General features: G+C 42.5%; 5 protein-coding genes across 10 annotated transcripts; 2 read left to right on the top strand and 3 right to left on the bottom strand.

The window, feature by feature from the left end:
• Positions 1–4,174: 4,174 nt before the first annotated feature.
• On the bottom strand, positions 4,175–5,551 carry LOC149306773 (D(1) dopamine receptor-like). Its single transcript, XM_089538111.1, has one exon. The coding sequence runs from the start codon at positions 5,549–5,551 to the stop codon at positions 4,175–4,177; it is 1,377 nt and encodes a 458-aa protein (XP_089394237.1).
• A 5,951-nt stretch (positions 5,552–11,502) lies between these two features.
• On the bottom strand, positions 11,503–20,671 carry CHMP7 (charged multivesicular body protein 7). 3 transcript variants are annotated; one of them, XM_089537686.1, is made up of 10 exons: positions 20,262–20,671; positions 18,590–18,764; positions 16,154–16,339; positions 15,771–15,904; positions 15,402–15,450; positions 14,227–14,346; positions 13,777–13,875; positions 12,886–12,946; positions 12,149–12,328; positions 11,503–11,607 (listed from the first exon to the last, which is right to left on the bottom strand). In XM_089537686.1, exons 1-10 carry the CDS (start codon positions 20,564–20,566, stop codon positions 11,543–11,545), a joined length of 1,374 nt encoding a protein of 457 aa, XP_089393812.1. In that variant the 5' UTR covers positions 20,567–20,671; the 3' UTR covers positions 11,503–11,542. The 3 variants fall into 3 exon arrangements, with proteins under 3 accessions (XP_089393812.1, XP_089393813.1, XP_089393814.1); XM_089537687.1 differs by having other exon boundaries at positions 12,149–12,325; XM_089537688.1 differs by lacking the exon at positions 14,227–14,346.
• Positions 20,672–30,751: 10,080 nt separating this feature from the next.
• On the top strand, positions 30,752–55,188 carry LOC149306771 (tumor necrosis factor receptor superfamily member 10B-like). 3 transcript variants are annotated; one of them, XM_089538466.1, is made up of 10 exons: positions 30,752–31,004; positions 42,019–42,142; positions 42,631–42,759; positions 43,174–43,288; positions 43,540–43,637; positions 44,257–44,361; positions 44,938–44,990; positions 46,066–46,236; positions 46,630–46,699; positions 47,837–55,188. In XM_089538466.1, the coding sequence occupies exons 1-10, from the start codon at positions 30,963–30,965 to the stop codon at positions 48,121–48,123; spliced, it is 1,194 nt and encodes a 397-aa protein (XP_089394592.1). In that variant the 5' UTR covers positions 30,752–30,962; the 3' UTR covers positions 48,124–55,188. The 3 variants fall into 3 exon arrangements, with proteins under 3 accessions (XP_089394592.1, XP_089394591.1, XP_089394593.1); XM_089538465.1 differs by having other exon boundaries at positions 44,254–44,361; XM_089538467.1 differs by lacking the exon at positions 46,066–46,236 and having other exon boundaries at positions 44,254–44,361.
• A 251-nt stretch (positions 55,189–55,439) lies between these two features.
• RHOBTB2 (Rho related BTB domain containing 2) lies at positions 55,440–80,203 on the bottom strand. 2 transcript variants are annotated; one of them, XM_089538462.1, is made up of 10 exons: positions 80,130–80,203; positions 63,825–64,026; positions 63,309–63,412; positions 62,326–62,511; positions 60,846–61,855; positions 59,487–59,605; positions 58,626–58,776; positions 58,268–58,356; positions 57,569–57,674; positions 55,440–56,745 (listed from the first exon to the last, which is right to left on the bottom strand). In XM_089538462.1, the coding sequence occupies exons 1-10, from the start codon at positions 80,183–80,185 to the stop codon at positions 56,516–56,518; spliced, it is 2,253 nt and encodes a 750-aa protein (XP_089394588.1). In that variant the 5' UTR covers positions 80,186–80,203; the 3' UTR covers positions 55,440–56,515. The 2 variants fall into 2 exon arrangements, with proteins under 2 accessions (XP_089394588.1, XP_089394589.1); XM_089538463.1 differs by lacking the exon at positions 80,130–80,203 and adding an exon at positions 71,364–71,658.
• Positions 80,204–107,928: 27,725 nt separating this feature from the next.
• PEBP4 (phosphatidylethanolamine binding protein 4) lies at positions 107,929–250,996 on the top strand. The gene is made up of 7 exons (XM_089537762.1): positions 107,929–108,130; positions 110,518–110,644; positions 110,891–111,023; positions 153,335–153,433; positions 232,051–232,096; positions 234,784–234,897; positions 249,895–250,996. The coding sequence occupies exons 2-7, from the start codon at positions 110,523–110,525 to the stop codon at positions 249,993–249,995; spliced, it is 615 nt and encodes a 204-aa protein (XP_089393888.1). The 5' UTR covers positions 107,929–108,130; positions 110,518–110,522; the 3' UTR covers positions 249,996–250,996.
• The last annotated feature ends 29,004 nt before the right edge of the window (positions 250,997–280,000 follow it).

Here is a 280,000-nt window from a genome sequence, read left to right as displayed (position 1 = left end):
TTTATTCTGATCAGAGAAGGCCAAAGTAGCTTCCTTTCTTCCAGCACTTGGAAATTTATTTTTGGGTTACTAGGAGGTGGACTATATCTCTCAGCATCCACCAGCTGTGTTTAGTGCGGCATACTGGGAACTGTAGTCCCCAAAAGTAACATTTCCAAACTCTGTTCCCTCTTTTCTCTGCACCTGGAACCCCTGTTCCCTTCATTTTAGCAGAGAAAAATTGCTTTCTTGAATCAGCTTTACAATTTACCTTTAGCCAACACAAGAACAGAATCAAAGGCCAACCTTTGTGCATCTAATAGCATCTGGTTCATCGGTCGGGAAGTAGCAACATTTTTGGGGTGCTCTTCTCCGTCTCTTGGTAACTGTGAGCATCACTGAAAATGTCAACCTGGAATTCATCTATTCAGTGCTCCAAGGAGTCAGATTAAGAGTCTGAGCTGAATATGGAAAAGGTAGAGACAACAGCAGACACCTCAATATGCAACCCTATTAATTCAGACAGCTTTTCACTAACAAGGTTTGCAGTCCTAACCAAGATGGTACCCCAGGTCTTCAGCACTCTCCTTCTGTTTGCTTGATGTTTAAATAGAGTCGCATGGTGTGGTGGTTTGTGCCTTGAACTAGGACTCTGGAGTTCGTGTTTAGGATAGACTGCAGACAGGGTTCGAATCCTGGCTCAGCCATGTAAACCCCTTGGGCAAGTCACACTCTCTAAGTCTCAGGGGAAGGCAATGGCACACCTCCTCTGAACAAATCTTGCTAAGAAAACCCCAGGATAGGGTCGCCATAAGTTGGAAATGAAGGCATGCAACAACAAATATGGGCAGAAGAGCTCCAAAAACGAGGACAGGGATTCAGCACAGCAGCCTTTCTTTTTAAAGCAATGACTGAACAGAATAGAGGCGCCACAGCTGCAGCTGGAAGGTGTCAGGTCTGCAAAATATTTTCCCTCCACCTACCCATCCCAAGTGAGGAGCAACTTGACTGTAATTGGGGTGTATCTAGTCATTACAGTTACTCAGTAATTACCACCTGCTCATTTTTCTCTTTGTTCAAAGTTTGCCGGAAAGAGATGCCAAGGAACCGGCGAAGGCCTGGAAAACGGTGGAACATGCAAGCGAGGCACACGGCCTGCCATGTTCTGCTTTGCATTTGAGCACCTGTCTTTCAAAAGAGATGTATTTAAAGTTTGGGGTGTTTTTTTAAATTAATAAATCATCATCAGTGTCATATTTTCCAGTGACAGGATGGCAGCCGCCTTCTCCTCCTTCATTTGCCACTCTGGAGCTATCAGAGGAAGGGAGGATATGCAAAGAAGATATTAATTAAGAGGTGCAGGTAGGAAAAGCCACTTTGTAAGTCATTGTTATTGAAATGAGACAGACAGCCCTGGTGCCAAGGGATCATTAAGACAGCAGCCCTAAGGAGACAGCAAAGCAGGGGGATTCAGGGACAAACTAGGCAGGATGTAACTTAGGTGAACACAAGTGTTTGCTTTGTGAATAGGGACCACACTTGGTGACCAATGGGACAGTGGCATCTCTAGGGTCGGTGTCTTCTCACTGAGCTTCACCCCACTCTCGCCATCTCTTAAAGCATTTTAAAGGGAAGTAAATGAATCACACAGACTATTTGTGCCCAAAGGTAGGTGTTTGAGGAGAAATGGTGCCACCTCCCCTTTGGGTGTCACCTGGCACGTCTGTGCCAAGGGATGTGCATGGCCTGTGAGCCCCACTTTGCCCACTCCTAGTTGGCACTGTAAAACGATGAACAATCCTTGTGACAAGGAGGGTCGAATTTAGACACTTTTCTAATGCAAACATTTTAAGAAGTTAGAAGGATGGTTGTACTTGCTGATCGTTTCCAAAGCAACGTCAGACTAGGATGAAAGCATTTGGGACCTTTGGGGAAAGGTCACAGCTCAATGGCAGAGTGCATGCCTGGCATATAAAAAGTCCCAGAACCAACCCCTGGCATCTCCAGCATCTTTTCTAGCAGCATCTACAGAGGGAAAGGGAGGAAATAGTCTCCTGTCGAGGGACCCCCATTGATTCTCCTCTCGGCCACAGAAACCAGCTGGGTAACTTTGGGTACACTCTCTCAGCCCCCCAAACCCCCATGTTAGGTTCACATCAGGGCTGCCATAAGTCAGCACATAACAACAATTTGCCAGATCATTTGGTGGATGGGCTCAACAGTCCCCTACCTCATACATTCCCAGGGTCCATGCTCCCATCAATACTTAGTAATGGCTACACATGTGTGGCACCTATCCATTTTCTATACCAAGTTGGACCAATTGCTTATCAATTTGGAATTCAAGAACACTTAAGCTAATCTTCTCAAAATATATGTATTCCCGTCCCGCAAAAGTCAGCACAGAGGCATCACAGTTAACTTATCTGATGGCTATGAATTTGCAGAGTTTCATCTTCTGGTCCCCTACATGAAGGATATAACAGCTCATTTTCTTTCTGTCTGTCTTCTTTCTCTTTTAAGGGAGTCAGACTCATAAGCGTGCGTTCATAAGAAGGACTTTCATGTGCAGATTATCCTGTGTATAGCTAATCTTTCAGAAATTGTCCGCATTAGAGAACAATTCAAGTTCTGTTATCTTTCTTCTTTATGTATTTGCTTCATCTTTTATTCAGTTTTGTTCAATAATGTTCCTAAAGATTTCGTTCTTGTCTTCCTTTCATTGGTACATATTCTCTCTCTCTTTCTCTCTCTCTCCCTTGTAACCTGATAAATGATTTTTAGGATTTCTTTCTGTAACCAATTCACTGCTGGTGACAAACTTGCCCAGTTTTAGGTAACAGAGAGATAAGTCCCAAGGAACCTTCATTAGTCATGTATTGAGGATGGCAGAAGAAAGTACCCAACCCAGGTCTATATTGACTACTAGCAATTTGCCAAAATTTCAGATATAGGTCTTGCCTAGGAAACTCAGGGATCAGAGTTAAAACAGATTGAGTGAGTGAGGACAGTATCGGCATGCAACCAATGAAAGGATAATGTTTCAGAAGTACAAAAGCCAATTCTTCTTTTTAAGCCAATAATAATTCCACCAAATCTAAAGAGCCCAAAGAAAGTCATGTAGTCATGGTATCTTAAGCATCAGTTGGAAATGGAATATGAACACAGGGATGAAATGGACCAAATGCATCTGAGGAAGTAGACTTTAGTCTAGGAAACCTCATGCTGCCAACTTCTTTCTTTAGTCTCAAAGGTACTACTGATCAATAAAAACTATATGGGGAAAAAGGTGCTACAGGATCTCTCTCCATACTGATTCTACAGACTAACATGGCTATGCCTTTGAACTCTACCAGAATGAAGTAGTCATGTTAAGAGGGAATGATCTTCTGCAACATTTTGTTGCAGGTCCCACCTTTACAGTTTAAAGGGAAGTCATACACCAGGTTCTGCATTTGTTCCTGGGTCAAAAACCTTGTATTCATAAGAGTATCATAAGTCAATGAGATGCAAGGAAAACTTAAATATAAGCAGTCTGTTATGTTGAAATGGTTCTGTCATATTTCTGTCCAATATAATTCCAACACAATTCAGTAGCATTGTGGCATTATTCAAAAACATAGGTCCAACACCATTATAGTTTGGCAAGCGCTTGCTAAATGTCTCAGTGCTTTTGCAATGGCCCATATACAGAAAGGTGTGAACAGGCTGACTTCTTTCCAAGCAGTTTTTTGAGGGGGGGTGTCAAAATAGGGAGTTAGGCTAATATCAAGGGAGATACACCTTCCTCGGTTTCCCATGTTGGGAGCCCCTTACCCAGATCAGCTTTGCCATTATGTGAAAATATGGTTGTATTTTTAAAAAAATTGATATGAATTGGATTTCTCAATCAGACGTGCAAATGACACTAGCACTCACTTGCAATTGGCACAGCATTTAAACCCCTACAATAAAAGATTCTTGAACCTGTCCTCCTCCGTGGGTACATCAAACAAGATTTAGATGATCATCCAAATACTTACTAGGAAAACATATCTAAATTATTTTCCAGCCAAAGGGCCAATTGTTTCTTACCCTTGTCCACCCACCTTCTTTATTTTACAAGTATTCAACAGAGAATTTGGACCAGATGCTGAGTAGATCCACCCAACCCCACCTTGTTCCTTCCTCTTCGCCCTTTTTGCATGGTCCTTTTTCAGTCCACTATATTAGAAGAAAAGGGACTGGTCTTCTCGAGCGATATATCAGTCTCATACTCCATGTGCACCATGGCAGACAAGATGGCTGCGTTGTTATCACAAGAGGTTTGGGAGACTTTGTCGAACACAAGGTCGTTGTCGTTGTCCTCCCCTTGGAGGCCGGTGGTGTGGGGGAGAAGGTGGGAGTAGCTCAAAGCCACTAGGTCTTTCTGGCAAGTAGTGTCATGATGGTATGAAACCAGCTCATTGCTGAAGTTGACGGCCTCCACAGCATTGCTGGGGCAGAAGCGGCCACAGCCCAAGATGGTGGCAAAGGCTCTTCGGAAATCAGCATTGAAGGCATAGATGATAGGGTTGAGGGAGGAGTTGGCCCAGCCAAACCAGACAAAGACGTTGAAGACGGTGTCACTGACACAGGGCAGTTTCCCAAGCTTCTGCAAATGATGGTCACAGAAGGGGACCATGCAGTTCAGCACAAAGAAAGGAAGCCAGCAGAAGACAAAGACTCCCATGATGACAGAGAGGGTCTTGAGGACCTTGGTTTCCTTTTTGAAGGAGTTCTTCAAGGAGATTTCATGGGGACATTCATTACTTTGGCAGCTCTGGGCATGCTCCACAGCCCTCTCTAGAGAAGAGATCCTCCGTATCTGTCGCTGAGCAATGAGGAAGATCCTGGTATATGTCACTATCATGATAGCAACAGGAATATAGAAGCTGATGAGGGAGGAGGAGATAGCATAGGTCCTGTTGAGGCTGGAGTCACAGTTTTCTCCTGGGATCCAGGTGAAGTTAGAATCCATCTCATGGTCAGGAAGAAGCTCACTGGCTTTGTGCCACCTCAGCTGGACAGGTATGAATGAGATCAAGACAGAGAGCATCCAGGCCACCCCAATCATGATGAAAGCCACTCGCTGGGTCATCTTTCTCTCATAGCGGAAGGGGCTGGAGATGGCCCAGTAGCGGTCCATGCTGATAATGCAAAGGTTGAGGATTGATGCTGTGGAGCACATGATGTCAAAGGCCACCCAGATGTCACAGAAGGCCCCAAAGGGCCAGAAACCAACCACTTCGGCCACTGCCTTCCAGGGCATCACCAGCACAGCCACAAAGAGGTCGGAAACAGCCAAGGAAATGACAAAGAAGTTGGTGACTTTTGAGCGCAGGTGCCTGAATTTGACCACTGCCATGCACACCAGAGTGTTACCCAACAAGGTGGAGAGGATGAGGAGGAGCAACAAAGAGGCCATTGCTACCCTTAGGGACAGCTCCGAGTTGTCCACCTTTGCTTGGCCTTCCCCATTGAGACTATCATTAGCCATGACCGACGTGCCACCTTCTCCTCTTTCTTCTCCTTGGAAGTAAAGTCCATCCATGTCTAGCTGTAGCCCTGAAGTGGCCCCAGTCCTTCCTTGTCTGCTACATCTCCACCGGCCGACAAGCCACCATATTCCTGCTCATCTGCTCTTCTACTTGCATCCCAGAGGCACGAGTCATTGGCTTCCAAACACTCAGGATCTCAGCTGGCAGAGCTGAACACAGCAATGTTCAGTTGTTCATTTCTTTCCAAGATTCCTACCAACAGCTTGACATTTCCTCCAGCACTGCCTGCTTTGCTTCTCAAACTGCCACTCACAGCCAGTTCTCACCTACTCTACTTTTCTTGACACAGCCCTCCTTTCCCTCCCCGATCTTTTTCAGAAGCATGTCTGTGGCTTGCCTGCAGAATCCCAGTCCCTTTTGTGCTGCCTTGGTTGGGATGCAGTGAGGTGGAGGGTGCTGTGCAATAAGTATAAGACCCAGGCTTGCTCCTTTGCCGCTGCCGCTGGATGCCCTTTCTGTGTTTGAGCTTGCAGCCACCAGCCTCTCCTGTTGCTGCTGTTGCGCTTCCCCCTGGTGCCAGTTTGCCAAGACTTGTGTCAGGTGAGAACCCTTCCTTATTTCTCTAAGTCTCTTTGCTCAAAACTGTGAAGGATGTGAGATGGTGCATCTTTAACACAGCCTAGAAAGGCTTGCAGGGAAAAGGAGTGAATGAACAGTTATAGTGTCTGTTGTTGTAATGGGAACCAAAATAGAAATAAAAATTCAACCATTTATTGGAAGCAGCGTGAAAAACACGCAGGACATGGGAGTGACTTGGGTTGCATTTTGTTCTCAAATTAGGGAGGGAGCAGGCCTCTTATTGTATTTTCATGCTGCCAACCTTTCCAAAGCTATGGAGAAGGGGAGTGTTAGGATTTCCCAGGTGAAAATTGTTATCCGCAAGTACAGTACTGGTATCGCCACCAGCTTTCAACAGGGGTTATTTCCTTCTATATCAGATGTTAAGCACAAAGAGGTTTTGCTTTCTACCAAGTAAAAAGGGCCACATAATGAGCTGGTGGTTCCTGGTGGAATCTTACCCTTTGATAGTTTGATAGTTTGACTTTCAAAAAATACACACACAAGTCTCTAGCCCTCAAAGTCGTCGAAATCTGCAGTGCAGTGTCTGCAAGAGGTCTAAGCCTTCAAGGATCCTATTCCTTCAACCATGGCACATTTTCTTGTGCCTCAGAATACATTATTACCTATTAATCACTTACCTACCCAGTTCAGCTTTAAAAATCACATTCACACATCACAGGCTGGTTGACTATAAGGGAAAGAAGAATGTTTGCACACATTTGGAGCAAGAAGCTGGAATTGTTTTGGTACAAGATGTGGATTTGGCAGGAGAGTGCAAGATAGGAAACCCCATGTGTGCATCTGGACGGCGCAATACAGACACCATTATGTTTCATCTAGTATCACATCCACCAGCAGGATGCTATTTAAATGTATGATTACTCTTTAATCACTCTTTCATATCCAACAGAACTGCATTTTCTATCTAAATTACCTTCATTCAGCAACTGTGACTTTCTATTTCCCCTTTCTTCATTCGTCTTGATTACATTCCCACTTGGTGCCAGAGCATGAAAATTACGGGCCACTTCAAGCAAGTCACAAGATGTTCAGCAATAATGATTGAATGCCTCTGCCAACCCTCCAGAGCAGGAAATATTTTAGATCGAAACACAGTTGGTCCACATACAATAAAGCCGTTGCTTCTTGTCTCCTACACAGAAATTAAGGGGAAAGAGGGGACCGGTTCTAAAATAAGCAGAAGACATTATTGACCTCCAAGGATCCAGGATTTGGGGCTATGGAACGAAAATAATTAATCCTGCATTAAACTTGTATCAAGTTAATCACAGGTATGAGAAGCACAGAAGATAGCTGCTTACAATTTAGATAGGATTTGAAACACTCCTGTTGAACTGATGCATTTAGACAGAGCTTGGTGTATAACGCAAGCAGAGTAGCCGGCACAAAATTCATCTACCTTTAAAGCTCTATTTTTTAAAAGATGTAGTTAAGATATGCTTTAAAATAGTGTTTCTCAGCCTTTCTGACCAGCAACTTTTCACCCCAATATGTCAGGGATTTGTACCATATTTGTGCCATATAATGATTGTACATGGAAAACCCACTGTGGACTAGCAGCCAATGGCTTGTGAATTGGCACTAGTCTGCAGACCACCACTTTGCATAGCAGTGTTTTAAACTGTGTGAACACAAATGTCTCAGTGTCTCACAAGCCAGAAAAGAGAAGCGATAACCAGCATAAATTATGCTCAAAATGAAGAATTCTATCAATTTGCTTATCAAGCCTGAAAAGCAACCTCTTCCCCGAATCTTTGGACACACGTTACATTTTGAAAAGCAAAATATCCAAGCCACCATCATGGCCCAGATGTGATAGTGCTCTTCACAACAGCCTTGATTTGCACTTGAACAATGGCAGTTTCTAAAGTGAAACACACTTTGCCTGCAGAGGAAAAGGTGTGTGTGTGTGTCTATTTAAGACTAGATGAAAATACATGGGCAGAAAAGGAAATGGCAACAGAGACAGAAGGCAAGGAACCCCTGGGTGAATAAGAAGCAACACAACATACAAAGCCACACTATGCAATTAATGATCATTCCAGTCCTATATTTTTAAATTCTACTCACTGTAAGCCTGCTTTCTATGATCTCTTTAAATAAAGAAGGTACCAACAAGTCCTCCTCATTAAGAGTATGAACTTGCATTTTCCAAGCAAGAGACTAAAGGACACTGACGTTTTAAAATGGAGCTGCATAGAGACAAAAGAACCCCGACACATTGCCCTGTCCTTCCCAAGGAAGTCAAGCTATTTTCACACGATGGAATGTCCCCCTTACAAAAGAACCAAACAAAATAATCCCAGCCCTCTGTTCACAAAGAAACAAATGATATGGGATTCTAGATTATGCATAGGGCTTCTCTTTGGGGAGCAAGAGGACTCTTGTTATTCAGTGTCCGTACCAGCCATCTCTAACAGTGCCCAGCCCAGACATAGGTTTACTGCCTCGGTGGGAACTGGCCAGCTTGAATCTTAAGATATTGGACTTCGAATCTCAGAAGCAGTATAGTCAGTGGTGAGGGATTCTGGGCAAAGTAGTCCAACAATATTTTGGAAACAAAGAGCTGGGGATGACTTAACTTGTGCAGACTTACTGGGTCTGTATGGCCTTAAACTGGCATATTTATCAATCCCACTGCAAGTCTTTATAGCAGAGATGGGCAAATGGAGTGACTCTGTGGGGGCAATTTACAGCCCTGAGCCCACAGTGACTGCCCAAAATGCCAAACTAAAAGTAGCTAAGTAAACGTCTCAAATTTTCTCAAATATAATGTAGGGATGACTGAGAAATTTATTTGAGGTGTGATTACCCAGTTCACATTTCCTCGATTTGCACTTCCATAGGTGAGAATACATTTGCTGCAGAATATTGAAGTCACTCAAATTGACCAATCCCTGAACAAAGACATAATCCTCTGCTATCAGTTTCTAACCAGTAGCAGGACTTGAACTCAGGTATTTCTGTGCTACACAGGACTGAAATTCCCATATAATTACTTGCATGTTCATGATTTTCGGGCGCCTTTTGTGTATGGGAGGGAGGGAGACATGCACAAATTGCAAATTTAGTCCCAACTGAAATAGACCCATTAGAAACCTGGTAAATCAACACTTACATAACGTACCACTGATTCAATGGGTGTGCTCTAGTTGGAGCTAGCAACTGGAAACGTTGCCACATTTATTAGTTACTTGTATAAGGAGGATGAACACTGTGAAAAGTATAATGAAGAAGGAAGGAAGCACACATTGGGAAATTAATAGTCAATGAGGCGAGTGCAACGGTATAGCGGCTGGCTGATATAAGGGGGAAATCCAAATGAAATGTTAAGTTTTATAAATGAATTATATGGAGGCTAATATGAAATGAGGACCTCTGGTGCTGGAAGTGAGGATTAAAGAGCTTCAGAACTTGGACCAAGAGACGATTAGAGCAGGAACTCATGATAGATGCAAGAGAGAACAAGTTTGCCTAATAGGAGGAAAAAAGAGGTGTTGGAAAAATACAGAATCCAAGATACAATCCATACATTAATTGTTCCACACGCTCTTTTGTCCAAGCGCTGCTCCTGATGTTCAACAGGCAATCCAATTCAACAAAATTAGACAACGAAGGAGACGTAATATGCAAAGTGAATGGTACTATAGGCAATGACACAGAAGACTAGAAGCCAGATGTTTTTCCACCCCTTTATTGTATCATTGGTGTCTTTTCTAAAAAGAACAAACAAACCCAAAATCAAAAACAAATCAATAATTACTTTTTGTCTCATCTGCTTTCTAAACAAATGAAGCACAACACCATAATATGGTTTACCACCTAATTCTTTCATCTACTTTTCAACCACAAGGCCATGTGAGGTGAGGACTTGTGAGAAAGAGGGAAACGCAACCCAGGAGGAGTTTGTGGGGAAGCAGCACAGTATCTACTCTGGCACAGCACACTGAAGATACAAGCTGGTTTCCCTCCCCCTAATTCAGGCAGCTTTATTTCCCCCATCATAAAACCTTTCCTATTACATGGACTGAATCAACACTCATTCAGTCAAGCAGCAGACAGCAGAAGGCCATTATGCCTAAGAGCATAATAATCCATCTTTGAGCAGGTGGTAAGTTTACTGACTGCCACTGCTCACCACAGCTCCTCAATATATCCAGTTCCCATCCTTTATGTACTTCAGAGAGAGCTGCGCAGTGCACTGATCTGTAGGCAAACTATAAGTTCTTTCAGCAACTCCGTTCTTTTAGCTTCAAAGTGCCACCAAGAAAGGCTGCAAGCATGCCCTATCATATGCACACACAGAATTGTCAAAGGTGATCTGCAAAGGGGAAGAAGAATTGCACTTTTTTCCGGATAATGAAAAGCCATCCCAATTATTTGCGCTGGCATGTTATCTACTAGCTTCTCCACCCCATAAGATTAATTCGTTTCTGTTGAGAAGAATCAGCAGCATCCTGTAGGCAAGATGTCAAAGTACAAAGCGACTGATCCAAGGCTCTGCTATTTTTAACGGACTCCCAATACAGATGAACCTCTCAGAGAATACAAATCCACCCTCTATATACTTCAGGTTCAAAGGCATGCCATTGATCCCCTGAGAGTACTAAAGGAAGCACTCAATGTTGCAGAAGGCAACATTGTTTGGTTTTCCTGCAGGTAAATTGACCAGCACTTTTTAAACATCAAAAGACTTCTACCATCTTCAAGCACCAATAGTAAACACCTTAGTTTTTAAACCCTTTGCAGGTCCCTTTAAGGCTATACTAGTTTTGAAGAAAAGGGGATAAGCTGAACTTTGTGTTTGCAGATGCTAGTCCCATGTGGGAACAGCAAATAAAAGTCTCCTACATTAAAACTGTCACACATCTAAGTTGTCCACAACCGTGCAAAACACAAATAAGGAAGAATAGAAAGACCATCAACATGTGTGTATGTCTATTGCCAACAGCTCGCTACTACAGTCTGTATCTTATGTGCGCCTAAAGTTTTGCACAATGATTCAAAAGAGCTGGATGCCAGGAGAACTGTGAAGAGCATTTCTGTTTCTCCTTAATGGCTGTCACAACTAGGATAAGGTCCATTAAATAGGCAGGAAAGCCATCAGATGTGGGGTGACAGGTTAAAATCCCAGTAGGAGAGTTGCACTGCCAGAGAAGGGCAACCAGGACTGGCAACACAGGTGAAAAACGCAACCAGAGACACTGTAGTTTGGCACTGAAAAGACAACGGCAACAGCAGCTGGGATCTGTATGAAAGAGGACGGATTGTCGTGGCAGTACATCCTGTCTCTTACAAAAGTGCTGTCTAGAAAGAGGGGCCATTAGCCCACATTCCACAAGTTACTCTGCAGTCATGATCATCGAAGTTAAGACATCTTTATGTAAGCTGGTACAGAGTTTTTAAAGATGCAATTCCAGAGCTCTTTTGGGCTCAGAGGTGTTTGAATTAGTCTTTTCTCCCATTCCTGTAAGTGAAAAAGCACAAAGAAAAGAGATATTGGGGGTAAAGTGAGGTTAGAAACACTTTCAACCATAACAGAACCATACTCAAATGCCTCACATGTATCCCCTGCTGTGAAAGCTGATTCCTCCACACTGCCCCCAACTGAAATTTAGATTGCAAACTCTATTGGGTGGGTTGTTTTTTACACCAAATAACTATAAAGAACTTATATGGTATGTAAAGAACAAGTTATTAATGGATATATTACTTCATCAACAGCTGTAGTTCCTTAGTTGGATTTAGAACTTTCCAAAGCTGGGGAAAAGGTCTATCTGTAAGAGTCTACAGGCAGGAGATCAGGTCTACCACCTCCAACTGCCTTGGGATAAATTTCCTACCACCGTTCAGACATTTTTGCCATCAAGTTTTGTTTTACGGCATCCTGTAGGCAAGAGGTCCATGGCTTTTATGCTAATAAGAACATTGTAAAGGTCCCCAAAGCCAAGACACTAAAGGAGTTGAGAGTGACCCTAACAGGTCAACTAGGTAGACAAAAAAGATACCTCCATCTGAAAGAGTGAGCTTTTCCAACTCTGCTTCAAGCTCAGCATCTGAGATACTGGGAAGCACCACAGACATAGGAATCAATGGCTTCTGTGGAACGGAAGGCAGGTCCAGATGATCTTTGGAGGAATCCAAGAGGAGATAGTCCAGCTCCTTTTCCAGTTCCTCAGTATCAGCTTCTGACATTAGAGAATGAATTAATTCTTATTAGACTTGCAATTTAATGTGAAGTATATTTACCCACAATTAAGAGCCAAAGAATCCAATGATCCATATAATGTATTATAATGTAATGTATATAATGTATCTCACATATAATGTGATATGGTCTTGCAAACAGATTATTTTAACAACTGTAAACACAGATCTTGCTTTTAAAAAAAGATAAATGGAATACACAGAATATTTAATCAAGAATCATTATTAACTTTTTTTTTATCTTGCAGACCAAGATTACAGAATAATGAATCAAGGAGTTTTAAAAGGCACAACACACTAGTTCACTAGTTTGCTGGGGTAGATGGAATTGTCAGACAAAAACATGTGGAGGGATACAGTTGCCCACGCCTGAAATAAAGTAAGGAAGGCAGGGAACTGTGGTAAATCTCCAGTTGCCCACACCTGTTGCAGAGGATAATCAAAATTTCATTAAGTCTGCTTTCAAATGTCTAAATATGGGGCTTTAAGGAAGAAAATCTAACAAAAAGGGCTTGGAACTTAAATAGTTTGGACCCACCTGAACCATTGATTCCCACTCCTGCTAAGGTTTGGGCTACTTCATCCTGAGTGTCACAAAGCTGGAAAAGGAGAAGTATAGAAAGGTATTACATTCTTATTCCCCCCTTCCTTTAATAAATCCAGAGTATCATACATAGTACTCCATGTTTTAAATTCAATAATCTTGGGATAATGGTTGGTCTAGGAGACAGTATCTAATGCAGGGGTAGGCAATCTGCGGCCTGCGGGCCGGATGCGGCCTGGCAAGGCCTTGGGACCAGCCCCAGCCCGGTCCTGCCGCCGATTGCCACTGGGGCCTTTGGCCTCTCGTGTGCAGGGGCAAGGGGGGCAATTGTCTATAGATGCCTCAGAAACATGCATTTATATTAACATTTTTTAAAAAATCAGCAAATTTTTTTGCATGTCCTCCACTTTTTTAAAAAAAGTGTCCACCATTTGAAAATGTTGTCCTACATTTGTCCCGGTTTATTTATTTAATTTTTTTAAAAAATTTATTTATTTATTTATTGGCTTCGCCCCCCCCCCCCCCAATTGTCTGAGGGACAGCAACCCGGCCCCCGGCTCAAAAAGATTGCCTACCCCTGATCTAATGCATCATCATTCAGTGAGCTTCCTTGCTAATCTGACTCCTGAATCTAAGGCCGACACTACTAGCCACAACACCAAATGGATACCTAAAAGAAAACTTTGGTATGTATGGTTAATAAATGGTTAAACACTTGAAACCAAGAAATATGGAAGGCACGACGCAGAAGGCTATGAACCTGCTTGCAATGCCAGTGTGACTCAGTCAGAACAAAGTTTCAGATCTACAATATGAGATAACTTATCCATGAGTCTAATAAACATTGATTATCTTTGTTTGAGGAGTACCCCCTTCTTACAGTACCTCTTGAATTTGATCCACCAGGTTCTCTGCTTTTTCCACGGTGACATCTTTCATGGACAACTTAAGAGCTCCTACTCCAGCCTGGTAGGCATTAAATACCTTATTAGAAAGAAAGAAAAGGGGTTGTTATTTTAAATGTATCATGAATACAGTTGCAGTCCCCTCCCCAACTATCCTTCCTCAGGCTGAAGCCAACAACCCACAAGTGTCCAACAACTGCAGGGAACAGTACACCAACAAGTCAACTATGTGCCAAAGGCAAGTACATGTATTGCATATGGAAGAGAAGTTAGATATAGGACTGTTTGGAGCAAGATGAGTTTGATCAAGCCCACAGCTGACAATGAGTTCAACATTGTAGTGAAAAGGAAGCGATATTTTCAATATAAAACAATTCTTCAAGCAAAAAGCTCAAGTGAGTTGAACATAGAAAAAAAAAAGCAAGAATACCATCTGATCTGTCTGAGAGGCGTATATCCGATCCAGAATGCCTTGTACCACGTCCAGTTTAGAGTGAAGTTCTGTTATGCGTCTTTCTGTTCTTCGCCTGGATTTCAAACACCTAAGTGCCTGAAAACACAGAGGCTCCATTTTTAAATCAAAAATCAAAATGAACTTGAAAGAACTTCCTTCCTAAGCAGTAAATACACTGCAGAAAAGCTTGTAAACAACTTGTTTTAGCTTTCCCTAGTTTATGGCAAGTCTGTAGAACTTCTGGCTGAATGCTTTTTGATTCTAATTCCCATCAACCCTATCAGGTTGGCCATTGTTGAGAGACTATAGGAATGCTTCATGAGTACCTGGAAAGTCACAAGTTTCTCGTCACTAGCTTAAAGATTAGCAGTTATCAGGAAATGCATCTCCCAAATATTACAGTGGTTTACTTATAGGACAACAGAGAAAGAGACAGCAATAACTGTGTTTTTGTTTAACTTTCTAAGATAGTACTCATTCAAGTGATAAGAGAAGAGAAATATATGGACTTCAGAAAATTTTTTATAAAGGTTTTGAAATGGCAGTTTCTTGATGGGGAAGGAAAAAAGCATCTTAGCACTGTGGTTCACTTATATTTTTCCAAGTGCTCTCAAGTGCTGGAATGATGCAACAGGGAAAGATTGTTTCTCAAAGCCAGAAAAGGTACAGAAATCTGTGATGGACTTGTTCATCTTATCAGAACATTTTAGTACTACGGGAAATAGTAATGATCACCATGTTACTAGTAATGTCCAAGAGGTAAAAGGGTAATTTTGTTAGCTGGGGTAGAACATATTTGTGTTCTGAATGCTCTGACGGCAAAATAATAGCACAACAGACACAGTACGTTGAGGGACAGCATGTAGATCTCGTATTACAGAATGAATTTACATCTGGGCATAAAATAAATGGTCACATGGAAAGGTCCTTGCAGAACTGTAAGACACCTGCCTTTCCTGCCTTAACAATAAGCTTGATGGTCTATTATCACAAGAGCATAACTACTTTGAAAATCACAAAACTAAGGCAGCCTTGGAAACACATGCATCATTTCAGAGACCATGTCACTAACCTGCCACAAGGTACATTTACATCAAAAGCCACTTCAAGTTTCAAAAACAGTCGTCTCCCTGAGTATGCCCAGTACTCACCAGCTGCTTTTTCCCAGCTTTACATGCACTTCGAGCTTCCTCTTTATATCTGTAAAAACAAGATGGAAGCAACTCAGTTTCTTAGATCTTGTTGTTTTTGTTGTACAGGTATTCCTCCTACATTCTTGGCCCATTTCCATATCGCTACTGACTTGAGGAAGTTATATATGCACTTCTTACTTCTATTTTTTAATCTACTGGTCAAAGAAATTATGTTTCACAAGCAACAAGTGCCCACCTTAAGTTGCCTTACTAGAGTTCAGGAGCAGATATATCCTTTCTCTGAAGAAGTGCAGCTTAACAATGTCTTACTTGGGGCAGAACTGGCATGATTTTCTACAGAGATGACTGACATACACAAAATATTACCTCTCTGCTTCTTGGGCCAAGGATTCCACTTTCTGTGACAGCAACTGCTCACTTTGCATCAGTTGATAAACCCCAATGTCCACGTCATTCACAGGAGACACTTTTGCATGAAGTCCTCGAGCAAATTTCATTATCTGAAAAGACAATGTTATCAATTGACATAAAATTCTAACTATTATCTTGTCCAACTGTCCACTAAACAGATACCAGAAACTGAGAATTAATGTACTGATAGATTTTGTGAGCCTCTGTCTCTATGGCTCTCCCCTCAAACAGTTCTGCTTAAGAGGTAAAGGGCAAATAATCAATGGGCAACTGGCTTTATTTGGCCAACTCAATTCCATGGTGGTATGGGGCAACTCTAAGTTACTTTTTCTCTGTACCTTGCTGCCATTTTGCTCCAAAACTGTGACCCTCTTTTCCTTCTGCAGCTGGAGCAGCACCAGACAGAAAGTCCTTTCATCTGGGCAGATGCTGTTGCAAAGGGAACGCAGCTCTGACAGACCGACAACAGGATGGGAGGAAAGTGTGGAATTCTGGTACAGATGGTACACTTCTTCTGCCTTTTCCTAAAGAAAATAACAACCTAAATTGAAGAACTCCACAGCTAACATCAATTACAAACCAATATTTAATATCTTAACAGGGTCTAGACAACTGCATTGAGACAACAGTAAAAAAAATCATTAAATTGCATGGAGAAGAGTACAGAATGGATAAACATTTTTTCAGTATTTAGGCTGACTAAATGCAACTTAAACCGCAGTCTGGAAAAGTTACTTTTTGGACTAAAACTCTCCTAATCCCAGAGTCAGATTCAAGGAGCTGTATTTCAAAAAGTAACATTTCCAAGCTCTGTCTCAGAATACAGAATGACCATCATCAGGCCATCTGTAACACTCCTTCTAATACCAAATTTGCAGCAAATCAATGTTAACCCAGTTGGAATAAACATAGCATGGGGATCAGAAGCTCCTATTCACAAGAAAAATGTTCACATTTACCTGTGTGAAATGCATATGGAATGGATTTTTTTTCAATTAAAAGTACAATATCATTATTCACTTTATCATTAGTTTCATTAAGTCAGCTATATACATATGGGGTTGTTTTTAGGTACAACAGAGCGAGAGAAAGAGAGATGGGAAGCAACCTGCTTTGTCAGCTCTGGTAAGAAGCCAGCTCATTTTGCTTCACCTCTCCCTGCAATGTTTACTTTCAAGCTAGTGCATTTTCACGATGTGGGGTGGAAAAGTTTCCACTTCTTAAAATAACTACTGTTCAAAACAATAACAGCAAAATGATGAATATACAATGGGAGAGGAAGTGGCAGTTTCAAAGCTGACTTAGCCAGCAAAGCCATTCTTATTCTCTTATTAGATCAGAGTTCACTATTGTCATATTATGAATTTGAACTGCACTTGTTCAGATGGAATGAAAACTAAAATCAAACTTGGGTTAATATTTGTTTCACTTGCAGCAAACACAGAGAGCATGGTCTCCTTTTTATTTCGTCAGCTTGAGAAGTCTTTATATTCACAAGCAACCTATGAGTCTTTGACCACTATACCACACTGGCTTCCCAGTGAAGATACTGTGTGGTCTACCAATATGCTTTAGCTTTACAAAGCAAGCAGAAATGCAACCATGGGAGAATTTTCAGCTAAAGAGTGGGCTATAAAAACACGAACCAATACATAAGCCAACAATATGAGTGCGCCCCATAATACAAAAGCCAGGGATCCACAGGAATCCTGACTTATCATCAATAAGACTTATCATCTCATCGGAGCCTTCAAGATGAAGCGCTTGAAAATATTAGTACATAGTAATGGAAACTGGGGAGCTTTTGCATGATCTAAGAAACTGGGGATCTGCAACCACAAGAGGGAAGCTGTCCAGTTTCAGCTGTGGAGATAAGCCATGAGCCCCAAAATTTTGCCCAACTATTGGGGCTCATGGCTTATCTCCACAGCTGAAATTGGACAGCTTTCCCTTTGTGGTTGCAGATCCCCAGTTTCTTAGATCATGCACAGGCTCCCCAGTTTTCATTACTATGTACTAATATTTTCAAGTGCTTCATCTTGAAGGCTTCGATGAGAAATAACAAACTATCTTGACTATAGTGTGCGGGATCTGCAGATGTAAAGTGTGATGAAACGCAGCTGGACCTGTTAACAGAAAATTCACTAAAACACCAACTGCTTACATAAGAGATCTGGTGATCAACTCATATTTTAACACCATGTGATCCTTTGGACACTATATTAAGACTGCAGCGGGCCCATCATATCTGCAGGGGCTTGATTCAAGGAGGTTATTATGGTCCTTATTATAAAATGCAACAGCAGAGACAGTAATAAGCTCTGCCCATCAGGCGCACATTCCTTGGCCTTACCTGACCTCCAGCTATGTGCTTCTGCCTTGCAAGCAAACAAGGCAGCGGTGCTCTTCCATTTGCAAGGCAGAAGTGGCTCCCTGGAGATGAAGGTGGCTGTGAATGCCTGGTGGCCAGGACTGCTGCCCTGGGACTGTTCCTTACTAGATCTCTGTTGTTGTTGTTGTTGTTTTTCAATAAATATGTCTGCATTTTCAGTTTGTTGTGGATTAAATCCACAGATCCAGACCCTGCGGATAAGACAGGCCCACTTTAAACTCAAAAGAGAGGCTGTGTTTGTGTGCAAGATCAGCTCTAAACAGCAATCAAGAACAGCTTAGGTACTCAACAACAACAACAACAACAAACTTTCACCATAACACAAAACATTCTATCACTTATCAGCAATATCAACATAGTATAGTAAGTATGTGGATCCTACCTGAAGTAACTCCACATAAATCAGAACCTCTTCCTCCTCTGGCACTTTGCTGTCACCTAGTACACTAGACAAGGTCCACTTCAGGGGCTTCAAGATGAAGACTCCCACTCCCCAAGAGATCCAGCTGCTGTCAACGCTGGCCATGAAGTCGGACTCTCTCTGCAACTTGCCGCGCCTGATGGAAAAGAGAGGCAGGAATGTCATAAACTGCAGCAAAGCGGAGGTCGTGAAGGATGCTAGAAATCAATGGAGAGGCTGCATAGGGCGCGTGAGCATACATTGATGTTAATGGGGGAAATGTTGCCCCCTACATACAGAGACAGAGAGTAAATGGGTATGAGGAAATAAGGTAAGCAAGCCCAACAAAATGTGAGGCTAAATCATCAGCAAAAGAAATCCAGTCCCTGTATCTGTTAATAGTATAATTTGGAAGAACAGTTATCTCCATTCTGCTGCTTCAGGAAAACACTGTATTTGCCATCCACATACAGGTCCAGAACACACTGCAGAAATAGTCCAGTTTGAGACTGCTTTAACTGCCCTGGCTCAGTGCTAGGGAATTCTGGGAACTGTAGTTTTGTGAGTCATTTGGCCTTCTCTGCCAGAGCGCTCTGGTGCCACAATAAACTACAGTTCCCAGGATCCCCTAGCACTGAGCCAGGGCAGTTCAAGCTTTCTGCAGTGTGTTTTGGACTTTAGAGATACATAGTGATAGCCTTTATAATTGTTATCGTCCACATTATTATTATTCAGTTGTTCCTTTGGGAAATTTGGTGAGGTCACAATATTATTAATTGATTACAATGTGTTTAGTAGTAAAAGTTTTTTGCCATTTTAGTGTAAACGTTTTGTTTTATATATTATAGAGTTTCAAAGGTTGTAATTGTTTTTGTAATTGGACGGCTACAACATTTTTATATGAATGTTGTGAATAAACTGTACTGTAATATTGTGAATTATTGTTAATGCAAATATCCCAAAAGCCGGGAAGTTATTCTTCATGCAAATATTTAAGAAGCTGAGATATATATATATATATAGATATATATAGATATAGATATAGATATATATATATATTCTGGCTCCAAGCATTCTAAAAACTCGACTTTGTAATAAACCCACAAACCAAAAACAAAAAGGAAATTATAAATACAATTATAAATATGATGTTTATAAATTATTTATACAATGTTAATCATTTATATTTATATAACATTTATTATTTATATTTATTCAATATTTACATTTATGTTTATACAATACATATAATTTATAATCTATATTTATACAATATTTATACTTTATATTTACACAATGTTTATATTTATACGATTTTTATAATTTATATCTATATTAATACAATAATTATAATTTATATTTATATAAATACATGATATTTATAATTTATGTTTGTATTTATAGTTATACAATCTATATAATTTATATTAACATTTATACAAGGTTCACAGTTTATATTTCTACAATAATTTATATTCATATTTACATTTATATTTACATTTCTATTTCTACTCCAGTCCCTCTCCGCCTTCCTCCTCTCGCATTCCCAGCCCAAGAGTCCCCCCTGAGCCCCATCTATCCACCAACGTTCCGCACTCTGCACTCCCTCAGAGGCACTCTCTCCGCAGCTGGAAGGGGAAGGCAGGGAGTCTACCTGAGCAGCTCCCTGAGGACGGTGCCCAGCCCGAGAGGGACGCTCCCCCGCCGCTCGAAGGCCTGCTGGAGCTCCCTGAGGCAGGTGCGGACCCCTCCCCCGGGGCCCCCGCTCCTCCTCCGGCCCCGTTGCAGCACCAGCTCGCTCCAGAAGCCCATCTTGCTGTCCCACTCGGTGGCGTTGACTTCGCGGCTCTGCTTGAAAGCCGAGAACAGGAAGGCCATACGCTCCTCGTCCGTCTCCCACTCCGGGGGCAGGTCCGCCGCCGGGACCGGGGCCACCCGCGCCTCCTCCGGGGAAGACATCTACGCGAGTCCCCGGCTTCGACCGCGGCCCACTTCCCCCTTCGCTCTCTCGCTCTCTCTCTTTTCCCTCGGCCAGGCGTTTCCCCAGCGACGGCACCACGCATGCGCGCTACGCCACGGCGCATGCGCACAGAGGGCGACGTCCTGGCGCGCATCCAAGCATAGAGCTAGGAAAGTGTAGAGCAGGGACTCCCAAACTCTGTTGGACTTCATTTCCCAGAATGCCTTGAAGGCACCCAACAACAACAACAACAGTTATTCCCTTGTTAGAACAGAGTATTATTATTATTATTCTATTTTATTATTCTATTTTAATTTTATTAGTATGTATATATGTTTATTTACGGTATTTGACCAAAACATTATTTATTATTATTTTCACTGTCATTGTCATCTTCATTATTATTATTATTATTATTATTATCATTGTCGTTGTCATCATCATCATCATCATTATATTATTATGATTTTATTATTCTTATTATTAAATTATTATTATTATTATCATCATTATCATATTTTTATTTTATTATATTATTATTTTATTATTATCATCATTGATGTCATCATTATATCATTCTTATATTATTATTATTATTATTTTATTATCATCATTGTCATCATCATTATATTATTATGATTTTATTATTATTATTAAGTTATTATTATCATCATTATCGTTATATTATTTTCATTCATTCATTTTATTATATTATTATGATTTTATTATTGTTATTGTCATTGTCATTGTCATCATCATTTTATTAGTATGATTTTATTATGATATTATTATTATTATTATTATTATCATCATTATATTATTATTTTATTATATTATGATTTTATTATTATCATTGTCATTGTCATCATTATATTATTATGATTTTATTATCATTATTATAATCGTCGTCATCATCATAATTATATTATTATTATTTTATCATTGTCATTATTTTATTATTTTATTATTATTATTTTATTTTTATTATTATTATTATTATCATCCTCATCCTCATTGTCGTTGTCATTCTAACCTAACCCCTGTGTGACACTCTCCCAGGTCTCTGGTCAAAGTGCCAAAGGACTTTTCCAAGCTCCTCTTCTATCACTCCTTGCCTTCTCCATAAGAAATCCTGGGCAAGAGCCTTCCTTCTCTTTCCTTGGCCTCCAGGAATGAGCAGCCTTCTCTTGGGTGCGACTCTGGATATCTTCCGCTCCTGATCTTTCGAGATGAATGATTTGGCTATGAGTCATGGAAAGCTTCTCAGGGACACACACTTATGTAATAACCACAACCTGCGACATGAGACATACCTTTCCTCTGCTCAAACACACACACACACACACACACACTTCCTTTTGCCATCCTTTGCAGACTGTGAAGTGTGTGTGTGTGGTGCACAAAAGGAAGGAAATCTGGCAGATGTAATCCAAAATTAAGATTTCTCAAGCTGTGGTCTTGCATGGCCCTTTTGAGGTATAGGAGTTTATCACAGGGATGCATCCCGTGCAGAAACGGGATTTAAAACCCAAAATAAACCTAAGAAGATGCAAAAGTGAGATTGATTTTCAGACACATTGGGAGTAACGCAACATTCAAGTGGCTGAAGTCAAAAAAACGCGATTCTTTTTTACTTTCAGGATTTTCCGGAAGTAAAAATAATCACGTTTTGTCTACTTTCTAGCCAGGTTAAGTCAAACTGGATTATTTCTGCAATGCCAGCTAGGGATGGGAGGAAAGGGCCAGGGCTGCCTCTGAGAGGAAGCACAATCCACTAGGAAGCGTTAATCACAAAGAAAGCTTTCCCAAAACCATTCACATCCTAGAATTAGTACTGTTTCTCTGAAGACGTGCAAAGTGGGCTTAAAAATAAATCCTCAGACTTCCATACTGACCAATATGAAAGATGAAAACCTGGGCATGGGAGGCCATGCAACATCAGAGTGTGACCAAGGTGGCAAAGGTTATGAATGATGAAGAACGCACAAGAAGGAGAGGCTGCAGCGGTTTGCTTTTGCCTGAACCTACAGGGAAGGAAATGATTCCTTTTCCTCTTCTCTTCTCCCTTCGAACTCAGTTTGCAGCAATTAAAGGCAAGGAGAAAAGAGGAAAGTAGAAGGCGGAGAGAAGGAAACCGGAACATTTTAAAAGCAGATGAGAAAATGGGATGGAGGAAGATTAATCATGACTTTCCCTGGTATGGACTTGGAGTTCAATGTGACAGGTTTCAACAAGACCAAGTATGAGCAAGTTGTAGCCCCGCGCATGTTGTTGAACATGTTAAGAAAAATCTGCACAGTTTCCAGAATTCCACAACCAGCATGAGAGATCTGAGAGCTCTGGTCTGTTCCAAGCTCCGGTTGAACTGCAATTCCCAGCAGTCCTCATCAGCACAGCCAAAGTGATGGGAGTTTCAATCCAACCCTTATTGGAGGGCCTCCATCCTTGGACTAAACATTAGGGCAACCTTTCTGAGACAGAGACCAGAAGTGAAATTTTGCTCACTTTCTCAAGGGATTCAGTATTACCAAATATCTGAAACGGTCGACAGAACCGAAGAAGTAATGAAACCGAGAATGCAGTGAGGTTGGAGGTTTGTACGTTAAATATGAAAGGGAGGAAAGAGACGAAAGGAAAGGAGATGAGTAAGGATTCTTTGAAAGCTCTGTAAGGAGTGGGTGGGAAAGAAAATAAACTCCTCTGTAAAGCATTCCTGGTTTAGGAAGTTCAGCTGGAAATGCAGGGACCGAGTCATGCTACCTCCAGAGACAATATTTATACTTAATCCAAGGAACGGTAAATATGGAATGAGCAGCTAGAAGGCAATAACTGTAGCAAATAATTTAGCCATTTTCAAAGAGGAGTTATTTACAGCTGTCAATACGAAACTTCATCTGCCATCATTTTGTGACTGCAACCTATCCATTGCTGTTATTTCGGCAATGGTAGGTCTCAATGGTTTTTGCTTCTCAAGGGATCCCTGAGAGCTGGCCATGCAAGGTGCTGGAAACTATAGTCCTAAATGCAACTTTTCCAAGGTCCAGCACCTGGGCAGAAAGGCTGAAAAGCTTGCATTAGGAGAAGCTTCTTTTGGTGGCAAGGACTATCTGACAGTAGCAAGAACTGCATTGAGAGGTGATGGGTTCTCCTTTGCTGAACAACGTTCAGTGACCAGTTCTTAGGAGTTTCTCACACTGGGGCTAATTTCACCACTAAAGAGAGATTAAAGCGCATATAAAGCATCCCGCAAATAAAGCGAAAATGGCGGGTAATTGCGCAAATGATTATCACACATGCCACCAAAGTGGTATCAGAAATGCATTGTCGCTGAAATCCCCAAAGTAAGAAGATATGCGTTAATGCTTCTTTGTGACCACTTTAATGGCAGGTTTTGTGTGACGATGTGTGAAATCGTTTGGCTGTTTAACTGCTATGGCCACCTTATTTGCAATTCTGGGATTTGTAGTTCAGTGAGACCTAAGAACTATTTGGTGAGAAGTCTAAATACCTTTCTTTCAGCTGCGCATCCCAGGATTACACAGGAGGCAGCCTTAGCACTTAAAGTGGAATAATAGCACTATAACAGCGCAGTCCGATATTTTCCCAAGTCTTTGGCATTGCCTAGTGCAGTCTAGAGCTATCAGTGAGGTTCGTGGGCAGCATAACTGACATATTCAGCAACACAGCCTTATTCAGAGAGAAAATTTACCCTGCAGATCTCTCTTGCCAGTTCAAAACCACTTGCACAGTTTCTGATAGGTGTGGCATGAAAAGTCCGCCTGCGTTGCAGAGATAAAGAGCTGTCTGACCGCCAGATCCTTTAATGGAAAAATGTCAGTGTTTAAGGATGCTGTCTGTACAGTTGTGTGTGTGTGTGTGTGTGCGCGCGCACGCACATGTGTCTATGCCTCAGCCAAGGTTAGAAATTCCAACCTGATGGCAGAGAATGACTCAGCCCAGTCACATCATGACCATATATAGAAGGATACCTGAACCAAAGACCATAAACAATAAACTTCCAACTTTACAAAATGAAGCAGGCACTCCCACTCAGCTAATATAATCCAAATATAGATCACACTAATGGCATTTGTTGCTGTTGTTGTTGTGTGCCTTCAAGTTGTTTCCAACTTATGGCGACCCTAAGGCTACCCTATCATGGGGTTTTCCTGGAAAGATTTGTTCAGAGGTTTGCCATTGCTTTCCCCTGAAGCTGAGAGAGCGTGACTTTCCTAAGGTCACCCAATGGGTTTCATAGCCAAGCTGGGAATCAAACCCAGGTCTCCTAAGTCATAGTCCAACACTCAAACCACTATAATTTGCTTGCTCTTAGGTTCTTCCTATACAGATGCTTCTATGGGAGAATAGAGACATATGAGTAAAACATCAAGAATATCAAAACCTATTTTTCATTAATTAGACCTTCATAGAGATTTGCATTGACCCTATATAGATACCATGCATTGATCTTATTAAGGACTAGCAATCTCAGAAGAAGGACCTGACCATACTCCCTAGACTTCGGATGCTGCCAAAAGTCAACCTTTGTGCAAACTTTGTTTGCTGAACCCTTGCCATTAAAAACAATGATTCATCAGTTTGTCACTAATCCACCTCCGCCCATTTTCAGGGGGACAGTTGTCTAGAGCCTAGAAAGGGTTTTGTGACACCTTAAAAGAAAAGAAAAACAGGTCTTGATATTTTTTGCCACAACCACCTGGCACAGCTAGCCTTCAGGAAATCTGACATCCGTGTTCTTTTCTACAAATGAGCATTTCATTATATGACGCATCTAAATGCAAAAAAATTCCCCTGAAAGTCCTTACTCATATGTAGAAGAGTGACTCAGGTTCGTTGTTGTTGTTGTGTGCCTTCAAGTCATTTCCAACTTATGGAGGTCCTAAAGTGGACCTATCCTGGGTTTGTTTTTGGCAAGATTTATTCAGAGGAGGTTTGCCATTGCCATCCCCTGAGGCTGAGAGAGTGTGACTTGCCCAACGTGACAAAGCCAGGATTCGAACGCTGGTCTCCAGAGCTGTAATCCAACACTCAAACCAGTACATCACACTGGTTTTTATGTCTCTAGTACAGTAGACTTATTGAATCTATTAAATTCCTACTAATAGTGTATCTGTTCTAGTTGGGAGTAACATTTGGATCTAGACATAAAGATTTTATAGGTTTTTATAAGCTGCTCTGAGTCTATTTTATATTTTAACATATCTTATAATAGGGGTTTTTAATAGATAAAATGAAGAATTACGTCAGGGTTGAGTCTTATCTGCTTTGTTTATATTGCTCTATAAATCAGACTATACGGTGATGATGCTACAATGATCCACATGGAAATGCCTGCATCTGCATCTAAATGAACCATTATTTCAAAAACAAACCATCTGAAGGCGTGTTAAATGCAAAAAAATCATTTGCTTTGCTCAAGTAAAGAAACATTTTCTGTTTTGGGTGCAATGTCCTGGCCTCTCGTAAAAGTGAGGTTGTCAATTTTTAAACCAGTTTCTCTAATTTTGCCTTTCACTGTTCTTTAAGATGGAGGGACTTAAGGGATCATGCATTTTACAGCCTCAGTGATAAATGGTATCATTACCAAGTCAACTCCTAATTGCTGCAGATCAGATTAGTGGGTTTGTGCAACTGTTTGTGTTCAAACAACAGAAGCGGAACCTGACAATTTACTCTGAAGCCCCGCTGAGTAACTCGCTGGGGCATAATTCCTAGAAAGTAGGTTTAAGATTGCAAAATTAAAATCCCATATATATATATATATATATATATATATAGCAGGATGGAGTGAGAAAACTAGAAGAAAGATTTGATTAAAGAAAATTTGACTCAAAATAGCAGTTCTGGGCACCACAATTTAAAAAGGATGTGGAGAAACTGGAGCGCGTCCAAAGGAGGGCAGCCAAAATGGTGAAGGGTCTGGAAACCATGAAGCCCTATGAGGAACGACTTAGGGAGCTGGGGATGTTCAGCCTGGAGAAGGTTAAGAGGTGATATGATAGCTCTGTTTAAATACTTGAAGGAGTGTCATATTGAGGAGGGAGCAAGCTTGTTTTCTGCTGCTCCAGAGAGTAGGACTTCTTGGAACAATGGATCAGGAAAAGAGATTCCAGCTCTACATTAGGAGGAACTTCTTGATAGTAAGGGCTGTTCGACAGTGGAACACACTCCTTCCTCGGAGTGTAGTGGAGTCTCCTTCCTTAGAGGTCTTTAAACAGAGGCTGGATGGCCATCTGTCAATGGGGATGCTTTGATCTAGATTTCCTGCATGGCAGGGGGTTGGACTGGATGGCCCTTGCGGTCTCTTCCAACTCTATGATTATATGATTCTATGAGCATGGTCAGTGTTGTAAAATGTTCAAATGCCAGTCATACAACGACTCATAACTACACAGTAACCAAGGAAAGTCCAAAAATCCAGGCGCGAACTCAAAAAGCAGCAGTACCTAACTTCATATCTATACTTTTCTGGTGGTGGTGATTGTGTGATCCTAAGGTGGGCCTATCATTGGGTTTTCTTGGCAAGATTTTTTCGAAGGAGGTTTGCCATTGCCTTCCTCTGAGGCTGAGAGAGTGGGACTTGCCCAAGGTCCCCCAGTGGGTTTCCATGGCTGAGCTGGGATTCGAACCCTAGTCTCCAGAGTCATATAGTCCAACACTCAAACCATTACACCACACTGGTCCAAATAGTCCAAATTTCCCCAGTGATATCAAATCTCATGGATGCTGGTTGCACTTCCTTCTGAGCGAACATGGAAAGAGTTGGACTGCAAGATTTGCAGCCGCTTTCATAAAAGCATTTGAACTTTCATCTATGTGTTTTTATAAGTATCTGCCAATTTACGACTTCTTACTGATTTTATTCTTTGTATGAATCATAGCTGAAGGAAACCAAGTGACTCCCCTCCTTACTCCAAAGATGTATTTGCATTTCCTTTCCAAAGTGCAACATCATTCTGACATCAACAGAGCATGGTTTCAGGTTGGGATGAATTTCCTACATGTTGCACATCTCATTTTAAACTTTGCAGGGGTGAAAAACCCATAAGCAATTGTACATGATTATACTCTAAATTATTAAAAATGTAAACAAGTACCTTGAAAATTGGAAAAGGTGAAAGAGAGCTGGCATGGTACAATATAGTGGTTTGTGTGTTGGACTAGGACTCTGGAGGCCAGGGTTCAATTCCCATTTAGCCATGGAAACTCCCTCTGAAGAAACTTGCCAAGAAAACCTCGTGATAGTCGTCATAAGTCGGAAATGACTTGAAGGCGCACAACAACCACTACAACAACAAACCTTGAAAAACCATTAACTGGTTACCATACTCTGCCTGGACTTTGACTGTTTGCATTTACAGTTTCAGGAAGAAATCACTACGTCATTTTCCTTCTCGGTGTCGCCAACGTTTGGATGCTCTTATTTGTATTGGTCTTTCCTACTGTTATATTCCTGTTTAGCTATACTTTGCCCACTCTTGAAAGAAAAACATGCCTTTCCCTTCCCAGAGGTGAAAATAACATTGTTTTGAACTTTGTCTCTTGGGACATTTGGAAAGGAGCGGACAATCATCTTGTCGCAGAAGTGGTCTCCCTTTGAGGACAGAATACTGGAGATGCTTTTGCAATTTCTCATTGTTTGCTCTTGCTATCTGCCATCGCATTGACTTCAACTTATGCTGACCCTATGACTGAGAGTCCTGCAAATCTCCCTGTTATCAATAGCCCTGATCAGGTCTTGCAAATCAAGCGTCTTCCTTGATTGAATCAATCTACTTGAAGTGCCTTCTTTTCCTAATGCCATCCCTTTACTGAGCATTATTATTGGGTCTGTCCATACTGCAGAAATAAAGCAGTTTCACACCACTTTAACTGCTTTATTCCTGTTGTACTGTTTATAAATTATATTGTTTTTAAATTGGCAGGATATTGGAAAATAAATAATAATAATAATAATAATAATAATAATGACAACAGCAACAACATAATCACTGCTAATCTAATTTAGGGCCTGGACAGGCCAAAATAAAGCTGCTTTGGGTCAGGGACGTAGCCAAGGGGGGGGGGGGGTCGTGGGGTCCGGACCCCCCCCCCTTCCATTAGAAAAATGAATGGTGTGTGCTGCTGCGCCGCCGCGCCCAAGACCCATTATAATGGTGGCACTTAGTCTGGACCCCCCCTTCCTAAAATCCTGGCTACGTCCCTGTTTGGGTCACTTTGGAGGTATGCTGTTTAAATGGTGCATGCGTCCTAAGATACCAGAAGCCACACCAAAGCCATGCTCCAGTCCTAAGAACTGGAGCGCAGCTTTGGCACAGGTTTTAGCCTCTTAAGACGCATGTGTCATTTAAACAGCATGCCTCCAAAGTGACCCAAAGCAGCTTTATTTTGGCCTGTCTGTTCGGGCCCATAGAATATTGACAGTCTTCCCCCCCCCCCCATCTTAAAACTACCATAGGCCTTGGATCTTTTCAGCATAACCTTACTTCCCCCCCCCCCCTTTTATCACCTTCACTCCCTTTTGTCCCTTGAACAAGAACTCTGGTGCATGCATTCAAAAGCCATTTCAGCTACAACTCAGAGCTCAAACAGCTGGCTGCCAAACCCCCCAACTATTATCTCCAAAAGTAACTTTCCTCTGCTCTGCTGAGAGGTGGCCTGTCTTTGAATACCAGTCACAGGGGGAGTGCTGAACAACATTGACTGCAGCCATAATTGATGATAAGACAACCATCTGAACCATGCAAAGCCATGATGGATTGAAAACAAAGAGTCCTGTCTTAGCCTCTGACTTGCCCACATTTTAGGCTGGCACTGGAATGGCATGGTTACCCCTTAAGGCTGAGAAGATACTCAGCACTAGAAAGGTGCGAAATATTTTTAGTTTGATAAGCACCTTCAGCAAACAAAAAGAAGCAGGCACATATTCGTTTGCATATGCTTTTGCTGTGACTAAATGAGGCATGTGTTTAGCACCCATTGCTTGCAAAGCACCCATCTGAAAGCACCCATTGCTTTCAAAAGCCACCTGAATGTTTGGAAACACATCCCTCGTTGGCCATATAGCAAAGTACAATAACATCCAAATTCCACAAAACCATGGTGCCTTTAACCAGACAACCAAAATGCACAAAACGCATGATGCAAGTGGAGATTTGAAAGCTTGCATCATGTTTTGTGCATTATTATCACTATACTGTGTATTTATTTGTATCCCGCTCTTTTCCCAGGACTGAGACTCAGGACGGCTTTTGGCTTAAAGGTGTCACCATTTGGTGGATTTCGGATGTTATCGTAATGAATTTTTGGAGTTCACCTGTGTGCAAATTCCAAGGCGACATGGTTTCAGATTAAACACATCTGTTTCTAGGAGGCCCCAGAGTTTGTTGGAGAGCATATCTATACAAACAGCGGAGCAAAGACCAAACAGCCACCGACAGAAGTCCAGTATCAAATTGTTTATCAAGCATCAATTATTTTTGCAGCTCTCATGAAAAATACAAGAGGTCTTTCCAGTTTTCACTCTGGCAACCGACTAGATAATGCCCAGCAGATAGCCTTCTGTAGACATGGTTGAATCATGTCTGCTGGGCATTATCTAGTCGGTTGCCAGAGTGAAAACTGGAAAGACTTCTTGCATTTTTCATGAAGGTTGCAAAAATAATGCAGTTTGACACTGCTTTAACTGTCATGGTGCCTTCCTATGGAATTCTGGGATCTGTAGTTTGCTGTGGCGCCAGAGCAATCTGACAGAGAAGGCTAAACATATTGTATTGATAGCAGTTTTACTGTTTTATTGGGTGTATTTTATATGAAATTGTACTTTTTAATCTTTTAATGTTGTTTCAATTGTTGTAATATGAATAAAATTATTATTATTATTATTATTATTATTATTATTAAATATCTCACAAAAAATACAAGTCCCAGAATTCCATAGCATGGAGCCATGGCGGTTAAAGCGGTGTCAAACTGCATTATCTTTGCAATTTGGTGCCAAATTTCTGCAGTGAGAAGTTGCAGCTCGAAGCTCTAAAGCCACTGGCACAGCGCTGTCCTTGCAGCCTCTGTCCGCTAGGGGCGCTGCCGGGCTTAGGGGGATTTCCCCGGGAAAAGGGGCGTGGCTTCGTCGTGTCTCGAGCGAAATCCTTGCAACTGGCAGCTTCACTTTGCAGCCGGCATTCGAGGAGGAAGGATATCCTAATGTATTTGGTGCATGCTACTATTCCTTGCGGGGACTTCCTACTCCTTGGAGCTACTTTGGCACCCAGCTGCCCAACCCTGCATTAAATGCCTTAAATGCACCCACTTTTTTGTTGTTGTTGCAAGAGTCGAGGAATTTAAGTGGTGGATCCTGACTGAATTTCTCTCGAAATGGATCCGAAAGGGCTCCTCCTGGTTGCTTTCTGCCTTCTGGTGAGTCAAGAAGAAGAAGAAGAAGAAGGGCTTGGGAGGTGATATATTGTATATATTGGGAGATACATTGTATCCCACTTGTGTATCCCACCCTCTGCAACTTTTTTCCTGGCAAGGTTTGTTCACTGGGGGTCAACCATGGCCCCGAGGCTGAGAGAGTGTGACTTAGTTGCCCCAGGTCTTTCCTGGGGGTTTCATGGAGAGCTGGAAAGAAAAGCTGTCATGGGCTTTGCTTGGCAAGATTTCTTCAGAGGGGATTTTTTTGTTTTGTTTGTGTGTGTGATATGCACAGTATATAGTTTGTGTGTCTGCATGTGTGTGTGTGTATACACCACTTGTATATATATATATAAATCATTTTCTCCGCAACCAGGAAGAAGAGGAAGGAAAAGCAGTGAAAGATACAAATGTCTGTGTGTATGTATATACATACATATATATATATATATATATGTATACACACACACACACATATATATATATAATGTATGTATTGGGCAATATATATGTGTCTGTGGGGTGTGTATGTATATGACTTTTTCCCTCAATGACTCAAAGCCATCAAGAAAAGAAGTCGCACACACCACAAAATATACAACGTGTGTGTGTGTGCGAGAGAGAATAATTCTTTTCCTACACAGCTTTTCTCAGGGTCACACGTGAGCAGCATTTGCAAGGGATACTTTCAAAAAGGAAGTGGAGTGTGTATATGTGTGTGCGCGTGCTTTGCTTTAACTCTTTCTCTCCTCCTCGAAAGCGTGGCATTATTAAAATACAGCTTGGCCCAGGTTTGCCTCCGAGACAGTGAGCACCTTGGAGGTGTCCGAAGGCATCATGTCTTTCCTACATCCCTCTTGGAGGCTTGGAAGATGGGAGAAGGAGCGCAGCACATGGGCCTCTAGAAGTGCCAAGAGGCTAAACCCAGAAGTCACCAGAAGACACATCTAGGCATATAGACACTTTAGACAATCCAGAATACTGGTGACCAGTTCGGAAAATGGTTGGCTCCTCCATCGAGGGTTTTCCAGGGGAGGATTGACCTCTCTCAGGACCAGAAAAAGTTACAAAACTTTGTGAAGTCAAAGGCTTTCATGGCCGGCATCCATAGCTTTTTGTGGGTTTTTCGGGCTCTGTGGCCATGTTCTAGGAGAGTTTATTCCTGACATTTTGCCAGCATCTGTGGCTGGCATCTTCAGAGAATGCCATGGTCATGAAGATGATATCCACAGATGCTGGTGAGACATCAGGAATAAACTCTTCCAGAACATGGCCACATAGCTAAAAAAAAAACCCCAAAAGTTACAAAACTTTCTTTGCTGTAGGCTGGCACTGACATGGCATTGTTATCACTTAAGGCTGAGGAGATACTCAGCACAAGAAAGGTGCAAAATGTTTTTAGTTTGCTAAGTACCTTAAACAAACAGGAGCAGGCCCTATTTGTTTGCCTACGTTTTTGCTGTGGCCTGCCTCAATGAGGCATGACTTTGAGCACCCATGGCTTGCAAAGCAGCCATTTGAAAGCACCCATGGCTTTCAAAAGTCACCTGAACTTTTAGGATTACATCCAGGGGTAGCCGTGTTGGCCATATAACAAAGTACAATAACATCCAAATGCCACAAAACCACAATGCTTTTAACCGGACAACCGAAACGCATAAAATGCACGCTGCAATTGGAGAGGCGAAAGCTTGCATCGTGTACTTTGTGCATTTTGGGTAGTGACGATTAAAGGAGTGGATTTTGGGTGTTATTGTAATGAATTTTGGGAGTTCGCCTGTGTGCGATTCCAGGGCTTCGTGGTTTCAGATTAAATAGGAGGCCCCAGAATTTGATAGCATGGTGAAAGAAGGATGCAGCCCTCCCAAAAAGAATGGGGGAAGTGTGTGGTGTGTGTTCATGTCTGTGTTTGTGTGAACTAAACCAGGAGGACCACCAGAGGTGAAGTTTGTTTGGGGGCTTTGCAACTGGACACCCATTTCAAGGCTGCAGTTCCATGCTGTGGAATATTGGGATTTGTAGTTTTCTCCCAGGTCTTTCAGGGGGCTGGAGCCTCACTCAGCTGCAGGATTCTGGAGCCATGGTAGTTTAAAAGTGGTGCCAACTTGCCTTATTTCTGTAGTGTAGATGCAATCCGAATACTTCCCAGCCTCACCAGGGATTCAAGGAAGATCACTGCTTCAGAAGCATGCATTCATTCATTCATCCATCCATCCATCCATTCTTCCATCCTTTGATGTTCCCTTTCTTGCCATTCTCTGCCGGGAACATGCCCGGGCAAGTATGCTCTGTCATCTCTGTTTGGAGAGGGGGAATTGAAGGGAAAGGTAGCCTTGCATGCAAGACCCTGGCATGGACCCTTCCAGGGACAGAGTGACCAGATGTCCTCACCACCAAGGAGGACAAGGCACCACGAAATGTAGGACACTCGAGAAAAATGACCAAACCAAAACCAAAACTACTCATAGAGGCAAAACACACTGTGGAAATAATCCAGCTTCACACCACTTTCTAACTGTTCTGGCTCAACACTAAGAAATTCTGGGAGCTGTAGTTTCATGAAACATTTAGCCTTCTCTGTCAGAGAGCTCTGGTGCCACCGCAAAGTACAATTCTCTAGCACTGAGCCAGTGGGATCAAAAGGGATGATTTCTACAGTGTGTTTTGGCCCATAGAAACATACATTCATGCTGCTTAGTCCTGCTCAAGGTGGAGATCATTTTGACATTTCCTCCTGGACAAGAGGCTGAAATGGAGGACATATCTGGGGAAAGGAGGACCTCTGGCCACCCTGTCCTAGGTTCTTGGAGCCAGTGGCAAATTGGAATGGGGGCATCTGCACCGTAGAAATAATTCAGTTTGACACTACTTTAAGAGCTGTAGCACCATCCTATGGCATCTTGGGACGGGTAGTTTTGCAAGGTCTTGTGCCTTCTCTGTCCTTGGTGGTGCCTCAGCAAACCACAAATCCCAGGATTCTGTAGGATGGAGCTAGGGCAGTCAAAGTGGTGTCAAACTGCATTATTTCAACTATGTGGATATACCCAAAGTTAATGTGCGACGGGCTGTACAGTTTCGGCCAGCTGCCCACAGCGTTTCTGTGAGTTCATCCACATTGCAGAAGTAATCCAGTCTGAGCTGCTTTAACTACCATGGGTGGCATTTGGCAAGTGTAGGGGGGCTGTATAGTATAGTGGTTAGAGCATTGGACTGTGACCCTGGAGACCAGGGCTCAGTTCGCCACTCAGACATGGTTTCTGCAATTTCCAGAAATGGTGTGTGCAATTTTTAGAAATATTTTGGTACCTGTTTTGGAAGGTGGGAGGTCGGTTTGTGAAGGTATCAATTTAATGTTTGCATTGGTCTGTATTGGATTGTACAATAATGTATTGTTTGTCTATACGGTATGATATGCGAGAATGATTTGTTTATGCACTAGGTGGGTACATTTTCTGTTAAAAAATCAAAATTATATTATATTATATTATATTATATTATATTATATTATATTATATTATATTATATTATATTATAGAAACCCAGTGGGTGACTATGGGTGAGCCACACACTCTCAGCTCTTAGGGTGGCCTTAAGTTGGAAAGGATTTGAAGGCACACAACAGAGAGTTAACAGTTTAATGCTGGAAAAATAGAGCTTAACTAGAACTAGGGCAGGACAGTGGCATGTTGGAGTAAACCAAGTTGGACAGGGTGGTCTTCCCTGTTTCTCACATGTGGCCCAAATCTGGACACACATCTGGACAGCCCACGTGAGCAAGCCAATCTTTGCAGGGAAGAAAATGGGGAAAGTGTCCTGGAAACTCCCAGCAAGGATTAACCGGGGAATTCCTCCCACCTTCCCTTGTTCTGCCCAATTTGCTTCGGCCTGGCTTTCTAACCCACCCCTTTATATGATGCAACATCTAGGCAGATTGGTTTCATATGCCTCCGAATAAACTTGCTCTTTTGCCACATAACTTTGCATCACCTTCCCTTCCTCTTTTCCCATTCAGTCCCTTTTCAGACTACTTAACCTGCACATTTCCAGTGAGACATGTGTATTGTGCATTTTGGTGGGTCCAATAAAACTATCGCTATTTGGTAGATTTTGGATGTTATTATACTTTGCTACATGGCCAGTACAGCTACCTCTGGATATGTTTTCACATTCCCTGTAATGCATGTATCAACTCGATGCAATCCTTTCTTAAAAGTTTGCACCTGCTTTTATGACTTAATTTTTTCCAGACTTTTGTGAACCCATGTTTTATCTGAATCTTTTAAAACAGAGATTATTGTAAGCTGCCTGAAAGTGGACCGCCATAAAGCATGCTTTTAATTCCTTCCGATTTAGAGGAGCTGCATTTCGGTTCCTAAGATTTGCAGGTTGCTTGCAAGCCGTTGTGTGCCTTCAAGTCGTTTCCAACTTGAGATATCACTGGATTTTGTTGGCAAAATTTGTTCAGAGGCGGTTTGCCATTGCCTCCCTGTGAGGCTGAGAGAGTGTGACATGCCGAGGAGGTCCCAGTGGGTTTCCATGGCTGAGTGGGGATTCAAAAAAGTGTCATAGTCCAAAACTCAAACCGCTACACTATGCTGCCTTGATATCAATACTCAATTAAATGATCCATTGGGGTCTTTGGGCTGAATTGTACTGCAGAAATAGTTCCGTTTGGCACTGCTTTGGACTCAGTGCTATGGAATCTTTTGAACTATATTTTCCTAGAAAGAGCAAAGAGCAAAGCTCTGGTGCCACAGCAAACTACAAGTCCCAGGATTCCATAGCATGAAGCCATAGCAGTTAAAGTAGTGTCAGACTGCATTATTTTTGCAGTGCAGATTTAGCTTTGAAACCAAATAGACCAACTTGGGTGGAACCCTTTCAGGGCAATGTTCTTGAGTTGTGAACACTCTGGATGGGATATTTATTGCTTTCTTTCTGAGGTGCACACATGGCTTCCAATCATTTCTGCTTTATGGCAACCCTAAGGCAAACCTATCACAGAGTTTCCTTGGCAGGTTTCTGCAGAGAGGGTTAGCCATTGTCATCCTCTGAGGCTGAGAGAGTGTGAGTTGCCCAAGATCACCCAGTGGGTTTACATGGCCAAGCTGAGATTTGAACCCTGGTCTCCAGAGTCATAATCTAAGCTGTACAAAGTATTCATATTCTATCCCTGTGTCATTCTAACTTTGATAAACAAGTGACATCATTGGAGAGGTGTGTGTGAACTGAAACTCAGGGTGAACATTTTAAAACCATTTACATCTTTCAGGGGAAGTCTTTTACCAGAAGAGGCATATTCAGGCACAGCAGGACCAGTTTCTGTGGCTATTGTGGTGCCTGCAACTAATCTGGAGAGATCTCCAGAAGGAGTAGCCCCAGGCTACAGTGATTTGCTGCTGATCATCCTTGTTGCCTTCTCAGTTTTCAAACAACAAACAAGTGTTGGCTCATGATAATAATCAGGGAAACTACACCAGGCAGCCACTCCTGGGAGGGTCATGTTGTTCAGCAACTTGCTAAGAAGTAAACTTGCCTTCCATTTCCAGTTTCTTGGTGATACATTCCAGAGCTTGCAAGTACTGTGTAGCAATAGGCAATAAATAAATGAAGTGCAAGAGTTTCCTTTTTTTAGGGGAAGAAGAACTTGACAAGTTGGGGGCATTTTCCTGTTTGCAAGTGTATTTTTGCAATGATAATGTAACTGGGGTAGGAATCATCTTTCCCTCCAGAAGGTGTTGGACTCCAACTCCCAGCATTGTGCATCATGGGCTGGTTCAGGCTGCTGGGTCTTGCTGTGCCTCTGGAGGGTTGCCTGATTCCAACCCCTTGATATAACTTAAGCAGTAGTTGATTCTATGTTACTAACAAGTAATTACTCTTTTAACAAAATGTCTAATGGCTAATTTGTTACTTAATTGTTTCAAATACTAATGAAACCAAAAGGAATGGATAATTCCCTAGTGTTCAGCACTTGTGTTTCTGCTGAAACATTTGAAAGTGCAAGTCTGGATATCTATCTACATTTTGTGTCCATTTACAGCATAATAACATTAGTTGTTAAGTTGCCCCAACACTCTCTGTTGTGTTTTGCTGCAGCAGATTAAAAGTAGCTATTCTGCTGTGTTTGTTGTGTGCCTTCGAGTCATTTCTGGCTTGTGGTGACCCTAAAGCAAACCTATCATGGGGCTTTCTTGGTAAGATGCATTCAGAGGGGGTTTGCCACGGCCTTCAATCCCACCATGGACAGTTATATGGATTTTGCAAGTGTGAATTGCTCAAGCTGATCCAGTGGGTTTCCATGGCCAAACAGGGATTTGTACCCCAATCTCCCCAGAGTCCTAAAGCAATGTTCAAACCACTACACCACACTGCCTCTCTTCATTCATATTTGCTGCGGAGGGAGTTCAAATGTGTTCACTGACGCTTAGTCCATAAGAAATGTGTTTAGGGTTGTATTGTATCATGGTTGCATTTTTCTTTGGATATCTTTCGAGTTTTCTTCTTCCCCATTCCATCTTAAGACACTATACAGGCATTGAGACTTTGGTTGAATCTGCACTGCAGAAATATTCCCATTTGACACTGCTTTAACTGCAATGGCTCAGTGCAATGGAATTTAATCACTTGGAGTTTTGATGAGCTATTTCGCCATCCCTGTCTCTGGTTCCACCACAAACTACAGATCCCATATTCCATAGTTTGGAACCATTGCAGTTAAAGCTTTAAAGCCCTTTCCACCTGTTTATGATGAGCCACCAGACAGTTTTCATGGGGCCTCAGTGTGATAAAACACATAAAGAGTGTGCTGGCTCTTCATTTCTTGGTTATCTGCCTTGCTTTCTGTGCAAGCCGGCCTTCAGGGTGTGCGGTGTTGGGTCTAAACTGCATAGATAAGGAGAGGATGAGGTCATGTTTCAACCTCAGAGCGCATTAGGCGGAAGCAGGGTTTGCAGAGTTGCATCAGCATGTTTTGCAATTGAGCCCCTTTGTTGCTATTTTTGTCACATGCTGTTCTCATTGTAAAGGAATGCAGCTGGTTGGGTGGTGCGGTGACATCATGGCGTTTTATTCCTCCAAACCGATTTGTCTGAGCACATTGCTTATGGTTTGAGGTTGTCCCTTAAACATCAGTGATCCCACAAAATGATTTCTAGAAGGATAGAGGTGTGTGGGACGACAGTTCCATGTTGCTTGGGAGATTGCTGCGCTCCGTGACGTTGCTGGCTTAATATATTACTTGCCTGTGTTATTACATATTGTGAAAATTCTGCCTGTGATGCTTGGACAGGGTTGGTTTTTCATGTTGCACTTCGGTGGCAATTCTTTGAACTGCTGAGTTGCCTGTAGCCGCAACAAGAGTTGTGACACTATAGGTACTAACCACTGGACTAAAATGATTGCTGTTGTGAACCTTCAAATTGTTTCTGACATACAGTGACTGTAAGGGTTTTTCCTGGCAAGATTTGCTCAGAGGAGGTTTGCCATTGCCTTCCCCTGAGTCTGAGAGCATGCAACTTGCCCAAGGTCAGCCATTGGGTTTCATGGCCCAGCAGCGAATCGAACCTGGGCCTCCAGGGTTGTAGTCCAACACTCAAACCACTATGCCACGCTGGCTCTTGAAGATATTATACAGGAGTACATTCACTGACTAAGGGTGCATCTACACTGTAGAAATAATGCAGTTTGAGACCACTTTCAGTGTCCTAACTCCATCCTATGGAATCCTGGGATTTGCAGTTTTACATGACCCTTGAGCCTTGTAAAGCATGCTGGTGCCTTGCTGAACTACAAATCCCAGGATTCTGGAGGACGGCACTATGGCAGTTAAAGTGGTGACAAACTACAATATTTCTACTGTGTAGGTGCACCCTGATAGAGCCAGTGTGGTGTAGGGTTCGAATTCCCAGCTTGGCCATGAAACCCACTGGGTGACCTTGGGCAAGTCACACTCTCTCAGCCTCATGGGAAGGCAATGGCAAACCACCTCTGAACAAATATTGCCAAGAAAAACCCCATGATAGGTTTGCCTTGGGATTGCTGTAAGTCAGAAACAACTTGAAGGCACACAACCACAACAGATGCACTCTAAGATAAGCTTTGTAAGTCATGTTACAGTAGCACTGAGGACAATTTGAAGTGAACCATGGAGGTTTAAAGTGGGACCAAACTGCTTTAATAACAGCTGCCCTACTGTACTTTGTTTGGGACTTTGGAGAAACAAGTAGATCTTGGTTTAATCTTCGGATAAACCTTTCACAATTTGCTAATCAGAAGAGAAACAAGGTATGATCTTGCTTTGGCTACTTGCTTGGCTTTGTAGTTTGTCTTGGATTTCTGGAAGCTGCTTTGGGAACCTTTATCTGGCGATGGCAGAAAGAAGGAGACGCGATTAAAAATATCTGAAAGGAGCCCTTCTCCTTCACATGCCGGTATTTTTTGTTTGTGCACAACTTTTAAAACATGTGTTATCACTCCTTGCTTCCAAGTGCAGTTTGAAGTAGCATAGCCAACACTTAGATTTCATTGTCTGCATTAAGTGGTTTTGGACACGGCAGCTCCGGGTTCAGATCTTACTTCTGCTTTACTCAGTCACATATCTGTGCAAGAAGTACATTAAAATCTCTCTGTTTGAGTGGCCCATTTGTTTTGCAAGCAGAGACTACACAATACCATAAAGCAGAAGAGCAGCTATCAATCTTGGTTCCCCTTTAAATTGCTGGTGGACCACTTTGAAATATTTGTCCTACAGGTTCAAGGCATGTGAATAACTCCTATTTTAATACTATTTTGTTGGCAGCACCAACATCACTATAAAAACCAGCATCATACCCTGTAGATAGTCTGGCACTGGCTAAAATGACCTTTGTAAGTGTCCTTAGTGTGTGAAGAACTTAAGTAGAGATATTTCACTTTTTGGACTCATTGGAGATCATGGACCTTTGAGACTAACTGAAAGAAAGAAGTTGGCAGCATGAGCTTCTGTAGACTTAAGTCTACTTCTTCAGATGCATGCAGTCAACTTCTTTCTTTCAGTTCGTCTCAAAGGTGCTACAAGATCTCTCCACATATGGATTCTACAGACTAATATGGCTATATCTTTGAAATCTACCTCTTTTGAAATGAGATGACTTGGGGGAATTAAAAATACTTGTAGACTGGCATCTTCTGTTGAACTTCAGTTTCATTCACCTTGCCTCTTCCTGCAAGTCAGGGCTTCAAAGCCACTGTTGTTTACCACCGAAAGGAAGTGGCAGAGCAATGAACCAGGAGGAATATTTTGTGGCTGCTGAGTCATTTTGGGTGTTAGTTGCTGCATAAAAAAGGAGGGAGGGATGGAAGAAAAGAAAAGAAATGTGGGAGTTCAACCTAGAGCTCAACAACAACTTTGCATCCAGGAGAGGCAGAAGGGTGTTGGGAGGAAGAGTAGTTGAGCACCTCTTTGTAATGTCCCATCCATGTGTTGTTGTTGTTAACCACCTTCAAGTGGACTTCAACCCACATGAATCATCAGGCTATTTATATGGCTAGAACGTAACATAGATTTATTGCATTAAAAATTTCTGAACAAGAAAACATGCCCAAATGTCCATGCAAGTAAATATGCAACAAAGTAGGCATTTAATATTACACACTTTTATTTGGAAACCAGAGTTGGCATTTTTCTCCTAATTCTGACCCTTCCCAAAATTGTCTCTGACTCCATCTTTGCAGACCTGGTATATTATATACCAGTGGCATTCTAAAAATGAACCAACCAACCGAGAAAGTGGTCCCCCCCCAAAAAAAGTAAAGGAGTAGTGTTTCTAGTTAAGGCTCAAACTGTTTTATCTCTTGTGCCAGCTTATGGCAGCAGGCAGAGGCTTGACCTTTTGTGTCGTCCTCAAATGCAACAGCCGTCATGTGTGTGGGGAGTGTTGTCGGTCGTGGTGGTTTTCCAGCATTTCCTCCTTGCACAGTAATAATAAACACGATGTACCCAAATATCTCTGTTGCTCAAGACACTTCTCTGAGTCTACCTGCTTTCTGCAAAGCACAAAATTCACTTGGCTTCAGGGGCTTTCCAGTACGTTGGAGAAGGGGGCTTTGGATGCTGCAGAGAAAATGCCGAGTAAAAGACATCAAGATGTGGAAGGGAGACTTGCACATGTAGATGTCCCTAACAAAATTCCATCTGCCATTTGTTTCTATTCTTGACTTCTCCTTTATTTTCCCCCTTTACAAAAACCATCTGGAGTATAACTCTTTGTCCTTCCTTAAAGATGCTGTCCACTACACTTCTTCAACATTTCTGTGTTTATGTGCCTTCAGATTGCCTGTTCACTTATGGCGACCCCATGAATGTCATAGGGCTTTCTTAGGCAACAAATCTGCAGAGGTGATCTTGCCAGTTTCTTCTTCTGAAATCACACTACACTGTTATGGTGCTGTTTGTTGCTATTGTGTCCCTTCAAGTAGTTTCCAACTTATGGTGACCCTAAGCTGAAATTATGCGGGTTTTTTTGGGCTTTGCCAGTGCCATCCTCTGAGGCTGAAAAGCATTTTGGATAAGGGAGACTCAACCTGTATACTGGGATGCTTTAGCTAAGAGCCAGTGCAGTGTAATGGTTTGAGTATTGGACTGTAAATCTGGAAGAGCAGGGTTCAAATCCCATCTTGGCCACAAAAACTCACTGAGTGATCTTGGGCAAATCACACTCTCTCGGCCTCAGAGGATGGCAATGGGAAACCCCCTCTGAAGAAGTCTCCCAAGAAAGCGATAAGCCTTAGGGTCACCATAAGTTGGAAATGACTTGAAGGCACACAACACACACACAAGCCTTAGGTAGGTACTTAGGTAGTTTGATTTTTTTAGAAGGTAGGAAAATGAGGGGAAAGCTGGGAAATGACCCTGCAATGGGGCCATGGATAAAGGAGCATAGCTATTTGATTAAACCCCATGGCCTAAGGTTCTCACCCTTGTTCTGCCCCTGACAAAGACTAAAATACCTCCTTCTTTTCTTGTCTTTGTTATCAGCACGAAGCCATCGCTGCAAGTTTTGCTGTAACACAGAACCCAGAGGATTCTGCTCTTGCACTTTCGGAAGTGAATAATCCATTCTACCCACATAAAGGGCGCCAGTGCAGGAAATGTCTTCCAGGTACAGTGTCTCTCGTATTGATGTGACTCTTATCATGACATTTGTACATACCTTGGCTGCTGCTTTTTGGATGCAGTTAAAGCAGTGTCAAACTGTATTATTTCTGCAGTGCAGATGAGACCAAGGAGTTCTGTATGCATGTGCAGGTATGGGGGGGGGGGGAACAGAAAATGGTGTTTGTTGCATATGGTGGACTGGACTGAGCCTGCTTGGTTCCTGGATAGGATAGTATTTGGAGGCAAATGTTTGCATGCTGTTTTAAGTTCCATCATGGATGAAAGGTGGAACTGAAATGTATCAGGAGTTTGTGGAGAAGGAAAGTAGTGCCTCCTTCCAGCAGTCTTAGACTCCAAGTCTTATCAATCTCCAGTCTGCAGTAACTTGCCATCTGTGGTGGCCGTCTCACGTTTGAAGAGAACTACAGTGTTGCTAAAACAATGTTTTAAAATACAAATTCATGCTTTCCTTTCTCTTCTGCTGCGTTGCAGGTTTTCGAGTCAAAGACCACTGTACTCCAGGTGTTGAAACAACTTGCCATCCTTGTGATAATGATACGTTTTCCAAACACTTGAATGCGCTGAAAGCTTGCTTCCCTTGTAAAACCTGCAGACAGTTCGGTATGGATTTTTGGATATGTTTGGGACTCTTCTGCCCTGATTGCAGAGAAGACAGCCTTGCATTGGGTTCACTGACAGTGCAAAAAGGGATTGAAACAAGCTATACTGGAAAGAAAGAGAAAGCCTTTTCTCTTCAGTGGCAGTCAACAGATAATGTAAACCTGAGTGGTTAAATATATTGAAGAGGAAATATGCAGTAGCTAGGAATTTGTTACTGTCAGAATGCCATATCCATGGATTCTGCATCCACAGATTCATCTTTAAAAAGGTCACTTTCTAAGCTCTCATTCTGCTTACACAGGAGTTACTAGTATGCTTCTGTAATTAATTATATTTGACAGATTCTTGCATGGAATTTAATACTGAGGAAGAAATGTTAAATTTGACATATTTGTCTTCTGTTGATCTTTCCAGATGAGGTGGAGCTACAACCCTGCACCACAACCAGCGACACACTGTGCGCCTGTAAGAATGGCACCTTCTGCTTGCCGCACCATCCATGTGAAACGTGCCATAAATGTAGACTCAGGTCAGCATTAAATGAATTACTAGAAAAAGCTTTCACACAAATAAACATGCATTTTCTGTTCTGATTGGTACAGTTGTTTCTGTACCAGAGTTTCCCTAATCTATATAACCACATATTGATTTTGAATCTGTATTTCCTTCACCAAGGTGCATCTTTGGAAGAGTTTTGGGGGAGGCGCTCAGAATGATAAGTATTCAGGTTGGACTTGTGGCTACTTTAAAACATTGCTTCTCCCGCTTTTTTCCTGATAGGTGTCCTGAAGGACAACAGATGGTGAAGCCTTGTACCTCGACAAGTGACATAGAGTGTGATCCTTATGTACCCTCACCAACTCCTCCAACAGAAACAGGTGAGCTTGCATGTGTGTGAGAGAGTACGAGTTTTCCAAGTCAATAAAGTTGACCTTGCAAGAAACCCCAAAACAACAATATATAAAGGGGTCTTGTTGCACCTTTGAAACTGTTAGAAGAAGTTGTAGCATAAGCATTCGTTGACTTCCTTGAGGAAGTAGGCCAGGTCAATGAAAACTCTTCTAGACCAGCGGTTCCCTACCTGTGGGTTGCGACCCCTTTGGGGGTCGAATGACCCTTTCACAGGGGTCCCCTAAGACTATCGGAAAACACATATTTCCGATGGTCTTAGGAACCGAGTCACCGCAGTTTTTCAAGTCCCGTAATATCATTTCCCCTCTCCCCAGATTTCTCTCCTCGGCTTTCCATCCCCTTCACTTGCGCTTGTCAGACCTGTTCAGTTCTCACCGACCTGTTTGTTGTTGTTTTTGCCCCTACTAAAGATTTGTGTTATACCTCTGCAAATCTTGGAGGCATCAACAGGCTTATAGAAACTCCATTATTCTATATGGATAATAATGTTCTGGTTATGTAATAATCCACAGTTGGTGAATGGCTTTACTATGAAATCCAGACACTTACAAATATTACCTAATTTTTGTCCTTTCCCTTCAGAAGGTTTCAGTCGCTCCATTATTGGGATCATTGTGGGCTGTTCTCTGGCTGGGTTTCTGGTGCTGCTGGCAGTAACATACCGGAAGAAATTCAGATGCTGTACTAGAGGTAAGAGTGGCATTTTCCTCTTCAGTAGGGGTTAGGGAGTAAGTCTGATGTAGTGGTTTGAGTGTTGGACTATAACTCTGGAGACCAGGATTCGAATCCCCACTTGGCCATGGAAACCCACTGGGTGACCTTGGGCAAGTTGGTCTCAGCCTCAGAGGAAGCAAAGACAAAAACCCCTCTGAACAAAGCTTGCCAAGAAAACCCTGTGGTTGGTTCACTTTGGGATTGCCATAAATCAGCTGTAGTCCAAAACATGCATCCCTTTAGTGGTTTAAATGTAATAAGGAGCTTTTTTGGTGTTGCTTTCTCATCACTGCCTGTTGGTTACAATGCAATCCATGCGACATGAGGAAGCAAAAGTCTTGGCCAGTGCATTCTTAGAAAAGGAGAATCAAAAGTGTTGTAGCTAAACCCTGTGGATTCTGAGGCTTGGAGGTGACTGAGATGTGGCAAACTCCATTCTTGGATAGTCATTTAGTTTCTGAGCACTTAGGGACACTATACTAAATTTTATGAAACCATGATCAGGAATTTGCAGAGTAAGACATGCTAACAAATATCATGCTTTTTCAACAGCCAACCCAAGAGGATCTGCAGCCGGCATGTGGCGCTTCCTTCCTTCTTTAAAGGTAGATGAGTTATCATTGATAAATGATTTCTTTGTCCCAAGCTTCTGAAATTAGATTAACAGCAGAGGAACCTACCTCAGATCATACCACCCAATTCAGTGTTGCCAAATCTGGGTTTATCTCAATGGTCTCAGAAGGGTTTGTTCTGTCCAGATGAAAGTTGACTGGAGGGCTTGGGACCTCTTGAGTTCAAAGTGTGGTACTTCATCCCTAAACTATGGTTGATCCTTTATTTTTGAAGTATTGCAGCATTTATTCATATTATATTATTCATTGGACAAAAAGCAAAGATGACAATATTATAGGTCATTGTATTGCTTTTTAAAAAAATAACAACATTAGTAAATCATTACCAAAAATGTAGCATGTTAACTTGCAAGTAATACCATCACTGTTATCGCCAACTCAAAGAGGAAAAGTGACCTACAGTGAATATAGATACTCTACCACAGTGGTAAAGATGAAAAATGCAATACTCCTACCCGATGGTGATTGTTGTTGCTTTTGAATCTACCCAAACCATCTCTTTTGAATCCACCCAAAAACATCTATCTTGTTCCTGTTCTGAACCAACGTTTGTCTTTCTCAGAGCAATTTTTGGCTTCAAGAAGATGGTCTAGTAGCCGCTCAGAAAGATTTACCACCCAGAAAGGTGGTGGGGACAGTGATGGCTGATGAAAAGATGGGCACCCTTTTCAAAAAGTGGGAAAGCAAAAAATAAACTGCATTACAGGGAAGTGTCTGATGCAATGGGTAATGAATACACACCAGCAAGACATCTGAAATGGAAAGTAAAGGATGCACACTTAAAAGCAGTGTGAAACAAATAGAGGAAAAGAGTGTGCATGTATGTGTAGCCCATAGCTGACACAGAATGTGGCCCCTCAGTGACGAAAAACTTATCCATCCCTACAGTGCATAGTTCACTGGGAAAGAAAATCAGTTTAATCTCAGTGAGATTTGCTTCTGATGAGCGACAGTGCTTTAAAAGTGGTAAAGGATGGAAGACAACAATGTGGGAAGACTGGTACCATTTTTCTTATGGGCTAATGAATGCTTTGAATTTTATTGCAAGGATATTCAGTGTCTCCAGAGGAATTGCAGTGGAAGACGAGGTGAAGAGGCGGACAATATGTGGAACACGCAGGTTGACCAGGAGTCCCCGCTGTCTTCAGAAAGTTCTACCCATCGCACCTCAAATATGTCTGAAATGATGCTTCTACCAACAGCTACCACGCCAGAGGAGGTAACTATCATCACCATCACCATCATCACCATCATCATCCATCACTCATCACAGTAATTGCGCCTAGACCAAAAACAAAACCCTCAAAAGATGATCTGAACGGGAGTGGCGGAAGCCTAAAACCACTTCATACAACAGAGGCTCCCTTAAGAGAGAATTAGAAAGTAACTATGTCTGGTATTGCATAACTTCACCTTTCTTCTAGATCCATCAGTCATCCTCATAATATATGCCAGTGGTTCCCAAACTTTGGTCCTTTGGTTTTGGACTGCAGCTCCCAGAATTCCTGATTGTTGGCCAAGCTGGTTCAAAACATCCGGCAGACCAAAGTTTTTAAGGACCACTGATATATGTTAATTTCTGTTTATTTATTTCTGTTTTAATTTATTGCAGGAATCCCAAAGATTTGCAACAGAAAGGAGAAGAGATCTACTTCCTGCAGATGGAAAAGACCCTGTAGATGGTAAGTGGACTTTGAGCTTTCTGGTCAGCACACCCCTTAATATAGGGTTTTACATAAACACAAGTGGAATCTGTGACAGAATATGGTTATTCCTATCAGACTGTGTTGTCCTCCTGGGGGTTACTCCATTATATTCACCTCAGCATTTTTGTTATCATCCAGATATCATCCAATATCTGGTGGCTGCTGAATATACCCAATTCACATTGGGTTGTGTGTTCTTTGGTGGAGAGAGGGTTGACTGCTAATGTTTCCTTTTTTAATGGGCTGATTGATCAGAAGTTTTGCTTGCCAAGGCAAAACTTCTTCTCTATCACTTCAGGAGGACTACTTGTATTCATGTAAGAACCAATACAATATCTCAGCAGCTAAAAGGCTCCCCTCCTTGTGTTTAATTGATGTACCCATGTGCCATGCTGTTGTGTCAGGTTATAAATACAAATTAGGTGACCAGTGTTGTAAGGAGCTTTAAACAAAGGGAGCTAAATTATACCAATCAATCCTCTAGTTTTTCAGAAAAGACAGAAAACCAGGTGGAGGGAGGGTAACATCAAGCAGTGAGAAATGTATGCTTGGGCATTGTAAATCTTGGATCCCACAAGCAGGGACCTGAATGAGCTGTGCCATTGAGGGCACAAATCTGTCGGAGTTCATCTACCTGATAGGTACCAAAGTGTGTGTGTGTTTGTGAGGATTGTGGCCTGTAGACCATACGCAACTCCCAATCTTGTGGCCCTTGAAGTCTCCTTGGTGATCCCCCCAAATATCCACTCCCCCATAAAGTGTTTTAAATTGCTGATTTGGGGTCATTGTTTGAACTGAAAACTGGCCAAAATGGTCCTGAACTGTCCACAGATGTGAAGTTTTGTCAAAAACACCCCAGATCTCCAAACCCCTCTGAACACAAAAGAAGTAAGCAAAAATTCCCTGCACCGAGATGTGAACCAACCCTTACTTTGAAATGTACCTCTTTATTAGGCTAGTAGCATGGCATTTTTTAATCCTTTCCAAATCTGAACACAGCAGCAAATAAGAAAGTATGGCCAATGTTTTTTACCCCTTTTCTCTCCCCCACCCTTCCCAGGAAAGTCTCTGCATTCAGAATGCTCCTGATTCACCTCCTTTCTTTCTTCCCAGCTTTGCGTTCGTCTTTTGACATCTTCATTAAAGAGGTACCCGTGAAGGAATGGTGGAGATACATGAGAGCCCTCGGCTTGACAGACAATGAGATTACTCGTGCGGAGCGAAATCATAAGGATTTGGAGGAGCAGCAGTTTCAGATGCTACGGACCTGGCTGGACAAAAGTGGGAAGGAGGCATCTGTGAACACTTTGCTGAAGACTCTGCATAATAATGAGCTCAAAGGTGTCGAGGAGAAAATGAGAGCCTGCCTGATCTTCCATGGTCTGTATTATGAGGAATGAATTCTTCTATAGGCAGGCTGGACAGCAAACTTGCTGCAAAGACACTTTATACTGTGATGTTCATCGGCCCTGGGTTTTTCCAGGGAGGCAAGAGTGGGAAGCGTCAATATATTATCTTCCAAAGAAACATGCTATTTCCATTTTTGAAGGGATCAAGTTGAGGCTGTGATTATTTTTTTAGTGAAGCGTTCTGGAGATGTACATGGGGCCTTCTCAGGGACTCCCCATTCCCTCTGCTGGAAGAAACACTGCTTAGTGCATAGGTGCATAGGAATTGCAAGGGAAGAAAAATTGTTTTGGCAAGTGTTCGCACTGCCCGGATATTGATTGGATCCAGACACTTGCTAGACAACAGCCCTGGTGTGCAAGCAATTTAAATGGCTGACGCTTTTCCAAACGTCTTCTTCGAGCTGTTTACTTGGAAGTAAATCCTGCTGAACTGAGCCTTTTCAGTAAACACTGCTACCAATCTCATTTTTAAAAAATACTTTTTGGTACCCTAATGCGATTTGCATTCCATACTTGGCTACACAGTGTTGCTTTTCAGGCTGCTACATCCCTTTTCCAACAAAGAGTTTGGTTCCGTTTTTTGTTCTTAGTTGTGTAAAATAGTTTGCCTTCAGAGAATGTACATTATTTGCCTTGAAGTCCTCTTGCTATATATGTCGAGAAGGTGTCTTCAAAAGTAAGGTCACTTCCTTTGTTTAACGTTGGGCTGGCGTTTGCTGTCTTGATAGCAGGGCTATTGAAGTTTTCCTGAAGAAACAGCAATTGGAAAGTTTACAAAAATATGTTCTTGTTTATTTTACGAAAAGATTAACTACCGTATACACTCATGTATAAGTCGACCTCATGTATAAGTCGAGGGCAGTTTTTGGATCCAAAATCATGGATTTTGATATGACCCGTGGATAAGTCGAGGGGCAAACACTGGAGGATGTTACAAAAGATCTAAAGGGGGTGGGGGAAACAAAGCATCACTTCCCTACCTATATCTCACTCTCTGGACCTCTCCTAAGCATCAGTCTCAGCATGGAAAAGGGGAAACAAACCTCAGCGTGCACGTGCGCGCACACACACACACTCTTCCCCTTACCAAAAGCATCTCCAAGGCACATGGCTTGCGAAAAGGAGGACAGACCCCACTGTCTCTCTGCTTTTCACCCCCAAGACTCCCAAGGCTCATAGCTTGCAGAAATAGAGGACAGGCCTTCCTCTCTCTCTGCTATTCACCCCTAGGACTCCTAAGCTCATAGTTAGCAGAAATGGAGGACAGGCTTTTCTCTCTCTCTGCTATTCACCCCTAGGACTCCAAAGCTCATGGCTAGCAGAAGTGGAGGACAAACCTTTCTCTCTCTCTCTACCTTTCACCCCCAGGGCTTCCAGGCAAAACGGGGTACAAGCCAGGGCATGTTCCTTTCCTTAGCAGCAACTTGTTAGTTCTGGCTGTGCGGGAAAGCAGAGAGGAAAACAGACACACACACACACAGAGGCAGAGAGGAGGAGAGGAGAGCGGTGCCAGGGCTTCAAACAGGGAGCCGTTACAAGGCTACAGAGAAAGGTGGGCACTTCTTCTTTCACAAAATTTATTAGCATTAACTCATTGACCCTTCCATAAGTCTACCCAGGATTTTGGAGTTCATTTTGGGGCATACATTTTTCGACTTATAGTTGAGTATATACGGTAGATGAAATTGAGAAATATATGTTTGTGGACTGTTAAACCTCAACTAACTGCCAGTGAGAATAATGCTTTACATTTCACTTTCTGGGTTTCTTTACATTGCAGACATTTATTACTGTGCAATGTCAGGCAAAAGGGCCAATGTAGTGTAGTTGTTTGAGCATTAGACTCCAATTCTGGAGACCAGATTTCAAATCCCCACTTGGCCATGGAAACTCACTGGATGATTTTGGGCAAGCCCCACTTTCTCAGGGCCAGAGCAGACAAGCAAGAAAAAATGGCTCGATTCTGCATTTTCCAGAAACAGGTTGAAACCCAGCTATCCGCACTGGCCACTCCAAAGGTGGGCTGAATATTGATGGGCAATCCAGGCATTGTGGCTTCAAATCTTGCCACTGGGTTATTATTTTGGTTATCTCCCCACTGTGCATTGGCACCGTCGCGTAAGCACACCACCTGCAACTTCCAAATACTTCCTACTTCCCACCCACATGGCATCTCATTGGATGGCTGCATCTTTGCTCAGCCATACAGTCGCATATGTGATGCACTGTCAGTACAGGGCATCAATGGATCGTTGTACCAAGTAATACATTGGCAAAGTACAATCATGCCCCCCCCAAACATGCCCCCTTTGCCCCATGCCCCCACATTGGACTGTCTGATTTGTGTATGTTGTAATTACATCCATTGGATGTGTCACACTTACAGTTTTTTGCTTTGCCATACCCCTGCAGTGGCAACATACCTTTTTATACACAGGAGCAAAGATGCTCATTTTCCATGCTAAGCTGGCATATTGTGGCTTCTTTTTGCTCTGATTTTTAGCCCAGCTCCGTTCCAGTTTCCATCCACTTTCATGATTTGTGTCATGTAAATACCCCACCATCAAAGAGGTTGGAAGCTGTTTTATTTTGCCATTGTGTTTTGGCTCTATGTCTCAGAGGAAGGCAAACCTCCTCTGGATGAATCTTGCCAGGAAAACTCCATGATGGTTCTCTTTTGGGCCGTCATAAGTTGGAAACGATTTGAAGTAACACAGTGACCACAGAGTCAGGCCAAATGGTATGATATAACATTGACCGAATAAGGCTTGCTTATATTAACACTGGTCAGACCCTCCGGTGGACTGTTAACCAATCAGACCCAAAGTAGTGAACGTTGAGTTGAGCTGTTTTATATTACAGCTCCCAGAAGCCTCTGCTGGCATGGTCAGTGATGATGAATTCTGGGAACTGAAGTCCAAGATATTGGAAGGATGAATGGCTGAGCAATGAATTTCTTGGGAGTATTGAGAAACCCATTGTTACCACCAGTTGAGACAAGAGTTGAGTTGGAGAGAGTTCTAATATTGGAAGATTGAGGGCATCTGGGAGATAGAGCAGCAATATCAACTTGAAGCCAATGACATAGTTTTTTGGACAAGGGCTGCAGATAAGTAAGAGAGAGGAGAACTGTAGCAACCTTTGGGGATAGCAGTAGTTAATGCTTGAGGTCTAAGGAAGCAGTTGTTGGACCAGAGTGAAATCTTCAAGCAGAAGTCGAGGAAAGTTGTTGTGAGGTTCTAACATTCACTTAAATGTGAAGATTGCATATCAAAACCTCATTATTCAGCCTGTGATTTAACTGAGCTGGAGACTGAATGGGGGAACCGGCTAAATGATTAGATAAGGAGTGGAACTATATCCTCCTAGTTACTCTGAAAGGTAGCTGTTAACAGGCCTGGTAAATTTCCTACAAAGCTTGGGAGAGATACTTTTAGGAACTATAATTCACAGCAAGGACAATGGTAAATAAAATATTTATGAAGAGTTATTTATCATTAAGTAATAAAAATTTGCTATATATTTAATTAAATGTGGAACAAGATGCCAGCCACAGATACTGGCGAAACGTCAGGAACAAACTCTTCTACAACATGGCCACCCACTATAGATGCCGGCCATGAAAGCCTTTGACTTCACAACAGCCTTTTTGATCCTACATGTTTGCTAGGCTGTCAGAGGCACAGAAAGGGCTTTTAAATTGAGAAAGAGTTTAAATTAAATAGCGGTGATGGAAAGTTGGACAAGGATTATTCTAAGTGACCATGGTGCAGAGGTCTACTAAAACTGCTTTCACAAAGGAGATGTGTACTCTACACATGGCTGAGATGGAATCTTTGCATGGGACAGCAGAGGAACTACATTTAGTATTTAGCACTAAAGATTTACTTCATGTTGTGCCATTAGCAATCGTGACTATTGAAGTCCACTACATCGTGGTGCCAAAGACAATAGTTAAATGTTCTGCAATAATTTGAATTCATCTGATTATTTTGGTAGCACTTTCCGCCCATTTTGCATTAAACAATTGGAGTTGTGGGCTGTGGAATGGATGATGGATATGCCAACTCAACTCACCTGTAGATTCTGAGACTGCCAAATTGTAGCCCCCATACTTTCAACCATGTTCCTGCAACATGGATTAATGCTTGTTTTTGAATTAAATGACATTTTAGGGTCTTGGGGAATGGAATTCTACACCCTTAACTTCCTTTCTCTGCATTCCTCAGGGATCACAGCCTATGTGCAATCCTGCTTAGAGAAAATATTCCTTTTCAAAACGATGGTGCTCACCGCACTTTGCAGGTGGCTGAGAATCTCATTTTGATGGAAAATTGAGAAGAGATCAAAAGCAGGCTCTTCCTACCTCTGGTTTACTACACAGTATTACCATTATGTTACCTAGTAAAGATGTGCAGAACATGAACAGTCTGTATAAGGAAGTGTGTAGCATTGCTTTGATAGCCACAGTTTTTTTGGACTACATTTTAATTTAATCTGGACATTTGACTCTGTAACAGCGTAGTGTCTCAGTACTGTACTGTCTGAGTAGGCTTGCAAGATGGGCAGACAGGTTGTTTACTGTTGCACTGGGTAGCCATATGGACAAGATTAATACACTTGCACTGAGCTTCATGGGGAACCATTTAGCATGTGCATTTGCTATGAACTTGGTTCCTATTTGATCTATTTCCCTGTGCCTTTGCAAGTATTTCTTTCTATGACAAAGGTGTGAGAACCTATGACCATCCACATGATGAAAGACTGCAGCTCCTGACCTCTTAGTGTGCTGGTTGAAGCTCATGAAAGCCCAGCAATATCAAGGGCAGAGAACCTGGGGTCTTGCATATTTCAATACTTAAGGAAGTGTATACTTTCTTTAAAAAGTGATGTACAGCATGTAGAGAGCCAGTGTAGTGTAGTGCTTTAAGAATTGAACTATGACTCAGGAGATCAAGGTTCGATTCGCCACTTGGACATGTAAACCTACTCTGTGATCCACACTCTCAGCCCCAGGAAACCCCTTAGGGTTGCCATAAGTTGGAAATGACTTGAAAGCACACACAACAATAGAAGGGAGCAAATAAGACAATTGCTTCCAACAAGATTTTAAAAGTGTGATTATTAGACAAAATTCATGGAGGATAGTCTATCACTGGTTATTAGCCATAATAAAAACTGCCTCCAGCATCAGGAAGAGTATGCTAGTTAATCTAATCATGTGGTTAGATATGCCATGAACAAAAGTGAAAGTTGGTGTGCACATTCAGGTCCTCATTCTGTATTTCAGAAGGACCCAAGAAATATGTACCACAACACAATGAGATATTTCCATGTGTCCAGGTTTCACAGTGAAATTTGGTATGTATGGATTGCATCACAATTTGTTTGATTTCAAACTTTGCGTTGATCCATGGCTCTAGCCTTTATGGTTCTGCCCACAGTGTCTCTACTTGAATTATTGTTCTAAATATGCTTCCTTTTCTAGATAAGTCTGTTGCATTTTTGCAGTGGGGGCAAAATAATAACCCTGTATTACACCTGATGTAGAAATGGATATGAATTATACAAAGTAGAGATAACACTGGGAAGGCCATTATGTGGGTGACTGCTACAGCTCAGGAAAGGAAGGTACATCTTTGTAGAAGCGGATAAGGCCCATTGTTAAAAGTTTCCTGTACAGCCTATGACTTACGTCTGGAGAAGGAAGTCTCACTTTTGAATGGGATTTCTGATGCCGTGTGCATGGACTGAGACTCCAAATGCACCAGTTCTTCTCTTTGTCCTTTCACATTTCCTCAAAGCAACTCAGGCATGCATGGGGACGAGTGTTATCAAGCCAACAATTGTGTTGAGTATGTCTGAGAGATAGTGCCAAGACCCATCATTTACCTCCTCAGTGCAATGGATAGCTGGGGACTTGAAGCTTTATTGCAGAAGAGGAAGCCAAAATGGATCTGGAGAGTAGTGGCTTTCCCCATGCCTTTCCACATGTTGTCATAATACTTCCATTCTCTTCCCGCAGGAGATGATCATAAAAGTGTGCTGTTTGTTGAATTGATTTTTTCCAGTGCGACAAAACACACACCTTTATGAGCATGAGAAAAGAAGTGCTACAACAGCATACAGAGAAAGCAGCTGCTCCCTTGCTCCATTTTGTCTTGCTTTTCTCATGCGATAAGGCTCTTGGACCTTGGTCTCCAAAATTGCAGTAGAGTACTGTCACTAAAAGGGACCAAATCTGTAGGATAATAGAAGATCCAGGCTATTCTTGATCACTTTGGGAACACTTCCAGTTCTTGTTTACTGCAGTGGGGAAACAACCAAAGAGTCTTGTGGCAGCTTAAAGGCTTAAGAGTTTTTATTTGGCATAAGGTTTTGTGGACTGAAGACCACTTCCTTGTGAACTACCAAAAATGTACAGCAATCTCTGTTAAGACTGTTATTATACTGATACCTTTTTTGCATTGCTATACCTTTACACCCTCCAATATGAATTTAGCTGTCTTTGTCAACTAAACCTGTACTTCATGCATTTGATAAAGCGGCACATAAGTTGAAATAAATCAATGGGTGAGCTGGGATGCACAAAAGCTTATGTCAGATAAGTCTTTAAGGTGCTACAAAATTGGTTGGTAATTTTGCCAAAGGCAGCTGCGTAATTACTTCAAATTGAAGTTGGCTTGACCTATGTATCTGTTTCTAGATATTGTGTGTTTCTCCAGGGTCTTTGTGTTTCTTGTTTTGGATAGTGTGTGTTTCTCTCGTTTTTTATATTTCTAATCAACGAGCTTGTCTTTTTGATACTGAAAATGTCAACTTTAATAGAGTTTACATTGGTGAAAAGGATGTGTGGAAGCAACTTAAGTCCAAGTATGTGTAACTGCATTTCATGTATTTATCCATTTTTGTTCTTTCAACTGTAGGAAAAGTTACGTTGGGAATGTTAAGTATTTTCAAAGCAAAAAAAAGCTTTGTTTTTGTTAATGAAGCTGTGTAAAGCACTGTTTTGGGAGAGGGAACCTATTTAAAAAATAAAGTAAATTTAAAAAGGTATTATTTTTGTCCTAAAGTCTGTTGATATATTCTCATGGTACCCATAACATTTGTTTCTAGTTTTGATGGCAGCTCTCTATTCCATTAGAGATTTCATTATGTCTGTCTCAAGATCCTTGTCTTTCTTTCTCTTGGAGCAACTAGACATATTTAAATTTCCCTGCCAAATTCAGCATGTTCTACTTCCGACTTGGTTGTCATGTCCTTTTCTCATTGTCACCTTAAGAAATCACAGACAGACTGCAAGGGTCTTTTTAAAATACCATTTATTACAACAGAACCTTCCACATTAAAATCCAAGTTGTGTATTGTGTATTGGTTTGTTTTATTAAAAACAAAGAGTGTCAACATCTTGGGGGGGGGGGTTCCCCACCACTACGTTCCTGAATATCCTGGCCAGAACTGACCAGGCAGGTGGACAGGTCAAAAGATTTCTTTCCCTGTCCATCTTAACTTCTCAGCCAGGTTTTAGATTGTTTTGCAAGCTACTGACAAAGTTTAAAAAAATGCAATGGTAGCAAGAAGAGGTGAAGCAGCATTTTTTTCAGACTCAAATAGTCTGGTTTCTCCCTCCTAGGGCCTTTCCTCCTTCAATATACTTCATCCAAGTATAGAACCTGGGTTTCTATCAACTTTGGCCTCCTTCGCAGGGCTTGGCTTTTGCAAGGAAGCTTGCAAGGATATGTGCCCTGCTGTGTAAGCAAGCACCCTAAAGATAAGAACCGGGGTTGTAAGTGCAACAAAAAACGTGGCCACCTAAACCATAGAAAGGAGCCCAGGGTGTGCGGGAGTCACGGGACACAGCATCTCTAGCGGCTTGAAATGTTACGGCGCAGTGAATGGACAACGTGAGGCACCAAATCACTTTTCTTTTTTTGCTTTTTGCAAAGGAAAAAAATATCATTTAAAAACACTGCAGAACTGCTGCATTTCTTTGTAGCAGTTTTTTTTCTTTTTGTAATTTAAAAAACTCTTGCATTCCTGTAAACATGAGGATTGTCCTGCTAGATGAGCGTGCCCCTTGTAAAAGAAATCCCCCCGCCGGCCGTTCTGTCTGGGCACTGATGCTGGCTGGCTGTGGCAGGGATCCGGGCCGCATGGAGCTCTGCGTGGTGATGATGAGGGATGCTCCGGCTCCCGAGCTCCACCTGCACGGATTCTCCTCAACCTCCCAGGGACATTCATGCTGATCTGTTTCCACTGAGGGTTTTAGCCGATGGTGCAGCGCGCTCTCTCTTCTCTCCAAGCCGGCTGAACCAGAGGTTGGCTCCGGATGGTGTCTGACCCTCTCCTTCCAAGAGAGACTAAAGCATGGGCAACAAATCTCTCAGACCACAGCAGATGAGGAAGAGGAGGAGGATGAAGCTGAAGCGGCTGATGACGAAGGTGACTGGGATGGGGAGGAGGCATTCCAGAACAGCCACCTCCTCTTAGGTTGCCGTTTTTGGTGGAGGTAGTCTTCCTTCTCACGCTCTTTCCTGGCTCTCTGAAAATGATCCTCTTCTTTCAGGTACCAGACTGGGGGCCACCGATGCTTCTCAAAGTAGTCTTGGTTCTCTGGAGTAGGGAGGAGACAGAGTAATTAAAACCAACCCCACTACATTTCTACTATTTAACTATGGAATTTATACACAATGTATTTCTTTGTACTGTATGTTAGTCCAGTGGTACTCAGACTTTTTACCATTGGGATCTCCCTTTGCATCTACATTCAGAGAAAAGCAAAGGAATTAAAACCAATGCCACTGAATTTCTATTGTTAAACCCCACCGTTCGTGAACCACTGTATTAGGCTAATAATAATGGATAATTAGTAACTGATGTTGTCTGCCTTCAAGATGTTTCTGACTTAACCTTAAGGCAAACCTATCACAGGGTTTTCTTGGCAAGATCGGTTCAGAGTATATTTGCCGTTGCCTCTGAGGCTGAGAGAGTGTGACTTGCCCAAGGTCACCCAGTAGGTTTCCATGCCTAAGGAAAGATTTGAATCCTGGTTTCCCAGTGTCCCAGTCCTAAAACCCAAACCATAATACTATGCTGGCTCCTATGTGGGGTCACCCAGTGGGGCTCCATGTCAGAGATGCAAAACTAATCTCCTAAGGTTCTAGTTCAACACTCACAACGGCAACATCACACTGGCTTACAATATTTTCCCTCTGCCATATTTAAAAGTAAAAATAACAAAATCCAAAGCTCAACAACTTCAAGGTGATTTACAGACTAACAGTGTGAAATGGGAGAACATACACACAGGGTTAAATCTAGTGTCAGCCTCATAAATGCTGAACTAGGGCTATAACTCCTGATTAGAGTTGTATTCCTATACTGTAGTTCATAAGAATGAAATGGAAAATGTTTCAATCACCCAAGGCGTACTGACCTGCTGACATGGCTTTCATCTCACGGGGGAACTTGCGACAAATGTTGTTGTAGTTGGTGCAGATGTGATGGAGGCACCAGTCGGCAAGCTGGTAGGCACCATGGAACTGGAGAGGCAAAAGACATATGGGCATGAGTCACAAATTTGGCAGGGAAACACTAAGCACACTATAGTCAATGGAAAGATGCATCTGAGGAAGTAGACTTAAGTCTATGAAAGCTCATGCTGTCAACGTCTTTCTTTTAGTTAGTCTCAAAGATGCTACGTGATCTCTCTATATACTGATTCTACAGATCACCACCACACACATATAAAACGTGATTGTACAGTGTGCCCTTGGTATCCTCTGAAGTTTGGTTCTAGGACCCTCCAATGGATACCAAAATTTGTGGATGCTCAAGTCCTATTATATATAATGGCATAGTGAAATGGTGCCCCTTATATAAACAAGCAAAATTGAGGGATGCTTTTTGGATTTTTGTCAAAAATATTTTCAAACCACAGATGGTTAAATCCATGGATACAGAATCCATGGATAGAGGTCTAAATGCATATTCCGCAGTTGCTCCCCAATATGTATGTAAGGCCCAGGGTGTAGCTTTTTTTTAATTTGGAAGGAAAAAAGGTCTTGTATAGTTTTCTAAAATAAGCAAATTCCAAGTAAGCAGCCCTAGGATTCACTAGGACCAAGCCTTATACCTGTGCCAGCTCCAGGAACACAAGGACGTCGCCATCAATATCCACTAACATCGGCGTCACTTCCATCAGTCCAGACACAGTAAACTGCTCTGTAGACAAAAAACATTGAAAATATTTTTTAGAACAGATTATTTAGGACAGATGGTCACTCAGGTCATCCCACAACCACCAACCTTCCCATGTCAGCACCAGTCCAGAAGGTCAGGTGAAGAATCAAAACCCAGTTACTGCAGCTCCAAAGCCTGAAAAATCCCATTGTGCATTCTTGAGCCGACAAGAAGTGGGTTGAACTTCATGACTGTCTTTCCTATCTTTGCCTACTATTATGAAACAATGTCTTTCCCTCCCTTCAAATTACCTGTGAGTGCAACCAGGTGTGGCAGACAGAGGCGATTGGCCAAAATGATGAGCTTCATGTAATCAAGGTCCATCGTGGAACAAAACTGGCCTGTGTACAGATACTCTAGCACTGCCCGCATGCAGCTCTTGTTGGTGTAAGGTAACACCACCTGGAAGACATCAGAAAGAAAATGGGGGTTAATGTCTTGGCATGCTCACCTGGAGAAAACTGCTTGGTGGTGCTCATTTTCAATGGCACAGTTCCTATTCACCATATGACAACACATCTGCTGTTCAGTAGCTACCTATAGCAATGTCTATCAAAATTCAAGCCTGCAGCAGATCTTGAACCCCAGAGCTTAGGAAATTTTAGGCTAGGGAGATAGATGGTCAGCTTGAGCACACCAACCCATTTGGCTAACAGAGGTCTAACACAAAAATTGTCTTTAACAGCTGTGGCTTAATGGAGCATGTGATATTGCCTGACCCCTATAAACATTTCCAGATCCATTCCTATTTCTACATAATAAGGTGCAGGAGCTCAGTCTTCTACAGCATCTGGCCCCCATGTTGCCTTTACAAAATCTGAATTTTGAACTGAGCTTGTCCAGCTGACACTCACAAAAGTAGGAAAGCAAACCTAAAACTAGTTGTTAGAAAGTCCTTTTGGGGCACAACCAAAGTCTACCAAATTTACATTCTCCTCCCTCCGCCCCAATGAATATCTATTTCAGGGTTTCCCAACTAGGATTTCCCAACAAGGGTTTTGTGGAACCAAATTGCCAGCCAAACTGAAACTGTAGTCTGGGTGAAACAAGCCAAATAGAGCACCACTGGCAATGTCTTCCAGTTAAGGTATAGCTAAAGCTGGTTTCCTCACCTCTTGCGTTGAGCTCTCTACAAAGGGTCCCCCAAACATGGCAGCCATCCAGTCACAACTGGAGATTAACAAGGGCTTATGGGCACTGATAGCACCATCATCCAGGAGAAAGGTGACATCTGGAAATAAACAAAGATAGGAAAGTGCATCATTTAAAGGTTTGCAGACAAGGCTTTCCTATGATAAAGTCTCATGCAATCTAGAATGGTCCAAGTCAGTGGAAATGAAGCACCCCAACTTTTATATTTATCCTACAGGCTTTGATAGAGGGGGAAATATTGTGATTTAGTGTCTGTTACCACTAATAACAGCCAACAATGGCAGCCAACAAGATTTGCACAGCAACAGAGTTGGAAACAGGAGGAATCTGGATACTACAAGAGAATTTTCTGGACTACCAGGATGGGCAGACAGCAATTTAGCATTACTAGTTAAATTGGCTCCTGCACAGCAAACATCAAGAAGCCTGGAGTAATGGAAGAGACAGCAGCCATCTGGTGATGAAGGCAGCCTCCTGATTCCATCAGAAGAGACAGAAAGCTGAACCAGTTTATATTTTCAATACAACCAAGAGTAAAACTTGTCTTGTTACTCTAGGCTGTGTGTATGTTTCTGCCTCAGAGGTTAGTAAAGTGGCCATTCTGGGAGTTGCAGTCCCCAAAGTAATTTTCAAATTCTGTCTCTCCTTGACTGCTTCTCAGTCCAAAATACAGCTCTATGCATATTCAAAAGCCCCATGTGTGGCTTTTTAGATGTCTTTGCATGCTTTTTTTTTTTTTTTTTTTTGGAGTGGAAAATGGCTCCAAATGGGATAAATTAATAGCACAGAGAAAAATTCATCTGACCCACTTGGAGTGTGTGTGTGTGTATTAAATATATGAGAGAGCACAGCAAAAACTTGCACAGTTGAGGCAAAAGATTTAGTGTGGCCTCTCATGTGCTACTTATTTACATCAGAGCACTACAAAAAGGGAGAATAAACTAAAATAGTGCATTCCAAAATTCTACTAGTGGGATTATTTTATTGTGTATTGATTTTAAATTGTAAGCCACCTTGATCCTATGGGAGAGGCGGGATAATAATAATAATAATAATAATAATAATAATAATAATAATAGATTCAGTCCACCCAAGTGACTGAAGCCAGCAAGAAGTCTTCCTTTCTGAGTCTGGAAGTGTTACCACTATTATAGCCTGTGCTCCAAAAACCTTTCCAAGCTCAGCTTCCTATGTAGAAGCCAGGCAAAAGCTGAGACTAATGTACCCTCTCCATCACCCGAATTCAGAAGCCCAGAAAACAAATGTGTGTTTCCAAACAGACATGTCTCTCATGGGTAAGAGAGCACTGTGGAACATACCAGAAAAAGTTCCCTTTGCCAGACACTCCTTCACCCGGTTGGTTCTTCTGACATGGAAGGCTTTGGTGATCTCATGGTTCATGAACGCCTCGTTGTTCAAGATGTTAGCTACCATCATCCTGAGGTCAAAGACTTCCAGCAGCTCTGCAATGTGGGCAATATGCATGAGGTCCCTCTCGTTCTCGTCCAGCTCCCCTGTGTACAGATATTTCAGCACAGCCCTGAAGGGCCCCAACTGGATGGAAGGGTCCATCTTTACCACCACCATTGGTCGGGGTTTGTACGTCACAGGGTCATCCGCCATCTCCTCCTGGATGCTGACAAAGGCACGGCTCCAAGAGGAAAGGATCCTCCCCCTCTTTAGCCCTCGTTCCCCGTAGTTCTTGCCCCGCAATATCCCGTCGCTGGTGGAGGCTCTAAGGCACGGTTTTTGCTGGCCGGAGCCAGCTTCATCAGCACTCTCACAGATATCAAAACTAGCAGCTCTCAAGAGGAACTCCCGACCGTGATGATGCCGCTCCTGGTGAAGTGACCGCTCAACAACACCTGCCCCAGTGCCACTTCCAGATGTCTCTTGCTGGTCTTCCTCACTCAGGTCCATCAAGAACAAGTCATAGAACTTAGAGGAGGAGGTGGAGAGGTAGATCTTGTGTGCGTAGATTTTGACTCTCTCTTGCAGCACCAGGATGACATCTGCACACAAGGGGTCTTCTAGTAGGTGAGCGGGGCGCTCTTCGTTGTTGGAAGGAGGATCAGGTACGGTGATGATAGGTGGAGGAGGCTTGGGGGGCAAGAAAGGAGCCTGGAGCAATGGCCTCTGCACATTGCGCAGATGAGACTTCCAGAACTGGAGATGCCGGCGGGAGATGAGGGCAGCTCGGATTGCATTGTCAAAGACATCTTTGATCCCAAACTGGGCAACCACACTGGTCTCATAATAGGGGATTCCCAGCTCTTTGGCCACCTCTCGGCCCTTCTCCGGGGGAAGAATTTCATTGGGCTTGATTGGTCTAGAAAGGAAATGGAAAAACAGATTTGACATTTGCTCATAAATCAAAGGCTGAAACTAAAAGATGTAAGGTAAATTGCCTCAAATGGCTGGAAAAAGCCATTCATAATAACCCTGTCTTCCAAAAATGTGGTACTCTTTCTCCTCTGTACAGTTAATGGCTTCAAGCATAGGGCTCCAAACTTCCCTGTTCTGCCTAGTGGCCAATCTTTTTAGTGATCAAGCTACAAGTATATAACCATAAAAGGTAAGGCTCCTATCTCTACTTTTATCTCCAGTCTGCAGAGGCAAGGTACAGCACACAGAGTAGTATAGACAAGCAAGTGGGAAGGTAGATTGGTTACTGTATCACAGCCTAAAAGCCACAAATTCCCATCATCTGCAAGTCATGGGGCACATATTCCACAAGCACACACAAATTCCTGCTTCTCGCATCCATCCTGCTAAAGTCCTCTTTGCAAACTTTCCTACCTGGCTAAGGGTCTCCGTGCTCGATTTACTGCTTCCAGGTCAGCGTAGCGAAGGTCAAGCTGGCAGCCTACAAGGATGACAGGTGCTCGGGGGCAGAAGTGCTTGATCTCAGGGTACCACATAGTCTTCACGTGGTGTAGGGAGTTCGGGTTAGCAATGGAGAAGCATAATACTACAACATCAGACCTGTGGACAGAGAAAAGGTAAGGATGAGTGATGACACTAGTGTTTAGCAAATCATCTCTTTACAGTAGTCAGCACCTCAAAGTGCAAACATGTGCTTTGTATGGTGACACCTGAGGCCCTTTTGCACTAGACAGTTATAGGGCTATGATTCCACTTTAACTACCATGGATACATCCTATGGATTCCTGGGGTTTGGAATATGGTCAGGTGCTAAAGCACTCTCAGTAGGGATTCTAAATGCCCTTCCTTACTTGGAATGGGCTGCAAGGGGCATCTAATCCAACTTCTGGACACCACAATTCAAGAGACATATTGACAAGGTGGAGGGTGTTCAGAGGAGGGCGACCAAAATAGTGATAGGTCTGGAAACCATGCCCTATGAGGAATGTCTCAGGGAGCTAGGTATGTATAGCCTGGGGTTAAGAGGTGACATAATAGCCATGTTTAAATATTTGAAGGGATGTCATACTGAGGAATGGAACAAGCTTGTTTTCTGCTGCTGCAGAGAATAGGACATGGAGCAATGGATGCAAACTACCAGAAAAGATATTCTACCTAAACATTAGGAAGAACTTCCTAATGGTAAGAGCTGTTTGACATTGGAATATGCTGCCTTGGGTGTGGTGGAGACTCCTTTGGAGGTTTTTAAACAGAGGTTGGATGGCCATCTGTCGGCAGTCCTGGATTGGATGGCCCTTGTGGTATCTTCTAGCTCTATGATTCTATGATGCTATGAACCCCCTGCTTCCCTTTCTTTCATTCCAAGTTCTGTATGGAGCCTCATGATCAGTACTCACCTTCCATAAGCAAAGCGCCTGTCCTTGTGATGGTCCCCAAATGTATCCCAAAGACGCAAGGAAACACTAACGTCATCCACGACATCCCGGGAGCGCTCCAATACCTGAGGGAAAGGAAATAGTAAATACTTAATTTACAGCCAACAATAGGGACGCACCAGGTGGGGCTTTAGTTGCAAGAGCAAAGTTCTTGTAGTACCTTAAAGCTTAGCAAGGTGTTTTGCTGTTTTTGCTGCAACAGATTAATACACATTATCCCACTCCCCTAGAAATCAATTCATTTTTAAGGAACTATGATGCTTTTTTAAAAATGGAGTATTCCTTAAAAAAAAATGCAGCTGGAGGAAAAAAACCCACTTATTTTCTCCATTTTTCTGCTGATGATTGGAAGTAAGTCTGATTCTCCTCAAGCCCAGATGTTGTTCCGCCAAAATTATAACCCAAAGAAGACATTACCGTCCCCCCATAAGCAGTTTTTGGCTTCCCATGTACCCATGAACTAAAGGTGCCACTCACCTCCTGGCAAACACGATACTGATCAATGGCCCAAACAGTGGGCACATGAGTGGCAAGAAGCTGGTATTGAGTCAGTGTGGCATTACATGCACGGGCACAAATGAGCCTGGTCTTGCCCACAGCGTTGTCCCCAACCACAACACACTTGATAGTTTCTACGTTTGGCCTTTCATAATCCATGTCAGAATCCATTAATTGGGACCTGTAGCAAAAAAAAGGGGGAAGAAAACATCAGAAAGGTGCATCAGACATGAAAATATTTCCATGATTTGTTGAGCAGACCAGCTGTCTTGTCTGCTTCAGACACAGTTATTATGACTGGTGTAAGGAAATACAGATCTCCAGGAATGCCACTATCTCTCCATGCCACAAGAAAGACTCTCCAGTAGAGTTAGTCCTGCCTAGCAACTCATTCGCCAAGGCCTAAATATCCTAAAGGCACCAAATCCTTTCTGATCTTGGAGGCTAACCAGGGTCAGCCCTGGTTAGTACTTGCATGGGAGACTGCCAACAAATACCAGGTACTGTAGGCTATATTTCAGAGAAAGAAACTGGGAAATCCACGTCCAAGGATTCCTTGCCTAAAAAACCTGAGGAAATTCATGGACAGGCAACCTGAATGCACAGATTCACAACAGCAACAACCAAAAATATTGTAAGGGCTTTTGTTCTGCATTTCCTTGCTGCAGACCAATTCATAAACCAACCATATCCCCAGTCCTTCTCCGAAATCAATGGACTGCATACAAGCAACAACATCAGAGCAATAGCAGATGCCACAGAAGTTCAACCAAGTAATAGTTATTAAAGGAAAGTAACTTGTGGGAGATGTTAATAGGAGCAGGCACTCCAGGAACACGATTAAATCTGCCATCTGAGATAAAGCTGTTCCTCGAAATTCTCTTTCTAAGTTGACGTGAGGTTCTACGATCATGCCTGCTGCTGTTACTTTTTTGGGGTCCTGATGCCAGGAATGGGAGGGCAAACAAAGCGTGCATCAGACATGAAAATGACCACTCTAACATTTTAAGGATGAGGGATGATGCCCCATGGAGTTTGCTTGGCACAAAAGAGACACACTTTCTTTCCTTGCATCTTGCCACCCTCCAAACTAACCTGTTCAAAGGAACTCCCGCATGGTGCTCAGTCTTTGCTCCACCAGATGAACAGACTTGCCTGCATTAGAAAGTTGCCCAGAATAATCATCTCTAGCAGGGAACTTTGCTCCCAAACACTTTGGGAAAACTCCTGGATTTTTACTGACTGGCCTCCCAAGCTGCAGAAAGCTTGGACCGCTGCCCTTCTTGGGTCGGACGCAGACCAAGCCGAACCCAGAGAAGAACAAAAACAAGCGCCCTGGCGAGGGGCATGGAGCCCAGCCAACTCCCCACCCCTTCCCAGCACGCATTCCAGGCAGCATCCCTTTAAAATTTAATAAGCTTTTCGGAGCATGCATCAGTATGGCTTCTGATAAGACACATGCCTTGTCAGTTTCATCCCAGCCTCCTCCCTCCTTTTGTCTCTCATGCTGCTTCATGTGAGAATACCCTTCCCTGCCAGCATTGGCTAAAGGAAGCTTCTCGATCCACCTGACTGATCTGATCATGGACTCTTTCCCCTCCCTCTCTGCCGCCTCCACCCCCAAAAGCTCACTACTCCACTGCCAAGCTTGTCCTCTTTCTCTCACACCCTCCTTCTCACTCATGTAATACACACACACACACAGAGGCATGTGTTTGGAGCATGAGCAGAGTAACCAAAGAGCAGTCGGCTCCCGCCTGCCTGCCTGCTTAAAACAAATCAGAGCATAAGGCAGTGGCATTTTGTTAGCAATTTTTTAACTCCTTGTTTTCTTTGGTGGGGAAGTTTCCAACAAAATTGTTTTCACCAAATATCCAAATGGAACAAACTGTATTACAACTGAAAGTCTCAACCAACTATTGCAAGCAATGGCTCTACCTGAATGTCTTGCATTCCATTTTAGGTGCAGATCCTGTTACAGTGAGGCCCATCCACACTACCTAATCATAGTGCAATTTCCACTTTAATCACTTTTATAATTTCCACTTAAACATGCAAACGTGTGAGGATCCAATGAAGTCTGTACCATGAGACAGACAGGAACATAGACTTGTGTATGGACAAGTAGAGCCAATGGGGTGTAGTGTTTTCAGCATTGGACTACAACCTTTGAGACCAAGATCTGACTCCCCACTTGGCCATGAAACCCACTGGTTGACTTTGGGCAAGTCACATGCTCTCAGCCTCAGAGAAAGGCAATGGCAAACCTCCTCTGAAGAAATCTTGCCAAGAAAACTGCATGTTGTGTGCCTCAGGGTCAAGAAACGACTTGGAGGCACACAACAACAAAAACAAATTTAGGATTCTCAGTGAGAAAGCTCTAGTGCTACAACAAACTACAAACCCCAGGATTCCATAGGATGGAACCATGGCAGTTAAAATGGAATCATAGCATTATAACTGTGAATGGGTGCCAGAAATCAGTAACTAAATGGCCAGTGTCCACAGTCACTAGAGACACGAGGCACTGCTGAAATGTTGTCGTTGTGTGCCTTCAAGTCTGACTTATGGCAACCCTGGTGTCATACTTTGCTAGAAAAGCAGTCCTGGGAGAGCTGAATCTCTCCCAAAAGGGTAGGATGGTATCATAACTTAGAATGGGGGGTTTAAAATCCCAGTGTCAGTAGCAGTAGTTAACTTAGAGCTATGCAATCTCAACCACAATAGCACATATTCCACTGTTGAACAGCTCCATAAGGAAGTTCTTCCTAATGTTTAGGTGGAATCCCTTTTTTTTTTTTTTGCAACTTGAATCCACTGCTGTGTCTTAGTCTCTGGAGCAGCAGAAAACAAGCTTGCTCCATCATCAATATTACATCCTTTCAAATATTTAGACATGGTTATCATGTCACCCCTTAAGCTTCTCTTCCCCAGGCTAAACATACCCAGCTCCCTATGCTGCTCCTCATAGGGCATAATTTCCAGACCTTTCACCATTTTGGTTGCCCTCTTATGGACACGTTCCAGCTTGTCAATTGTGGTGCCCAGAACTGGACCCAGTATTCCAGGTGAGGCCTGACCAACGCAGAATAGAGTGGTACCCTTGATCTATACTCCTATTGATGTAGTCTAGAATTGCATTGGCTTTCTTAGCTGCCGCATCACATTGCTGACGCGTGTTCAGCCCGTGGTTCACTAAGACTCCTAGATCCCTTTTGCACATACTGCTGTCAAGCCAAGAATCATAGAATGGGTGACACCTGGTTTGACAGCAGTACATACGAAAGGGATTTAGGAGTTTTAATTATTATGCATTTCATTTTAACTGCCCAAGTGTTGCACCCTACAATTCTCCCTGGTGAAATTCATTTTGTTCGCTTTGGCCAAGCTTTCTAATCTGTTCAGGTCATTTTGAGTTCTGACCCGGTCCTCTGGGGTATTACTTACCCTTCCTAATTTAGTACCATCTCCAAAGTTGATAAGCATGCCCTCTATTCCATCATCCAAGTAATTCATAATGTGCAGAGTTTTGTTTTTGTTTTTTTGAGACAGGGTGCATAATAACAGAGCTATTTGCCACCTCAAGCGCCAGTGACATACGTCAGGGATTTTGATGGGGCTGAAAAGGAGTGCTTTCGTGTCCTGTGCTGACATCTAGTGCTGACTTAATCTGGAGAGTTCAGAAGGTAAATGTTGTCCTGAGATGCCTCACAGGTTATTACTCTAATATCAAGGCAAGAATTCTCTGGCCTCTGCAGCCTCTTCGATCAGGTTTCTCCTCATATAAGACTGTCTTTCTATCATTTGCTGCCATTAACATAATGAACTGCAGCCTTCCTTTGCCATTCACAGAACTGCATCCTAAACAATACCCCAATCAACACTGCATTGGTATCACATTTTTGGAACCATATCTTCCCTTGAACAAGATCGTGCCATCCGAGTGCCGGAGCAATGTGCAATCTCCAAAGTCAAAGCCCAGTCTTGAGGATGAAGAAATTTTACAATCGTTTTCCAGAGAAGGAAAATTTGCCTTTCTAAAATGATCCTTATAGAAATAAATTACCAAATGGGTAGTGGAAATAAATAAATATGATTGCAGCTTAAAAGGTACAATCCTGTGCTCAACCAACAGGCTTTCAAAAGTGAAGAGCATGTAAAAACTAAGAGTACTTGCCCAGAAATCAATCCAAAGTTGTGCACCACGTATCAGCCACTGCCACACATACACAAACAACTGCATTTGTGACCCAAGAGGCGTGCTTGGCTAGAGAAACAGAAACACTAGAGCAATTGTGAGACTCTTTTCCCCTTGTAAGTTCTTAGTAAATGCCACGGCCAAGAAGGAGGGGGAGATCAGACAAGATGTGCAGTTTGTCTTCAAGCAACAACAGAGGGACGATTCTGATCATTTAAGGCTACAATCCTATGCATGCTTTGCCAGAATCAAGTACCACTGAGCACAGTAGGGCTTCCCTTTGAGTAAACAGACAAAAGAATGTTACAGCCTAAAAGGTACTGTACTGAGAATCCACAGGGATCCCCAGTGACATGTAGAAACTACCCTTTAAAAAGGAGGCAGAAAAGGAAACAGGAAAAGCTGGGAGACCACTTTGTGCTTGCATGGTATGATAGTTAAGACTATCAGAGTGCTCTGGAACTTGAGAGGCCTGGGTTCAAATAGTTTTTTGTGGGGTTTTTTGGGCTATGTGGCCATGTTCTAGAAGGGTTTATTCCTGACATTTCACCAGCATCTGTGGCTGGCATCTTCAGAGAAAGCTGGCATGGATGCTGGGTTCAAGTGTCCACTCAGCCATGAAGTGGAGTAACTTTGGGTCCCTCACTCTCTCTCGCCCTGTCCTGACATTTAAGGTTTGTTGTGAGTTGCAAGGGGAAGGACCATATAGAGTGCTTTAAGGTACACAGTAGAAAGAACAAGCAATAAATAAAACATGCAGTGCTTCCACAACACATTCTGCCAAAAGGGAGAGCAAATTTTAAATTGGCAACAATAACTAGGTGACACTTTTGGCCCGTGAGTAGTATAGCATTTGGGACTCTGCTACCGGAACTGAGCGATGTACTGATCAGTTTTGCTACACGTCCAAATCCCCTTGGGGACATTGCTTTCGTAGCTCGCTTCTTCGCCTAAACGTTATCCTACCTCCCCCTCGCAAGGCACCTTGCCCAAACAAGAGTTAGTAGTAACAGGCTTTGTTCTCCCTGGATGGGTATAACCAGGCTGCATAAGAGTTTACAGAGCTCTTTCCTAACAGGAGAAAATTTCAGCAGCACAGGAAACAAGTGCGCAAGACATGCGGGGAGATGGGGTGGAACAAAGTCAACATGAAGCCATGTGCCATGTGCAAGCAGGATCAGCAACAGTAGCGACTGTGGAGGCGGTCAGCAAACTACTGGCCATGTGACATTTCTCAAGGGGAGAATCAAGACAAATGCCACCATCTCTGCTTTGCTCCTTCCTTTGCCCCTGCATTTCCATCCAACCCTTCACCAGACAGCCTTTCGGTGCAACTCAAGTCTCTTTTCCATATCCACCCATTGCCCCCAAAAGCACCCCAACAACACAAACCTCTCCTAGGACTGCAACATCAGCGGGAAGAGATAACCAAGCCCACAATCCTTCCCGACACATTTCAATTCTGTGTCTATTTTTTCTGTCTCTTTGGCCCCAATTTGTTGTCGCCGTCGTGTGCTTCCAAGTCGTTCCCGACTTGTGGCAACCCTAAGGCGAACCCATCACGGGATTTTCTCAGCAAGGTTTGCTCAGAGGATTTTTGCCATTGCCTGCCCCAATACAGTCAGCCCTCCTTATCCATGGATTCCCCACCCCCGGATCCAAGCATCCGTGGCTTGAAAATGTTCCCAAAAGTATGAATTCCTAAAAGCAAATCTTGATTTTGCCATTTGATATAAGGGACCCCATTTTGCCATGCCATTATATTTAATGGGACTTGAACATCCACAGATTTTGTTATCCATGGAACCAAAACCCAGTGGATAACAAGGTCCCACTGCATCCATAATGTATTGGAAGACACGAACCAGAGTGGGATAGTGGTCTGAGTATTAGACTACAACTCTGAAGATCAGGGTTCGATTCCCCACTAAAACATAAAAAACCTACTGGGTGACTTTGGGCAAGCCACACTCTCTCAGCCTCAGATGATAGCAATGGCAAACCTCCTCTGAAGAAACTTACCAGGAAAACCTTATCATATATTCACCAGAAGTCCAAAAGGACTTGGAGGCACACAATAGCAAAGCACAAAAAAAAACATCACCACCACAATTCATTATCTGCTTTGCTCTCCGGGACCTGACAGATGCTCCACTTGCTGGACTCTCCCTGGCCTTATCTCCTCTTCCAACTTGCTCTTATCTCTGCTGCAGGTCCTTTGCCAGCTCCCCATCACTCTTTCTTTCCCAATGCTGGCATCTGACAGTCTCTTTTGTTGGTCTGCCATCCCAGAATCTATTGGCATCATGTCCTCTCTTCCCTGCTCCCCTCCCAGCCATCAAATCTCCCCTGCTATCTCTCTCTATCTCTCTCTCTCATAAAAGAGAGAGAGTAGAGATGGGCTCCTTGCAAGCGAGTTGCTCCAGTATCCCGTTGCCTAGGAAACTAGAGCATCTCCTGGGGAGCCTAACCTGTTTCCTAGCAACTGACAGGCTCCAGGCAACCCCTCCTTCCCCATCTCATTTTACATTTAAAAAATAATAATACAAGCCAGGAGATCCCAAAATAGAAAGATGCAACAACAATAATAAAGAAGGGCTTGTGTTCTTCTTAAGAAGCCTGACCACAGGGGAAGGAATAGCTTGAACATTCCCAAGAAGAGGCCAGGAATGGGGGAAAGGCATCTTGCAGACTGAGGCTTGCTTTGGAAATTAAGAAAATAAACCATGGGTGCTGAAAACCCCAAACCAGCCAGAAGAGAGACAACATGTTTTCCTAGCAAAGAAGCAGACACAGGTTTGTATCTGCAAGCACACAGAGGCACCCTTTTACTCTCTCAAGTGAATTGCCCATTTCTTCCATGTTACAAAACCAACAGCCACAACTCGGTGCCTGGACACAGAGGGAACTGCAAAGGGTTTCTGCAAGAGGAGAAGCCTCTTCTCTCTCTCCTCCCTGCCCATATTGTTTTTGCATTTGCAAATCCCAAGGGGGGCAATGCCAATGCAACCTCTAGACTCTGTTTTGTTTCGGGTATTGGCAGCTCAGCAGCAACCCACAGAGAGGCAAAACCAAGGGCCAGGAGGGAAGGGAAGCTCTAAACCTCTTTCCTTTTTTTGCAGAACAAGATAGAAGAAAGGAAAAGGCATGCAGAGGGCAGGCTGCCAGAAGAGGGAAGCTCAAGGCACTTGGCTCCAGAGAGGCAGCTGGTCCAAGTCCTTCAGCATCCCTCGTTGCCCCCGTCTGCATCCTTTCTGTCTCGGGGGATGCTGCAAAGGATGGGGTTTGTTTTGGGGGGGAGAAAACAAAACCCGACTCACACCACTAAGACATCGGAAGAAGGGTCGGTTGGCACCGGAGAGCGCCCAGCTCTTCTTCCCCGGAGACATGATGGTGGCGGCGCTGGAGGCGGTGGCCCTGGGCTCCGGGTCTCGCTCGGCTGGTTCTCAAGGGAGGCTGCTCCCGGTCAGGCGAAGCCAGCAGCTAGCCTCCGCTGCATCGCCCTTCCTTGCCCAGGCCCAGGCATGCCAACCTCCGCCCCAGCCAGGCTCCGATGCCACCCAGCCTCACCAGAGATGCTCCCTCTCTGCCTCCCTTCTCTCCTTCCTCTCTTCCCCTCCCTCCTTCTCTCCTCCCTCCCTCCCTCCCTCCTCCTTTCTTTCCTTCCTTTCTCCCTTTCTCCTCCCTCCTTTTCTTCTTTCTTCTTTCTTTTTTCTTTCTTTTCTCCCTCCTTCCCTCTTCACTTATCCCAGCTTTCTTCCCTCATTCCCTCCCTCCCTCCCTCCCTTCTTTACTTTCTCCCTTCTCCCTTCCTTCCTTCCTTCCTTCCTTCCTTCCTTCCTTCCTTCTCTCCTCTCTCCCTTCTCTCTCTTCTTTCCTTCCTTCTCTCCTTCCTTCCTCCCTTCCTTGCTCTCTTCCTCCTCTCCTTCCTTCCTTCCTTCCTTCCTTCCTTCCTTCCTTCCTTCCTTCCTCTTGTCCTCAGCCCCAGAGCAATGGGCCAGAGAGGGATGCCAACCAGGCGCAGTCTTGGGCGAAGCCTGGCTTCTTCATTCACAAAATCGGGGGGAAGAGCCCCCCCCAGGAAGGCAATCCAGAAGCCTCGCCCCCTGCCCCCCCTCGGCTGCCGATTGGCTGAAAAGGAGTGAATGAGCAAAGGGGGGGGGGGCAGGAGGAGGAGGAGGGCTCCTGGGTCGAAGCAGCAGCAGATCCTGCCTCCCTCCCTTTGCCTTGGGCCCTTTGCCTTCTGCAACATCCTCTGCTCCCCCACTTCTTCCAACATTCAATCCTCAAACTCTCTCCTTTCCCCTTGGCATCTGTCCATGGCACCTTGGGACTGGAACCCCCTTTCCCTTCTCCATCTTGTGCCCCCAGTTTATGGGGAAGCTCTGTGCAAGAATGGTACCCAAAGGACTGGGGGGCACCAAAGCCAGGCAGGCCTCCTTCAGGATGGCAGAGGCCTGGCAAAACAGCAGGGCTGCCTCCTGGCAGCTTCTGATGGGAGGGAATAATAGGAGGCAGCCCCGGCCAGAAAGGAAAACATCAGGTCCTCCCCAAGTTTCAAATCAGCAAACTGGGCTTCTGCCATCCAGGTGCAGAATGGTGGGGCCAAAAATCAAAATTAAAAATAAAAACCCTTTGTGCATCAGGGAAAGTGTACAGTTACATAACACATAGCAAGCTTTCGATTGAAGGGGAAAAATAGGATTATACTTCTGGGAGAGCAGTGGCTGGTTATGTAAGATGGAATTCATAGAGCATCTGTTCCATGGGGCTTTGAGGTATCTAACAAAGGCATTATCATCATCAACATCATCATCATCTTTATTATTTGTCTACTACAGTACTTAGAAAGATCAAAGTATCTTAAGGGATCCTGTAGATGCTACTAGTTTTGCACATGCATGCACCATAATCTCTGAAGAATGCTCTGAAGATGCTAGCCACAGATACTGGCAAAACATCAAGAAATAAACTCTTTTAGAACATGGCCACATAGCCAGAAAACCCCACAGAAAACTATGGATCCCAGTCATGAAAGCTTTTGATGTCACACTTTCCAGGAAAACCCTGTGACAGAATTAACTTAGGGTCTCCATAAATCGGAAATGACTTGAAGTCACGCAACAACAGAAGTGAAAGGGCTTTGATGTCTTAACTTGCAGCATTCCAGCTGTTCTGGACCATCATTGCTGTATGCCTTCAAGCCATTTCCAACTTATGGCAACCCTAAGATGGGGTTTTCTTGGCAAGGTTTGTTTACAGGAAGTTTTCCATTGCTTTCCGGTGAGGCTGAGAGTATGTGACGTGCCCAAGGTCACCCAGTGGGTTTCATGGCTGAGTCGGGAATCGAACCCTGATCCCCAGAGTTGCAGTCCAACGTTCAAACCACACTGACACTCTGTTGTGGACCATTGCTCACATTAATTCAAGTCATCCCAGCTAATGGTGATGATGGGGTGTTTAGTCCAACAGTATCTGGAAGGCCATACAGTCCTTGTACCAATTTCTTCACTGGTTTTTCTATTTAGTATCTACCCAGTCCTTAATATTTCCTTCCTTCCACCCAATCATTCAATTTTAAGGTCCCTCACAGAGTAATGCAGGAAACAGTCTTCAGTTATGGGGTCTCCATTCTGATCAATCCTAGTGAGAGACCTCTACCCTTCCCCTAGTTTGACTGTTGAAAAGAAGTAACACTTGTGGGCGATTTAAATAAGTTGTGTCTGCACAATAAGGCCCTGGCAGGACTCCATAGTGACCAAGGCGATCACGATCAATATTGTCCTCTGAAGCCAACATGCATCTTTTCAGACAAGTTGCAAGAGACCAGTCCCTTCCTCTCTGCCTCTCTCCTGCTTTCTATAGCATTTGAATCAAGATGGAGTCAATGATGTGAGTGCATTCGTAACCCCCCTTTTTGTGGTATGCAGCATTTTATCCCAGATCTATTCGGGTCTATTCACATGGGTTATCCACATTACCAACATTGCAGATCTTTTTTAAAAACCTGGGGGGGGGGGGGGAATCCTAAGTTAACGTTTCATAGGATCATAAATCCAAACCCTTGTTCAATGCAGGATCTCCTGCAAAAGCATCTCTTATCAGTTGTCCAGCCTCTTTTTGAAGACATCCAGAGAAGGCGACCCAACCACCTCTCTAGGCAACTGGTTCCATTGCCAAACCACTATTATCCAGATGTTCCTTCTAATGTTCAGTCCAAATCTACCTTCCTGTAACTTCAGACCATTAGACCTGGTCCTACCCTTTGGGGCAGCAGAGACCAAGCCTGCCTCCTTCTCTCTGTGACTACAATCATGTCACCTCTCCATCTTCTCTCCACCAACATGCCCCTTGCCTTCAACCTTTCCTCCTATGTTTTGTTCCCCGTGCCTCTTGTCATCCTTGCTGCCCTAAACCTGCTCCAACTTGTCTATATCCTTCTTAAAACAAGGCCCCCAGAACTGAAGGCAGTATTCCAGATTAGATCTGACCAGCCCAGAATATAGGGAGACTATTGCTTCCCTGGACTTGGAAAGTATACTTCCTCAAATGTAGGTCCAAAACACACTGCAAGCAACCACAACCCACTCTGACTTTCACTGTCCTGGCTCAATGCTAGGCAATTCTATGGGGAAAGAAATCGAATTGGAATAAGTCTTATTTGTTTAAATATATGAAATGATGCATATTATTTGATCTCCTTAGGGAAAGAAGACTTAAATATATTGGGGAAAGCAATAAAGAATCGTGGAGAGATAAGCAGGAAATTGTGATTAAGAAAGTGGAAGGTCAAATGGGGTATGGATATATATATATATATATATATATATATATATATATAATATTTTCCACATCTCCAATAATGATTGTTAATTTTAATTGGAATGCATTTCCTCCAATGCTGTTTGTGGGATGGGAGGGGGAAGAGGGGAGACAAACACATTATGATTCATGGAGCGTATAATTTGTACTATGCGCTGTGTAATAAAATTATAAAAAATAATTTTAAAAATGCTAGGGAATTCTGGGATGTGTAGTTTTGTGAGACAGTGAGCCTTCTCTATCAGGGAGCACTGGGGCCACAATTAACTGCAATGCCCAGGATCCCTTATCACTGAGCCAGGACAGTTAAAGCCATCTCAGACTGGATTTATTTCTGCAGTGTGTCATGGACCTGAGAGACTGGGCTCATCCTCATCCTCATCCCAGCCCAGCTGCTATGCTCCAAAGCACCAGGAACATGTGATCTCCCTTCCCTGCCCTCCTTCTGGACCGATTCCCTTCCCTGTCCTCTGTCCTCCTTCATGCAAAACCAACATCAGCTCGGTGCGGAAAAGCCCGCTCCGTCCGGAGGGCGGCAGACGCGGCTGATGCAATCCCTGGCGTCAAAGCGCGTCAGCATCCTGCCTTTCAGCCCGCACCTGGCAAGTCCTCCTCGGGAGGCTTCGCGAGGCCTCTCTCATCCCCTTCCAACCCCCCAACCTTTCCCTTTTCACCCCCAGAATCTCTCCATCTCCCCCAGCCCCATCCTTTATTCTCACCTAACTCGCAAGACGGGGATCTCTCTCTCCATAGCAGAAGCCTTGGCTGGGGGATCCTTGGGGCAGGGGGCTTTTTGGCAAAGAGGTTGCAGCAGGGATACCCCCCAGGACTGCAAAGCTAAGCTGGCTTTGGATGCAAGGCAGTGGTGGCTTTGCCCTGCATTGGGGACTGGAATGCAAGCTGCAAGGCTGAGGCGCAGGGTTTTGAGCTTCCTTCTTGGAACCGGTCACAGGGGAGGGGAGGAACCCAGCAGCAGCAGCAGCAGCAGCAGCAGCAGCTTTCCTTGCCAGCCGCATGATTTGGCTTATTTGGCTCAAGGCTCTGGCCTGGGCAGGTGCTTAAAAGGGTAGCATTCAGAAGAAAACAAAAGTCCCTGGCAGCACTTCTCCTTCCTGAAATGACCTCCCTTGCCTCCCTCCTTCCCTTCCCAAAGCCCCAGGCAAGAGCACAGTTGGGGCACTCAGGGCACCCAAATCCCCTTGGCCCCTGCTTTAACTCTTCACTGTTAAAAGGAAGCCGGAAGCTGCAAGAGGAGAAATGGCCAAAAATAAAAATCCAAATCACCAGGAACAGGCGCTATTCTGAGTGATGCAACCCACAATCCACATTGACAGAACCAGCTCTCCAAAATGCATCTGAGGACTGAAGTCTATGAAAGTTCATGCTGCCCATTTCTTTTCTTTCAGTGAGTCTCAAAGGTGTGGCAAGATCTCTCCACATTGATAGAATCAACTCCAGCACTAGTAATCAACACATGTCAACAGATATGGGGGGAAAAACCCCAATGGCCAACAGATTGGAAATGATCAATATACGTCCCCATCCACAAAAAAGGAGAGTAGCAACTATAAGACCCTAACTCTGATCTCTCACACAAGCAAAAGCATGCTCAAAATTCTGCAACATAGGCTCCAACCATCCATGGAGATAGAAATCTCAGAGGTCCAAGTGGGGTTCAGGAAAGGAAGAGGCACTAGGGACCACATTGCAGACATACAATGGATAATGGAGTGCACCAAGAAATTCCAAAAGACAATCAGCATGTGCTTTATAGACTACAGCAAAGCTTTGACTGCATAGATCAAGAAAGGCTATGGAACAAACTAACAGTGTCTAAGCGGTTTACAACTGTAAGCTACTTAAACACTCTTAAAGACATGGGAGTGCCAACATTCACACTATCTCTACTAAAGGGCAAAAAAGGAGCCATGGGGTATTAGAGGAGGAATTGGGTACCACGAGAAAATAGAAAGAGGGATGATTCAAAAGATGTTGTTACTGCTGGTCTTGCAGCCCTGCTGAGCATTGACACAATTGCTCTGTCTCTCTAAACATGGAAGATCCTTCTGGATCTTTGCCCTGGTATGTTCTGTTATCCTAACCATTAATAGTTAGTGACGTATAGGTCTGAAATTTTGCAGCAATGACCACATTCAGACCGACGCTTCCAACAAGCTTTTTCTGGGAATTGCTTCACGTGTCACAATGTGAAACGGTGCACCTCGGAGACCGAAGCTGTGCATGGCTGCTAAAACCAGAGCATTGCGTACATGGGCTCTTTTCTCATTCCTTGCACACCCCGGAGCGTGTGAGCTGCGTGAGTTTGCAGCACGTACCCCTTGAAATGGCAAAGTGTGAAGCGCTCTTTGAAAATGTGCTGAGATCCTCTTGCAATATTACCATGGAGACAGATCTATTCCAAAATGGAAATGGATGGAAAGGTAAGAGGGACCAAGTGGTGTATACAGCGAGGAGATAAACAAAGATGAGGGATGGGAAACTGCAGGCCTGCTGGCTCACAGACATCTTTCTCCCATGTTTCGGATGGCTGCTTTATTGACCAAAAAGGGAGAACTTCATCCCCTCTCCAAAGTAAGGCAAAAAGGACCACAGGTTTGCATAAGACTTATGCAGACTAATTTATATGTATTAGAATTAAATGTATCAAAAACTGGAACATTGCTATCATTCAAGTAGAAATATAATGCATTTCAACAGAATGGGGAAAACTGATCAGATCCTTTTTAAGAAAAGTTAATACAGTACAATGAGAAGCTGAAGCTATCTGTAACTGAGCATGGATAGGATAATGTTCTGGGTCATTTTCCCACCATTTACACATAACATTCACTACCATTGTAAGTCCTTTGAAGCCATAACCCATCCTTGCAACTCTGGAAAAGCTGTCATTTGTCAGAGTAGACAAAGGAACTACATACATTCCAATGCCATGGATGCAACCAAGTAAAAAACCGGATTTGTTCAAACTCATTTTGAGTTTGAGCTCATTTTGCCCACTGTTGCCACAATAGTACTGTGTTTGTATCACAGCTATAATTAAAATGCAGTTTGTTGTCTGTTCCAGGCCTCCCTGATATAAGCCTCTTGAATTTATCCCAAAAGCACTTCCCATCTGCCTTGCTCCATAATCACTCTTGTTTTGGGCAGATAACTCCAAATTTCAATGCAAAGCTTTGTGCTTTTTCTCAGTGAGCTGCAAGTAACTAAGGATGAAATTGGATAGCTGTGCCGAAGGAGTGTGTTTGGCCACATGGGGTGGAGAAGGAAAGATTCTGCACCACTTTTTGCTCAAGCTCTTCTAAAAATACTCCCTTTCTGTCTCTCTCCCTGTGTATTATCTAGCATTCAAATTGCATTCAACTCTGTCATCTCCCCTCAAACTAAACTGAAATGCAATTCGGATGAGATGGAACAACCATTGGTGGATTGGAGATGGTTATAGTGTTGCTATGGTAGTGAATGTGGTGTCAAACTGCATTGTTTCTGCAGTGCAGATGCGGCTGATATGCCCCATCTTCCTGTCTAAACCCCAGCTCTGCCATCTTAACACCACCAATGTCCAGAAGTCCTTGCACTGTGCGCATAGCATTACATATTTAGTAGCCAACACCCTAAATTTCTACAAACCTCTTCCAATTGGTTAGGCTTGCTGTAGCTTGGTGGGTTCGGGGAACCTTAGAAAACCTCAGTTGAGTTCAGTCGATCTCTGGAGAGGCTGGTGTGATCTGTCAGACACTTGTCAGTATGTAACAGGCAATGCTGAGTCAACTCGGTGGGAGCGGAGAGTAACTTTACCCTTGGGGTAAAGTTCACATTCTGTTTGTGAAGGGCAAGCACTGTCTTGATAGATAGGGATGCAATGCACCATACCAGATCACAAACTTTCCAGTTCCCTTCACCTTTTGTTTACTTTACCTGCTGCTACTTGGACCATGACCTCCTTCACTCACATTCCTCCTTCTAGGTTGTAAAAATTAACTCAGTGAACACGTCTGCTTCACATTACATTTGCCAACTGTCCAGTTACCGCTTGACAGTTGAAAAGTTCAATTCTAGCTAGCTAGGGAAGTGTCATTTGTGTTACACAAGTGCTCAGTGCTGTAATAGGGCAAATAAGAACTTGCAAAGCAAGGGAAAGGGTTGTGAAGAACAAGAGTGCGATGTTCATAGACGGATGGTTTTGCTTCGTTCAGAGCAAATGGATGGATCTCTTGTACCAGACAAGTCTAGGAATGCACTTGTGTAGCAGACTTCTAAAAAGTGCTATATTCACACCTATAATAGTCTGAAGACTGGGATTTGTTCAATATCATTTCACAGGACCTTCATAGGATGGTACATGCCTCCAAGGTTCAGCTAATGTGATTAGTAACTTGTTAGTCAGTAGCATCCTCAGGAACTGTTTAGTTGGTAAATTTAGGGGAAAGAGGGTTTATGGATGTTGTTGTTGTGTCACTTCGAGTCACTTCCAACTTATGGCAACTTTCAGGCAAACCTATCACAGGGTTTTCTTGGCAAGTTTCTTCAGAGGGGGTTTGCCATTACCATCCTCTGAGGCTGAGAGTATGTGACTTGCCCAAGGTCACCCAATGGGTTTCCATGACTGAGCCAGGGTTCAAACTCTGCTCTCTAGATTATTTATTTATTTGTTTTCTTGTTTAATTTAATTTGTGTGCCACCTTTCACCAATAATAATAATAATACATACATACATACATACAACACAATAAAATAAATCCCATTATCCCCATCCTTAGAACTAATCCACATAATTTAATAATAAATTAAAACTAATCCACATAAACTAATCCCAGAAGGAATCCAAGGCGGATTCCTAGTCCAATGCTAGGCTAGTGTTTTTGAGAACCAACAGAAACAGAAGCTTTAGATACTATCCATCCATCCATCCATCCAATCTATCTGTTACAGATATTCTCAATTCACAAAGCATTCTAACATTCTGTTTCTCATTTCAGCCTCCCCTCTGCAGCACTTTTGCACTTCTTAGTTCTTGGTAAACACCTCAAGACTTTCACATCTTGTTCCTTTGGAAGCAGTTAATCTGAATTCTCTCAGTGGCGTGTTTTACAGTGCAGTGTCTGGAAACATTGGGCCCCTTACTGTGACACAAGAAGGAAAGCACTCTGGAGTCCAGTTAAGCATGCTGTTCTAAACTTGGATGAGTTCAATAACTGAGCATTGCAAAGCGGGCAGAAAGACATTAAACCAATCTGTGTACTCACAAGGCGTTGTCCATCTTGTTTTTCAGCCCAAAGTGGAGTTTGCTTCTGAGTGCCATCTTCCTCTTGTCAACAGCCTGCAAAGAGAAGGATATGTGTGGATGAGAGGAGGGTCGGCTTCAAAGCTGTTCTTTGGATAGCGTCCATCCCACCCGTCTCCCTTGCATTTGGGATGTGCCACTTCCTTCCCTATGAAACTGGACACTCTGTACGCCGGGGTAATCCTGTATCCATTTCTGGTTTGGCTAGTATGATGGAAGATTCAAAGCTACCTCCTAAACTGGATTTTTTAAACACTATTTTCATGTCAACCCCAGCTTGCACATTCCCCAATTGTTTGAGAAAAGTGAATATGTAAAGTGAAGAAGCTATTTGTGATACGTTCACAACAGAGACACCGACAAGTGCAATGACCAGAGATGCATTATTTTAATAAACACCTACTTCTGTACAGTCCCCAAATAGCATCATGCATTATCATCTAGTTGTGTATCTTTCTTCTAGATTTCAGAAATCTCAAATCAGTGCACACTGGGAGTAAATCACAGACTAGAACAGATTAGTAATTGGTACAGAAGATTGTAATTGGCTTGACTATTTATCTATGTAGCCTAGTATTGTTTACTCTGACTGGCAGTGGCCACCTGAGCAATTGGAGATGTCAGGATTTGAACTTGGGACCTTCTGCATGGAAGCACATGCTCTGCCACTGCAACTTAGGCTGCTGTCACACTGCAGAATTAATACAGTTTGACACCACTTTAACTGTCATGGCTCCATCTGATGGAATATTGGGATTTGTAGTTTGTGGTGGCACCAGAGCTCTCTGCCAGAGAAGGCTCAGTTTCTCACCAAGCTACGAATCCCAGGATTCCATAGCATTGAGCCATGGTGGTTGAAGCAGTGTCAAACTGCATTAATTTTGAACTGCATCTACACTGCAGAACTCAACTATGGCCTCTTTCTTTTAGAATAAGGATAGGTTTGCTCGAGGGAAAACTGGAAAGGGCTCCTGTACCTTTAATGGTTGTACAGAAGAGGGAATTTTAGCAGGTGTTGCTTGTTACATTACCAGATAATAAGCAACACCTGCCAAATTGCCTCTTCTACACAACCATTACTATACAGGAACTCACTCCAATCTTCATTCTGGAAACCCTAAAGGAACATTGTATGGGTAACTGTAAGTTGTGATTTATCATTTACTCAAAAATGGAAAGAAGTAGTGGATGAAGACATAGAAGTTTATCGCATTAGTACGCGACTTTTCTTTTTAAAAAGCACAATGTTTGCAAAGTGAATATAAATGCTCAGTAAGGCCACTGTAGAAGCAATTGGATCCTCATATACCTAGTAGAGCTTTGTTCGCTCTGTTGTTGTTGCTGTTGTTGTGTGCCTTCAAGTGGAAAATAAGCTGTTTCCAATTTATGACAGGAGAGGAAACTGCCTTTGCATTAATGTTGTTGTTGCTGTGTGCCATGCAAGCCATTTTTGACTTATGGTGACCCTATCATGGGGTCTTCTTGGCAAATTTCAAATCCCCGCTGGGCCATGGAAACCCACTTGGTGACCCTGGGCAAGTCACACTGTCTCAGCCCAGCCCCAGAGGAAAGGAAGGGCAAACCCCCTCTGAAGACACTTGCTAAGAAACCCCCCATGATAGGTTTCTTGGCCTGGAGACACACAACAACAAACACTTCAAATCAGCAATGCAGCAAACTTGAGCATGAACCACAGTTTTGTAAAGTATGTGGCAAACAGACATTGGATTCCTTCTAACCTATCTCAAACAAACATTGCCTGAGCAAGACTGTTATGTAAGCAGGAGGCACAGCTGTCATGGTGTACTTTGGGACCCTTTTGTTTCCTGCTTGCCGTAAAACTTAAAGCGGTTGCATAATTTGGAAGAGCTGGGTTTTTCTTTTAAAATGAACTGCGCAAGCCAATCCCTTAGGAATGCTTGTTCATTAACAAGGCTCTTGCTGCACTGTTTTAAATGGCCATCCGGCTTAACATTTGAAACCAAGGTTATCTATAAATAGTGGGGGTTTTTAGTTCCGAGATTGCGTTTGTCTTGGATGCATACCTCCACAGTGAGGGAAACAAACAGAACAATGGACCATGTGCCCATCTTTTAGTGCTGAATCTCAGGATCGTTTGTTAAAGAAGGAAAAACAATAGCATCCAGCCCTTTCTGTTATCAAAGGAGAATAAACTTCAGAGGAGCAAAGTGTGGACAGTCTGGGGCTGTACATCTTCCCATCTGTTTGTTCATCTTGGGCCCATACCTTCCAAATGTCCCTGTTAACCCTCTGTCATCCCTTTTTCCAAGTTACTTTTAAAATGTCCCGGTTTCTCTCCCTTCCTCCCACTTTCCCCCAGTTGCTGCAAACTGAGTTCAAAGTGCCAATGTAGTTTACACTCGGTTCATTTAACAGCTTTGAGAGAGGAGAAGAGGGAGTGAAATCTTGCATTTCCCATTAGAAGCAGGCAAAAGCAAACTGCTCTCCTTGCTTAAGGCGCTTTTTCCTCTTTAATAACTTGTGGTTTCTTGAAACGTCCTGTTTTTCGTCTGTGAAATGCTGGAGGGCATGCCTCCCCTGAAACATTTTGCAGGACATCAATTGTATAACATGGAACAGAGCTTGGATTGGAAAAGTTATTTTTGAATGACCCAGAATGCCTCCCAGTTGCCATGGCTATTGGCCATAGAGGAAATAGCTTTATACCATTAAAACCTTGTCCCATGCGGCTCAGCGCTGGTCATGCTTTCTGGGAAATTTTGGGAACTGAAATAAAAACCCAAAGATTTTCCATGCTCTGATCTGGAATGCAGGCAAGCAAGATGAGAGAGAACGAAACATCCAAGGATATATCTGAATGGCCAATGACTAGCACAGCAGGGATGAGGTCTGTGGGAATATCCAAACTTTGTTGACTGCAACTCCATCTTCCCATCATCATACTTTTGAACCTCTAGTCATCTAGACATAATGCAGGATTAGAAGTACACTGCATTGAACCCAATGGATCTTCTGGGTAGACAAGCATAGGCTTGTGCTATAAGTTGACTTTGGCTACATCCCATAAAGCAGTGCCTACATCCTTACCCCCCCCCCAAAAAAAAACAGGGGTGCAGTCATTAGGCCATGACAATCTAGTATGGGGGCCATAACTCCCATAATTCTCCACAATTGGCTATGCTAGCTAAGACTGATGTGAATGGTAGTTTAGAAACATCTGTAAAGCAAGACGTTCTTAACATTGCATTAGACTGAGGGTGGGAATCATGACGCCCTCCAGATGTTCTTGGACTGCAGTTCTCAGCATTCTTGGGCAGTGTTTATGGCGGTTAGGGTGGCGGGCGTTGCAATTCAATAACTCTGTGATAGCTGTGTGATTCCCACTCCTCCCTTAAGCAATGGCAGAGTCAAGTGTGGGAAGAGAGAAACCATGGGAACTTGTCAGCCCTTGTTGTTGTTGTGTGCCTTCACGTTGTGTGCCTTATGGTGACTTGAAAGAAAATCTATCATAGAGTTTCCTTGGCCAGATCTGTTCAGAAAAAGTTTTGCCATTGCCTTCCTCTGATGGTGAGAGTGTGTGACATGCCCAGGGTCACCCAATGGCTTGTCCACGTCCAAGTGGGGATTTGAACCCAGGTCTCCTGGAGTCCTAATCCAAAACCCAAACCACTATGTGCTGGCTGTCAGCCTTCACCCCATACTAAACTTACTTTGGCCAGCCTACAGAATCTCCCCCACAGTGGCAAAGCTCCATTTAAAGCAGGGCAAGGTTCTTAGAAAACAAGGCAAGGGCCTATGTTGCTGTGTACAGCCACTGTGTCCCATTTCTGAGCACGTAGGCAGGCAAGCCAACGTATCGTCCGGGGAGAGCACTGCAGCTGTTGGCATGAAACATTTAGAAGCCCAGCTCTTCATTGAGCTGTAGCTTCATACAGTATTCACAGCCTCATACAGTATTAAGAGCTGCTGCTGCCATATGAAAAGCCGTGGAAAAAAATGTTCTGTTTGGACATGGCTTTGCTTTTAATAGCACATCCCCATCGTTTCTTTCCAACCTCCTGCTGCTTCCTCCCTCTGTTTCTTCATTGCCAAGGAGAGTTGCATAAAAATAGGATAATATTACCAGTAATACTTCACACTTTTCATTTTCAAGTGCTTTGCAATGCGTTAATTTCCAGGGTGCATTCATGAGGCGGCTAAGTGTTATCAATGCCCTCATTTCCCCTCCTTTTCATCCCCCACTTTTCCCCACCCTTTCAATAGCAAAAGAAACTGCAGTGCAGAGAAGCAAATGTCTTGTGTTTCAAACATGTGGCTTGACTTGAATAAATCGTGTCTGACTGCAACCTTCTGAGCTCTTGGGAAGATCGCTTCACCCCATATTGTTTTGGCCTTGATTTTTCCCCGTGCCAAAATAGGAAGAATGGTAAGCTTTCCTATTTCAGTGTGCAAACCACTACACCACACTGCTCTCCACAGATTCCTATAAAAGCTAAAATAAGAGTGTTGCCTGCACCTTGGATGGAGACAAGACCTTTTAGAGAGTATCTTCAAACATGCCTGGCTGTATCCTGCTTCTAAAAAGGCTGTCTTTGCTACTTGAGTTCCTACAGAATTATCTCCCTGCCTCTGCACTCTTGGAGGAAAGAATAGAGGTCACAGGACCTGGAATTACTCTGGATAGAAAGTGATTCAATGTCTAGGATTTCAGCCCAGAACCATGAACCTTAAGAAGAGCAATCAAAGCCATTTACAAGCAACAGTGGCAACAAGGAACAGTGAACAGAGCAGAAAAAGAAGCAGAGCAAATAAACCGAACAGAGGCCTGTTACAGACTGCCAAAATAAAGCTGCTTCGGGTTTCTTTGGAGGTATGCTATTTAAATGATGCATGGGTCCTAACAGTCTGGAGGGCGCGCCAAAGCCACACTCCATTCCTAAGCACTAGAGTGCAGCTTTGGTGCAGCTTCCAGATTCTTCAGATGCATGCATCATTTAAACAGCATACCTCCAAAGAGACCCGAAGCAGCTTTATTTTGGCAGTCTGTAACAGGCCAGAGTCGTCCTGAGTAACTGCGTCTCACTGTTAGTGTCAGCCCTTTGTTTGCACTATTTCTTATGTCACTATTTTGTCATAATTCTCTATGGGTAATGCTTTAGGTCAGGGATAGGGAATATTGGGCTCTCCAGATGTTGTTGCAGTAAGAAATGACCAGCCAGCCAAGAGCTTAGGACATTCTCTCTCTCTTGACCAGTGCACATACTGGTTGGGGCATTCTGGGAGATGCAGTCAAAAAGATTGCTTTTCCAAGTTGTGGTCCAGATTCTGCTTGACAATTATCCATTGAAAGAGAGGCCACCCATTCCAGGTAATTGGATATATTATCCCACTGTTCATCTTTATTCTACTCTCCTGTAATTTAAGCCTATTAAATCTAGTCTTGCCTTCCCAGAGTAGCAGACACACGCATGCCTTGTGTGTGACAAACTACTCCTCATGTATTTGGCATTAGGTAATATAACCATGGGCATTAATTTAGTTCTGTCCAATTCAACAGAGGTAACACCCAGTTGCTTGGACAAGATAAAGGTCCCAGGGCCACATGTGTCAGCTCTTAGCTTGGTCTAAAACATTTTGCAGCCGTGGATGAAAACGTGAGGTTTCCACCCAGACGCCAAGACACTCTTGAAGCAGCCCAAACTGTTGCATAACGTTACATAATGCTTGCAAAACAGACAATGGTGGGTGTTGCCACATCTGGCTCTCTGCCATCTGACATGCAGCCTACACAGACTTTCTGCCCCACACCTCATGATCACCTAATGCCAAAGCTGCCATATGCTCAGAAGAAGAAGAAATATATATCTGTGATCCTCTTTGCTGTTTGCAGCCCATCCATGAGAAGGCAAGATCACCCAGAGTTTAGAGGCTCTCGCTTTACATCAGTTCTACACACCTCCTTTGTCTTTAATGGGATTGAGAATCTTTTCTCATTGGGACTCGTCCAAGCTATTTTAATGCCTGCTGCAATGGACAAAATGAAATTCTTTCTTTCTCTGTGTAGAAACAGATGAGACAGGCGTTTGGAGTCCATGCTGGTGTGACAGTGTCTTCCACTATTGTTGTTGCCTTGAAGTCACTTCTGACTTATGGCAACCTTTAGGCAAAGCTATCATAGGGGGTTCTTGGCAAGATTTGTTCAATGCAAATTTTGCCTTTGCCATCCTCTGAGGCTGAGAGCATGTGACTTGCCCAGGACCACCCAGTGGGTTTCCATGGCAGAGCTGGGATTTGAACGCTGGTCTCTAGAGTCATAGTCCAAGGCTCAAACCACTACACCACACTGGCTCATTTTCCACTATGCCTCCTTAGCAATAAGTATGTTTCTGGGCAGGGGACAGATGACAAGTCTCTGTTCACCTCTATCTTCTTGTCCCTCTCTGTCCTCTATATCTGTTAAGGGATCAATTTGTTTTAATATAGTAATAATTTTATTCTATTTTAATGTATCACCTTTGTATGTTTTAGTTGTACAGTGGTACCTTGGTATCCGCTGGAGTTTGGTTCCAGGACCCTCCATGGATAACAAAATCCATGGATGCTCAAATCCCATTAAATACAATGGCACAGCAAAATGGTCTCCCTTAGATAAAATGAAAAATCAAGGTTTGCTATTTGGAATTTATAATTTTGGGGGGAATATTTTCAATATGTGGATACTTGAATCTGTGGATAAAAAATCCTTGGATAAGGAGGGCTGACTGTACTGTAAGCTACTTTGAGTCCCAGTTTTTTGGGGAAAGTGGAATACAAATACAAATACTACTACTACTACTACTACTACTACTATTACTACCAATAATAATCTGTTGCTATTTCACCCTGACTAATGGCAGTGCCAGCTGTGTGCCATATCTAAAGATTCCAAGGAAGAAGCTCTATTTCCAAGCATTTGGCTGATGTTTGTGGCGCCACACTCCATAGGCCTCACTTTCACCATCAAGAAAGACATGCCTTCGGGCATCAAAACCAAATTCCCATCTCTTCCACTATAACCATGACTGACCTCATCAGGGAAGGGGGAAACCCTGGGAAATTTGCTGGGAGATGAGAGGTGACAGCCCTAGGTGTTACCTGCGCGCCAGTTCTGCAGGCGATGAATGCGCTGCCTTAACACACCAGGCGGTGTGTTCTGCCTTGCGCTTCTCCAGCTCTCTCACTGCATCTGAAGAACAAGTACCTGGACCTCTCTCTCTTCCTTGAAATGCTAGCTGGTGTGAGCAAATAAGCTGCATTTATAAGCACCTGCCCATGTGATCAAATGGCCCAGGGTTGAAAGTTATTGTTTTCTTTGCTAGTAAACCAGAAAGCGGGGGGGGGGGGGGGGAGGATCTGAGAAATAAACCTGTTGAGCCACAATTGAGGCTTAGGCTGAATGGAAAGGAATTTTCCACTAATAGGAATATCTGGATTTACTATGTGCTGCGATCTCTGAACAAGTCAGACCAAAAGGATGGATTTTTTAAAAACCACAAACAAGAAAGACACTATGGTCAGATACCCTTCTATGTGCATTTTCGCAAAGCAGCAATATTGTTGAATACAGTCTAACAGAATTTTGTTCACTCAGTATTGCTCTTCAGATAACAGTTTGTTTGCAAAAAGCTGTTAGTCCTGTTTTTAGTCATGGCTTCTTCTCTGTCCTTGTTGAGCTCTTTCCAGGTAGCTGTGTGGATGCTCTAACAGTATGGGGAAACAAAAAGCAGCATCGGATACACAGCACCCAGCTTCCTAGATGTTCCATTTTTCATTTTTTAGCTCAAGAATGTGAAGATAGGCTTTAAGGTGGGTAAGCGATGTCTACTAAAACCCTATCAGCCAAACATTGGACTGAATAAAATGTTCATTATGTGGATGTACTTCACAGTGCCAGGCTTATAAGACCTGGCAACTGAGGCTTCATCCAGACTGCAGAAATACTCCGGTGAAACACCACTTTAACTGCCGTGGCTCAAGGCTATGAAATTCTGGGAGTGGTAGTCTGACAAGCTACCATTCCCAGAATTCCATAGCACTGAGCCATAGCAGTTAAAGTGGTGTCAACCAGATTATTTCTGCAGGATGGATGCAGCTGCTGCAGAAGATGAGAGGTTTGTAGCACAGTGGCAAAGCCCATGCTTTTCAGCTGGAAGATCCCTGGTTTAATCCTTGGCATTTTCAAATACAAGTGGAAAAGATCCTTGACTGAAACTATGGAGATGCACATTCACTCAGCAGAGCTCAGAACAGTTACTTTTTTGCGGAGGAAAACTCCAGAATCCCTAGCCAACATGATTACTGACATTCCTAACAACAACAACCACCAACACACTTTTCTAGGCTCTGTGTTTAAGGTAGCACTTAGCTCTTTACAACTGGATCAGTGGCCTAGGTCCATATAATCCATCACTTATACACCCAAGAAGTTAGGTAACTTAACTCCTAACCATTACCAAACATTCACATGGCATCCCTGAATAATCTACTGTTAGTAGTATATTAACCTCTGAACGGAGCACTAAATGTCAACCAGGACCGTGAATAAATACAGAGCACTAAATGTCAACCAGGACCGCTTATGTCCCCAGCATGATAGAACAAGACTCCATGTTGCTTTTCCATTCTTTACGAACTGTCTGCATAAACTGCAAAACAACATCTCACCACCAGCCATTAATATGTAATATTTTACAGAGACGAGGGAGGAGCAAGCATGGCAGCTTTCCCAAAGAACATGTTTGTTCATGAAATGAGAAATACACTGAGATAGGAAACATAATGCACAGACTACTGTAGGAAATTTGTCTCTTGTGATCTTGTAGGAGCCAATAGTAAATTCTTGTACTTACAAAAGAATAACCACCAAGGGAATTGGGAGAGTGTGTAGTTTTGAATCCTTAAGTCCAAGTCTCTTCTCCTGTTGGTTCCACGACTTCTCAGGTTCACACAGGATTGTGAATGCACACGCTGCCTGGTTCTAGCACCGACTCTTTTATATCGATGCAAACAGATACTCAGAGCACGAAAGGATGCAATTATGTCTTGTGGAGGAGGAGGCAGAAGCAGTAGCCAAGGAAAGGTGAGGGTGAGTCAATGGGAACTAGAAGGTGACTGTCCGGATGGGTCTGGATAAGTGACTGGGAAGATGTAAGAGATGGCAGTGATTCAGTGGGAACCAGAAAGAAGTAGAGTCAGCAAAGCACAGGCAGCTAGCCAATGACCAGGTTACAGAAGGAGATGGTTGACTCACTACAAATGGTTGAACGCTAATGTGTGAATGGTATGTTACCACTCCGTGGGAAACAATTCCATGGGAAATCTCCATTGGAATGGTTGGAGATAAACTGTATCCAAAGCAGCTTAAGTGTACTCAGGTAGTGGAGATCAAGCAGGATTATGTTCAACATGAGCGTGTTGTTTTTGGCAAATACCAGCTGTTGCCTAACTTTAATTTAGGTGCTGCTAGGCCCCGAAGGCACAGGTTCTCTTTGATCTTTTGTGACATCCCTGGGTTTACGACAATCACTATGTTTCCCCAGCTCCATTTGGGAACCTTATAGACGCTTGGGTCTGGAATAGCACACACGATCCATTTCACCATGAAATATATAACAGGAATATGTCACTCAGCTTTCTAGCATGAGTTTAAAAAGAAGGAAAAGTGAAGTGGCATCTATGGAGGAAGCAATGGGTAGCAAATATTTTCTCCTTCCATGGTGATATTTGCTTTGGTTACAGTTCATTCCAGAAAAAGCTGGTATCTGAGCACCAGACCATCAAACTATGTAAACTGCCTGGCATACTGCCTGGTCAATTTGCATCCACAATAGCCTGCCAGGCCCCAAATCCTACATTGCAAATCTTATTCATACCCTCCAACTGTTCCAATTTGGCAGGGACAGTCCAGATTAATCCTCTGATGTCCCACTTTTCCAGCTGCTTTTAAAACTTTCCCATTTTTTCTTTCCCTCCTCCTACTTATCCCCCTTGTCCCTCAGTTTATTTCAGTTGCTGTCAAGAGAGGAGATTATGGCACACGTGTTTAATGCTAAAGATGAATCTTACCACATTCACCTGTCCGCAACCCGTTTTTAACCCATGTTTGTCCTGTGTCTTTTCAAGCATGGGATTTTCCTGTGCTTGAAAAGCTGCAGGATAAGCCTGGGTTGCAGATGCACTGCAGACAAGTGAATGCGGTAAGACCCATCTTTAAAGTTAAATGCACATTTATCCCATCGGGAATATGACATGATTAAAACCCATGCCATAATCTCCAGAGTACAAAGTGCAAGAGCAGTTTGCACTCAGTTCTGCAGGGAGAGAGAAGGATAGGGTGAGACCATGCCCTTCCCTGTTGGCTAAGGCAAAAGCAAACTGCTGCAGCCTCTCCTAGCTTGTGTATTATTCCTTATTAATAACATTTTCCATCTTGACCTCACTTGGATGATGCCTGGTTTTCATCTGTTAAAGGTCGGAGAATGTACTCCATTTGGGCAGAGCCATTGCTGCTGCAAAGAAGACAAATGTTATCTCATCCTGTCTTAATGGAACCATAGGCCCATTACAGACAGGCTAAAAAGTACGCGCAGAGCGCGTACTAGGGTTAAGACGAGGCGGTGCTTCTGCACCGCCCTAACCCTAGTGCGTGCTCTGCATGCACAAAATGGTGGCAGCTGTTCCACACGGCCGCCGCCATCGATACGTGACAACCGCGCCGCCTCCAAACGAGGCGGCGCAGTTGTGACGTATTAGGGTCGCGGCAGGGCGCCTAGGGCGCCCTTTCTGCAACCCCGGAAGGAGCTCCATTTCGGAGCTCCTTCCTGGTTTGGTCCGCTGGGCGCAGCCTTCAGATGGCTGCGCCCAGCGGACCAAAGGAGAAAGGGGCCAAACGGCCCCTTTCTCCTTCTCCCCACCGCCGCGGGGTGTCCTTGGGGCTTGAAGCCCCAAGGACACCCCTTTCCAGGCTGCGGGGAAGGGGCCTTTTGCCGCTTCCCCGCAGCCTGGAAAGCGGCGGATCGGGGCCTCAGCGGCTGCCGCTCTGGACGCTGAGGCCCCGATCCGGCGGGGGAAAGTGCGCCTACAGGCTGCCCCAAAGGGGCGGTCTGTAACGCGCCATAGTTTCCAAGTCAAGGGAAGTAATAGTCCTGTTGTATTCTGCACTGGTCAAGCCACATCTGAAGTACTGTATTCTGGGCACTTCATTTTAAGGAGAATACTTTCTTGCATTCTGGATGCTTCTGTAAGTTTTTGTCTAAAAACACAAAATATACCAGGATGTGACTTATGTGAAGGCACCAAGCCAGATATACATTAGAAACATAGGAGTGTCAGCATTTAAATGTTCAAGGAGGTTTCAAAGAGGACCTCTAGAATATTGTGATTTCACTAAATGTCTGTGATGTATTTGTGTGGATTTTAGAATCACCAAAGGATGCTGAAGTCATGTTTTCAAGGTTTTATTGGCCATTAGTGGACTTAACTAGCAGACTTTTTTTTTACAAACAAAGAGCCATTGTTTTAAGCTTTGTTTTTGCTTCCTAAGAGTCTTGCAATGTTAGAATGCTGTTTACTAGTTCCACTGCCCAGCTGCTGCTGTTTCAAGATAAAGGAAAGCCCAAAGGGCAACATTTTATGGAGGAGAAACAAGAGGAGGCAGGCAGAGGCTTAACTCTCTCTGGCTGGAGATCCAGACCTGCGTTTGTATTATAAACCTTGCCCTAGAACATGTGCCATTGTGAACAGGGAGAAGTTGGTAGGTAGAGCAAACATCAAGCACCAGTTCATCAGTCCTACAATGGGAATAAAAGTACTATTTGGCCCACAAACAGCAGCTGAATATTGCAGACATTCATTGTGGGTTAAATTTGTAGTTACACTGGCACCATTCCTGGATGGCAGTCTTGTAGAAACAAAACAAAACTCACACACGGTACAATATTGAGTCCTGACGACTGAAAGGTACCTGGTTAGGGCTTTTAATCTGATTCAGATACATGATATACTTTTAATTTTATTAGTATGTTAGGATAGTTACTGAATTGGAATTGGAAATTTATTAGGATACAGTGGGCCCTTGGTATCTGCTGGGGTTTGGTTCCAAGACCCCCCATGGATACCAAAACCCATGGATGCTGAAGTCTCATTTGATACAATGGCATAGTAAAGTGGTGTCCCTAATATAAAATGGCAAAAATCAAGGTTTGCTTTTTGAACTTTGTTTTTTAAAAATATTTTCAAGCTGCGGGTGGTTTAATCCATGGATGCAGAATGTGTGGATATGGAGGGCTAAATGTACTTAACAGATTCTTAGACTGCTTCCCCCATGTTCTCAAAATGGTTTACAGTATTTAAAAACACACATACCAAGGTAATAGATAAAGCAAACAACAGATGAAAACAGCCCAGAAATTATGAAATCAACCAAATGCTTGCTGAAATAACAAGAAAACTTTGCCAAAACCAGTCAGAGACAGGCTGTCCTCATGTCCAGAGGGAGGTAATTTTGGAGTCAGATTGTTGCTGTCTGCTTCTAGTTGTTCTTGTTCTAACCTCTTGCAGAGAGAGCATACAAAATAGGAATTTATCACCTGATAGCACATCTGATATGTGGGCTGATACATGGAAAGGCAGCCTTTCAGATGCAAAGCTTGCAGGCCAACTGGGCCCAGGAACAAGCCAGTAGCTGGTGCAGTTGGTTCATTACTGCCTGGATATACTTCTACTTTTCCAGGTCAATCAAGACGGGTAGCAATATTCTCCTCCTATTGTGGCATTCAGTTCCTCTTCAAGGGTGAGTTCATATAAAAACTGGCATAGTAGTCAAGCCCAGAGATAATGCAAACATGGATCAGAGATTATCAAATGGCAAAAACGGCCAAGAGAGAAGCAGGATGCTCCCATCCTTTTCAGGCGATTGCAGGAAGATTATCAAATGACACCCTGCGATGTCGCACTCATCCCATCTGTCTTCCATTAGTGAAGTGGAATGACCCCACAACTTTTTATCGACAACAGTTTTCCGCCAATAAAAAGTTTCGGGGCCATTACACTTTACTGATGGGAGAAAGACGCAATGAGCGCGACGTTGTGACACATCGTCTGATAATCCTCCTGCAAGTTGCACAGTAAGGATAGGAGCATCCCACTTACTGTATCTCCTGTCTTTTTATATCCTCTGATAATCTCCTAGGGGTGTATCTACATTGTAGAAATAATGCAGTTTGACATCACTTTAAGTGCTGCAGCTCCATCCCATGGGACTCTGGGAATAGTAGTTTTACAAGCTCTTTAGCTTTCAAAGCCAAAGAGTCTTGCTGCCTCATAAAATTGCAAATCCCAGGATTCTGTAGGATGGAGCCAAAATAATTTGCATTATTTCTACATCCAAAGTGTTCCTCAGCTGTAAAAGAAAGTCATTTAGATAGGTTTGTCAGATGTCCCTTATCATAAGGAATGCCCTTTATTTGAAGGCCCGAAAACTTGTCCCTTATAGGACTGGTAAGTCTCCCTTATTATAAAGAATGTTCTCTGTTAGAAGGTTGGAAAGCTTTTCCTTTTCAATAGATCAAATACAATGGCTTTTAAAATCATGTATTTAGGAGGCTCTCTATAGACAGAAATATGTGTATCATGTAATTTATGTTAATTGTACAAAGAAATAAAAGGCTAATTGAATTGAAATCAATATTTTCATTTGGATTTAGGCAAAGAGTATGACTTGCTCAAGTTCACCCGGTGGGTTTCTATGGCCAAGTGGAAATTAAGTCTCTGGTCTCCAGAGATGTACTCCAACCTACCCCACATTAGCTCTTTAAGAGCTGTCATACATGTATTAAATAACATCAGTGCAACACTTAATCCTATGGAATGCCATTTATCCCATAAATCAGTTGTCGAGCCTGCTGTGTTATGCCAGCGTATGTTGTGTTAACTATCTGTATGCACTGAGACAACAGAGTCAGTCTTGCCACAGCTGGATGTTCCGGTTGGTTCAGGTTAATGATATAGTTCACAGTTTCAACAGCCACAGAGAAGTCCAGCAAGATTTAACAGCCGGGAAGCCAGATTTCAAAGGGCAGAAGAAATTTTCACTTAGGAAATATCCGTCTCCTAAGCCATTATATGTTAGAGATAACTATCCCCCCAAAAGGATCCTGGACTAAAAGTGGCAAACCCTTCCTTTTCAAAGGCATATTTTAATGAAGTGGGGAGATCCCTGCCTCTTTCAGTGCAAGAGGAATCCTATTATTCTTCTACCCTTACCAGGATCCCACCAAATTTGTTCAGGCTGGTTATTGCTGGCTGTGGAAGACAAAGATCCAAATTAGATGTTGCAGTTCTTCTGCTGCCAAACACCCTTGTCTACATGTTTAAAGTGAGATCAGGATGAAACTTATCAAAGCAATTGTGCCAGCAGTGGATTCTGACAGGTCCTTTGCACAAGCAATAGACTCCAAGGATGTAGCCATGTTAGTCTGGAATATCAGTATGCAAAGGGATCGTATAGCACCTATGAGACTAACTGAAAGAAAGAAGCTGGTATCTCTATGTGTGAGTATTTCTGAGAAGGAAGATAACAAGAATGTATTTGAGTCCTGCAGCGTGTTTAAACCATGTGTCGATGTTGTGTGTAGTTGTTAAATATTAGTGGAAATGTAGTTTTTCCTTTACTCCATACATGGACAATGTTTGAGTGAAGGACTGCATTCACTCTTCCCAAACCCATTAGGTATTGTGCCCCTTGCCATATTATTGAAATTTGGTGGTGAGGAAGTTGTGCCGGCAGCAAAACATTTTCAGAGTGGCAGAGGCTAAAATGGACAACGTGTTGCCCTTATGTACTGTGTTCGAATGCCTGTACTCTAGAAAACATGCTGTGGAGTGCAGGTGCCTGTGGGTAAGGAAACCTCATGTGACATATTCAACTTTGTGAATCAGAGGAAAGGATGCACTCAGCTGTTGCATTTATTATCTCATAGGAGGAAAATGGATTGTATGTCTCTGTTGGGCTCAAGGGCTTTCCCACGGCTTAAATGGAATCTCAACTCACCTTTGTTATTACAGTAATAATAATTGCATTCATGTGGTGAGGTTACTTAACATAGTGATTCTTGGGAAACACGTGGAGGCGTGTGGGTGGATCGCCACTAGTGTTCTGGCTGTGAAGATGATAGGCAACGCAGCACATGGGAAGGAAATCAGTGGGATTTGCATCCCTACTGAGTGTATCCACCGCCATTGACTTCAGCTGATTTAATAATTTTTCCTTCTCCCCAAGGTAAATTTACTGTACAGTCGCCCCTCCTTTATCGCGGACTTGAGATCCACGTTCTTGCTTATACGCAGAGGGACAACCTCCATTAACCCCAATGGGGTGCACCCCATTCAAGCCTATGGGGTCTATGGGGCTTGAATACATGCAAATCTCCATGGGGGGGGGGGTCCAGAACAGATCCCCTGCAAAAACAGAGGGTCGACTGTAGTTCATTAAGCAGAGCGAAGACTAGGAATTATTGCTAAAGGTCTCTAATAGAATTGCTAGGATGCACACAACATTCCTCCAAATTATTTTGGAAAAAATCATGCAAGATTGGTATAAAATTGAAATAAGCTTTTGTTACAGATACATATTTGGCTGCAGTCCACTTGGATGTACACATCCAAGGAAATGTCAGTTAGGAGGATGCTTTTAATATATGTTTTTGTGGAAAAGTCTTGGGAAAATAGAAAAGTCTTTCCCTGATGCTGGCAGGGGGCATTTCAAATTTGGGACATTGTCACCAAAAAATATCAGCTACCTTTACTTGTGTTCTTGGTTGTCTTGGGTAGAGGGGATGGTTGTGGCGGGATGCGGGGTCTCCTGTGGTGAGACTCTCCTCCCCATCTGCACCTCCATCCCAAGAGGCTCATGGGGATGACACCATGGACCCTATAACATTGGGTCAAAAGCCCGGCTTACCTTTCCCAAACTGTATTCTAATTTGGGAGGCAACTGGGTCCTATCATACGTAAATCGCCACCAAAATCACCGCCCGGATACAACTCGGATTACGGAGACACTTTGGTGGCCATTTTGTAAAGTCGGAAGCTTCCATTTCTGACAGGGGGCTGGCTGGGCATGGCTTTGACTCGGGTTGCGTCCGGAATGTGATTTTGACAGCGATTTACGTATGATAGGTCCCAGATGCTTCCCAAATTCGAATTCAGTTTGGAAAAGGTAAGCCTGTTTTTTGGCCCAATGTGATATGGTCCCGTCAGTTAACACACTGGGTGACACCAACCTTAGCGATGCCACTTGAGTTACACTGGGCAGAGGAATAAAGGGTCAAGACCAGGGCTTGAAAACAGACCCGGAGCCAGTGTAGCTTAAGAAACAAATGAGCGAGACATATCTTAATGCTGATGTCTCAGCTAATGTCAACTATGAAGGATATCAGAACAAAGAAGATTTTCTGGAGTTGGACAACAGCAAAGATTTTTGAAACCACAAATATGGGCCTTGAGGACAATGTGATTCTGTTGTGGTGAGCAAGGCCCAGCAATGGTTGTTTTATTAAAAGAATACCTTCTTAGGGCGTTCTGAAATAAACACACAATGGCCTTACGGAGGTACATATTTCTGCCAGTTGCTCGTTGTCATTATATAACAGCCTTATTAACTTCTGTGCAGAGCTGTTTACATGCCAGGAAACCACAGGTATTGTGCATTAGCAACAGCTGCTGCAATATAAAAGAAAGCATCTCTATGACTCTCAAGTATTGACATACCATGGACAAGAGTAACTCAAGAGAGCTTAGCTGCCACCAGGGTTGTGCCACAACAGCTTTGGCCTCAGTCCAATTGCCAGTCCTACATAGAATAGACCTTTTAAAGCAACTGCTGAATTCTAAATCAGCCTTTATGTACAGTAAATTGCATTGATTCAATACTCTGCTTTAACTGGGATTAGCAAAGAGATCTTCTCTTTTGTTTCTTGTTCTTATCTTTTGTTATATTTGGGAGGAAATAACCACTTGTTAGAACTTATGAAGCCAAACAGAGTAAAATCAGACTATTCTTGCAACTACAGAAATGTATAGCCTTTGTACTTCCTTATCAGTCCAAATGGTTTCTCTGCTTTGTAGTATAAACACAAGCTCCACAACAGAAATGGAAAATTGCAACTGAAAGCCCGAGCAGCACTCGTTAAAAGATTTTTATCTTACTTTTTAAAGGAAGGCACCAGTCTGTCTCATCTTAATGCCTGTCCTACATGGGAAAAATCTAACAAAAATGGATTTCAAACAGTGTTGTTGCTATGCTCCTTCAAGTCATTTCTGAGTTATGGTGACCCTCTATCACTGGATTTTCTTGGCAAGATTTATGAAGAGGGGATTTGTCATTGCCTTCCTCTGAGGCTGTGTGTGACGTGCCCAAAGTTTCCATGGCCAAGCAAGGATTGTCCTGATATAAACAGTGCCATGGGACTTTATTGTCATTATGGTGGTGATCGCTTAAGAGATATTCCTTGATCCCCCTTTCCTTCTCTGTTTTTATCTATGTTCACAAGGCCTGATTTGACACACCACTTATAACTGATAACCCTTATTTAAACCACTATTGCTGTTTGCTTTTATTCTGTTATTTTTTAATATAATAATAATTTGGTCATAGCAGGTTATAAATACCTAAATAAATGTTGCTGTGTGCCTTCAAGTCATTTCCAACTTATGGTGACCCTAAGGGGAACCTATCATGGGATTTTCTTGGCAAGATTTGTTCAGAGGAGTTTTGCCATTGCTTTCACCTGAGGCTAAGAGCATGAATATTTGCTGCCTACAAACTGCACTGAGACATGGGCATGAGCTGCACACAACTAATGCTCATGACATATAATTCCCTGAACTCCTTGTATCTTCTTTCTAGCAGCAAGCCAGTCTGTGGCGTCAATGAAACACTGGCGCATCTTAACCTCCTCATCACTTCTGCTTCTCCACCTGTAAATTGCCTTAGCTATTGTTGAGCTCTTGGGGGAAATATATGTATACCTATTTCTTTCAGCCTTGCTTCCATGAGGCTCAAAGAACCATGGAAGGATGATAAATGCAAAGGGTAGAAGAGGAAAAAGTTGGCTGATACTGTAGCCATGGAGTCTTCATTTGAAGACTGTAAAAGATCCAGTTAAATGTCCTGTTTCTGTTTTTCTTTCATTTATACCCAGTCTGCCTACTGAAAAGGGATCATAATGTGCTTTAAACATATAAGGAAGAAACAACCCATAGCAAGCCATCAGGTAAGAATAATAAATACAATTAAAATTCAACAAAATAAAATCACCAACTTGGAGGTTCAGTTTAAAAATGGCACGAAAAGGATATGGTCCAGGTAATTCATGAGGCTGATGTCTTGCACTCAGCCTATGTACTGGATCACATCTGCAGATGGTCTGTACACTAGCACAACATCTGCTGGCCTGCCAGAATCTCACATGTTTGGGAATCAAACACTTTCTCAGTGTGATGCTAACTAACCATATAGTACATGGACACTGAAATATCCTTTGTCGCATAGCAACATCTAAAGCTTTGTCTTCTTTTTGAGATCATGCTAAATAAGTTAAAATAGTCAGCACAGCACCTTCCCCCCAAACACACCCATTTTATATTTTATGAACTATAAACATACCAAATTTCTTCAAGGTTGTTGGAATTTCCCCCTTTTTCTTCGGTGCTTTACTTAACATTTCTCTTTAACCTTGTACCATTCTGCAGCATAGTTACAAAATTTCCTCTGCCATATAGCCAGACTGACTGCAACAGTCCAAATGAAGTCTTCCCAGATCTGAGCAGAGACAGGCTAAGTCTCCCATATCCAAAATGCTTGTGACCAGAAGTGTTTTGGATTGAGGATGTTTTCAAATTTTGGAATAGCTGCACAAAAATAATGAGATATCTTGGAGATGGGACCTAAGTCTAAACCTGGAACTCATTTATGTCTCAGGCATACTTTATACACACAGCCTAAAGGTAATTTTATACACAATATTTTAAAATAATTTGGGGGCATGAAAACAAGATTTTATACCACAGTGAACCATCAGAAAGCAAAGGTGTGACTAAAGTCCAAAACACACTGCAAAAATATTCCAGTTTGAGACTGGTTTAACTGCCCAGGCTCAATGCTAGGCAATTCTGGGAAATGTAATTTTGTAAGGCATTTAGCCTTCTCTGGTGCTACAATAAAATACAATTCTCAGAGTTCCCCTAGCAGTGAGGCAGGGTAGTTAAAGTGGTCTCAGATTGGATTGTTTCTGCAGTGTGTTTTGGACCCAGGAAATGTGAACCAAGAGGATTCTAATCTATGTGAAGATGGAAGTTCTGCTAGTAACATATAAATGAGGACATGTGCAGGAAGAAATTTTATGGGGCCCAAAATGTAGGGAGGATGATACGCAAGCAATTGTAGGAGGTCACCAGAAGAATCTTTCTCATTCTATAGATTATGTACACAGCCTTGCTCCAAGTTAATTCTGGAGAGCAGCGGCATCCCTGTGCTTGGTGTTACCCAATGCTGGTAGGGGCAGTGGGGTGTGTGGACTGCCCCACTATCCTCCCTCCCCTAGATGCCTTGCTTGCCTGTCAATCCTGGTGCCAGCTGCTCAGAGGGGTAGTGCTGCTGCTCTGGATAACTGTTTAGGGTCTTATGTGGCTGCTGGGCAAGCAAGAAAGGGACACATCACCCTTTTTGTGCTTGCCCAGTTGCTGCACCAGCTCCACCAAGTGTACATCCTCCCTAGGATGTCACCCCCGCAGCCCCCAATGATGCCACTGCTGAAGAGGCAAATAAGAGGAGCTTTGCTCTGCTTGGCTGCCTAGCCCAGAGACCCTGCTGTTCAGTGCCGTAAACCCGAGAACAATTGAAACAAAACCCAGGGGCTCATCTCGCTGTGAGTGCTCATTCATCACCTGCCTTGTGACTGCACATCGTATATACTTTATATATAGGTCAAATGAAAACATTACTCTCAAAATAGAATCCTTTCCTCTTGTGAAAGATCTGCAAATGTTGCTTTGGCAGAAGCTATCACAAGGTGCCAGAGGCTTGAGGGTCGGTGTTGTCAGGTGTTTTATGTAATTCTTGCAAGGATCGGAAGCTCTGAAATGCTGCAGCTGTGGCGGCGGCTACTGTGTGCTGTTGCTGCAACTCCAAGGCTAGTCCAGATCCCAAGGTCACCTCCCAGAGGCTTTGCTGTGTGATCATTTTGCAGAATTTGCCCATGCATACCAGAGCAATCAGGTGACCACAATAAAAAGTGCCGACTGGCATGTGATTGTTAGGCATGGCCTGCGCTTGGTTTTGCTGCTGTAGGCTGTGGCAGATCTGAAGCATCCTGACCTGAGGTGACCAGATGGAAAGGAGTAAGAGCTGCTGGGAAAGAGGGAAGAAAAGAAGGCACAGCTTTTCTTGCCTTTGCAGCACTTCTGTGACAAATTACAGGGATCCAAATGGTCCCTGTTAGATGACAGCAATGATCCCAACATCCTTTTAACTCTTTGTTTGGTTGCCTCAATTTTATATAACGAACCCTCTGTACCCACAGATTCTTTATCATGGAGTCAACCATCCACAGCTTGAAAATATTCAAAAAAAGCATAAATTCCCAAAAGCAAACCTTGATTTTGCTATTTTATATAAATAACATCATTTTACTATGACAATGCATATGATAGGACTTGAACATCCACATATTTTTGGTATCCATGGAGGATCTTGGAACCAAACCCCAGAAGATATCAAGGGTCCACTGTTTGTAAATATTGACTCTTGTATAAAATGCTGGGCATTGGCACAGGCACTGAGATATCAGGATTAACATTTCTTCCAGTTTGAAATCCAGTAACTCTACAAAAAGTAATCCAAAATCCACAGTTATGTGACCCTCTTTGTTAGAAGAACCAAAATGGGATTAAAGGATTGTGTGAGTGTTTATTACCCCTTTTTGCTTGATGCTATTAAACGTAGGTCCTAAGTGTGGATTCTGCATTGTTGTGCTGTTGTCTTGTTTGGATTCCCTCCTTCCACAGTTTGAAAAGGGTAAAATTATCAAGTACCAGCAGAAATCATGTTGCCTTAAGGATTCTGGATGGTGAGGTTGGGGAAAAAAAGACTTTCCCAATTTTTGGACAAATTCATGAAGGCAGATCTACCAACAGCTACTAGCCATGATGTGTGTATATTGTCTCCAGGCTGTATATGGCTGTATATTGTCTCTTACCCCATCATGCGACACTCATGCAATTCTGACAACTGGAAAATTAGAAGTTACCCACCAAGCCACCACATCCCTTTTGTTATAAGGGACGTCCCTTAGTTGCGGTTGGGAAGGCTTTCCCCTTATTGGACTGGCAAGTGTTCCATATTATTAGGGATGGTCCCTGTCTGAGGGTTGGAAAGCTATTCTTTTTATATGGACTGAACAAAATACCTACACACACACACACACATGCATGTGGGCCTTTGATAAAGACAGAATGTGTGCATTACTATATATAATGTATGGATGTGGACAACCTGTTAATTTTACAGAGGAAGGCATGACTAAGCTAACTGAAATTAATATTTTCATTTGGTATCTAGGTAGAACACACAGTTGTTAACAGCTGAGAGACAGTGGTTTGAGCATTGGACTATGACTCTGGAGACCAAGGTTCATGGCCCAGCTTGGCCATATAAACCCACTGGGTGACCCTGGGCAAGTCACACTCTCCCGGCCTCAGAGGATGGCAATGGCAAACCTCCTCTGAAGAAACTTGTCAAGAAAGCCCTATGATAGGTTTACCTTAGCATCACCATAAGTCAGAAATAACTTGAAGAAAACTGTTGCTTGCAACCGTTCCATCTTGGTGACTGTGGCAGTACTCTTGTCTGGCATGCTCTTGGACTTGGACTGGCTTCCCTTGAAGACTCTTGTGTCTTGGTCCTTGGAGGCTTTGGCGGGGTACAGACCGCCGATTTGCGGCGGTCTGCCGCCGCCGCCAGTAGGTCCGCGGGGGAGCCGGAGCCTTCAGATGGCCCGACTCCCGCGCGGACCGAAAAAGAAGCTCCAAAATGGAGCTTCTTTTACCGTCGCGTTTGTGACGTAGCGAGGCGCCAGGGGCGCGCTCGCTACGTCACAAGCGGCGCGACGCGTACGGACACTCAGCGTCCGATACGCAAAGATGGCGGCGCCCATGTGAAAGGGGCGCCGCCATCTTGTACGTATAGAATACGTACTAGGGTTAGGGGGGTGCGGAAGCGCCGCCCCTTCCTAACCCTAGTACGTATTCTATACGTACTAAATGGCGGTGTGTATCCCGCCTTTGTTTATCTGGATTACTGGCTTAGTGACTTCTGGACCAGCTGATGACCTTGCTCCTCTCCCTTCCTTCAACTTGCTGGATAACATGTGATGGATTTGTACTGGATTGACTACCCTACAGCTGTTTGTCTTACAGCCATCTGACTCTTGGGTCACTTGCTCACTGTAGTAAAGGACACTGAGTGAGAGAAGAGAAGAAGCATCTGCTGGACTTTATTCCCTCCCCTCTTCTTATAAGTTATGTCTTATTTACATTGCAGCCTGAGGACAGGGAACTGTCAAATTGATGATTGTAACTTTCATGTGAGCCTTCTTGGCTGAAGGGCAGGGTATAAATACTCCAAATACATAAGTAAATAAATAATAGACAAGCACACTGTCTTCTCTTGGTGTTACTGATGGACCACATATTGCACACAAGCTCCTTATCTCCTGGCTTGGGACAGTTTAATAAATAGTAGGAATACAGATTAATAAAATATAAGATCATGTTAAGAAATGTGCACAAGTACATAGAGGGACTTCCAGCACCAAATTAACAGTGGAGATAATAAACAGGGGTTTATAACTGGGCAGCTCAGCATCAGACTCCCTTCACCTTCATTTCTTGGTTTGAAAGGTGACAAGGACATTTAAAGAACCTATGTCATATATTTAATATACCTTGAATACTGTGCCTAGTTCTGGGCACCACAATTCAAGAAGGATCTGGACAAGCTGGAACGTATCCAGAGGAGGGCAACCAAAATGGTGAAAGCTCTGGAAGCTATGTCCTATGAGAAGCGGCTTATGGATCTGGTATGCTTAGAAGAAAAGGTTAAGAGGTGACACGATAGCCATGTTTAAATATTTGAAAGGATGTCATACAGAAAAAGGAGCAAGCTTGTTTCGTGCTGTTCCAGAGACTAGGATATAGAACAGTGGATTCAAACTACAGGAAAAGAGATCCCACATAAGCATTAGGAAGAACGTCCTGATGGTGAGAGCTATTCAACAGTGGAATACACTACCTTGGAGTCTCCTTCTTTGGAGGTTTTTAAGCAGAGTCTGGACGACCATCTGTCAGGGGTGCTTTGACTCTGTGTTCCTGCATGGCAGTGGGTTGGAATGGATGGCCCTTGAGGTCTCTTCCAACTCTATGATTCTAAGATATTTGCTGCCTGAAATCATACAATTTCCAAGACTTGGAACTGAATTACTTGAACACTGGAAATGGAATAGCATCCTTCACCACGCTTGGAATAAACACAAGTACCATCAGGCTGCGGTGTTATTTCCTAGAGTGCATAGCTATGTCCTCTCCCTCACTTTGCTGATGCTTCTCACCTCCCAGTGCCTGCTACCTTGCCTAATGCAGGAACACAACACACACACAATCGATTACAGGCCTGTCCTACCATTAGGCATAAGTGAGGAAAGCACTTTAGATGATAGATCCTGATTCCTGAGGGATGAGGGAACAGCAGTGTGGAACAAGGATACAACTATAGGTGCTACACCACCAGTTGTATAGCAGCTATACAACCATAGCTGCTTTTCTGGCTTCATATGATGATGCTGTCTGATGGCTGGTATAGAAATGAGACTGAACTATCACACATAGAATGATTTCTATATGTGGAATGGATGAGGCATGCCATTGTATTCTTTGCCATAGGAAGGAAGAAATCTTGGGCTGTCCTGAAAAGTAAAGTGGCAAACAGGTCCAGGCAATTGGCCACTTGCTTGGCCTTCAATCCAGGTGGAACTTGTCCATTGCAAATGCAGCAAACTGCAGTACTCTATTGGGCCAATTGCAAGGCTGGTCCCAAAGCGTGGCAGAGAAAGCAGACCAACATCTCCCTCTTGTGGTAAACTGCTACAACGAAGCACCAAACTATAGTAAGATATTTGAGTCTAGCTACTACGGCCAGAGGTTTGGCACTAGCTGTCAGCCATGAGAGCTATGACTTGTTTTCTAGTAGCAGACAATGAATTCCAAAGCATGAGTCAGGCATGAATGCCAGGAATTGAGTACTTACTATCATGTTAAGTAGTACTAATGCATTTCAGAAATGCACTGTGGAGAAGAAGAATAAGTAAAATAACCTAAATCCTGTTTCTACTGTGCTTTTACAGTGGATGTTCCTCAGTGAAAAATGATTATTTTGCTCTGCATGTGCTGGTTATTTTTAAAGAGTGTATCTGTTAAAAGTAGCCAACATCCATTAAACATTTCCCTCAGTAAACAAGAGGTTGCAAATATTATTATTCAGTGACTTTTTAAAAAGTGGAGATGCAATCATTTGTTTGTTTGCTTGTTTTCCACTTTATAGATACCATATTATACCATTCCCCTATTTTATCCTCACAACAACTCTGTGAGGCAGGTTAGACTGAGTGGCTCAGGGTCACCAATGGAGCTTCATGGCTGTGTGAACCTAGTCCTTGAATGATATTGCAATCCAATGGTGGAGAACCTGTGGGCTTCCAAATGTTGGCCTGTAGCTCTCATCAGCTGATCCAAAATGGCCAGTGCTATGTAATGGATGATGGGATATATGATCCTACATCCACAGGTTTCCCATCCCTGTTTTAACCTCTGTGCACACTAGCTCACTTTATAAAGGATGTTCCTTAACAAAGTGCTGAGCTATCCAAAACGCAAGCTAAATCAAGTCAGGAATTGAGCACTTTCTATCATGTTAAGTACTACTAATGCATCTGTGAGATGTATCTGAAAAATCCCCTCTATATATAATCTGTTCTGTTCTAAACTTCGTGACAGGCCAGTCTGGATCTTCTTTAGCCCATGACATTGTTAATGCTTAATCCTGCATAACGGAGTACAGCTGCCCATTAGCAAATGGTACAGATAAAATCCAGAAGCCTGAACTCTGGCAGGTAAAAATATCCATGTGGCTGATCTGTAGCATTGCCTGGTTCCTGGTGCAGTGAATCTGCTGCCAAGAACCTTTACGTGTTGCATTTAAATCCAGGCCAGAATGATTTGGCATGGGTGCTGGACATACGCTGCGAACCAGCTGGTTTATTCAAAATCAGCTTATGCTATGCTTGGAGCACCGTTATGGGCATTGGTTGTAGCGTTCAGATACTTTTTAGCTATATCTTGCCTCATCTGTGTCATGATTTTTGTAAAAGGATTTGTTCATCGCTTCAGGTATGGCCTCTGGTAGAAGTGGATAGGAATGACTCCTCTCTTCTAAATTTGCAAGGATTTCAACCTGCCTCAGGCGTTCCCATTTTAAAGAGGCAAGCAGAAAAGGGGAAAATGTGTTGTGCCTGTCATGGTGTCATTGAAATATACCTATAGCCAGGGCAGGAACAAGCTACACAGCATGCTTTGAACAGCGTTCAGTTTTGGCCAGACTAAAAAAAAACCTCAAAGCATCCAGACCCAGAGACACTTGCTGGGGGAAACATCATTCATCTTCTCACTGGCATGGCTACTGACTGCAGTTTCTACTTAGCTCTGAATAACTGGCACTGACTTGAAGTGAGGCTGAATACTTGCCAGCCAGTGTCCTCTAAGGACTTCTCTCAGGTTAGTTGGTAGAAATTTCATTGGCAGGTGGCACACAGACAACCAGAGGGGTGCTTTCTGCTCCTTCCCAGCCACATCTGTTTCTCTGCCCAGCCTTTCTGTTTCTGCCTTTTATACTTGTTGTTGTGTGCCTTCAAGTCGTTTCCAACTTAGGGCGACCCTATCATGGAGTTTTCTTGGCAAGATTTGGTCAGAGGAAATGTAGAAGGTTCTTTATATGAATGGAAGTATGGAACAGCCGACAGTCTCAAGATTGTTGTTTTGTTGTTAACTGCCTTTGACTTAACCTCAAGTCATGGCAACGCTGTGGATGAGACATCTCCAAGCCCCCTTAGATCCTACAAGTTCATGCTTGTGGCCTCCCTGAGTGAGTCTATCCATCTGGTGTGTGGTCTTCCTCTCTTTCTACCACCTTCTACCTTTCCTAGACCAAATGCATCCGAGGAAGTAGACTTTAGTCTACAAAAGCTCATGCTGCAGTTAGTCTCAGAGGTGCTACAAGTTCTCTTTACATACTAATTCTACAGACTAACATGACTATATCTTTGGATTCTTTCCTAGCATTATTATGTTTTCTAATGAGTCATGACTTCTCACAATGTGTCAAAAATATGACAGCCTCAGCTACATTATCTTGGCTTCCAGGCTTGACCCATTTCTTTGTCTCTTTGGAGGTCCATGGTATCCTCAGCACTCTTCTCCAGCATCACACCTCAAATGAATCGATTTTCTTCTTCTCCACTTTCTTCAACTGTCCAGCTCTCACATCCATACATAGTTATGGGGAATACAATGGCTTGGATGATTCTGACTTTAGTGCTCAGTTGTATATCTTTACACTTTAGAGTCTTGTCTAGTCTTCTCATAGCTGCCCTTCCTATTCCTTATGATCCTGGGCAGCCAAATATAATGCTGACACATGGATCTTCTCGAGAACCGAACCTTAGATATCACCATGTTCCGCATGTCAGATTAATGTCTGACGATGCCTACTTAGAAGGTACAGAGGGAAATATAACATCCAAAGCAAATGCTCAAACTGATTATGTGCCAGTGTCAGCTGTCAAGGTTTTTGTCCAGCCTCCTTCATCTTCCTTAACTGGCCACTAAATGAGAATTCAAAAAATACTCAGCTCTTTTGAGTTTTGATTCTGTTCTTACGCAGCAACATGAATATCTTTTCACCAGGAACAGATTAAATTGCAGCTTACATCCTCTTAAGAGCAGGAGCACACACTATGAGAAGCCAGCAAAGATCCCACCCCATTTTCTTACACAGAGGTTCTTAGTAAAAATCATGATAATCTCAGCTTTTGCTTTTAAAGGGGTAACTTGCCAGCCCACATGCATGTGTCACAGGTTTATTTTGAAGTCTGGGATACAGTGCCTTTTGAATCCAAAGAAAGATCTAGACTATTTGACTCCTGCTCTCTACCTGGCTCCCAAAAATGGAGATATAAGGATTGTGGACATGAGATAAATTAGGTCTGCATTTGCTTAGTTCTTGATTTCGGTATTTCATATATGCCTCAGTTAACAAAGCCTGTGAAAAAGAAGTGTCCTCATTTGAGTATTTTTTTTAAAAAAAAATATCCGATATCAATTATCTTGGGTTAAGTGGGAGTTTTGGCAACCCCCAGCTTAATCGGATGCATCCAAAATACATGTGAACAACAAAGATTCAACCCAGATTCTACCTGGATTATTTTCACTGTCTGAATAACCCTTAACTCAATGTTACAAAGGCCCCATCTCTCAGTATTCGGCTTCTAAACCTGTTGGAATCCCACCAGTGGTTGGAGAGAAGCTCAGAATCTCTCTCCAACTGTCAGCTGTGAAATGCATGCAGAGTAGTTGCAAAGTCCAACCGGAGCAACTTTCCTTCCCATGTGTCTGTCCCTCCCTTACAGCTGCCAGCTGTCGCTCTCCTCTAGTTTACATAATGACTGAGGGTTTCTTCATAGCTGGCACAGGTGTGGGGGAGATTTCACTTTCTTAAGGCAGAAAACCTCTGCTGAACACTCTCGTCTGAGTGACCCAGCTTGGATTCATCACTCCCAGGTAACCAATGCCCAGAAGCAGAGGTGATTTACTTAATAAATGGGATGTGTGTATCTCCTGCTTGATGCCTGTTGATCCAGAAGGCCTGATGATTTCAAGGGCTCCTCTTTATAGCAAGCATGTGCAGAGCTGCAGCCTTAAGGGAAGAGCATTTCCTCTTGTGACTGTGCAGCTTTGTCTCTGATTGGGTTGTTGTTCTTGTTGTGTGCCTTCAAGTCATTTCTGACTTATGGCAACCCTATGGTGAACCTGCCATGGGGTCTTCTGGACAGGTTTTTCTCCAGAGGAGGTTTGTCATTGCCATCCTCTGAGGCTGAGGATGTGTGGCTTGCAGAAACTAAACCAATAGAAGGAGCTGTGTCAGGAAAAAAAGGAAGGAGAGTTTTTCAGAGAGAAAAATGAGTTGGCCCATATAAAATCCAAATCTGGTTGCAAGCCAGTTTCTTCAAACCGGAGTGAAATGTCCATCCATTTTTTTCCAGGAGCCTCAAAACAACAACAACAACCCTACTTATATTCTGCAGATATGATGGAGTCTAGACTAATTTAAAACAAACCACCCTCTCAAAATTTCACTGGCAGAGAAATACAAGCTTCAAATGGGCACATACTGTCCTGCTTGCAGTTGACAGCCTGTGCTTTATGCCCTTTCAAGCTTAGGTGCTTCTTGTTCTTGAGTTTAGTTTTTAACAGTATGAATTGGACTTAAATGGGGATTGTTGCTAAATAAACATAGGGGAAATATATACCGTTGGCCCTCTGTATCCACAAATTCAACCATACACAGCTTGAAAATATAAAAAAATATATAAATTCCAAAAAGCAAACCTTGATTTTGTCAAATAAGAAATGGGGGAAAAACAATAACATTAACTAGACATAATTAATAGTCAAAACATTGCTACATTCTGTATCAATAAAAAAGAAAAAGAAATTAGAATAAAGAATTATTACTGTATTGTGTGTGTGTGTGTGTGTGTGTGTATATACTGAAGGGTATATATAAAATGTGTTAGGTCTATATGTGTTTTATTTGTTGTTGTTGCTGTGTACCTTCCAGTTGTTTTTGACTTATGGTGACCCTATTGTGGGGTTTTCTTGGCAAGATTTGTTCGGAGGAAGTTTACCATTGCCTCTCTCTGAGGCTGAGAAAGAATTACTTATTATTATTATTATTATTATTATTATTAACCTTTATTTATAAAGCGCTGTAAATTTACTTGCCTAAAGTCTCCCAGTGGATGTCCATGGCCAAGAAGGGCCATGGAAGTAATTAATAATAATAATAATTTGTTTTATTTATATACCACTATTCCAAAGATCATAGCGGTGAACAGCAAGTAAGCTAATTAGCAAGTAAGCTAATTTGCCCCCAACAGTCTGGGTACTCATTTTAGCGACCTAGTATTTGCTTCCTCCTTATGTCTTGTTTTACCAAAATTCATGCAACTGATAGATTCATCACAATAGTGTAGCATAACCAATTCCATCTCAAAAAGAAATAAAATGGGGGAAATGATAACGCACAAAGCTTGATTACAAGGGTTGGGAAAGAATCATAGTCAGCAGTTCTTGCCTTTGCAGTATCTCAAACATAATAGCTTCTAAGGATCCTGCAGTTAGCAACTACATTCTGTGAAAGCTATCTAAGGCCTTTGCTGGGTAAGTGGGCAAGAGCCAATATTCTCGTACAGCTTGATTAAACAACATAACCATACCAGTAATGGAGAAGGCGTTCTGCAACATGAGCAATGCAATGGCATGGACTCCAAGAGTTTTCTTTTTGTACACTGATTCCTTAAAACGTCACTTTCTAAGGACTGCAACTACCAATTTAGAAGATATCAGGCTTTGCTAGTATAATTTTACAGTTAAATAGAGATAGTGTGGTGCAGTGGTTTTAGTGTTGGACTAAGACTCTGGAGACCAGGGTTTGAATCCTGGCTTGGCCATGGAAACCCACTGGGTGATCTTGGTCGTCGCACTCTCTCAGCCTCAGGAGAAGGCAATGGCAAACATCCTCTGAACAAATGTTGCCAAGAAAACCCCCTGATGAGTTCACTTTAGGGTTGCCATAAGTCAGAAACAACTTGAAGGTACACAACACATAGAGACACAGACGTTTTAAAAAGACACAGTTGATGTTGATGGAAGTGAGATTATATAAGAGCAATGTGATTTAGGTTAGGGAGCAACAGGGGGAAAGAGATGTTCTTGACACACAGGTTGCAGATACAAAATAAGTGGCAAATTAAGTGAGGATTTGGCACTTGGTGATAGAATATAGAAGTGACTACCTTCCTGTAACTTAAAGAGCTGCAGGCCGGCATTATATATGGCCTTATCTTTGGAAAACTGTAACTTGTCCACCCTTTGTCTTTGGCTAGACACGATGAAGCCTCTGGTCACCTGTTTTCTGATCGCTGGTTTCATTTTCATTGCTGTGCAAGAGGATGTACACATGGAGGAATGTGTTTTTAAGAGGCTGGACCATGAAGACAGCACATTTTGCAGGTGAGCGCATACTCTTTGACGTCTTCAACTATTTTCTACAAATAGGCATATTTGACCTATGTTGCCCAACAGTGCAGCAAACCAAATGTTTTAGTCTAAGGAGTGTATCTCACTTAGATCACACTTGAAGCATATTTTCCTAACATCTAGCATTCCTAAAGACATTATAGTAGTACATAATCTAACACAATTTAACCTTGTCTACTATTTAACATTGACCTCCCTCCCACATTTTGTTCCTTACAGAGGGGACCTAAAAGTTTTGTATCCAGAACTGGGAGATGTTGGCTGTAAATATATCCCAAAGTGTCACTTCTACCGTAAACGGATCAGCAAGGAATGGAGTAGTCCAGATGTCAGGTATCCAAAGGCAGATGAGGTAAGAAGTGGCATTATGCGCAGATGCTTGTGACACTCAGAGGAAAACTAACAAAGACAGAACATTCAAAATGTTTAATGTGATGTCTAATTAAAGTGGAATTTGATTGGAAATACTTTACATTAAAAATATTATTATTAAACCAAAGTCTGCATTTTAAATTGCCCCAGCCCTTTCTCTCTTGTTGGCCAGTTTCTAACTTGTTTATCAGTCTCCTTCATGGGACCCCATGGCATGCAATACCATCGAGTGATTTTACAATATATTGCATTTAAATGTATATTTTAAAAGGTTTGTCTTTATGACTCGGGGGGAAAGAATTATTATCCAACATTGGTATAGTGGTTTGAGTATTGGACTATGATTCGGGAGACTCTGGAGACTGCTTGGGGGTGGAAACCCATTGGGTCACCATTCTCTCAGCCTCAGTAGAAGGCAAAAGAAACCTTCCCCCGAACAAATCTTGCTAAGATGAGAACAACAGCTGAAAATTTCAGTTTCTAAGCTCAACAGCACAATTTCTCCCATTTCAGGCCTTATTGGCAGAGGTGCGCATCAACATATTGCTGTCAATAAGTGCTGCACCTATGAGTCAACAACATCCTTCCACCTTGCCTTCTGGTTTTGCATGCAAAGTCTCTTCATCAAGTAGATGCAAACTTCATTTTAGGAAGAAAGCACCTAACCAAACCAAACAGGATGACAAGGATCTTGCTGCCAGGATGTATTTCCCCTACCTCCTGCATGTCAAGAACAGGCTTTGAGGTTTCAACCATGTTTGGGTTGCATCACCTCGGATTTGTGGGTTCTCAATATCATCAGGAAGGGATACACACAATGCAATTTTGGAAAACTCCCCCATAGGAGTTTTTTGCATCACTGCCCCCATTTCTCACTCTGGAAAGCCCTATATTAGTGTTCTAAAGTAATTCTCTAGCTGTAACTAGGTCTGGAGTATTAAAAACATGTTAAAAATTTATTTTAAAAATCATTTAACTATAAACTAGACTATAGAAACTATAAGCTCTAATGTCAAAATTCTGTTTGAAAGTGACAGACCAAGTGGTATCAGTTCTCTGTTAGTTAAAGCACAAATAAATATAGGGAAAGGAGCTGGACATGTTAAACCGAATCAGGACTGTATAAAAAGGGACCATAAGGATCTACAAAGTATTCTCCATTCGAAATGCTAGCTGTATCTGGAAAAGGCCACTAGATGGTACCATTGATGTGTCTTTAGAGGAATTTGTTCTAGCCATGAGATTTGCCTAGGAAATTAATGGGGTTGCCATAAGTAGAAAGGTAACTTGAAGGCGCATACACACATATGGATACCTGAGTAATCCTGATGTAGAAACTTAGCCACTTGCAAGTGAGCAAAACCTCTTCAATTTCTGGTTGCTTCTACTAAAAGACTCTGTCAAGAGGATCACCTCTACTACTGCATTTTGTTTTTCTTCAAAACCAAGCACTGTCCTAAGATATCAGTCCAAACACATCACACTCAGTGTGTGTGCTGTTTGTGTTTATCCCCACTGATATGAATTTATATCCATTGTCTCTTATTAGTGTCAACTGGCAAGAATTTCCAGGGATGTTGACAGTGTGCCTGCCATTTTCTGTCCCTTCCCAATGTTCTCCTTGTGTATTTTGCCTTGCCTCTCTTGAGTTGAGCATGCTGCACCAAGATAGCTGTGGTATATTTCCAGTGCCGACGTAACGGTAGCATAGAGTTGCTCTTTGAATAAATGCTTTTAGGCTTCCAAAGCCAATAATTAGTCTCCAGGACTCAGACATTTTGTATAAGGCTAAGATCACATTATAGCAGTCAGTTAATAGCTATCTTCATTGTGTCCAGAATGCTTAAAATAAGGCTGTCGAAAGGAATTGTGCGGAAGTAATTTTGAAATATCCACTGTGTCACATGAAAGTTGGGGCTGATAAAGGTGGGAATGAGGTCAATGAGATTTCAATGAAGGGTGGAAACTGGTGTTGCTCAATGTATTCCTGTATGAAATTGCAGGCAGGCTTTCCAGAGTACTTATTGTGGGCATTTCATAATAACTAAAGTACCACACACTCTATGCCCCACCTGGTATACTATGCCCAGTTTTGGCCACCACAATTCAAAAAGTACATTGAAAAGCTGGAGCATGTCCAGAGGAGGGCGGCCAGAATGGTGAAGGATCTGGAAACCATGCCCTAAGAGGAGAAACCTAGGGAGATGGATATGTTCAGCCTGGAGAAGATGAGGTTAAGAGGTGATATGATAGCCCTGTTTAAATATCTGAAGGGATGTCATGTTGAGGATGGAGCAAGATTGTTTTCTGCTGCTCTAGAGAATAGGACACGGAGCAGTGCATGCAAGATACAGGAAAAGAGATTCCACCTAAACATTAGGAAGAACTTCCTAACCATAAAAGCGGTTTGACAGTGGAAGATGCTGTCTCAGATTGTGGTGTTGTCTCCTTCTTTGGAAGTTTTTAAATAGAGGCTGGATGGCCATCTGTTGTGGGTGCTTTGATTGTGTATTCCTGCATAGCAGGGGGTTGGATTAGATGGTCCTTGGGGACTCTTCCAAGTCTATGATTGTATGATTCCTCAAGAACAATCATGTGTTGTTTGGACATTTATGGCCCCCATCTGAAAAGTGTGGGTCCAGTATGGTGTAGTGGTTTGAGGGTTGGATTACAACGCCGGAAGCCAGGGTTTGATTCCCATTCCCAACTTGGTGACCTTGTGTAAGTCACACACATTTAGCCCCAAAAACCCCATCATAGGTTCATTTCAGGATTGCCGTAAATCTGAAATGACTCAAAGACACAAAACAGCGACAACATCTGACAAAAGTATTCTTTGAATCCGAATGTCTTCTGTTTCCCGCAAATGACAATTGTGTTTATGTGGTGCCTGGAATGTCAGATCAATCCGCCTTCCAAATCTCATTAAGAGATAGAATTTATAACAGGAGGTTTTTTAAAAAAACATATTGCCAGTGTTTTTTTTGTTGTTCAAATGTCCCCAGTTGACTCAACTTTATCTAGAGATTTCTAGCTTTGTATTTATCAGTAACATTCAGTCGGCCAGCAGAGAGCACTGTGGATGGCGCATCCGCGCATTTGCCGGCTGAAGCCCACATCATGTTCGCTTACTAGCCTTCTCCCAAATAGCTTGGTAGCTTTCCAAAGAAGTCTCTTTTGAGTGAGGATGAATAGCACGCAATGTGCTAAGGGTTGCAGCATGTGGTAGTATTATCATAGGCATAGGAAGTCATGCACAGAGAACAGATTCAGAAAGCTGTCTCTGGGATACCCTGACCCCCTGTTTTTGTTTTTTAAGCATATATACAATTTAATTTTTGAACGCCTTGGGATACTTCTGAAGTTGGAGGAGCCCTCGTAATGCCTCCTTCATCCAAAAAACTAACTGTCTGCAGGTGAGATGATGGTTGGAATCTGAGCGTAGTAACAACTAGGAATCTCCCCAGAGTTTGCATGCTGGCTGAGTTGAAATGTACTCTTAACCTACTATATGTGTGTGTGTGTATGTCTTTGTATGTATTAACAGACATCTGTTATTTGCAGCAAAAGCTACCCAGTACTGAGAATCCTGCCAGAGATTATAATGTTTGATTTAAATGTAAAGCCTTTGCAATAGTTTTGAAGAGTGTTTGTTTTAATGGGAGAATGTTAAGTCATTTGAGAAGAAGTTAATATGTTTTAATGTAGTTGCATATTTTTGCAAAATCAGCCTTAGGGATAATAACAGTTTAAAAGAAGTTAAAGGGAGCACCTTCCCTGTGAAAGAGCAGGTTTTAACCACATGGCAGCCAGAGCAGAACTGGGATGTTGAAGTTAGGCTTATGGTACCTAGAGAGATCTTGTAGCACCTTTGAGACTAACTGAAAGAAAGAAGTTGACAGCTTAGGCTTATGGTGTGAGTCCTGTGTAACTTTGCAGGGAAAGGGACCCATTCGGCTGAACTTCCTTGGGCATCTATTTCTCTGACAACTTTTACAAAAAGATTTGGTATATCATCTCTGCACTGAAACATTAGTAAAAGGTGCTTCTAAGATTTAAAAACCTGCTCCATTCAAAGCTTCAGTGAGAAATAAATAATACTTTTTGACAGGGGTGCAATAGGGGTTGTGGCCCTTCAGAATCCCATGGGGGAAATGCAGCCTTTAAACCCACAACAGTTGCTCACTTCTGATTCAGGACTAGGTAAATAAGAAGGTGTTTTTCTGCCTTGTGCTCTGCCTGTGGGCATATATATATTTGTTCTGCATCATTGCAGAAATCCTTTTAGAAATCCTGTGCTTGTCAGCCAGCTGTTTGGTGGGACTCCACTCCCCTTAAATGATTATGCATTCAAAGGGTATGCTTATCCTCTGAAGAAAAACAGCAGACAAAACTGTTTTATCCCCTTTTACTAACCACTCCGTTTATGAAAGTCAGATTTTTCCCTTCAACTTTTTCTTTTTTATGATTATGATCATCTCCTACACTTTGCCTGTTCAGTCTTGGTTACCATTAAATTCAGAAGACTTTTGTCCTTACGTGGTTGCCTTTAGGATAAGGAGGGATCTTTTTCTTTTTGCACTATACTTTAGGTGTCACTACACTATGTCTTTTTGCTGGGCATATTCCACAGTTTGAAAACCTGGCTTTGGGGCACTCCTACCAAACACACAGTCTAGATTTGCAATCCCATTTTACCTATCTAGAAGCAATCCACATGGAACTCAATGAGATTTTCTTCTGAGTTTACACAGAGTCATAGAAATGGAAGAGACCCAAGGAGCATCCAGTCTAACCCCCTGTTATGCAGAAAGACAAAACCAAAGCACTTCCATCCAGCCTCTATATAAACACCTCCAAAGAAGGAAACGGCACCACTCTCCAAAGGAGTGTGTTCCACTGGTGACCAGCTCTTACGGTCAGGAAGTTCTTCTTAATGTTTTGGTGGAACCTCTTTCCCGGTAGTTTGAATCCGTTGCTCCATGTTGCAGCAGAAAACAAGCAAGTTCTGTCCTTAATATGACATCCCTTCCAATATTTAAACATGGCTGTCATGTCACCCGTTAACCTTCTCTTCTCCTAAGCTGCTTCTCATAGGGCTTGGTGGTTTCCAGACCTTTCACCATTTTGGTCACTCTCCTCTGGACATGCTCCAGTTTATCAGCATCTTTCTTGAATCATGATGCCCTGAACTGGATGCAATATTCCAGGCGAAGCCTGACCAAAGCAGAAAGGAGTAGTACTATTGATATAGACACTATACGCCTATTAATGCAGCCTAGAATTGCTTTGTCTGTCTTAGCTGCCGCATCACATTGCTAACTCATGAACTCCAAAGTTGTAGCTCGAACCATTGCACCATGCTGGCTCTCAGTTTATGCACAGGTTTGGTTTATTTTTATTTATTTTTTTAATGATAGGCTACAACTTTTGGTACTTATACATTTAGAAAATTTAGAAAAATACCATTAGTCAGCTTGCACATTGAGCAGAAGGATAGTCACTTTCATTCTACTGAGCTTGGCCTCCTGAAAGCATAGATCTCAGGCATAGATCCTATACATGAAGCTATAATTCCATTAAGCCTGCCTCACCTCAACTCCTTTTCAAGATAGATTTGGGAAGAAATGAAAGATGCTTATGACAGTGAAGTCTAGAAAGGATCTAGGAAAAATTAAAGTTCTCCATTCTCATTTTTCGCCCTGCTTTGCTGCAGGAAAACCTATTCTGTAACCTGGATTAACAGCTCCAGCTTTCTAAAGGGAAGTGTTAGAGTGACCCCGATTCTGTCAATGCAAATCTGACCAATTAATGGATGCAACACTATTAATTTGTGGATGAAACACACTTTACAGTCAGATTACATTGTTTTTAATTGGTGCGCTTGTGCTTCAAATGCCTGGCTTTGAATGACAGCATCTGTTTTCTGTTAGGTACAGGTGACCTAGCTTGATTTCTGGACAGATAAAAATTAACCGAATCACTGAATTTTATTCCAAACAATGAGGGTTTAAAACAATGTTCCAAAGGGGAAAGCAATAATCTCTGCCTATTTTCTGTCTCTTGCTTTGTCAAACCAACTTGTATAAGTAGACGGATTTATGTTACCATTTTGTTGGAGCACATATGCAACCACTGAATATCTTGAAATGACCAACAGCTGAAATGTCTTTAGAAATCCAAGAAGCTCTAGTTCTCTTGAGTTGCGAACATCGCCAAGGGTTCTCTTGCTGCCAACGATGCTTCCTTTCATGATGGGCGCTCAGTTGCTCACTAGGAAGTTTGAGTTAGGCTGGGAACATCTGGATAGATGGGAAATGCTCCCTCCTTGCCTTGCAGACACCTCAATATTGCTTTGCTCAACCAAAAATAAATTGGAAAAGAAAATTGGACATTGCATCAATTTGGAGCAAGTTTATAAATTCTACAGCTAAGCAATCCCAATAGAAAATGATAGATCGCCAGCAAACATGCAGTCCCTGTGGTGATGTATAGTCGTATTAGCCGAAATGCCGTATTACATGATTCTGCTTTATTACCAGTGTTGGTGGCAGACAGAAAAACAGATTACACTTGAGATCAAATCGATAGGAACTTTATTTACTGGCCTTTTAAAAACATATTTCTGCACTTTATAAAAACATACGGTAGATGCTATTGATAGAGCTTGTCTGCTTGTTAAAAAGCAATTTACTCGCAGCGATGTTTTTAAGCTGCAATTTACGGCATTACCTTTTACCTACTCTTCCACATTTCTCTTTTTATCATTGCATTTGACGACTTCCTCAGAGGATTCTGTGGTCCCTTGGCCTAAGTGAACATGGCTAGAGCATCGCCTCCTTGGGAAAAGTGTTTGCTTTTAGGGCTGCTTCACTGTGGAAATTATAGAGATGGTGGCAAGTATATGTTAAAGGCTTCACATATGTATTTGGTATTACTTCCAGACTGCTGCTCAGTGTCCACTTGAAAAGGGAAGGAAGGGAGCCTCCATGGATTTTGGTATCAAAGGGCTTCCTAGAGCCAAATCCCAGCAGATACCAAGGGCCCACTGTATTAGGTTTCTGCTGCTGCTCTTCCACCGATCCCAATTTGCTTTAATTCTCATTCCCACCACTGCTTCATATGGGCTAGACAACTTTAGATGGATTGCTTTCCAGGACCGCTGATTCACCTTGGACAATTCACCTACTTGTACAGAAAAAGCCATTAAGGCTGTGGCCACATTGTAGAATTAATGCAGTTTGATGCTGCTTTGATTGTCATGGGTCCATCATGGGAATTTGTAGTTTGTAGTTTGTTGTGGCACTAGAGCTCTCTGGCAGAGAAGGCTAACTACCTCAGAAAAGTACAAATTCCAGGATTCCATGGGATGGAGCCGTGGCAGTTAAACTGGTTCCAAACTGGATTATTTCCTCAGTGTGGATGCAGCCGCAGACAACCAAGGTGTGGATATTTGCAAGGCCAGCACTCTGTTTTAAAATACACAGCTGTTCAGAATGTGCCAGTTTTGATCTTGAGCGTCTCCAAGAAGGCTAGAAAGGAATTTGGCCTAGATCCTAGTAATCTTTTGCCAAACCGTGCAGAAAAGGAGCTAAAGGGACCAGTGTACTATCCTGGTCTAAGGCAGACTCTCCTGTTCATAATCTGCAGGCTACCTTGTGCTTAGTACTAGGGAATATGAGTGACTATAGTTAAATACAGTGTGCTGACCCTAGGTTTAGCAACGGCATTAAGATAGCACCATAAGCTATACATTTTAAACATTTTAAAAATATTTTGGGCCTGTCTTCCCAGGATGCTGTCAGAGGAGGTGAGGACAGTACTTAATGTCTAAAAAGAGAGATGCTTTGCTTTAGACCTGCATGGGTGGAACAACCATCTGCCTTATCCGAAACTCCTGCTCATTATTCCAACAGAGTCATGGCAGACTTCTGTTGATCAGGAGTGAGAGCAAAGGCATACTGAGAGATAATTTTCTTTACCTTTCTTACTATCTCTTTCTTTAGAAAAGGCAGGGTACGGAACGGGCGTAGCTACTCAAGGTTGTATGGGACTACAGGACTTTTGGTTTGGTTTGGTTGGTTTAACCAAACACTGCTGCAAAATACACCATTTCAATGACTGTCTTTAAACCAGCTCTTGTTACGGTGTTCTTTCTTTGTTTTCTTCCTTCTCTCAATATCTGAGCCTGATGGGATACTCTGCGGGAAATGTCTGAACGGTCATAAGTTATTGGCACACATATGGCACACATATGGACCGGAGGATTTTTCAGATGTACAGTAAGCCCTTCATATCCATGGTTTTTTTATCCTTGGATTCAAAAAGATATAGATGTCAAAAAAGGAAACCTTGATTTTGCAATTTTATAGCAGGAACACCACTGAATAAAATGGGACTTGATTTTGGTATCCATAGGGTTCCTGAAACTAAGCCCCGCAGATACCAAGGACCCAATGTATGAATTCAGTATTTCCAGTGAAGTCAGTCTCACCTTTTTGTACTTCTGTACTTTCAGTACCTTTTCTGTACAGTTTGGTTTCTTGAGATGTTTGTTTAGTTATCTAGTTGCTTACTTAATTTCCTAGCTACTAGCAGAAAAACCTTGGAGTTCCTTAATATATGGCACATAGGGCATTCTCATGGCAAAGGCAGAACTGAGCTGGTTGTGCCACTTGTAAGAACCACCTTTCACAAGCGATGCTGGCAGAAATGTCATTTCACATCCACATTATTACCTCCATTTGTGGCTAGACACCTAACCATCTCAGACAAACAGTATTCCAACCCTTAAGGCAGGATAGGAGGAAGGAAAGATGCGAAAGACCTATTAGGTCATGCACAGTCCATTTTTCCAGTCCTTAAGTGTGAGTCGGAGACTTAAAACTACAGAATGTTTAGGGGTTGTTTTTTACTCTGATCCCTGTAAACAATATATAGTAATCAGAGCTTAACCAGCCTGGAGTGAAGTAATTGCTTGACAATTGCATTAAAGACAAAATGATTCAACAAATGACAATTAGGACTTGTGATATACAGAACAGATGCATTCAGTGTACCATATTATAATGTGCTAATACAAGATTGACAGCACAATAATGGAAGAGAACAGCTACTCAGCCTATAATTCTAAACCAAATGTGAGGTTGTCCACAGAACTCAAATCCCAACAGGCTGCAAAATTAGAGGTAACGCAACACAAGGGTCAGAAAGACTCATTAGCAGGTTGGCTGTGAATTTTGGGGGGTGGGCAATTCCCGATGCTGACTTTGTCTAAGTTTTTGCTTTGCAACTTATAAGTGCAAAATTATCTTCTGAGTGTGTACCTGAATGAAGAAAGGGCATGTTACGTTTCTCCTCGCTCACAAACGCCTCTTAGCAACAACCACTGTTTAACACTGTGGTTATAGAACTGGAATTTGCTGATCTAATGTTGCAGGGCAAAAGATCCCACAACGTGGTGTCAAGGCACACAAGAACATCAGTTAATGTTACTGGAAAGAATAGATGCATCGATGAGACAGCAGAGTCCAGAACTAAAGGAAATTAAGAATGATATGCACATGAGACCCTCATAGGCATTTCCCATGGGTGTTGGAGAATCCCCAGCCCTTAAATGCTATTGATGGGTGATGGGTGTCCCTGCAGCTCTGTCTTCAACAATTACAAAAAAATGGCTTATGCCTGCCTCGGTTCAGGCAAATTTAGAGAAGGCAACATTTGCAAAAGAGGCAGCTTGCCAATCTCTTTTGAACCCAGCCTCCGTAGTTGCTCTGTGGAACAACTAAGAGTTTATGAGCTGTTTGTATGAGCACCAGATGCATCCGGGAACACAGAGGAAGGGCTGCACAAATGTTGCCTTGCAGGCAGTGCCACTCGTGTCGTATTGGGCTCCTGCAAAAATATTTCTCTGTGTTTACCGTGCCCGCTACACCTCTTTATGATCTGCCAAATGTACCGGAGAGCCTGCTGTATGCAGAATTAAAGAATTCCTCACATGATTCAAATATGGATAGGAAGAAAATAAATTCATCTGAGATGTGATGCGGGAGAAGAGTGCTGAAGATAATATGGATAGCCAAAAAGATGAAGGAATTGGCCCTAGAGCATCCAGAGCGTTGCCATGAGTTAGGGTCGACTCAGAGGCAGTTAACAACAACAACAGCAACAACAAAGCCTAGGGGTGCTGGTACATTAACTAGTAAAGAAAGAGCAAGTCCTCTTGGAGCATCTGCTTAGAGCTATCCAAGGTCCTGTAATTTCTGCCTGATCGTACCTATCAAATTATCTGCTTAAGCCACTCTCAACTGTCGGTTAAAGATACAATAAGGTTGCAATGTGATGGGAACAACCTTCCAGGGATGATTCTACCTTGTTTCATGGGAAGGGGATCTAATTTGGTTGGCATCCTGAAGTTAAGAGTCTGTCTTACAAACGGATGTCTCTTTTCCTTCTTTTATTTTGTGGATATTGAAATGAATGTAGTAGTTTCTCCATAGGCTGCTGGAATAGTAATAGCCAAAGCTCAATAGTCCTGGAAAGAGTCAGTTTGGTGCTTAGGTCCTGTAATATGCAGGAATTCCTTGGAAGCCAAAAATGTCATAAAGAAGAAGGCTGGAAAACAACTGGGAAATGATCCTTTCATTTACAGTGATCCTTCAGAAGAAATTTTTGGAACATTATACAAAATTTAGCTTGCATTCACCTGAGATTAAGTGAATAATCCTTCTTAGACCAGCCTTGGCTCCATTGCTATACTCGAGCAGTGTTCTCAAACTCTTTACCCTTGTGACCCCCCTTTACATTTGCATGTGGACTTCACACCCCTCCCCACTGTTGTTGTTGTTGTTGTTGTGTGCCTTCATTTCTTACTTATGGTGACCCTAGGCCTAGAGTGACCCTATCATGGACCCTATCTTCAGAAGGTGTTTGCCGTTGCCATTCTCTGAGACTGAGAGAGTGTGACTTGCCTAAGGTCACCCACTGGGTTTTCATGGCTGAGTTGGGGTCTGAACCTTGGTCTCCAGCATCTTAGTCTAACACTCAAACCACTACACTGTGATGACATAGTATAGGAATCAAAATATTTTGTTTGTTTGTTGTGTGTATTTTGGTCCACACATTCATTTATATTCCTATTGTAACATTTTATAGGGAAATAGCTCTCCTTTCCCTCCTCTTGACAGAGGCTTCACACACCCTTCTTGCCATTCTCTTCCCCTCCAGGATAGGAAAAGTTTGGGGAAGTGAAGGAGGGATCAAGACCCTCAAGTCTCATGCCTCCCCCCGCCCCCCAGCAACTGTCGCACCCCACAGTTTGGGAACCATTGCTCCAGGTGCTTTTGCAATGCTAGTTTCCCCATCCAGTGCATCATTTCTGCAATGTGCACACATCCATGCAGATGCATCAGTGAGACAGTCAAGTGTGTGTGGATATTGCTTGGAAGGTGAATGTGGGTATGCAGCTGCAAACTGGGGTGGTATGGAGGAGACAGTGTCAGCGTCTCAGTTCAGGATCCACACTGCCAAGCTGAGGAAGAAAGCCAAGGGATGCCATTAGGAGGCTGCGGTGCTGGGCATCCTTCTCTGAGTCCTCCTCCAGGGCTTCTCTGCCCTCCTTACCCTCCTGCTTCCTGTGTGCCCACCTACAAGCCTTTGACAGAAATGAGCAACTCTTCCACATTAGGGGGATCCTCTTTTGTTGCCAAGCAGCCTGTGAAAGTCCTGGGGTTTTCTCGTTTCTCTCCAGCTGCCACCGTGATGGATTTTCCGTTTTCTTGGAGGTGGAATGAAGAGGAGGATCTCAATTAAAAAGAAAAAAAAGGGAGGTGGGAGGAAGAGTTGGAGGAGGGGAGGGAGAGAAGAGAAGGGATTATTTTGGAGATGTCTTCCCTGCCTACCCATTGCAGCTGAGAATGTGACAAGTTATAAAACACTTGAGTCATCTTTCTCCCTGTCACCCCCCCCCCCGCAAGAGGTGAGGCTGCCGGATCCCCCTCCCCTCCCATCATCCCCCTCTTTGACTTTCTGCAGCCTACACTCAGGGTATCTCTGAAGTAGTGTTTATGTAAGCTGCTCAGGTTCTGCTGAGCCACAGTGAGAAGCTGTTATCAATTCTGAGGAAAGCCCACGTCTGCCCACACAGAAACTCCCAGCCAGGGTTGTGTAACAGGAATGAGGAGGGTAAAGCAGGCAGCCCTTATCTAGGAAAGTGGCTGGCCTTGGCTTGGTTAGAGCTCCTGCTGCTGGCAGAATGTACATGTTCTCCCTCTCTCAAAAACCCTGCATGCATTTCAATTTATTTGCACGCTCAGGTCGGTGCAAGTGGATGAAAGAGCTGCCGAGGACAGGATCATTGAGTTGGAAGGGACCACAAGAGACATCTAATCCAGCCGGTTGCCACAGTGTTTTCTTTTGGAGGCCCAAGCCTCTGGTTAATAAAAGTCTGTAGTCTGTATCTCATTCATCTTCACAAAAAGAGGGATTGTTTTTACTGTTTGTACATGAGGTGATACAGAGGTAAGGTGACAGAGTTTTAGAGGCAGCTACAAGGCCAGTGTGGTTTGAGCATTGGACTAGGACAGGGTTGGATTCTCAGCTTAGCCACGAAACCCACTGGGTGATTTTAGGCAAGTCTCAGCCTCAGGGGAAGGCAGCAGCAAACCACCTCTGAACAAATCTTACCTAGAAAATCCCATGATAGGTTTGCCTTCAGGTCGACGTAATGACTTGAAGGCAGACAACAACAACAAAACACTCTAGAAATAACGCACTTTGACATGACTTTAATTTCATGGGATCCTGGGGTTTGTACTTTTACAAGGTCTTTAGCCTTCTCTGCCATAGAGTGCTGGTGCCTCAAAAAACTCCAGATCCCAAGATTCTGTAGGATGGAGTCATGGCAGTTAAAGTGCTCTCAGACTACATTATTTCTACGATGTAGATGCACATGTAGAGAGCAGCATGACATACTAGTTTGAGCATTGGACCACAACTCCGGAGAACAGGGTTCAGTTCCCAACTCATCTAGGAAACCCTTTGGCAAGTCACATACTCTCAGCCTTAGGGGGAGACCATGGGAAACCACCTCTGGGCAACTCTTGACAAGAAAACACCATGACAGTTTTGCCTTAGGGTCACCATAGGTTGGAAACAACTTGAAGGCACACAATGACATCAACAACAAAGATGCACGTGTGATTTTCCTAGAGCCATTTGGGTAAATTCACAGAAACATGAAAGCTTAGACTGGATTGCTCCCACACTAACTTTCCCCTCCAGAATCAATGTCATTCAACACCCAGTTATTATGGAGATTCCAGATAGCATCCCTGCCAAACCAATGCAATATAGTGTGCTCTGTGTTGTCTTTCCCTTGTTTTCTAAGTGTGCCGAGTTATAATAATCTGTTCGTTGTAATTGCAGTGTAATTCTTTTATATGTGAACAAACACAGTGCTTTTGCCACCACTGTGTGATGACATGTTTGGTAACGTGCATTAGTTTTCCTCCTGCTTGAGTACCATTCATTGTCATCTCTTTCTGTTTGAAATGAAATTGCCAATGTGGGGAAGGAAAAGAAGCTTTCATGAAACTGCCTGGTTTTCTTCCATAAAGAAAAAGTTTTTAAAATAGGAAGGAAGGAAGGAAGGAAGGAAGGAGGGAGGGAGGGAGGGAGGGAGGGAGGGAGGGAGGAAGGAAGGAAGGAAGGAAGGAAGGAAGGAAGGAAGGAAGGAAGGGTGCACCAGAGCTGGGTGCATACATGCCTAAACAGCAGAAAAAGGGGGGGGGGAGAGAGAATATGTTACTAGTCTTCCAACCCCAAAGTCCCCTCTTCTGTCAGTAGCAGTAGATTTGACAGTGGGGAGAAACTGCAAAGTTGTTATTGTTGTGTGCTTTCGTGTCGTTTCTGACTCATAACAACCCTGAGGTGAACCTGTCATGTGGTTTTCTTGGCAGGTTTCTTCAGAGGGGGGTTGCCATTGCCATCCTCGGAGGCTGAGAGTGTGTTACTTGCCCAAGGTCACCCACTGGGTTTCCATGTCCAAGCTGGGATTTTAAGTAGAGCTAGAAACTTTGCTGTTTGAAAGAAGGCCGAGGTTAAAATGGATTCACTTGAAGAAACATAGTCCATGCAGTCTGGCCATTGCCATAGGGATTGCTAGCATCCTACAGATAGGCCAAATTCATTTAGATAGTTCCGAGATGCAGATTTCACCATAGGGTAACAAGATCTAGGAAAGCGTTGCAGTTAGTGGCAAAGGAGTTAGTAGTTTGGCAAAGCTGTTTCTATAACTTAGCAGACACTTACTTGCTTTGGACACATCAAGAAATTGTTTATACAATGAGGCAGTTTTCTACTTCTGCTTATACTATGAGGCATTTGTCTATTGTATTAAGTTGAGTCTGAATCTGAACAAGTGCAATAAAATACCACCAAAAAGTAAAGAAATGCAAATATCTCTCCCCACCCTGTATAAAACGGCAAATGAAGATGAAAGTCTTGATGATGTTGGATTTATTGGCTTTCCAGCTTGGCAGCATCTAGGGGTGAATAAAAGTCAGGACATCTGTAGCATGATCTGTTTTGCAGCTGGGTACCACCTGTATATTTGCAGGCGTTCTTCCATGGTGTCTGTCCAAATAGTGTTGTTGGATGTTGTAGTGCAAATCTGATAGATAAGATGTCTGTTGCAGATGCCCCTGTTGAACATCTTCTGAAGACTAATTTCCAAGAGGAAGGGCAACGTCCTTTTTTTCCAGGGTAATTGGCATTATCTTGAAAGTAATTAAGAGCAATGGTGTGCAAGACCAAGCCTGCTTGCATTGCTACTGTTAACAGGTTTGTGCAGATGGCTTTAGCGTTTGAATTTCTCTAAGCCACTACAAAGAACAACTGAGTTCTTGCACGTGGGGAGGAGGGATCCCACATTATCATTTCAATAGTTCTTTACATAAATACTGAAGAATCAGAAAAAGCTGGAGGCTTGTTTTCCTCCCAGCCTCTGAGAAACACAATCACAGTTCTCGGATTTTAGTCCTTTGCAAGCATTACATTTTTATACATATTTATTCATGCAGAACAGAAAGGCTGAGTTTCTCGCTCTGCTATTGGGAGCGGATGGAAACACTGTTATACATAAGAATGCACCTTCATTTACATCCTCGCTATTTTTCAACAATTGAATCATATGCAAGGAGGTTATTTTTATTCCTTCTGTTTCTTTAGGTGGGGGGTAAATGTGGGGGGTGAGGTGTGTGTATGTGTGTGTAAGTTTGCGCATATATATATATATATATATATATATGCTTGCATTTCATTTGTACGAAAAAACCCCTGTCGAATTTTCACAAGCCATAGAAATACAGGGTTGGTGGGCCTGTCTTTCAAATGGGAACTGAGTTGGGCCATATAGTGAATTAATGGCGATTTCATTTTAATTGAGGCGGTTAACCTTGCTGTGCAGCCCATTCATCTCTCAGTTTAATAACTCATTCTGCCTGTATGGAAACCTACAGTATTACAGTCTTAGATATTGCTTTGCTTGGTGTAGAGCCTCAAAGCTATAGCCTGATTTTCAAATAACATGCATTTTCATAGTAATTGAAATAATAATTTTCCACTTCTTCTTCTTCTTCCCAGCTTTCCTTTGAGAATATGGAGTCTCCAAACCCAGTTTCCTTATTTACCGTTTATAATTTTGTATAATTTTAAAGTTAAAATCTCAATATCTCCAAAAGCTCCTTTTGGCTAGCATGAAGCAGTCTCATTCGCTCTTGTTAGTCAATGGAGAAGTGAACTCAGTTACCTCTTGTTGGTTGCCTTCAAGTCAACTTTGACTCATGGAGAGAGACCCCTTGGATGAGATACCTTCAAGACCCCCTGAACTCAAGTGCTCTGTATAGTTCCTTCAGGCTCCTAGCCAAAACATCCTTGAGTCTATCCATCTGGTATGTGGTCTACTTCTTTGTCTCCTATCCTCTTCCTTTCCAAGCATTATTGTCATTCCTAGCAAGTCATGCCTTCTCATGGTACAAACAAAGTACGACAACCTCTAATTTGTTATCCTGGCTTCTAGGGAGAGCTCAGACTTGATCTGTTCTAGGACTCATTTGTTTGTCTCCTTGGCCACCCATAATATCCTTAGTACTCTTCTCCAGCATCACATCTCACATGAGTTGGTTTTCTTTTTATCCTCTTTCTTCACTGTCTGGTTCTCATATCTGTACATACTGATGGGGAATACAATGGTTTGGATGATTCTAACTTTAGTGCTCAGTTGCATATCTTTACTCTTTAGGCTCTTGCATAGTTCTTTCACAGCTGCCCTTCCCAGTCTTAGTCTTCGGATTTCTTGACTGCCCTGTCCATTATTATCCAAAGTATGGGAATCTTTATTTCAATTTCATCATCTTCTAGATTGAATTTATCCAAGTCCTCCATGGTCATTATTTTTGTTTTCTTTATGTTCAACCTCTAGCCAGATCTGAATATTTGGGTTTCTCGTTCTGTGCTCATCTTATACCTCGGCTCTGTCAAGACTGAATCTGACATTTCTGCAGGTTTTCCTCACTGGAGCTGTCACTTAACTTACATTGAGTGTTGATAGTCAGACAATAATGTATTGTTCCGCATAGTGCCCTGATGGGGAGGAAAGGTAGCCAGGGGCATATGTGAACAGGACACTGGAAACTATTGCTTGCATGACAGTAGCAACCAAGAGCATTTCCATAATGATTTTCCTTATCATTCTAGATGCTGTGTAAGCGATCCTTGACCAAGGAGCTTAATTTGGAATGGGCATGAACAAAATGTGACACAGGAAGAAAATAACCCCGCTCTGCCATTCTTCACCCCATTTTGCAGTCACAGTACATAAAGTGCTATCACAGTTTCATAAAGCAGGGTTATTTCATAAAATAGCTAGGAAGTAAAGTCTCATTTACTGAGATCATGTCTTTTTTACATCATAGTGCTATGGTTTCAATTAATACATTGTGTTGGAAGACCTATGAGCATGGGGTGAATTTTTGTCAACACAGACTCTTGTGGAAATTATTTGCATTGGTTTGCATCTGGTACATTCTCCTAATCCAATGGGATTTGTAGTCCTTGATGTTCAAGGGATAGCTGGGAGCCGGGACTCCATTGTTAAAGGTTTAACAGTGTTAAAAGTTTTAAAATGTAAGTTAAAAGATCTTTGAATGAGAGTGCTTAGCTTGAATCTTACTTTTGTATGGGTATCCAGGATGCCAACAAGCTTAAGGAGCCAAGGTTTTTATGCCTTGCGTAAGTACTGCATCGGAGTCCATAGGATGCTACTAACTCTAGTGGGGAGGATTATGGGACAAGTATACAAAGGAGGAAAGGCTTGACTTGGTCTTAGATGAAAGGAGATTCCCTTCTTTTTCACCAGCCTCTTCTGAATTCCATAAAATAACTGATCAATAATCTAAGCTGCAGAAACTTAGAGCAGCAGTCTCATGACAGACTCTCTTTTGAAGCTTTGCCAAATGCAGTGGTTAGTCTTTTCTCATTTATTAGATTCCTGCAGTTACAGAAAGATCTACAGAGCCCACATAGGGGTGAAATTCCCTTATTAAACAAGTCTTTGGCAAGTGGGAGGAATAGAAGCAATAAAGTATTTTGGCAGCTACAAGGCAGAGACCCTACCGTCCCCTTCTATATATTTCAATTCAAGCAAGCATCAGCCACATAAGCAAGCAGCTGAAAGCTACAAAGGAGAACTCGCTATGTGTTTGCCTGCCAAGGTAAAGAAGTTGATCCTTAGCTGCTCACCACAGAGAACCATTCTATCCGTCCTGGTGCAGTACTCAGTCTCTCTGCAGTGGGATGAGTATCTGAACAGTTAGCAAGGTTAGTAAGGTTCCCAAAAAATGTGACCAGGCTCTGCCTTTTTTGAAACAGTAGCACAATACAGTGCTTGAAAGATAGATAGATAGATAGATAGATAGATAGATAGATAGATAGATTTTATAAAGCAAACCTTGATTTTGCCATTTTATGTAAGGGACACCATTTAACTATGCCATTATATTTCATGAAACTTGAGCATCCACAGATTTTGGTATCCATAGTGGGGTCCTGGAACCAAGCCCCAGCAAATACTGAGGGCATACTGTATAGCTATAAAACGCTCTTCTTCATCAGACCATAAGGGTTCTTTTTGCAAAAGCAGTCTGTACACATCTAGATGATCTTGATGATCCACCTTGTTGACCAACTGTACCTTGCTGATGATTAGATCCAAGGTAGAACATTATGGCATAGTGGTTTAAGCGTTGGACTATTATTCTGGAGACCAGGCTCCGATTCCCCACTTCGGCATGAAACTTCTTCAGAGGTTCACCTACTGGGTGAACCTCTGAAGAAACGTGCCAAGAAAATCTCATTATAGTCTTATCATCATGGGGCCTTAGGGTCTCTTTAGCGTTGCCATATGTCGGAAATGACTTGAAGGCAAACAACAACAAAGTTTATCCTCTTGCCTCTTCTTCCACCTGTGAAATAAAGTTCTCAGCAAGTGAGGAATTTGTTTGACCCTACATTTTGGGAAGATTGTCCTCTTCCAGGAGGGCAATCTGTTTGAACTTAGCATAGCTATAGCTACTTACAAGCAGGGAACAAGCATAATGCAGATGCTGCAGGTAGCAGTTCCCTTTCCATCCATGTCTGTTCGTCCTTTCAAAGTGGTGACATGACATTCCTGGTATTTCCCTGAAGTCAAACATCCCTACTAAATGCCCAAGCAAAATGCCTCTGTAAACTCTCCTTGTTCCCAAGCTTGGAGGGAATGAGGACAGCTATAAAGTGAGTGGAGAGAGATTGGGAGAAGAAGATATATATTTCTCTTGGATTTGAATGCTCCCCTTAAAAAAAAAAAGAACCACTCTGATTTGTGATATACTGTTGTAGCTATTCATATTACTTCTTGGGGAAAAAATTCCTTTTTACCCAACAACATATGGCTTGTAATCTTTTCACGTGCTTTGTAAATTGTATCCGTCTTCTCAAAGTGGGAATGGTTAGGGGTGTGAATAATGGCTAGAGGTGTGAATAGTGGTTAGAGGTGTGAATTATCCATGCACATTGCTTGCCCCTTCCCTGATCCCAAACATAGCCTGTTCCATCTTTGTCTAAATGCCTCTTAAGTGGACTTTCCTTTTGTGGTGCCAGAGTATATGTGTGCATGCACATTCAGTCCACTCCCTTGGTTTTTGCCTCTAGTTCCTTCATATAGAGAAGGGGGGTGGCTTGATTTCTTTGGTCTCTCAGAGAGGGGATCCACATTGCTTTTTCTCCATTTGTTGTGCATGCATGCATGGGGCTGCTTTCCCTCAGTTTTTCCTTTATGTGCTTTTCTTTCCAGTGTGTATGTGTGTAAGTGTGTGAGAGAGTTGTTCAGCTTTCCTATTCTGCAAGAAGCCAACCAAAGAAGTCAGTCAATTCCCCAAAGGGATCATTCCTACCAAAAAAAACCTCCCTTAGGGGAATGCAGCATCTCACTCCAAAGAAATTTTCCAATTTCAAGGATGGACAGGGACTCCTAATTTTGAAAGACTCTGAAACCCATGTAATGTAAGAGAGGAGCCTTCATGCTTCTATAGGTGCCAATAGAAGCTCTCAATACTTCTAAGCACATCCAAAGTCCAGTGCAAGGACAAAGACATGCCTTATATTGTCTCTACCATTGGGTTCGGATAGGTAGACGTCACCTTAAAAGATGGTTCCTATTGATAACTTGGTGACTCTACTTGTAAACCTATGCACACGTACATCTCCAGTTTGTTCCGTCACTCAGTCATGGCCCTTTGTTTTATGAGAGAAGGGTGTTTGAGAAAAGAGTATATATAGTGTTACAATGTTCTGACATTTCCCTGTTTAGGGAAGTTTTCCACTTAACAGTATGATACTTAAAAGAATCAAGAACTATTAGTAAGAGGAAAGGAATCTGGCCACACAGTGTCTTGGTATGTTTGAATAGCTGGTCAGAGAGATGTTAACTTCAAAGTACTGTTTTGAACATGAATTTAAAGTGTCACCATGGCTATCTTAGTCTGGTAATCCGAACCTTTTACTAAGGTAATGATTGCAAGACTTTTTACTAAGCAACGAAGGCATTCTTCCATATTGGCATCGTAGTGCAGCATGTGTGATCTGACGAGAGGATGCTGTCAAATCCAGCATCATCTTCAAGAATTCGATAATTTTAAAAATGTGATGTCTTCTGAATTTTTTTCTCTTCTGTTACCACTCTTTGAAGGCAGGTGCCACTCTTAGCTCTTCATTATCATGACGGGAAACCACCATGACATACGAATCTCACATTTTAAAACATGCACTCAGCAGATGTCATTTAATGAAGATTGTCTGTCCACTGTAATTACTGCAGCTTGACAGGCTGTAAGATAGTTGGTTCTTCCTCAGTGAAAATACTGTAATTGGAAGCACAGGATTTTCAGGCATGTACACTGGAAACATTTCCTGCTGGGGATCTACATTTTGTTGATAACTCTTTGTTTTAGATGGTAACATATGTGGGCTAGGACTGGCCAATCCGGGCCACATTACTTTGCTGGAGTTGTCTTTACGCTGCTATGGTTCAATAGGAGGTGCTATTCCTAAACTACCTAAGCGCACTAGCTCCTGGCAAATCATCTTACTATTTGGCTGCAGTTGTACATTTAAGTAATTCAACTTCAAGTATTTCAAATGTTTGTGTTCTGGAGGGCCCTCTTATTCCTTGGAAGCTTAACATGGGGCTATTCAATGAAAAGAGTGGTAATGTCAGACAATGCTCAAGGGAACATAGGTTGCCACCCATTATTGATCATCTGCTGCAATATAGGAGGGAGCCAGAGAGAAGCAATGCTAAGAGGGATGGACTCACTCCTCCTGCACCTCCATGTGGCTTTCAGGTGGAGGCAAAGCCAGGAGGGGCATACTCACCCCTAGACCTCTTCCACTGCCTTGGCCTCTTCCTCAGGGAGACAGCCATGGCAGCGAAGAAGGAGTGGGCACTGGCAGTGGCACTGCACCCCTTGCAGCAGAAGGAGAGCCTGACTGGGTATCAACTCTCTTCTGAGGTGTCACCCAGTTTAGTCCACACTCCCCACACCCTTCTAATGATGCCACTAATCAATAGGCCATTTCTATTCTTACCCTTCCTGGCAGAAGTTATCATTGTGGCAAAGGAATAGCAGTGGTCCTCTCATCATACATATGTATACCTATGGCATCTTAAAATTGCCTGGGCAGCCTGATTACTAGGGCTGCCATGAGATGGCCTGCCATGCATGCAGAAGGTGTTTGTCCAAACAATATAAATGGGGACGTAGCCACCGTTGAGTCCCTATATTGGGATAAAAGCAGGATATAGGTTAATAATAATAATAATAATAATAATAAGTAGTAGTAGTAGTAGTAGTAGTATGAGTTTGCTCCCTTAGGTAGGATCAATGCTCATATGCTTGATGTCTTTGCTTGATGTATGCCTTCTAGTAAGGGTTGCCAGGTCACAACTATTTTGCAAAGTCAACTATCCCAGTCCAAATCCTGAGATCTAGGGATTGCCCTTTGTGATGTCACAGGAATTTGCTGTGATGTTACAAATGTCAGTTCCTGTTGATGTCATTAAGCATGACACAATGTGCATGAAATACAGTTGCACAGTGTGGCCCCTCACAATAAATAAATACCAAGTCTAATTTAGGTGGAAAATAAACACATCCCACAGACCTGCTTTATAAGGCAGTGCTAATTCTTCCCCCATGTTTTGAGGAATTGTTGCCCTGAGTTCTGTGCCCTGCGATCTGGAGATCCTACTTCTGAAGTTATTCAAAGATATGGCAAAGAGAAGCCCAAGAGAGGCACAGTTGAATAAAATAATGTCATACGGTAGTCGCCTCCACCAGTTCTTCCCAACTGGGCACTGAATATATACTGTAAATGCCTTCCTGGTTTTGGTGGAGAAAATATGTATAGTACTACTTTGATCTTCTGTGTTGCATTCCTCCAAATCTCACCAAATTTCCATTGTTATAAATGAAATATGTGAAGGAGATTGTCAAAGAATGTGCCATTTCCCCTTCTCGTCTCCTATGGCATTTAAAAACCAATGAACAACAACAACACAGACACAAAATGTGTAAGTTAGCTCTGGCAAACCCTTAGGAAAGTATGTATCACATACTCGCTCTGTCCCTCGGTTTAAAACCATGTCAACAGAATTTGGCCATTTCATTTTGTTTGCTGTCAGTCAATGTCCTTCAGTGTCAAGGAGGCGTCTTCTTTTATATTCATTCTATCTCTTGGTGTTGCCCACAGCTCAGTTGTATCATAGCCAGCCATCATCACAGAGTGATTAAATCATCTTAAGAGATGAGATCTTGCTTCCTAGTCATAATAGTGATAGAAAGGGGGGAAACCTGCAGGATATATATATATGCAGTATATTTATGTACCAGATTACAGCTATCTACATTTTGGAGCTCAAAATATACAGGTTTAAAATTATAACTTATGTTTTTTGCAACGAAATGGCAGATTGCAAATGTTACGCTTTAATTTCTCTCCTGTAGCACTAGATATACACAATCCTGTCTTTCCCCCCAGCTTGAAAGAATAGCACCTACTATGATCTTAAACTGCATTGGAGTGTTATAAGGAGAGAAGAGACTCTTTATGCCAACTTGAAGTCAGTGTATCAATTTATGTCTTTTTAAAATCATTATATGGGTCCTCTTATATTTCTCTTTGGTGTAAGATAAGTGGTTTGAGTATTGGACTCCAGGAGACTAGGGTTCAAATCTTCATTTGGCTATAGAAACCCTTTGGGCAAATCACACCTTCTCAGCCTCAAAAGAACAAATGCTGCCACGAAAACCCCATGATACCACCAACTTAGGATCACCATAACTCAGAAACAACTTAAAGTTTACACTTCCAGGATGTTACGGTATAATATTGGGATGCAGAAGTAGGACATAGAACGGGATCAAATATTGTAAGAAAAATTTGGTCTAGGATCAAGAATGAAGGAGGAGACCCACTGAATGAATTTTGCAAAGTCAACAGTTTGTTCATCACAAACACATTCTGCCAGCAACCATAGAGGTGACTGTATACATGGACATCACCCAATGACCTTTATAGTAATCAGATAGACTACATAATTGGAAGGAGAAGCTCCATTCTCTCTACAAAAACAAGACCAGGAGCAGATTGCAGCACAAATCATGAACTGCTAATATCAAAAATTAGGGTAAAGCTAAAGAGTAATACTAAACTGTGGCACTGGACGTGTTTTCATATAATCAAGTCCCACAATGAATAGATTGCTATTTAAAAAACATGGGTAAATGACATTGATATTTCCACACAACTTTATCCTACCCTGTGGGCTGTTAATACTGGTGGGGAAAGTAACCACATAATTCACCCTACCAGTATAGTTTTTGCTTGCAAACATGGACTGATGCAATATGGAATTTGCCCTTTTGGAAGTGGCTTCCATGGCTGAATGATAATATACAAATCAAGCCTTACTAGTTGGCAGTGGAAGCATGCATTCTTTCCCCCACTCCTTCCATAAGGATCCCAAATCATGTACAAACACAATTACTGTACATTCCTATTTCAGGCTCAGAGATAATTCTGTCATCACTGTAAAGCAACTGCATATGGGGAAGAAAGCCGATCATAGCCTCGAGCTATGTTTATAGTCCATTAAGCATATCTTATTCTCATCTGACATCATGTGGGATACACCAGATGAAGGGAATATCTCACAATTATATTTAGAACTCTGGCTTAAAACCCCCATCTGAGAATTTTAAAAGGACAAGGCAATGAATGTTTAGGAATCAGATCTCACCCCAAACAACTTCTGAGGCTGATTCAGAAGGAAGAAGGGCCCCAAATAACTCACAATCACTAAAAATCTACAAGTTGTGGGCTCACTTTATACTACTACTTTTAGCTATCTCATAGTGGCAAATAGGCTACTTATGCAAAGTGCCTATGCCACTGAGCAAGATCACACGTTCTCATGCTGAGTATTTATACAATAAGAAAAGAGAAAAAAAGACCTAACCTAACAAGTTGCATGATATGCATCAGGTCTTGATGTCTTTTTCCTTTGTTACTTGGATCAGAAACCTTTTTTTACCCCAATAAAAAGCTTTTGCTTCGCACAGTAGTGGATATTAGGAAGACATCTATTTCAGATGCCAAGATAGAAATAATAACATTGAGAATTCCTCCCTGACAATGTCCTGCAAATCTGTTTTTCACATTATGTGTCAATTCTGCAAGGATGTTCTTCACCATCCTCTGAGACATCACTTGGTGTGATCCGCACCTGACCAATGATGCCAACCATCCGCTATGGTACTCCTAGAGATAAACATGGCGATGTGGTGGATTGAATTGATGGAACATTTATAGTATCCATCTAGATCAGTGGTTCCCAATCTTTGGTCCTCAAGATGTTTTGGACTTCAGCCTCCATAATTTCTGACTGTTGGCCAAGTTGGCTGGGTCCAATACAAATGGAGGATCAAAGGTTAGGACCCAGCAATCCAGATCGCCAAAGATGTCGTCAGTGATCCACCATTGCACAAGTGGTTCATCCCTGTTCCCTCTCCCCAGGATGGTATAATAATAATAATAATAATAATAATAATAATAATAATAATAATATCTTTATTTCTATACCGCTTTTCCAAAGAGATCAAAGTGGTTTACAAATTCGAGGAAAAAATACACATCACATCATATTACAATACAATTACAATCAGAGATACACTTCCATAAAACATCATATAAAATGTGTATGTTCTAGTATGCTGATGAACATAAGAAGGATTCATGTGAGTTCCCATTGCTTTGCCATATAGTTGAATACAGTGCTCTCAGCTAACTGCAAAATCATTCTAAGTGATCATAAAGTGGCAGTAACTTCTGTGGGACGATCCCTAGAAATTTGGGTGTTGGGAAATTCATTTAACACTTGGATCCCATAATTAGGTAGTGCACTGGCATCCAAGGTAAATATATGCCTGTTCTTTTGAAGCACCTTAGTTTTCCCCTATGAGTAGTAGGGGATGTCACAGGGAAAAAAGTCTGGGTAAAATTTTGGAGATGTATGGCATGAGACATGAGATGGGAGAGTTTTCATAATGTACAACCCTCCTTTCAGTGTAACACGCATCCAGCAGAAGGGGGTAAGGCAAGACAGCTGCATAGACGGAGAGACAGCAAATAGACAAGGCTTTAATCTGACTCTCTTACCAGAGGGGCAGAATGCTCTCTCCCTGTCTAATATGTGTCTGATTAATTATGACATATACAGGATTGTTCTTTTGGTGAATGCACATGCTCCAAAAATTTTCCAGTGGTCTCTCACCCTTGGCTTCTCTTGTTTTCCATCATATTTTCCCCCCTTCAGGTTTGTGCAAGCAGAACCCTGGGAGATAAATGTAATGTGACCCATAAACTTTGTCACATCCTCATTAATTTGGCAATGTATTCCATTGTAGCCTAAGGGAGCAGTCAGATTTTTTAACAAGGGAATGAGGGTGCCGTCACTTTAATGGCTTCATCTTGACAGCTACGAAGCCTGACACGCAAAAGGTGCAGTGTCAGGTTATACACATGCACCCCTTTAAAATGATTTGTGTGTGTGTTGGGTGGGGGGCAGGAAGGGATCCACAGTTGAATAAATCTGACCACAGAATGTGCGGACCCTCTATGATAAGCAAAGTCAATGGCTTTAGGGCATTGTATGTTCCCCTCTATATTTCTCTGCCCAGTCCCATGGTCTGTGATGCCCATGAAGAGTGTGATATATGAAATACCAAGTCAACTAACTACTATGTCACAATACCTATGTTAAGTTGCAATAGTATGGCATTGTGGTTTGTGTGTTGGAGCAGAGTTCAACTCTCTTACCAGGAAAACCTCATGATAGGTTCGCCTTACAGTCGCCATAAATCGGAAATAACTTGAAGGCACACAACAGTAACAACAACAAACTGGAATTGGCTTTCAGGTCTCACAAAACTCCTCCTAGGTTTCAAAGGGTGGAAGGAAGCTGGTGATGGGGCAAGGCACCTAGGTCTAAAGCAGTGTTTCCCAAACTTTGGTCCACCAGATATTTTGAACTTCAGTCTCCCAAATTCCTGACCGATGGCCAAACTGGTTGGGCTTCTGGGAGTTGAAGTCCAAAACACCTGGAGGTCCAAAGTCTGGGAGCCATTGGTCTAAAGTACCAACAGATATCAGAGTTCCTGTCCTGGGTAACAGTGGCTTCTCAAGGTAACCCAGTCGATCTCTTTGCCGAAGCTTAGGCTCCATTTGAGTTGTGGCTTTGTTCCTTGTTCAGTCAGTTTGTAGCAAATATTATATTTTGAATTATTCTTGCAGGAGATAACTTGAGAATTTTTAATTTTAAGATGATTTATTTCCCATGTGAGGCTATGGCCCCATACAGACTGCCAAAATAAAGCTGCTTCGGATCACTTTGGAGGTATGCTGTTTAAATGATGCATGCGTACTAAGAGTCCGGAAGTTGCGCCAAGGCTGTGCTCCAGTCCTTAGGACTGGATCGTGGCTTTGGCACGGCTTCCAGCCTGTTAGGATGCATGCATCCTTAAACGGCATACCTCCAAAGTGACCTGAAGCAGCTTTATTTTGGCCTGTCTGTATGGGGCCTATGTTAAAGATATCAGCATTTCAGAAGGACTTCCCTGTCCTGGTCTGCTCTGCTTGTAATGAAAACATATTTTTTCAGTCCCAGGCTGCAGGAAATGAAGCTATGGTAATGTTTGCTAAGAGGAACATTTCTTCATTTCTTACAACACAAAGCTTTCCAAGTCATTGTAGAAAGAAAGACAAGATGAATAGAGAAAGCAGAGGTGGTTGTTGTGCATATGGGGAATGCTGGGTAATCATGTCCAACTATCAAGTCAGTGTCTGTCTGTCTGTCTGTCTGTCTGTCTGTCTGTCTGTCTGTCTGTCTATGCAAATCAGAATTAATATTTATTTGTCTATAATTGGACCCAATTCTTCTTCTTCAGGCAAGTGCCGCAGTATTTAATAAATCAATTGACCGGATGAATTGAATGGTCAATTAATGGTTTAGTCAGATGGCTTAAGAACACTTTGATGCACCCCAAAAAAAGGCACCACCAATTAATTCATTACTTTTTTTTTGATAGTTACTTATAAAAACTGCAGATGGAGAGCACTGCCTTAGAAGAAGCGTTCTCACCTAAGTGTGAGAGAAAAGGAGAATGATAAAATGATGCCTGCTGTGATATAAGCATATATAACAAAAACATAAAGCCCGTTTTTATTTTTTAAACCGTTTTCTCATTTGCACATTCATGCGGGTTTAATTGATTAATTGATCTGTAAGATGTTTGTAATTGGGTGATATCTCTGCTTCAGATATTTCCCCCCAACAGTTGCAGATGGAGCTATACTCTCCTCCCCACCTCTGCAATGCTATATAGCTTTAAAAGGCACTAAGAGTTCAAAGATATAGCCATGTTCATCTATAAAATCAGTATGCAAAGAGATCTTGCAGCACATTTGAAACTAGCTGAAAGAAAGACGTTGGCAGCATGAGCTTTTGTAGACTTAAATCTACTTCCTCAGATGCATTTGGTGGAGGAATGCATTTGAGGCATTCCTGAAAAAGATCTTTCCAGGAGCTGGCAATGTTTAAAAAGAAACAGCAAGGAAGCAAATGTTCCTGTGCAAGTGAAAGGATGTCCTAGAGAAAAGGGTCCCATTTGTGCCCTTGTTGTCCAGAACTCAGAATAAACTTGTGCATGCAACTTGAATCAGCAACTTGAAATGAGCTTGTCTCTGGATGTACCCACAAAGCAGTCTGATACCACTTTAACTGCCACGACTACAACATCCAGGAATGTGTAGTTTCATGGGGCACCAGAGCTCTTGGACAGACCAGGCTGAATATTTCACCAAACTACAAACCTCAGGATTGTCAAACTGGTTTACTTCTGCAGTATGGCAGCGCAGACGTAGAGAAAGGCTTTGGATCATCCATTCCCGTCTTTTCAACTAAACGTCTGATAAAGTTTAGCTGCAGTCTCCTTTGACTTGCGTAGTAACATTTCCTTCCTAAGTACCCTGAGAGCAACAACCACACCAGCGATGTGTCTAACATCAACGATGGACCAGTATAGTTGGCTCACTGAAATTATTTCAGAATATCAAAAATGAAGAACCGTTTTATGAACTTTTTGTGACACATTTCTTCAAGAATTTACTAAATTCAAGGAATTGATTGATCACAATGTTCTTCTGTTCTTTCCTATACATGTGATTTCTCTACTTTGCACATTGTGTACCTGTCCGCTGTTGACCTTTGACTAACTTCATCACATTTTTCTTTCTCCTGTATGATTTTGAACACCTTTGCCTGATGAAGAAGCCAGTGGAGCTCTGAAAGCTTGCAATATGTATTTTGTGCATTTTGTTTGGCCCCATAAGGGTATTATAGATTTTGGATGCCATTGCTCTTTACTATATGGCCAACACGGCTACCCTTGGATGTGTTTTCTGCTTCTTATTTATATATCCGAGAGCAGCTCAAAACCAAAGGAGTCTCATTTTGGCTTCCGTCAGTTCTTTTGTTTGAACTGTAACAGCCCTAGGGACCAGGTTCCAGCTGTGCTAATTAAACTGGTAATTAAAGATACTTTCGACAATTAGCTAAACAACTGTATCGTTGTACTACTCACATCTGTTCAAGAGTCAATATTTGGCCAATTAGAACATTATTTTTAGCCGAACTGTTCCTTTTAACATCATTACTTCTTATTTGGAAAGCTATTTTGGCCCCTCAAAAGGCGTTCCTTCTAAAAGAAGTTTCTTTTGGAAAGGAAAAGAAAGGCCCTGTAACATAGCTGCTAAAGGTCTGGGTAATAATGCTCTTACTTTAGGTCACCAGGTGTCACCAATCTCTTAGTTTTAAAATTACCTTTATTGTAGTGTAATAAGCTTTTCAAATAATATAGTCAAATCCATAGCATTTTGGATGCTAATCCGTTTCCTGATTCCTATGTCAGCGCCTAAGGAAGCCGACGTTGGAGTTTTATGGAATCGTCTTGATCATATATTTGTGGTCTTTTTGTGCTCAGATGGCAGAAAATAGAGAATGAAAAGAAACATTGCTGCAAATCCTGCCAGATTGAAAACTGGAGAGGGCTCCTGTCCCTTCAGTGATTTTGTAGGCACCTGCTGAAATTCCCTCTTCTGCACAACCATTAAAGGTACAGGAGCTGCCTTCAGTTTTCACTTTGGCAACTCTATTTCTGCAAGTATATGCTGACCGGAAAAGAATAAGAGACTTGCTTCCAGCATGAGAACTGCAGGAGATTCTTTATTCCCTTCATTGTGCTGGCATCCAAAGCCAGATATTAAATATCATGGTTCACAGAGCTTCCCGAGTTAAATGTTTCCAAAGCCTCTTCATTTTGTCAAGAGTCGAACATGCCTTAAAATTGTTCTGAGCAAGAAGTCTCCCTTTGGGCATGATTTATAAGGATGAATAGATAACCACCTTTCCCTTGAAAGGCCTCCAAAGTCCTATCCTGATAGAGGTGGCAAGAGTGAAAACTGAAGACAGCTCCTATACGTTTATATCCTATATAAGTATATCCTAAGATTTGGTCCTGAAGTAGCAAACTAGCTTCTAAATGACAGAAGAACATGTATTTTTGGCAGAAGAAATACCTACCTTTTAACCTGCGGATTGACCTGGGAAGCATAATTGAGCCAGTTATATGTTCTTTAAGGCAGGTTTCACTGGGCAGGGAAATGAAGATCCTTGTCCTTAACCCAGTATAGGAAAGAACGGAGACGAGATGACTAATGGTTCATAAAAAGCAGCAAACTTATTGACTAATAGAATTCTTAGTCATGCAGCCTCCATGTTCCATATGTACCAGAATCAGAGCAATTTACTGATTTAAGCAAAGCTGAAATCTATAGAGCAGAAAAATGCTTGTTTTAGCATAAGATTGGACGGAGGTGAGTGACCTGTAAAACCTCCGGTAATGAAAGCTCTTCACAGCTTGTAGTGTTTCACTAAATGGTAATTGCTTCGGTCTGGGATATAGATCTGGCTGTGTTAATGATGCACTGTTCCTTTCACAGGACTGATTTAAGCTTCGCCTTTATTTTTTCCATGGATTTGGGAGAAACAAGGCATAGCGGAAATCAACACGTTAATACGGACGCTTTATCGTTTTGCAAATTTAAAGATGATTGAAACATTTAAAACTTAAAAACAAAACAATATCCATTTGCAAATTGAATAAATTTGGGACACCTCATCATTTAAGTACTGTATACACTTAAGTGACCGAATACACTTTTTTGTTAGGCTTTGCTGAAGCCAGAAATAATTAAATCTTTTAAGGAGCAAGGATTCAGATGGATAGGAAACGCCGGTACATCTTTTGCGCTTATCCTGTGGATTTTAGGGGAGAAAAGTGTTCTGCAATCACGTAGATTGTCATTGCACCTTGAACTTCAGCATCCATTTTTCAAGACATTTGGATTTGGATCAACAGTTGTAGGGAAAGCGCTCCTTTACAACTAAACAATCCATCGCAAGCAAAAGGGCTAACAAAGTGCCTTGAACTGGCATTAAGTTTTAGTGATGGGATTGGCAGAAAGGTCTGTCCTGGTGGCTTCTGAAATGCTTTTGAAGACATCTAATATATAATTAGTTCTTGAGAGACAGGGCTCAATTTTCTCCCCAAAGTGTAATTTCCTCTGGATGGAACAGGAGGCTCCTATCCCAAGGAGGACCGGGGTTAATTTCTTTCGCTGACCTACAAGGCTGGCCTGGCCTGGCCCCTGGCCCTGATGGACAAGAAGGTCAGGCGGAAAGACTAGACAAGGCTGGGAGTACATAATAAAGGGCTTTTTGCCACTTAGAGTTTGAACAAGAGAGAAATGGCATTTCCAGTTAACTTAATCTGTCTGAATAGAAGAAACAGGATTCAATTACTCTACCTGTTAACACTGCCCCTAGGGAAAAATGTTTTTTAAGTCTTTCTATGAAGTCCGTACTGAAAACGCTTAAGTCCTATTAATGGTCACCTGTGTCACTGCATTACCGCAATAGAGATTTTGGAATTTGTCATATAGCCAGCATAGCTATCCCTATGTTTTGTATGTAGCTCTGCAAATCAGGGTGAATGTTTATCTTCTTATTTTGGCATGTGTTCATAATGGGGTCTCTTGCTCTCAGGACCCAGTTTAGACCTTCCCTTTTGTCCTTTGAAAGACACATGTCGACATGCATTATGTTTGCAGTATAGATTCATCCCAAGAAACTTAGGGGATGAAGGTGATTTATTATTATTATTGCTATCATCATCATCATCATCATCATCATCATCATCATCATCATCAGAACAGTATCAAAAAGCAGCTGTAGTGACATAAGAAATAGAAGCCAAATGCACATTAAAACAAAAAGCTGAAAAACAGTTTGTGGTGATGCCCCTCAAAGCACAGTCTCTGGAATCATATATATATCACTTTTCTGGAGACTAGTCTGGCCTCTGAATATGGAAATAGATACAAGGCCTCCTTGACTGATCATAAACTATGGGGGTTTTTAGTTGCCTGTACAGTTTGTAGCAGTGATTCAGGTTTAAATATTTCACTTGGATGTATGCCTGCCTTTTTCTGTGGTGGAGACATAATGTACACTTGAGCCAATGTGAACCTGACGCTGAAGTTATTTTTGTATCTATATTGTAAAAATTGCACATCCTCTTGTTGATAAATGTCCCCGACGTGTGCATCTGTCAGGAGCTGCACCACATATAATGTATAGGGAGGCAGATTTAATGAAGAGCATATTTTAAAAGGAAACGTGCATGGAACTGTTTCACAAATGGAAATGCCAATCCATCAAAATTAAACTTTCCCATACCTAACTTTCCCATTATCTTGATTTTCCATATTCATAATATTAGGCCAGGATCATATCTGTTGGAATGACTGTAGCATAGCTGCAATGTGCTTTGCCCAAAACAGAACAAAGCAAAATCCTGAATTCCATGTAATCCAAAGCTGGGCCCATAGTAGACTGTGCAAATTGGGACACTACACATGTGCACCAAGTCCAGATCTGAAAGATTCCCAGTATATAATAGTGTATTCATTAAAAAGCTACAGCTGCTTATTATTAACCCTATCACAGCATGCTGCACACCAACAATTTACAGATAGAAATCAGTGCATGTGTTTCTGTAGGTGAGTAAATGTCTGCCACTTAGAGCTCATGAGAGGGTAGTACTATTGACTGGAATTGGGTGCATCTTATCAATGATGTGTCTGAATGGTCTCAGATGGGATTGTATGTGACCTCTAGTGGGATCCCACCATTTCCGTTTTTGGTTAGTCCTGGCATTGCATCTTGAGAAATGCATGTTAATTCTGTCACTTTAGTATCAGTTTTGTAATCCCTTCAGTCTAGCATTTAGGTTAAGAGGTGATGTGATAGCCCTGTTTAAATATTTGAAGCGGTGTCATAATGAGGATGGATGGAGTAAGCTTGTTTTCTGCTGCTCCATTGCTGGACCTGGAGCAATGGATGCAAGCTCCAGGAAAAGAGATTCCACCTAAACATTAGGAAGAACTCCCTGATGGTGAGAGCTGTTTGACAATGGAACACACTCCCTTGGAGTGTGGCGCAGTCTCTTCCTTTGGAGGTTTTTAAACAGAGGCTGGATGGTCATCTGCCAGAAGTGCTTTGATTGTGACTTCCTGCATGGCAGAAAGCGGTTGCACTGGATGGCCCTTGTCTAGTCCAACTCTGTGATTCTGAGATGCTATGATTTTATCTGTGTCTGATGGGTCTGAGCAGATGCATTTGTATCAGAGGGCTTGGATGTAAACAATAGATTTGGGAAGTGTGTTCAGGGGGATGCTGGAGTTATGTAACAGTCAGTGAATTTGAGATACAGAGTGGTGCTTACATGTCCAATGTTGGGTTGAATGATGGTGTCCAGAAAGTAGACTCATGTGATTGTTCCATTCCAAAATTGATAATGGGATAGAAATTGTTGATATTCTGGTGGGACATTTCAAGTGATTTCTTTCCATGACTACAAATGATAAAAATGACTTGGATGTAGAACCAGCGAGGCGTAGTGGTTTGAGCATTGGACTACGAATCTGGAAATCAGGATTTGATTCCCAGCTTGGCCATGAGAAACCCACTGGGTGACCCTGGGCAAGTCACACTCTCTCGGCCTCAGAGGATGGCTTTGGCAATCACTCTCTGAAGAAACCTGCCAAGAAAACCCAATGATAGGACCGCTGTAGGTTTGCCATAGGTCAGAAATGACCTGAAGGCACACAACAACAACAACAACAAAAATATAAAATCATAGAATTTTATAGTCAGAAGGGACCACCAGGGCCATGTAATCCAATCTCCATGCCAGAATGCACAACTAACACACTCTTAAGAGATGACCGTGTGTGTGTGTGTGTGTGTGTGCTGCATTTTCATCTTTAACTTTTAAAATCATTTCACATTGCTTTAAAGTATAAGTGTTTTACCATGTTGGCTAGTTTAATTCTTTGAAAACTTTTTAATCGTTAGTTTTTTAGTTGCATCTTGTTAAAACTTTTGTAAGCTGTCTTGGGTCCCATACCGAGGGCGAGGCAGGATATAAACGAAATAAATAAATGAATAGACTTGCATATTTTTTATAGTTTTTTGGTGAGTTTTTCGGTCTCTGTGGCCATGTTTGAGAAGAGTTTATTCCTAACGTTTCTCCCGCATCTGTGGAACTAAGTCAATCAGTGTCCTGCTATCTCCTTTCCTATTGAGTTCTGGAACGGAGGCATGTGGGTTCCTCTGGGATATTCTGCCTTGACGATAAAAGGAGAGGGCTCTTTGCTCCTCTTTCCACATACATGGGCCTGTTACAGACTGCCAAAATAAAGCTGCTTTGGGTCTCTTTGGAGGTATGCTATTTAAATGATGCATGGGTCCTAAGAGTCCGGAGGTTGCGCCAAAGCCACACTCCATTCCTAAACACTGGAGTGCAGCTTTGGTGCAGCTTCCGGATTCTTAGGATGCATGCATCATTTAAACAGCATACCTCCAAAGAGACCCAAAGCAGCTTTATTTTGGCAGTCTGTAACAGGCCATAGTAGGAAAAAAGTGAGTTCTTACTTAAAGCAACCCTTTCTGCCACTCGGCAAGCACTAGAAGAAGAAGTGCTGCCTCTCCCGGCTCCATCGACAGCACCTGACTGAGCCACATTTCAGCAGCTAATGAGTGTGAGTTTGAAAAAACTTAAAGCCTTTTCCGGCAAGCTGGTGACTGACACAAATGGAGTTCATATTTAATCATCTGTTAACTCGTTGTCTATTATAGCTCTTTAATAGCACCATAGATATTCTTAATGAAGCATGATTTAAGGTATTTACAGCTCCAGGACCGACAGACATCACTCACAGTGTGCAGGTAATGAGGCATAAAACAGCTCTCGGAAACTGTAAAAGAAGGGAGAGAGAGAGAGAGAGAGATCAGGCGAAGAGGTAGAAGCTGAATTGTTCCAAGGTTTGTTTTAAAATGTTTAGGCATTTAAAGTCATTTTAGCTTTTTAGAGGTGTCTGGTAGCACTGGGTTCAGCAATTACAGCCGCTGTGCATCTCCCATCATAGTGAAGGAGTTCATGGTGCTAATACTCATCTTTAACGTTCTTTTTCTGAAGCAAAATAATGGTTCCTCATTGCTGCGGCAGTTTAAAATATGTCACTATCAGAGAGAAAGTGATGGAGAGAGAGAGAGAGACTGCCATTTTCTCGCAGACTTGTTTGTGCATCCAAGGCTTCCTAAGAACTTTCTTGGGCTGGCGCTGAGCAGAGGAGTAAACGGTGGTCTCGGTCTCTGGGACTGAATATGTTATCATTAATTTGGGCTAGGAATGGTTTATTAAAACCTAGTATCGCTCAGGTTACAGGAATCTTCCACTGGATGTGCAAGTTTGTTTTAACTGACTTTTGATGAGATGGTTTTACCGTATGAGAAAAGATAGGCAAAATGGATCAGGAGAGTAGTAGCTTTTGCCGTTGTAGCACTTCCATCCTCTTCCCATGAGAAGATGGTTGTCAAAGCATGCCTTTTGCCAAAGTGGTGTTCCCTTTCAGCAAAAGGCACACTTTCATTACCTTCTCCCCTCAGAAAGAGAATAGAAGTGCTATGATATTGTGGAGAGCGGCATGGAGAAAGCGCTACTCTCCCAGTCCGTTTCGACTTTCTTTTCATGTGCAGTAAAGTCCTAAATCAGATGTCCAGATTCAAAACACATTGCCCTTAAACCTAATTGTTAGTCCCAACTAAGAGCAGGCCCACTAAATCAATGGGAACTTGGTAAGCTAACACTAATATAAATGAAGTCAGCTGAATGCAAATACTCTTGAGTTGGGACTGAATTTGGGCCATGGGCTTTCTATAGATAATTTCTAATGAACTTTTGAGAAACATTCCTCTTTTCCTCATTCCAGTTCTGGTGTTTTCCTTTCCTTCACATGAATATATATTGATGTAGAAGAATGATGTTGCATATCTTACTGGGATTTCATCCAGGTTGTGTTGTGAAACTTAAGATCCAGAAAGAGTTGCTAACATAATGTTTTTCAGAAATTCATTCTCTCCCTCTTACCATGTAACCAGAAGTCCTTTTATATTTGAATAATGTTGTCAAAAGTTCCTTGGGAAAGTCTTAATCATCAGATTAATGTTTGAAGTATGCCACTGGGTGTTCCTCCAGACCTTGGATAGCTATGTAGCAGTTTAGAGGCAAGGAAGCCAATTGAACAAAGAAAGCAAGCTCAGTGCATTTTCAAATCCCAACAAGGATGAGGCAAGAGTCAAGAAGAAGCGCTTCCAACGGAGCGCAGCTTTCCAACCCAATTACTATCACGCAAAGGGACATGCAGATTGGTGACATTTGACATTTTCCGGAAAAATGTTTTCATGCAAAATGGCACCTCCATCACAAATTATTTTCATAATTCTCAGATTCTGTAAAGAAAAACACTGGGTGACATTTTTTTAAAGGGGGAAAAAAGGCAAGAGGGTAAAGCCCACTATCCTCTGACTGAAAACTAAAGGATAGTTCTACATAGCTATCGTTCATCTGCCCTGTTAAATTACTTTTGTCCTGAAATGGACTCTTAACTCCTGTGACTCACGTTTGTCAACTACTATATATTCTAATTTTGGTTAATCACTGTGGGTTTCATGTATAAGGAACTTGATAGAGAAAGCATTCGAGTCCCCAGCCATTGTGTATTATTTTACTTATGTCACCGAGGAAAAAAGAAAGGGAAAGTCAAACTCTTAGTTGAAGTAGATTGTATATGGATCTCACTACATTGTAATCCAATGCATCTAGAAAGTGCCGGCCAAGGGAAAACCATTAAAAACTGCAAAATAATCACTTTTAATGGAGCCATGAACAAAATCTGCAGCAGGGGAGAAGTAGTGACAATCCGATTATGTGCCGGTCTCTGAAAATGTCACTTTTAATGAACAGATTAATTGTCATTAACATAGGAAATTAAATCCCAATCCCCCCAGCATTACAAACAACAGTATTTCTTACTCATTGTTAATGGATTGATTTTTAAAACTAGCATTTGAAGCCCTTTTAAAAGTAAAGATGTCACATTATCGTTTGTCTTTAATAACATTAACATTTGCGTGTGACGTGATGCATCCATAGATATGAAGCCCTTACTGTCAGGCGGCACCCATTTTATTACTAAGTCACAGTGTGGCATAATAGTTTGAGTGTTGGACTATGACTTTGGACACCTGGGTTCAATTCTCAGCTCGGCTATGAAAACCAATGGGTAAGTCACGCTCTCTCAGCCTCAAGGGATGGCAAAGGCAAACCTCCCCAAACCTAAACAACTCTTGCTAAGAAAATTAGGTTTGCTCTTATAGTCACTGTAAGTCAGAAATGACTTGAAGGCACACAGTGAAATGAAAGATTTTCCAACTGTGCACAAGAGGCTCTACCTAGGAATTTATTTCTAACACATCAGGAGCCTAGCAGCCATGATGCTGGATTAAACTGTAATGGTATAAAACATTTGGCTATTTTAATACAGGGTCATCTGAGAAAAAGTAAGCAAGGATGTATAATAACTTGGATGCTCCGGTATGTATATCAGATTAGCCATAAAAAAGTCCTCTTGCCATGGACTCTTTGCTGAAACTTTAGCCATGTTTTTGTATCTAAAAGAATCGCAGCTAGCATTTTGGGGGTTTCACCCATTGTTAGCAGCCATTACTACTGAGCTTCATTCTCAGCTTTTCTGTAACTTTCATGTGGGCTTCATCTGCATTGCAGCAACAATCCAGTTTGACATCACATCAACTGCTGTGGCTCAGCACTATGGGATTCATGCTAGGGAATTGTAGTTTGGAGAGACATTTAGCATTCTCTGTCTGAGAGCCCTGGTGCTGCCACGAACTACAATTCCCAAGATTCCATTGGCTTCAGTCATGGCAGTTAAAGTGATGTCAAACTGGATTATCGCTGCAGTGCGGAGATAAGCATAACCACTTCTTGTGTTATGTTTTTACAAGTTTCGTGACTTACGCTATGACTTCAATACTGTATTAGACAACATTTTCCTGGGATGCATTTCCTGATATATGGATATAATGCTTTATTCCCCCCCCCCCCCCCCAATTTCAAATAACTCCAGTTTCCCCCATTCCTACAAGAGTGGCCATACCTTTGGCCAGGCCATGATTCTCTGGGACCCAATGCAGAATCAGATTCAAACCTCGCACATTCCTTGGCATTGTTCAGTTGCTGCGGATATGTGCTATGCTACTTAGGTAGCGCATGTATGGCTGTTCCCTGGTGCAATTGTTACCTAGGAAACCATGAGCTCTACATGTGTGTCACTTAACACCCTATTTGCTTTCATTTGGATAAAGTCTTTAATTTCTGCAGTGCCCCATCTCCGCTGGATCTATTCAAGCTGCCTGTCTCCGCACGCTAATCCCTTTCCCTCTGCCCTGCCTTAGCTGCTCCGGCTGCGGTTCTCCAAAAACATATAAAATGAAATAAATAAAGCCCCTGCCTGCGCAAAGCAACTTTCCAAACCTGTGGGTAATCTGAGCGGCTTGTGCCTTTAACAACAATAACTCAAATTATATACGCAGCTTCTCCCATCCAGAAGCAATAAGTAGCTCAAACGTGATGCTTAACACTTCCATCATCAAAGCACTCAGCAGACATTAACTAATTAATCGTATGGATTTTACACTGAAGCATAGCGAAGTGGTTATCCTGGCTCTAGCATGGAAAGTCTTGGGCAAATCACACTCTCAGCCTCAGAGGATGGCCCTGGCAAGCCAGCTTGGAAGAAACTTTGCAAGTAAACCCCATGTTAGGTCCACCACCTTATCGTCTCCATAAGTTGGAAACTAGTTGCAGGCACACAACAATAACAAAATCTTACTTTTCAGTTGGGAAAATGAAGGCAAGCAGAAGATACAGGCTGGACAGTGCCTGGTTCTTCAAATGATAAGAGCATGGAGGAAATATGTATATGGAAATCAAAGACTGTCCTTGCCATCCTAATGGAAACTCAGTTCCAAATTGGGCTGCACCTAGTTTCACATGTTTCATATGTGGTGCATCTAAGGCTTTTCTATTAGCCAGGAGACTCAGGCTACATCTGCACTGCAGAAATAAAGTAGTTTGGCGCTGCTTTAACTGCCATGGCTCGGTGTTCGCAGTTTGTAGTTGGCACCAGAACTCTCTGAGAGAGAAGGCTAAATGTCTCAGAAAACTCAAAACTCCATAGCATTGAACCATGGCAGGTAAAGCGGTGTCAAGCAGTATTACTTCTGCGGTGCAAATGTAGCCTCAGTTAGATGGATTGCTTCTGTTTTGTAACTGTATGTTAAAGCACTGGTTGTTCAGTTGAGATTCTTTAGAACAGTATCTACTTCCATTTGAAACAGATGCATCTGAAGAAGTAGGCTCAAGTCTATGCTTTCTTTCAGTCTCAAAGGCGCTACAAGATCCCCTTGTAATACAATACGGTGCAAGGGCTTTACTTTTTCCATCATTGGTCCGTCATCCAGCAAGAAACAGCTACACCAGTTGAATTTCTGTTCAGAGGCAAAGTTGCTACTTACTCCCCAGACAACAACACTAAGCCCAGCATTCACACACAACATCACAACATCAGTGTGTGCATGCATGCATTTGTTTATGATTTTAGAAAATATATATCACCCTTCATAAAATTATTTGGGGGTGGTTAACAACCAGTTTACAACCGTTGCAATCTTCTTGTAGTTCAAACCTCAGATGCAACTTCATTGGTATGTACAAATGGATGTTAAAGCTCATTCTGGTGGTTTTTACCCCTAGTCCCTGGACAGGATTTTATTACTGTTGGAATGAGGGCTACATCTTACCTTATATATGTCCTTCTTGGCTGGTAAATTACAGATTTACAGGGTTTTGTTCTCTGTAAGTTGCTGCTATCCACTGATTTGGCCATAGGTCAGTGGTATAGCCTGCCATGAGTAGACACTTGTAGCAGAATTAACCCTATTCAATTTAATCTATGGGCTGGAAATTATTTGCCCCTTTGTATTTAAATCCCATGCAGGCTTTGAGTATTAAATCTCACAGCTGACTAATGACAACTTTGATGCACAAACGAAGACGGAGCAAGACCTACATTGTCTCAAGGTTGCCTTCCCCCTCTTTCTCTGCTTAACAATCTCATCTGACCACCCCGAATCCGTGTGTAACGCTGCCTTTGCAGACTACAATCTGTACTGAAATCCAAGCCTGCTGTTAATTTCACTTGCGCTCTATTCTTGTGTTTGCTGTTATTTTTTAACACTTTTTTTTTGTACATAAAAGCACTATCCTCTCCCTAGAGCCTGCCTGCAGTGAAGACATGGTCTGTACAACTGCAATTATTTAGAAGAACAGATGGAGTGAGGAGCAGAAAGTCTGTTAATAGTAATAGAAATGCGACATGTTAACCTGGACAGCACACGATGACAGTCCCATGACTACACGTTCTGTTCCCACCAGCTGGGCACCAACGCAGAAGCTAGAGATTCGCAACCATAGCAAAACCAAGAACCTACCTAAAGTTAGAAATCAAATTCCTTCACATTGTTGGTTGCAAGTTTGCCCCTCCCAGCACAATAAATGGACCTCGTGGTCATTTCATATATATATATATATATGGTCTAGCGTTACACTTTTCAGCATGGTTGGCAGGACAGAAATTCAGCAAAAATATGGAAGGGGAAACTATGAGCAAGGAACAAGGGTACAAAAATGGTAACCAACAGTTCCTTTCTCCTCTGATCACAGTACAAACTTTTAAAAATGTGCATCTATAGTGCCACTATCTCTGAGGATCTAGCTTCAGATTCTTACCAGGTTTGCTATCTTTATTAGACAACAAGCAATGATCAGAGACAATTCCTCTTGGCATTTGAAAGGGCAATATAGTAATAGCAATAGCAAGTAGATTTCTATACTGCTTATCCATGAACTAAGCACTCCCTAAGAAGTTTACAATGTGTAGGTAATTGCCCCAACAGGCTGGGTATTCATTTTACCAACCTATGGAAGGATGCAAGGCTGAGTAGAGCATGGTGCCGTGCCTGGGATCGAACTCACAACCTTGTGGCATTTAACCACTACTCCATGAAACTATTACCAGGATTGTTTTATTTAATCTCTATCATCCCTAGGCTGGGCAGGGTTTGGATTCAAAACAGCTTCAGATGCTGGCTAGCATTAACTGTGTAGTGGCTTTCAGCCATCTTGAGAAGTTAAGATTGCCCTCTTAGTTTGGAGTCAGGTACATCAGGAGTAATACTAAGAGAAGCAAAGCTCAACCCATGGTGGATAGAAAAGACTACCCTCTCCCAGAGCTGTTCTACACATAAGTGTATTATACAAATTGCTGCAGATTTTCACACATTTGCATCTACACTGAATTGTCTTCACTTTCCTGCACAAATTTTCATCCATTTGCACTCCCTCGGCCAAAAATGCACAGACATGTGAATCCTTGTGAAGTGATGGATAGCTACATGTGCGTAATGTGCATACTTCAGTGAAAACAGCAATTCCTTTTTCTGAGGAGCTTCAAGAGTTCATACACACACACACAAAGACACACAAACACAGTCTGAGTTCCTCTGAATCACATGCGGAGAGAATCACATTCTATTTGAATAGAAATGGGATAGAATTAGGAGTATTTTAATTGAGTGGACTATTTCCATCAGTGTCCTTGTACTGAGATTAAGTATGTAAAGCACTTGCATCCTTTATTGTTGGCTTTTGTTATTCACTTCGTAAGTAAGGTTGCTCTTATTTTAAGATATGATAAAATAATTTACAGGGGTTTGGTTTCAGGATTCTTTGATGGGAAATAAAAGAAGGCCCTCCTTCAGATCTTGGTAGAGAGAGGCTCTCTTTTATGTATGGCGTATAGGATAGTATTGCAAGAGATATATCGCTGGGGTTAATTTAAACTAAATATCCTAGCAACTTGTTCTCCCTGGTTAATGCAGGACACACTCGTCCTCTGTTGTTGTTGTTGTTGTCATCATTACCAGTCGTTGTTTAATCCCAGCCTTTCTTCAAAGGGTACATACTTTTCTTCCCACATTCAGCTTTATCCTCACAACAAACCAGTGAGGTAGGATGGACTGTGAGACAGCGACTGGACCTTTGCTCCCCAATAAATCTCAGTGACTCATTCGATTCTGCTACCCCACATTGATTTTCTTTTCACATTCACTGCCATTTAATTATTACCAAAATAGATTGCATGAATATGTTTCCTGGCACAATATTAATAATACTAATACTGTGTTAAAACACAGTGTGGGATGCGGTCCTTAAACGGTATCATTTTCAGTATTTTTGCAGTGTTTTGCATTATGTTTGGTAGGAGAGTATGGCTTGTCTTCAGTATGGCTAGTGGAGACATGAATTGGTAAAGCTGCCAAAAAAGATAAATGGAAAAGACAATGCTGAAAGTTGAACTCTTAGGTGTATTGTAATTGTTTTGTTAGGGGAAAAAATCCTTTTTAACTTGCTCACCAGTTAGTTAGTCTTGCTAGTTTGCTCACAAGACCATCTTCCGGTATATATTTTGCAGACGAAGAAATACATTCTCATCATGGTGGATCCAGACGCTCCTAGCAGAGCGAATCCAAAGTTCCGTTTCTGGAGACACTGGACTGTGGTCGACATCAACGTGAGTATCGAGTGTCATTATATTTTTGCCATTATGTTTGTCTCTAGGATGCAATAGTGCTTATGGAGATGTTGCATGATATCTTTGTTTGTCATTTGATTGAGGGAGAGCTGGACTTCTTTGAACATGGTCCTTGCAAACTAGCTCAGGAACTGTGCAGCTTCCTTGTTTCTGAAGCAGGGGCAATGGAAAGTGTCCTACTGTCTGAATCAGGAGGACATGTACCATCAAATGGCCTGCCATTTCCCCTCAGCTGCCACCAGTTATTGCATATCTCCACCTGCTGTTGCACCTTCCTGCTGTTTCTGACCTCATAGCCCTCTGCCCTCCATTCCTGCTGCTTCCAGTCCCATTGCTCCTGTCTCCGTTCCCCTGTTCCCTTCTTCCTTTGCTATCACTTCACCACCTTCGGACCCATGTACTCACTTTGAAAGGATCAAGGCTTTGTGGGCACGATGATCATGCAGGTCCCTGTGTGCAGCCATGGCATAAGTAATCTCCAGACTCACCCTACCTCCAATGCTTTGCTACAGGTTGAGTTTCCCTTCCCAGGAATTATGAAATCCAAAATATTCCAAAAATCCAAAACCTTTTTCATGGGTGGCTGAGGTAGTGATGTTTTCTGCCAGTCTAATTTATACAAACTTTATTTCATGTGCAAAATATTGTATAACATTGCAAAGGCTGTGTCTAGAAGGTGCATACGAAATGTAAGGTGTATATGAAACGTAAATGAATTTCGTGTTTAGATTTGGGTTTAAACCATCTCCAAGATGGCTCATTGTGTTTGTGGTTGTTATTAATCCCAACTCATGGTGACCCTATGAATGAGACATCCCCAAGACTCCCTATACTCCATGGCTTTGCTTACGTCCTGTAAATTAATCCCTGTGACCTCCCTAATACAGTACAGTCCATACATCTGAAGGTACAATCTTCCTCTCTTTCTACTACCTTCTACCTTTCCTAGCATTATTGACTTTTCTCATGAGTCGTGCCTTCTGATGATGGGGCCAAAGTACGACAGCCTCAGCATTATCTATGACGTTACATACATATATGCAAATACAGCTATTCCAAAATCCAAATAATAATAATAATAATAATAATAATAATCTAAAATCCAAAAAAAAATTCTGGTCCTAAGCATTTTGGATAAGGGAAACTCAAAACGAGTCATTGGGGCTGAAGAGTGGGAAGCAGAGTGGCAGCAGAACTGATTCATTGATTGATTGATTGATTGATTGATTGATTGATTGATTTTGGGGAGCTGAATCAGCCATTTGTTCATGTTTTGACTTCTTCCACCCTGACCCTGATCTATTGACTGAGGCAGGGAATGCTTCATGGGGATGTTGGCTTTGCCCACAGACCTGGGAGGACACAGTAGTAATTTATTGACAGCCGTGCAGCAAAATACAACAAAATCCAAAATCCACAAAACAGCCTTTTTTGGGTCAACTAAAGAGCACAAAATGCATCTTGCAAGCTTTCAAAACTTTGCTGGCTTCTTCATCAGGCAAAGAATCATACAGGAGAAGAATGTTAATTTTTCATACAGGAGGATCATACAGGAGAGGAAAAGTGATGGCGTTAGAGTCGCAGGCCTACGTTTTGTCTCCGATGTTACTTCCGTTGTCATTTAAGATGGTCTCCTTTGAAGGACGTCAATGCAGGCAGAGTTAGCCTGGGTCTCAATGGAAATTACCTTGTTGTTCCTAATGGATTTGAAATTTTATTGCCTGTTGTTCACTGCCTTTTGGCCCTGGTCCTCATATGTTTAGTAACTTCAGTTAGTACTTATCTGCCAGATTTTAGCAGCATGAACTTTAAATATCATGAAATTTGTGATTTGGAAGTTGCTAGATTCAGACGAAACCCTTTAGAAAAGCAGGTTATTCCTTTTTTATGCCTTCTTTTATTTTCCAACACGTTTAATGTTTCAGGTGTTTTCAGCGCCGATTCAATCTAATAATCTTGGTACTAAAGTCTAATTAAGATATCAATTAATTTGCAACCTGCATTTAAAAAAGCACTACCGAGTCGTTCCCTATTATTCTCTCAAATTACTGCCAAGGGCTTTTTGTACAGATACTTTAATTAGACTTTTTATTGTTAATGGGAATATTGAGCAAATTAGAATTAGATATTAATACTTGCCACAGTGTTGATAATTGGGTGAAGAAATAAAGCATTCGGAATAACTGTAGCAGCTTGTGTACCAATTTTGCTCCTATACAAATCCTTTCACGGGAATCTTTACACATTCCTTAACAATTGAGGTCTTGAAAGTCTCTCATTAATGTTAATATTTATTAATTTATTAATCATAAAAAGCTGGAACTAACATTCTTCCTTCAGTATGCAGATCCTTCTAGTGTATTAACTGATGCTAATTATTGTAATTAAAAATAACTTTTCAGGAAAGTAAAAGAAATATGAAATTCAATGCAGTTCTTCTCTGAAAAGCTTGTGTAGTGTAGTTGCGTATAGCATTGTGGTACTTCTGTTTTTCCTTCATATCTACAAGGCTAAGCTTGAGAAATTTGCTTGCCTTGTTTTTTCAGAACGGCTCAAAGGCTGAGCAGTAAACTCAAAATAGATGTCTCTGGCCCCATACAGACTGCCAAAATAAAGCTGCTTCGGGTCACTTTGGAGGTATGCTGTTTAAATGTTGCATGCGTCCTAAGAGTCTGGAAGCTGCGCCAAAGCTGCGCTCCAGTCCTTAGGACTAGATTGTGGCTTTGGCACAGCTTCCGGACTCTTAGGACACATGCAACATTTAAACAGCATACCTCCAAAGGGACCCAAAGCAGCGTTATTTTGGCAGTCTGTATGGGGCCTCTCTTATCCAAATTCCCAAATACTCCAAAACCCGAAACGTTCTTCATGGATGGCTGAGATAGTGACATGTTTGCTTTCTGATGGTTCAGTGTACACAAACTTTGTTTCATGCACAAAATTATTTGAAAGATTGTATAAAAACTCTGGCTTCATGTACAAGATGTATACGAAATATGTGTGTTTAGGCTTGGGTTCCATCTCTAAGATGTTTCATTATGTACATATATGTTAATGCAAGCGTTCCAAAATCCAAACATATCTGAAATCCAATAGTCTTCTGGTCCCAAGCATTTCAGATAAGGGAGACTCAACCTATATATTCAGGCAGGAGAGAGAAACTCACATTTATATCTTAATAAAACTGTTAGGAAGGCAGGAGGATTAAGATGTGAGGCACACAATGATATGACACAATAAAAATCTAATGGGATTAAATTGGGCCTGTTTATCTGTGATTGAACCCTAACTAGTTCTAGACGTCTCCAAACATCAGAATTATATGTGTGAGTCTCTAAGCTGGAAACGACTTGAAGGGACACAATAATAAGAACTGTTGTGTGTATTTGGGAGATCTCATTGCTAGAGACTCTTGCTATAGACAAGCCATTCTATAGGGAATAGTTTGTGGTATTTTTGGTAGTCACTATGAACCCTTTCTGTGTGTAAATGTGTGCATGCTTGAGACATCCAAGGTCCTTTTAGATGTCCAATGAAAGATATTGCCCTTGAATTCTTTATACAAGACGCTCCCTATTAGGTTTGAAAATTAATTTGACAGCGTTAAATGTTCAAAATTTGAAAATTAAATCGCTAGCATGATCACTGGTTGCTGAAATTGGTTCATTCATTGCTGTCATTAGCAAGCGTTCCTGTTTTGCTGAATGCGATAAAGGGAGAGGCACCCGTTCTGATGAATTCTATAGACCTAATTCATGAAAGCCTATTTTACACTTCACCATTAACTGGAGAAACCAGAAAATTAGGTAAAATCATTAGAAAAAAAGATAGTGAATCAACAACAGTGTTGATTCACTACCTTTTTTTCTAGTGATTTTACCTAATTTTAATGGATCGATTTGTTCCAAGCAATGCTCATTGGCCAAAAACATTCTGACTTTCTCCTGATACAGCCAGCCCTCCATATTCGTAGACGTTTTATCCATGGATTCAAGCATCCACGGCTTGAACATATATTAAAAATATATAAATTCCAAAAAGCAAACCTTGATTTGTCATTTTATATATGGGACACCATTTTGCTGTATCCACAGTGGGTCCTGGAACCAAAGCCTAGCAGTGATGTTGAACCTTTTAGAGGCCAATTGCCCAAACTGCAACCCCAAACCCACTTATTTATTGCAAAGTGCCATGTTCTTCTGGCTTTCTAGTAACAAACTCTGGCAAACTCTATGCTGGGGCAACAGCACATGTGCCCACAGAGAGGTCTGAGTGCCACCTCTGGCACGCGTGCCATAGGTTCGCCATCATTGAGCACACTGTATATCTTTATTTAAAATCTGCATTATGAAGCTAAAGCCAACCATCCATTTCCTGCAGCCCATTACTTAGTTGTTACTCCTTCATGCTGAATTCAAGCTTCTTGTAGTTTTCCAAACACAACTTTTTCCTACCCACTTGCATCGCCGCTCACCATTCGCTGCTTATCACCATTGACAAACACTGCTTCTTGAATTGTCAGGAAGAAGGTGCTTTTACTCCAATGCAAAATAATGTATATGTAAAAAAATATTGCTCTAAAGTGGAATAATATCTTTTGATGACTGTTTTTAAAGCCCTTTAGGTTTTCATGGTAATTTGCCGTGCAAAATTATTTAGAGATAAGAGCCAAATTAGCTCTTAAAGGCAGGAGGTCGATATGTCCCCTTATCCATGCAAGCAGTGTTTAAATATAATCAGCCTTTACTCTTCTGCAGCATAATTGTTCATTTGAAATAGCTTTTTTTAAAATTCCTTTCAATGAGTCATTAAAATATTCAAAAGATAATAGAGCAAATTAGAAATAAATTTATCGCCTCATCCTGCCTCTACTGAGGAGTCTCAGGTAACTCGGAAAAAGAGTTCAACTAGTTTACACCGAGTTCCAGTAAACAATGTTCTCTTGTAAAATTCAGTAGGAAGAATAAAGGGGTAAGTGAAATTATTAAATTGAATCGTCAAGTTAGAAACAAGGCACATTCATGCATTCCCGAGCCTTGCTATTCCCAAATTTAATTTTGGTATACCAAAATTTTGGCCCCCAAACTCTGCCCTCAACTTACATATGAGTTTGACTTATGCAAGGGTATGTACGGCACTCATCTAACCCATTTAAAACCTGTATACAGAGGACCCTTGTTATCCACTGGAGTTTGGTCCCAGGGCCTCCTCTGAATGCCAAAATCCATGGATGCACAAGTCCCATTAAATATAATGGCATAGGAGGTTTGCAATTTGGAATTTATACTTTTTAACATCCAGCCATGGATGTTTGAATCCATGGCTAAAGAATCTATGGATATGGAGGACTGACTGTAGTGCATCAAGAATTGAGCACTTAGAACAGTGGTTTCCAACCTGTGGGTCGGGACCCATTTGGGGGTTGAACGACCCTTTCACAGGGGTCGCCTAAGACCATCCGAAAACACATATTTGCATATATCAATGAAAATAATTTTATGGCTGGGGGTCACCACAAAATGAGGAACTATATTAAGGGGTCACGGCATTAGGAAGGTTGAGAACCACTGACTTAGAACATAGTCTGGATAACTTTAGGGCACACTTTCTCACTCCCAAGCTTGCTTTCTTCCATTATTAGTGATAGACCTGGCTCCCACGTAAAGGTTTCTTTCTGTCCTGATAGTATACTTTCATCATTTACATCAGAGCTGCAAATACCATATGAATCTCTGTTGGCTTCTGATCATGCTTGGTTTCAGCACTGCTTTCGTAAAAAGAGATTTCTTTAAGACATATAGTGGGGGAATGGGGTTCGAATTCTGCCTGTCCTGGGCCACAGGCAGGCCGGCCTTGTCTCTTAGCGCTCCAGGTGTTCTCATTACGACGCTTTGGTGCCGGAAGGTGAAACAGCAGGGATGGTAAAGGAAGCAATCTGTTCCGCTATGAACATGGTGCAGAGACAGCTGTTTCTTCGGTGCCATACTATAGCAGTGTGAAAGGCATAACCCAGGAGGATGTTAGGGTAGCAAGTTGCTAGAGCGACATGAAGAGCATGGCTGTTTTCATCTTCCATGGTCGCTCTGTCCTCTGTGGATGTGTCTTTGCCTTGCACATGCATGGCATTGTGCAAAGGGAGGGACAAATTAGAGCCCCCTTCTGCGAAAAGTTCAGGTTTCCCCATTCTTCTCTTGAGAATTTTTCAAGCCGTCGATTTTTCTGTTCATTGATTTTATTAGTGCATATTCTTCTTAGCAGCTGATGAATAGGTTCTGGGTTGCAAGTGTCACCATAGAAACAGGTGGCACCTTAAAGCAAACAAGAGCTTTATTAACATTTAGAGGAATGCTTCAGAAATTATGGGGATGTCATTAGAAGCTTCGTAATGGGCAGGTTTTGAGGTAACCCTAGTGCTCTTCTAAAGAACGTGGCTGGAGTGGGACAGAAGGAAGGGGCATTTGTGAGGATATTTACGGGTTTTCTTTGGAAGTGCCATGCCAGAGTCTGGGATCAGTTGTCTTTCCAGGCTTCTTTTTGAATGGGATTTTTTACATATGACTTGCACTTGCTCTTGGGTGAGCAGTCAATGAGAGGAGGGTTTTTGCTTTTCACACATTAGGGGATATTATTATAACTCGCCAGTTAACCTCCCCACTCCCTCCTTATTCTGGGATGTTATTTAGAATCATAGAATCATGGATGAGACTACAAGGGTCTTCCAATCCAAATTCCTGCCATGCAGGAAGACACCATCCAAGCCCTCCCTGTGACAGATGACCATCCAGCCTCTGTTTAAAGACCTCCAAAGAAGGAGACTCCACCACTCTCCAAAGGAGTTTGTTCCACTGTCAAACAGCCCTTACTGTCAGGAAGTTCCTCCTAATGTTGAGGTGGAATCTCTTCTCCTGTAGCTTGAATCCATTCCTCTGTGTCCTATTCTCTGGAGCAGCAGAAAATAAGCTTGCCTCCTCCTCAATATGATACCCCTTCAAATACTTAAATAGGGCTATCATATCACCTCTTAGCCTTCTCTTCTCCAGGCTGAACGTACCCAGCTACCATAATAATAATAATAATAATAGGTTTTATTTATATACCGCCCAATCACTGGGAATCCGAGCGGTTTACAATAGAGGGGATAACAGACAGTTCCCTGCCCACAGGCTTACAATCTAAAAGACACGACACAAAAGGAGAAGGGAATGATGAGGGGGGAGGGAATCAGGTCCAGCATTCTTCTCTCCCTCTGAGGCCTGGACCAAGGCAGATGGACCGGAGGGAGGGCTCTTCTTCTTCAGGCTAGCCCCTGATGGTACTGGGCCAGCCTTCTCTCTCCCTCAGAGGCCGAAAGATGACAGTTAGGGAGGGAGGAGCCTCTTTCTTCAGGCTAGCCCCTGATGGTACTGGGCCAGCCTACTCTCTCCCTCAGAGGCCGAAAGATGACAGTTAGGGAGGGAGGAGCCTCTTTCTTCAGGCTAGCCCCTGATGGTACTGGGCCAGCCTACTCTCTCCCTCAGAGGCCGAAAGATGACAGTTAGGGAGGGAGGAGCCTCCATCTTCAGGCTAGCCCCTGATGGTACTGGGCCAGCCTTCTCTCTCCCTCAGAGGCCGAAAGATGACAGTTAGGGAGGGAGGAGCCTCCGTCTTCAGGCTAGCCCCTGATGGTACTGGGCCAGCCTTCTCTCTCCCTCAGAGGCCGAAAGATGACAGTTAGGGAGGGAGGAGCCTCCATCTTCAGGCTAGCCCCTGATGGTACTGGGCCAGCCTACTCTCTCCCTCAGAGGCCGAAAGATGACAGTTAGGGAGGGAGGAGCCTCTTTCTTCAGGCTAGCCCCTGATGGTACTGGGCCAGCCTACTCTCTCCCTCAGAGGCCGAACGATGACAGTTAGGGAGGGAGGAGCCTCCATCTTCAGGCTAGCCCCTGATGGTACTGGGCCAGCCTACTCTCTCCCTCAGAGGCCGAAAGATGACAGTTAGGGAGGGAGGAGCCTCTTTCTTCAGGCTAGCCCCTGATGGTACTGGGCCAGCCTACTCTCTCCCTCAGAGGCCGAACGATGACAGTTAGGGAGGGAGGAGCCTCCATCTTCAGGCTAGCCCCTGATGGTACTGGGCCAGCCTACTCTCTCCCTCAGAGGCCGAAAGATGACAGTTAGGGAGGGAGGAGCCTCTTTCTTCAGGCTCTTTCCATTGATTCTGTGATTCTAAGTCGCATGGTTTCCACACCCCTTTCCCTCCTTTATTAGATAAAAGAACATTATGATCAACACAGAAATAACATACAAGCAAAAATGCATACAAACAGCATCAATACTCTGCGACTTCCTAAAACTACTGAGATACTCCCTTAAATTCTAATCCTGTTAATGTACATACTCTTCTTTTCCTTCAATTATACTCCAAAAGATTAATTCTTATCCTATGTGAAATTAAGGACCTACCACCTCTAATCTATAATCTATATAATCTATAATCTTTATCCCTCTTAAACCTCATTGTCAAACTAGATACATCTTCCCTATTAATTCCAACATTAATTAAAACTCCTCTAAAGCAATATACATATGTTCCTTTTCTTCCGCTTTAATATAACACTTCAATGAGTCCCAATCCTTATGAAAATCATTTAATGAGCCGTTTTTCAACCAACATGTTAATTTATCCATATCTCATATCATTCATATACATTCATTTTCCATTCTTCCACTTTGGGAATTTCTTGCATAAGTCATCCTTGCCTTTACTATTACATAGGATAATAATTTCCCTTCTTTTTTCTCTAACATTTGATCTTCAGTGATATTCAGGAGGTACATCCTGGGGTATGTTCGATCTTTACATTTAATTTTTTTCCACTTCCGCATGAATACTTTCCCAATATGTTTTATCCTTTCTGCAGTTCCACCAACAGTGAAGATAGGTAATGATCTCTTTCTCTAATTCATATTTCAACTGGTGCAGCCTCTCCTGGTTTGTGTGTTCTTCCTCATTAATAACGTTTTAGCATCTTAACCACACACTGAGGTCGCTTGGCTACATATATCTCAGAGTCCATCCATGAAACACTGGAGGGCATGAGGTCCTCTTTTTGTTCTATTTAAATGGCCACAAACATTTCTAAATGCACACTTGCACCTGTCAACGTGCACAAATCGGATACATCACCATGCATGCCTATTTTATGCACCCTATCTTTACGCCTTTAAGTGTGGGCCTAGCTATTTGAATGCCAGAGGATGGATTATGATGACATCCGTCCACGTAAGTTCTAGAACTGGCCAACTTCTGACAGTTGGGAGTTGATAGTGTTGTTCAAAATGGACGACTGCCTGCCCGTGTCGCTTCTCCCACCGATACGGAATCCAACAGTTACTAACATCTTCCGCCGAGAAACGGAGGCCAGTATACATTCCCAACTTTGGCTAGACCGTTCTTTGTATCGGAGAGTCCCACCGAAAATGCCATCTCCAGAAAATGACTCTGCCCCGGAGGAAGGAGCTGGGCAAAGAAGAGGAAGGCGCGGTGGCAAAAACATGGAAGACAAGGAGAACGAAACCTCCCGGGCTGACAGGAGACCAAGACGTCCGGAGGTGAGGTGGGCCTAGGGTAGCCATAGGGGGGACAACTCGAGACAAGGCAGCTAGGCCCCGGAAATGGAGGCCATTAATACAAGGCATCTTCCAGTGGCAAGGGAGCCTTCTTCCTAATGCCGCGAACCCCTTGCGGCCAGAAGCCTAGCCCCTTCTTCCAGCCAGCAGCCTCCCTGAGTGGTTGGGAGGCCGGAGGGGGGGGGCAACTTTGAGGACCACTGTGACTTGAATTTTAATTTTAATCTTAATTTTCTTTCTTTTAGGGAGGAATCACCTTTTTCGTTAGCCATAGCCAAGTAAACATCTACATTTCATAAAACGTGAACCTTGGAATTTGGCTTTCGTGCAACCGGTCCCCTTCTACCTGCACCCCGATCCCTTTTTGGTCTAAGGAACCTGCAAGATCTACATACATTTGGCATTCTGGTCTGTGACAACGTGAAATCCGACTCCAGACCTTGGAAGAAGGTTGATATTTTGGGATTATATGGACTCCAACTCACAGAAGCTAGCATGGCCATTGGTATTAGGCTGTAGTGCAAAAAAGGAACTTTTCAGTGCTCTGGTCCCAGCCCTCAAGCCTACTTAGCTCCAGCAATGGGACAGTACCACCTACCTTTAAACCATGGCTGTTTAACAGAGCACTTTCACAAGACATTCATACAGGTTTTCCCCCACCTTGCATGGCTGAAATGGAGGTCTTGAAAAACAAGGGCACATGTTTACCACTGTCGTTTTTTCAGGATCCAACAAACTAAAACCTGTTAATGCTCTTGTTCTTGCTCTTTTTCCACCCAGAGACAAAGGGCATCTAGGGTTTCAGTCAGGTTTTGAAGATCATCTTTTATTTTCTTTGTCATGGCAATACTGTATGATTTTCTCTTGTGGCAATATGCATATTTTCCCATATCCCCTCCGTTTTTTCCCCCTGGAATATTTGTGTTTTGTGTTTTGAACTCTGTGTGAATGCCAATTAAACTTTGTGTTGTGCGCTACTAGAATTCGGAGCTTCAAAATGCACTTCTAATAAGAATGCATATAATGAAATGCTTAAGCTGTCCATCATAGAAGAGTGGTATCGTAATATGATACAATAGTACTCTTGCATCTAATGAAAGAAAACAGTTTCAAATCTAATGGTAAATTCACATAGGATTTCCTTGAATCAGTGGGACTTACATAACTATTTACTCACCAAGGTCCAATGGATTTAGAGGGTCAACTTTAGCTGGGATTTTCAATTTAACTTAGCTCTATAGTTGTTGGGTAGATTTTGGTGGGGCAAACGTTCCTGGATAGAGACGCTGTGATCTTGAACCTTCACCATTTGTAGACTTGCTTTCCAACATTGGACTGGTGAAGCTCCATATCCTTAGAAATAGTTGCATAGCCTAAACACTTCCCTAAAGGCCAATAATTCAATGGCTATACTCCAGTTGGAAAAAGTACAATGGCAATTCTGGTAGTTGTAATCCTTTTTTTAAAAAAACCCAAGCGACTTTCTTACCTACAAGAAGAACCTTTGAGCAAGATGCCTTCCTTGTCTGGTTTCCAGACGCTTTACACCAGCTCAGCCGAAAGGCAAAAGTAGAACCCCAGTAATAAAAGCAAGGTTATTTCGATGATCAGGTCCTTTATGCAGGAATATGTTTGGGTCTTTGATGCCTCGTCATTCAGCCCATCAGTCTTGAGGGACATTCCATTCATGTTCAGGTCTTAAGATTGCAATTTTGTGCAATGTTTTGGTGTAATGGTTTGATCATTGGATTGTTGGATTATGACTCAAATCCCTACTTGGTCATGGAAACTTATTGGGTGACACTCTCGGTCCCTGAAAACCTTGTGATCTGGTTGCCTTCCAACATGACTTGAAGGCACACAGCAACAACCGCCACAAAGCACCATTGACAACAATGGGACTTAGTTCTGAGTCCATATGCATAAATGTATGCAGAATACGGACCTCTTTGAATCCCTTCTGTGCTCCTTGTATGTAAATACTCTTAAGGATAGAGAAAAGAAATTAAATGGAGGCAGCCAAATATACATTTTACTTTCACAGTAGAAGCAGACTAAAGCCAGAATGTAAGCTCATATGAAAATACCATGAAGCCATATCCATACTACTAAAAGAAACTTTATTTAAAAAATGAGAGTATTGGCTGCTTTTCAAATAAAGGGAGAATTGGCAGATCTATCTTTGTGTGAAAAAAAATAGCTAATAGATGGGTACACACAAACAAATTGGGAAACCGAGGTCTGATGAAGTAAAGGAAGGAGGGATAGGTTAATGGAAGAAGTAGGGAAAACGTTCTCCAAATAACTGTTTGTAATTCCATAGTGGCACTGTTACTCCTGCGTTTATGTGGTTGATTGTCCAGTTTAAATGTAGTAAGAAGGTAAGATTAAAAATAACAAAGGCCCTAAGAATAATCCAGACATTCAGATTAGGGGAGGGCAAGAAAGTAACTGGCAATGGGTCGACTACAATCACACCGATCTCAAGAACTGGTGACCAAACATGATAGTCTCTGTCCTTGTGTATATGCATAAACATTTGCAAGCACATATCCATGGTCACAAACTCATGTGTATAATATTAGAAACGATGTATTTTCATATTTCTTCATGGGCTTTGACCAGGTCCCCATTTTTGCCCTTGAGTTGTACCACGTCATTGATATGGGCTGTAGCATGTTGTTATCATAGGGCCTAAATATGCAAAAGGCACCACCAGATCCTGTCTGATCTTGAAAGCTAGGTTGGGTAAGCCCTGGTTAGTACTTGGATGGGAGACTGCCAATGGGTTCCATTGCTTTAGGCTACATTTCAAATGAAGGAACTGGCCAAATCACCTCTGGAGTATTCCTTGCTTAAGAAGACTCTATGAAAATCATAGGGTTGCCATACGTTGACAGGCAACTTGAAGGCATACACACACATATACATACACATACATGTTATTATCCTAGGCATGCATGTTTACTTTAATAGCCTCCGAATTCATCTTTCTCATAGTTAGGCTTTTAATTTGCAGGCCCTATTTCACTGCAGCTCCCTGCGGTGTCAGTGAGACAAGTTGCTTCTTTGTAGGAATATTACAGATGTCATAGTGGCTATATATGTATTGTTCCATCTCGCTATGGCCTTTTATCAGTGACTCTCTGGTTATTAAACCCAGTGTTTGAAAGGAGAGGGACGTGGTGTCGTAACTGATGACTGAGACCCTTATATAACATGTTACCATGGTTTGTGTCATAACGCTTGCATAAATTTTTCTGAAACCTTTATTAATTAAGTAAATCCCAAGGAGATAGCCATCACTTTGCATAGAAGCATACAACTGGGATAGATGATAAAAGATACCCCTCTGCTCCCAGGCTCCTTCCCACAAGATATTTGGTTGGCCTCCCTCTCTTTTCTCTTTCCAATGGTAGGAAAACATCTTTCTGTTTAGGCAGAACTTTGGATCGCAAATCATGTGGTAGAAGGGTGTTTTCAGTGCGGTGGGGTGTGCTGTGTTTTTATCTTTTAACATTTATGTTTTGAATGTGCTTCAAATGGTTTTTGACTATGTTATTTTTAATAGAAATGTTGGCTTCCTTGTTTTTAAACTTTTGCATAATGAGCTTTTAGTCAAGCTTTGTTTTAAGTTGTTGTACGCATGTCAAAGCCATGAAGTCTGCAATAGTCAGAATCATACAATGATACGGAGGGAGGTTTAGCTGAATTAAAAAGGATTAGGCTCTTCTAGGTGCTCTTTGGGAGCTCTAGAGAGACAGAGTAGCATAGTGGTTTGAGCGTTGGACTATGACTCTGGAGACCAGGGTTCGAATCCCCACTCGGCCATGGAAACCCACTAGGTGACTGTGAGCAAGTCACCTGTTCTCAGCCTCAGAGGATGGCAATGGCAAACTCCCTCTGAAGGACCATGCCAAAGAAACCCCATGATACATTCACCTTAGGGTCACCATAAATTGGAAAAGACTTGAAGGCACACAACAACAACAACAACAGGGTGCTATTTGCCTCCATACCACCATGGCAACCTAGATATACCTTAAATGTTCCCTTTTTAGCATCACATTGGCCATTTTAGCTGCCGCATCACACTGTTGACTGATGTTCAACTTGTGGTCTACTAGGACTCGTAGCTCCCTTTCACATGTAGTCTTGTTAAGCCAGGTATCCCCCATCCTAATGCCTTTCATTTTTTCTGCCTAAGCGCATTAGCTTATATTTCTCCCTATTGAAGTTACAGTCAGCCCACTTTATCGACGGATTTTTTTATCCACAGATTCAAGCATCCACGGCTTGAAAATACTTTAAAAATATACAAATTCCCATAGGCAAGACTTGATTTTGCACTTTTATATAAGGGACACCATTTTACTATGCCATTATATTTAATGGGATTTGAGCATCCGTGGAGTTTGGTATCCACAGGGGATCCTGGAACCAAATCCCAACGGATACCAAGGGCCCACTGTAGTTAGTTTTGTTTGTCAGTTGAAGTTAGTTTTGTCCCAGCTTTCTTTTCTAATCGTCAATAAAGCTTTTAAAAAGTCCACTCGGAATGACCAAGGCCTTTCAAAAAGCAAAGTTGGTAACAATGCCAACTCAGCTTTGGTTATATGGCACTGCAGGGGGTTGGAATGGATGACCCTTCGGGTCTCTTCCAACTCAGTGATTCTATGATCCCCTTTGAGATCTCCTATTTGCAAAGTCCCGACCAGTTGACACTGGCCTAAAAAACATCTGTCACCAAGACAAGATCTTGCTAGCAGATTTGAAAGTTTCTCGCTGGCATCCAAAGAACTTTCCTTGCTGCCTAAAATGGTGCTTTTTAATGGTGCTGTCGAGTTCCTGGAGTGGGGAGAGGAGGGGAAATTCTCCAGAGTAAAGCAACAAATCTCAGTTTTTGTGCTGATGCCTGAGCTCCATGTGTGAAGGTGGCACAGACCAGCCCCGGGGGCACATTCTTGCTGCAACAAGTTTCTGTGTTTAACAGGTTTTCCATGAATTGTATTAGAAGTTGAGTGTCAACTGTTATTATTCGTGCCCTGCAAACAGATGGGGTTTAATTGCTGTTACTGTCAGCCTTGCTGTAAATATCGCTGGGGGGAAAAAAGAGCTCTTTGGTTAATTGTTTTAAAATAAAAGTTGAGAAAGTATGTATGGAAATTATAGATCCCAGCGTATTGGAGGGATCAAACTGTTTATATTGCCTTTAAATACAGTCTTTAGTCAACAGCATTAGGATCCATGAATGGCTGAGAGATACAATGCCGCCCTACGGCCTCAGATGCCGGAACAATATGACAGCAGTGACTTATTACAGATGGGGAGTGGGAAATGTGATTGGCCAGAGCACTAGAATAATAGAAGAGCTAATCTTTGTAATTTCATGGGCACCATTAAGGCAAAGTGCTGCTTTTAAATAGCTTTGGGGAGAACAAGGTAACATAGCATAGATTGAGAATTAAGACACATGCACGCTGGATAGCAGCAGCGTATGGCTTTGCTAAGTAAATGCATATGACAAAGTGTGAGGGGGGTCTGTGTCACTAGCAGAAAATATGTGAAAGAATGGTACACTGAATATGTGTTTTAAATTTGTATATGTGCACAGCTAAATCCATAAAAGCAGGGACCGCAGTGTTTTATGGCCATTGCACCGAACCGTTTGTGCACATTTCGGAACAGTTTCTTAAAATCAGCCTTGGCAAAGCGGGCAATGTTTCCCAGAAGGAAAACTGGGGTGCATGCAAGAAGGGTAGCCAAAAGGGTATGGTCAGAGAAAAAGAGGGCAAAAGTGATTAAGGAGGAGGAACACACACAATTAACATTTAAGCAGAAAACCTTTTGAATGTATGCGCTGGATTTTGTTGTTATGTGCCTTCAAGTCGTTTCTGACTTATGGCGACCCTAAGGCAAACCTATCATGGGGTTTCCTGGGCAGGATTTGTTCAGAGGAGGTTTGCCATTGCCTTCCCCTGAGGCTGAGAGAGTGTGACCTCCCTATGCTCACCTTGTGTGTCTCCAGAATTGTAGCCACATACACAAACCACTGCACCATGCTGGCTCTCTGACAGAGGTTACGCAGCCACTATAAAAGGCAGCTCCGAAGACTATAGTGAATCACTTTTCCCTCCCTGCCTTCATTTTCACAGCAGGTGCCTACTTTATGCAGATTGAAGTTTAAAAAAATGTTTTTCCCCAAGATGTTTCTATTTCATTTAACATGCCGAGGCTAATAATTTGCCTCAATTCAATAAAACAAAGGTTACAAACACTTACTCCGGTGTTTATTTAAATGATGGCTTGCTAATTAGCTTTTTTTTCCCCAACAAGGACAGGATAAATCAGAATAAATGTACCCAAATGGAAATGTTGTCAAGCTTGTTAGTTGATGGACATTTGACCAGGATCAGTAGCTGGGATCTTTCCTGGTATAGTTCTAACCATGATTCAAACCAGGCCTTTTACTAACTCCATTTGACTTATTATTAATACAGAGGTATTGGCGGCATCAAGTGGTCATTTTGGGCTTGCCATTCAAATGAAAGACAAATATATGGCCCCTGAAACTCTAGCATTTGGGGCCTGGTTATTTGAATATTTTAAAATTATAAGTGTGAATTGTTTATTTTAAGACAACAATGCCTTGCATCACAGCTTTTATTCTTCAGGAAGGGTTTCCCATATACTTTCATTACTGAAAGCCAAGGTAGGATTAGAATTCAGAAAGGAATCTTGAGACTCTCAGTCACCGTTCCAAAGCCTAACCTATATCACATTGTTGTTGAAGGGAGAAAATACTGGTTGGAGAATGGTGTATATTGCTTTAAGCAACTTTGAAGACAAATAGCATATAAATGTAAAGTGTAAATTTAATTAAAAGAGAATTAATCCAAAACAGAGTTGCATGAATATGAGCCAAGAGGGTGACACTGTGTCGCTACTCTTAAAAATTCAGTTGTGTAGTGTACACTTTCCAGAGCCAGTGTGGTGTTGTGGTTTGAGCACTGGACTAGGATATTGGGAGACCAGGGTCCAAATCCCTGCTTAACCCACTGGGTTGTCCTAGACCAAGTCACACTCTCAGTCTAAAAGTCACACTCTCAGTCTAAAATGAAGGTGAAGGCAACCCTCCCCTGAACAAATCTGTCCAAGAAAACCCATCATAGGGTCATCTTAGAGTCTCCATAAGTCAGAAATGACAACAAGTTTATACCTTTGTGTCTTCAACCAGGGGGTTTAACACATGAAGGAGATTGGGAGTTTATCCTATGAATATCCCGGGGGGAAAACGTGTAATTACACAAAACCATTTCATACAATGTCGCACAAAACCTGCCATTAAAGTGGTCACAAAGAAGCATGAACACGTATCTTTTTACTCTTAGGATTTCAGCGACAATGCATTTCCAATATCACTTTATTTGCCCAATTGCGTGTGATAATCATCTGTGCAATTACTCGCCATTTTTGCTTTATTTGCAGGATGCTTTAAATGCACCTTAATTTCTCTTTAATGCCAAAATTAGCCCCAGTGTGATAAGCTCCCAGGTTTGTAAAGTGTGGGGAAAGTGAAACGGCTATAATTCCTCCCATGTCTTTCCATCTCTTTTGTCTCCCACCATGGAACCTATACTGAATGAATGAATTTATTATCACGGCACATGGCCAGCACCACCCTAGATTGCCATTTGATGTGTGTGTGTTGGGGGGGGGGGGTATTATTACCCTTGATCATTACTATGGGGACACTCAATGCTTTGTATTTTCTTTCTGTTCTAATAAATTGTACATAGTTAATAGCAACTTCCTTTCATCTCCTCCTAATTGCTTGTGCTACTTATACCTATAATCTGGCCCCTGCATGGCACTATAAATTCTCCAGCTACTGGAGAACAGTTGCACAACAGCTGCCCACATTCCCAGTTGGCTGTTCTAGTGTTCAGACAGAAGCATGGAAACATGTCCTTGGAAAAGGCAGACAGGACTTTTCCTCTGCAGCTCTCCAGAAACAGGAAACCAACGATGCAGATTTCATGGGGATCAGGTGCCGCAACATTGGACAGACATAGAAAAGACTTTCATTCTGTGCATGCAGTATAGCAGAGATGTTATACATGTACATGGTCTCACACATGCATAGAGGGAAAGATGTGTAGTCATTAATGCAAATGAATGAATGAATGCAAATAAAGCATTTGTTGTTCAAAAAGGGGGGGATCTACTATCGCCATCTCTTTAGTGGCATTGATTTATTAAGGATGCAGATAGACTAACTTTGGGCCTGAACAGACAGGCCAAAATAAAGCTGCTTCAGATCTCTTTGGAGGTATCCTGTTTAAATGACACATGCATCTTAAGAGGCCAGAAGCTGTGCTAAAGCAGCACTTTAGTCCTTAGGACTGGAGCGTGGCTTTAGCATGGCTCCTGGCCTTTTAGGACACATGCATCATTTAAACAGCATACCCCCAAAGTGACCTGAAGCAGCTTTATTTTGGCCTGTCTGTTCAGGCCTAATCTATTGAGGTGTAACCCTACAATTGGGATGCAACTCTAGAGACAGAGAAAAAATGAGAGGGAGTCTGAAATAAAGAAAGGGTTTGGAACTGTTGCTACACTATAAACTGTGAGAACAAGACAGGTCTGCCAGTCTCTGAGCTTTCTGACCAAGCAATCCTTAACTGGTTTCTCTTTTTTGTCAAAGGAACAGCCTGTGCCTAGGTGCCTTGGCTAAAGACCAATTTGAAATTCAGTGAACCTTTAAAAAAGTGAGACAGCAAGCAGGAGAATGAAATCCTTGCGATTGGAAGGGCTGCCATGAAAGAACTAGAAACTATTCTAAAGAGTAAAGATATACAACTGAGCACTAAAGCCACCCTGAGTCCCAGTTTTGGAGAAAGGGTGAGATATAAATAAAATAAACTCTGAATTGTACAAGCCATCACCATGTATGGATACAAGAGCTGAACAGTGAAGAAAGTGGATAAGAAGAAAATAAATTCATTTGGGATGCAGAGCTGGAGGAGAGTGCTGAGGGTCAGCCAAAAAGATGAACAAATGGGCTCTAGAAGAGATCAAGCCTAAACTCTCCCTGGAAGCCAAGACGATCAATCTGAAGCTGTCATATTTTGGACACATCATGAAAAGGCACAATATTAGAAAAGACAATAATGCTTGGAAAGGAGGAAGGAAGCAGAAGGTGAGGAAGACCACATGTAGGATGGATAAACTCTGTTAGGAAGGTCACAGGTATGAATCTGCAGGACTTAAGCAGAACAGTGGAGAACATGGGGTTTTGGAGATGTCTCATCCACAGAGTTGCCATGAGTTGGGATCGACTCGAAGGCAGATAACAACAACCATGCATTAAGTTCCTCTTAGTAGTGCAATTGCAGCGAGAAAATCTTGGTTCTTTTCCTATCAGAATTTGGAATTCCTGCCTAGGGAGGCGGAAAATGTTTGTTCTTAAACACCTGGGGGGAAAAGATACTCAGCTCACTACTAGCTTCCAGGCTACGACAATGAAAGAAAATCAGATTACACATCTTCATAATAACATAATTCATGTAAATATTTACTCATTACATAGTATACCTTACACAAGACTGCAAACACTGTTGAGTGTAATATTTATATAGGAAAAATAGTAATGCAACTAATTGCTTATGTGTCACTTTTGCCTTATTCTCATTCAGATGTGTGCGCAGCCATTCTCGACATTAGTCAGTCTTAGCGTTGTTTATGCATTTATCTTCTTTGTTTTACAGACTGGGAATGTCGTCTCAAATTATTTTTGAGACCACCAGTGCCCTGCCATCACTGAACACATTATATTCAGAGCTGGGAATACTTTACTAAGAATAGTAATTTTATGCAAAAGGAACCAAAATTATGTAGCAGTGAGGAATGAAGGATATTAGTATAATGCAATTTTGGGGCTAAGTACGCATAACTCTGATGTTTTGAAAAAAAAGTATGTGAGGGAATTTAGTTAGTTAGTCATTTGACTATCTGACGCATTTGGCTTTCCAAATATGAGTTTTAACCAATGTTGTTTACAAGTGAATGAAGCAATACAATATGCAGATATACCTCCATTAATAAATTAGATAAATTAGATTACTTCAACAAACAAGCAAAATTGGTGCCAGAGGCTGAAATAACATGGAAAGGATAGGGATAGGTTCCTTTGGTTGTTGTTGTATGTCTTTAAGTGGTTTGTTAAATTTATGGCAACCCTATCATGGGGTTTTCTTGGCAAGAGGTATTCAGAGGAGGTTTGCCATTGCCTTCCCTTGAGGCTGAGAGAGTGTAACTTGCCCAAAGTCACCCAGTGGGTTTCATGGCTGAGTTAGTACTCGAACCCTGGTCTCGAGAGTCATAGTCCAACGCTCAAACCAAAGGCCAGCCCAACAGCTATCCAAAATTAATCCCATGTGAAATGAAAGAACCAAACCAGGTTAGCCTTGTTTAAGTGAGCAGAAGCATTTTGAATCTTCTTGACCACTTGAAAGGATATTTTCTGTCTTTTACCAGCCTCCACTTTTCTTAGGATTTCCATTTTGGTGATGAAACGAATAGATCCATGCTTCTTTAACATGCTGAGAGAGTATCGGGTGAGGCAGGCTTATCTGCTTTCTTCCCTTTTCTTTTCTTTTGCTCAGTAATGGATTCCAGGGACGACTCTTATTTAACTTGCAACACTGAAAGGCTGTGTTTCCCAAGCCCTCCTTTACCATCCTTCCACTGCCAGTGCTGCTAAAAGAAACTTCCAGCTAGACAGAGAACAAGAAAGAAACAAGGGTCTGGGAGACATAAAAAGACTGTAAAGGGAGCTTCATAGTCAGGGGCTTTGTCAACTGAAATATGCTTCTACATTTATCTATACATTTATGAGTTATCCTTTGGGCCGAATAGGGCCCCTGAGTCAACTTGGCCATTTAACCTTTAAAGCAATTTAAATCGCTGAAAATATTAGAATTTAAAAACATCATAAATAGAACAACAAAGATGCTTAGAGTCTTGCAAGGAGTGAAATATAAGATCTAGAATACCAGGGAGAAAGTCAAAAAGGTTTTAACAGAATAGCTTACCCAAATGGAACAAAATTAAAGGGGCTGCATGAAGATATTGCGGTGAATTACAAAAAGCCACAGCGGTATATTAAATGTACCAGAACCAGAAAGATCAGGCCCTTGTTAGCTGTTGCACTTTCAGAAGATAATGCACATTTTAATTTAATCCCTCATTTACAGGGATTAGAGACTTGCTTTTAAAGGGGAGGTTGAAATTCTTAGGCGTGGAATTTTCACCGACAGATTCCAGACTTTTTATAGCAAGCCTATGAAATATTATATTCAAGTAGAAAATAATTCCTAGATCCAGTTTCCTGTATGAAAAGTAGGTCAATGTCATTGCTATCCATTCTTATGAAACAAAGGTAGAGGAAACTGAAAAACCTGATAGTAAACAGTAAATATTTCCCAAAGGTATATACTTCTTTAGATGTATGGTGAAAGTTGAGTCAAGTTCTCTAGTGGCAGAGCTGTCTATAGCTTCATTTACTTTAGCTGCTTTTATATCAGTTACAGACCAGAGTCTGGGCATTCAAATAGAAACAAGGGTTTGTGTGGGTTTTGTAGTCATTGATCCACTGTTTTGCAATTCCTCTGAATGATTGCTAGGAAACATCATTTTGACATAAAGCTAAGCAGCACAGAATTGGTGAGCTTCCTCTGTTACAGAACCTTAACACTCCTTTTAGAATTATATTTTCTGGTGGACAGAATAAAGCTTGTCCATGGAAATACCATTTCTACGCATGCTTGTGAAAGCTGGACAGTGAAGAAAGCAGGTAGGAAGAGAATTAACTCATTTGAAATGTGGTCCTGGAGGAGAGTTTTACAGATACAGCAGACTGCTAAAAAGAGAGATCAATGGGTCCTTGAGTAGATGAAGCCTAAATGTTCCCTAGATGCCAAGATGACTAAATGGAGACTGTATGTAGAAAGACCTTGTAGCACCTTTGAGACTAACTGAAATAAAGAAGCTGGCAGCATGAGCTTTGGTAGATAGACTTCAGGCTACTTCTGAAGTCTATGAAAGTTCATGATGCCAAATTCTTTCTTTCAGTTAGTCTCAAAGGTGCTACAAGGTCTCTCTACATACTGATTCTACAGACTAGCACGGCTGAATCTTTAAATGGACACTCTTGTTCTTTGGATGTATCATGAGAAGACATGACTCATAAGAAAGAAATTAATAATGCTTGGTAAGGTAGAAGGCACCAGGAAAAGAGAAAGACCACATTCCAGATGGATGGACTCAATGAAGAAAGCCTGAGTCTGCAAGACCTGTTGATGATAGAGTGACTTGGAGATCTCTCATTCATAGGGTCACCATAGGTTGAAGTTGACTTAATGGCAGTTATCAATAACAAACCCATTTTTTTCTCCAAGGTTCTCCATATACTTCTCAGGTGGTCTCAGTCTGGAAAACCAGAACTTCTCACCCTTAGCAAACAGATCTGTTTCATGTGACTTTGGATGCAGAGGGATGTCTGAAACTCCTCTGTTAGTTGAGTGGGCTGCGTACTTGAAGGATCATTGTCCATCCCAATGCCAAAACCTCAAGGTCCCATCTAAATCGTAGGGCAAGTGGTGGAGGAGATCTCAGAGCAGCTTCCTGCTTTCTGCAGGTTTACCTTGTGGAAGAGTCTCTAATCAATGATTAATCAGGCATCTGTGTCTGTGTGGGAGAGCTCTGTGTTGGAGGAGGGAACTCCTACAGCACCCTGGTCATGAATCATTTGAAAGGCAAATTCACTTGGTTTCCAAGGGAACATGAGAAAGGAAGGGACTTCCCTCGCTGGAGAGACTCGTGCTCTGATGCCGCTGAGAAAATTGCTCCACTTCTTTTTTTTAAATGAAAAAAGAGTCAAAGCTGTGACTAAGCAGCAGAAGTTATGTAAAGTGCAGGGGAGGGCCTGCTAAATCCTCTCTCGGGGGAGCATATGGGGGCCTTCCACCTACCAGGCAAGGAGACAGCTGCTGTGACTTCCTTACTCAGAGAGAGCAAGCCCTTTTGATCGTGTACACAGGGAAAGGAAGCACAAACCATGACGGGGATGAAAAGGAAGGGCATGGAAAGGGGTTCTTCCTAGGTGCTGGCCTGTTCACTAGGCACAAGACACTTTACCCCACAGTGGTGGGAAGTCCCACTCGATGTACTTGCAAGAGATGCTTTAATATCCCTTGGAGAGTTCTTTAGTTTCTTGGGGGTTTTTCAGGGTATGTGGCCATGTTCTAGAAGAGTTTATTCCTGACATTTCACCAGCATCTGTGGCCAGCATCTTCAGAGGATGCAACTTTGCTTTTTCAACCTATAGGGTCTCATCTGCACCTTGACCCAAGGGGCTCTTTTAAATTTGCAGCCATGAAAATTATGACATTTAATTAGTACAGTGGGCCCTTGGTATCCGCTGGGCTCCAGGTCACCCCTCCATGGATACTAAAATCCATGGATGCTCAAGACACATTAAATACAATTTACAAAGTGGTGTCCTTCATATAAAATGGCAAAATCAAGGTTTGTTTTTGGGGAATTACATTTTTTGGAATATTTTCAATCCTTGGATGCTTGAATCCATGGATAAAAAATTCTATGAATACAGAGGGCTGACTGTGGTGTCACTGTGGCTGGCATAACCTGGGTATGGGTGCCCAGAAATGGGGGTGGTGGACTCCTTGCTCTACCTCCCTTCCACCATCTTGCTTGCCTGCTATCCTTCCAGCACCAGACCGCCCAGTCAAACCACTGCTGGAGGGCAGTACTTCTACCTCCGGCCAGCCTATCAGGATTTAGCATGTCTGCCATAACATACCCGGAACGGAAGACACTACAACTCTCACAGAGGCGTCCATTTTTGGGAGTGTGGTGCTGCAGCTTCCAAATAGTCCATTCAGGGTCTAGTGTGGCTACTACTGGGCAAGCAAGAAAGAGAGACAATGCCCTTTCTCAGTCACCCAGCTGTCAATCCATTCCCACCAGGTTTGCCAACCCACCAGTGTACACCCTTCCTCTGGGGTGTCACTCGGTGCAATCTGCACCCCCTAGTGACCTTTTTCCTCTGGGGTGTCACCCAGTACAATCTGCATCCCCCTAGTGATGCCCTTGAGTACCATCTGTTTCTGCATGCACAAACCAATGGAGAAAGCTAGTTGTTTTTTTTAAAGGACTCAGACCTTGGAAACAACTGCACAGCTGTGTGACTGATGGTTCTACTTACAGAACAAGATATGCTACTCTGGCTGCACAGCTGTAGAGACAGAAGGTTGTGCTGAGAAATGAGTACCAAGCTGTCAGGACTGCATGTGGGGCATTTACCTTTGGTGTATTATCCTATAATATATTTAGGGAGGTTAGACGTCTTCTACCATTTCAGTGTACATTTATGATCGAAATAGTCTTATCCAATTCCGTAAATTTGAGTACTGAATCAGGACCACAAAGAGTTTTCCCAGGTTAGCTAACACAGATTACAGTGCACTGCATGTTCATGGAGGGCTTCAGCAAAAATATGTCTCACTACTCTGTCATCCCTGTCCTAGGTGCTTATTTGGCAGATTGCTAGGAAATTCTCAAGGAGAGAAGTATCTTTTATCTTTATTTTTTTTTAAAGGCCCCTACTAGAGGCTCCAAAAATTGCTATCACTCTAGTAAAGCCTATTCTGGTGGGACATGTTCTGTCATAGCTCTGGTGCTGATGTGTGCGTATGTGTGTAAATGTACCTTGCTTGACTAGCAAAAGCTTCTAGCAAAATGTTACTGTTGATCTCTCTTAAGTCTCTCACTACAGACATTATCACATGAGGCTTTTAAACTGAAATTAAAGCTGGAGAATACAGTTGGCTCTCTATATCCATGGATTCTTTATCCACGGATCCAACCCTAAACCAGTTTGTTTCTATTTTCTCAAATAACATGATTGCAGTTAGACTGGAGACTTGTGTAATAATGTCCTGAAAGGCCAGATGTGGATTTCCAGAACAAAGCGACCTCAAACTCCGCTGCAGCATCCTTATTACAACTTCTGTGTTTCAGTCTTATATTTACTGGTTCAGAAATGAATAAAAAGATCAATTCCTCCAATAGCTGTTGAATAATTTAAGATATGATTTCAATAACTTGATTCCAGAATACTCATACTACTAGGCATATTACTATGTAATCAAACTCCATGTAGCATCTCCAACATAGGAGGCAAAACCTATGCTAAACTTTGGACAGGGGATGATTCCTCCTATGAAACAGTGTTAAGTGTGGCTTCTTTGTATTGGACCAAGACTGTCTTAAATGCTGGAGAATACCAATGGTTTTATTTGTGAATGTTGCATTTAGACCTATTTCCCATCTAGCTGCACCCATGTCAGCCAGCCAGAGTTATAGGGAGACATCCCCCTTGGTAATATTTTGTTGGGTACAATTATTCAAAAATGGGAAATGCCTGAAACACTATTCCTTTAACCCTTAATATTGACATAAAGGCATTTATCATCTGTGTCTACATTCAAGGTCCTTGTAATGTTGCTAAAAGCATGTCAGGCCAGATTTAGGCAGATTGGCCCCATACAGGCAGGCCAAAATAAAGTTACTTTGGGTCACTTTGGACGTACGCTATTTAAATGATGCATGTGTCCTAAGTTTGGAAGGTGTGCTAAAGCTATGCTCCTGTCCTTAAGGCTGTATTGTGGCTTTGGCACAGCTTCTGGACTCTTAGGACACATGCATCATTTAAACAGCATACCTCCAAAGTGACCTGAAGGAGCTTTATTCTGGCCTGTCTGTATAGGGCCATTATCTGATAAGCAAAAAGAAAGTGTGGCTTTGTCTGTGCTTGTTGTCTTATTTAAACCCTATTGCTTTTCCTGAAATGTTAGCCTGCCAGGAATCTATCAAGTGGGCACTGCACTAGCCTGCCAACATCATATCTGTTAGGACCAAGGGCCTAGTTTAAACAAGATGCCAGGTGTACGCAATGCTACACGACTATGTTCCTGTCTGTTGGCATGACATTTAAATCAGACCCTACCAGAAAGGAAGACCTCTCAGACACTGTTTTACTAGTATCAAGAAAGTGGGCACTGCCAAGATTGACATCTCTGTTATCACCCATCAGTTTCCAGAGAGTTTTCTCTGCTGGGGATAATTCCGACAGTGGAGTGCAGTGAGCCACCATCAACTTTCCTGAGCAGATTTCCAAACTGTTACACACATTTGTGGTCTCTGCCTCTCCAGTGTGAAGCTTTGAGGGAAGTGTTAGCAATAAATTTGTGTGACACTACATTCATCCCCATGGCAACACATGCTGCACTCGGAGTTGGCAAGCTCACTCTTACTTTAGATGCCATTTAAGGGTTGTGGAATGAATTAAGGAAGGAGTGGAATCATGCTGTTCAGATGTCAGATGCCTTCCAAAAAACATGGGTGCTGAGATATGTGGGACAAAGAGAGTCAATCTGAGTTGACCGCAAGGCAATTTTGACACCTAGGAAGGAAGGCATAGCTCCATGATACAAACCACAGTAACTGACACAATGCTTCTAGGATTCTTGATCTGATTCCTGAGTCAACATGGGCAGGCCTGAACAATGCTAACCTTTTGCAGGTGCACAGATGGTCAGCTATGAATACTGAAGATAAGACATTTATTGTTGCAAAGATATCAGTTACTACTATCTTTATTCACAAATAACTAAGCCTGGGTTACATGTGATACATCCAGTGGTAAAAGCAACAATGTGTGTGCCTTCATGTCCCCTGGTTTCCCCATGAGTTTCCTAAGGTTTTCTTAGGCAAGGAATAATCAGGAAATAGGAGCTGTTAAATAAAACCCTACCACCCTGAATATACCTGCTCTTGTTTGATTTTGACTTCGAAGCAGATTGAGTCTGGTTCATACCTGGGTGGGAGACCACCAGGGAATACCAGCAATCTCTTGACAGGGCTAGAAAGGAGTACTTCTTGCAATATTGGGGCCCTTGTGGCACAATGGTTAAATGTTGGTACTGCAGCCACAATGTTGTACGTTCGATCCTAGAGGAGGGCTCCGAAATCCACTCAGCCTTCCATCCTTTCGTAGGTGATAAAATAAGTACCCAGCTTGTTGGAGGCAATTGGCTTACACATTGTAAACCGCTTAGGGAGTGCTACTTCACTGATAAGTGGCATAGAAATTTACTTGCTATGGGTATAATCTTGGAGAGCCACTCCCCATCTGAAGTGATAACACTGTGCAAGATGTAGCTGATAACACTGTGCGAGATGTAATACTGTGCAAGGTGATCTGACTCAATGTAAGTCAGCTTCCGATGTTTGTGTATACAGTACTATTGCTACATAGGCAACTGTCCTCACTAAACTCCTGCCAAGTAGGATCTAGCCTCAATGCTCAATGATGTTGAATGCTAAATTTGCATACATTTGAATTAGATTTCAAACCCATCCCGTCGTTCTTTCCCTCCACCTCTGTGAGTAAGGACATAACTGTTTATAAATGATACTGAAGCTGATAACTATTGCCTAAGCCATGTACTGGTTAACATACAGGTCTCTGTGCCAACTGGAGCCTAGAGAGAAAAGTAACAATTCACTGGAGTTATAATTCCATTGTCTTGTTAGGAGGCCGTTCTTATAGTACAGTTGTCAGGAGCCACATATTCTTAGAAGAATACTGCACTTAAAGAGAGGGAGGGAAGTACCTGTGTTGGATCATTGGCGCATGATGGTGCTATGCCATTCATGCCAATTAAGTAGGGAGTTTGTAATTTTTATAAGGGATAGGAACCCTACTAGGATGATGAGTGTGCCCTTCAGACTTGATGCAAGGAGTCCCGGAAGCAGAATGACAAAAAGCCTATTTCCAGAAAAGGGAAAGCAGAGGAAGCTGTATCTCAGAGGAAAGCCCTCGCTTGCGCTCCCACTCCCAAAGCAGCAGACAATTGGTGTCTGAACTATTAGTCATCGCAATAAAGCCGAGGCTGCTTCCCTCCAAAGCAAAGCCTGTCCCCCTCGCGCAGGCGAGCAGCCTGAATGTTTAATTGGCATTCCTCATACCTCAAGATGTATAGTTTTAAATGAAATGACAGGGTGATCAAAGCACCGGAGCTGGAACCCAGGAGCTGCAGGTTGCTATGGAGCTCCTGGCTTTCGAATTAGAACATGCAACGCACACTATGGATAGATATCTACTGTACACATGGAAATGAAATGGAAAAGAACCGGTTCACTTTCAGTTTCAAGTGTCAGGCAGCTGTCTGTGTGTCGGCACAATGGGTATTGTTCCTGCCAGCTATATACCTTTTCCACTTCAGCTTCTTCAGTGTAACTTGTATGGAGGCAGTAATATGTAAAAGTTAGAACCAGAGTGGCACAGTGGTTTGAGCATTGGACTATGATCCTGGAGGCCAAGGTTCAATTCCCAGCTTGGCCATGAAATTCACTGGATGATTATGGGCAAGTCACACTCTCTCAGCCTCAGGGGAAGGCAAGGATAGCCCTCCTCTGAATAAATCTTGCCAAGAAAACCACATGATATAAGGTGGGAAAGACTTGAAGGCACCCAATAACAACAACAACAACAGAGCAAATGAGGATGGGAAATCTCCTGGAATTAAAACAGTTTAATGATCCATATAGTATCCTGACTATATATATTCTATATTTTTAAAATGTTAGAGCAGAGGTAAATAAACTGTGGTCCTGGGACAGCATGCAAGTACTCTAAGACTTTCCACAGCCTCCAACCAAAGCTTCCACCTTTTGGGGTGAATTTTTCCTGGAGAGAAGCCTTTAGGAATAACAATTCACATTTTGAATATATTCAAAGGCTTCTGTGCAGTGTTTTACCATTTAAAAAAAAACTATTTTTCAAAGCTAGACGTGAACTTCTGGCCACTTCTGGGTTTGCTTTTTTGGCAGGCCATGCAGTCCCAGGAGGATACTATGGCAGAAACATGGCCCTCAGATCTGCTGAAGATGTCCTTACATAATGTAGTGGACAAAACATTTTTAGCTGTTTGAAGCAAAGCAATAAACATTGCCCTCACAACCCACAGAAATCAAGTTGCATAGTACCCATAACCAATGAAGTCGCACTGACATATGAAGCAGAACATCTCATGGGCAAGTCCACCTAACGCTGACAGTAAAAATACAATGGCAAATCACTGTTTGCACCATTTCTATGACATTCAGAAGCTGCTACCTGAGCTAGCTCCCTCACTCTTGTCTATTGACAAGGCCAGCCCAGATAGAGAACAGCGTCTTCTAGAAATATTGGGATTTTAAATTTAATGAAAAGCTGTGCTCACATCTGATGAAAAGACCGTGAATAATTTGGGCAAATACTAGTCTTTTATTTTAACTTAGCATTGATATTTATATTTTACAAATGGAGAAAGTGCGATTTAAGTAAGATACAAGAATGTACTGAATCAGCAAACGGTGCAGCTGGGTTGGAGATACCTGTATTCATCTCTCAACACAGCTTTATGCAAATATCAAATTTCACCACTTGTAGTGAAGATATATAGGTTGCTCAGCTGCTTTCAGCAAGCTACTTTTAATTATCCAATTTTAATGCATTCCCCAAATCTTTACAGTTGAGTGTTCCTTATCCAAAATGCTTGGGATCAGAAGTTTTTTTGGATTTTGAAGTTTTTCAGATTTTGGAATATTTGCATATCCTTAATGAGATCGCTAGGAGATGGGATCCATGTTTAAACATGAAATTCATTTATGGTTCATATACACTTTATACACCTAGCCTGAAGGTAATTTTATACAAGGTTTTTTAATAATTTTGTGCATGAACCAAAGTTTGTGTACTTTGAACCATCAGAAAGCATAGTCTGTGCCACCCATGAAAAAAGTTGTGGATTTGGGGATATTTGGGATTTTGGAATACCGGAGAAGGGAAACTCAGTCTGTGCATCATTTTGACTATCTTGGCATCCTGACAACATTTTTGGAATGATAGTGAGATACACTGAATTCTCTTTTGGAAATCCATGCTTTAGAATTGCTGATTCAGGAAGTGATATTTTCTTTTCCCCATTTGTGATCTGCAATCCAAATTCTTTCCCTTTGGCCTTCCTATTTAGAGAAAAACAGTCGGTTCGCCCTCATGACACAGAGTGAATAATGAACAGGAGAGAACTATTACAATGCTCTTTGTCATTGTATTGCTCCATGGAAGGAGAATGGAGGAGGGAGGATTGTGTAATGGTCTTGTTTACTTTCTGATAGCAAGCAGATTATAAGCATGGATATTTGCAGTGGTGTGATGCCTCTCTGGTCCCTGAGCAGCAAGGAAATGTAATAGGAGGATTCGTCTCCCACACTTAAAGATTCTGAAGTGCTGAATATATAATTGGGTTCTCTTTCCTCCTACAAGGTTATCCCCAGATATGGGAGAACACCATACAGTCTTTTATCTGTTCCAATTTCATTTGAAAGAGGGAAAGGCTTTTTGCTTCTGCTATTCAGAAAACAGCCGAAGCTTTGACAGAGGCACTGGCAACTATGGTTCGCTCATCGTACTAAAGATGTGGTTAAATTTGGGCACTGGGTTGTTGGGTCTGAAATACGAAGGCGGCTTCTGTTGGAACCAGGGGTAAGTATGGTTCAGAGACCTCATTGTTGTGTACCTTCAGATCTGTGACTTTTGGAGACCCTAAGGTGAACCCATCATGGGGTTTTCTTGGCAAGATTTGTTCACAGACAGTTTGCCTTTACCTTCCTCTGAGGCTGAAAGAGTATGACTTGCCCTAGGTCACCTAGTGGGTTTCTATGATGGAGCAAGGATTTGGACCTTGGTCTCCAGAGTTGTAGTCCAACGCTGAAACAACTACACCATTCTAGGTATATCTAAGGGTCTCATGCCCACCTTTTGCAGCCCTCCAAAGCCTTTTGCCAGTCCCCCCATTTCTTTTATAAAAATGCATAACTGCACCCCTTCACCAATAACAGTACAATCCATGAATACCCAGAAGTTAAGCAACTGTGTTTGTTGCTGCTGTTGTGTGCCTTCAAGTCATTTCCAACTTATGGCAACCCTAAGGTGAACCTATGATTGGGTTATCTTGGCAAGATTGGGTCAGAGGAGGTTTGCCATTGCCTTCCTCTGAGGTTGAGAGCATGCGACTTGCCCACGGTCAACCAATGGGTTTCATCAGGGACGTAGCCAAGGGGGGGGGTTCTTTGGGTCTGGACCCCCCCCTTCCGATAGAAAAATGAATGGTGTGTGCTGCTGCGCCAACACACCCAAGCCCCAATATAATAGTGGCACTTAGTCTGGACCCTCCCCCTTCCTAAAATCCTGGCTACGTCCCTGGTTTCATGCCTGAGCAGGGATTCGAACCCTGAACTTCAGAGCCATAGTCCAACACTCAAACCACTAACTATGCCACACTGTATGGGGCTTATTTCCTCAGTAAGTATAATAATAATAATAATAATAATAATAATATTTATTTGTATACCGCCCTATGGGAAACCAATCCGGGCGATTGTCAACAGTAAAATATAAAATACAACAATTAAAAACACTTTATCCCTCCCCCCTTAAGACAGTATTAAACAGTATAACATATTAAAAACACAATATCAAAGCATAAAAACAACAATTAAAAACTAAAACCCCTGATATCCCTCTGTTGATCCTCAACCATCACTAAGATGGGGCCACGGGAGGAATGAGGGAATCAGGGAACCTGAGCTGGGATGGTTAATCTGGAAAGGCCTGCCGGAAGAAATCCGTCTTGACAGCTTTTTTAAAGCTGTCTAATGATGTCAACTGACGGATCTCATCCGGCAGGTCGTTCCAGAGTTTGGGGGCAACAGCAGAGAATGCTCTCTGGGAGGTCGCTGCAAGCCTAGATTTTAGAGGCTGCAGTAAGTTCTTCCCAGAGGACCGGAGAGCGCGGGGAGGATTGTATGGGAGGAGGTGGTCCCTGAGATAGCTTGGACCCAAGCCATTTAGGGATGCAGCTGGTGCCTGAAACATCTTCATCAATTAAATGTCTTTTGAAGAATCTATCCAGACTTGACACAATATATTACTCTTCTTGATAGAATATCATGGTGGTCATTGTGATAGTGATGGCAGTGATGATAACGATAATGGGCCCGAACAGACAGACCAAAATAAAGCTGCTTTGGGTCACTTTGGGGGTATTCTGTTTAAGTGATGCATGTGTCCTAAGAGGCTGGTAACTGCGCCAAAGCCATGCTCCAGGCCTAAGGACTGGAGCGCTACTTTGGCGCAGCTTCTGGCCACTTAAGATGTGTGTGTCATTTAAACAGGATACCCCCAAAGTGACCCGAAGCATCTTTATTTTGGCCTGTCTGTTCAGGCCCAATGTCAGTCATTTTGAGCCAAATGCTATGAAAGAGCATCTGATTTCCCAGGAGATTATTTCATGTTTGCAGTGCGCCTCAGCCTTGAATGTCTTCTTGAGCACATAAATCCAAAGGTAAAGTTACAGGACTGTAAAACACATGGGTAAGTGAGCATGCAAACTAATTTCAAATAATAATAAGTTGGATGTTTGGAAGTCTTTAGTATCTATCTCACCGGCCATGAATCAGTGGTTTCTGGGTGATGCAATTCTGTCCTGTTTACCATCCCTTAATTCCATGCTATTTAAACCGGTAAAACTGCAAGTAGTCTATTCACATGAATGGCTTCAGAAGATGGGGGATCTTATTCCTTGCTTTGGATTATGCTTACCTTTAGGAGGAAAAAAGGAGACAAAAATGGCAATGGCACACTCAGCCAATGGGGAAAAATAAATCCTGTTTGGTAAAGGCCTGAATACTTCCAGAAATAAGTACATGAAGACAATTGCTATAGTAACACAGGAGAGAAAAGCAATTTGCTAAGCACTCTACTTATTAACTGGTTTTCTTGCTGGCCTCTAGTACATCAGTAATTTTATGCAAGATTTTCTGGGGCCAAGAAGCCTGGCCCTAAGACTTGGATTAAACAGCTTGCATAGAAGGGATGAATGAAGTTAATGAGGATTTCCTGCTGAATAAACTAGCTTCCCCCCCTCCCCCCCAGCTTACCATACTACACACAAGCATATTGCTTAATATTTCTTAAATCACGTGCTGCTTCTTAGGTAGATGCTGTTTCCTCTAGCAGCAAAGCCTTCTAATGACATGTTGACAATTTCAAAGTCTCTATTGCAGCAAAATCTTTATTATTCCCACCAAAAGCACACAAAGCTCGGTGCTTGCTTTTGAAACCAAAGCGTCTGCACCAGGCAAAAACGTTTAGAAACGCATACAGAAATGGGAAAGGGGAATAAACAATGTTAGAGTCAATGATATGTGAAGAAGAGTATGCACACTATTGATTTAGGATGCTCCAAGACTCCATACATTGTGGCCAAGGGCTCAAACCAAGAAAGGAAATAATTATAAATAGAGTAATATAAATGTGGTTTTACTAAGCAAATCTTGCCAAGAAAACTCTGCGATAGGTTCGCCTTAGTGCCATCATAAGTTAGAAGTGACCTGAAGGCACGCAACAACAACAACAAGAACAACATATTAATTTATGAACATCATTCCTCGTTGATTCGGACCCTGGGGATTTGATCTCAAAAATAAGAGTATAGAATAGGTTTGCTGTGTGATCATAGGATGTAGTATATTCCAACTTCACTAGTGTTAAAACTTTAAACATGAGCAAGAGGATTGGGGAGATATACTTATATACCACAGATGTAAAAACCAATATATATACCACAAGGTCTAGATTGTTTTGCTGCTGGCTCTGCCAACTTTGTTGCAGATGGTTTTTCTCAACCTTACTTGCCTTGTCACTATTTTCTTGCTATTTTGCTTCTATCTACTATTAATTGTGAGGACCTCTCCTCTCTTACGTCCTCTAATCTGCCAGACTTGCCTGCTCTCAGAACTGCTAAAGTCTGATCCTTTAGGTTCCTCATCAGCCTTTACTGTGCTCCATATTTTTATGCTGGCAAGATCCTTATATTAATATAGCATGTCCTGGATGAAATAATATGAATCTACTTGCTTATGGAATTACACATTCAGTTGGTCTGTTATGTGAATGTTAGTGATTTTGAAAGCTTATTGGCTTTTACTTGCTTTTAGAAACTGAGCTGCAGGCATAACGGTGGCTTTTTGATGTTGTTCAATCCATTTTCCAAATTGCTTTTTTTTTAGGGGGGGGGGGCATCTTTTATTTACACTCTCCAATCAAATACCTTGAAATTAATTTAGCAAATCAGATTTCAAATCAATTTATTTATTCTTCAAGAAGAATCATTATGTACTTTATTACAAATGGAAATCAACGCGTACTTTATTTCACCTAGAACGAAAAGTAGAATATTTCTGATTAAATTAGATGTAATGTCTGGATTTAGGAAAAAATATTCTATGCGTTTTTATTAGAAATATGGCATATATTGCTGATGCTTGGAGGGACAGACCTAAGATAAAATTCCTCTGCAACTACTGAAGCCAAATCCTAAATGTTGAAGTGGAAATCCATGTAACCTTTTTGTTTGGGGCAGGGATTGGCATTGTCCCCCTGCATTAATGTGGAAATCAGTATGGGCCCATCTATTGATTATTGATACTGATCATTATTGATAATGATTGTTGTCATTATCCGAAGGATCCAGTTTACATCCATCCCTATGGATTCCCCAAACAGCTGATCAATAAACAATTGATGCAACCTTAGAAGAATGATACGGAAGTGACCTGTACAATCTCTTCTTTGGGTCCTCCTTTCAGCTGGCATGCCTCATGGGCACCAAAGGCAGATCAGTTTAGGGAACCAAACGACAGTCGAGTGAACAACCAGGGAAGAAGACAGAGACAATGGAACGAGAGATGAGATTGAGGAAAGCCCTCCAGTAGTTTCCTATGATGAACGGAGCTAATTTTTGTTTTAACAGTTAGCTCGGTAGCTAAATGTGAGGCTTCCCTCCTTCGTAGCAAACCTTCTCCCACACATAGGCAAATAGGCTGCATATTTAATTGGAATTCCTCACACCTACAGAGTAGAGCCTTGTCAGTAGAAATATAGACCATTGCCAGCTGGCATCCCCACATTCCACCCACCTTGTCTTTTAAAAAGATATCCTTCCCTCCTCCCCACTCGCTACACCCACAAGTCTGTGCAGATTCATCTCTTCTAGGCAGCATTGAGTTTGGAGAGGGCTGTATAGGCTCAAGAAGCAAGGTTGCAGTCTATACTGGTCAAAGGGGCTATACAGATCGTCCCTTCTACTGGCCGGATCGGCAACCATGTGCTGCGGCACCAATCCGGCCTCCGTAGAGCACAAAAGGAAGCTGGAAAAACTGGCTCCTTTTTGCGCCCTCAAAGGGGCGCCATAACTGCCATCATGCGGTTTGATGACGCCCCTCTGGTGCTGCATCCAAACAGCGCAAAGGGGCATCATCATGGCACATGCTGTGTGGGCCAGCGTGTGCCAAAATGGTGCCCTGGTGGCAGCGTCGTGGCATCCAGTGCTGTGGATGCTTGAATCCATGGATAAAGAATCCATGGATACGGAGAGTTAGCTATATGTATATATATATATATATATATATATTGAAATTTTCTGCTTCCTTTCCCCCTAAAAAAGGTGAACTTAAGGTAGTATCAAATGTGTGAGAAAAGCTGCCATTCATTTTAAAGCAATAGAGGTAAGCACAGACCTAGATTGCAGTTAATCTAATAAAGAGCTTGAAACAATAACTTAAGCTGCTTCTTGAAAGTAAAGACTAGTGAGCAGAATTTAAATTGTGACAGAGATTCGGCTTCTTTCACAATGTGGAAACACTTTATCTTTCATCAGCTGGCACAGTTACAGCGCAGACACCAGCCGTCATATGTTCAGCAACTGTACCTTGCATGCATTGTGTACCCATTAAAGGTATCAAAATTTGTTCATTTAAATTTGCATCCCAGATGATTTGGGCAGGCAACAGCGTGTTTTCAAAAATAAATACAACAAGCAAACAATAAGCCAGTTTGAACAGACTGCTGATGCCATTTCTCCACCTGAATTTTGAAACTGTATTCCGTACTAAGAGATGTGCCCTGGGTTTTGGCAAAGAGTAAGCTAAGCTGACAGGGTTCATTCAGAGTAAAGTAAGGATCATTTGAATTGCTCCATAGAGTATCCGATTTACTTCTGAAATGTCTAGTTACTCAACTTCTCCCAACACTTTCTATCATGATGCCAAAGGAGTGCATACTTTACAGGACAGCCGTGTTCCATCTAAAGATAGTGCCTGTCATATACAGTGAGACAGTCAAATCGGTGGCCTATCCATCCATGGATTGGAGCTCCCATGGTTCACCCCACCCAATATCAGCCAAAAGCCAATCCTTCAATAAAACTATAGTGTCTAAATCAAGAGAAGTAATAGTACCACTATTCCGCTTTGGTCAGACCTCACCTGGAATATTGTGTCCAGTTCTGGAGTGTGTCCAGAGGAGGGCAACCAAAATGGTGAAAGGTCTGGAAACCACCTATGAGGAGCAGCTTAGGAAAATGGGTATGTTTTACCTGGAGAAGAGAAGGTTAAGGGGTGATATGATAGCCATGTTTAAATATCTGAAGGAAGATCATATTGAGGCTGGAGCAAGCTTGTTTTCTGCTGCTCCAGAAACCAGGCCACGGAGCAATGGATTCAATTATAGGAAAAGAGATTCCAACATTGGAAAGGACTTCCTAACAGTCACACTGAAAGACTAGAGATTCCTAGAGAGAACATGCCACTTTGTAGCCCCTCCAGCACAATTCTATGGTCAACGTCTGGCAGATGTTGACCACAGAGTTGCACTGGAAGACCTAGAGATTGCTAGAGAGGTGTTCTCTCAGATAAAAACAGTGTTTTTGTTATTTGCATTTTTTTCAAATTCATGGGGGTCCTGTGCCTCTAACCCCAGTGAATGTGGAGGGACAAGTGTACACACTAAATAGTGTTGGTGTGATGGAAGTGAGCATGACAATGGCCTGTTACAGACTGCCAGAATAAAGCTGCTTCGGGTCTCTTTGGAGGTATGATGTTTAAATGATGCATGCATCCTAAGAATCCGGAAGCTGCACCAAAGCTGCACTCCAGTGCTTAGGAATGGAGTGTGGCTTTGGCGCGACCTCCGGACTCTTAGGACCCATGCATCATTTAAATAGCATACCTCCAAAGAGACCCAAAGCAGCTTTATTTTGGCAGTCTATAACAGGCCAATGTTTGGAGTCCAGAACTTTGGATCAATGTTTGGAGCCTCACGTCAGAAACAACTTGAAGGGACACAAACCTGGGCAGATAGCAAGTTCATCTGTGCATCTCCATCAACCTTGTCATCACTAAGGCCATTGTCGTCACTGTGGTCTAGAACAAATGTGGCACATCATGTGTCACTCTGTGTGTGTCTCTAAAACAGCTCAGCTGTATTTAAATCTTTGTTTTTCGCATATAGCCACACTTTTTATTCTTCTGCCCAGAACATCATCCTCTGCTCTTTGAACTTATCAATCACTATGGAGAGCAAATTCCGATAGACTCCCCTCCTGCCCCCCAGAAAAAGAGAGAAAGAGAGAGTTGAGGACCACATAAAGAGAGCAGAAAACCAGACTTTGGAAACAGAAAAAGCAAGCGCAGTGACAAATGAGAAAGCGGAGGGGGCAGGTTTTTTTCCCAAGTTCCAAGACTCATTGTCTTTTATGCTTCTGAGCTTGAACAGAGATGGCAGCTATTTGTATTCCCCAACGTCTCTCAATTTAGAGTGATTGAAATGTCAAGAAAGTGGAAGCTGGAAAGCGCGCCTGAGGAGCATGCACATTTTCTCCCATTGTTCCCACCTGAATTGTGCCAAGATGTGTCGCACACCTTCCAGTTGCAGAACTGGCAGCGCACTCCCAAATGATCCCACCGCTGTTTGCTTGCTGTCATAATGGCACTTTTATTTTTGTTCTAGCAGCTTCTCTTTCGCTCTCTCCTCTGATGCTGGTGAATCACCACCGGCCCTGGTTCTGAAGGGCTCCAAGCCCAGCCGGAATCTCCTTTCGGCTTCCCTTTTTAATTGTCTTTTCCTTTTTTCCCCTTTTGTCTTTGTCTTAACAAGCCGGGTCAAACATTCTGTAATCAGTGTAATAACGCACCTGGTTTTGTTCTTGAGATATCTGCCTTTTGTACTGCGACAGGACATTAATAGTAATTATTGTGCTTTGTAATTGGAGCTTTAAATACTAATTCAAACAGCCAGAGGAAAACCAATTAGTGCTAATTTATCTCTATGTGTTTTGGAGAGCCTGTGTCTGTCATACTGTGAGGAAATAGGTTGGTAATTAGTACAGTTGAGTGGTAGATAGAAGTAATTATCAAATTCTTTCATGTTCTTTTGAGAGAGAGAGAGAGAGAAAGGGGAGCTAGATGAATCTTCCTTCCCAAGGAATTTTTGCACCTTGGAAGGAACGCTATGCACATCTATACCATCTATGCACATCTACACCAGCATCTAGGACTGTGAACTTCATTGAATTGGCTTATTTATTTTTATCCCATATTTCAGCCAGAATCATATCTGGGGTTAGGTTAAGGGTTGTTTGAAAGATGTAAATTGGAAAGGCCTTAGGAGAAATATGTGTGCATGCATGTATCCATGCATGTGTGCATGCTTTCAATGACTCATTGCAGAGCTGTCTTCAAATAATAATAATAATAATAATAATACTGTTTATTTATAGCCCGCTTTTCCAAAGAGATCAAAGCGGGTTACAACAAAGGTACTACACAATGTACAAATTTACAAACAGCATCCACATAAAAAATCCATGACAATACATCAGAGTATTAAAAACAAGATAAAAATTACAAGGTTAAAAACCACAACAATAACTAGCTTAAAATGCTAGTGTAACGGGGAGAGAGCAGAAATCACAGTGTAAAAGTAAGAGTGTTTTTTGTGGGTTTTTCGGGCTATGTGGCTGCGTTCTGGAAGAGTTTATTCCTGATGTTTCACCAGCATCCATGGCTGGCATGTTCAGAGAATGCTGGCATGGAAGTGAGTGGGGTATACGGCCGGCCCTCCTTATATGCTGATTTTTTATACATGGATTCAAGCATCCACGGTTTGAAAATGTTCCAAAAAAAAGTATACATTTCAAATATCAAGCCTTGATTTTCCATTTTTTTAAAGGACACCATTTTGCTATGTCATTATACAGTATTTAATGTGACTTGAGCATCCATGGATTTTGTTATACATGGGGGATCTTGGAACCAAACCCCAGCGTATAACAAGGGTCCACCCTGTGTGTGTGTGTGTGTGTGTGTGTGTGTGTGTGTGTACATACACTGCGACTATGTTGGGAGGAGTGTTAATGTTAATCTGTGTATCGTCAGCCAGCCACAGATGCTGGCAAAACATCAGGAAAAAACTCTTCTAGAACATGGCCACATGGTCTGAGAAATCCACAAAAAAACTATGGATGCCGGCCATGAAAGCCTTCGACTTCACAAAGCAAAAGTGCATTCGCATGGAGAAAATGACTGGATATCCGGAACACCGTTGTGCAAATCAAGTCTCCTTTATCCGGAATTCCAAAATCCAAAGTATTCCAAAACCTAAAACGTTGTCGTGGGCGTCTGAAATAGTGCCACTTTTGCTTTCTCGTAGTTCAGTGTACAAAATTATTATTTAATATTATATAAAATTACCTTCAGGCTATGTGTCTATGATGTACATGAAACACACATAAATGTTGGGTTTAGACTTGTGGCTCATATCCAAGATATTTCATTATGTACATGTGTGCAAACACAGGTATTCCAAAATCCAAAATACTTCTGGTGCCAATCATTTTGGATAAGGGAGACCCAGGCTTTACTTTCCTAGTTTAATAGCTGCCCTTCCAAGTTCTTCTCCTGATCTCTTGAGTCTCCATTTCTGATTAACGGCTGAGCCAAGGCATGGAAAATCTTGAAACTATTTCAGTGTCTTCATTGTATACTTTAAAAGTTATGTGGATCATCTGTGGTCATTCATTTTGTACAGCAGTAGCTCACTGAGTGCCCTGCAACCTAGGAGTTTCAACTTCTGGCACCATCTCTTGATTCATTTTGGACTATCTCAACGTAGGGTTTTTATGGTGCAGGAGCTTACAAGTGTTAGCAATAGTGTCACTCCCTTTGTCTCTGTCTCTGAGAGATCATCTGCCAATGCAAACCCACTCCCCACTACTTATTCTTCTTGCATGCCTTCAAGTCGTTTCCAACTGATGGCAACTATAAGGGATTTTCTGGGGCTAAGAGGGTGTTTCTCAACCAAGGTTTCCATGACTGAATGGGGAATCGAACCTTTAGTCTAAGCTCAAACACTGTGCCACATGCGCTGCCCATTTCTATATTTATTTGATTTGGGAAATCAAGCCCACAAAGAACACCAGAAACTCTAGTAGAGACTGTTTTATTATATTCACTAAAGTTCTGTTACTAGCAAATATGAAAACCCACATTCATCTGACTTTAAGGGATGGAAACATATCTGTCTGTTATTCATCCTCTGCTCCTCTCTGTTGTCATGGATAAGTGCATTTTTCATTCTCATAATTATTATGGGATCTTGATGCCATATTGTCTTAATGTCACAAAATCATGTCTCTAAGGGTTGCTTTTAGACCTTATTGGCACCAAATGCATTTACTGAACCCGGTTCATGAATATTAAGAACTGGTGATGAGTGAGAATACTGGATATCGGGGGGGGGGGGGGGGTTGCTGGAAAAAGGCTGGATCCATAAATGCTTTGCTGAAGCATGCGGATGAGCAGGGGCTGAAGGTTCATTGCCGCAGGTGTGACAAGCGCAGGGTGACCAAATGTCATCGCCACAAAGGAGGACAAGGCACCGCAAACTGTAAGACCTTCTAGAAATACATAGGACTTTACAACATATAAACACAAATTCATTTCATATGGTTTGTTTACAGCCATATTACAGACTCTGTATTTTATTATGTACTCAGACGTATTTTTCCGATTTGCTCCATTAAAATGCTTTGTTGGCTTGCAATATACTTACAGAACTTTGAGCAAGACAAATACTTAAAATTGTACTTTACTACCAACCCTTGACTTAATTTACATTTAAATTGTTCCTTTCGCTTGTCCGTTGGGCTGAAATTAAGGGGAAACCCCTTTGCATTGTGTCCTCAAGCAGCCCCTTGGCCTAATATATTTGCCATCCTTTTCCCCTCCGAGAAACACATCCCAGCATTTCACAGGATGAAACCCTTGCTAGTTCAAGTATTACCGGACTGCTATAACAATATGGACACTTTTAGGCCAGATTCCTGCCAGTGGATTTTGCAGTAGTGGCAAGAGAAAGCATTTAACATTTATTAGCTCCAAGATGCCTTTTTCCTCCAATGCCTTATTTTCTTCATGGCTGCTGAGTGTGGCACCTTTTCCTTGCTCTTGCCACAGGACAGTATAGTTAAAATGCTTGATAGTCATTGTTTCACTAATTCATATAACAGTAGCCGGTTACTACTGACCTGTATCTCTGTACGGTATGTTAGCAAGTGGGTTTTATAATATGAGTTGAGGACAATCACTATATATTATGGTGCTGGGAACCATTCATCCTTTTCAGTTAACCATATACTTTGTTCTGGGACTTGGTTTTCCTATGTTTCACAGACTCATCAGTCCAATTTGTTAAAGATGCTGGTGGAAACAGAGCCTTTCTCTATGATCGGCGGGGGGGGGGGGGGGGGATCGTAAGAATAAAAGACTTCTGAAATTATATTTGTCATTAGCATTTGATTTATGGTTACTTTTATTCCCCAGCTGCACTTTTTTAGACAAGAAAAGAGCAAAATCTCTTACACTTTTGGAGTAGCTATAAGGTTGGACCCAGGGGTTCAAGCAAGAGCCCTGGGAAAGTCCTGTTGGGTGATTACTGCTTCGTTTTAATTAAGACAAACATGCCCAAATCCAGTCTCTAGTAGTTAATAAAATGTACCATTCCAGGAGGGAGTGTGCAGATTTTGCATTTTGCTTAAACAGACGTTTCCCCCACCATTTGCCCTTTTTATTCCTGCCAATTTAAATCAGATTTTCCTTTTTTTAAAACAAAAACTCCGAGAACAATAAGCAAATTCCGGTGCAAAAAAAAGAAGAAGTCATTTTTGTTAGAAGGAGAGAGAAAAAAATCTGCCATTAGAAATGCTTGATGCAGAGCGATGCTAGCAAGGGGGGGGTCCTGATATATCAAAGGAAATATACAGCCGGTTTAAAACTAATGATTGCCATATAATTAGACGTGAACCATTGTGCTATAAATGTGTATTCTTCGGCGTGCTGTGATTTTACTGTAAGAGAGAGAGAGAGAGAGAGAGAGAAAGTGAGTGGAAGAGAAAGAAGAAGGAGAGAGAAAAAACGCAGAACCCAGCAACATACTATAAAAAGAACTCTGTTGACTTTTCTGCTGTTTAGTATTCCTTGCCTGTTCTCCCCTGGGAGTATGTAATTAGTGCTTTATGAAGAGTGCATTTAAAGCAGTTTAATATTCACCTCATTCAGTCTGAAACAATGTGATCACTGCTTAGACAAATCAGTGCTCCTTACTGACATAATCTGTCAGTACATTACCTCTGAAAAGACCTTTCAAGAGGCTTGGATGTTAATTAGTTGTCTATCATGTATAAACAGAGCAGTGAGCAGAAGGGGCTTTAACAGGCCAAAGACACACAGGGCAATGCGTTTCTCTCGCTGCACGTTCCTGGTTTCGTTCCCCATCAGCCTGTCTGCACATGGACGGCGCATGTGTGCGCGTGGATAAGAGTGCGAGTGTGCCTTTGTGCATGCATGCCGGCGTATCGATGGGATGTCAATGTTCTTTTATTTCCTCGGCTGTAGCGCATTCCAAAGCAATGTAACCACGCACACGCACAAAAAAGAGCCCTTACCAGGCAATGACAAAAGCTCCGTCGGAGTCATGCCGAATCAAGTCCTTGCTTACAAATGCGATCTGTGGCACAGCCCCGGTGGCAGATGGCTAGTTGACTTTGTGCGAGCGTTTTCACACACTCCAGGATGGCAACCTGGGTTTGTTGCAAACTGTGCGCTCCACCAGGAGCTGCAGCGTAACTCGGTTCCCCGAAGAGGGTATCCGTATGAGACAAATCTGTCACATCCACACATGATGTTTTAGGTATACCCAGAAGATGTCTTAGATGTTAAAATACAAGATACAAAGTGTGCATTGACCCTCTCTCGTGCCATGTATAGAACCTCTCCAGTGAATCCAGGACTGGAAATTCTGTACCAAGTGACACTCATCTCAGTGTCCTGTAGCTTAAAAGTTTCAAAAGAACGCTTAGATCATTTCATATGTTATGACTGAAGCTATGAGAAGAAAGATAATATCAGCAGTGAAATTCAGAAAAGAAAATTCAAAGAGTTGTAGAAGGAATTTGCAATGCATCTTTTTTTTTTTTTTTACAGGAATAAATATAAGCATATGCAACATTCAAAGGGACAGAACTGGGAGGATTTAACAATCCATATTACAGTTATAGAGCCATCTTGGTGTATTGGTTTGAGAATTGGACTACGGCTCTAGAGACCAGGTCCAGTTCCACGCTCAGCCATGAAACCCACTGGGTAACCTTGGGCAATGCACACTCTCTCAGCCTCAGGGGAAGGCAATGAAAAACTCTGAACAAATCTTGCCCAAAAAAGCACACCAAAACCCCCATGATAGGTTCACCTTGGGGTTGCCATAAGTCAGAAACAACTCAAAGGCACACCACAACATCATGTCAGAGATTTGAGATGAACGAAGATTGTGACCAGGTGATTTGTGTGCCTTAGCTAGCGCTCAGGCTACTGCTCAGATGTTACATTTTGATGGAAATGTCAAGTCTTCCATTCTCCCCTCTTATCGTTCCTCACCTTTAAAGTGGACCTGGACTTGAGATTTCTTCAAACGGAGCTTTCAGGTTGCGTTTGTATTAAGATCAGGGATTGCCCTCTGTAAAATGGGACACTTGGTCAACCTAATCTTTGGATAGGTTTTGATGTTTCAGTTAGCTTCTGTTAGCCAGCTGAAGACTGAGGTAGAATTCAAAGGCATAGCCATGTTAGTCTTGAAAAATTGGTATGCAAAGGGATTTTGTAACACCTTTGAGATGAACTGAAAGAAAGAAGTTGGTAACATGAACTTTTGTAGACTGGAGCCTGCTTACTGAGTTGCATGTTTGGAGACTCCAGAGATAGATCTATGTAAGCTGTTGAGAATGTCAACTGAAATTCAAAACCTTATGGGTATGGAGATAAGGTGGCAAGTTTTAAGTATGGTCATTGGGGTAGAAAGACAGAAGGAAGGCTGTTGCAATAAGCCAAGGAGAGTAGATAGCCTTATGAATGAGTATTCGAATATAGCTTGGGAAAAAGAGATTGCTGAAGGTTGGGGTGGCCATGTGTCCCCACTTTGCAGACACAGCTAAATAGAAGGGAAGTTTTCTTAAACATTTTGTGGTCTTATGGCTGGAGTTTTGCTTTTGCTCTCCATAGTTGGATAAATTGGTTGGGGGGGACACTCTTGATCCTAGAGATATTATTGCTGCTCCCCAGTCTTTCCCAATGCTTTCTAATATTAAATAGTTGCTGCTTATGCATAGGCCATTTAGAAACCCAACAGCATCAGAGGAGAATGGTGAAAACTCCCTCTCAAAAGATGGGCTTATTGGGCCAAGAGTATGCCTTTCTTCTCAGAACAAATATCTCCTACAATATGGTCCAACCTCTGTCTTTAATTGCTGCATCCATGCATAGGTCAATGGTACTCCAAATGTAACTGCATTTTAACCACAGCCCTACTGTTGTGTAAAGCTTACCAGATAAAATAAGCTTCTCTCACTCTCAGTGCTGCAGATATGGATGTCTGAGTGATGAGCAATAAGCTGTTTTGTGTCATTCTGTACTGTCGTTCTCATTGTTATGTTTCAAAGGCTTTAAAGCTGTTTTCAAGTTCTTTTAGAAGGCTAGCTTATTTAATTGTTTTTAAACTCTTTTTATTACAATTATGGTTTTAACCTTTTTGTTTCATTATTTTAATCTGTGCCATGAGCCGCCTTGGGTCCCATACCGGGGGAAAGGATATAAATTCAATAAATAGGTAATATAATATGACTTTGGCAGGACTGCAGCTGCCAGGATTCTCCAGTTACAGATTGAGCGTCCCTTATTTGAAATGCTTGGGACTAGAAGTGTTTTTCATTTGGGGTTTCTTTGTTTGTTTGTTTTGGATTTTGGAATACATGTATTTGCATATATCTACATGATGAGATGTCTTGGTGATGAGCCCCAAGTCTAAACACAAAATTCATTTATGTTTCATCTACATCTTATACACATAGCCTGAAGATAACGTTATACAATATTGTTAATAATGTTGTGCACAAAGAATGCAAAGGTGTCACTGTCTCAGCCACACATGAAAAAAGCTTTGCTTTTTGGAAGATTTTGGATTTCGGGATTCTGGATAAGGAAGACTCAACCTGTCGCACGTCCATCGGCCATTCTGGGTGTTGTAAGCCAAAAAAGTCATTTCTCCAAGCTTTGCCAAGAGTACATCTTTATAAAGTGGTCAAACATCACTCATTTTGGGAGGGAGGTGAAATAATAAATAAAGTAATAATTAATTGTGAAGTCGAAGGCTTTCGTGGATGGCATCCATATTTTTTTGTGGGATTTTTGGGCTCTGCGGCCATGTTCCAGAAGAGTTTATTCCTGACATTTTGCCAGCATCTGTGGCTGGCATCTTCAGGGAAAGATGCAACCCCTGAAGATGCCAGCCACAGATGCAGGTGAAACGTCAGGAATAAACTCTTCTAGAACATGGCCTCATAGCCCGAAAAACCCAGAAAAAACTAATAATTAATTAATAATGATGATAAGAATTGCATTAATACATTTTTGCTATCCATCTTCTAAGCAAAGACACTGATGGACCAGATGGGGCCACTCTTCTTCCTTCGATGGTGACCCTAGTATTTACTCTGAACTGTATTAGGAGTGTGGCCGCTCTTATTCTTTAAGTCTGATTATCCCCGTCTTCGGTCACTTTGTCAAGCGAGCCCACAGGTTCCGTGAGCAGCCCCAGCTGGCCTGCAGTGTCCTGTTATCACCTCTCTCTTAACACATGGACCTATGCTGTTATTGTAATCTTCTTTCAAGACCTCCAATTCATTCATCTTTTCTGAGCCATGGTGTGCCTGTGAGAACAGCCCTGCATGAGAAACTGAATGAACAAGATGGGACAGCTGGTCGGACAAGCTGCAAAGCTTCCTACCATTCATCCTGCCGTGGGAGATCAATTGATCCAGGCAGTCTTTAACTCCAGGGAGGCTTTTAGCTGAATAAAACGCTGGGGCAGGCTTTACAAAATTCCTGTACTCTCAACTAGCTGGAGAGACGTTTAAGTCTAATTCTGCAAGTGATGTGGAAGAAGGGAAGGATGAGCTGTAGCAGTCTCTGCTGTACATTGTGGGTGCGTATGTATTTACTTAGTGTGCACACACATGCATTGGGGGTCTTTGAGATTATGTGTCCTTACATCGGTTCAGTGTGTGGAGAGTGGTAGAAGCAGCTCTGCAGATCTCTTGCTTTCGCTTAAGAACGCACATCTGGTGAATGAGACTAGCCTTTCACTCTTTACTCCAGCGATCCAAAAGATTCAGGATTGTGCCCCGACAACCTAACAATCCTCTGCGTGTAGTATCATCCAGATTCCACAAAACAGTGCTACTTTTATGGACCCAACCAAAATGCACATTATACATGTTGCAAGCTTTCAAAGCTTAGAAGCCAGTGGAGCTTTGATTGCTTGCAACATGTATAATGTGCATTTTGGTTGGGCCCATAAAAGTAGCACTATTTTGTGGAATTTGGAGGATACTGTACTTTGCTCAATGGCCAACACAGCTACCCCTGGATAAATCCTCTGAGTGGTTCACTTCTCCCTAACGCTTGCTTGCTTGGTTTAAATTTATATTCTGCCTTTCTCCAGGGACTGTGGTGGCTTAATGTTACTTTCAAGGGATTTTATCACCATGGTATTTAAGGGACATAGAACCAGCCTCTTAAATAACATAACATGGTGACCAAGCACCTTCTGTTATGTATCAACATACCATCAATTTTTGTGCAATGATTCAGGCTGAGCTTGACTAAAATCTGAGCCAATAAAGGGAACGTTCACTGCATGCATCCATGGAAGTAGACCAAGTCTATGAAAGCTCATGCTACAATTTATTTCCCACATTTAGTCTCAAAGATGCTGCAAGATCCCTTTGCGTAGTGATGTTCCAGACTAACACCATCATGTCTCTGATGTATAGGGAAAGAAAGAGACAGTGATAACATCTGAGATTCCAGTTACTCTGGTTTGTTTGTCCAGTCGCCTCTATCATCTACAGCCTTGTGCTCCTTGAAATCTGAAATGAAACCTTTTAAATTTGAAATTAGGCAAATAACTCCCATAATCTGATATGGACAAGAATTTTTTGCCAAGTGTGGCCAGTAGAGGGCATGCTGGTTGGCTTTGGGAAAAATCTTGAAGTTGTGTTTTGTTGTTTTGTTTTTAAATTTGGCCAGGCTGTTTTCCAACGTTTTTCTTCATCTGTTTCAATGGAGAAGTGTTTTGTAATACTGTGGCTTAACCCACCGCAATGAAGGACTTATTGGGTATCTTTCTGTTTCTGCCTCTGCATTATGCAAGGAAAGGGCTGCTTATCCCTGGACATGTTCAATGTCATCCTACATGAGTTACTACACTGATTTACACTACTTATAGATGGACAGTTGTTACACTGCATTGCACTATTTGTGGATGGACAGTTGTTCATAAATGGTTTGTTAATTACATGATGCAATCACACAATGACACAATAACTAGCCAGAATCCTGTTGATGTCTTATTTGTACAACTGTTGATGTCTTGTCCATATATAACTTCTCCTATAGAAGCAATTGGACATTTTTGTCCAGTGCAGAACATCCACATTGAGTTCAAGGTGGTGGAAACCAAGGTGAACGCGAAGTGCTCTTGTGCGCATGCAGATTCGCATTGGGCTGTGCATTCTGTTGCATATTTGGTTACACAGTGTTGCCATTCAACACAAGGGCTGCATAGCACAATCAGTGTGCAAATCTGTATATGGAGCATTACACGACACAACTCTGGTGTAGCATCTCAGCCATTATCATTGTCAGAGTCTGGCTTTCTCTTCCATACTGCAGAGATTCCATGAATTAATAGAGGAATAAAGGGAGGGGGAGACTTCAAACAAAATGTTCGCATCGGGAATATATGTAACATGCTTATAATGTTGACATTTAAGTTGCTCACATTAAAATTTTTATATCTGTATAACTTTTATTTACTTGAGATAAGCTGAAAACGTGGAGGGCTGACTGTATGCAGAAACCAGGAAACAAGTTTCTATAAACAGTAATATGGCTGAACACAGTTCAGATTAAGGCTTCTTTTTTAAGCGCATCTAGGTTTATTCAGCTTTATCGCATGATAAATTTAGCTTTTTTGCCGTCTTCTTGACTGACAACAAGGCGACATTATCTCCTGACATAATTTATTGTCAAGAGCTGCTCAAAAGCACCCCTGTATATAAAACTATCTACGCCCTGCTTGGTGAGATCTGTTTAATCTTTTGGATCGAGGGCTCGTTGGATTAAATTGTGGGATATGTATGTGAAAAAGAAAGAAAGAAACTTGGAGCTCAGGCAAGGGACACCTTGGAGTCATTTATAATAGTACACACATCAGATGGAATAAGCACAAGAGACTGGGATGAAATCCCTTTTGGCCAAGGAAACCAGGCTCTGTTGCAATGTCTCCAAGCTTTAAACCTAATGCGCATATATAGAACTCCTCCAAGCCTATAGCACTGACACACAGGTAAACCTTTAATTCCCTAATAATGAGGAGCTAACTCCCAATTAATTCCTTAATTCCAGTCTACCACAGACCTGTACATTCTTTGCTTTGTAACAGTCCTTGAGAAATAAGCAATCCTTTTTCTTTTCCTGGGAAGCCAAGTCTGGTTTAGGCTGGAAACTCTCTGGAACATGGGCTTGCAAGCATAAAGCACACTTTGCTAGAGGCCTGACACAAACTATTACTATTACTATTATTTTCTCAGAGCAAATACTTTGCTAAGCATTGTGTACGTTACTGAAACAACAGTGTCCTTACACAGAGTTTTTATGGGTAATACAAGCATAATGAAGGGGGAAAGAGAGGATGGGCTTGTTGTAGGTATTAAGAGAGGCTTTACTTACAGCAGAAATATGACGGAAGGACCCGGGGCTCCTTCACACATGTATCTAACCAATGGTAGTTTTTGTATGTAGGAAGAATGGGTGCACATATCCAGTCATACAACACAAAGTAGGCACTCTGCAAATTCCCAATTTATACAGTTCTTTTGCTAAAATAATGAAAAAGGAGGGCATGCTATCTGATTTTGGTGCTTTTAGCCCCATATCATTGTGAACACGGACTTCAGTTATTGTCTTGGGCAAGTAGAAGGGTCCGCATGTTATTCTGGGAAAGGTGATCACCAGCAAAATGTGTGTGATCTATAATTTCTTCTTCTATCATCATCATCATCATCATCATCATCATCATCATCATCATCATCATCATCCAAGGATGGGGCTTCAGAAGTAGGAATGGTTGAGAAATCTGGAGGGAGATAAATGGCTGACATGACTCTCTTCCAAGATTGCTAGATTGTAAAAAGATGAGCAGAGAAGGATGTACAGAACCGGATAGGTAACATCCATCATCATCATGCCGATATAATCCCTCTGAGAAAAAGAAAGATGAGACCTATTGCTTTCAGTTATGGCAAGACTTGGTGTGTGCTTAATACCGTGTTATCAGACCTATCTTTCATGTGACCAAATAACCAGCTGTGCCTCAAGTTACAATGCATCATACTTTTGCAATGGAATACTTGAGTTCAATTGTCATTATTCTTCTATATTGGAGAACTTGCCACTGGCTGTCATTTAACCTTTCTATGGCTTCACTTTTCTTGGTGGTACAGCAACAGAACAAAGACCTACAAGTTTCTCAAGAATGTCAGCAGGTTTCACTGTGGCTTTCAAAACACTTTGAGATTAAGAAGGCTGTAAACGGAAATGCAAAACGTTTATTGTGAAGCAGGTTGTCCTGTGGAATTATTCACACATCTTCCATTGTGCATATGGAGAAGCAAATCTCCATGGGAGCAAAGCAAAGCAATGCCTGGACCTGCCAAGACCAGAGTAGATGATGAGTTCTCTTTCGTTCTTAATGCTGATAGACACAATGTAATAGAATTCAAAGACATAGTCATGTTAGTCTGGGAAATATGCCAAGGGACCTTGTAGCACCTTTGAGACTCAGGGCCCAAACAGACAGGCCAAAATAAAGCTGCTTTGGGCCACTTTGGAGGTATGCTGTTTAAACGACACATGCATCCTAAGAGGCCACAAGCTGCGCCAAAGCTGCACTCCAGTCCTTAGGGAGTCCATGAGAAAGCTCTAGTGCTTCGCTAAACTACAAACCCCAGGATTCCCTGGTATGCAGCCATGGCAGTTAAGGTGGCATCATAGTGTTCTAACTAGTGTGAAAAGGCCCTGCATAGGTACTTTTTCCACAGGTATGAAATCACAATTATGTCTGAATTTCCCCTTAGGCAGATTTGCCTGTTGTGAATCATCCGTCGAGGAGAAAAGTCCGTCCATGTGTTTAAACACTTAATCCATGGGAAAAGATCCTGCAGTTTCAAGAAAACTGCTCACGCTTCCTATCAGGAGCAGCTGGTGGGAAACGTATGTCTTGGGATGCCTAAAAGTGAGCTGACCATCTAGCTTCTCAAGCAAATTCTGTCATTTGATCTAGTGGGACAGGATTCATCATTATGGTTGAAATCTGATTTTTTAAACAAGTTGAATGTCCAGACTTTGAATATAGTGTACTGTATTCATTTCTCCTTCACAATGATGTCTCACAATAACCTGGGTGATACTGGTTTATTTTAATTCCAGTTTCTTAACGCTGGTGCCCGATATGCCAGATATTACTCAATATGCACATTTCTCCTATGCTTTTCAGAATCATTCATAATAAAACAATTGGGCAACATACCGTGGTAAAACCATAACTGTTTCCCAGCCCCATTTCAACACTTTTCACAATGTCTGATAAAGGTACAAGCCAAACCATGCTTATAGTATGGATATTATATACCCTTTTGTACCCCGAAACATTGGGGATTTCTATGTTTGTAGAATTGTTGTTCATTATATGTGATCCTTCCTTAGGAGAGCTTGTCTATCCTTTGAGCAGCTCCTAACCATGAGAGCAGAAGGGTTAATGCGCCAGCTGCCTCAAAACTCAAAGAGCACCAGCCCTATCTACTTCTAGAGTATTTCACAATGCGTCTTCTGTAGTTTTACTACAAGTTTCAGACAATGAAGGTGTGTCTTAGCTCAGCACCTCATTTTGCCCATTATGTGGGCGTTGAGTTCAATGCTGTCTTGTCAACACTTGAATATGTTGAACATCACTCACACAGGCATACTGTAAGAAACCTATTAAGTTAATTATGGAGGTTGCGCTCGAGTGTGAGAGTGCACGCATGTGCAGATATAATGTGCATTTCTTCATCCGGAGACATAAGCATTGCAAATCTTGTCTTCCATACCGATGGCACATTGTTTGCTTCCCTGTTGTAGGACAATGAGTGAAACATTTCCGTCAAGAAGGCTTCTTCTTCTTTTCTCGATAGTTGCTTTGAAACTATTGAGTTAGCATTCCAAGACTATGATCGTCTTGCTGTTAGTTACCACCGCTGTCATTTTTAAAAGCAACTCTTTCTCCTGGTTCAAAAAAGTGACTTCTGCTATAAGTAGTCATGTACCTACCATAACTATAATCACACAGCAAAGCAACGGCGTCCCCTTTTACATTAAAAAATGAACCAATTGAGAGTAATTTGTGGGTTGCAACGAGTTACTTTCAAGCTCCGAGAAACACATACATTAAGCAGAAAGATGTGGATGAAGAGGAGAAAGCGTCTTTCCTGGTCAGAACATGATGGAGCAGAGTGCTAATTCACACTCACATGGAGTAGTTCAGGAGTATGAGAATCCCCTACTAGTAGTCCTAGTTGTTTCAACCTTATAGGGTTTTGTTATGTTGACATTTGTAAATATGGTTTTTGGCACAATGCTTTCTCATCTTTTCTATTTCACTTTGGTGAAAACAAAGGAATCGGGCTTATTGCTAAAGGCTCACTATAGGTCTGTGGGACACTTTTAAAAGAACCCCAGAAACCTACTATCCAGTGCTGTTCCTTTTCAGAGGAGTTTGAACTTACTGGAACTTAGGTATGAGTAAACATATCTAAATGTGTGTTGTGAATCACTTTTCTCGACAGGATGAGTTTCCCTTATCTGGAATTCCAAAATCCAAAATATTTCTAAATCGAAAAATCGTTCACATGGGTGGCTGAGATAGTGATACTTTTGCTTTCTGATGGTTCAGTGTACATAAACTTTGTTTCATGCACACGATTATTAAGAAATATTGTATATACAATTACATTCAGGTTTATGTGTATAAGGTGTATAAATGAATAAATAACCCCAAACATAAATGAATTTCATGTTTAGACTTGGGTCTCATAGCCCAGATATCTCCTTATGTGCATAGTGATATCCATAGCAGCTTTTGGAAAAGACATTGTTTTGTGCAGTTCCTGGCGTGTGCCACCTTGAGCGAGAAAAGCATTAACAAATTGTTTTCACGAACATGAAAGCGAGGGTTCCGAAAGCAATCTCTTATGCTCTAGCTGGGTTGTTATGCTCTCTTATGCTCTAGCTGTAAGTAGCTGCGTTAGCCATATAGCAAAATATAGCATCATCCAAAATCCACAAAACAGTGACACTTTTATTGGGCCAACCCAAATGCATTTTATACATGTTGCAAGCTTAGCTGTGTCAGTAAAGACAAGGTTCTTTGAGTTAACATTTTTATGCGTCGCTTCTTGTAGTTGATTCATTTCCTGGGTAGGAAATCTCAGCTGTGTCTCTTGTTGGGAGCCCCATCGCCACAGGAAGAGATTTTCCCCCTTCTTTTGTGCCAAATTCTGCTGAGAAAGTCCCAAACCCCATGGGAATCATGTTCTGGACTAGTGGGCTTTTGAGGATAAGAGTTTGCTGTGCGCTGCTTGAGTAGATGTTGCTTAGCTTCCGCCAGGATTAAAATCATGCTGCAATATATTAACCTCTCTCATACAGTCAAAGATCCAAATCTCGGTGACTTCACAGCAAGAGAAGCAAAATTGGCAGATGGCACACACTCATCTAAGCTGTGTATGAATATGAGAGTGGTTTTCTTATTACTGTCGCCTGATTTGGTGCCATTAGTTTGCACTCGTGGTCAGTCTTAATTCTAGAGCTGAGTCACCAGAGCAAAAGTTAAGCAGCTCCTGGAATAATCTTTCTTCCCAGTGTCTCAAACTGTCATGATCTTGTCTATGAGAAGAACTTAAAGCTAGACTGAAAAAAGATATGATGGGAGTAGCTTGGAAGAACCAAGTCTGCAACAAAAAGTGGAGAGAAAGGAGAGGGAGCCAAAGAGAGGTTGGGAACTTAAATTCCACAACTTTGGGATGTATAACAAAATTTTTATGCAAAGCATAAGTTTGTTTTATGCAAAATTTCCCAGCAATAAAAAAAATCCAAAATGAATGGGTGGGAATGAACTCATCTTACTCAAATTACTGACATTTCCTGTTTGGCTTTAGCATCCTAGTGTTGGTTCTAGATTCTCATTCTGTAAACTGCCACACAAAAAAAAGCCGTTCTCAATCAGAAAAAGATATCTGAGAGCCACCAGAGTCATTTCCAACTTATGGTGACCCTATCATGGCGTTTTCTTGACCACTTTCTTCAGAGAGGGTTTGCCATTCCCATCCTTTGTGACTTGCCCAGGGAGACCCAATGCATTTCCATGGCCGGGCTGGGATCCGAACACAGGTCTCCAGAATCCCAACCCAATGCTCAAACCATTACACCATGCTTACTTAAAAATCCACCTAGCTAGAAGAGTTAGATGACAAGGCGTATCGGATGGATCCCACTCACCAAACCTTTTCCTTTTCGATTTCGCCACTCAAGAGGGGAATCCCAAGGCCACTGGGACATGATGATTCACGATGAGCAAAGCTTAGTAAGAATCATCTCATCTAAAATTCCATCCCGCATCAGCTGTGATACTGGCAATCGGCCAAGGAGTTATGCGCAGAAGAGAAACTTAATTATAAAATTATTAGCCCCGTTTTGCCAAAGGAGGAATTATAATGAGCTGAGGGGGGGGGGGTAACATTCGTATTGAGTGTGTGACATTCATAGCAAGGGACTCTAAAATGTAATGGTAATGTATGTATGTATGTATGTATGTATAAATGTGTGTACTATGCAGATACACTTATTGGAGAGCTGTGCTTGTTTGGGGTGTGCGCTTCATAGAAAACCTGTTTGTCTCAACACAGTATACGAAATGATTCTCATACTAGAGTAATAAGTCAGTTGGCTTGTTATTTGCACATGCTGAAGAGTTTCAGGAAATTATTCTGTGCATAAATACATGTTGTTTTGCATGGCAGTAGTGGGGTTCATTGTGTGTCGGGGGGACTGTTTCTAGGAAGCTATATATGTGTAGGGTATGTGTGTATCCAAGACTGCTGTTTTCTATGCAAAAAAATAGCAACCTTACACACACTAATAGCCTCGAGGTTTTGGGGTGCGCAATTTTCTGTTTTCTGCACAAGATTTTTCTTGGGCAAGTATTGTGTAAAGTTTTTGTTGTGCAAAATTGATCTAGGGTGTTGTTTAAAAAAAACAACCATAGCAATCTTGCACAGAAAAACGCACCACATGGCTGTCTGGAAACAGTGTCTTTTGTGGAAAAACAACAACATTTCACACATAAAAAATACACATACATGTCTGTACAGGATACTTTCCCAGAACATTTTGGGATGTGTAACTACTTGGTGAAAACTGAATAGAAATATTCATTTCCCCCCCCCCCCCCATTTGCTAGTTGCTCTCTGACTGCCTACAGTACTTCCTTCACTTTTCCATTGACTCGAATAGCCTTGAGTCAGTTGGCTCCAAGCAGTAATACACAGAACCTGAAGGGTCATATTTGGAAGATATCTTTCCTTAGCCTCCATCCTCCCCTCCTGATGCTTATGGGTAAACAATATGCTCTGTTGACTCCGGACGATGTGCAATGTTGTGCTTAACAATTACTACACATGGATCAACTCTTGCTATACCATTGCTGCCTTTACTATTGCATGTTACCAGACCATACTAGGGACTTTATCGCACACACAAATTTAAACGTTCTGGGGACCGAAGGAGGATGCTCGTGTGCGCGCGCGGCCGCCCAAAAATGGATTTTATTGCACACAATTCAGTCCTCCAACAGTCCCCGTTCCGTCCCCCAGAGCGCACCCGTTCGCGTCCAGTCCTGACGGGCGTGATATTTTGCAGATGGAAGGTAATCCGTCAGGCAAAAATCACACCCGTCAGGACTGGACGCGAACGGGTGCGCGCCGGGGGACGGAACAGGGACTGTTGGATGACTGAATTGTGTGCACTAAAATCCATTTTTGGGCGGCCGCGCGCACACACGAGCGTCCTCCTTCAGTCCCCAGAACGTTTAAATTTGTGTGTGCGATAAAGTCCTATGACGCACTCTCTGCTGTAACTCTGATGGCAAGGGAAATGGAAGAGCTTTATAAGCAACTAGATTATAGCTGCTCTTTTCTTTTCAAGCATCTGATAGCAAAGGCTTTTATTGTTCAGGCCTGCTTGGAGGGGAAAATATTGGGATAAATGCCATTGGGCCTTAGCAGATAACAAGGAGAGGAAACTGGACTCAATGGGGAAAACAATTTATTCTATGGCTGCCTTGTTGCTGCATATTGCTAATTACTAGATCTCAGTTGGGGGCTATTCAGCACTTTCTTTGGGGAAAAGTCACCCCATTGCTTAACAAACTGCCTTAATGTGACCATAAATTGCCAAACGGAGGCCCATAGACTGGCATGTCAGCAGATAATCACAGCTTGTCATCATGTCAGTTGGAAAGCTGAAGCCTTGGCCAGGACTACTAAACTGTACCAATATTCATGGTTGTATTCTTCAGGTGTCACTTGGCAATCCAGAGCAACGGTAGGACATGCGCTTTGATGGGGAAAAGCTTTTTCAGTGCCAGCACCAAAGAGAAAACTTTGGGAGTGAGGAGCGGCTATGGAATTTTCTTTCAGCTTGAACCCCTATACCTACAGATTGATGGATCCTTACCATTATCACCTGAATTTGATGCCATCAAATTTGTTAGACCCCCTTCGTTCAACACTCTTCATTTAATCTCACTGACACTGGAGATGCAAGAAAGAGATAGCTTCATTGCTAGAGAAACAGATTATTGAAACCGTGCCCTTGCTGAACTGTTTGGTTTAATATTTCCCCATTATTTTACAGTGCCTTAGAGGGACGGTTGTTTAAGGCCTAAACTAGACCTTACGAGGAGTCAAGGAATATATAGGCACAATAAATTTTGCATGGTCACACAGAGGAATGAGTTCATCACAAGGAACTTACGTAACACGTATTTCCATATAGTTATAAGACAGTCATACAACCGGCTTCTCCGCTTTGCTTTGGGAGAGCAGATTTACCGGTTCATGGTGCTTGCTTCCAGCTTTTCCACAGCTCTAGGAGTATTCACCAAATGCATGGTGGCTGTAGATGCTCATTTAAGGACCACGTGCATCATAAATTCCCTATTCATAGATGGATCACGGCTGGTCATGGCATCCTCTGAATGCCCGTTGCACCTGTAAGTTCATACCACTGTCTCCTTTTTGTCATTCCTCAGCATCCTGCTCTGCTGGAAGAAACTGAATCTTCTCTCTAACTGCAAGATTTCTTTAATAGAAGCTACGCTGTACTCCATGTAATGAAAAGTCTTCCAGTCTGGGACAGAGCCCTACATCTCATGTCCAAGATGTGCCATGATAGACATTAGCATGCATTAACTAGGAACTGGCGTCCATGACAGCAGCCTCAGGATGCATCAAATACAGAATAGGTTTATCCAATATTTGTTCTATAATTGGACTCTCAAAGGGAGCTATTAATTCTCTCCAAGGAAGTGCACTTGTCCCTCACCTAATAGCTGAACAACAACGATCTCTTGATCGGAGTTTCCTTCCAGTCCTTTTGTTCAACCAGGTCACTGACCTCAGACGCATCACTTCTTGGCAGAGAGGCTCACTGTAGTGGCTTCTTAGTCAATGCTCTCTGGTTTTAGAGAGAACAAAGATAACAAATGCTCTAGGAATGCCGCTGTCATCAAAGCCTTTGAAATGATGCTGTACGATCACGAAGTGCAGATCTCAATGGGCAATACAGCAATCAGGTTCTGTGAGGACAAATAGGGAGGAATAAAGTGAGAAGCACTGTAGATGTGTCTCTTCACCTTTATCATTGATGCATTGTGTGGGGCATTAATCTGAAAGAATCCATCCTCAGGGTGAGAGTAATTGCTTTTAATGGATACTCTCAGCTATTAATGTACTGCCTCTTGTGTGTACAACAAGTGTTTCCGGTGGCATTATCCATCCCAGCATGATGGGGAAAACTGTACATTCATCTGTTTGCTTCTCCAGACAGCACACATTTCCTCAGCTTCTTTGCAAAGGGTCGACCATTGATCTGCTCACTACCAGCATACTCTCCGGTACAGTTGGAAAGGCCTCCAAATGTATGCTTTTCTACCCTTCCTCCAAATATATGCTTTTCTTCTTCATCATGAAGATTCTTGCATAGGTACAGCTTGAGAGAGGGCCTTCATAGTGGCAGCCCTTAGATTCTGGAGCTTTCTTCCCAAGGAGGCCAAGATGGTCCCCTCCCTGATGTCCTGTCACCGGGCAAAGATTTCACATGCCTACTTCTCACAATCTTAATCTTCTACCCTTCTCCTCAGACCCCAAAGGGAATCACCTCCCACTCTTCAGCTGTCTAGAGAATTTGACTTTTTCCCTGTTTGTTTGTGACTGTGATCATCTCAAGCAACATGGAGTCACCTTCCATTGATTGTCCAAATGGGTGGCTTTGTCAGTTCTCCTTCCTTACAAATTGTTAAGGAAGATGCTACCTACTTCTGTTCAGACTCATTCTACCAACGCTGTATCAATCCCCACAGCCTTTCTACAAGGGACTCTATTACCAGATGTTCAGAAAGTGGCAACTTGAGTACAGCCCTCTTCCTTTGTGTGTCACCAACATCTGGATGACAAGGCAAGAGCAGATGCTAGCTCTGTGAGAGCTGCACTTTCATTTATTGGCCCCATTCCCACTTACAGAAAAATCGGTGTGCGATCTGAATCGATGGGTTGATTCGACATTGGATCATGGTTTACACTACACTTGCCTCGATCACATTTTTTGTCATTTTGGGGCATTAAAATAACCCACGTCTGGTTCCCATTCATGAATGAATTGGTTCAAACTGATATGGTTCCAGCTGGCCGAAGGGGAAATTTGAATCGATTCCGATCCGCTTGTGGTTCACACTTGCGCAGAATTGATGTATTGAAAAAGAAGCAGAAAAAATCAGCATCAAAAAGACATGGGTTAAATGGGTCTAGCACATGGCCCCCCTCTCGGAATTGCTTCAGCGATTCGAATTAAGTGGGAATCAGGGTCATTTGACTCAAACCAATTCACAATCTGATTTAAAAGGTAGTGGGAATAAGGCCATTGATAGTCTTTTATATCCATTTCCAGCAAGTTAGCTTGTCGGCCAAAGAGACACAATGAAAAATAAGGAGGGCTCCTACTCAAAAGGCTTTTTCCAAGTTCTAGAAGGTCTGACTGGCTCTGCAGAGATGTATTGCAACCCTCAAGTAAGTTCACAGATGACCACTAAAAGAACCACAGTTATAGTAAAGCAACCTGTTCTTCTGCATACCTAGAGTCCCATCCCTATACAGAAACCACTGTCTTATTATTGGGTGGTCCTCTTTTGTTTTCATTCTTATAGACGCTTGGCCCCCAAAAGTTTGCTAATGGAAGGAAAAGCCGTTGGGTTTAAGGTTGCATCTCTGTGCCATTTTATGGCCATTTTTCCACTGACAAAAGAAATAGCCATACCTTGCTTTAAAATGACCTTTATATGGTGCAACCACAGCTTCTTCAAGTTATTGAGTAGCAAAGTTGGTCTGTAAAGTGTGGCAAACAGTGGGACTGAAAGTTGATTTAGGTTTATTTGATTTAGTTAATAACTTCCACATGTCCATCTTTGGGGCGGGCAACAAGGTGAACCAGGGAAAAAAAGGCATTAATTTAAACTACAACTGCTTGCAATATTTATTTTTTTAATATATTTTTATGATGTTTTCCTCTGTTTAAGACAAGCCAGGGGAAAGGGCAAGCTATACTAAGAGGGTGAAGTGGCCATAACTGTAAAAGCAATCAAGGCAGATTGTCTGATGTGCTGATCCTGAAAAGACAGAGCTGGATGTCTCAAAGCGTTGGGTTCACCGCTGGCCTATGGCCCAGCAACCATTGGTTGTGATTTCTTCTGGAGAGAGAAAATTAAATGAAGTTCATGAATGGAAGACCATGAAATAACAGCTTTTTCTAAAAACAATGTCAGTGCCAAGCCAATTTGGGGGTATAATTTAGGTCAAGCTTAGACATTTTTTAAGAAAAATGAAAGCAACCTGTTCACGTCTGCGTATATTTCATCATATTGAGCTGCCACTTAAATGCTTGGCAAAATGTCTGCACACATATTTGCTGCATTCTGACAAGTCTTATAAAAACCAGGTAGAACTGACACATAATGAGTCATATCGGGATACATTTTTACATTTGCTATTACTATTCTTTTGGTCCCAAACAAAGCATAGATAATATACATTTCCTCCGACTGAAACTTCGGTCCATGTTTTTGTACCATGATAGTAAGGTGCCATTTGAACATAATTTCATTTGGGCCATATAGAACAATAGCAAGAATCGATGCCTCAGTCAGTGTTTTTACTGTGATGTTGGGAAGAGAGGGATCTGTGATGCTTGTGCTTCAATCTCTGTGCATCTATGTGATCATGACTTTTGGCTTCATCCCATTTAAAAATCCATAGGATCCATGAAGGTCCATTAAACAGATTCTATTATCCATTAGCATTCCATAGAATTTTTACTTTGCCAATTCCTGCTTCTTAATCTTTTTAGTTTCATTGAACTGTGCATATGATTTTGGTGACTCATTTTAGCAATACTGCACAGAATAGAACATATTTAGTATTCATTTTGCCCGGTTAACTAACTCATTAAGTTATTAACTCATTAAATTTTTTTCTAGCGAATAGCTCAACTCACTAGATTAAGGCTGGAGTCGCTCCCAAACTTCAGCAAATTAGGCAGTTTTAGAATGATGGAATTCATAAGAGAGGATGGCTCATCCTCAAGCTGATTCAGTAAAAGGGGGCAAAAAACCCTAAGGAGAAAAAAGAATTAGGATGGAAGGAAAACATCGCTTAGTACTGTTGCTAAGCAGTATCATCTGCATGCTGTGTCACTGTTGTCTTTGCAAATAGTGAGGTGGAAAAGGTTTTGGAAAGTGAGCAAAATAATAGCCTGGAAGTAATTGAAGAGATGATGCTGAGGAGTAATTGATGAGGAATGGAAGGAAAGCAAATGAATCCTGGTGTCATTTCTTTCCTTGAGGAGAAAGGAATGATGAGAACGGAGAAGAAGAAAGCTGAGTTGGAGCCAAAGGAGGCTGTCATGGCAGTCCTTCATTGGACTTATTAGCAGTAGAGCTAAGACCATTTCATGTCGCTCCTGAAGTTCCTCAAAAGCAAGAGGCTGAGCAACTTCATCCCTCTGAGCATTACTGACCAAAGCACAGATGCAAAAGAGAAGAAAAATGTCAGCTGGCCTTAAAAGATAATTTAAGGCTAGCAGTGCTATTCTTTAGCCTGGTGTAGTGGTTTGAGTGTCGGACTACTGCTCTGGAGACCAGGGTTCAAATCAACCAAAATGGTAGTCTTACTAAGGGCCCATACAGACAGGCCAAAATAAAGCTGCTTTGGGTCACTTTGAAGATATGCTGTTTAAATGCTGCATGCGTCCTAAGAGGCCAGAAACTGCACCAAAGCCATGCTCCAGACCTAAGGACTGGAGCACAGCTTTGGCGCTGCATCTGGCCTTTTAAGATGCGTGAGTCATTTAAACAGCATACCTCCAAAGTGACCCGAAGCAGCTTTATTTTAGCCTGTCTGTACGGGCCCTTAGTTAAAGGAGAAAAGCATGTTCTTGACCATTTTTTGCAGATTGCACCACTCTGCATGGTGTCCTAGCATTTCTGTTCTCTTCCCAAGGGAAAATTGTAAAAGTGTGCCTTTTGCCAAATGGATTTTTCCAGTGTGATAAAAGACACACTTTTATGACTGTCTCCTTCCAGAAGAGAATAGAAGTGCTTCGACGGCATGCAGAGAGGCAAGGAAAAAGCTGCTTCTCTCTTGCTGCGTCTTGGCTTACTTTTGTCGTGCGATAAGGCTATAAACAGTTCCTGTTATTAGTGTTGGCAGCAACGAGTTAACTTCCCAATTTCTTATATTTAACATTGAGTTAATTTTCAAACCTAACATACCAAGGCCCATTTAAATAAGAAGATATAAAAAATACCTGCAAATAAAATCAAAACAGTGATGCTTTGGATATTAACTTCGGCAACGCTGAGCATCGGTGGGGTGGAAGAAACCTTGTTGTTGTTATTATAAGCAGCGTTGCTAAAGTGTTCCTCAACTGTACAAATCCTGAAGTGGTTACAACAGTATGAACATTGAAAAACACAATAGTATGTTACATGAGAGTTCAAACAACTCATGGCTTGGAGAATGGCAAGGTTAAAAGATACCTTTTCATTAGACGCCTGGAATAGTGCAGGAGGGGATGCAATTTTATAGAAAGGAAGGATGCCACAGCAGAGGATGCTCATCTCCATGCCACCGCCAAGCAGAAATCCATACTTCATGACACAGACAACAGCACTTCTCTTGAAGGTTATAATGGCTTGGCAGATTTGTACAGAGAGAGATTTCTTGAGGTGACCTACCCTTGAGTTGTATTGGGTTTTATATAATAAAGCCTATACTCTAAGCCAAGGATAGGCAACCGCAGTGGATCTGGTGGCCTGTTTCTGCCTCCTGAACTTTCTGCAACGAATGTGTATTACTGAAAATAGCACTCCAAAAAACTCAAGTGATAGAAAACCTAGGTCTAGATTTGAAAACATTGCAAGAGAGCCATGTATGTGTGTGCACCTTGTTTGCATTCAAGTCATTTCTGGCTTATGGTGACCCTCAGGTGAATCTATCACAGGGTTTTCTTGGCAGGTTTCTTCAGAGGGGGCTTGCCACTGCTATCCTCTGTGGCTGAAGACTGCCACTTGCCCAAAATCACCCATGGCTCAGTTTACGCTCAGTGATGTTTTCTCCTCTTTCTGGACTTCATGATGGGCAGGAGTCAAGATGTGTTGTCTATTCTATGGCCATCTTGTCCATAAGCTCTTGCTAGTGAAGCTGAAGCAGGTTTCACAAAACTGGGTGAGATGGTGCAGTGGGCACTTTATAAGGCCCTGTTTCAGCAATAGTCTTAAGTTCACTATGGAATTTTTTGATTTGGTCCTGAAATGCTTTGCCAAATTGTCACACCAGGTCTCTATGGATTGCAGTATCCACATTGGCTATCAAAATGTTAATAATCCCTGTACTAAGAAAAACTGTTAGCCATATGATGATTTGATGGAGGGAGTAAACAAAGCCTTCTCTGAAGCTTTCACCACTTTGCAATATGTATGGTTATATGCTCTAGTGCATGTTCGGTCAGCCTTCTATCAAGCCTTAGGTCACCAGCTTCCAGCTTCCTTCATCATTTAAAGCACTCTATAGCATCAGAAAGGACACTGAAGAGCAATTGTTTGGATGGCCTCTCATATCATTCTGCTATTTGCATGTATGCATTACCATAAAATGGGTATGATTATTCAGGAAATTATACATTTGTAAGACTGCCCGTTGTTCCATGGTCTCTAAAACTGTTAAGGTTGGCTATCTAAGCATAAAGGAGGAAAAGTGGTTAGATCTAGACATAGTCATGCTTCACTGAAACCAGTGGGTGAATAACATGAATCATGTTGATTTCAAAGGATCTGCTCTAAGTATGACAAAACCCTGATTCAACCACTGTATTATTTGAAGGAATGCTAATGCTTGAGCTTCTGTGGGTTTGGAGCACTGCACCATTCTTGTTCCTTCCCATGGACTTTGCTTGGACATTTATATTGCACAGTTAATAAGGATGAAAATCACCACATCTGCAACACTTATAAAGTGGGGTGGATGGGAGAAACCTGTGACAAGCCAATATTTCTTCCTGGATGAGCCTCAAGCAGGTATTGCTGGACAGCAGCTGAATGGTCCACAGGGATATCCTCAGTGCGCTCAGCCTGAAGCTTGCCTTTAGAGCATTCCTCTGTGGCACATGAATGTTTTTATTCTTATTACTTTTTAAAAAATCCAAATATGTAACACCAAGAAAGAGAGAAGGGGCTGGACATGAGGTAATAAAATAGACTCATGCACAGTGTTCAGTTTTGGGTTGATTCTTCGCCTTCCATTGGGGCAAAAGTGAGTGCTCCAAACCAACGCTGAACTTTAAAAAATTTACATATCACACAAGCCCTATTCTTGCCACGATTGAGTTAGTAGAAGGAAGCAGATATATACATGTTTGGGAGCATTCCCTATCAAACATATCTTCAATAGCATGACTTTGTGCTGTCTTCTGCACTCCTCCCTAACCCTGCCTTATGCGCTACTAAGTATGGTTTTCAAGGGTTTGGGTTTTTTACATTTTTAATGCAATTCTGAAGGTATGCTAATACGATTTTTAAAAAGAATAGGAAAAAAAGTTTTAAAAAGAAAAGAAAAACAGCCTGCAGGGAAATAGCAAACAGGAAGGGGAGAGAGGAAAAGATGGAGATACTGTTACCAATTGACTGCCCAAGATCGAAATTGCTACTAGAGGAACATACCCACAGGTTTTTCTATCCACGGATTCAACCACCCACGGCTTGCAAACATTTGAAATATTGTAAATTCTAATAAGCAAACCTTGATTTTTTTCCCCCCCATTTTAGACAGGGGACACCATTTTGCCGTGCCATTGTATTTAATGGGAATTGAGCAACCAGGTTTTGGTATCCACAGGAGGTCCTGGAACCAAACCCCAGCAGATGCCAAGGGCCCACCATATTTCTGTGGCAACTGAAAACCAATAAGTCTCATTTGTCTAATATGAATAGACCTGTTTTCTTTTCTTTTTTGACATAGATCATTTGTGAAATCCTAGTCTGAGCTGGGCAAATTCCACTGAGCTAGGCAACATCTCTGCGAGCAACTCTTGTTTGTCTAATATGGATAGAGCTGCTCTGTTTTTGGCATAGATAGAGACGATTTGGTAAATTCTAGGCTGACAAATTCCATTGAGCTGGACAGTGTCCCTGTGAACAAATAAGGACAAGGACTACAAACCCAACGCTCCATAGCAGGAGGGCAGCTGCAAAATTCAGACACAGCGTGCTTTGTTCCCTCCCTACTTTAAGTCTATACATTGACGTTAATAGGTTAACAGTCTGGTCATAGCGGAATATGGCACTGAATGAAGTGTGGTGAGCTCCAGCAGTGAGGAGGAGCAGCCAGCAAGCATCTGATTAATCTCCTGTCATTTGCATTCATTAAAGCCAATTCACTGGTGATGGATCAAAGAGTCGAGGCAATTAGCTGCAAGCAGCAAGTTAATCTCAAATTTCCAAGCATCTCAGAGGCAAAACTAGTTTCAGTTGTCCCATGAGTTACAATAAGCCACTGTGATGAGATAACTTTTATTGGTGTTGTGTGCCTTCAAGTCCTTTTGGACTTATGGCAGCCCTAAAGTGAACATGTCATGGGGTTTTCTTGGCAAGATTTATCCAGAAGACGTTTGCCTTTGCCTTCCCTTGAGGCTGAGAGTATGTGACTTGGCCCAGTGGGTTTCATGGCTGAGCTGAGAATCGAATTCTGGTCTCTAGTCATAGTCCAACACTCAAACCATTACACCACACTAGCTCTCATGCTTCTTATTTCTTAGGCTGCATCCACACTGCAGAAATAATCCAGTTTGAGACCATGGCTCAATGCTATGGAATTCTGCGAAGTGTCATTTTGTGCGACACTTAGCCTTATCTGTTAGAGAGCACAGGAGCCACAACAAATTACAGTTCCTAGAATTCCATAGCATTGACCCTTGGTGTCAAAGGCAGTTAAAGCTGTGTCAACATGGATTATTTCTGCAGTGCAGATGCAGATCAAGCCTTAATCATCATACAAATATTTATAATGGAATCAACCAGAGACGGACAACACAGCGCCTGCATCTCAGCCGCCCACAAAAACAGTTTTGATTTTTGCAATATTTCGGATCTTGGCATTCCGGATAAGGGAGACCAAACCTGTATAAAGCTGCCTGACCACTGCCTTCAGGATTATCTACTCAGATTAGAAGCAGCGAAGCATGTGCTGTATCACTGAGTTTTGTCCATCTCCAGTGATGAAAAGCAATAGCAGAAAAGTGTCCCTTAAAAACCATTTGCACAATCCTAAACCTAAGCGAGAGAAAGTAATGGATCCTTAGCTTCCATGGGGCATTGTTTAGTGTCCTTGGGATTTAGAATTGCTCTCCTTCTCTCCCTTTCAGAGTGCACATATTTAGCAGAAAAGTGCTCTGAACTTCTACTGAATCTTGTATTATTTCCTGTTTCATTCTGCCATTATGGCAATCCTTGAACAACATTGTCCTTGTCTTGCCAATGTATTCATTTAGTTTTGGACTCCCTCTTTCTCCGCACTTACGGTTTTTGCATTTTCTGCTCAGTTGATCACATCACCACTTCTTTCCAGAACAATATTTTCAGGATAGCAGTCCAACAATTCTTTCGGAATAGACGATAGGTATTGCTGGCAAGACTAAATTACAACCCAGTAAGTAGGGAAATGATTAAATCAAGAGCAAGATGCCTTGGACACATCCGGAGACTTGTATACACCCAAGATATTTAAACTTTTGTTTGAAGATCCACATGAAAGATGCCGTAGGAAGATCCAAATACAAGCTCCTTTCAAAAGTTGCTTTCTGTGTAGCGCAGAGAATTACTCTTCAATGCATTTACAAAAATGCAGCCCAACTGGGAGCATAGAATGAAATGCACAGTTCCTTGGATCCTTGCCCAAGCTTTCGGAAAAGGGAAGTTGTTTGATTTCTTTTTCTGAACCCTAATGCATGTCCTTGAATAGGATTTAATATTTTATAATGACTTGAAATTAACATTTTCACAAATTATAATTAAATTCTTTTGAATTCTGGAATGGATTGAGAATATCAATTGTTTTGCCCAGATGGCCTTTCTCTTGTCATTCGCTTTCTTGTTACAGCCGCTTAAAAAGCAGCCTTTTCTCCTCCTAGTTATTTCAAAGGGAATTCTATTTTGAATTGTAAGAATTTACTTAGTCCTCCTCTGAGTTTATTTCTCCATCACTTCATGCGCAATCCATAGGTCATAATTTTACATGGCTTCAATTGTTTGCGCAAAAATGCTTAACAAATATAGTAAGTGCCATAATAAGATGAACATCAGAGAGAAAAAAAGTATGCCATAGGCAGGTTTACTCATTTATATTTATTGTTTTTATGTACAGCGCTGTGCAAATCTACAGCACTATATAAATAATAATAATAATAATAATAATAATAATAATAATAATAATTTTATAAAAGATCAAACAAATTCAATAATCATTTGGGATGGCCCTATAAAATCCAATATAAATACAAATCCAAACTTAAAGAAACCTTGTCAGGGTTTCATTGTTCAGGATATAACTTGTTCTGGTTTAACACTGATTGTAACTGTCTCTAGCAAATATTATTATTATTATTATTATTATTATTATTATTTGTTTGTATCCCACCTCTCCCTGTATTGGATCGAGGCGGGTAACAACAAACATAAGAACAATAAAAATACAACACAACAAGTTACAAGTAAAAACATAGCAAAACATATCAAATCCCTATCTCCCTCCCAACTTAAAATAGCGTTAAAAACAACAATTCCCAATAAAATGCTACCAATAAAGTAGTCAATAAAATCATGAACTATAATCTCAGTTTTTCTTCATTGTAATCGGACTGTCATTTGGGGTTCATGGATTTCTGGGGCTTCCTCTTAGCGTAGTGAAGGGTTTAAATATTTGGGGGGGGGGGGAATCCTATCATTTATATGACCATGACCACTCCATCAAGTATAGATTATATCCTCCAATAAAAAGGTGGAGGTGTATATAAATTGCAGTATTTGTTTTAAAAGCAAGCATATTTGGTATTATTAGTTTGGCAGTGAGCGAAGTCTGATCAAACCCTGTTGCCAGCGATGGGGGAAAGCGCTGGATATGAAAGACTGCAAACATCAGGAAGCTATAAGTTATAACTGCTGTGACCTGCCTTTGAATGGGGGAGTGTGGTCAGGATCACTAGATTGCATCAAGCATTCATGGAAGTCTCTAGGGCAGTCTCAGCCTCCACTGGCTTCTCCTCACTCTCTTCCCACCTTTCATTGTGATTCCTCTGCTCTGTTTTGGAGTCCAGCTAGATCTGAGTCATGCAGAGGAGGGAACCATCTGTGTGGGATTCCAGCACTGAGTTTTTTCCAGACAGGTTTTATTTAATCGAATCCTTAAACGGACAGGATGCATAATCTTTGCAATCTTCATCAGTTAGTACCGGGGAGAGAATTAACTGTTCACAGTAAATCTGAAAACAAAAACACTTTGCAAAGCTGGAGTTGGAGGGTGCTGCATTTGTACAGCACCAAAATGTTAGCAATACTGGGCCACGTTGTTTGCAAGCATTATGGTTGAAATCTATAATTGAAATATAAAAATACTTATCTCCAGATCGATATCACAGAGGAAAAGGCAGGATAAAAATCATCACCATCATAATACAGGTTGCATTCTTAGATTCATCTATAGTATGGGCTTTAAAGAGTGATAGAGAGACTGATTTAGGTTTTCAGTCAAAGAGTGTTAAATCAAAGGCCTCAAAACTACGCATAGAGCCATCCTCTAAAGTTGCACTTTAACATTTCATAAGCCCCTTAAAATAAGTACAGAGAGGAATGGTTTGGGAAGTTGACCAAATGCATGTTTGTACAGCCCTTTGCAATTTCCTTTCAGGAGCTAGTGCCCCTGTAAGAGCCAGAAATCTTACTTACCCTTCGTGATTTTGTTGCTTGGACAGCACTTAAATATTTGGGAGGTCTGGGTTTACTAGAGGATCTATTAGGCAGGTGCTGTTTGTGTTTCTAATTTGCAAAGAGTTTAAAAGGGAGTTAGAGACCTCCTTGGAATAGGACTATCAGTGGCTTTTGACTAGAAAAACGAAATGGCGATTCTAGGTTCAGAAGAAGCCTCTGAATGGCAACTGAGGTAAAGGACCATGGCCTTCATGCCTTGGAGGTTTTCTGAAATTTTGGGGATGGCCGCTGTGGGAAACTGGTGGAATAGATGGTTCTTTGGTTTGTCCCATAGAGCACTGTATAAATTTCCAAAAGCAAACCTTGATTTTGCTATTTTATATAAAGGATACATTTTACTATGCCATTGTATAGAATGGGACTTGAGCATCCACAGATTTTGGTGTCCAGAGAAGGTCCTGGAACCAAACCCCAGCGGATACCAAGGACCCACTGTGGTTCTTCGAGTGGCCATCTGTGAACCCATAAAACACTGGCCATCCTCTCTTCTTGTGTCCTTCCTCTCCTTAGATCCTTGGATGCTTCTGCTTTGGTGTCCATGGAATGGAGGCATTTTGCCAGAAGTGTGACCATTAAGCAAGTGGGGAATGGGTGGGGCTACCATCAAAAAGGTTATATAATAGCTCTAGAAGTCTCCAAAGGATGCACTGCACTGGTGCAAATAACCCTCACTTGTGCAAGTTCACCAATGACCATGCAAAGAACTCCATTCACAGGCGTTCAACCTGTCCCTGCAAGGGAAAGCATGTGCGGTAATTATGATATATTTTGTTTTCCTTCCTGAACAAACACAGAAGATGCCTTCTCCTACTAGCTGTGTCTTCTAAACAAGCGGTGGGGAAAGAAGCCTCTTGTTTCGGGATTAGCTCTGCCAGATCACTAATTGTTGTTTAATCGTATTGGTGTACTGTAAAAACAGGAGCGCTCAGCAATGCAACCGCATTATGGAAAGATGCCCAACCAAGAGGGTTATGCCGACAGAAGTGCCAAGAGTAAGAGGTCCTCCTCCATTCTGTCTTGCAAAGCGCACTGCTTGTTTCCTTGATGTTCCAGCTGCTAGCTTGGGGAGCGGGGAAGCTGGAGGGAAAACCAGATGAGATCTGTTTTCATTCATAGACCTCACAGTTCAATCCGTCGTCTGTTTTTCCTGGGCTCCCGCCAGCTATTGTGTCAATTCCCACACCCACTTTCCTTCACCCTGAATCTTTGCCTTAGAAAGCCTTTATCTCTGCCCATCCCCTTCCTAGTTCCCTCTCCTCCCTTCTTACCCACAAGGGGATCAGGAATAGACATGTTCTGGAGATAAGTTATTATAAAGGAAGCACAGAGAGGTGACTCACTCATCCCCCCCTCCAAACACATGCATCTCAAACACTTTTCGGCTATGGAACAAATTGTGCTATTGACCAAGTAGCCCTAAGTAAGAAAGTTCTGCAACTAGTGACCATGTGGGTTACCATCTTGAATAACCTACAGTTGCTATTTGTTGTTTTTGTGTGCCTTCACATCATTCCTGATTTATGGCATCTCAAAGTCAAAGCAGTCATGGAGTTTTTGCAACAAGATGTTTTCAGAGAGCAATAGCAATAGCAATAGCAGCATCATGTATATACCGTTTTATACCACCTAAGCACTCCCTAAACGTTTTACAAATTGTAAGCTAATTGCCCCCCAAAAGCTGGGTACTAATTTTAGCAACCTCAGAAGGATGCAAGCCTAAGTCAAGCTTGAGCCCTTGGCTGATATTGAACTCGCCACCTTATGGTTTGTGAGTGAGTGGCTGCAGAACAGGCATTTAACCACTGCGCCATCAGGACTGCTAAGAGGGTTTGCAGTTGCCTTCCTCTGAGGTTGAGAGGGTATGACCTGCCCAAGGCCATGCAAAGGGTTTCCATGGTTGTTCAAGGATTTCAACCCCAGTCTCCCAGAATCCTAGTCCAACACTCAAACCAGTACACCGCACTTCCTCTCACCTATTATCACTACCTCATTAATATTTATTTAGTACCCATCATTTAACCCTGCACTCCAGAGTCGTAGCCAGTGCTCAAACCACTCTGCCAGTGTAGTGGAGTCTCCTTCCTTGGAGGTCTTTTAACAGAGGCTGGATGTCCATTTGTCGGGGATGCTTTGATTGAGAGTTCCTGCATGGCAGAAATGGAGTTGGACTGGATGGCCCTTTTGGTCACTTCTAACTCTATTATTCTGTGATTCTATGCCAGGTTGGCTCTCCCAATATCATTGTACAGACACCATTTCTATAACCCATACTTGCACTTCCTCTGCCCACCCACCCCCAACACCCTACTCTTTTTCTATCACACACACAACTGCTCACCCATGGGTTTTCCGAAAGCACCCATTGGCAACAATAGAGATTCTTCAAAAGGCTTATTGTGACATGGGTGAGGAATGATTTTCATAGGTGTTTTTTGGGGAGTAAAGGGTCAGACCTCTCTTTGCTCCATGCCTGCCCCCAAGCAATTGGGATGTTTGAAAGCTTCCATTGACACCAGTGGAGGTTTTTTAACAATCTAACTGTAGCATGGGTGGGGAAAGGAAAATATTTCATTTCTAATTACTGTCCGGAAATAAAGCCACAAGAAAACTGGTGGCCACATTGGACTCATGGACTGGAAGTTTTCCATCCCTGCTTTAAATGAATCTGTTCTGTTGATGGTGGTATTGTCCCTCTCCTATTCCCACAAGCCTTGCTGTTGGACTCTTGGAAACTGAGTAGGATATTTCTGCTTTCTCCACTCATAAGTTCCAGATGCTGCAGCCACATGGAGGATACTCCTCTGGGAGACACTTATTGTAGCTGCATACGATTAATAGAGCAGCATGCTTTTGGCTATAATTTCATGTGCACTTAACTGGGAGTAAATCCCATGGAATACAATGGGAGTGATTGGTAACTCGGGATAGGATCGCATAACAAATCAGTTGGGTTTTCCATTTTTTCTTGCTACTTAAAGTGTAATTTTTTTAAAAAGTAGTTTTTTGGTGTACACTTGAAGTTTATAGTTATTTTGAAAAAGTTTTCTTCTGCTGTGTTCAAGAGGAGAAGAAATAACTGTCTAAGGAGTTTATCACACTGGGGCTAATTTCGGCATTAAAGAGAGATTAAAGTGCATTTAAAGCATCCCGCAAATAAAGCGAAAATGATGAGTAATTGCATGAATGATTATCACACGCAATTGGGCAAATAAAGTGATATCGGAAATGCATTATCGCTGAAATCCCAAAAGTAAAAAGATGTGCATTAATGCTCTTTTGTGACCACTTTAATGGCTGGTTTTGTGCGATATCATGTGAAATCGTTTCACATAATTACGTGATTTTTCCGGGGTAAACTCCCGATCTCCTTGTGTGATAAACTCCTAAGATTACCTTTCAGAGTACCATGTAGCCTTTAGGATACAATTTGATATAGGATTCTGATTTCAATATGGGTAAAGGCATATGTGAATTTTCTTGTTAGGGTTAGGGTTAGGAGAGGTAATGGGATGAAACTAGCAATGAATGGCAGCTTTTGGTCAGCTTACCATTTGTCTAACATAGTGGTTCCCAAACTTTGGTCCTCCAGATGTTTTGGACTTCAACTCCCAGAATTCCTGACTAGTGGCCAACCTAGCTGAGGCTTTTGGGAGTTCAAGTCCAAAACACCTGGAGGAGCAAAGTTTGGGAATCGTTGGTTAACGCTATCTTCAGTATTTCAGAAAGGCGTTGCAAACTATCTTTCTCCATCTCCCCTTAGAGCTGGCCACACACTGCATTCTCAAGACTTTTTAAAAACCAGACACATTAGAAACAAATGGTGTCATTAAGAGACATTAATGCTGTCATCAGTGAGCATTAATAAGCATGGCAACTCATCATTGTCCATTAGCTTAACTCACGTTAGGGGAGGGTGGTGGTCATGCAGCGCTATATGAATCTCTATGGGCATTTACAGCTGAGTAGCCTCCAAGCAGACAACATGTTGACAGCACTATTAAAGTAAAATCTGCTCATCCTGGGTGGCACTGATGTGTTACATAGCCCAGCGAAGTTCTGTACCACCAACTCTCTTGTGCATTTGGCTATTTCAGAGAGCGCTAGGAAAGAAAACGGCTTTGGAAGGCTTTGGAAAGGTTGACAGTTCCCTATGGGTAATCTGCATATATGAATTATAGCAGCCGGCTGGGACAGGACACCGCTTTTTAAAGAAAGGTTTCATTGATAGCAAAAGGGGAAAAAAGAGTATTGTACAAGACTAACATCAACACAATACAACTGCAACAGCAAGGTTTGTTTCTTTCTTTATTGCACCTAGATCCCATCTTTCCCCCCAAATTATTATCATCATCATCATCATCATCATCATCATCATCATCATCATCCCACCTCTCCCTGCAGATCGAGGTGGGTTACAAAAAATAAAAATATGTAACATAGCATAAACACAATTACACAATCCAACCCTCCACCAACATCAAAAAAAACAATCAATTACAAATATAAGATAAAAATTAGTTTTAAAACAGTTTAAAAATGAGTGGATAGAGTAGAACAACTAGGAGCAGACAGGGTTATCATTATAAAGGGAGGTCAGTCTGGGAAGGCCTGCCAGAATAGATCCATCTTTACAGCCTTTTTAAAGGCATCAAGGGTGGTAATATGATGGATCTCCTCCAGCAAGTCATTCCAGTTTCGGAGCGGCCGATGAAAAGGTCCTCTGGGAAACCACAGCCAACCTGGTCTTCTTCAGATGCTCTAGATTCTTCCCAGAGGACCTGAGTGGACCTAAACCACTCCATCACACTGGCTTTTGCCAATACTTTACTCCTGCAATTCCACCAGCTGTTTCCTCTGCTTCACTCCTCCATTCTTTCCTTCTTTCTCTCCATTTTTTCTGTAGAACATATTAGCTCCTTATATCCACACCTCCTTCTTCCTCTCAATTGTCCAACAGTATCTGAGGCTGACTTTGAGAACCATTTTATTCACATAACTGCAACATCAACTGGCCAACAATCCCTTTGAATAAGAGGTCATCCTACTCAAGAGTATTTTTTAAAACACATCTGATAAGGATCGCATTCATCCGCAGCATCTTCACAAGTCGCCACATTCAAATAAGTTCTTTGCTTGTATTTAGCACCTGCCTCAGTTAAGCTGCATCTGATGGCTGTCCAGAGTATGGAGAGCTACAAAATCACTCCAGTTTCAAACATAGCTATTGAACAGGCGTTGTTGCTGTTGTTATTGTTGTGTGCCTTCAAGTTGTTTCCAACTTATGGTGACCCTATCGCAGAGTTTTCTTGTCATGGTTTGCCTTTTCCTCTGAGGCTGAGCAGATGTGACTTGTCTAAGGTCACCCAATGGCTTTTCATGGCCAAGCAGGGATTTGAATCCGGGTCTCCAGAGTTGTAGTCAAATGTTCAAACTACTACACCACACTGGTTGTCATTGGACAGCCATGCTTAATAGATTTGTAGGAGCACCATGAACATAAAGCTGTGCATGAGATAAGTGATAATAGCTTATAAGACCCTGTGCAGGCTTCTAAAACCGATCTCAGGGTGCGAATAATCCCATTTATACAACTAAACTGGGTAGTGCCAAGGGTTGGCACCATTAAAAAGAATCCAGCAGGGCAACTTCCTATACAGACTACCTGCGTGCCACATAATCTTTAACAAGGCTGCAAGAGATTTTGGAAAATGCTCTCTGGTTGCTTGGGGACACTTGAATATATTTGGGTAGGAAATATAAACAAAAAACACCTTTCAATCAACCATGCTTAGGATTCATGTTTAGAAATGTCTGACTATTTAAAGATGCCTATGGGCCAAGCAAAACATAAAACGTCATGTTAGTGTTCAGAGTATTCATCATCCATGTTCCCAAAATCCAGATTTCCAAAAGGGTTGCACATCCAGAACAAGCCATTGTATCACCTTTTGGCACCTTTTCAGGAATACATTTTTGTTGCTAGTTTTTAGTGAGTAAACAGAGAGTAAGTACACTGCCGTGTGGATGTAAAATGCAAACAGCTTACAAACTGCATTTTGTTATTTTTGCACTCTTTCCGCACTACACTTGCCAGATGTCCTTTATTTTAAGACAACATCCCATATTTTGAAATATATTTTCTAATTCTAATCCACATGACAACGAAATTTATTGGGTATAAGATAACTCTCAAGGGGAAGCTTAATGGTGTAGGAATTCTCAGTTTAGAAAATTTGGGGTTGTGCAACAGAAGCAAATAAAATGATATGTTCCCAGCATGCTATAGATCTGTGGAACACATCACCATATAGAAAAACCCAAACCATAGTTCCTCAGAAGTCAGTGCAACACATTCCATTGTAATTATACCCTGGATTATAGACGCAATGGAGAAATCGTGAAGAGCACAGCTTCAACCTACCCACCCTCATTCTCTTATAGTTAGTAATATGAATCAGGATTGTGATAAGAACAACCAAAACATTGTATGCAAGGTTCTCTGGATGCCATAAAGCACCATAAATCCTTAGGTATGATGGCAGCTGAATTCACCCAAAAAGACAATTCTCAGAGATGCATTAACTAGCCTTGGCTGTGAACAAAACTTTTACAACATACTTCCTTGTGGTCATAGTATTCGGAACTATAACATCTCTGGAAAGCATTGGCAATAGATGTTGTTGTTGTTGTTGTTGTTGTTGTTAACTACCCTCGTGTTGGCCCCCAACTCATGGCAACTCTGTGGATGAGACATCCCCAAGACCCCATGTCCTCCATTGCTCTGCTTAGGTCCTATAGACTCAGGCCTGTGTCCTCTTTGATTGAATCTAACCATGTGGAATGTGCTCTTCCTCTCTTTCCACCGCCACCTTTTCTACAATCATTGTATTTTCCAATAATTCAAGACTTCTCACGGCCAAAGTACGACAGACTCAGTTTCATTGGCCCCATACAGACAGGCCAAAATAAAGCTGCTTCAGGTCACTTTGGAGGTATGATGTTTACATGATGCATGCGTCCTAAGAGTCCGGAAGCTGCGCTAAAGCTGTGCTCCAGACCTTAGGACTGAATCGTGGCTTTGGAGCGGCTTCCGGACTCTTAGGACTCATGCATCATTTAAACAGCATACCTTCAAAGTGACCTGAAGCAGCTTTATTTTGGCCTGTCTGTATGGGGCCATTGTCTTGGCTTCCAGAGACAGTTTAGGCTTGATCTGCTTGAGGACCCATTTGTTGGTCTTCTTGACCATCCATGGTATCTTCAGCACTCTTGATTCATCCCGATTTTCCAAGACCTTAATTCCAATACATCTCTTCTTTCTGGACACTCTGCCTCTCACCTCCCCAAAGGACATCAGGACAGTTAACATCTTCGAGGCCCGTTAGCTCTGATGTTTCTTTATCTGTTTGGGGAACACATGTTGAAAGTGGAGCATTAAATCAACATCCATAAGCATTGGCCAGAGCAGAAGGCTTTAATACTTTCAGGGAACAGCTAGTGTGCATTATCCATTTGCCTTTGAAAAATAAACAGAGATACTGTTTTATTAGGATGCTGGTTACTATTACACTGTTCACAATTGTACTCAGATGTTCATCAGCTCATTCATGAAAACGAGACTGCTCCCAAATGACACGAAATTATTTTCCGATGAAACGAATTCCAGACAGAGATGGGAATCCCAGCTCCATTTCCCACCGCCCTTTCCCCACGGCAAGGAAGGGAAAGTGATTTATTCCCCCTGATAAATAGGAAGAAGTGAATGAAAAGATTAAATCATCTCTCCTTGCACTCACAGAAATGTACTGCTGACCCATGCTCTGGCAGGGTCAGATGGAGTCAGAAAGAAGGGTCTAGAAACCTCCGCGGTGGGCGGCCAGTTTGCAATTGGTAATTGCGGTGGGATGAGGAAACACACCGTGCCATAGCCAGGACCCTATCTTTCCAAAAGAGGAAGGGACCTGTCTGCTCAGTGAAGGAATTGCAAATAGTTCCCTTAGTTTCCTTGCTGGAGTCTATAAAGAGATTTATAGTGCAATCCTGTACAAGTCTTCAGAAGTTAAAAGGTCTTGTTTAAGTGTGATATTGTTCCTGGTACGTATGTGCAGAACAGCAGCTTTAATGTTAATACAAAGACTAATAGGTTGCTGATCTTTGCCATGAGCCCAGTTACGAATCATATGGCTCTGGCTGAAGGCATACCAGGTTACCTGAAAATCCTAATAGCAGGTGCAGTGACTAAGATCTGAATTAGGAAACAGAAGTGGCTTTTGTTGTTTTTTGAACAGAATTTGGGGAAGCCAGGGCCAACGTTAAAATGTTAGGTATCATTCCCATGCAGAATTGGAAAAACAGCCTTCCTATGGGTTTATTTCAAATATGTAATTGTTTGGGTTAGATGCATCTGAGGAAGTAGACTTAAGTCTATGAAAGGTCATGATGCCAACTTCTTTCTTTGGTTAGTCTCAATGGGTGCTTCAAGATCTCTCTACATACTGGTTCTACAGACTAACATGGCTATATCTTTGAATCCTTTAACCTAGAAAGTATGAAATCTGGCCCAGATGCCCAGTCCCACTAATACACCTTGGAAAGTTTACCTTTTGGACTACAAGTATCTGAATTCCCCACTAGAAATGACAAACCACTACAACACTCTATCTCCCATATTACCAGTACTCCTTAATATATGAAATATATTATTATTATTATTATTATTATTATTATTATTATTATTATTTATACCCCGCTCTATGATTGATATTTTTACTAAGTTGGGTTCTACATGATCCCCAAATCAAATGGGAAAATGTTTTGATTTGGGGGGTTAATTCAGTACCTGTTGCAAATATAAAGGCTCCTTTGGCTACATTTGGGTACATTTAACACTTCTCTTGCATTCTCCTCTGTGTTAACAGCATTCACAAGTGACACCAAAACGATAAGAGAAAGTCAAATGCACTTTTTTTAGCATCGTGTATGAAGTGCCCTGGGCTGGCATTGGCATGGCTGGAACTTTCTTGATGAACACCCCGCAACAATACATTTCAGGAGGGGGGAAATGCTACTTTGCCTTCTTAGGCTTGCCTGCATCTTTTGGGCATTGTACCTGCTGTCTGTGTGTGCCAGCCTATGTGCTTCTGGAACCGCAGTGACCTTTTTGCCATTCCAAAGATATTAATTAGCCACTGCCTGAATTCTTGGGCACACAATGGTGACGGGGCTTTTAGAGCAAGCTTTTGTAGCCCTGTAGCAACCTGTTGCCCTGATAACAGGTCCAGCTGATCCGTCTGTCAGTCCCTCTCCGCTACGCTGACAGCACATCCTGCGATTCAAAGGAACTCGACAGGCATGCCAAGCCGCCATGTACAAGACAATTACACTTTAAATCTAAATTAGCAAGCAAAACGCAGCTCCCACCGGCACAGTTGCCCTTCCCATCTTTCCTGTTTGGATTAGACACAAAACAATGCATCAAGTGGATGTATTTTTGGGGTGAAAAATAAAGTTAAACGAAGCTAGGTAAACTTTCAGAAACTTCTCTTGCTATAAGCAAACAAGACCTCAGAGGTAATTTAACTGTTTGCACCTGATGCCATGGTTTTGTAACTGGAACTGAAAAGTAGTTATTATTCTCCTTGAATGAAAGGTTGTTTGTCAAAAGTTATTTGTTGTTGCTGTTGTTGTTGTGTGCCTTCAAGTCATTTCCGACTTAGAGTGGCCCTAAGGCAAGCCTATCAGGGTTTTCAGCCATTTTGATTATTATTTTGATTACCATGTTTATTATTTGTTTGTAATAGACTGATTTTAATTGTACCATGTTTAATTCATTTTTAGGGGGGATATGGGGATATTGTATATACAACATATTGTGTACTGGACTAGTTTTAGATGTAAGCCGCTTTGATTGTTTGGTAACAGAAAAGCGGGATACAAATAAATTATTATTATTATTATTATTATTATTATTATTGGCAAGCATCTTCAGTTTGGGTTTGCCATTGCCATCCTCAAATGTTTCTCAGGGTTGTTGTCTTTTAAAATTGTCGTTGCACGCAATGAAGCTGGAATTAACGCATGAACAATAATTGTGAATTTCAAACACATGCTACAAAAAGAAAAAAATCCCACCCAGGTTTTTACCTAAGTTTTCACAGACTAATTTTTCCTGACCGAATATGCTATTGGTTCCTTTGCTAAATATTTTAATGCTGAATTTGGTGTTCAATCATTCTTACTTGTGCATTGCATGCCGCTAATTGCAGATCCTTTTAAAGCTATATATAATTATTCCGAATAGATATAAATCAATAAAATGACTATCTCGTTTTAGGGTGCTAACCTGAAGAATGGGAACCTGGAAGGCCATGTGTTATCAGGTAAGATAGCGCTAGTCAAAATTTCCCTGGACCCTTTTTTTAGTGTAACAAGATGGAAAAGAGTCTTCCATCACCTTTGAGACTAACTGAGGAAAAGAACATTTCCAACATCAGCTTTCTTGGACTCAAGTCCACTTCATCAGATGACGCCTTTGCATTCTTCTTGGACTTTCTAAAGCAAACTGAGCAAGGAATGCTTTTACAAATTCACTTTTCCAACTCAGGCCAGGCCAGGAAAATCCTAGACCTTACGGGACATCTCTAGCTTCTAAGGCAACAAAGTGGAAACATCTTGTGTTCTTTGTTTGTTCATTCTTTAGACTATCCCACATAAAACTATTTCCTCGTGGCACAAACTACTTAATCTTGTCTTTCAGAGCCAGTGTGTAGATTTTCAAGACTGGGCCCAAGTGGGCAGAAAGCTAAACTTATTTGCCCCAATAGAGAAAATGCATCAACTGTGAATTAAGGTCATTTGCATTAAATGTTTTATAGCAATCCAAAGTGTTGTTGTTCAAAGGGAGATTAATTTTCCCTTCTTGATTTGATTAGGCTGTGGACGAATGTTAGCCTTTCCGGTTCCTTCACATCACATCCCTTTTCCTTGAATCCAATCTGAAATGCCCTTCAAGCCAAAATTGGGGATGCAAGTGGCTGGGGATCATGTGCATAGTACATAACAGCTCTTCTTGGTACTAGTCTCTTTGTCACCACACACTGGGGTTGATTTAAGTCTTTTCACCTGATTTACTCATTTAATGTCGATTTAAGTCTTTTAAGTCATTCTGAGCAATTCGGGAATCAAATGCAGTTTCCACTTGCTGAGCATCCAGTACAGCCTATGCATGATACGCTGGATAAAACATGCAGAAGCCAAAATAGCTGGATGTTTAGAAAGGTTTGAGTCTGGGAAGTAAGAAATGCCATATTATAGTCTACTATAAGTCAGCCTCGTGTTTAAGTCGAGGGCAGGTTTGGAGTCCAAAATAATGGATTTTGATATGATCTGTAGATGTCAAGGGTAAAATTTAGGAGCATCTTCAGAGAATGCAGTACTTTGTCACTGACATCCTTCTGGGAAGGACTTCAGGTCATGATCAAATGTGTTATACTCCATCATGCATCCACCAAGTATTTCATGAACATACAGCATTAAATTTTGGTGAAGAGGATTTTGAAGGGAAGACTTGTTTCCTTTTATAAACAAGCAGTACCATGTGGTGTAGTGGTTTGAGCGTTGGACTAGGACACAGGGAAGACCATGTCACTCAGCCAAAGTAACCTACGAGTCACACTCTCTCAGCTTCAGAGGAAGGTAATGGCAAATCTGCACAAAAACCCTGTGATAGGTTCACCTGAGGGCTACCATAAGTCAGAAATGACTTGAAAGCACACAACAACAACAAACATGGTAGTCACATATTCCTTGCAGAGAGGGTTTAATGTGGTACCCATATTCCTGCTATTTGAGAGAGAGAGTGATGCAACTGAATCAGGTGTAATTGAAACAAAAAGGAGAACCTATGGTTTAAAAGAGTCACAACAGATGACTGTCAGCATACCCAAGGAAGACTCTGAAGCAGAAAATGGTTTATTTGGGCAAGGGCTGCTGAATGTTTCACACTATTGTGTTCATCTGGTAATGAGAAAGAGGCAGAAACCAGAATAAGTCTCAATGAATCCCTTAGGGAATGCTCTGGGCTTTGGATGTCATCCACTGAGAGATGGGTTAAGGGAGGTAAGTCAAGGTGGAGTTTGGGGAGAGAAGGAACTCATCTAAGCCTGAGTCTGGGAAAAACAGGCGAAGTGAAAGGGAGGCTTTTCCAAAAGAAGGAGAAACAAGAGCATGCTTGTGAGCTGATGGCAAAGAGCCAGCCACCAGAGGAGACAACAGGGAATGTCGGGAAGAGTGGAAGAAGGTGTTTGGAGTTTATATATACAAACCATGTGTTCTTTAGGGAAATGTGAGATTTATCACCAGTCTCCATCTGCTTCTCACCTCATTCCAGCCCATTTAAGAGCCATAACAGGGTCCTAATGACATCTTAAGCTCTCTCTCTGAATAGAGACTGAAGGTTTGGCCCCAACCTGGAGGGAGGGATTAATCTGTTCTTAAAGTCTGATGAAATATACTAATCTGACGTGGAGCAATTTGGAGTTAAAACACAGAGAAAACTTGTGAAAGGGCACAAGGGAATGAGAGGACACAGCCACAGATCCATCTGGGATAGCAGTGGCTTAAGAGTTGGACTATGACTCTGGAGACCAGGGTTCGATTCCTGCTTGGCCATGAAACCCACTGAGTGACCTTGGGCAAGTCACACTCTCTCAGCCTCAATGGAAGGCAATGGCAAACCTCTTTTTGAGCCAATCTTGCCAAGAAAACCCCAGGATAGGTTCGACTTAGGGTCACCATAAGTCGGAAATGACTTGAAGGCACACAACAACAACAGCATGGGGAAATGACCCAAGTAAGCACCAGGAAAATTCAGAGCGGAGCGGTCAATATAGTTCCTGACATAGATATATTTGAAAAATAAGAGGGTTTTCAAGAATCAGGAAAGGAATAACTTTGGCTGATTCATGTTACAAAATGAATATGGTGAAGCATTAAGGAGGGAACGCTGATGTAAAAGAATAAATGCAGTACATGCTCTGAACATAATGGTTTTATTTCCTGTATCCAGATTACCGCCGACCCACACCGCCATCTCAAACTGGTTACCACCGCTACCAGTTTCTCCTTTATGAGCAGCCAGATGAACCCATAGCTTTGAGTCCAGAAGAGAGTTCAACTACAGGTAAGAAATTGTCCACTTGGGGCACAAAATTGTTCATTTTAAACACTAGTTGCAGGAAGAACATTAGTGTATTGCTCCCCTCCTATTCATTTCGCTGTCCTTGGATGCATTTGCACTGCAGAAATGACGCAGTCTGACACCACTCTAAGTACTGTGACTCCATCCTATGGAACTTGTTATTAATTGTTATTGCAGTTAATAATATATTAATAATATGTTATTACTGTGATTAACATGTTACTTTTTATTGTTTTTAAAGTCACTTTGAAACACAAAAAAGCCTGACATTCCCTTAAAAAGACCTCCCGAGAAGGTCTGAACTGATGGGTAAATGTTACTTCTTCCTCCCAAAAGAAAGCCGGTTCTGTATTTCAACACAAGGAGAAGTCTTGTGTTGCAAATTGCAAATGATTGCAAATTATAGCTCTGCCCCAGTGAGACTGTGGAGTCGAGAGGAGCAACCTGATCCTGGCTTTCACCCTGTGCTTTTTCCTTTTCTGCTCCCTTTTGCTCTTTTTCATATTAACTTTGAAGCTGGTTGACAAAATACAGGCTTAAGGCTGGTCTTTTCGTTTGTTCTCATTCCTCCAAAGGTGTTTGTAGAGCGAGAAGTGCTTGGTAGAGTCACTACTATGGAGAGTGATGTGCTTTGGAGAAAGGCTTGGCCATGCTCTTAATGTTATCCTTTCTTACGTCAACTGGATTATTTACTAATCAAAGAATGGGAATGTAAATAATAGGTTATATCACATTTTATTCAATATGCAATGACATGCTGCGGTTTTGACAATAGTATTTAATTTCAACTTACTTTATTAAATTAAAGTTGCTTCACTGAAGTCAGCTAAAGAATTATTTTAGCAAGGGAAGCTACATCTCATAATCTCAGTTCGACTTGGGAGATTCTGCTTTGTTTCGAGAGATTTCAGATAAATGAGAAAAGCAACTCAAAGTTCAATCTTATATATGCCAATTCAAAAGTAAATTCGGTGAACATATGTCCAGGTAAGATGCAGCAAGCATGGTGCTTTGGGTTGAGTGTTGGACTATAACTCTGCAGACTAGAATACGGTTCCCAGCTCAGCCATGAAACTCACTGGGTGACTTTGGGCAAGTCACACTTTCTCAGCCTTAGGAGAAAGCAATGTCAAACCTCCTCTGAGCAAAGCTTGCCAAGAAAACCCCATGACAGGGTCACCTTAGGGTCGCCATTAGTCAAAAATGACTTGAAGGCACACAACAACAACAAAACTGGATTTGGATTGCTGTCTCAGCCCTTTATTTACATGTACGGGCCTCAATTCCACATCTTCTTGTCTTCTTCTGCAGTCTAAAATAAGCATCTCAAGAGGTCTGGCCTTTGCAAACACTACCTTAGGCTGCATGTACACAGCAGAATTGATGACGTTTGACATTGCTTTAACTGTCATGGAATCCTGGGATTTGTAGTTTGTTGTGGCACCAGAGCTCTCTGACAGAGAAGGCTAAATATCTCAGAAAACTATAGATCCCAGGATACTTTAGCATTGAGCCATGATAGTTGAAGCAGTGTCAAACTGTGTTCTTCAATATAGATGCAAGCTATGAAGATACTGGGTTGTTAATAATATGGCTGCTTTGGCAAACTAATCCAGATGACCAGTCACTGCAAAACAGGTTAAACAAAGGTGGGGAAAGAGTGTTAGGTTGGAAAGACAACGTCCAAATTGAAACAGGGGATGTGAAGGTGAGGAAGGGTCTCAGAGACTGTGAAACCGAGAACAAGTCCTTGCTGGTACATCCAAGAGCTTCTGGAGTTTCATCAGTGACACCTTAAGAGTTATTATGCATATCAGGCAATGAGATAAAAATCATGAATAATGAGATTTGGCAATTGGGGTTGCACAAACTGTCTTGAAACAATGCTCATAAAATAACAGCTCTGCTGAGCCAGGCACGTCTCCGGCACAGAGGGACAGCTAGGCTCCCAGAGCAAAGCAGCGCACTAAGAACCTTTGCGCAAGAAGACTATGAGGAGCGAGATGAAAGGAGAGAGAGAGAGAGAGAGGAATGTGGGTGCCTCACCCATGGTGACACTTCAGCACCCAAGAAGCACCAGCCTCACATGAGATCAGGTTGTGGAGACAGAGAAACAACAGGTGCAAAACAATGTGCTACAAAAGGAATTAGTCACCAGTCTAGGGTTGCCAGAGTCAAAACCGGAGCTGGCTCTGGTAAACTTAATGGTTGTGTGGAAGAAGGAGTTTTGGCAAGGGTTGCTTGCTACCTAGTTGTGCGACTTGTAACAGCTGCAGAAATCCCTTCTTCTGATTGCCGTTTTCCAGTTTTTTCTCGCTACGTGTAAGAAGTCCAAGCCCTTTGGAAACATAAGAAAGTAAAGTTTGGAGCAACGTGCCAAACATTGCTGTCTATTTTTTTGCCTAATTGTGTTCCAGACTTTATGTGTTACAGTGGGCCTTCCACATTAGCTGGGGTTAGGTGTGTAATCCATAAATCACCACCTGATTTTCTTCTGAAATTCTTTGGTGCACTTCATTATCCAACATATGTTTGCAATATCATCTCTAGTGCCTCTTCTGTTCCAGAACACAGCTTGGAACCAGAACCTGGCATTTTGCACTTTGTATATGGTTAAAGTCTGTGTTGTAGAACTTTGAGCATCACTTTGCTTGCACAGATGAGTCCAAATAGTGATTAAATCCCCTCTTAGAAGGAGAAGAGCAGTCAGTCACAGATCCATCATATCTTGGCCCAACAAATGGTGTGCAGGCCTTCCTCCATGATCCAACTACCATTGCTCTGGCCAAAGATGAGAAAAGAGCAGCCAGACATAGCACCATTATGCTATGGCCCAGTAGCTAGAGGGACCCTGTTCCCATGTAAGAAACTCCCATTTCTCTGGCCTCTGTGACAGAGAAGAACAGCTATCCTCTGCTGTTCTTAATCCCTTTTTCCATTGCCATTCCCTTTTTTCCTTATGTGTCATGCCGTATTTAGATTGTAAGCCTGCGGGCCCGGAACTGTCAATGTAATGATTCATAAGCTGACCTGGGAGGCTTTTTTGGCTGAAGGTAGAGTATAAATATTGTACAATAAATAAATTGATAAATATTCTTCCTACGCATTAAGAGGAGCTTCTTGGTGGTAAATTTGACAGGGAAATGGATTGTCTCAGAGGATGGTGAGCTTTCCTTCTTTGGAAGTCCTTGGTTGAATAACCATCTCTTGATGCTTGTTCCTGCATGGCAGGGGATTGGATTAGATGATCCTTGGAGTCCCTTCCATCTCTATGATAAGACAGTATTTCTTATCACAGAACCAATCTGGTGTAGTGGTTTGAGTGCTGGACTATAACTCTGGAGACACCAAGGATTGAATCTCAGATCGACCTTGGGTAAGTCACACTCTCTCAGCCTCAGAGGACAGCAGTGGCAAACCCCATCTGAAGAAACTAGCCAAGAAAACCTTAGGGTCACCATAAGTTGGAAATGACTTGAAGGCACACAACAACAACAACAATTTCTCATCACCCAGCATGACATAACCGAGGGGCAGCCTATTCCCATCTATATGCCAGGAGTCATCATAAAAACAAATTCAGTTGAAACAGAATCTCACCAGTATAAATAATGCTAAAATAAGCAAACTTCAAAGCAGATTCAATGCATTAATGTAAACAGAAGACTTGTTGAAACAAGAGACTTTAAGAGCAGAATTGAATGCCTGCAGGTGTAGAACACATTAATCTATGGGAGCAATCCTATAACGTCAGGACCACCGGTGCAAAAAACCTGCTCCAGCAACCCACAGACCTAAATTCTTTCAGAGATGGGTTAAAGCAAGAGACTCACAAGTTTTAAGAAGATGTGGAAGAAACTGGGAGAAGGATTCTTCAAGGGGTTTGTGAACAGGATCCAGACTATGGATGATCTAACAGTAAAAGGTTCCCAGCAAGCCCAGCTTTAATCTATATGAATACTGGGATTTGGTGAATGAACACTGTGCACAGAAATGAACTGCCACAGCATTTGCTGCCACTTATATTGAAAACCCATGTTGTGCACTGAATAGCATATTGGAAGTAAGACTGGGGACTTGTGCATTTGGCCATAGATAACAGTCAAAGCAAAGCTATCATATGCACAGCCTGAATGTATTTACATGTGGTTAAAGTGAATATTTGGTGTGATGTGATGTTTTTAAAGAAAATTGTGAAAGAAATAATGAATAACTTACTCCCCTTTTGAGTGTCACGTGGTTTGGGACACACTCCCTATACACCCTAATGACACCCCTGACCTGTGCCTCTGTATTTTATACATTAGTTATAAATTGTGTCCAAAATTCCTTTTCCTTATCACAAACCTAGTGCCAGCCAATTTCGTCAAATGACTCCAAGTTCTAGTATAAGCGGAAGAAAAAAGTACTAGTCTGATCAGTACACTCATCCTATGTTTCTGTTAGCCTCACCTTCAAATTTTAGTGTAACTCAAAAGGTACGAAGTATTCTGTATATAATTTCATGGTGACACAAAGCACCCCTTTTTCAACTACAGCTGAAAAATAAGAAAATAAAAATTAGATAGCAATGGATCCTCAAAATTTGTCCAGTCGCTGAGTGACAGGTGTGAGTTGAATATAAAAGTTTCATTTCGCCGGAGTAACTGGGCCACACACTCAATATGAACCTGTATCTGCAGTTTGCTTTTGATTATTATCATTACTGTTCATAACTCAGGCCTATACTAGGCACTATGTTCGCCAAATCTGTTGCGGAAATGCTGAGTACATTTTGCATGTCACAGGCACTCTTGCCTTTCAGACATGAATGAAAAACATTGACGCTTTGCAACTAATTAAATAATATATTAATCCTGGCTCTACTCTAATTAATGAAGAGGAAAGCTTGAGACCCATGCTGCCCAACAGTGTCCTGTAATTATGCTGCGATTGTTTTTTTAATTATGTATTTTGCCCTCCCAGCTCCTTGCCAGCTAAACTCAGCTGTTCATGACATTCCCTTATTTTCTCCTAGATGGAGCAGGAAACTTTCGCTGAGTTGTTAGTCTTTAAGATAATTGGCCACTTACACTATGGAGGCAGTTCGCTCTAAGCACGCTCCACTTTATTGTAATATGGGCAAGAATATGTGGAGAAATTGCTTTGCAGCGGTGCTGGTGGCATGCTGGAGCACGGCGCATCACGCAGTATCGCCTCCATTTATGTCCTCATTCGGAAAGGTACTGATCACCCGAGTCTCGGTGATGAACAGAGTCAAGATGCCTTAAATCAAAGAGCGTTCTACCCTAGACAGCTCCTGATCAGATAAAAGGCTACATGCAGAGAGATGATCTTATTACTTCAATAGGAGTTGCAGGGGCTTAGCACACACACCCCCAAAAATCAGGGTGTATGTGGATCAGGTTAGTATATAAATTAAAGCAAACAGCCAGAGCAGAAGTCTCCAAACAGGGTCACATATTCCCCCCCAAAAAAATCTTTTTGAAACTCTGACAAGTCTCACCCAAAAAAGTCAATTTATAAGTTAATTGACTTGGACTAAGACAGAAGCAGACTGGAAGAAAAGAAAGTGAATAAAGGTCAATTGAAAGCCAGCATGGCATGGTGGTTTCAGCGTTGGACTATGACTCTGGAGACCAGGGTTCAATTCCTTACTTCACCATGAAACTCAATGGTGACCTTGGGCAAGTCACACTCTCTCAGCCTCAGGGGAAGGCAATGGCAAACCTCCTCTGAACAAATCCTCCCAAGAAAACTCCATGATAGGTTTAGCCGTAAGTTGGAGATGACTTGAAGGCACATCGCAAACAAAATATTAGGCCAGTTGCTGTAAGTCTATGGCTACAGAGGGATGCCTAGGTCCTCAGCATTAAAAAAATAAATGCTAACAATGCTGCAGAGTCTGCTGAAGTAGCACTGAAATGAATGGGCTTTGGTGCACCTAACTACATTGGCCATTGCTATAGCATGGGGTTCAATGGTTCATTTGAAAAGGATGGAAGAGTTACTTAAAAATGGCTTCTTGGCTTCAGCAAGGCGTTCGCCAAAGAGAAGAAGTCGGGAGAGAAAACACATGTGTGCATTCATGCCCCGCTAACCACTATTTAAATTCTGTGTATTATTGAGCTTTGGAACTGTAGATTTTAACTCTGCTTAGAATTATGAAATGACATTGGACTAAATCCAGTCCCAACCAAAGTATACCAGCTGAATCAATGTAATTTCCAATTGGATTTAGGGTTTTATTGCCATTATGAGCTTCAATCAACTACCTTGGTAGGCTGACCCTCACCAGAGAAACTCTGCTTCTGAAACGCTTGATGGAAGATTATTTATAGCTTCTTCTTTATTTGATTGCTGAATCATACAGCTATTTTCAATGTTATTTCTGCCAGATTCGCAGGGTACATTTATGAGAGTTTGTTGTTTTTCTAAATGACCTGATCATCCACCATATGGCCGATCCCTTGGATTTCATACGATTCACACACCGCTCAATCCGTAGAGGAGCATTTTGCCCTACATTATTGTCTATTGTTTCTACGCCAACAAAGGCAGCAGATAGATAAAAAATATCTTAGGCTGGCTTTTCTGCTGTCATCAGAAAGATCAAAAAAGACCAAGAATTACAGTTGGAGGATTCTGCGGCCCGTAATTGGCAAATGAAACCATCCGTTGCTTGTGAGTTGATACTGAGACCCACGAACAAAGTGGGAGTCAAGCTGGCAACCTTAGCTTCGCATATTCCATCTGATCTTACTTTACACTAGATCCTTCCTGTCATTTTTAACCTCGTATTTATGTTGATTCAATAGACCCCTGTGTTTCTGTTGAATAAACATGAATCCCCAATATATTCCATCTGTTCGGTGCTGTCAGAATTGCAAGATGGGTGGGATACCTAATCAAAGTGCCTCCCACTGCAAGCTGTATGCGATCATATAGAAAACTGCATGCGGAAAGTCGCTTTGGAGACTAACCGAGAAGATGAAGCAAATTGAAATCCGCACTTCTTTTATGCTAGCTGGGGAAGAAATTGTGGTCAAAGAGTTCTCATGTTATCTTTTATTGAGGAACAGTTGCATGTCAAGCGTATTGTTGGGGAGGGAAAAACCAAAGGCTGATAAGGATTTAGAAACTGTTGTTCTGGATTTAAGAGAGGGAGGATAGCTCTTGCATAGCAATGTGTGGACCAATAATCAATTTTAGTCTCGCCAAATCAATCTTGGAGCTACTCTCTACGTAAGTGTACTGTGTGAATTGGTACGCGCTTTCTCACGTTTGCATTGATGATTGTCTTCACTTTCCTGTGCAAATGCGCATCTGTTCGCATCTATTCGCCCATATCCTGCTGAAAATACAGAGCCATCCATATGCATACAAAGCAGACGGATGGCAACATGAACGATAGTGTGCATTTTTGCAGACACTCTGGTAAAAACTGCAAAGAATTTAATAATAATAATAATAATAAGAAGAAGAAGAAGAAGAATTTAAGGAGTTTTTTTGGTGAGAAGGGTTCTGCAAAAAGTATGGGATTCTCACAAAGTGAATCCCGTGTGCCTGGATCCCATTCTATTCGACTGGAAGGACGAGTATTTTAAACATGTAGACTAGCCCTTGCTTGCTTATTCATAGTATAGGAACTCAGAGTGAAGTACAGGTTGAGTCTCGCTTATCCAAAATGCTGGGGACCAGAAGTGTTTTGGATTTTGGATTTTACATTGTTTATTTATTGTGGATTTTGGAATACCGGTATTTGCATATAGATACAGGATGAGATATCTAGGAGATAGGATCCAAGTCTAAAAACAAAACTCATTTAAGTATTTCATCTATATCTTATACCTATAGACTGTGCCAGAAAGCAAAGGCATCACTGTCTCCATTTTGGTTTTTGGAGTATTTTAGATTTTGGGATCCTGGATAAGGAAGATGCACATTGCATTTCATATGTGCTTTGGCTGCAAATATTCCATGTTGTTCTGCATGTAAAGTCCTGTTAATTTTGGCATGGTTTTTTTGCATGGGATAGTACTTTTAACTCTAGTCACTGCTCTCTATAAATCATTTAGGTTTCCATTTCCATAATTACTATATTGCATCCTAAAATATTTTAGCCACCAGGAAAGTAACATTCAAGCAAAGGTTTCTGTTCCCATTTATAATACTATTTTATAGCCTACTATTGGAAAGTCTAGGAATCTCCATTTGACAAAACAGAGACTGGATGTCTTAATGCCGGATGAAACGGGGATTCCCCATTCTAAGTTTCAATTGCCCAGAAGAGGGCACTAAATTATGGCCCGCGTTGGCCTTTATTAAGATACCTTTGTTAAAATCAGTGGGGAACGGAAGGAGGAAAGAGACACTTGAGGAAGTGAAGACAAAGAAAAGAATTGCAGCGATGATCTTTGATAGGCCTTCGTCGCACAAGGGAGCCATGTTAGTGTTGCGGGTATTTTTTCTGGAGGGGTACATCTGTGCGCATTGGTGTGCATTTCTTAAATAATGTGAGCAGACACCGTCGGCGGCTGAGAACAAAGCAAAGGAAATGAGAAGATTATCTGACATCCATTGATAAGCGAAGGGATGAAAAGATGCGATCGTTTTATCTTCCCGGTGCTAAATGTCATAGGCCTTCGAAAGGCTAGGACAGAGTCAGCACCCCAATTCTTTGTAAAATTAAAATTGGTGGTATAGTTGTGAGTCAGTCCAGAGGTTATACTGGGACAGATTAGGACTGGTCAGTTTACATGGTATGCTTTTTAAAGGCTTACCTAAAGTCTGAATGTGAAACTGTGCAGATTTTCTGCATGCTTTTGATCTTTTCAACATGGCACAGATTTATTACTTTCGAGATATTTGGCCTGAAAGTGTGGTTTTCAGTCAAAATGTGCACACAGTGCCAAGACGGACTATAGCACCATTTCCATCATTATAAGGGAGACTGAGAAATAATAATAATAATAATAATAATAATAATAATAATAATAATAATAATAATATCGTGCCTCTCCCTGTATTGGATCAAGGCGGGTAACAGCAAACAGAAGAACAATAAAAAATCAAACACAAATAACAACAGATAAAAACGTAACAACACATATCAAATCCTAATGTCCCTTATCTCCTTCTCACCCTAAACTCACATTAAAAACAATTCCCAGTAAAATGGGTAATAAAATCGGTCGAGATCAGATCAGATTCTAACCGGATAAGATTAAACAAAGATCTATCTATTTATCTGTCGATCTATCACAGATGTTTAAAATTCAAATTTTATTCGGTGAATGCTAGATCTAAAAAACCTTAATTATTTTGTGTTTCTGTATGATACTGTCTTTTCAGTTATGGAGCCCCCAAGACCTATGCTTTGGTTTTACTTTTAATATTAGTAATACACTGCTGTTGTTGTGTTGTTCAAAATTAGGGGCAATCTACAAAAATGTAATAGAAGCAAGCGTTCTGTTGCAGAGGTCATACATATTATTTGTACAAGTTTTAGAATTGGTTGGTGTTCTATAAAGATTGATCACAACAAAGGTTCAGCTGGTCAGAGTGCCTAACCCAACCATGGAATCCGCTGCCATATGTAGTTTTGTCTGCCAACTTAAATGGCTTTAAAAGGATATAGGATAAAAACATTGATGCTGGGGTCATGAACGGCTACTAGTCAAGATGGCTATATATCATCACCTTTAGTATTCAATCATGTACATGACCAAGTCAAAAAATTAAATTCTTACTTTACAATAAAGTTTCCGTTATAAGAGCCGCAGCCTTTCTATCGGCCATAGCTAAGCCACTGTCAGCCCAACAAGACAGAATCGAAAGGCCTAGAACAGTGATGGCGAACCTATGGCACCAGAGAGGGCTCTGTGGGCACACATGCTGTCGCCCTAGCACAGGGTTTGCCAGAGTTTCTTACTAGAAAGCCAGAGGGATGTGGCACTTTGCAATAAATAAGTGGGGTCTGGGCTGCAGTTTGGGCACTCGGTCTGTAAAAGGTTCACCATCACTGGCCTAGAACATGATATGAAATAGTTTCAATGAACTATGTATTGCCATAATGACTGTCACATATGTATTACTCACACTCCCGATAGTTTTAATATTTAACCTGGTTTTAAAGTCATGTTCAAATTAATGTGCCATTTATTTATTATCTTTGTACCATTCTTATACTTTTCTGTGATGACATATGCTCATGTACTATAAAAGCGATTGATTGATGATTGATTGATTGATTGAATAAAAATTTATCTTGAGTATTAAGAGGCAATATGTATGTCATAAGCCAGCTAATAGATCACAAAGTGAACCAAATGTTGAACTACATAGTCCTTTGGTTTGGTCCAACATAGCTCCTCTTAGGTTTGTATGTAAAAAGCAGCTATCTTTTCTAAAACTCATGCCATCCTTGGTTCTATCGGACTTTCCAAGCCATACCTTGTATGCACCCAATATTCCTGCTGTCCTGTTTAAAGAATAGAGACTTTTAAAAAGAAATGTTCAAGAGGGTTTAGTGGAAATGTTCAAGAGGATTTGGTGGAGACTTGCTGCCTAAGTGACTGGCCTCCTCTTCAAGTGAAGCGAATGGCACGGCAACATGAGTGCGCTCAGCAACATAATCAAAAGTACATGAAACTCTAGGTACTGTTAATGGCAAAAAGGATTCCCGCCTACTCCTGGTGGGACATCATTAATCTTGGCAGAAAAGCTTCAGGACCTCTATCACCCAGGGGAGGAAAACAGTGATAAGGTAGATGAATTATAACACACAAACTTTGCTGATACCAGGACAAAATATGAGTCTGATTGTGTGAGCTCTTCTATCAATAGCCAGGCCAATATCCAGCATACCGTGGCCAGCAAAGTTGTGTACTACTACGCAGTATGTGTGTCTGTTCATTTGTCTGTCTGTTGTGCCGGCATGCTTGGTAAGGTTAAATTGTTGTCTGTTGGCAAGAATTATTAAACATAGAATTTGAACGACTGCACATCCATGCGCCTTTAAAAGTGTTAAGCGTATCTCAGTGACTAGGCAGTCATTCTTCTATCAAGCAAAGATTATAGGATGGAGTGAGGCATGACTCCATATGGTCTGATGATGATGATGATGATGATGATGATGATGATGATGATGATGAGTATTTATATTTCCCGCCTCTCCCACGGATCGAGGCAGGATTACATCATTAAAATGATACATAACACAAAATACAATCAGTACAATATACAGTTATATGTTTTGGAAAGTTGGTGGTGATGGAAGGAAGGAGTTAAATCAGGACGAATAAGACATCTATGGCTGAACACAATGGTTGCATTAATGTTCATAAGGGGCTTTCCTGAGAATTCATTCCTTTAAATGTTTGATCTTATATCATTTTTTAAAAACTAGGAATGAGAGCGGAGTTTTCCTGCCTTCCTTGCCCACCCATTAAATCCGTACTTGCCGGATGAAGTGGGAATCCAATGAACTCTTGCCCTTTTCCCTTCCCCATCTCCTTTCAGAAGAGTTTCCTTTTAAAATCTCCCTTTGTGAATGTGTTAACAGTCCTTATTGCTTAGATGTGAAATGGCCAACTCATTCTCTAATCTCTGCTGCGGGTGACTCACCAGAACATTTTGACAACCAAGAAGAGATGGAGGGAAAGAGGAAGAATGAGCCGCAGTGGGTCAGAAGGGCCGAAATCTATTCTGCCTCAGAACAATGAGGGACTTCACACTTGCCTTGGCCCATGGCTGGAGCTCATTTCCAGCAGTATTATATCATGGGGTTTCGTACTTATCTGGACTCTCGTTCACTTTGAGGAGCTGGAAATGTACAACAAACATCTGCTCCTGCCATTTCCATTAAACAGTGAAGTGTACTGGGGAGCGCATAGGCTTGCCATAGTTGTAGCCGCCAACCTGGGAGTAGACACAAGAGGTCCAGTGCTTTCTTAGTGTCGATTGACATGGTATCATGCATCTGTGCGCTCCAGCTGAGGCCACCGTTTGCCACCACCTTGCTGAGATAAAGCTGCTTTTACCCAAATCCACATCTGTTTTCTGATTTCTTATCCACAGATTGAAAATACTTTATATATAAATTCTAAAAGGCAAACCTTGATTTTTCCCATTTTATATAAGGACGCCATTTTACTCGGCCATTGTATCTAATGGGACTTGATCATCCACGGATTTTGGTATCCACGGGGGGGTCCTGGAACCAAACCTCAGCAGATACCAGGGGTCCACTGTACTGCTGCGTTCAGCCTGGATATGCAGCCTTCAGCAGTGGATAGGAGTACATACATTTGGAGAGTTAAAACTAATGCACCAGCTGCATCTATTCATGCGGATGTCTTATCTGACCACAGTGACACATGCCTTATGTTGCATTGCATGTGGATGACTATAGCTCACTGTGAATGGAGCTGGCTTGGAAGAATGTTGGGAAACATCACCTGGTGCAAAGAAATAAAGCCAGACTCTTGACAAATACTCATTTGGACAAACAAAATTCCTCTGTTATGAAAGCTCTACGGACTATTGCTCTGTTTCTAGACAAAATCTGAAGGGATGATCATGACCTATACAGTCCCATAGCACTCAGCTGAAGGATCATGCTGTGTTGTTATTGTTGATGATGATGTTATTGTTGAGTGTCGTCTAGTTGTTTACAGTTTATGGTGACCCTAAGACTATCATACGGATTTTTTGGCAAGTTTCTTCGGGAGGGGGGGTACCATTGCCATCCTTTGGGGTTGAGAGAGTGTGACTTGTCCAAAGTCACCCAGTGGGTTTCCATGGCTGAGCTGTGATTCCAACCCTTGTCTGCAGAGTCAGATTCCAAAGCTAAAACTACTAGACCACACTAGACTTGAATCCTTGTCTCCAGAGTCATAGTCCAACACTCAAACCACTACACTGCACTGGCTCCCAGCTCACTATACTCTTTCTATATTTTATTTGACCTTTAATAGATCTGTTTTAAATTGATTTCCTATTGTGAAGTCAAAGGCTTTCATGGCTGGCATCCATAGATTTTTGTGGGTTTTTGGGGCTATGTGGCCATGTTCTAGAAGAGTTTACTCCTGATGTTTCACCAGCATCTGTGGCTGGCATCTTCAGAGAATGTATCTCTGAAGGTGCCAGCGACAGATGCTGGCCAAACATCAGGAATAAACTCTTCTAGGACATGGCCACTTAGCCCAAAAACCCCACAAAAATCTATTTTTTTTCCTATTGCTTGCATAATTGTATTTAACTTTTTGGATGCATTTTCTTGCATGCTTTTCTCCGTATCTGTTTTTAGGTTTTCTAAGCTACCTTGAGCCTCAGTGCTGAGGAATATGGTAGAAATAAATCATCAGTAAATAAAGTACTAAATTCATCAATAAATAAATAACATGGTTGGGTAAGTCAGTCCAAGTCTGACAACCTTATACAGAAAGAGGGGAAACGAAGCTCATTATAGAGCGGGGACTTTTCTGTCTTGAACAGTAGCAAAACAGCAGCGCATAGAACCACCATTTCTGTGCTCTTTGACACTGAGTCACCAGGGGCCAGGAGGCATGTTTAAGCTTGCCTTGGCTGGTTCTTCCTTCACTGGATGCCAGGAAAGTGAAGGCAGTTGAACTCTGCTGCATCTTCCTTTGTTCAGCACTGGACCCATTCATTGCCTTGGAGGCAGATAATGAAGCAACTGCATTCAGCTCACTGTTTTGCAAAAGCTGCAGGGTCGGTTTGTTGTGTTTATTAAACCACTGAGATCCGCATTTAGATAAGGTAGGCAGTGTTTCTGGCCCAGCAACAAGGTATTGCATGGGTGGGTCAATGGCAGGTAGTGTTGGATCATAACTATGTGCAGGTACCTGCCAAACCTTTGTCTCTTCTCTACATGCCTTGAAGTAAAGACTCATCCATCTCAGCCAATGGACCCAGTCTTCTCACTCCAGTTATGGCTTCTTCTACTACTTACCCCATGGATTTGGTCAAGCAGTCATGGTCCAAGCCTTCTTCAGTTCCTCCTACAGTTTGGAGGTTGGAGAATCTAAAGAGTTGGAGTTCTATAGAGTTGGAGATCTATACAGCTGGAGAACTGAAGAAGGCTTGGACCATGTCTGCTTGACCAAATCCATGGGGTAAGTAGTAGAAGAAGCATAACTGGAGTTCAACAAGAAGGTGTTGGGTTCCTGAATGTGCATTGTTTTAATACTCTAAATAGTTTAATTCTGTTTTAATGCTTTCATTTCGTATGTTTTTAAATGTATTATTTTAAAAAAAATTGTGAGCCACTTTCAGTCCCAATTTTTGGGGGGAAGCAGGATATAAATAAATATCATCATCATCATCATCACCATCATTTCAGTCTTACTTTACTAAGACATCCCTCTCCACATTTGTAACCCTCCCCTGCTTTTCCGGCACTCATTCCATATTTCCTCTTACCAGGAAAATATCCATTGCAGCATGAAGCCCTCGAGCTTTTCCATTCAGATCAATGACTGTCAATGCAATCCCTGCAATATTACACACAATGTACACATTCTCAGGCCCAAGGGTACAGTAGATATGGTACAATTCCATTTCCATCAGATGCTAGTCCCAGCAGTGGCTTATTTTGTTTCTTTAACTTTGGTTTGTCCCATTTGTATATATGATGGGAGAGTGAAAATTCTGATTTTTAGAGGAGAGTCTGTGGAAAGGGAAAGCTAAATAAGAAAGACATCTTCTGAATATTAGTTTGGACACTCTGTCCATCTTTCCTTCCAGGGAACATTTCTTCTCAGTTGAGAAGTCATGGAAGCATAGGAAGGGTTCATTCATGGCCCCAATCCCTATTCAATAGATGATTGGGACAGAGCTGGGTTTAACCAACATGTTTGCAACCATCAAATGCAATGTTAAGGCCAAATTACAGAATGGTAGGCCATACCGTTTCCAAGAGCCAGGATTTCAGCACTTCTTCTCCCTTTCCAGGTTCTTGGGACATGGAGGACTTTGTGGATCGGTTTGATCTTGACAGACCTGTGGCTTCAACGCAGTTCATCACTAAGAATTACCATGAGGAGGAGCAGTGAAAATGAGATTTCCCCTTGCTTTTGAAATGCTTTGACTTGCATTTCTTTCCCTTTGGAGCTGAAGAGTGAATCATAGCTACTCAGTCTGGAACAGGCCATTGCTGTATCTAGTGCATGCTTACCAGTTCCAGGGGCTTTGCAGAGGTGTGATTTATACTCTTTTAAGTCCAACCTTCTTCCAGCTAACCTTCACTTTGACATGGAGAGGGTTCTGAAGACATCCCTAATTCTATATGACCTCTTCTTTACCTGACCTCAGTGCTGCTTTTCATATTACCTTGCATGCAAAGACACCAACAGATTAATAATCCCCATAGATTCCTTTGCAACAAGCCTGTCGTGATCACAGAGACCTCTCCAGTTCCTTGCAGCTAAGATTTCCGGAGGGAGTTTCCTCCAAAACTGGTAACTCTGTAAATTTACCAGTAAGCCAATTTGTGTGACTGGCCTTTAAAAAAAGAAAATCCAAGAGATTGAAACTCCATCTGATTCTCAAAAGAAGCCAATTCCATCTGTTCCTCTTTTGGTTAAACGGTGTTAAATCAGTCCTGTTTAGACTGATTCTATAGTCTAAGAGGCATTAGTAAAGAATCTTCTTATGTGGATCTTGAATATCATGGAGTAAATGGGCGCAAAAGAAAGTTATCTGTATCCAATAACTGCAAGCTTTTGCAAACATTTAAGTTTTGTACAACTCTGATATGGTTTTAAGTGCCCCTTCGCACATTTCCCCTCCTGTCCAATATTGCTCCTGCCTTGAAAGAACTGAGACTTCATCAGACACTGGTAACAATAAGGACACTTCTTGCTTTATGCATCTCAGTGGCAATAGGCTTCCGATCTTTATTTCTTTTGAGTGCTTCTTTGCATGTTATCCTTTCTAACCCATGCCTACAGTAATACGTCCTAGATGTGGTGTGTTTCTCTCCCCACTCTGCTCCTCTTAACCTAAATACCTACAACGCATTGCAGCAATCACAATAAAAACAGAGCAGCATTTGACCTTGGGGTTTTTTTCCTTCTGTTTTTTCTGTTGCAGATGTAAATATTTCATTTTAAAATACTGCTTATTATGGAAAATCATCTCTAAACTGGGGCATATAATATAAAACATACTAAAAGAACAATTTTTAAAAAATCAGTAACAATAGGATTCAACGTTGTTAATTGGGAAAACACCTGAGTCAACCAATATGCTGTCAGAAGATGTCAGAAACCTATCACAGTAAGTTGCGCTTAGGGTCCAAGGACCAGCAATCCAAAGGGCATAGCCAGCGATTGGAAATATTTGTTTTCAGGGCACTACTACATGAGTATCTATGTGATGCAGTCACTCGTATAAATCGCTCTGGTGAAAGCAGTCGTCTAACAAGTCAATAAAAGGAGAGTTGATGTCTCAGGTAACCTCTCCCTGAGTTGTTCAAGGCTTTGTGCATTAAGAGTGAGATTTTGAAGGTGTCCCTGCTAGCAAATAGGCAGCCCATGCGATTCCTTTAATTCACAGCATTTGACACAATATTGATATTCTCACAGTTCTTGAAGATGGGAATGGTTGGTTGGTTGGTTGGTTGGTTGGTTGGTTGGTTGGTTGGTTGGTTGGTTGGTTGGTTGGTTGGTTTAGAACAGTGGTGGTGAGCCTATGGCATGGGTGCCAGAGGTGGCACTCAGAGCCCTTTCTGTGGGCGCACATGCTGCCGCCCCAGCACAGAATTTCCCAGAGTTTGTTACCAGAAAGCCAGAGGGACATGGCACTTTGTAATAAATAGCCTTGAAAACACACATCAACACAACAACAATGTGCACATTGAAAACACTGGATATTGGCTGCAGGGATCCATGAGATGATATGGAGAGCGACAACCAATGAGGTGCTTTCCTTGGCATCTTCCATCACTGCTGCAGTGAGTATATGAATAAAGCTGACTTGCATAGATGGGTCCAATTGCATTATTTCTTTCTCATTCATCACCTCTTAAGCGGGATGATCAGGTCTACATGGGTTCTGTATGTAGAGCTATACTGGAGCAGAATGGGAACACCATGGAGGAATGAAATGCCTCCATGCTAAATAATGAACACACTGGACATTGGGCCAGTGGAAGAAGCCAATGCTACTCACTTTTTGGCCACTAAATATCAAATATGGCTATGATTAAAGATGGATACCTGAATAAAGTTCCAAGAAGATGCACTAGGATCAGTATGAAGGGACGTTTTGATCCATTATATTTATAGCTCCCATGAATATCTGTCATGGTTCCCTTTCCAGAATGATGCAAGCGTTGTACGGACCAGTCCTGTCCTTCCTTAGCGAAAATGAAGGAAAGAGGGTTCTTTTGGTTGTTGTTGTTGTTTGCTCCTTTTTAAAAAAGGAAGTTTTTAAGGTTTTTTTGCTCATAACATACCACAAGCAAAAGGGAAGAGAGTCCAAGACACACAACGCTGCTTGCCGTGCAAGTTAAATTTAGAAGCAAGAGGAAATGACAGTTGAGCATGTCATGGAAGTCGGCTAAAGTGGGAGCTCTCCTTTTTTATATATTTATCATGCGCGGAGGGTGTAATTGATGTTTCAGATTAAGGCTAAAGGAGCCAGCAGAAATGAAAGGTCACACTCTGTTGACATCCTGCCGTCAAGCCATAGTCATCCTTTCCTCTGCCTTTAATTCCTTGTGGCCGGCATGTTTACTTTTAGGGGGAAAGGAGGGGGAAAGCCGGATGTTTACCTCTCTAGGAAATTATCACCATCCTTTTTTTCCCTTCTTTTGCTTTTAATTGAGGTATAGGAGCAAAAACCGACAAGGAGCGTCCCATAGAGAAGCCAGATGTTTCACAGTTAAGCCTGGAGATGTCATGGCTCAATTGTGGCTCGAGCTTCAATACAAATCCTAGCCAAATATTAGCAGAAGAAGGAAGCATTTGCACAAAAATGATACACTTCTTGGTTTAAAATTCTCGATTATTACTTTGTTCAGTCTGTAGCCCATCCTTTCTTATGAGACCTCAGGAATGTTAACATTCAACATAAGAACACACAGCTAAAACTAAACATTACAAATAGTGACACCTTTGTTCTCTGATGGTCCAATGTTCATACTTTGTTTCATGCACAAAATTATTAAAGATATAGTATAAAATAATTTCAGGTGATGTGAAAAAGGTGTATATGAAACGTAAATGAATGTTGCGTTTTAGACCTGGGTCACAGCTGCAGGATTTCTCATTATGTACATATATGCAAATATAGGTATTCCAAAAAGGGGGGGGGGATTGAAATCCAAAACACCCATACGTTCCAGATAAGAGAGACCCAACCTGTATCTTTATTTTTTAATGACACCCTAAAGATATGAGACTGGAAAAGAGCTAGATCTCTAGCTGAGTTCAATAGTTGGAGTTCAACTACTGAAAAGTCCTTCCGTGAGTTGTAGCCACACCAGTCTATGATCTTCTGGGACTGCTTCAGGGACTGCCTTTATTAAATAGAGGCCGGATGGCCATCTATTAGGGGTGCTTTGGCTGTATATTCATGCAGAGCAGTGGGTTGCAATGGGTGGCCCTTGGGGTGCCTTCCAACTCTATCATTCTATGCTTCTATGACCCTGAGTAGGCTCAGTCTTCATTGGACTCTTTGGCTTTTTTTGTGTGTGTAAGAATCAGAGTGAGTTGTTGTTGTTGTTTGCTGTCTTTCAGGCCACTCTCTCAGGGATGGCAACTGCAATTGTTTTATTTTATTTTATTAGAGTTGCATAGTAGAAACCTTGACCTAGTCATAAGAGCCAAACTCTCACTTCATTGCAAGCATTATGTTCATGGAAAGTATTAATCATGCATTTTATTATTTAATGAACCTCTTGTAAGAAGAAGAAGAAGAAGTGAAGTATGGTCATCAGTTAACCCAGCCCTTTTTTTAATCCGTCATTTGCTTACAAGGAGAAAAAGAGAGAAGCTCGTTCTCTCTGTGGCTAAATGTAGAAAGTGTTGTTTCTAAATCAGTCAGTGGTGGAAAGGAAACACGTCACGTCCGGGAGGAAGAGGCTAGCACTTCGGCACCCAAGCCCTCGGCAGTGTTGCAATGGAACAGGTCCACACTGAAATAGATTTAAACTTATTCCCTCCAGAATATTTACTTCTGTCTTGGTGCAGTTTATCATATTTAGCACCCAAAGGAAGTACGATTGGTATTCGTCTGAATTTCCATTGCAGCGGTTTGGTACTTTTTGCAATGGAATGAGAAAGAGAATGACAAAACAATAATGTCTAGTAGACCAGGTTATAGGAATACATGATAAGTAAGTCTGGAATAACTTGCTTGTTAGAAATTTAACTTTAGAGAGTTGTTGACGCTGATGATGGTAGTCTTTGTTTAAAAGCTCTTAAGCTTGCAACAGGGAAGACTTGCAATGCATACACTTTTAACATGCACCTAAAACTAAGACTGGTTTGAGAAAGTTGAAATGCATAATGGAAGAATATTCTGGTGCCACTGCTCTAAAAACCTTGTCATCCATATATATAATCCTTATAAGAGTGTTAGTATTTATTTCTGATACAATTTCTCAATCTAATAAATTCTGAGAGGTAGGATACAAAAGTAATCAATAAATAAAATACTGATAACACTAAGGGGATTAAGAGCCAAGAGAAGAGAGGTACGGTTGCTTATCCAGTAGTACTCTATTCACATCCCTCCCTGTGACTTAAGAATATAATGTTCCAGATCAGACCAGATTTTTTTCTTCTCACTTCCCAAAGAAGTGACCCAACTTTCTTAGTCCTTAAGGAGAGACCAGTCATAATAGCATTCCTCTAACAAATCAAAACTGTACCAGCATCACACGCCTACAGGGAAACCTAGCAAGCGTCATCATTCAGTGGGTTGTGGAATAGCCTGGAGTTGTTCCTTTCTGGTGATTTGAATTAGTTGTACGACTACTTGACATTAACGTTTCTACTAGAAAGCATGAGCCTTCGATGCAGTGGGAGGAGAGGCTGTACATGTATGTACTTGTGCATGTAGTTTACATTGGTATTTGGCTTTCATCCATGGACTCAAGGTAGCATACACAGTTTCCATTGGATCCTTCATCCAGTCTTGGACTTGCTTAGTGTTGACAAATTTGGTGTATGAGGTACTTTCAGACTACACCACCAGCAGCTTGTGTTTCATGTATTACAATGCAACCGTTTCCTGATTCCATCTTATAGAATCATAGAGTTGGAAGAGACCACAGGGGCCATCCAGTCCAACCCCCTTCTGCCATGCAGGAACTCTCAGTCAAAGCATCCCTGACAGATGGCCATCCAGCCTCTGCTTAAAGACCTCTCTGTAGCAACAGAAAACAGTATGACATCCCTTCAAGTTTTTAAACAGGGCTATCATATCACCTCATCTTAGCTCTTTCAAAAGATTAATAATCATTTTTGTTGAAAAGGGAAGGGGGGAAAAAACTAACCGAACTTCCTCTTGCGTGCCTTCTTTGGGGTAAGGAAGTGGTTACAGAAGGTGGCTGTCTTGTGTTTGCTGCAGGGGACTGCTCAGAATGTAGTACTGCTAACTGAGTTAATGGGGGAAGGAGAGAAAAAAAGTGACCGAGTAAACCCCTCTTGCCTCTTTTACCCCATTTCACAGTTTTTGTCATATCAATGTTATGCAGTCAGCCCTCCACATGCATGGATTCTGCAACCACGGATTCAACCATCCATGGCTTGGAAATAGATTTGTTTTTAAATTCCAAAAAGCAAGCCTTGATTTTGCCATTTTATGTAAGGGACACTATTTTACTACGCCATTGATGGGTCTTGAGGAGCTACAACACGTAAAATGGTGCCAAAGTGCATTATTTCCACAGTGTAGATGCAGCCCAAGAAGCATTTTATTCTTAAACTTTCATGCAGGGAAGACAGTGCAAAATGGGACTCCTAAACCAGCAAGGCAATAATTATCTGTTTTAACAATTATCAGAGTAATTACTATAATGAAAATCTCTAGAAATGGCCCAAGGACAAGCCGGCGAGCCTCTCCATCCTCCTCGGATGCGTCCTCCCGTGTGTGACTCCTGTGATCTGATCTCCTTGCGGCAGGACCGCTTTTACCTGCCCACCCTGTGTGACTAAGGTGGGACCTAGACCTGTCTGCTCCAAATCCCCAAAATGAAGTATAACAAAAAATAAGCTGAGATGAGAAAAAAAAATTAAAGTCACCTAATAAAATTTAGGAGGATCTAGAGAAGGCTTTTCATGCCACACCCAGCAGCTGCTGTGGCAAAGTATGTTGAAGTAGAATTTTTGGTGTGAATACCACTCCTCAGATGCTTGAACTGCTTCATCTCGACTGCTGACCTGGTTCTCCTGAGCCTTGGACCACCTTGACTGTTTATGCCATGTGGAGTCAATGTACTTTCTTCATTCTGCGGAGCAGTTTGCCCGCTGGGGCTGAGATCTCAGTCAAGGCCTCCAGGGCCTGCAGCAATGCAGCACACACAGTCTTTGCAAGAACATAATTGAGCCAGAAGATGCAATCTGGAGAGACGCATCATCATCATCATCCATCTCCACCTATGGCCGATGGGGCAGAAGCAACAGCAACAAAACTGGCTGAACCAGCCGCATGTCTGTGGACGGAGGTTCATTGCTTCCAGGAATCCCGTCTTCCCTCTAAGCCTCTCTACAGCAATTTGGGAATGTCTTTCCACATCTTCATAAAGTCAGTGGCTGGAGCAGGCTGTGTGTTTCTCTGCAGTCATCATTATCATCATCATCATCATCATCATTATTATCATCATCATCATTTTATTTCATACCTACCTCTCACCAAGGCTCAAGGTTGGGTACAATACATTTTAAAACACAGAGGAAAACATCCATAAGGTTCCAAAGTGGGGCATCCGGAAGATGTTGCTGAAGACCCGCTGCAATCTCGATACGCATTTTGGCTTCTTTTTGTGGTCTTTTTGGTTCATACGCTTCTGGTGGAGAAGGAGGACCCTGCCATAATGTCATTAGGACTTCAGAGACCACTCTTCATCAGAAACTAGTTCAGCTCATCATGTCTCAAAAGAAGGAGGGGGTGGAAAGGAAGCTGCCTCAGACACACATCAATCTATTAAAGCATAACAAGAACCTTCTGGCATTACAAATCAAGAGCTGTATCCTAAACAAAATGTCTTTCATGGGGCAGCCCACATCTCCTCCAGCTCTTAAGTGGAATCAGATCTTGCCTCCTGTGCCAACATCTTGGTTTCCTCTTTTCATGCATCAGTTTTAATTAAACATGCCTCCTTTTGCCCATGGCTCTTAATGTGGATTTTCCCACATTCATCAAAGGCATTTGGAAGAGGAAGAGGCTGCAGAGCTACAGAGGAAAGGCTACTTGTTCTTTTTCAGAAACAGCCTACAGAAGTTACCTGCATAGCTTTTGTTGACATGCTCATCTTCCTATTGGTTTCTGCTCTTTGTTTCATTTTGGTTTCCTTTGCATGGCATTTACAGCAGCTCAAAAGCCAGGTAATGTAGTTGCAATGATATCCTTAGCAATCAAACAAACAAAACCCCCAAAACCCAATTTTGGAAAGGTTGGACTACAGCCTTTGCTCCCATTTTGGGTGAAATGTGCAATATAAGTTACATAAATAAATGATAATAAATATAGATTCCAGATTCCCCAGCCAACTTTTGATCACTCTAGAGTTTCTGGGAGCTTTAACCCCCAAAAAGTAACTTTTCAATGATCTGGAAATTGATGCAATTGCTCAACCAGATTATTAAATATACAGGCTGTCAGTTTCAACACCACACGAAGTCACAATTCAAAAACGTAGCCATGTTAGTCTGGGAAATCAGTACGCAAAGAGATCTTATAGCACCTTTGAGACTAGCTGAAAGAAAGAATTTGGTAGCATGCTCTTTTATAGACTTGAGTCTATTTCTTCAGATGCATAAAGTCATAAAGTTAATACTCAGTTCCATAGAATCAGAACTGGATTGACTATTATGCTAAGTAACCTACAGAGTGCTGCTTTTGCGAAATAGGTTGTGGCATAAGTTTCTGGAAGTTTCTCAATACGAAGAATTTGCTAGCATGATCTTTTTGTAGACTTGAGTCTACTTCCTCAGATTCATAAAGCCACAGCTATGCTGGTAATACTCCGTTCCAGAGAATCAGAACTGGATTGACTATGATGCTAAGAAATCTACAGAGTGCTACATTTGAGAACAACAAGCAGGTTTGTGAGAATCCATATAACTTATGCCTGTGTGTATGTTTATCTGCAAGCATGGCTCTTCAGAAGTCCAGATAAGCCTATGGTGCGCATGTGTGCCTCATCATTTTTAGGTCTTCGCCATGGTCAGTACAAGCTCTTCTGAGCCTAGTCTGAATTACTTTTATTACCATGCTTTCTCGCCTTATGCAGAAAGCGCTGTCGGCATGCTGCCAGCCAGCTGCTTGTGCTGCCACCTTCAGGGTTCAGTCTTCTCAGCTGCACATGGAAATTGTCGCTCAGCAGATTTTCCAAGCCAGCTCCTCCAAACCAGCAACAAAGCCCCCTCCTTTCCCTCTTCACGCGGGCAATTCAAGATTCTGCTGTGATACCCCTTTTCCTAGCTGGAACTTTCCAGTGAGTCCAAATCTACCATTGCCATAGTAGGCACACGGCTCAGAATCAGCCCAGGTTGCGCAGCACTTCCAATGAGTTTAACTGTTGGATGCGGAGCACAGCAAGCATCTCCTCCTCGGGTCAATTTTTTTTTGGCTTTCCCGGTTTTCTGGCTTTCAAGTGTTTGCTTTTTTTTTTCTTCATCCGGCAGACGTCTTGCACCATTAACAGCAGTGTGACAAGTAGAAACTCCACACATGGAAGTTTTCTTCTCATGCAAATGCAATGGTGGAAAAAGCATCATGTGCTGAAATTCAACTCGGCACATAGCAGTCAGAGGAGGAAATGGTTGCAACAGCAGTGACAAATATATCTCTTGTGTGTGAGACACACTTGTGGTCACCATTTGATTCATTCATAATTAACACAAACTTTACAGATATCTGTTTGCACTGGGATATACTGTCTCATGTTATCTATGAATTCCCTTTAGGATCATAACTATCTAAGAAATTAGGAGGATATCTCAGCTACAGAATAGTAGACCTTGCTGTTTCTATGTGTGAATATGAGTCATAAAGAGCTGCAAGAGACACACTGATTTCTGAAACACATGAAAATGTTGCAGTAGATGAATACAAGCATCACTAGACCCAGACCTGATGCAAGTGTCATGGGCACACTGAAGTTATGGCCATACTCGACCCATCATGGGAGGTTTAAAAACAAAGGGCTTAGCCATGTGATTGTATACATTCTCAGGATATGAAGAAATCCAGTTTTTTTATAGAACAAAGTCACATGTGCTTTGGTTACAAAAGGCCTGAGATTCAAACTCCATCATATCTAGTTAAAAGGCCTTGGCTGTGAGATGCCATCCATAGAACAGAAGACTCAATGGGATTTGAAGTACACCAAACCAGCACATGTCACAAATCACAATAGCCTCTTCCTATTGACCAATATTTGCCTTCTTGAGAAAATTATTTCAGTGCACCTGTCCTGAACTGGAAGACTTGATGTGATGAACATGTGGCAAAGAAAACTTTGCATGAAGTGACAGAGAAGAGCAGTAACAGCGGCAGGATTCTGCAAAATGCTAGTGTTAAAATGAAAAACAGGAAAGATGTATGACAAGTCATTGTCATGAAGAAGTAAAACTTCCTGCTACCGTACCATTTTAGTCTTCCATGTGGCTTTTGGTTTCTGTCTCATTCTAACTGGAAATAGATCCTACTAGATCAATTGAGGCATCTTCAGAAGTCAAATGACAAGGAACTAGCTACCTCCCTTTTCTAGATTAACTCTGGCTTGCTGATAGAGCCATTTTGCTTTCAAACAGTTGGGCCAGTCCACAAATAGGTGCACTTGACTGGGCATTTAGCGTTGGCCCAGATGGTGTTTTCCAATGACTTAGAAGAATCAAATTCTGTTCCATTCTCCAGACAGCTTGCGAGAGAAAAATCTGTGTAGAGTTTAAATAGCAAATGTAGCCACCTACATTTATGGCATGCAGTCAGCAGTCTTGGCATCCTTTGAATGAGGTCTGCGGGTACATGACTTGGTGAATTGGAACAAAATATAGATTCAACAGGAGGTGGGCTACAGAGCTTGTCATGGGATCAAAACAAGCAGAGCGTGAGAATTCAAGGTGTCTCCATTAGCCAGTCGTCTTGCTTAAATTTGCCAGGTGCCAAACTTCTTTGTTAGAGACCCCATGCATCCATCATAAAACTGCACTTCCCAGCTTTCCCTGGGGCAAAGGAAAAACTTTTCAGCCAATTCAAGTTTGTGGTGGTTTTTTTAGCATAGGAAAACATGGAATGGTCTGTTACAAGAAGATGCTGTAAAAGCAGTGTTTCTACAATGTTGGCCCTCCAGATGTTTTGGACGTCGACTCCCAGAATTCTTGATTGTTGATCCAAATGGCTAGGGCTTCTGGGAGTTGAAGTCCAATACACCTGGAGGACTAAAGTTTGGGAAACACTGCTCTCAAGTGATTCATATGCAGTTTGTCAGGGGCGTCCATAGGAGTGTGCAGGGATTGGATCACACCAGGTGACACCTCAGAGGGGGAGGTATACCTGGTGGGGTGGTCGCTCCCTTCCATCCATCCCAAGTGCCCTCTGGCTACCCCCTTTACTAACCAGGACATCTCTGCCATCCATCAGGTGCAGCCATTGTTGGGGACAGGCTGGCACTGCCACTTGGCAGCCTCTTCTCACCAGTGGCTTTCTCACCAGCCTTTCCCAATCTTCTCCCGTTTCTATTCAGAAATGGCTACCGAGCAGCAAAAACACACCACTATGGCTGGTGAATACAGTGTCTGAGGGTGACAACTTGAGTTGCCACACAGAGGTGACACCGAGATGCCACTGTTATTAACATAAAACCAATTGCTCCCAGGTTTAATACCCCTCCCTGCTTGAAACTATCATTGTCCTTTGCTCTTATGCACATCTTTTACCTACACTTGAACTGGGGGCTTATCAAACAAATGCTGTGTAAACCACAAACAGTCAATGGTTTCTTGAACTACTGCACAGGGGCAACAGGCCTGACATCACAAGATCTAGCGCCTCGAGAGAGATCTTGCATGCCAGCTGATACTGAAAGCCCACGCAGCTGAAAGGGCCATGCAGACACACACGCAGGATTGCTAATATTCAAAATGTGTGGTCTTGGTGGAAGCAAGCAGCTTGAATGATGCTTTTTCAGCCCAAGTGGTTCTTGTCTTCAAAGGATCTTGAAGTGCCCTTAAGCGGGGAAAGTCAAGTCATACAGACGGATGATGGAAATTGTATTAGTTGTCTTAGCAGTAGTCATCAGGGACAACAATTGTACAACTTACTTTAAACCATAAAACAATGTGTTACTGTTGTTGTTACTACTACTATTTGGGCCACCACACTTGAGTAATCCCCAGATAGATGTCCTCCAACTGCTCTTGTTTACCAAGAATAGCCTCTTACTTTATGGTCCTTGTCTCTTTTTGGTTTACTTTGTTTTGTTTGCTTACTTGCTTGTTTGTTTGTTTGATGATGATTGCTATTATTATACTTATTTATATCCTACCTTTTTACCAGTTTGGGACTCATGTCAGTTTACAACAGTTAAAACAGACCTAGTTAAAAATTAACAGCATACAAAGGTTAAAAAGCACTTAAACTACAGGTTGAGTATCCCTTATCCAAAATGCTTGGGACCAGAAATGTTTCCATATTTCAAATTGTTTTGGATTTTGGAATACCTGTGTTTGCACATACATACATAACAAGATAGCTTGACAAAAATGTTTGGATTTTGGAGCAATTCAGATTTCGGGATTCCAGATAAAGGAGGCTGAACCTGTATCATAAAAGTGAAACAAGTTAAGACATCAACAAATAAAAAACCAGCACCTGTTTCCCCTGGAAAGTCAATGCTCAGAGGCTTCCTAGCAAATAAAATCAGCGGAGGACAAAGAGGCGAAATGGAAAGGGGAGCGAGAAATAGCAGCATTTTAGAAGCAGAAGGAAAAGTGGGGTGGCAGAGGGATAATTGGGATTGTCCCTGCCAGATGGGGCCACTGGAGGTATATGGGACAGTCCCCACTGTTATCAGGGCAACTCAAAGACTGGATGGTACACGTGAAGCAGGCAGGTTTATATAGGGCTGCCTCACACACAACTCATCTTAGTCACCTGGGATGATAGAGCTGAGAATAGAGTGAGTACCAAGTGCACTTACAGGAGATGGACTCCTGCAGCATCTGGTATGTAATTTGTGGCTTTGGGGTGGAGTTCGTCTGTTATGAGAGCACCTGCTGCCTGCTGTTCCTGCTCTCATTGAATAAAACAAATACAGGATTTGGGATTGCTCTGCTCCCAGACGGAAAGCAGATGCAACAGAATGGCTGCTGCCACGCTGCAGAGTTAATGCAGTTTGACACTGCTTGAATTGCCATAGCTCTGTCCCATGGAATCCCTGGATTTGTTGCGTGTTGTGGCTCCAGAGCTCTCTGACTACTCTTTATCCGACTCCCTTCCTCTCTAGACACACATCTCCATGTCAGCCAGACCCACTGTCACAACTGACCTCTGCTTTTTAAAATTCCCCTCCTCGCCAGGAGGTCCCTCCTATCTAACACAATTGAGCTGGATTTTGTTCTTTTTGTGCTATTGCCTTGCAAGAAGCAATGGAGCTGCACCTCATCCGAAACAGCCAGCTCCTAAAGCCACTTTGACACAAGGTCCTTGGCCTAGTATCTTGCCTCCTTGCTAGTTTGCCTTTTTGTGATGTGGGCGTTTTGCCATTGTCCGCACCCACTGTGAATGGGCATCTATATGAAATGTCCCCACTGGTCCAGGATGACCAGACACCTTTCTTTTCCAGGACATGTCCTACATTTCTACCTTCTGTCTAGGAGGAATTCCAAAATGTCCTCCATTCTGAGCATGACTAAGAAGCATGGATTCACATTTATATTAGTCCTTTTAGTTTAATTTTGTCCTACATTTTTCCAACATTTTGCAGTGCCTTGTCATCCTTTGTAGTTAGGACATCTGGTCACCCTGCACTGGTCCAAAGGGGTTAGAAACCCTTGCCTTCAAGAAAGGACATGTCATGTTGAGTTCTAGCTCCAGCAATGGAAAGCATGCTTTCCATGGTCTGAAAACCATAGTTTCCGTAGTCTGGAAACTATGCTATATGAGTAAAGACTTAGGGTACGTTTAGTCTGGAGAGGAGAAGGTTACGAGATGATATGATCATCCTGTTTAAATATGTGAAGGGGTATCATATTGAGGATGGAGCAAGCTTGTTTGCTGCAGCTCCAAAAACAGGAACCAGAGCAATGGATTCAAGCTACCAGAAAAGAGATTTCAGCTCAACATTAGGAAGAACTCCCTGATGGTAAGAACTGTTCAACAGTCGAATACTTTACCTTGGAGTGTGGCATAGTCTCCTTCTTTGGAGGTTTTTATACAGAGGCTGGATGGCTATCTGTCGGACGTGTTTTGATGGTGTCTTCCTCCATGCCGGGGGTTGGCTTGGATGGCCCTTGGGGTCTCTTCCAGCTCTATGATTCTAATGTTCAGGGTGGCACCACGCAACACTATTGCAGCCCTCTACCAATTTCAGCAATAGCTTTCAAAAGACAGGTTTCAAAATCACGAAGCAGAACACCTCATTTATATCCCATTTACGTGCTCATCGTTTTCAGCAACAATTTGCTTGTACATGTTTTGGGAAAGTCACATGAAAGACTTTTTTAAGAAGGGAGCTACCCACATTTTACCTCACCTACCCCCCTCTCCAAAATAAAAAGTCTCTCCCTCTCCTTCGGCCTCAGGACATTCTTATAATGTGAAATCGCCGCAGGCCAAAGGAACAGCTGACAGCTAGACAAGGCTGAGAACAATTCAGGAGTTTGGGGCTGGGCCGCAGCAGCAGCAGCAACAACTCCTCTCTCTTTTTTGTGTGTGTAAACCATTAGCTCCTTTTCTTCTTGACTCTATAAAGAGAGAACTGCAATCCAGAGAGAAGCAAAGACTTCATCCATCAAGAAGTTCAGCCTCTAATTAAAATGTGTGTGTATATATGTGTGTGTGTGCGTTCTGAACCATCTGTTTGGATTATTAGCAAGGAAAAATGTTCCTCCTCCCTTTTCCCTGAACTTGGTGGCCAAATTTTTTTTTAATGTCTGAGGCAAAGGGGTATAAACCAGCAATGTGTTCACACACTGCCTGCTCTTTTGCCCCTCCGCCCACTATAGACTCATCATCTCCCCAGGCGGATCTCTCTGCTTATATAGATGTCTCTATCGGTTGGTAGGTACCGCGTGGCACGGTGCCAGGGGCTGGGCTGGGCTTCCTGGCACTCAAATGGATGCGGGGCTGGAACCTGCCTTTCACCATCTTGTAGGGTGAGGACCGCTTGGGCCTGTGTCTGCTTGCTCCCCGCATGGTAATTACGCACGAAATTCTCACCTGCGTCTGCCAACAAGCAAAACAAAACCCTCCGTAAAGTCTGGAGCAAGAGTTTTTATGGTGATCCTCCTGTGTTTGGAGTCGGGGCCCGTGGGGAAAGGGGTGGCACGCAGAGCCTTTTGAGTCGAGAGAACAGGCCTGATCGGCACATCTTGCCTCAAATATGCAATCTGGGTCCCCTGAGGCTGGGGAGGGAAGCCAGAAAGGGAACCTTCCTCTGAGAGCAAGGTTCCCATGTTTCACCTGCCTTAAGGAAGGTTACTCCATCAGCTCAAAAGCTGCCTTGTTGCTTGGGGAATCTAGGCTTCATACTAAAGCGGTATGAATTATTATTATTATTATTATTATTATTATTATTATTATTTCCAGAGGAGGAGAATAAGTGGGAATGTTTGAAGTGCCAGATCTCAACTGATCAGGAGAGAGATGGGGAGCAGCTATTAGTCTCTCTCCCAGCCTCAGCTCTTCATCTGACAACCGGGAACTGATACGCCTAACCCTTTCCTTATTAGATATGCAGAGAGTTTAGATACTGTTTGAACAGAGGAAGATGCTAAGATAGCTGCTTGTTAATGGGATCCGTGCATAGGACAAATAATGTTAATATAGGGCACATGTTCCACTTGGACCTGTTCCAAGCACACCTACAAAATGTACCTATTAAAAGCGTCTTCATAAGCCAGCCTACCGGGCATTGTGTCCAAAGACTGGAAGAGCTAAGAAGTCTTTGTTCCCTTGCCCAAGGTGACTTGAAAGAAAGAAAGAAATGAAAATAGGGACTTTTCACTTACTGAAGCATGAAATCCATGCAACCTGCAAGATAGATCAGAGACTAATTTTACCTCCTATCCCTATCCCTGTAATGTAAAAATACCCATTTTTTACATATCCTACCGTTACTTTTCATATTAAAACTCCCACAAGGTTCGGTTTGTTAGTAACTGACCAAAGTGTTCCCTGATACGAAGATGTGAAAGTCAGGACAACAAACGCTTGGTGTTTTCAGATCTATCTATTCATTTATGAAGATAATGCATTTATGTCCTGCCTTTCATTTGCGCAAACTGTTTACAATATAATGGGCATAAGCATCTGTACAATTTAAGTTGCAAAAAAAATCCACAAATTAAAAATTCAATTCAAACTAAAGACTTTATCACTTGGAAAAAATTGGAAGGTTAACCAAAGGTTAATCTGGGGTCATCCAAAATATTTCATGTAATTTTGCCAAAGATTTTCAAACGACGTCGCATGAAAACAGAACACAATCCAAATGCAATCGTGAGACATCCCAGGAATAGCTGAATTCGGGAAAATATTGAATTTATAAATGCTTTTCCACTGTGAATTTGCAGTCAATTCACATTTGCATTAGTATGAAATGCATCTCCAGTTCAGCCATGGGATTACTGCCAGCCATGGGTTCCTCTCCTCCCTGTGCATGCGCAAACATGCTAATTCGAAATCAAGAAGCTGATGGGTACGTGTGATGAATTCATTCGCACTTGCACTGCTTTCTATTTCGGATGGACGCTGTGTTCGTCTGTGCGTGTGACAAGACACTATGTAATGTCTTGCATTTTTGGATTCCCCCCGTCTTCTTCTTTCAGGATGGTGATACATTCCTCCATGTAAAAAACCCTAAGCGCAAAATAAGAGACATTCACTCAACAAAAGAAACCACATTTCCCCCCAAATTGAAACCCACGTGGTTATATATATATATAATCAACAGTTTTCTCATATTTAAAAAAAGAAGGGGGATACTCCATTTAACCAAACCCCCATCCCCACAGGTTTCTGGTTTTATCTTATTGCATCCCTTCAGACAGGCGTTGAGCATCCTGTGTTACCCAGTGAGCTTCATGGCTCAGTGAGAATTTGAACCTGGGATTTCCCCTGTCTTAAGTCAACGCCACATCAGGTCCACACAGTCCTGTCTCACACTTCAATTCCCATTTATTGCTGGGGCTTGCTTGTGGTGGCTTGTTCTTTGCCACCTCCATGGCCATCCGCCCACTTGGCTTCCTCCATGGCTTGCCCTTCTTTGGCAGCAAACCAGCATCAGCCTCTCCTTCGAGGCAGGCAAGGAAAGCTTCTTCCTTCCTAAAACTCCTCTGGCCAAGTGCATCAGAATGAAACAGCGGTTTGATGCATGCGTAGGAACATAACTGTTAGAAGATGCTATCGGGCACTAAAAACCTGGATGCGTATGTTTTGTGTTGGATACATATGTTTTGCACCTTGTACATATCCTACATCCAAAATTCATTTGTATTGCCTGGAAAGATACCATTTGGGCTGTTTTACTGCCCTTTGGCTGACTGCGGTCCAAAACAACACTGGAAAAACAATCCACTTTGAGGCTTCTTTAACTGCCCTGGTTCAGTACTAGGGAATCCTGGGAATTGCAGTTTATTGTGGCAGCAGAGCTCTCTGACAAAGAAGGCTAAATGTCTCATAGAACTACAGTACCCAGAATCCCCTAGCATTGAGCCAGGGCAATTAAAGCGGTCTCAAATTGGATTATTTCTACAGTGCGTTTCGGACCTATAAGGTACATATTTTACCCACAAGACACACATTTCATTACATTCTACTGCTGGAAGTTTTCTCTTGCACCAATGAGACCCGAGAGTGTACTGGCCATTGCATTCATCTTTTCTATATGTATTATTGTATATTACATGTAATATGTATCATTAAGTCTTCTTTATAAGAATGTTTCATTGCATACATGTGTCGTTTATGATAATTTCATTATACTACATATAGCTGCTGTTATAGTAATGTTAGTTGTATAGACCACTGCTAGACCAGTGTTGTGTTGCTACAGTATTAATATTATTGTCAGGTTGTCTTGTTGTTATTTTGGGTTGTCTCAAGGGGTTCCAGGAGGGCATTTTGCAGAGGCATCCTCCAGGGCTGAGGTAGTGATTTGAGGTATCTTTAAGAGGGGCAGACAGCAAAATGGAGAAATCTGGCCCATTAGCCCCGTTGCACAGCAACTCATGCATTTCAGTGGAGCTTGCAAGGAGGACTGCAAAGTGAATTCCTTCCATCATTAGTCAGTGGAAGAGGCTTCCGTCTGTATTTTCTACCATAATTTTATAAAATTAAAAATATCGCAATAGCTTTGAAAAGAAATAAGACAAATGCATACAGGAGAAAGCCATTAGTGGGCTTTAGCTAAGTGGAACCTCCAGGTTCAGAGGCAGTATACCTCTCTGAACTGCTTGCTGGTGATGGGCAACAATAGGAAAGGGCTATTGCCTTTTGGGCCCCATTTACAAACTTCCCTGAATCACCCGGTTTGCTGCCGTGTATATCTTTGATTTGTCCAGTAAGCCTTGTAATGCTCATGCTGCCAACTTCTTTCTTTCTGTTAGTAGTCTCAAAAGTGCTACAAGAGCTCTGTCCCCATTGATTCTACAGACTAACATGGCTAGATCTTTGAATTCGGAGACCTGGTAGACTAGACAGTGCCTTCACAGCCTGAAGGGCAAGAGGAGCAAGTATGGTCTGTCTCATTTTCTGAGCACCGTTTGATTTTAATTTTTGGGAGTACATTTATTTTGACCAAGATCTCGAACGCCTACTGACTAGACCAACTTAGCCAGGCAGCCCAAACCTTTGTGGTCTGCCCACAACAGGAAGGTCTAGTGCCCACTTCCAGCAAGCCTGCAAACAGTTGGCCCTCGGCTCTCAATAAGCAGCTACGTCATTCCTGCTTTTTCTTCCTCCTCCTTTCTCTTTTGCAAAGATGAAGGGGGAACTGTTCTCAGTAGGGTCTCAATGCCCCTTCCCAAATATATCCCACATTAAGGCTGCAGCAGACTTTGCCAACACAGCAAGCCCCATTGAAACCTGTGAGCACTCATAAGTAAACATGCCTGGGATTTGCACTGAAAAGCTGGTCAAGGGTGTCCTCATGAGGACGGTGGCTTAGATAGTGTTGAAATGTGTGCAGTGTGCCAGGAAACCATTCTCTCTGTTCAACCCAATGCTGATGGACTGGAATCTGTGGGTACCTTCCAATTCGGCTGTTTCTGAAGCTGTGCAGACCGTCGTTAAGGAGCAATTTGCAGCCGCCTCAAACTACACTGAATTGGGGCCGCGGCAACCATACACTGCGGCCCCGATCTGACCTTTCCAGGGCGCAAAAAGGAGGCACAAAAAGTGCCTCCCTTTTGCGCCCTGGAAATGGTGTGATAGCCACAGTGCCGCAGCTTTAAGGCATTCCTTTGACACTGTGTCATATGGCTGCAGCACCAGAGAGGAGTGCTATGATGCTGTGCGCTGTGTGGAGTGGTGTTCGGTGTCATGCTGCCATGAGGCCAGAGTCGGGGTGTGCATCGTATGGACGCCACACCATGACTCTGCCCCGAGGCCGGCCTTAATAGCCGCTCTGCACAGCCCCTCTCTTTCCAGTCTTCCTCAGTAGTTCTTTTGTTCAAGGTACCCTTGTTCTGGGGCCCAAAAACTGGGCCTTCCTAGATAAAGAAATAAATAGATAATAGAGGCCTAGATTGGGGGGGGGGATGAGTGCCTGCAGGTCAGCCCCCTCTGAACTCTGCCAAAGCCTCTAATTCTCTTTTAAAGGGCAATTGCCCTCCTTAGAGATCCCCAAGCTCTGGAAAGGGGGGAACTATAGGGGATGCCCATGTATAGGACTGGCAAGGAGGCAAAGGAAATGGAAGTCTCCTTGTACTTTCCATCATTTGTACTGCCCGGAAAGATACCATTTTGGATGTTTTGTTGCCTTTTGGCTAACTATAGGGTACATATTTTACTCCCAAGGAGTACCTTTCGTTGCATTTTTGGGAGTCTTCCCTTGCTCCAGGAAGACCCAAATGTGTACTGGCCATTGTATTCCTCTTCCCTCTTTGTATTATTGGACATTATATGCAATATGTATTATGGTGTCTTCATTGTAAGCATGTTTCATTGCACCCAATTGTCATTTATTATCATTTAGTTATACTCCATATAGCTGTTGTTATTTGTATAGACCACTACTAGACCAAGTGTTGGAGAACCAGTGTGGCCTAGTGGTTTGAGCCTGGGGCTGTGACTCTGGAGACCAGGGTTCGAGTCCCGTCTAGGCCATGGAAACCCGGTGGGTGATCCGGGGCAAGTCACACTCTCTCAGCCTCAGGGGAAAGCAATGGCAAACCTTCTCTGGACCAACCTTGGCAAGAGCATAGAGAAGTTTAAAGAAAGGAAGCAGGATATACATTGGAGTACAAGTAATAATGGATATTGTAAACTATTTGTTATCGATTATACGGTATTCAAAAAAATTATGTTTTTGTTTTAATATTTAAGAAATATTTTGTTTTAACATTTAATATTTGTTTTAATATTTAAGTAATATTTTGTTTTTTAAATTTTTGATTTAATATTTAAAGAAAGGAAGTGGAATATTGTGGATATTGTAAACACAAATGCTCTTTGTTTTCAGTTGTACGGTATTCCAAAAGCATTCTGTTTTATTATAAAATAACATGATGTATAGGTTTTTTAATATAGTTAAAGTAAATAATAATAATAATAATAATAATAATAATAATAATAATAATAATAATTGTCTCCAGAAGAGCCCAGGATTAAGAGAGTGGGTTGAGGTACCTTTAAGAGGGGCAGATAGACCTGAGGAGTGGGCATCCAGAGGGGGAAAAAAGAAGGGAATGAAAAAAAGGAGGAGAGGAGGAGGAGGAGGCAAGAGCTCTGGATCCTTTGCTTGCTGCAACCAAATCCAAGCTGCAAGGCGGAACTGGGGAGGAGGATTTCCAGGCTGGGGTTTGTGTGTATGGGTTGCCCACGCTTTTGCCCAGCTGGCATTGCCAAGGCTTCTTCCCCTTCCCTTCTTTCCTGGGGGATCAGTGGTGGCAAAGGTGGCAAAGCGGGTAGTTCCGTTCCTCTTTCTCTCTTTCCACTTGGAAGGGAGGGCCATGGAGAGGAGTGGAGGGGGGGGCAGAGATGCCACCCTGGAGCCGGAATCAGATGCCAAATAAGGTTCCCCGAGGCGGGGCCGGATCCTGGCCTTGTATGGCGTTTCCCCTCGGATGCCAATGGATGCCTGGCAGTGCCAAGGCTAATGCCTTCTTCTGGAAAAGGATGGAAGGGGTGGAAAGAGGAGAAACGAGGAGGGGGGTCTTTCCTTGCTTCCTCCGGAGTGGATCTTGCGTGGGGAAGCCCTTCCCACGCGTGCCAAGCGCCCTCTCTCTCTGTGCCCACGCATGGCATAGAGGAAGCCCTTTCTCCTCGTCCCTCCCATCCTCCAAATCCCAAAAAATGCAACTGGAAGTAGCTTAGGGCTTGGAGACCATGGGACCAAGCCTCTGCATTCCCTCCCACGAGTGTTTTTTCCTCCCACGCAGGAAAAGGACTCACCCACAAGGGATCAGATGGAGGGCAGGCTGGATCTCCTATTGCTATTAAGGAAGATCCCCTAGGTTGGGGATCTTTGTCCCCTGCCCCAGAGGATCCGAGGAAGGGGGATCCACTCTTTTCTGGGGGCTGCTGTTGCAATTATTGCTGTGCGCCCTAAGGCGAACCAAAATGCCTTGGAGGGGCACGTAGGGGCAAGTCACACTCTCTCAGCCTCAGAGGATGGCCAGGTTTCTTGAAAGGGAGGTTTGCCCTGGACATCTTCTGAAGCTGAGAGAGTGTGACTTGCCCCTATGTGCCCCTCCAAGGCATTTTGTACTCAGGGGGACCCTAAGACGAAGCTTTCATAGGGAGATCTTGGCCAGGTTTCTTCAAAGGGGGCTTGTCATGGCCCTCCTCTGAGGCTGAGAGAGTGTGACTCGTCCTGAAAAGGTTTTCGCCCAGCTTCAAATCCCAGGATTTTGTAGGGACAGAGTTAAAGTGGCAGTAAAGTCTGCCTTAAGGGAAAGGGCCAGGAGGGAAGTTTCTTTCAGAGGGGGGTTTGCCACGGCCATCCTCTGAGGCTGAGAGTGTGTGACTTGCCCAAGGTCATCTCTCTGTGGCCAAGCTGGGATTCAAACCCTGCTCTCCAGAGTCATAGCCCATCTGTGGTTTTCTCCAAAGTCTTAATCCAACACTCAGACCATTATACCACGCAGATGGACAGGTTGCTTACCTGTAACAGTATTTCTTCGAGTGGTCATCTGCGAATACATACAAATGGGGTTTCACTGCGCCTGCGCAGTGCTGCTCGGAACCTACTGGAATCACTGGGCAGAGTTTTACTCTGCAACATATTGAAACTTTTTGGCGGTAACTCCGCCCACCCGTTATAAGGCCCCTGCCTTCCCGCTCTTTTCCCCAGTTCCGCAATTTTTCCGCCAAGCAGGCGAAGGAAGAGAGCCAATGAGAGCAGGACACTGAGGGGACGGACGGGTGGGATTTGTATGTATTCGCAGATGACCACTCGAAGAAATACTGTTACAGGTAAGCAACCTGTCCTTCTTCTTCGTGGTCTCTGCGAATCATACAAATGGGTTTAGACTGACAAGCTTAGGTATGTGGCGGAGGGAGTGTCCTGAGACCAAAGCTATGGTAAACCAAAGGTATATTTATTACAAATAAACATCCTGAACCATAAAGAGTCAGTCTTTTTGTTCATGCATAGATAAAATAGCAACAACTTTGCTAAACCTGAGAAGGGAGCAGAGGTCATGCAAGACCGATCCCATAGGAGTTGTGCAAATCAACATTCAACAGTATAAACAGTGTAAACTGTATAACACAAATACATCAGTAGTGCAATCAATGCAACCCTGAAACCAACACAGCCCTCCCGAAAGCTGCGTCTCGGATGGCCCTGGTGTCCAACCTGTAATGCTTAATAAAAGTGAGAGGTTGGGACCAGACAGCAGCCTTACAGACATCCTCCAAAGGAATCCCAGACAGGAATGCTGAGGATGCCGCCACAGCTCTTGTGGAATGTGACCGAACCCTGCCAGGGAGAGGTTTGCCCAGCAGTTCATAGCAGAGGTGGATGGTACTGGCCACCCATTTGGAGAACCTCTGCGTAGACACGGGCAACCCCTTCTTCGGTTCCGAGTAGCATTGAAAGAGTCTCTCGGACCGGCTGGAGGCAGCAGTTCTGTCCAGGTAAAACGCCAGCGCCCTCCTGACATCAAGGGAGTGTAGGCGTCGCTCCTCGTCCGACGTCGGATCGGATGCTAGAGTGGGCAACACAATGTCCTGGCACATGTGGAAAGCAGACACCACCTTTGGCAAGAAGGTGATGTCCATACGGAGGACCACCTTGTCCTTGTGGAACCTCAGGAATGGTTCGTCCCTCCGTAAGGCACAGAGTTCGCCCGCACGGCGGGCAGAGGTGATGGCCACAAGGAAAGCGGTTTTCCAAGTCAACAGTCTCAAGTCCGCTGAGGCCATGGGTTCAAAGGGCTTGGATTGGAGAGCGGACAGTACCGACTCCAAGCTCCAAGCCGGTGTTGGTACCGACACAGGAGGATATAGGTTGGCACAACCCTTCAGAAAGCCCTTCACCAAGGGATCCTTAAAGAAAGACACCCTCCCCCCGAACTGATATTTTGCACAAATGGCAGAAAGGTAGCCTTTGATGGATGTGAGGGACAGCCCTCCGTTCAAAAGCGCCATCAAAAACTCTAGCACCACTGGAGTGGAAACCTGTGCAGGAGACAAGCCCTTCTGGTCAAGGAAGAGGCAAAATCTCCTCCATTTCAGGGCATAAGAACGCTGGGTGGAAGGTTTTCTGGCAGCCAGGATCACCGTCCTAACCGATTCCGGCAAGGCGGTCAGGGCCGGATCTTCCAGGCCACCAGCGGCAGGCTCTCGATGTCCGGGTGGAGAATTCGTCCGTCCTGGATCGAGAGCAGGTCCGGACGCGGGTCGAGACGGAGGAAGCATCTCCCGGAGAGGTGGAGAAGGGATGCGAACCATGGTTGTCTCGGCCACCACGGGGTGATCAGGATCGCCTGCGAGCGGTCCATTGTCATTTTGGACACCACCCTGACGATGAGAGGGAACGGAGGGAAGGCGTAGAGGAGCTCCCCCGTCCAGAGGAAAGCGAATGCGTCTCCAAGGGATCCGTCGAATCGCTTCCTGGAGCAGAACTGGGGACAGTGGCTGTTCCAGCTGGTCGCGAAGAGGTCGATCCGGGGGGTTCCCCACCGATCGAAGAGGTCGCTGACCGTCTCGGGATGGAGCCTCCACTCGTGGCACACCGATGGAGATCTGCTGAGGCGGTCTGCCAGCTCGTTGTCCTCTCCGGGAAGGTGAATCGCCTGGAGGAGGACACGTCTTTGGATGCACCAGTTCCAGATGCGGAGCGTGAGGTCGAGCAGGGTTCTGGACTTGGTACCACCTTGCTTGTTGATGTAGTACATTACGGTGGTGTTGTCCGTCCTCAGGAGGACCACTCTTCCTGAGACAGCAAACTCGAATGCCCTCAAAGCCTTCTCCACTGCGAGCATCTCCAAAGCGTTGATGTGGAGGAGCTTGTCTTGTGCGGACCACCTGTCCTTGACGACAAGGTCGAGCAGGTGGGCGCCCCATCCCTCCAGGGATGCATCGGTTGTCAGCGTCAGCTGTGACTGAGGCTGATGGAAAGGCATCCCGGTGCAGACGTTGGAGCCGTCTAGCCACCATCTGAGGGAAGCGGCTATAGGTCTGGGTACCGTGAGCCACTTTGAAGGTGGGTCCGTCAACGGAGAGAAGACGGAGAGGAACCAGGATTGAAGAGGACGAAGACGCAGTCTTGCCCAGGGGGTGACGAATGTCGTCGATGCCATGTGGCCCAGGGCGACTTGGACGTCTCTGGCTCTTATCCTTCTGTGTGAGATGCACGGCCTGAGGGATGTAGCCAGGGCCTGAAACCGGTCCGGAGGAAGGAAGGCTAGGCAGTTGTCGGAGTCGAGGATGGCCCCGATGAACTTGACCTGTCTGGTCGGCGTGAAGTGGGACTTTTCCCTGTTGACAACCAGCCCAAGGGAGTCGAAGAGGTGCAAGGCGAATGAGACTGCCTCGTGCAGCTCTTCCTGGGATTCGGCTGCAAACAGCCAGTCGTCCAGGTAGGGAAAAACCATGAAGCCCTTCTGATGAAGGTATGCCACCACCGGCGCCATGCACTTCGTGAAGACTCGTGGGGCCGTGGCCAAGCCGAACGGGAGCACGTTGTAGTGGTACGAGTCGGAGCCGACAGCGAAGGCGAGGAATCTCCGGTGGGATTCTCGGATCCCGATGTGGAAATAGGCGTCCTTCAGGTCGACAGTCGCGAACCACAGGCCCTGGTGGAGGAGAGGCAGAATGGAGGCCATGGTTACCATTCGGAAGCGACGGTAGTTCAAAAACAAGTTCACTTGTCTCAAGTCCAGGATGGGCCTAACGCCCCCATCAGCTTTAGGTACGGTGAAGTACCTGGAGAAAAAGGCCCGAGGATGTTGGTCGGGCGGTAAAGGGGAGATTGCCCCCTTACAAAGCAAGGTGCGCACTTCGTCGAGAAGGGTGTCCGAGGGGGGAGTGGACATGAAGGCTCCAGTTGGAGGGAGCTCTTGGAACTCGAGGGCATAACCCCTACGGACGATGTTAAGAACCCACGAGTCCGATGTTATAGAGGCCCAGGCGTTAAAATAGGGCCTCAAGATGTCCATAAAGAAGAGGGGTGAAGGGGAGACGAAGCGCGCTGCGTCCTTTCAGGCTCTCTTCTTCCCCTGGTCGGTATCCTGCCGGCGGGACTTGCGGTACCGAGGCGGGAAGGTGCGACGGCCAGAGGAGGAGGAAGACTGCGAAGGGAAGCGCTGTCTCTGAGAGCCTTGGTGCTGGGGCTGTCGGTCCCGGGAGAAGATCCCTTGTGACTGACCTTGCGGCTGCCACGGGCGCTGTCGCTTCCGGAACGGAGAAGCTGGTGCTGAAGACATGCCGTGCTTCTTCGCCGCCGCCTTCATCCTGAACTTGCGGTTCAGGCGGTCGTCGGTCTCGGCGTGGAAGAGGCCGGTCCCGTCGAGCGGCATGTCCTCAATGGCCGCTCTAACCGTCGGGTTGAGGTCGGAGGCCCTGAGCCACGCGTGGCGCCGAAGAGCCATGGCAGCTGACATGGACCTCCCGGAGCAGTCCGCCATGTTCCTGGAAGTGGTGATTAGCCAGCTTCCGATGGAGTGCGCCTCGTCTCTGATCTCCACCAGCTGCCTCTGGATGTCATCTGGGACGTCCGGAACCATGGGAGAGATCCGTTCCATGAGGGTTTGAATGTAGGCCCCCATGCAGGCGGTGTAGTTGGCGGCCTTGACCCCAAGAGCCGAAGCCGAATAAGCCTTTTTTGCCAGTCCATCGATCTTCTTTGCCTCTTTGTCGACAGGGGAAGTAGCCTGCTTCGGAACGAAGCTGTGCTGGGCCCCCTCCACAATGGCCGAGTTTGGTCTGGGGTGTTCTGCCAACCAGGAGCAACTCGCCGGGGCGACCCTATAGAGGGATTGGACCTTGCGGGAGGGTGCCGATAGGGCGGCCGGAGCATCCCAGGACCTTTTTACGATGGTCTGGAGAGAGGGGAGGAGAGGAAGGCATGGCGGAGTGGGGACCCGTCCATGCACCCTACGCTCGACCGGGTCCTCTGCGTCGTCCTCCGCAGCTGCGAGCTCGATGTCGAGGGCCCGTGACATCCTGACCACGTGCTCTGTGAAGGCCCTGACGTCGTCCGACGGCGAAGACGGCCCTGGGTTGTGCATCCTCTGAGGGGAGGCCGAACCCGAGAGGACATCCTCGTCCGAGGGTGCCTCCGAAGGTGGCAGCGGTTCGTCCTCAGAATCCAGGTCGGAGGAGAGGGGGTCCGTCACCCTGACCTGGGATCTCGGGCGGACGAAGTCCACTGATGATCGGGAGCGTCTGCGGGTTGAGGACGGCGACCTCTCACGAGTACGGAGTGGAGACGGCGACCTCTCGCGTCTACGGGGCGGCGATGATGACCTCTCGTAGACCGACACGGTGGGAACCGATCTGGCCGGGTCGGCTCGGTCTACGGGGTGGGGGTTCAGTCTGGTGAACTCCCTCAGGGCTCTGTCCTCCGGCACCGACATGTAGTAGCGGCGCGACTGCACGTCGTAGAAGAGGTCCGGGATCCCCTGTATGTGGGCCGAGTGACCTTCATCATCGGTCGCCGGATGGGAAGGAGACCGATGATCAGGAGAGCGAGGGGCGTCATCCGTCCCGTGGATGAAGTCCAAGGCCGGGGGAGGCAGGGATGTAACTGGGGTCCCCTGGTCTACCGGCGTCGGCTCCTGGTATGGAGCTGGCAAGGCGGAGGCGCGGGCCTGTCTGGAGTGGGAGCGCTCCTTGTCCTTTGCCCTCAGCGGGTCGGTGGTGGGCCGGTCCTTGGAGGGCTTGGCCTTCTTAGGGGCCGGATCACGGTCAGCCTTGTCATGGTGCCTCTTCTTCCCAGGCTTGGGAGTCTCCTCCGATGGGAAGAAAGGGTTGTCCGGGAGGTCCAGGAGGACAGCAGTCGGTGTCGATGACGAAGGCCTCGGGGACCTTGTTCCTTGCACCGGTTCGGTATGGTCGCTAGGCATCGCATGCCGTGATCCCTTGGATGCCTTGGAGGACAAAGGCGAGGCGAGATGGACCTCCGGTTTGGGAGCCTCCTTGGAACGGGGGCACTCCGATCCCTCCTTTGGCTTGGAGGCCCGTTCGGTACCCTCAGTCCCCGATGGCTTATGGGGGCGCTTGGAGGGTTTGTCGGTGGCACTGGGCGGTTTGGAGCCACGGGCCACATCGGAGGTGGTGGAAGGAGTCCCGGCCGGGACGCACACCACGCTGGGGACGGCGGCTCTCCCCGATCCCACGCTGGAGACACTTGCCCGAGAAGATGAAGCGGGGGGTGGCAGAGGCGGGACAGAAGAAGACCGCGGACCCCTTTCTTGCAATTTCCCCAGGGCAATCGCCGAAGTAAGCCGGGACTCACGGTTTTTCCGGGCCTGGGAAGAGAGGGATCTGCAGAGTGCGCAGGCCTTGGGATCGTGGCTTGGACCAAGGCAAAGCAAGCAGGTGGAGTGCGGGTCCTGAACGGGCATCTTGCCCTTGCAAATGTCGCACTTCTTGAAAGCCGCAGGCATTTCAAAGTCGCCAAGTCGATGGGAGATCCGAAAACGAAGTCAACAGTCCGAAGGTCCGAAGTTACCAGGGGTCAAAACGAAAGTGATTCCAAGCAAGCAAAGCAAGCGAAGGTTCCTCTGAAGCAGCTAGCGCGGCGGAAAAAAGGAACTGGGGAAAAGAGCGGGAAGGCAGGGGCCTTATAACGGGTGGGCGGAGTTACCGCCAAAAAGTTTCAATATGTTGCAGAGTAAAACTCTGCCCAGTGATTCCAGTAGGTTCCGAGCAGCACTGCGCAGGCGCAGTGAAACCCCATTTGTATGATTCGCAGAGACCACGAAGAAGAAACTGTACTTCCCATCTTCCATAAGGTGGCATCAAGGGTGGTATGGCCAAAGTCACCCAGTGGGTTCCCATGGCTGGATTCGAACCCTGCTCTCCAGAGTCCTAAAGTCCAACTCTCAAACATTACACCTGGTCCTAGTATTGCTCCTTTCCCCTGGGCTAGCATGGACCCAGTTGAGATACTGTAACTAAAAACGGAGGGGACAGGAATGGACCCCCCCCCCCCAAAAAAAAGACCCCCAGGATTTTTAATGACCATCCTGCATCCTCTGGTTCAATGGTACTGATGCTGAGATCCTCAGAGCTGCCACTTCTGTGCACACTTTCTGGATCGCATCCTGTGGCTAGGAAGCATCTGTCGACACCCTTGTTTTCCATCCTCCCTCTTATCCCCTTCAGACAGACCTGCTGTTTTGTACACGTGTCATCCATCCATCAAGACAAGCAGGAGGCATCCTTGCAAAGGGCTCCTGGTACCCAAGAGCTGGAGATGCTCTGCTGCCAAGCTTATGGGGGAGAAGCTCTTCTTCTTCAGCCCCCAAACAAGAGAAGAGCCCCACTCACATCCAGTCCAACCCCATCCTGCCATGCAGGAACTCTCAATCAAAGCATACTCGACAGATAGCCATCCAGCCTCTGTCGATACCTTTATCGAGCCAACCAAAATGCACAATTTACATTTGGTTTTAACACCTTGCCTGATGGAGAAGCCAGTGTGACTTCCAAAGCTTGCAACGTGTAATTGTGCATTTAGGTTGGCCCAATAAATGGTTCCTGGTTTATGGAGACCCCCAAAGACAAAGAGCCCACAGGGTTTTCCTGGCAAGGTTTCTTCAGAGGCAGGTGTGCCATGGCTGAGGCCGAGAGAGTGTGACATGCCTAAAGGCACCCAGTGGGTTTCCATGGCCTCGATGGGATTCGAACCCTGGCCTCCACTTTAATTTAATTTTTGTTTCAATTTAAATTTAACTTGATTTTAATTTGATTTTTTTAAAAGAAATCATTTTTATTGCAATACGTTTTTTAAATTGTTGTTGTGAGCCGCCTTCTTGGGTCCCTTCGGGGAGAAAGGCGGGATAGAGATGAAATAAATACGTAGTCCCAGGCTCAAACCACTAGGCCACGCTGCCTCTGTAAGGTGCATTTCACTCCCGTCGCTGGAGTTGGGTAAGTGGAGCTATTGCAACACAGAATGGATACACATTCATGTATGTATGTATGTATGTATATATATATATATATATATATATATATATATATATATATATATATCCATCCCTCCATTTGCTCCATCATCATCATCATCATCATCATCATCATCCCCGGGAGGTTTTCCTTTGCAAAGATAGCATCGCTTGGCAGCCTTAGGACGAAACCGCCTAATTACTGACGCCTGGCCCGGGCCAAGCCTCCAAGCCACGCGGGAAGAGAGAGAGAGTCACCCGGGACACTTGGAGCACCGCAAGGCCTGGCTCTCGCTCTCGCTCTCTCTGCGGAAGAAGGCACTCGCTTGCGCTGCCTGAGCTCCAGCTGTGGAAGCCTCCGTTCAGGGGAAGAAGGCTGGGGAGCAGTGGAGGGCAGGCTGAGCATCCACACTGCAGGAGCCATCCGCTTTGGCACCGCTTTAACCCAGCCCTGGCAGTTCTTTCCTTTCTCCCAGTGTCTGTGTCTATGTCTGTGTGTATACACATATATATATTGTGTGTGTGCATATGTGTGTGTGTGTCTGTGTGTGTGTGAGAGAGATATATAGATGTAGATATATAGTGTGTATGTATGTGTGTGTGTGTGTGTGAGGTATGTATGTGTGATATATATATAGTGTGTATATGTGTGTGTGAGGTATGTGTGTGTGTACATGTGTGTGTGTATAAAGTGTATATGTGTGTGCATGAGTTTTGTATGTTTGTACATATGAGGTATGAATATGTGTGTGTGTATGTGTGTGTGTGTGTATATATATATATATATATACACACACATATACATACACACATACACACAAGAGGAGCACAAATAAGACTTGAAGGCGTGTGTGTGTGTTTAGATGTATATATGT

Source organism: Sceloporus occidentalis, unplaced genomic scaffold (genome assembly GCF_023333645.1).
Source record: "Sceloporus occidentalis isolate IW3139 unplaced genomic scaffold, rSceOcc1.0.p SCAF_9, whole genome shotgun sequence".
Classification (NCBI taxonomy): domain Eukaryota; kingdom Metazoa; phylum Chordata; class Lepidosauria; order Squamata; family Phrynosomatidae; genus Sceloporus; species Sceloporus occidentalis.
The sequence above is the reverse complement of the archived record's forward strand: the minus strand, read 5'-3'. Positions and strand labels throughout refer to the sequence as shown.

Coding starts and splice junctions, on each gene's coding strand:
- RHOBTB2 (XM_089538462.1), bottom strand. CDS start 80,185: ATGGCACTCAGAAGCAAACTCCACTTTGGGCTGAAAAACAAGATGGAC. Junction 62,512..63,308: donor AGGCGCTTTGCTTATGGAAG/GTGAGTACTGAT, acceptor CTCTGTCCACAG/GTCTGATGTTGTAGTATTAT. Junction 61,856..62,325: donor GCACGGAGACCCTTAGCCAG/GTAGGAAAGTTT, acceptor TTTCCTTTCTAG/ACCAATCAAGCCCAATGAAA.
- LOC149306771 (XM_089538465.1), top strand. CDS start 30,963: ATGGATCCGAAAGGGCTCCTCCTGGTTGCTTTCTGCCTTCTG. Junction 31,005..42,018: donor TGGTTGCTTTCTGCCTTCTG/GTGAGTCAAGAA, acceptor CTTTGTTATCAG/CACGAAGCCATCGCTGCAAG. Junction 43,638..44,253: donor AACTCCTCCAACAGAAACAG/GTGAGCTTGCAT, acceptor CTTTCCCTTCAG/AAGGTTTCAGTCGCTCCATT.
- LOC149306773 (XM_089538111.1), bottom strand. CDS start 5,551: ATGGATGGACTTTACTTCCAAGGAGAAGAAAGAGGAGAAGGTGGCACG.
- PEBP4 (XM_089537762.1), top strand. CDS start 110,523: ATGAAGCCTCTGGTCACCTGTTTTCTGATCGCTGGTTTCATTTTCATT. Junction 232,097..234,783: donor GGAAGGCCATGTGTTATCAG/GTAAGATAGCGC, acceptor TCCTGTATCCAG/ATTACCGCCGACCCACACCG. Junction 234,898..249,894: donor AGAAGAGAGTTCAACTACAG/GTAAGAAATTGT, acceptor CTCCCTTTCCAG/GTTCTTGGGACATGGAGGAC.
- CHMP7 (XM_089537686.1), bottom strand. CDS start 20,566: ATGTCTTCCCCGGAGGAGGCGCGGGTGGCCCCGGTCCCGGCGGCGGAC. Junction 14,347..15,401: donor AAGCTGGGAAAAAGCAGCTG/GTGAGTACTGGG, acceptor CTGTGTTTTCAG/GCACTTAGGTGTTTGAAATC. Junction 12,947..13,776: donor TGGTGGATCAAATTCAAGAG/GTACTGTAAGAA, acceptor CTCCTTTTCCAG/CTTTGTGACACTCAGGATGA.